Genomic DNA, 288,358 nt, shown 5'->3' with positions numbered 1-288,358 from the left:
AGCCATCATTCTGAAGCCAACTAAGTTTGCTTAGATAAGTAAGTTTGCTCAGACAGTTTCAGTTTCACAGAAGCACAGGTCCTTGAGGATTAAGAAACCAATGGTCTATACAACTCTGCATCAAAATGGTACAAAATAGTTGAAAATAAATACAGAAATAAATATTGTATAAACTCTAGTTACCCTTGGGAACTTCATTCATTTTACAGATCATAATATCAGCTCCCTTAGAAGTGAAATGCTTATTTTAAAATCAAGGCTCTATTTCTAAACTTGGCTTGCATCAAAAATTCCATGTGCATATTAAATTTTAATTGTGTGACAGAGGCCTTTGGGGTTTACTTCTGATTAACAAATTAAATCTGCTACTGCAGGTGGTCATGCAAGAGGATGTGAATGACTTTAAGCCCAGAGTGTACATTTCAGCATCAAACATGTGCATGAAAACATCTCTCTTTAATTTTCTTTTAATCTGAAAAAAGGCCTTACATTACATTAGTTAGCAATCTTCACAGGGCTTTAGTCTTATAAATGTTAGACAATTTCTCATAATAGAAATTATGTTCAGAAGGGCATGAAAAATCCAGTATTGTGCCTGCAAGGTCAAGTATCACGTCCTCTTGCCATGTCGTCTAGTGAGGGCTAACCAGGCCTAGTGTGTAATTATGGATGTGTCAAAATCTATGGTTGTAATAATGTTGAGAATAATGTCAGAAGCTTGTTAGTACTCACTAGATAGTATTAAATATTTACGCTCCAATATCATTTATAACAAGCCTGGTAAAGCAAATATTTTGAATACCACAGCACAGCTCAGATTCTGAAAGGAGCTGAGTATCTTCAGCTCCTATTGAAGTCAGTGGGAACTCAGAGTGCACAGGACTGGATCCGACGAGAGCAGGAACAATGTACTATATTTGAGAGATGAGAAAGAATAGATACATAGCTAGTGTTGAATATAAGAAAGATAATACTGTATTTAGAGTATACTTAATGTATAATGCAGACTAGAGTTATCAAACAGAATCTTCCGAAGAAGCAACAGCAACAAATTAATTTGAAATGCTTGTTCATCCTCTGCCCAAGAAAATTATATGCAAATTAGAGTGGGTGGATGAGAGTGACAGTGGGGACTCCCACACTACATGAAATAAAATATTAGGGATCCTTGGGATCAGCTCTAAGTTGGCCTTGGCCAAGTAAGTTGTGTGCATGAAGAAGAGTATCTGACAAAACAGATTTGCAAATATGCAAATAACGGATAAGATTTACAATAATGGTGCCTAAAGTTAGGTTCAAAGGTCCATATTTAGGTTCTTAAATAAGTTGCCTGATTTTCAAAAGTGCTGAGTAGCCAGCAGCTCTCATTGACTTCTACAGAGAAAAGCATGTCAAATGCTTATTATTATGTGGACAGCATCTCTGAATTAGAGCTAGTGAAGAATCGGAAAGATTTCTGCAAACAGTTTTTCAAAAAATTGTGCCTATTTTTCATCAAAAAATTACAAAATTCAAAAACTTTTGACCAGCTCTACTACTCTGAATACCAAATACTAAAACTGGTATAAACAGAGTTTCTATTATAATCATACTCTAGGTTCTTGTGGGCTGTGTAGCCTTTTATTTTAGTTAAAGTTAATTTAGTAATATTGTATTACCGCATTGTGCGTTCAGCTCTGCTAGCTACAGTTTCAAGCATAAGAGAGTGAAAGTCACCTCTGCTATCTGCTTTAGATTAAGAATATATAGGAACACATACAGACAAAGTATCATGACCACACGTACATTCACAAGTACAAGGTATAGTTTGTTTTACAAGTTTTATTAAAGTTATTACCCAAGCATATAGAAATTCTATAAAGACCTAAGCGCAAGCTACAAATATAGTTATACTCACAACTTTAATGATGTTCTTAAGGTCGGATGGCTGCCTTGCCAATTGATCATCAGGGATGGTTCTTGCTGGAGTTTTCCTGTAGGGAACTCAGTTTTCCCAGTTTGGGCACCCTCTTTTTATAATGTGATTCTGACTGTACCTTATTAGCATTTAAGCACATAAAGAACCCAGTGGTTAGGGCTTGGGTTAGAAAAATGTGACTACTGGGTATCTTGTAAGCAAAAAATTATTCTTACTGTTAATTTTTCACTATACCACCTATTGACACATCTTTTCCTGTAATCTTGTAGTATTGGGTCATTCTTTGTTCACTTACTTATGTCAAGCATTTCTTAAACCTATGGCCTAGTATGGCTAACCTGACATCTTACAGGCCTAGCCTGTATGCCTTGCATTTCAGACCTATTTACTTGGATTCCTAATACATCCTTATCCCTTCTAACTACTGATCAATCTTATACTTCTATAATCCTATAATTTAAATCTATTTAGCATACAATGATGATATATAACATGACATGTTAGTTAACCATAACATCACACAATAAATGAATGATTAAAATGAAATCATTGGCTACAACTGCAAAGAACGCAAAGTTGTCAACCAATTTTAGATTCCTGGCTAACATATTCTTAAGGAGACCTCCCATTCTGAAGTTTGTATTGTTCTTCTAACACAGACCTTACTTGGAGAAAATGATCAAACTGCTCTGGACTTGGGAGAACCTGGGCAAAACAATGGGGAATATGGGAAAAAAACAAATGGAAAGAAATGCTTACTTATTAATCCTTAGTTGACATACACAACATAGGCTTATATCATTTTGAATATATTTATAGGGCAACATCATAAACACAGCTGGTCTTTACAAAAAATAAGACACCATCTATCCTAAGTAGCTTACAATCTAATTCGCTTGTTGACAAAACAAATTAAACCAGACAGTACTTAGTGTACAGTGTGGGAAGCGGCATTAACTGCACTATTCCTTATGCAGCATTATCACCTGGTAAATCTGGATTTTCTGGCAGTCGATCCAATAGTGGTATTCAGGGTTAATGCTGTTGATGCAGTCTGTGGCTTCCACACCCATGCCCACAATGGGGATTGAGAGAGAGGGTGAACCACAGACAAGCCACCAATGGCAGCACAGCATGTGAATGAGTCATGGGATTGGGGAGTGGAATCCCTAACAGACACAATGGCATGCAGGCAGATGGCCTGAGATTTGTGGAAGTGGTTTTTGCTTTCAGGGCATCTGCCTGGATGGGAATTCTTTATGGATCACTGGCCTCAATGTGGTTAGGAGGTCACACCATCTGTCCTCTTCAAATGTCCACTAGCCCACCCTCCCTCCCCTCCGAGAGAATAATGCATCAGCAACTGAATGGATTTGCCTGAGTAATTTATTCACTTTCACAAAATGGATTTATATTGATCTTTTCCACTTCAATTTCCATCATCCATTTAGAAAAACATTCCTACAGACCAGCCTGTGCTTTAGTGCTATTTCTTTGCCTGGATGTTTCAAAACACTAGTGTTGTCACCACAATTGTTGAAACTGTTTGAGCAACAAAACTTCTTGATGCCACACCCTGTTGCTGGATCATGGCAGAACCAGAATAACAGTAAATGTTCTTCCTCAACTGCAAACACTGTGGAGACAGAAAATGAAGTGTAAGGAGATGAGGACAGAATAAAGTCCAAGCAATGGGAGAAAAAGGAAATGAGGGTGGGGCCACAGATTAAGACAAAACAAAAGGAAAAAGCAGGAAGTGACAAAGACAGAGACCCACCCATTATTATTATATTTGCATTGTCATAGAGTCCAATAGCCTAGTCAAGATCATGGCCCCAGTGTGCTAGGAAGCGTACAAACACATAGGTAGATATGGCCTCTTTCCCTAGGAGTTTACAGTGTAATTTGCAGCAGGACAAAATAAGTAACAGACAATAAGTGGGGTAGGAAAGGTGATGGTAAGGATAATAAAAATCACAGTGTTACAGAGGTTGCTATGTGGAGTTACAGCCATGTCACTGACAGCAGAATTTGACCCATTTTATAAAACTCAGCCCAATGACATGGAGGAACAGACCGTGCCCTGATTAGCTCTCCATGCAGCTATACTGATATCAGTGTCACACAGGGTTTATGGGCTGGATTCGTCCATGGTATTATCCAAGGAGATGAAAAGATTAAAAAACAAAGAACAAAACAAAATCCGTCCCACAACCACACATGCAAACCGAAATTAATAAAAGTGTTGCTAGCCATCAAAGCAATTCCAACATTTAACTACAGGATCCAGGATAGCGCATCAGCAATGTTAATTAAACATGAGTTCTTAAAATAGTCACCCCACTGCTTTCTCCTAAACTCAGATAAGTAGGACATCCACCAGGGAAATGCAAAATAATGATACAGTAAAAATCAACTGAGTAGGGATGGTGTGTGTTACTCTTGCTTTGCCCAACCCAGTACCCCTTCACTTCTTTATCCTTTTCCTTCCTTCTTGGATTTGTTCTATCTCTACACTCCTCTGTCTTTCCCCATAGCTCCTCCCCTCATATCTGCCTTCCCCCTCCTCTCCACTCAAATCCTTTTTCTCTCTTCTTTTGCCTCCAACTTCTTCTTTCTGCCGAGTCCCTGAAAGAGGTGGAAAGGAGCAGAAAGAAATCGTCCCCATTTCTCCCACACAGAAAAAGTTTATGATGCCTTAAATAGGAGCCCTCAACTCTGCTGTTACTGAGTTGAGGTAGCGGCTTGCAGCTGCCTCCTTGTCTACCTGCCTCCTTTGCGATGGCTCTCCTGTTTCTCCACCATGCTGCAAAGAGGATCTAGTAGGGAGAAGCACTGAGACTGGCTGCCCAGAGCAGGAGTCCACAATTACTTGGGGGTAGGGAAGAAATACATTAGTCCTGCAGCTATGCTTTGGGACAAAGCATACAGGGTGTAGAGTGGTGGGAAATTTGTGAGCAATGTAGGACTGGCCCACATGATGCAAGGCAGTTGGCATCCCTGACTAACTTAATAAAGCTGTTTTAATAAATTCATTAGTGAGGCTTGTTTGTGTGGGAAATTTTACAGAGGGCTCCTTGGCAATGGAACATTGCTGATGTGCAAAGAGGGGGGAGCTAGTTGGGTGTATGTGGGGGCAAGGCAAAGGGTGATGTTTGTCCCGCTCCATGGGACAGCTCCCTGCTCATTAGTGCAAGTGGAGAGGGGAGACAGGAGGCTGTATGCCTGGGCCAATGGAAGGGGGAGCTAGGACCAGATGATCCACTATTATGTGCGTCTTTTCCCCTGTGAGGAACTGTATAAGGGCCTGAGGAATATACTTCAGATACTGGGATGCAGAAGCCTTTCCAGAAAAACTCTGCATTTGTTCCATGTGATGGAGGGAGGAATACCTTCCTCTGCATGCTCATTTTTCTGCCCAATTCTCATCCTAGCTGCTTGGTTCTGGCTTGGCCCCATGCAACTTTAACAAATGTCAGAACAAAATGTTTAATCTGAACCACATACCACAGAGTGCCAGTCAAAACTCAAATGTGACAAATCTACAATTATGTCTTAGACACCTTTCTTAGGAATAGCATGTAAGCTAGTAAATGACACGCAATAACATCTGTGTAAGAAAGCAATACTGCTGCAGCAAACAAATAAAGTAATTGCAATGACAAATAACATGGTAATGTCAAAAGCTCAGCAGCAGTTGTGTACTTTACTTCTTAGATCTCACTTACAAGTAACCTAGGATTCAAAGGTATGATGCAAGAGAACTGGTTTATAAAGGGATTTTGGGAGGGACGTGGGTTTTTCATGGCATTGATTCAGCAAAGTACTTAAGCATGTTCCTAATTTTCAGCATGTGAGTAGTGTCACGGACTCTTAAGGCAACATTCATTAGCTTGAAATTAGACACGTGCTTAAGTAGTTTGCTGAATAAGGGTGTAGAGAAGTAACATATCTGCAATCAATATTTTGCAATGGGAAAGGTAGACTATGACTTTCAATCCAATATGGATTTTAATTAGTTTCATAAAGTTTGGGAAAATCTCTATTCAGTAGGTTTAAAAAAAAAAAAAAATTCAGTCCTTGACTAGGGAGAGGTTTAAGGTCTGATACCTTGAGACTCTAAAGGGCAAGAAATGGGAACTTTAAACACCAAAAAAGGGAAATCCCTAGTTTTCTGAAGTGACATACAGCATTTGCTTCTAGCCATAGAACGTCCCAAGATAAAGGACTTAAAATCTGTGACATCCTTATGTTTAGAAAAGCTATTTTAGTTTATTTTAATGCTTTTTATGGCTCCCCATGAGCAATTGCACTTCTTGTACCAAAGGCACCTATCTGGCTTTTCCAGTGGAGGGATAGGAACAATAGTGACAATAAAGAATTTTAGAACCCTCTAAAGCATTCTGATGACATTTTTCTGTAACATATGGGGAAACATGAGGTGGTTGTGTGGTTTAAAGGTCGTATCTGCCCTTGTTTGGGATAGCCTTCATAGCTCCATCATGATTTTACCTCCCATAGTAATGCAGCCATTCTAAACTCAAACCAATATCAACACCTTCATGCCATACCACATTATGATGGCGTTCCACAAATGTACATTTATTAGTCCATTGGTCAACACTGTAGTATATTCATTAGATCTTTTAAAAAATTAAAATAATTTCAGTTAGCATGGTATATGAGTTTGGAATGTCTTGTCCTTTTACAAAATGACTAGTGACAGTTCATGGGAGAGGATTAGAACTGCACAATTATTTGGGGAAATCTGAAATATGTATAAATGCTTGTGATTATATTTTTTTCCAATAACATCTTCACCCCATTAGAGTGAATAGTAAAACTTCCATAGCCTTTGTGGGAGCAGGATCTGGCCCTGCGTCCTGGTCTATACTACAATTCCACACCCCTGAGTGACACAGATATACCAATCTAACTCCGGGTTTAGACAACTCTGTGTCGATGGAAGGGCTTCTCCCATCAACAAAGCTATCACTTCTCAGGGAGGCATAGTACAGACACCAATGGAAGAAACGCATTTAGAGTGCTGTTTCTTCATTCCCTATGGGGATTTTTTACTCTACTCAAATATACTCAATATATATATAAGTATACTCAATATACTCAATATACTCAAAGAACATTCAGGATGTGACCAAAGCTAATTGACCTTCTGTACCTAGCCATAATGGGGTGAGTCATTGGCTATTTCCATAATGTACCCTGTTGTGCTTAGGTAATTAAACTCAGCCTCATTTAAAAAAAAAACTTCCTTCTTTTTAATACTTTCTGTCACACAATCTTTAACATTTTTCAGTGCATTCTGGTGAGTTAATTAAATAATACATGGCTTTGTTGCACTTATGTATTTAGTAATACTAGAACAGGGTTAGAAGGTGCACCTTCATCCTATCAGCACTGAACAAAATACTTGACCATATACAAAGTTATAAATCACCAGTTCAGTGAGTGCATTGGCAAATATGGCAGCCTGTGCTCAGAATAGGCTGGGAAATTAGAAACCATGAATCAAATTCTGTTTTCAGTTATAGTGAGGCAACTAACACCAATGACTTCAAACAAGTTGAATTAACCCAATGTACTGAAAGCCCCTCAGAACTTGATTATTGAGGATATTAGTCTGGTAAACCTAAGCCTAGATTTAGTAACTTTAACCTTGCACATTTATCTAGGCTTTTCCTCCATGTGTAGTGGAGTTGAATTTTTTTTTAGAAACTTCCATTTTTCTAATGTTTCATGCATATAATTCAATTATTCTGGGTTCTTACCTGCTGTAGTGCACCTAGAAATTCAGACAGATGCAAGGAAATAAACAAAGATGCCACAGACATTGGAATTTTATTAGTGTAAGTCCCACCTTGATAACTTCTAAGGAATAGAAGAAAGGACCTCAGTTTAATATCTCATTTGAAATATTTGTAATCACTGACATTTTCATGAAACAGAAATATTTAACTGCTCACTGCAAGAATCCAAAATACTTACTGCCAAATCACAAGTTCAGGGATTTCCATATAAAATATGAACATCTCTCTCTGTGAGACATGAAAATAAATACAGAAAACCATACCTACAATATATTCCTGTCTCATTTTAGACTCACAATATTGTGTCTGTTGTATGTTCCCTGATAGAGTCCTTTGTGCTTTTTATTTCTGTTTTATGCAGTTTTTTATCTTTGTTTGACCATGTAAAAATAAGTCGCACACCTAAAAAAGCTTTTAAGCAAACTAAGCAGCTAAATATAGATAGCTAAAGATAGTGTCCTTTTAAATATTCAATGAGAAATCAGCCTGTTCTCCCTCTGAACCGCACTCTTAAGTTATCCATTCTTTTTTTAGCTTCACGTCTTCTATATGCAAACCTACTTCATTATTTAACAAGATTTAACAACCTAGAAAACAACAAGGAAATTCTTTACTTAGGAAGTTAAAAATATAAAGACGAAAAATGGGATAATAATCTCAATGGATAACAATAAAAAAATTCCATAATCAAATCTTGAAAAGATGGCAAAATGCTGAGAAAATAGAGAGGTATTGCCTAACGAATATATGTACTTTTACGGCCTATTAGAATGACACCACTGTAGTACAGGTGCTTTATAACATTAAGTTTATTATTTAAATAGTGTACTGTGTTCAAGATATACTAATAGCCTTAGATCCTGGCCACAGTGACCAATCAACATGACCAGTTTTAAACTCATTCATTTGGTTTTCTTTGCTTAAATCTCTTTTCAGTAGGGACAATCACTTTTAAGTCTTTTAAAATGTCCATGTAAACTGGCTGAGCTCTTCTAAAGAGGGCTGAAGATTAAAACTAGGGAGTAACCTCTTGACGAATTCATCCTCTTTCCCCTTTTTGCATCCCTACTAAGGCATTCTAGCTTTCCTGGTCTACCGTTACAGAAACATCTCTTTATCCAGATGTTTAGTGAAGTGGGATCCCTTGCAAAAGGTGGGACGTGAAAGACAGTCTTGGCCTCTTGGAAATGCATTTATATGCAATAGAGGGTGTTTTCACAGGTGAACGCAACACCCTATCTTGTCCACAGCTAGGCATCAGAAGATTAATACCTTTGATAGTAACAGCAGAAAGAAATGAGAATATTTAGTTCTTTAAAGAAACAGAATCATTTACCTCCACCAGCACTCTCTGTGGAATTGCTCTGCCTATGATGCTACTCCTTCAGATCCTTCTTATTAAACTTGGGGGTGGCAATGACATTGAAAAAGAGAGTGCTATTTGCTACATCTCTATATACTCTTCTTCATAGGCCAGAGTTCATTACAGGTACTAATTCCAACCCCTACAGTGAATTATAGCAATATTCTCAGTGTTGCAGGTCTTGTTTTGTCCAGCAACATACAACTTAGGTCAAGCCATTTCTTTACTGATTTGCACTCGTTTTTCCACTTTTATCTTCTTAACTATAGTTACTCTATTTGTTATGCTAAAGCCCAAACCCTGCTCTCAGTTATACTTATCCCTGTGTATCAGTCAACGGTATTGCTGCCACTTTTGCTTATCAGCTTGCTCTTGCATTTATTTGTTGTACTATTATACTTGGAGCACAAGTGTACTGGTACTGTACGGATACACATTAAAAGACATTTTCAAAGGAGAACTGAGATGATCCAAGCACAATCACCTTCCATTGACAATTAAGCTGGCCATGATCAATCCTCTTTTGTGAAGGAGGCAAGATAAATTTGGCTCCATCTCCCCGTAAACAGTTATCTTTGGGTAGATGGGGATGCTTCTTTTCCCTTTCCCTTCACCAACCCACTTGCTATTTTTCATGGGTGTGGGGAGAGGTTGATCCTACCCCACGTTTCCGCAAAGAGCTTCTGGTTCTTCTTCTTAGTGACTTAGCTGCTTGCTGCTACTATGAGGAAGATCTAAGTTTCACATCAGATGCCATCTACAGGGGACAGGCATATTCCTGGTATGAGGCAGGGGTTTCTAGCAGGCCTAAATATTAACCAAAACTGATATGTTGTTAATTTAGGTCAGATTGGGGTCTAGCTTTTCCTGACCCTCACATTTCTGCAAAATGAGTGTCAGGGATACTCCAATGCTTTCAATTCCAATTTTCCATTTTCATATTCCTCCGCTTTGAATTTCCATGTTTTCACGTTTAAATTGGGCATTTTAACATGAATTACACATACTGTCATTTTCCCCCTGTGAATATGTACAGACACATTCAGAGATTTCCATACATATACATATTTCCCGTATGAGTGTGTATTCTAAATTCCATGTGAATGTAAATAAATGCTTCAGTTGCATTATAAATGGTATATTCACATTCATGCATACTGAAAAGAATATTTTATATATTTAAATACAGCCTTAAATGCCTAGAAATATTTATATTTAAATTCTAAACCAACATATGAATGAACCAACATATATTTTTTTGGATAGTAAATGAGTGAGGACATTGAATTAAATCACTGCCGTCTCCAATTCATAACTGAATAATTCAATTAATTCAATATTAAATGCAACGTACTATGCTAATACAACATTAATGTTCAGAATTTAAAATGCCTAGAAGTCAGAAAATTCAAATAAGTTCTCAAAGCAACATCAGCTCAACTGTATTTCACAATACAGAATATTTTGGATTATTATTTATAGTGTTACATTTAGGCTTCAAGTATGTGTTTGTGATATTATTGTAAGATATTGAGTTCAGTGGGGGGACCTGATGCCACTGAAACTCATTAACATTCTGAGCATATCTTTACTGACCAAAGAAGTCTTGCACCAACCTGTGGTCTCCTGTAGCCTCTTGGCTAGTTGGGTGAGGCACTCACAAGAAACTAACAACCACATTTTGAACTAAGGGCTGGGGGAAAGCCGACAGGTGTGAAGGAGCATGTAGTTTGGACAGAGGCATCCCTTAGGGGACGCTCTTTTAATGGAGATTCTCTATATCCTAGTAAGGTGGAGAGGGTGGAAGAGGATAAAATATTGGTAAGATCTGATGAGAAACTGTCACATGAAAGCGTGTCCTACTCAATTACATCATGTAATGGCAGATAGCTAAAAAGTGACCATTTTTAAGTGTTTATATACAAATGCTAGAAGTCTAGAGACTAAGAAGGGTGAATTTGAGTTCCTTGTATGAAATGAGGATATTGATATAATAGGAATCATAGAAACTTGGTGGAATGAAGATAATCAATGGGACACAGTACTACCAGGGTACAAAATATAGCGGAAGGACAGAATAGGTCATACTGGAGGGGGAGTGGCACTATATGTGAAAGAAAGCATAAAGTCAAATGAAATAAAAATCTTAAATGAACCAAACTGTGCCATAGACTCTCTATGGATAGTAATTCCATGCTTGAATAATAAGAATCTGACAGTAAGGATATGTTACCAACCACCTGACCAGGATGGTGATAGTGACTGAAATGCTCACAGAGATTAGAGAGGCTATAAAAATAATAATGGGAGGTTTTTACTATCCCTATATTAACTCTGGCTACCTGTCACCTCATGACGAGATGCAGAGATAAAGTTTCTTTACATCTTAAATGACTGCTTCTTGGAGCATCTAGTCCTGGAACATACAAGAGGAGGGCAACTCCTGAATTAGTACTAAGTGGAGCAGAGGATCTGGTCCAAGAGGGGAATATAGCTGAACCACTTCGTAATAGTGACCATAACATAATAAAATTTAACATCCCTTGGGGGGGGGGGGGGGGGGGGGGGGGGGGGGGGACACCAAAGCAGCCCACCACCGTAATATTTAATTTCAGAAAGGGACACTACACAAAAATGAGGAAGTTAGTTAAACAGAAATTAAAAGTTGCAGTGCCAAAAGTGAAATCCCTGCAAGCTGCATGGAAACACCATAATAGGGGCTCAGTTTAAATGTATAACTTAAATTAAAAACTTTAGTAAGAGGACCAAAAAAGTGCCACTGTGGCTAAACTACAAAGTAAAAGAAGCAGTTAGAGGCAAAAAGGCATCCTTTAAAAAATGGAAGTTAAATCTTATTGAGGAAAATAGAAAGGAGCATAAATTCTGGCAAATGAAATGTAAAAATATAATTAGGGAGACCAAAAAAGAATTTGAAGAACATCTAGCCAAAGACTCAAATAACAGCAAAAACATTCTTAAATCCATCAGAAGCAGGAAGTCTGCTAAACAACCAGTGGGGCCACTGAATGACCGAGATGCTAAAGGAGCACTCAAGGAAGATAACGTTATTGCAGAGACTCTAAATGAATTATTTGTAGTGGTCTTCATGGCTGAGGATGTGAGGGAGATTCCCAGCCATTTTTTTTAGGTGACAAATCTGAAGAACTGTCCCAGATTGTGATGTCATTGGAGGAGGTTTTGGAACAAATTGATACATTAAATTGTAATAAGTCACCAGGACTAGATGGTATCCACACAAGCGTTCTGAAGGAACTCAAATGTGAAACTGCAGAACTACTAACTGTGGTATGTAACCTATCATTTAAATCAGCTTCTGTACCAGATGTGTGGAGGATAGCTAATGTGATGCCAATTTTTTAAAAAGGCAGCAGAGGCAATCCCGGCAATTACACGCTGGTAAGTCTAACTTTAGTACCAGGAAAACTGGTTGAAATTATAGTAAAAAACACAATTATCAGACATATAGATGAACACGATTTGTTGGGAAAGAATCAACCTGGTTTTTGTAAAGGGAAATCATGCCTCACCAATATACTAGAATTCTTTGAGAGTGTCAACAAGAATGTGGACAAGGGTGATCCAGTGGATATAGTGTACTTTAGATTTTCAGAAAGCCATCAACAAGGTCCCTCACCAAAGATTCTTAAGCACAGTAAGTGGTCATGGGATAAAAGGGAAGTTCCTCTCCCAGATCAGTAAGTGGTTAAAAGATAGCAAACAAAGGGTAGGAATAAATGGTCAGTTTTCAGAATGGAGAGAGGTAAATAATCGTGTCTCCTAGGGGTCTGTACTTGAACTAGTACTGTTCAACATATTTATAAATGATCTGGAAAAAGGGATCAACAAAATTTGCAGATGATACAAAACTACTCACGATAGTTAAGTCCAAAGCAGACTGTACAGAATTACAAAGGGAACTCACAAAACTGGGTGACTGGGCAACAAAATGGGAGATGCAATTCAATGTTGATAAATGCAAAGTAATGCACATTGGCAAACATAATCCCAACTATACAGAGAAAATGGGGTCTAAATTAGCTGTTACCACTCAAGAAAGAGGTTTTGGAGTCATTGTTCTCTGAAAACACACAATGTGCAGCAGCTGTCAAAAAAAGATAACAGAATGTTGGGAATCATTAGGAAAGGGATAGATAATATGATAAAAATATTATATTGCCTCTTTATAAATTCATGGTACGCCCACATCTGGAATACTGTGTGCACATCTGGTTGCCCCCATCTCAAAAAAGATGTATTGGAATTGGAAAAGACAAGTGCAACTAAAATTATTAGGTGTATAGAAAAGCTTCCATATGCAGAGAGATTAATGAGACTTGAACTTTTCATCTTGGAAAAGAGAAAACTAAGGGGGGGGCATGATAGATGTCTATAAAATAATGACTGGTGTGCAGAAAGTAAAAAAGGAAGTGTTATTTACTGTTTCTCATAGCACAAAAACTAGGGGTCACCAAATAAAATTAATAGGCAGCAGGTTTTAAAATGAACGAAAGGAAGTATTTCTTCACACAATGCAGTCAGCCAGTGGAATGCCTTGCCAGAGGATGTTGTAAAGGCCAAGAATATAACGGGGTTCAAAAAAGAAGTAGATAAGTTCATGGAGGATAGGTCCATCAATAGCTATTAGCCAGGATAGGCAGGGATTGATGTTTGCCAGAGGCTGGGAATGGGTGAAGGGATGGATCACTTGATGAGCTATTTGTTCCACTGGCCACTGTTGGAAGACAGGATACTGGGCTAGATGGACCATTGATCTGACCCAGTATGGTCAGTCTTATGTTCTTACAAACCAATAAATAAAAAATACAAACTTTATCCTTTATGAATAATTCTCCTCAGTTTTCACATAGTACTTTTCTCCCACAGAAATCAAAATGCTTAACAAAGGAAGTTAAGTGGCATTAGCTCCATTTTACAGAAAGAAAATGAAGCACCGAGCACTTAAGTGACTTGCCTAAGGTCACACAAGAGTTCAGTGGAAGAGCCAGTGGCAGAATCTGGCTCCTGACTCTTAAGAGCTTGTATATATAGTCAGTTTGGCAAAACAGGGTTTAACTCTACAGGGCATTAGGTTGTTGCCCACTAACTGGCTATGTGGACCCTGCTACAATGCAGTAAAAGTTCCCTTTCAAATGGCAGTACAGTAAAAGAATGCAATTTTTAGTGTGACAGGTTAGTGTGCTGTAGTCAGACCCTGGCTTGACAAACCCTTAGTTTAGTGCCTTATCCACTGAAACGTGTTGCGTCTTCATAACTAAATCAATATAAAATCTTGATCCCAATGAAGCCATTGGCAACCATCCCTGCCCCCTGATTTCACTGGGTCTAGGATTTCACCTTAGGGTATGTCTACACTGCCATTAGACACTGGTGGCTGGGCCCTGCCAGCAGACTCCAGCTAGTGGGGCTTGGGCTAAAGGGCTGATTAATTGCAGTGTCGACATTCCAGCTGCAGCCTGAGCTCTGGGATGGTCCTGAGCCCAAACACCTACACTGCGATTATACAGCACCTTAACCCGAGCCCTGCAGTCAGCTGGCACAGGCCAGCCGCAGGTTTTTAACTGCAGGACAGATGTACCCTTAGATGCCTCATGCCGCTGGTAAAAAGTTTGTGCTTGTCCACTCTTCTCCCACACACCAAGCACTGTCAGAAGAACAGAACCTGTACATTTCCATTGGTTAGGTTTGTTTGCAGTTGCCCTTTCAATCTTGATTCTTCATCCCTGTTACCAGGAGGCAGTAGGACTGGAGTTCATTGCTTTTAGAATAATGCTCTATCGTTAGAATACTATGCCTGGGAGCAACCGAATTAAAATGTTAGATTTGCTCATCTATGTCATTCATCTTCTTGAGAGCTATTTGAAATGTCTTTGTGGACAGTAGCTCTGGGTTATTTTTTATGCAGTTCAGAAAATAAAGAGTGTTTATTTTTTGTTTATTTTTAATTTAATTGAAATGGAACACATATAATTGTCTCTTCTTTTTTAATGGTAAGATATTAATCTTTGCAAGTTCCAATGCTGTAATCAATATTGGACCAGTCCCTAAGATTTGTCGATCTGTGAAGTCTGACTGTCATTGTTGCATCCATATAAAAGTTAAATTATTCTGTGACCTGAGCTCACTTACCTGCACTGAACTTAGGTTAGGAATACATGTAACACAGGTGGGTCAATAAAATATCATTCTGAGTTCACCTTTGGAACAAATTCGAGGCAAAAGGCAGAAAGCACAGTGCTGGAAAATGGATTTTCAGAGTGCTGAAAAACATATATGGATGAGTCCCAAGTCCTCCAGTCTACAGGGTGGATGAAATAATGGGTTAGAGAAATCACTGATAACTAAACCCCTAAAGAACTAATTTGAAGTTCCTTTTAGAAATCCTTTAAAATGAATTACAGTACCTGAATGTTGCTGAATGTTCTTCGCTAATGGACTTCGTTGTAAATATTTACCATATCCTGAAGTAGGTGCTGGCTGTAGACCTTGCCCTGCTCATTCTCCAGGTGGAATGATTGGATTTTTCCTTGTTTTAAAACAGCAGGAACACTAGGCTGGGTTAAGAACTTGGTGTGAAGCAGTAGCACTGAGCTAAGACACCTGCCTGAAATGTAGTTTCTCATGAAATGTCAGAGGAGAAAGCAGTACTCCCTCTTCCCCATGAGTTGCTACCCCTGTCATTTGCTGGGATAGAGAAATGAGAAACTCCCCACCCCTAGTGGTATCAGAAAGTGCAAAGCTTTATACTGGACATCTCCACCATCCAGAGTCTGAAGATAGACGTAAGGTGGCAGAAGAAACTGGAGCTAACTCCTTTATTAATAATGTTCAGCTGAAGGGATTGCAGCCAGAATGGACATTATATGAGGCACACATGGAAAAGATTACTGTTCTTCTGGGCACTGTACAGGCAAGAATTGAGGCGGAAGCATGTTCCAGCTCCAGTGAATGCCTCATAGATCAAGATCTGACACTGATCAACATTTAGAGCTAGTTTTTTTCCTTCTTCAATTTTTATTATCACTGCATCTTTTCTCTTTGACGTTTCCTCCTTCTTCCTTCATGGAGAAGCGCTGGAAAGGGGGAAAAAAAAATCTGTCAGGCAGCATATGCTCCATGATTCTGAGCAAAGAAAGACAAAAAGACAGAAGGCACCTGGGAATATATACCTACCATTAGTGACAGCTTTTTTAATCTTCTTTTTTGGTAGATACTGACAAACTCCTCTGCTCTGATGGACTGTAGATAGTTAAAGAAGATCTTCTCTATAAAAAATATCATATTCACATTCTGCTAGGCAGACACAGCACATTATTGAATGTCTCACATTAATTCTTGTCCTGAAGCATTTATAGATCATGCAGGCAGTTAAGAAGGAATAGTATTTTTCCCAATGGCCTAATTCATGCTAAAGGGGATTTGATTGTATTCTTGACATCCTCATGTAAAGCTGCATTGGGAGTCTTATACAAACTGTAGTGTAAGTATCCTTTACTTGAGATGCTGATTTTTCTAAACACATGGCAATAATCAATCCAGACTGAGGCTTTATAACAGTTACTGATTGCAAACTATTCTCAGCTAGTGTAAATCTATGTAATTCCATTGACTTCAATGAAACTATGCAGGTTTTCAACAGCTGAGAATTTGGTTGTTTGTTTGGTCAAATTTTAGGCCACACAACCTTGACAATATTCCTGTAACGAAAGAGGAATACAGTTTCTACTGATGGCCTTCAGACCTGCCAAATAATAAAAAAAGCCCCAAGACTCTGCACTGTAATTTAATACCATTGAATTCTATGGCATTACACACCTTCATGCTTTCCCCCATACACCCTGCCCCCTCCCCTCCTCTCTGGTTGGGATGAACTCCCCATAAACATCGGCAAAACCACCACATCATCCTCCTTCAAACTCTCCTTTGCTATGATAACAACAAAAATATTGACAACGGCTAGGTCACTGGTGCTCTGAGACCACTGCCTACCGTGCTGACCAATATTATTTCATTATTTCCTTGTACTTCATATTTATATTACTTCTAAGGAGGAGGTCTGGGTTGGTCTGCCTGTATCCATCTGTTGTTTATACTTGGATTGTAAGCTTTTTGTTTTGTGTTTGTGCAGCATCTAGCACAAAGGGATCTTGATGCTTGACACTATTACCATAGGGCTCCTAGACACTAAGGTAATGCAAATAATAATTATAATTATAATTACTAAGGACAGCATAGTGAAGAACCAAACGTAAACTTTTAGCCTTAAATTATCAACACTATGCAAAGAAGGACAGACATACAGTTCTTATTAAAAATAACATCCAAACCCTGTCTGTTATTCTATTCTCAAGCAGCCTGTTAGGAATATTGTTAGCGCTGTGTAGATTCAATTCTTAAGAAACCAAGGGAATTTGAGCAACTCATTTGTTCTATGGCCTATTCCTCAATCACATTTCTCAGTGGACGTCATGGCAGTGAATATGAACGTTCTTTGAAACACCCTATCAAATCATGCTGTGAGATAGTCGAAGAGTCCTGCTCCTGGATGGATAAACATGATATGAGAAGCTTGCAGTTACAAAACAGAACTCAAATAAACAAGGACATAAGAACAGTTAAACAATCACTTCATGGTCTCCTTCCAGCATCACATACTGGATTTAGCACAGTAGATGCAATCTCAGGGATTCCAGACTTCTGCCATAGGAAGAAGCCCCTGTTCCACAGCCAGAACAGACACTGCTCAATTTCCTATTTAAAATAAAAGTTTAATTAGCTAATCTTTAGCACAGGCTGATGATTATAAATCGTAAAACAATTATTTATATTCCTAATTATCATTATTCTCTTGCTACAAATCAGCAAAAGAAGTGTTAGAAGAATTTTTTAACTCTAGTGATTACCTTTTTAACATATTATGCTATAAGAACCCCATTGGCCTTATTTTATATATGTTAGAAAAACTCTCTTTTGGCCCCCGTGTCAACCTACAATTTTGAGACTGATATTACTTGAAACAAATATTTTAGAGAGAGCTTATCATGGAAGCTCGGTCACAACTTGAACTACACAGCCATTGCTGCCACTCCACAATGATTATGCCTGGGGGAGTGGTGGGGTCAGGGAGAGGAACAGATGACTACTGTGCAGCACAGACATACACTGAAGGTGAGCAACAATCTTAGTTTTCCTCTGCTTCTTACTCGGCTGAATCTGAATGGCTCACTTTACAATATGGGAGAAGGAGGCATACAAAAAGGAGGAAATTGTGCAGTGTCCTAAAAGCCTTTCCATTTGTCCATAATATGGAAGCTCAATGTCTGAACTTAGAGCTGGATGGGAATTTTTTTTGATGAAATGAGTTATTATTGTCAGAATAAGCCACTTGGTCAAAACTAAAAGGTTTGGCAGAACCGTTTGTTTTGAGGAACTTTTGCCGAAAAACAGGCAGGGTCCTGACAGAACCCTGCCTGCTTTCCTGCCACCTCATCTAGTGGGCTGCTGGGGAGCCCAGAGTCCCAGTGTCTGTGGCTCCATGGCAACCCCACCATGCTGACCGCCTCAGATCTGGGGACCCCAGGGCTTCCTGGTCCATAGCAGGGAGGCTGGCAGCCCTGGAAATGGTGAGAGGACTTCTAGGCTCCTGCACTCCTTTTCCTCACTGGCTGCCCCCAATTCCAGGGAACTCCCTGTGCTGTCCTCTGCTCTCTGTGGGCAGTATGTAGAATCCCTGAGAGTCAGGGCAGCTGGTTCTTTCAGAAAAAACAAACAGAAATGGTTCAGTTTTTCCAAAATGAAAATTATTTGATATTTCCACAGAAAATGTCTAGGTTATTATTCCAATTTGAAACTAAATTTTTTAAATGTCAGAAGTTCCTTCAGAACAGAAAGTCCAAGTTTCTATCAGCTCTATCTGAACTATAAATGGGCCCAACCCACGAAATTGGACCTGGACTTCTAACTCCTGCCCACGAGTTTGGTGGGGGCTAGGTTCAGAACCATGTCTAATCTGCTATGCAGGAGACATGGCCCTGAAATGAATCACACTTTGGGAAGATTAACAGAATCTCAAAGATCCTCAGTTAAGTAAGGCTTATGGTGAGTGAAACTGCTCCAAAAAGTTATTTTTTGGAACTAGGAAGTTGCACATCTGACAGCAGAATTTTGCTCTGTGAGTTTTGGCGAGTATAGATTTACTTGGGAAAAGTATTGCACAGAGCCAACCATGGCCACCATTAGGAATACACTCAGTTAATTCAAAGATTTTATTAATTCAATGAATAATTTTCCCCTAAAGAAGACTCCTTCTGCTTCATAAAGTTTTAATTTACATTTTTAATATGTTTTAAAAATCCTAAACAGCTCTGAGCTGTGAGTTAAAAGACAGTGCAAGATCTTCTTCCAGGCACTTATTTGCTCATGCAATAAATTACGCACAATATTTACAGACCTGCCAAGCCCCACTCATTTGAAGTGAGACTAATAGCTGGCATGCACTCAAAATTCAACTGCTCAAAGAAAAAGTTAGGTATAAAGAAATAAGCTTTGTTTGAACAACATTTGAGTATCCAAATTGTAGTGTGGGTCTTTTCTAGGCAAATTTAGCCATCTTAAAGGTACACTCTATGAACCAAATCAGAAACCTGTTGTAAAAACTAGAACTAAGTGACATGAAAGTTGTGCCATCAGGTTGCTCTCACCTCTTACTGTTTGGGTATTGAGTTAGTCTATTCCCTCTGCATGGGATTACAGACAAGAGGTGGATAGGTTCAAAAGTAAATATAAGGTGGAAAATAAATCTAGACAGTAGTTGTAGCTCTTGACAAGGCAAGCGATATTTTGAATACTAGTTTTGGATACATTTTTTTTTAGTTTTTTGCTTATAAAGACAATTTTTAATATATCAAACGTTTTAATAATTTTTCTACAAAAATTACCATCAATGTAAAAATCTTCCATAATATTCCAGAATCCATGGTCAACTGGCATGTGATAACTAACCCACGGGATTCTTGCACTGTATCCTAATTGCTTTTAAAGCTAGGCCTAGGATGAATTCTGCCAGTAGTAAGGGACAGTCGTAGGAAATACACATTCTTCTTGGGGCTCTCCTTCTGTGCTGGAGAAGGAGAGTAAGTTGCAAAACTCCTATTCAGGAGGCAGCATATTCCTCCCCTGCAGCTTCAAGCTAGTACACAGGGAAGCAGCGTTATGGTTCTGCCTACCCTCACCCACTTGTTCCCACGTTGAGTGGTGGAGGGGACAATGTGGCATGCAGCCTTTATGCTCCCCTGAATCCTGGAGCAGCAGTTTGGGTAGCCCTAATGAAGGGCTGTGCAGGTGTGTTACGGCTAGGCACAATCTATCCTATAGTCTCATACACACAAAGCCACTGTTAACAGTAGTTTAAACAGAGTGCAATTATTAATCATTGATTTAAAAGAGAGAACTGGATAGCTAAATCAAATTTGTAATTGCTAGTCGATGAATCTGAAATGAGATAAATATCTGTATTATAAGGCATGCATGATAATACGTGATTTGATACTATTGTTTTTCAGTTGTCTGCTCTGTGATGCAAGTTAAAAATGGAACTGGCATCTCATTCCAACTTTTCTGTAGGAAAATAATTATAGTAATAGATTATACTGAATTCAATGGGATTTGGCACTGTTACTGGAGTTTTAAATAGTCATTTTAGACAAAAACTTGACTGAGAGTTTTATAATAAAATGAACTACCTACAACCAACAAACTGAAAACCAGTAAATATGTGGAAGTATATTATCTTTATAGAGATGTACATTTACACTACAAGAAATGGAGCTGCTTTAAAGAAATGAGATTCAGCTCCAATGGATGGGCCTCTCAGCATTTAATTACAGGCAGGTACTCCCAGTTACAATAATGTAATTAAAATGTAATCATCTAAACAATAAAAACAAATCAAGGTCTGCACAGTAGTAAGGGACTTAACTACAGTAATTTAAGGACTAGTATTTTCATAGTAGCTGGATGCATGATGAAAAATTATTGTAATTTGGGCACATGTGGTATGTAATGGCTTGAAATGATAATGAGAATTATGCTACCAACGATCCTCTACAGGTATAATGCAAGAAAAAAGCATACCCAGTGACAGGTACGTCTAATGAATTAAAAGTTTGGTAAACTGTATTTCCTAGGCAGTAAAAGTCATAGCCAAACCAGGTAATGGTCTGATTCTCCTCTCACCCCAGTGTAAATTAGGAGTAATTCAGCTAATCAATAGAGTTTGGCCAAATGTAAAATTAGTGTGAGAGGTGAATCAATCTCAGTGTTTTTAATGAATATTTAGCTCCGAATCATGGCCCAAGCTGCAGGGCTATGCAGCGGTGTGAGAGAGAATTAGATCCCTCACTATGCATCTATGCAGCATCCCTGGACCTTGAGTCTGGGAGCCTAGTCAAATGTAGCAGAAGTAGCTGAAGTATACCAGGGCATTCTTCACGCCTATGCAGCTAACGGATGTGGCATGAAGCTTATCAAGCAAGTCTATCTGAATTCCAGTATCAACTGATCAGTTCTCTCTTTGGTGGCAATGGTTGATGCAGCAATGAAATAAAAAAAGCAGTTAATGAGTTATATTTCTCCAGTGACAAGCAAAAGCTCTTCCCTGGTGAGTTATATTTGGGTATACACTGTAAGTGAAGCATTAGCCTATTTTCCAGTGACAAAGCACCAACTGGTGAGTGTCAGGAAGAAGGTTAACCTCCTTCAGAAAGGACCCTGGTACCCTGAATCACATTGAATTATACTTTCAAAGTCAACTGGGCTATTTGCATCCACATTTTCCATTAATTGTAATTGGCAACTGGCTATCCAATTCCTCTAGGCAGCTTTGAAGATCTCATCCACCAACTACTACTTTATTCCACGAGTAGCACTATTAATTTAAATCAGGCTATTTGCAGAGTATGGTATTACTGATCATGAATAATGGCACCAGAGCCAGGACCAAAATAAAGGGCTGGAGAGGGAGGGGAAGGACATTCTCGTCCTGTGACGAGAAGATGAAAATAGATTTCTGTAAACTTGTCACAGTGTATGTCTATTTGACAGTTCTCTGCTGTACAAGTTGTGGTGAGGGATCTCAGACAGGATGAGGTGATTTTTAGTGACAAATACAGTTCCTGGCAGCAGGATTCAACTTGACTTCTAAGCTTACAGAAAACTGTAAATATCTTCAGATAAATTATATGCAGAAACAAATACACTTTGTGTGTGAGGGTGAGAACACAGCAAATACAGTTAAAAAAAAAGAATTAAAAACATGACTACAATATTAAACATGATGCTCCTTTTGTAATAAAGGACTTTTTCTGAAATGGAGTTTAACAAAGAACATATATTCTTCAAAATACCTGTTTCATTTTGCCAGCCTCACCTCCTCTTGCTCACTCATCTCATTAGCTACGTTAGCAGCGTTCGTGTACCCAGTCCCTCTCTTTGTCATCTCTACCTTATACCATTTTTATCATTCCATTCAGTCGTCCTCCGCCCTCTTCAGTTTCCCTGTGGCCACTAACCCTGTGGCCTGTGTCTTCCCTTCTTCCTTCCCCCTCACTCACAGTTGAATCACTTTCTTCTCACCTTAGTACCATACTCAGTTTAAGGCAGAGTTAAATGTAGTTATCATTTTACAGATGTGTGTTGTGTCAGCTGCTCTTTTGCATTCTATGAATTTTGCACCACTTAAGTAACTCTAATGTTTCATGCCAGGAATGAACAAAGTAATTGTTTCAGAGCATTCTGAAGGGATTCAAAATTTCACAAGCAATTTTGCCATTTGAATCAGCAAAAAAGCAGTCACTCTAACTGCAGGCAGAATGAGCTAGTACTATTACCAGATTTAGATATATTATGGGCCCACTATTTAAAAATAAAGCAAAAGGCATTCCAGTGTAATCAGATTGCCCATCACCCAGAACAGTTTAATTGACAGGAATTTCATGGATGCTATGTTGGAGAAGAAACTTCTTAGGGCCCAATGCAGGTCTGGTACAAATAGGAGCAATTCCTTGACTTTTGCTGAGTTGTACCTGCTTACACCAGATTTTTACCCAGAGTCCCTACCATAGCCATAGTGTAGTTTCATAAAAACTATTCAAGACATAGCTGGTCAGGTTCAGAGCTTGACCTTCAGTCAATGGCACTCAGTTCTCTGTTCCCTCACTTAATCTTTGGAAGAACACCGGTAAGTACTAGTGCGAGGATAACATGGAGGACAGAGATAGTCAAGACGCTAGCACATTGATGTTCATGAACAATATAGTGCTGTAATGTCCCACCATGGCAGTGATATCCCTCAAAGTGTGAAACGTTATCCTCAGAGGGCAGATCATCAAAGCATGTCCTCCACACTGACAGGAGACTGGTAAGACCTATGGTACAGGTGTGTACACTGTATTCCAAACATCTCTCTCTTCACTTAAGACCACATACAAGATCCACAGTGTGTCCACTTTCATGTAAAGAGCCAACACTCATTTGGAATAAATCTGATTGTTGATATAAAGGCCAAATATCTCAGGCCCAAGGCTAAAGTTGTCTACATGTGTACACTGAAAATCCTCTCTCCATTCTCCTGCAGAGATCATTTTACTAGCACAAAGACTGCCTAGATCACTCTAGTACAAAGACTGCCTTTCAGCTGGCTGATGTAAGAAGCATTCCCACATTAGCTTTATCTTAGGACTCATCTATTACTCAAAGGATTTCATCTCTGGAATCAGATTTTTATACATAACACAGCAGACACTAACCATCCTGCCACCCCATCTTCCGCCTTCCCTCGATCTGTGCTACAGTACATGGATAGCCAAAAAGAATTGTACGATTACAAGGCATACTGAATCCTACCCATATGTCTCAGTGATATACAGCTTTAGTATTACATTAATGATCATGTCATGAAGAGTGCTGGTTTTACTGGTATAGTTATGTATCTTAGATATTTCTAGGACACCCATGGCCACAGAATCTAAATGCCACTGCATTAATGATGGCCAGCCTGCCATTCAAAATTTAGGGTGACCAGCCAAAGTTTGGGGTTATTGCCACTGTTGCTCTGTGCTTTAGAGATTTGCTCCCAAAAAGACACATCATAAATGGCTAATCCCTTGTCCATAGTTGAGGGCTAACCTTTTCATGTCTTCTTTCCCCATGCAACTTGTAAGAATAAGAGAAGCAACAAAAGAAAGGGAATAAAACAACAAAACCCAGATTCTGGAATTGGTTACATTAGCAACATCCCAGATTTCCAGAGAGAGTCTTTCCATCCTCTTAGCTATCTGGTTAGAACTGTGACAGTGGTGGTGACTCTGAATTAAAAAAAAAAAAATCACCTGGCAGTTTGCAAGAGGCTTTTTTTCACCCTCCCCTCTTTCTGATACTTTCTCCCTTAAAGCAGAATCAGTTGGGGGAAGGGGAACATCCCCCCCAACATCCCCTTCCATTTCAATTACTTCACTAGTGGCACTGCACCCTTGGTCAACACATCTCTCACATGTGCAATATCATTCAAATCAGGAAAAATGTTCTTGTGTCACATTCTTAACTGAAGGATCAAGAAATAGGATGAAAGGCTGCACTCTAAATGGTCTGAAAGATCATGAGGGGCCTTTTCCCACAGCTCACAAATATAGATATACTAGATATAGCATATGGATCACTCTCTCAGTTGAACCAAGTTGCCACTCTGTCTTGACCATCTAGCTGTATACTGTATACACAGAAAAGGTTACAGTAGGTCATGCATATAAAAGCGAGAGACCTACAGAACATAGCAAGTTAGAAAAGGGGTAGTATTTAAAAGTTCAAGACACAACTGGACCTATTACCCTCCTTTCTCCCCCACCACTCTCTGTCTTTCCCCCCCATGCACAAACTAAAGTTTCCAGACATGAGTGAAAAATAATTTGTAATAGATACACTTCTACAAACACTGACAAATACATTAAACTGTGCATAAAATCTGCACAGTTTAAACAAAGTACACCTCCTTATTCATTGCACACTGTACATGCATTTATAGTTGCATTAAAATTGGTGTGACTTTACTGAGGGCTTTTCTCCCCAATAGGATTTCGATGTCGATTTTGGAACTGCTTATGTGTTAATGAGCTACAAGCAACCTTGAGGACAAAGCGTTGATCCTTTTTTTTTTTTTGGGCGGACACCATAACAAAGGTCTTTACGGGCTGATGCTGAATCTCCCCAAGAGGGCCATGATTCAAAAGTAGGTGTATTTAATACCTCAAGGGCCAGATGCACAGTAGTGTCCTCACAGGCAACTGACAAGGGTGAAAGCTCATAAGTCTTGGAGAAAGTCTAGGGAGGTTGTTATTTGGGTTTGATCATTCACAACTATGAAATATGATATGATCATGTCCTGAGGTGTTAAAGTTGCAGCCTATAAGGTGTGGGAGCATAAAACTCCTAGAAGATTATCAGAAATATGTAAATATACTTTTTGAGGTTTCCCACCGGTCATTTATGTTACAGTCTTTGTGAAACAAATGAAAGAACCGCACACAGAGAATGGGGACTAGGTTTTACACAGAATTAACTTTTCTATCACTCTTTTATTAATTTTTGAATAATCATCTTAATTATCGACCTACCATGGAGTGAGAGAATACCCTTTGAGCCACTGATGCATAAATAAGGATTAGGACTACACAACTCTTGAGAGGTGAAGCTGGAGTGGAACACTGAAGGGCTTTTTCTTGTCCTTTCTTTTCAGATTTTGCATTCCATTTATGTGGCTGCATATTGGACCCCTAGGAGCAACCTTCATAATCTTTACTTCGGAAAGTAAAGACAGTGGGAACTGAGGGCACTCAAACACCACACAGGATCAGCCCTTTGAAATCAGGCATTTGCTGGAATTTGCTGGACTGTATTTTCAGAAGAATTTCAGTGTCATGAGCATAATTTTAAGTGGCAGATATTTGTGAAATTTATAGAATAAGTACCTGCTTGATCATGTACGTTTTCTTTTAAATTTGTAATATAAGAAGTTATACTGAACATTATGTAATTCGTGCTTTTGAAAGTTTGCTGGGAGATTAACTATGTCCTAGTGGGTCAATTTTATTGGATTTGGAAAATAGTTTAGCTGCTGTGAAAATGACTGTTCAAGCAGTGATTTAGACAAAAATATTTTGCACTAAAACTATTCCTAAAAACTGCATAGCTATCTACACATACACACATTGTGACACAGAAAGGTTTAGATTTAATGGATAATATTTAAGGATAAGTTTAATTTCACTTATGCCTCCATACAGCTTAGAATTTCAGCTTCCCTAAATAAAATCTAGACAACAGTTTGTTTTCTTTGTCCTCCATGTGTATGTCAGGGAACTTGACAAATACATTAAAAAAAAAAGATGAATGTCCAAGAAAGTCAAGGAGACAGTAAAGGAAAATGAGGACTTAACCTATACAAGTAAAATATATTCGTGTCTATTAGTCTCTGTTTTAATTTTCAAAAAAAATGGTTGCATAAACTGAAACTGTCCTGAAAAGTCAGCTTTTACAGGTATGGGTAACACTTACTCAGCAGGTCAACATGAGATTTCAGGACCTTGCCAATCCTGCAGGGATATGTAATTTCACAGATGAGTAATTCTTAAACCATTAAATTTATTAGATGCAAACAGGATTTCCCAAACCATCATGAATGCAAATCATCCTTCCACCTGTTTTTTTGGAAAAAAAATTGACATTGGTATTGTTAGGTACCTGCCGTTTTCCATAAATGTTTCAGTTTCCCCATCTCTCTTTTATAGTATCTTGGGTTACCGAGGGAATGCCAAGCCTTGATATGGAACCATTTCTTCTTCTTAAAGGAGTCACCTGAACTTAAGGTATAATCAGACAAATAATGTCAACCCACTGACTGGTATGATCTTTTTTTAAAAATACAAAGGTTCTCTCCCATCCCAAATGGTTATAAAAGCACATCTTTTAGAAATAAGTGTCAATGTTTAACTGAAAATTTATAAAGGATTTGAAATAGAAATTACATGATATAAAATGTCATTGCCACAGCAAAAAAACCACTGGATATGTTGTGCTAATATGGAGAAACTAAATCAATACTGTAATTTTCATTTATGTTGTACTAGTTTTCAGCTTCATTGTTACTGATTTTCTCAATGAGACTTTCTCTCATTGAGGATTAATTGCAATATTATGAAAAAACAAGTTTGATACTGAGTACAGTGGAGTTCAATTTTGTGGAATGCAGGTTAGTTAATCCTTCTTAAATTCCACTTAATCTTTGTTAATAGATTACCAAAATGTATTTTCCTTTTTCTTGCAGATTACATAGAAATGCTTGCTGTTAACATAGATTGGAGCTCAGTATCAAAATCTTCTATAGCTATGGTTAGAACAGAAACCATTAACTGTCATCGGCAAACTCTTTACGAAATATGAAGACACAACCAAATCAGAAAAATAAGATTTATATAAAACAGCTTCTTGATACATCTCAAAATTCTTCTCTTAATGTCTCCTCCTGTTCCCACTTAAGTCAATGGGGCCCTTGGTGTGCTTTTAAAAATTTTTATATAGAGAGTCAAATTCATGGCTGGCGTAATTACAGTAACATAGAGTAGCCCAAAGGACAAATTTGGCATACAGAATGCAGGTAGACACATGGGTGGTGGTAATATAACTATATACTGCAGGAGGTACTGAACGCTCAGTTGAACTTTAGGAAAGTTCAGATCTATATCCAAATTCATGGTTTAAACCAACCTCTGTTATGAACCCAGATCAGCCTGGTATTTTTTTAAAGATGTATTTCTCTGATCAAATCTGGTAGCTTGATTCAGAAATTGTAAAATCAATAGTGTTAGAAAACAGTGTGAAACATCAGCATGCAACTCAACTGTTTAATATTATTCATAAATCTCAGCAACAAGACTCAAGCATTAGGGATATGTTTTCCCTTTGTTGAGCATACACCAGTCTCATTAATATTACCTGGACTAATTTATGCATATTGAGAGGTGAAGAGGATATTTAGCCACTGCACCACCAACTGCATGGGTATGTATTCAAACAAGCCTATCCCTTATTTTTATGTGCTTGTGGAAGTCCAAAGCAGACTGCGAAGAGTTACAAAAGGATCTTACAAAACTGGGTGACTGGGCAGCAAAATGGCAGATGAAATTCAATGTTGATAAATGCAAAGTAATGCACATTGGAAAACATAATCCCAACTATACAGATAAAATGATGGGGTCTAAATTAGCTGTTACCAGTCAAGAAAGTTCGTGGAGTCACTGTGGCTAGTTCTCTAAAAACATCCACTCAATGTGCAGCGGCAGTCAAAAAGGCTAACAGAATGTTGGGAATCATTAGGAAAGGGATAGATAAGAAGACAGAAAATATCATATTGCCTCTTTATAAATCCATAGTATGCCCACAATTTGACAAAACAATCCCCTTCTCATGGAAGCCAATCAACTTGTAGAACTCTTTTAATTAATATTTGGCTACCGTTGCCTATCAGGACATAGGCGTTTATCCTTGATACTCTCAGCTCAGAGCACGAGGGACTTCAGGGTACATTATGTGGTTGTTTCTATGGTACTGCTCAAAAAACTCTCCTGCGCAGGTGCACGAGACACTAACATTCCTACAGTATAATTGATATATGCAACACATCTCAAAGAACATTAGTTACAAGAAGATGAGTAACCATTTCTTGGGAAGAGATGGATATAAAATAAAGGGCTGACACTGAAGAAGTATGCACTTTCATCCTGAATGGTTTCCAGCTCTCAACCCAGCAATGAGAGGCGACATGGTTAAGTCTGTGTTGGTGAAAGCTAGCAACAGTAAGAATATTCACGAATAGGTCCTATATAGATTAACTACAATAAAAAATACCTCAACCGTCTTTTCACAGCAAATAGCAATTAAGACAATACTGTAACAAAATGCAGACTCTTATTTTTACATTTTATATTATTATGGAATAATTAATAGCTAATAATGCCATTTCCAACTGCATTTTCAAAAAATATACTTTTTCTTCTGTAAAACCGTTTGCTCCATTGAAAACTGAACAGCATAAAGCAATATAAAAATAAAGGCAAGCAGGAGAAATTGAAATTGCTGAAGAAAATTATAGGCTATAAGTTATACTGGGACAGCCATGAAGAGTAATTTAGCAACATGTTCAACATATTTTTCATCAGGCCTGTGAACAGTGACTTCATTTAAATGTTCTTAAATTATCTATAGAAGAACTCTGTTCCCTGCATATTTTCTTGGATTTTATGACTACATAAGAATCAATATACATGGATAGCTGGTGGTTCTCTTGATTTTGGTAAAAAATAAAAGTGGAAACACCCCATGCATAAAAACAATCCTTTTCAAGTATTCAAAAATAAACACTAAACATGAATTCATATAATCATAAAGGACAATTTTACTTATATATTTTCTTTTTTTTTTACATAACATGACCATCAGTCTTTCCAATGGACTTGCATCCTTCTCTGTAGAGAAGTTCTAAAGCTGTCAGTCATGAGCTGGTGAATAAAAAAAAGCAATTGATGTTTCATTCCAGGGAAAAGAGTTCTATTGCCACAAGAAAAATTTTCTGGAGGGGAAAGTTAAGGCCTCAAACTCATTATTCATTGTGTAATTTTGGTTTCTGAAGTTTCTTCCTTTGCTTGATTATTTCATTTATTTTCACACCAGTTTTTAAACCTCCTCAAATTTTTCAGGGTGCTCAGAAAATAGATTCTCTTGCAGATGGCAAAAAAAACAGACTGTATGGTGTTCATATCTTTTTATTCTAGATTGCTTTCTTAATAACCCAATTTTGTAGAACAAAATGACACCCTCCGCACATCTGACTTCACATACACAAGGAGGACATCATTTTATAGGTATTCGTTGCATGCAAAGAAGTTGTTTCGTGCCTTACTGAAAGTGTCACGGCATGCCACTGCTCAGACTTCTCTTCAAGAGACGTAGACACTGTATATCAACAGGAAAGCAAAGCTTTCCAGATCTGACCACTAGACACTGTTTGCCTATACAGTACATGTGCACTATACTATGCCCACTCCTCCTTTCAAATTGTAATCACTTCAGGTTAGAGATTGTGTTCTTTTTTCAGCACACTCTCCCTATTGTAATGCACTGATGGCATTGTGTAAATAAGAGCACCAAGAGCAACAGAAAAGATATTGGCTGATCAGTTATTAAAAAATTCAAGCATCATGGACACTGTTATTAAAATAACATAGCTGTTTTCTTTCTATCTTTTTTGATGGACTGTGATAATAATGCTATGAGGGAAGGGGCTGCTGTTAGGATCTCCTCTCCTTTCTCACTTGTGAAGAACAGAAGTAAAGTAACTTTCTTGAAAGATAAAGTTAATCATTGGAGAACCATACTGAAGACAGGAGGTTATCTACTACGTTATCACCAACTGTAAACACCATTCTTTGTTCCACATTTGGATTACTTTCTTTGCCTTTGAAAATATTCCGATAGCATAACTGGATAAACCAGGAGACTCTCGTCCTGAGGGTCACTATTTGTAATCAGTAAGTGTCTATCTGGGCAGGGAGACTCATTCCTAGCTGAACTGTAGCCATACCTGCAGTGACTACAGGTGTATATAGCTTAGGTATACTAACATTCTGCCATTTGGTGATTAGAAAAGAGTCGGTGACCTCAGTTCATTTCCTAGCAAAGGGACGTATGGAGATCAAAAAAACCACCATCACAATGATGACCCTGATTGGCAATCTCAGCAGAGTGGCCAAGTGGTGAATGGATCTGAATTGCACTCTCACCTATAGAGGCCATCCAACCAAAGAAGGCAACTTCAATTTCTAAACTGATTTTAGAAGAAAACAGCCAGATGGAGAAAGTTTCTTCTGACAATACAAGTCAAAATCCTTGTTACTTAAACAAGAAGTGAAGTACTAACACTTTTCTTATTGAAAAAAACTCAGCTCCTCATGGAGGATCTTTTCTGGATTCTGAATAAAACTTTAGGTTCTTCTGGGAACATACTTTCTTCTCAATACAAAACAAAAGGAAGAATCAGTGTCTCCTTAAGCAGTAGGCTTTTTAGCCCTGTCTTCTTTCCCTTACTTGCTATTACTATGCCAGGTAATGGAGCTGAAAGACTTTGTGCTGTTTCATTAAAAATGACAAAAGATTACAAAAATTGTTGCCTGCATATATATAAAAAAGAAAGAAGTAGAAATTTGTGTAATTCATTGTTAAATTGAAACAAATCTCTCTGAGAAAGCGAGTGCCAAAATATCAAGACTGACACACATTGAGGGCACAGTATTCTGATAGGAACAAGTCGGCTGCTCCTCATTTTAACTGACTAATGATTGATAGCTTTAAAACTGCCTTTAGTTCTCTGCAAGAAAGGACATAAGTAAGTAGTAAGGATTAGTAGACATTATTTTCAGGGGGGGGGGACGTGCAGCCAAGTGTGTCTAGTCACGGGTGTCTATTGGGCTGTGAAGGGGGAAAAGGAAAACTTTAAAGCTGGTACCCTTGTGGCCTAATCCTACCATGTGCTGAAGTCCCTCAACAGTTGAAGAGAGCTAGAGTTGAGGGACCTCAACAATGTGCAGGACACATTCTGATTCTGTACCTTAAAGGATCAGACCTGGAAAATTCAGACACTATTGTAGAATGTGAGACTGATCCAGCAGTGATTAGTCGGGTAAAATTCCCACTGAATTCAGTGGGGGATTTACCAAAATAAGGACTGTAACATGAGGGTCTATCTAGGCTGATATCAAACGACTGCTCAGTAAAGAAATATGATTATGGTGCCAGTGTTGTTTGAAATTCAAACATAGTGCTGATTCAAGAAGCTAGTACAATATTACTGCTGTACAGTCAATCAATAGCTACTAGTGCTAGAATATGAGTGACAAGTCCTATTTAACAGGACTTGTGAAAATTCTATTCTATTTATGAAAATTGTTGGGTAAGGTGGAAAGTACTACATTTTGGACTGTATCTCTAGGCTCCAAAAATGTGTAATATTTTCCCCTCTACTGTCTGACAGGTGAAACTACAGCTGTTTGAATGGATTTTGAGCAATTTCAGCATTTTAACGTATTTCTAAAGATTCCACAACTTTGCTATAGGTCAAAGGCGGATTTAAATATAATTTGAATTTATTAGGTTAAACTGTGACTTTATTTTCTAATTAACTGTAGATATTGGACCCAATCCTTCTCCAACTGAAGTTAAGGAGAGATTTGCCATTAACTTCGATGGACACTACTGTGATGCTGTATGATTAAAGATGACCATTTATATCATTGATATTACCACTGTTATATAATTGCAACAAATCTTGTCCAAAGTATGTCATGTAAGGTATCAATGGAAAAGTTATGATTTGCTACACATGATTAACTTGTTTATATGCATGTGTTATCTTTGTATCTGAAATTATGAAATTGGCCATGTACTTGTAATTTATACGTTATATTCCTGGGTGACCCTTCCTTTCCCCCGATAGATTTACATTAGGGCTAGACAGTTATGTGTTGATGCACCATCAAGGACACACCACTTTCACAATGGGTCATTGAAGAAACTCATCCTCTCCAGATAGCTCTTCCTGCAAATGCTTCAGACAGCAGAGCACGAGTGACCACCCTTATGATTCAGCAAACCATCTCAGGTCATGTGATAAGGGCATATGCCCCGGGCTCCATCTTGGGCCAGTAACTTTCCAGGCACCTAGGCTGTGGGCTTTGTTTGGGACAGTAAAATTCCATGCACATGGCAGAGGATATAAATTGGAGTTGGAACATCTCCATTTTGCTTCTTTCCTACTCTAATTCTCTGGACTGTGGATTTACAGCTAAAAGGAGCATCCTGAATTATGGACTGAGGACCTTCCAATATTTGGAAGCTACCAACAAGACTCTTGCAAGCCAGAAGTCTTTCCATCACTGCTACAAACATGATATAAGGACTTTTATATGTATATGATCTACTAACCATTTATAACTCTATTCTTTTATTAATAAATCTTTAGTTAGTTTACTGAGGATTGGCTGACAGCATGATATTGGGGTAAGATCTGAAATACATATTGACCTACAATAAGTGTCTGATCCTTTGGAATTAGAAAGAACCTCACATATAGTAAATTACATATAGTAATCCGACGAAGTGGGTTTCTGCCCACATATAGTAATCCGTCAGATGAAGTGGGTTTCTGCCCACAAACGCTTATGCCCAAATAAATGTGTTAGTCTTTAAGGTGCCACAGGACTCTTGCTGTTTTACATATAGTAAGTTTTCAATAACATCTCTCTATATTAGATTGGATTGCTTAGATGGGAGCCTAAAGAGGACTCTGACTTCTTGCTAAGCAGTGTGGTGATACAGAAGTCCTTCAGTTGCTGGCTTGGTGAATCTAATTATAGAATAAACTGCCAGTTTTGGGGGAATTGTCTGCTATTTCTTGCAGGCTGCCTTGAATGTGGCAATCGGAGTGTGGTTCATCCGCACTCACAACTACTTTCCTCAGTATAATATAAATGTGGGGGGAAGGGCGACTACAAAAATTAGCTGTGTAAATTAATTTGTATCACACCCCTGAGTCATAAGAAAATAAAATTTTAGCAAATGACAGTGAACATGGCAAGAAACTCCTGTTGCACAGAGACTAGAAAATGTGGATATTTTAATAGGGGAAGATGTGGAACACTGCACTGTCACATACACCAGTATAATCTGTAATAAAAGGCCATAGCTTCTAGATATGGCTAACATACTTTTCCAAGCCCCTGGCAATCTGAGATTAAGCCTGCCACTGAGCCCCACCATTTATAAATGAGCCTTACATGCTTAAAATATTCCATTAACTGTTAAATTTTACCACAAGACTGTGCATACTTTTGCCTACAAATTAATGCCACTCAGGGCAGCTCCATTTTCTGTAACTTACGTTCCAAAGTAGCACTGGCAGAACTTTGCTACATAACTCAGACATTTTTTCACACCAAACTCCTATTTTTTTCAATGAAGCATCTGCCCATTTCCAGAAGCAGCATACTCCCAACCTCACATCCAGCCCGATCCACTGGATGACACGTGGAAGGAAGGGGGAGACAAGAACAGAGCTATGGCTCCTCCTACTCCTTACCATTCCATATGCTCTTGCTCTTGAAGCTCTGTGGATAGGGCACAGACCTTTCCTGCTCTTCCTCCATCCAGACTCATGATCTGAATAAGACTTGAAGAATTACACAGAGTGGAAGAGGGATTTCTTGCAGCTGTGTAGGACTGAGTCACAATCAAGTCTTGAGGTTTTAGTCAGGCCCAGTGTTGCTACTCTCACAATAATATTGCAAGACTCTCAATAAAATCAAGACATTGCATGGAAATCTCAGCTTTTATTGTATATATATATATATATTTAAAAGTCTCTAACCCTCACTGTTGCAGAGAAAAAAGCTTGAAAGTGGACCCTAAAGGCTCAGAAAACAGGAAGCAAATAAAAAGAACCTTACATTTATTTATTTATTTATGTTTAAATATTTTATGATTTTTAAGCCAATATCATGATTCTGGGATGCATGAGAGTGGCAATACTGCAGTCCTTACCCAGGCAAGACTCCCTGATTTGAACCACTTTGCTAATAATGAAAAGCTTACTCTTCCTTTACCCAATTCCCACCGACCTTGCAATTTAGGTTATTTAATAATAAAAATAATATAATTGATATTACACTCATTGACCGACTCTCATGGGGTTTTATCTGAGGAAGGAGTAAATATGAATAGTGTCAGGATATCAGGATTTGCTCAGTAGTAGATTATTAATAATGTAGGAATCTTTTAGCTTTCAATCACTCACCAATATCATTGCTGAAATTTAAGACTAAATAACCTAAAAATAACCCCCTACACAGAACCTTGCTTTAGGAACTTGCAAAGGTTCATGGTGTTGAAATTACAGAATCAACAAAAATGTATATAAAATACTACTGTACAATTTGTAAAATCATAAATACAGTTACATAAGTTCAGCTTAAAATACAAACAGTGAATTCCAATAAGAAAATGGAAATGTTTACCAATAATGGGCTTAAAAAATTGAACCTCAAAAATCAAGTGGCATCCTGAAACTTAATGCAGCATTGTAACTGACAAGAATTGTGCCCATTTCAGTCATTCACTTCCAGGGTCTCAGGGAGGATGTGTTGGTGTTTCTGAAATGAAAATTTTTCATAATTTTCCAAGCCATATTTTCTGTGAACTAAATTCTGTGTTTCGGCCAGGTTAAATCTCATGAGAACAGCTCACAAGATGTCTGTGCCGTTGATTCTGAACCCATTCCCTAGCCCTGATTTGACTTCAAACCTATTCTCTGACTCTGATCCAGTCTCAAACCTGAACCCTACTCTGAATCTCATCTAGTTCTGGAATCAAATACCATGCTTTCAGCCATCTCTACTATTTACTTTGATCAACTTTTCATATCTCTTCTCCAAAATCATGACCACCATTTCATCTTTTTTATTGGATCTGTGGTATTACAAATACAATTTTTCTGTCCCCTAGATAAGAAAAGATGCACTGAACTAAAAAAGACAAGCCCCTAGATGAAGTAGAAATCATATTAAGGTTCCCCTTTATTCTCAACCAAGTAACCATTCATGCACGCTAGTCAAAAAGAGCGAGTAAGATGATGTACTTCATTTCACTGAACCAAAATAAGCAGAAAGAAACCTTTGCTCTTTAGTAGCGCACATGGTCACAATGCAATCTGTTTAGGTGTATATCTACATCTATATCCTGAAGATATCTACCTCCCCAGGGAAAACAAAACAAAACAAAACATACAAACCAAAGAAACAAATGTTTTTTTTTTTTGTTGGGACTGAAAACAAGAAGAAAAAGAATTAGTAACTCAGTCTTTCCATCAAAATATTTACTTTACCGTGACCATGAACACTGTCCTCAGACAAAGGCTTAAATAATTTTTTCTGAAAATGCAAAACAAACTGAAAAAATTGTTAGAATATTTATACCTGCACTCTAAAACTGGTGCTGGTTAATTATAATTTGTATTAGCATTCACAGCTGATGGGACAATTGTTTTCAGTAGATACAGTATTAATTGCTTTGTATGATGAAGAGTGTGCCTAGTTGTATGTGTGTGTGGTTTCACTAATAAATATCTCTGGAGAAAACATCTTAAAACTAATAGATCACTGTTTCTACTGCAGTTAAGCATTGCTCTCCCATCTGCCCCAAACAAACACAAACAGCAAAATAAGTACATATGGAATATTTATTGGAAACCAGAGTAATGAATGTTACCTTTATCTTACATTCCTAATAAATATTTTCAAACTATTGTACATTACTTCAAAAACAAAAAGTTTCAACCTGGGATCACAAAACCAGTAAAATGTATCATATGAAGCAAATGTAAGGGAGCAAAGGATTTAGGAAAAGTGCCATAAAATCAAAATTAAAAACCTAGTTTTTTATTTCATCACCTATTTCATAATGAAAAGAATTGCATAAACTCTATAGGACTTCAAGAAATAGCAGCAGCAGTGGGAGATATCATTTTCAACATGAATTAATAAAAGGATGCTACAACCCTGCGAACTAGATTATCAAGAACCTTATCCTCGCCTCTCCCTGTTACCTTCATGGTTTTAAGTATACAAAAAAGGAAGACTAATTTTGAAGTAGGTTTTAATGCTGAGTTTAATGTATTATTTGAAAGGGTACAGTATTGTACTTTATTCAAAAATATGGAGTAAAGAATGGAAAACACTTGATTTTAAGGGTTAAGTTTTGAAAAGGGCCTCAACCTAAATTTGCACTCCGAATTTTGTAGATGAAAACTACCTGAGGTTGCTAAAGATAGAATTCATATATCTCACTTTCTGACTGCTTCAACAAAAGCTTCTTCTAGAGTAAATCTTCCACTATGTACTTCCTCCCACCATACAGTTGTTCTTTCTTCATTCAGCTCCACTGGACAAGCATTCCAACTCTTCTCTGATGCAGTCTCAGTCCTTTGATTCTGCTTCTCTTATCCATGGTCAAGCATTCAGCACCTTTAACTGTCTGATAAATCCTGTTCCCTTTCCATTTCTCCTCCTTCTCTCTCTGCCCAGGTTCCCTATCTTCCCTTACACGCTCACTTATTCATTCAATGTCTTCTAACTTCTCTCTCTTTTCTTGCTTCCTCCCCTATGCACTTGCACATGTTGTTATTCTCCTATCTTAATAAAACTCTTTTTCAACCCAACTTCTACTTCCTTTACCTCCAAGATCTATGCATAAAATGTCTACTTCCAGAATCTCAACTTAATCTCCTCTAGCGCTCTCCTTGACTCTCTCCATGCCACCTAAACTGCCCTTGAAATTACTCACAACTCTCCCTTTCCCAGTCTAAAAGGTCTCCTCTCCGTCTTCATTCTTCACAATCACTCTCCTGTATTTGATGTTGTAGACAACCCTCTTTTCCTTAGACATCTGTGACAGTCCTTTGCTTGTTCTCCACCTGCCTTAGTGACTGCTTCATCATTACCTTTACATTCCTCATCCCTCTTACTCTCCACTTGAATTTCCCAGCCAGTCTGTCCTTAATTCCTCTTTTTGCCCCCCTTCTACACTAGCTCTCTGGTTGCCTAATTCACTCCCATGGACTCTCATCAGCTCTGTGCTAATTACTCTCAAATCTTTCTCTCCTCCTTGCCTCTTTGCCTTCTGTCCAGACTCCCGTCTCTATTTGTTGCTCTTATATCACCTCATGGATCTCTTACAGCTCCATAAAATCAATCTTGGGAAAAAACAAGGTTTTCATCTTTCCTTCTAAACTCTCTCCTCTGCCTCCTCCTCCATCACCATTGACAATCCTTCCATTATACTTCCAGTCACCCAAGCACGTACCCTTGTTTTGAGAATTTGCCATTATCTCAGGGATAAGAAAAAAGAAAACTTAACAGGAATATTTACCAGCTAGAAGGAACAGAAAGGCAGCAGACAACTGCCAAATGGACACTATCTTTTCCAAATGGAAACAGCCAGCTATCAGAAAAGTATGTTGAGGAAGATATTCAACATATTCAGCTAGTTATTATGATTAGTATTTATTATTTGTATTACAGTAACACCTACTTGAAATATTCATAATTCTAATAAGGGAATGGATATGATCATCTTAGCAGTCTGATAGTTAGTTGTCTCCTTAAGAGACACTCAACAATTCCAATATAGACATTCTTGCAGTAGTATGTAAAGTTTAGCAAAAAAAAAAAAAAAATAGAAATTATGTACCTTGTAGAAGCAAGTTTCAATGCCATGTAACAATCCAACTTAAATATACTCTACGTGCATCAATAACTTCTGTCACTAGATGTTGAAACTAAAAGAAGCTGCTTCATATTATTTCTAATGTACTTTAATGAAGACAACTGCCCTATGGGGGAAAAGTTACAAGGAGTGTTCCTTGCAATATTATAAAAGTGAACAGATTTTTAACATGGTAACTACTGCCACCGCCACCACCACCAGATTATTTTCAGAATTTCAAGCAGTAAAAACAGAATCTTATAAAGCTCTGGTGAGCTGTAAAAATCTGATGTTTGTTGAACCTTTGGCTAAGTGGTGCCAAAGGAAGTATAAATCAACTACTTTGCCTAAAATGGCTTTTTAAGAAAATCCCTCAGAGTTTGCTGTGGAAGAATTAACAAGCAATCGGTTGTAGAGGGACTTCTCTGTACATGGCAAGCTAATGAAATCTGACAGGTTGAATGGAGCAAAGATAATGGGCTGAGCTGTCCACTGACTGTAAAGCAGAAGCTGATTAAGGTTAAGACTTTGGGAAAAAAACAAAAACCTCTGTATCTGGGTTGAAAGGAACTGTGTGTTCAGTTTAAGGGTTCCATTACCAAGGTTCAATTTGCTTACTAAAGTAGTAATAAAATTCAAGAAGAATAGCACTATCTACTTTATATTTATATCATTGTGAAATTCACCACTGCCTCCATTCTAATGATATCATTCACCTCTCCACTCCAGATCTGAGTGCACACATACAAAATTATATCCTAATATAATACCAGAAATTCTCTCTAATTCAGTTTAGCATAAGGATTCTATCATTACTGTACCAGAACAGGCATTCCTTAGAATAAATTTTCAAAAAGACAGATATGTCTTGAATCAGACTGCAAAAGTTACAGTAATAATGAGATCATCCCACCAGTTTAAAGAACTGTTGGGCAATTTAACTTAAAGCAAAAAAAAAAAAAAAAAAAAAAAAAAAAAGCACAATTTAAAATAATGGGTTGCTGTCAGCAAGATCATATGTAAGAAAAAAAATACAAAAGAGATATGTGGGAAGGCTGGTTGACTTTCGGCTGACCCAGAAGTGGACAAACATAGTGAGCTGTCTAATCAACAAAGGCTATCTCCCCATAACCACAACTTAGGTGCCAACCAGTGCCAGGAGTTCTCTTTATTCACCACAGAAAAGATCCAAAAAAGTTCCATATGGTCATACCAGAGCCAAAGAAGGAATCTGAATGGAATAAGGTGACCATATTATTGTGCCAAGCTGTCCCAATCTCAGGAGACTTAGAAAACTATGATAAAAGTGCTTCTTATACAAGAGGTATTCAGAACTAACATCAGTAAATGCAAAGTTGCTGCTCCCTGATTATGACCACTGTAAGCACTGCACTAGAAACAGGAACTGAGAGTGGCCAAATAACAGTCAAGTTTCTGGTGAGAGTGAGAAAATGGATACCACATTCAGAGACGTAAAGCTGATCTCTGCTTCTCATAAACTCCACAATCTACACAGAAATAATGTAACCAGTAGTGGGAGACAGTGATGGACCTGCACTAGGAGATATATCCAGCCTGAAGATGTAAGAGAGCCCATTTTATTGTGAAAGATTAAGAAGATGTAGGACAGGAGGATGTAGCAGATCAGAATTTCTTGCCAAAAGCAGATGCCATAAATAATGTGCCATAGTGCCTGACAAGTGCCTTAGTGCCTTTAATTATGCAATTCATGCATGCTTCAGTATTATTTATTATTTGTATTACGGTCGTGCCCACAGGCCTCACTGAGCACTGTGTGCAAACAGAAAAGCCCATTGCACCCATTACAATCTATCAGCTAGAAACCAGAGAACTCATATGTACATTTACTTTCCAGCCTTTTCAAATACACTGATGTGAAACATGTTCCTAGTTAGATAACTAGAATGTATAAGTATAATGATAGATGGAATCTAAGAAGGCTTCCAATTCAGTATAGGTGCCATTCACAGTAATAGACAGTTTAAATGTCTGGAAGAGGCATTCCTTTGTTGAAAGTTTAGCTCAGAAGTCCAAAATTGAATGAGCACCATACCCTTTTGCAAAGACAGATAATACTTTACCAAGACAGCCAGCCTGTAAGAAACAATTAGAAAAAAGTAGCTGTTTGAACTGGCACAGGAGACACAATCAAAGTAATCAAAGGCTTCCGATTCAGTGTAGGTGCCATTCACAGTAATAGATAGTTTAGACATTTCTTTGTAGAAAGTTTAAATCAGAAGTCCAAAATTGAATGAGCACCATACCCTTTTGCAAAGACAAATAATAGTTTACCAAGACAGCCAGCTTGTTAGAAACAATTATAAAAAGGAGCTGTTTGAACAAGCACAGGAGACACAGTCAAAGCATGAAGTCATCAGATGCAGCAGTGAAGCAGTTTATCAGGTGGAAGTAATAAAAAAATTGAGTTACTTGTTACATGAATCTTAGCAATAATTTCTGAATATGGAAAAAGATGCCTATTAACAGTGTCAAACGGAGTTCTTAGATGACAAATATTCCAAGATAGAATGAAACACATTCTGAGAGAGATGGCCTGCTATCATCTGGAAACTGACTTTACAAACTAGGCAATCAAACCTTTCCAGAGACCTTCCTGAGCTTCAGATTGAATGATACGGAAAAAGTCCATTTTGACCAGCCAGCATTCAAACAAAGATATTGCAAATTTTATATTGATTAAATGCAGTTGCCACTATTAATACAACTTCTGTGAAAAATCAAGCAGCTCTAGGAGCCCTACTCCCACCTGTAGCAAATCCCACACTGGTACCTTTAGACATTCTATTCCCTATGGACTATTAATGGCTAGATTTTGTTTTAGTTACCTCTTATTTTAATATTCACTCCAAAGTCTATGAATGATAAGAGAGACAAGGAGTAGTGAAAGAAAGGTGCCATTTGAGAGGGGAGAGCTAAAGGCAACGCTTAGGAGGAGATGGCTGGAGCAGGGGCAGATAGCAAAATGATATAAAATAGGAAGCAACTGCAGAAAGGAAAAATATCATGGCACTAACAAGACATGCCTCAACCTTGGCCTCAGTCATTTTGCTAGTATGTTCTATCTAGGGCCATTGTTTCCTTTATTCTATCCCAGGGGTGGCCAAAATGTGGCTCGTGAGCCGCATGCAGCTCTTTTACAGTCCAAGTGCGGCTTGCAGAGCCCCCCCATTCTCTGCCTACCACACTGGGATAGGGAACTTAGAGCTTCTGCGCTGAGGCAGTGTGGTGGGACTAGAGGATTACGCCCAGCAGGGAGGGAAGTCCCGGGGGGTCAGTAAGTTTGGTCACCCCATTCCATCCCTTTCCATTGTTCAATCCTTTTCAATTTTCTATTTAGATCCTAAACTCTTTGAGGCAGGGATTTGTCTAATTCTATATCTGTGAGGCACCTACCACATATTGGCACTCAATAAAAGAATAAATTCTAACAACATCAAACTTATTCCTGGACTTCTTTTTTAAATCTTATGGGAAAGATTTATTCTTTTAAGCTAAATTAATTGATCTCTGATAGGGGAAAAAAAAAAGCAAAACAAAAAAGCAAACCCACATTCAAAGCTAGTCCTTGGGCCAGAGAACAAGACTCAAAGATTTTGTGTAATATTCTCCCCCCTAAAGCATGTGTTAAAGTACAGTGGTCATCTCAGGTTCATTCCTACTCCATGGAAGTCAGAGTTTTACCACTAACTTTAAGGGGAGCAGGAACCTATCAACGCCTATTATTTCTTAAAACTGGATTAGAATATGCAAAAAAATTACCAGGGAACATATCTTCAGCTGGTGTAATTTGTCATAGGTAAAGGAGCTATAACAACGTACTGAGAATCTGTCTCCCCCCTCACCCCAGATACTAAACTAGCTAAAGGAAAGAACTGCCTAACTCTGCCATGGCACATGAAACTCTGTTATCATATAACAAACTCTGGGCAATGCAGGCACTACTGACACAGCTAAGTGCAAAAATTCAGCAGGCTTGAATAGTTTGGCAGACTGCTCTGAACTGCCATCATACAGCTGAAATAATACAATGAAGTGAAAGAACAGATTGAGAGATTCAGCAGGAATCTCTTTTAAATCCTGTTTGAATTATAAATATACCAGGAGAGTTGCACATATTGTGGGGACAGCAATTCCAAAAACCTGCAATTAAAGGTGTGCACATGTTAATTAACGATCAAATGATTATTGTGATGTTTAATAATATGTAGATGTTTTAATGAGCCTTCTCACTTGCAGTCTGCCATCTAGTCTAGCATATGGAAAATACAATTTAAGGCTACAATACACAGACTTAGAATGCAGGAGAGACACAAAATACTGGCATATTGCTAAAGTTACCTCTAAATAAAATTATATTTAGCTCATTTCTAACTAATTGATTGTAAGTCCTCTGGGACAGGGACCATCTTTTTGTTCTGTGTCTGTACAGTGCTGCCACAGTGGGCCCCTGGTCCATGACTGGGACTCCTACAAATAAGTGCAATACAAATAATAAATAATAATTATTGCCGTTCTATCTTGGTAAGCATAGTCCTCTTTCTTTTACCTTTTTTTCCCATCATCATTACTGAGCACTATAGTACCTTACAGTCTCAAAAAAGACTATGTAGAAAAACAAGAAATTCTTCCTTCTAAACACTCCCATAAGTGGGATTGGGGAGGAGGGAAGAAGTTTTTCGAAAAGTGGAGAGGTCTTGATCTAGTGAGTTTTTGATACTAGTGAGTTTTGGATGTGTTTATAATGGTGGTACAGCAAATAGAGCCCTAGATAGGAACCCTTTATAAATGTATGTAAAGGAATATATGACATTCTAGAGCCTCAACTCTACAGTGCTGTGAATGGGAAGCAACACCAAACTGCACCAGATGCCATAGCAATCTGAATAGACGCCAGAATTTCCACACACAAAACCCACTGGGACTTAATAAGAAAAGTCTGTCATCTGTACATGGAAACATTACATTTTAAATCTTGAAAAGTTTCACATATAAGAGGACATCAGTTTGCTAATCAGGATCTTACAGACTAACCAGTAGCGCATCATTATACTGTTTCACTTTAAAAGAAAAATAAGTAAGATTTTAAAATTAACATCACTGACAAGGCAACAACCCTGGGGCCCCCTTCTGATTTATGTCTTGTGTTATTAAAGCTCATGCTTCAGGGAGGGGTTCGTCAGCCAGCCACCTGCAGGGGTCAGGAAAGCATTATCGCTCTCCACCCTCCCTAAATATATTCTGTTTTGTTTTGTTTTAGTCTCCTTCCCCGGAAGCATCAAAGATGGCCACGGCTGGAGATGGGACATTGGACAGGGAAGGCCAGGGTTTTGAGGTGACACCAAGCATTCTCCCTCAGGCGCTTGGCTGGATAGTTCTTGCTCACAGGCTCAGGGTCTAACTTGCTATATGTGGGGTCGGGAAGAAATTTTCCCGTGCTCAGATTGGCAGTGACCAATCTTCACTTTCCTGTGCAATGTGAAGCTGTGGGTTACTTGCCAGGATTACCTGGGTGTATCTCACTTAGTCAGTTCCCTGCCATTTCAGAGGCCTTGGCCATTGGCATACCTCAGTCCCTCTTATTCTCTGCCTGTAGCACATAACAGTTTAGCTTCCTGAGAGCTGCAATACTTTATTCTAATTGTAATTGTTGGATTTAGTTTGTGGTTGCTGGATGGTGTTATGTTATACAGGTGGTCAGACTAGATGACATGGTGGCCGCTTACTGCCTTAGAAAGTCTGACTCTCCTTCCACCTAGAGATTTTTATTTTTAATCATTAAATACATTTTATAGATAACTAACACTGCCCTAGACTGAATATAAGTTCCATAATTCAGTCTTTTTATTCCACTGCCATTCCTAAAGTACTCAAGCTGTGTTTCTAAGATTTAGCACATAAGACTTATTTGACTCAAATACAGGCTGGAATTTAATCAGAACCATGATATATCCTAAATGACTTTCTGTCCCTTGGACAGCTATTACTATAAGATCAATTGAAAGTATACTTTTTGGCATAAATATTAACTAAATTTGCTGTAAATCATTAATGGACTAAACAATGTTTGTGCATTATTTGCATCCTTTCATTTACTTCAGCCTTTCTGCTTTACTCTCACTTATGAATTATTTGTGTAATACAAGCATATGAAATAATTGACCGAATTCCTCATAAGATGTAAGCTTATCATATATGTTCCACTTCAGAACCGGTGTTTCATCAGCTCATTCTCCTGCATTTAAAATTTCACACCTCGTGCTTAATTTTTCAGTGTAATGCTTAGGGTTTTTAAAAATTTGTCAATTTTTTGCAAACATCACTTTGGGAGGTCAGTGGGGCTTCCATAAAAGATGCTTTGAACCTTAACTCTTTTTAAATGAAGTTTGCAAATTGATAATTAGATTGCAAGATTCTACTCGTACTACGCTTTGCAGGGCAGGAATTGAGTCTCCATCCATGTCATGTACAGGATCAACCTTGCTTTTGTTTCAGCATAAAAATAAATAAAGTACAGATAAATTAACTCTACTATATACTTTTGAGGGGGGATTAAGTAATTACTGATATTAGCAATTCTCCCTAAAACACATAACTATCTGTACTGTTTTGATGAAGCAACTGATCGCAGGGTAATTGTGTATCTTATGGTTCGTAGAAGCATTATTATCTGCAAAACTGAATTACTAGTATCCATATTTGAAAGGGTTAGTTCAGTGAGTGTGTCAAAAATTTAATCTGGAATGGTTCCAGCTGGTACAGAATACAGACAGCTGATCGCCCGAGGGCAATAAGTGAGTTTACAACTACAACTTTTATTGCCTTACACCTCCAGCTTGCCACAGTCCTTGGAAAAGCAGGGAAAAGCAGACCTGACTGGAGGCCAATCAAAGGCAAAAGGCAGGTTGAGGGTGTTCTGCAGTGTAATCAATGATCTGTGTTAGAATGGATACTAAAGCTTCTGCGCTTCTAAATGTCACATGAAGCAGCTGGACCATATCTGAATTGCCTCCCATAAACCGAAATAAAAACAGAAATAAACAAGGCTAAAACCTTGGAGCACATCGTTTACTTTTGCATAAGCACCGAGTCAACAGCTGATGAGGTGGTAAGACATCCCTACTTTGTGTTGCTACGGAGGATTCTGATTAGTGGTGACGTCTATACTTTAGCTTCCAAACAGACAAAGCGCTGAAAGTTGGGGAGGAAAGGACTGGACTCAACAAGCAATACCAGTTACACCATTCTTAACTCTGATTTCCAGCCAGATGCTGACCCCTACCTCTACCAAAGAAGGGAACACTGTTCATTTGGCAAGCTGTGGTATTTTGAGACAGCACAGCTACATGTAAGGCAGTGGAGCCAGAGAACATGCTCCTCTTTGAGTCCCACAGAAATCACCTCTGAAGCTCATGTTGCTCAGGGCATCAACAACATCCAATGTGCACTTTGTATCCCTGTAGGATCCCTTACAGCTAAGGAGGAGGCATTAGTAGGATAGAGACTGAGCAAGCTGTGCTGCAAGAAGTAGGAAGGAGATTCTCGACAGCATGAGAAAGGGAAAGCAACCCTAGGATCTTCAGTGCTAGTACAAGAATTCCTTGTAGATACCTGAGCTCTACCAAAATGACAAGGATCATTCTTTGCTCCAACTTTGTGCCTATGACTCTTTGTTGCCCCAACCCAACACTACCTGATGTAAAAAAGAGTCAGATTGCTGTTTGGAAAAGGATTATTTGGTTTCTAGTACTTCATATGCAGGAAGGAAGACATTCTGACTGCTCCTATTGCCTTCCAATAGGAACTGCACACACCTTGTTTGTCACTGCAAGGTTTTTACTTGTGCACAAAGAACATATGGATTAATGAACTGTGTTAAATACTATTGGCAAGTACCTGGAAAGTCTTTGGCATTCAGTAATGAAGAGACAGCTCATTTTGTCCTCCCAGAGAGAGCTGAAGAAGGTTGAAAAGCAGAGTGAAGGGCAAGTGAAGAACTTAAACCACAGAATTCTTAAAAACCACAGACTTCTTAAAGTCATTGTTTTTAGGTGCAGACTTTATGTAGCAGAAAAACAAAAGGTAAAATATGGACAGTAACAAATATATCTGCTATTTAATATCGGTTTAAGTTTCTAAGAAGGAAATTAAGGAGCATCTTGAAACAACTGCCGTTATGACAAAATTAACTTTTATTGATTAGGTACAATCTAGAATGAAATGAACTTTTCATGATAATCCACCATTACGAATTTCTAAGATTCTATTGCGGTTTACACTGATGAGGAAGAATTAGTTGAAAACAAGACACTCAAGAAGGAAACATTAATCTCAAACTGTAGGCAATTGAGAACCATGTTTTGTGGACTTGGGGCCTCATCCAAACTTAACTCAATGGAGTCTTTACAGCTATCATGAAACACATTTTACATTATTTAGGTGTGGAAGAAAAACAGTCTGTTTATCATGGACCCAGTACCATGTCCCATCTTGGCCACCAAGGGAATCCAACAGCAGTCTGGTGAGATCCATAGATGTTTTAAACCTCCAGAGTTTGAACCTTGTCTTAGGGACTCTAGGTACACTCTCAGGGTGCAGATCCTCTGCCTAGCATCCCCTTCTGAAAGCTGAAACCTCAGTCCAAATGCCTTGCCCATGTTACCAGTGTTGACCCACTCAGACTTCTTTGCTCAAACAGACCTTCTCCAAGAATTGGAGCCATGTAGGTGTTCTGGGTCTGCAGGTTAACTCTTCAAATGGCATGTGGTAAGAATAAGACATAAAAACATACGATAGACTTTGAACCAGATTCTAAAACACCATTGCTCTTTATTTAAGCACAAGAAATATGCAGAGAGTACGTAGACAACAGACATCCTGAATGCAGTGCCCCTCACTCTAGCTCACTCTTCCTTTGAGGGGCCATCTGAACTCAAGGCAGGGTACCCTCTCGCCACATCAGACTCCTGCAGCAGCTTCCATCTGCCATGAGCTGGTGAAAGTGGCCAAAGACCATGAACAGATCAGCTCCTGCCCTTTTGTAACCTTCCAGTTCTTCTGTCTACAGGATAAGCCTGTGCTGGTGATCCCAGACCCTTATCATGTGACTTCTTTGCCAGATAACCTCTTTCCTGATGAACTGGTGCTCTTGGGTGGAAGCCAATCTGTTGTTTAGCATGTTTGTATTTGAACGAAGGGCCATTTAGATTTAATAATCCTCTTTTGTCAGCTCTACATCACAACCCTTTGGATGTCCAATGTGGAGGTAAAAGAGCAAGAGAGAAGACAAAAGGCTGCACCTTTAAAATGGAGTTTGCAGCTTAAGAGACATACAAGTCAAGACACACAAAGTGAGTTCACAACCTCTCACAAAATTCATAAATTGTACAAACAGATTCCCCCAAATCATCACAGTGTTTATTTTTTTATTTACTAGGGGACTACTTGCATGCTTAAAGTCAAATACATGCATGTAGTTGAGCAAGGGGAATCTTCTATGATTCTATGCGCTTTTTCAGAATTGGAGTCATCACATTTACAGTGACAGCAATGAGCAAAAGAATGGAATGCATGGAATATGTCTGAAGACCACTAAGGGTATGTCTACACTGCAATGTGAGTCCAGAGCTAGTAGAACTTGAGTTAGCAGACCTGAGTTTGCTAACCTGGGGTTTGAGTGTCTGCACTCATGTGTAACTCCAGGTTAGGAATAGTTAAACCCTGGGACCCACAGTGTCTGTACTGAGAGGAGCCAGGGTCTATAATGCATTATGCAGGCCTGAGTCCAGCCACCCATATCCTAGATTTCCTAGTGCCTTCCCAAAATGTGGCCACTCTAGCCCTTCGTTCATGGTACAGTGGGGGGAAAACCTGACTGTCCAGAGGATAAAGAAAATCAGCCCATGGGATACTTTTGGCGGATGCTCACAGCACGAGTCAGGTGGGGATGCATCTATCCTGCAAAGCAAAAGGGCTTGAACCCTAGATCATACACAGACCCACCACCCCCCGTGGAGTCCTGAGACCCTGGGTCTGAGCTCTGGGTTAGCGCAATTTGTATGTAGATGGAAGGGGGAGGTAGGCTTGAGCCTGAGCCCTAGGCTTACACTGCTTACCCAGAGAGAAGAGGAGGAAGACAGGAAGAGTTGTTATTTTCTTAACTACACCCAATAGACCCCAAAAAAAGAAAAATGTGTATGGGCACCCCCAAAATAGCTATTTCAAATATATGAATGACAGAAAGGAAAGAAAGCAGCCTGGAAAATAAAGCTCATAAACTAAGAGGCATGTTTTACATGTTCCACTTATGGAAATCTCATTAGCATCAATCTGAGTTCTACGTGTGATGAAGTGTAAAGTATGTCAGATTAAAAGCAGCTTCGTATTTGCAGATTTAGGGTCAAACTCTGCACTTCTTCACACACTGTGAAACCCCATTTAAACCAATAGGATTGCACAGGCCCACCAACAGCAATTCGAGGCCCTACGGCAGAATAGTCCTGTCCCGCCTCTTCTGCCTGCAGCCCCAGTTTACCCCCACTCCACTGCCAGGCCCCACCCCCTCCCCCACTTGGCCAGCTCGCCACCATGTGCTTCCTCCCTGCTCAGTCCCCCTCCTCTTTTCCACACTCTCCCTTCCCCCAGGCTGCAAGCCACAGTCAAGGGGGACTGAGCAGGGGGAGGGACATGACAAGAAGTGGCGGGGGGGGGGGGGGAGACAAGCAGGAGGGGGAGGAGGGCAGTTAGTGGCGGAGCGGGCGGGGCTTGGGATGGAGCTGAGGTGGAGTGTGGGCAGGGCCATGAGCAGAAGAGGCCCAGGCCCATTTAAATTGCTGGGCCCCTGGGTAATTGCCTCCCTTGCCCCCTTTCCTGCTTCCCTTCTCAGAAAGCCTGGGATTGCATGATATAAAATCCATACAAGAAGAGTTTTGAATTTAGCTCAGGCATTAAAAATTAGAATATGACTTGATCAAAAACAGCCAAGTAGAAAAACAAAAAGCAAACATGACAAACCCTGAAACAAAAACTCTTCTACTTTGAGGGTTATGGATTTTTTTTTTTAAATAATAATCTTCTCTTCCAGATTTGGGACCAGACACTTAGCAGTGTAACTCAGAATAGTATCATTGATTAAGTCAGTATACAGCAGTCGAGGAAGGAATCCTTTATTCTTAAATAGTATCCACTAGTAAATGTCGGCTGAAAGTAATTTGCAGACACTGGTAAATAAAGTTGTAAATCAAGAATAACATTTTCTGTGGTTCTCCAACTCCTCCACATGCAGCCTCAATTTTGCTTTCAATAATTTAATTAGGCAGAGGAATCAGATATTGTTTTTAATGCAAGAGAGGCTGTTTAATCTAGGAGGGCATTCTATCACTAATTTTGTATCCATACTGTAACCTCAAAAACAGTGCAAATTCTTCAGTGATTTCCTTTAAATCAGAATATTCATTGTCTGTTAATTTTAACATCGAATTAGCAAAGTAACATTAATGGCATAATACTGTATGTATAATGAACTGCTCTTAACTGCTTTTGATGTTTGCAATGAGTAGAAGTAGGACTAGAAATATAGTAACATGCATTACTAGCATTATCTGCTACAATTTTAGTGCCAGGCTATGCCCTTTATCCATGACAGAACTCCCTTGTTGTCAATGGGATTTTCACATAAAAACTGAGGGCAGTAACTGACCCTCAGCTGGAATTTTATCCTGCTCACAAGACTAAACAAATTTAATCAAATGCTTAAAAGGATTCACAAACTAAGGAATGCCTAGATTTCTCACTATAAATAGGTCCCATGGAAATCCTTCAATGAGAACACTGGAAGGACAAACCAAGGGAAATATTCACTCTTGAAGCTGTTCAAAGGAAGATGATGTTTAAAGACTGCTGGAAACTTTTTATGATGTTATATTAGCAGCATGATCTGTTTAAGATGAAGTGACTGGTAAGCAAGCCCCTCTGCTCACTAATGTCAAGGTTCACTTTTGGCTTCATTCAGTCTCTGAAGGCTAAAATAGAATGAAAAGTTAAAAAGTTAGAAGAAGAAACACCTTAAGTGGTTTCGACAGAGAAGCTGATATGCAGTTCCAAACTGTTCCGCTCCCTGTGCAGCTACTGATTAGAGCATTTTTTTTTAAAGTTTCTAACATGATCACACAAGAGTTTCTGTTTTATGTACACTGTAGTCATAAAAAACAAGTAATGATATGATAGGACAGATTATCCGATTACTGAACCACTTTGCTGTCCCCTTTGCTCTTCTATGCAGATGCTTTGCATTATTTGTACGTGCCCCTTATTCAAATATTTTTTTCTTTTGCCCACTGGAAGAAAAATACTTTTAAATGCTGTCTGTTAATCTGAAAGTTTTCCAGAGAAGGTTAATATGTTATCTAAACAAAGAAGTGTTGACTAACATGACAAATCAGCCCTAGCTAATGCAACAGTAATGGGACTGAGCACATTTACTCTAATGTCCCTCCTTCCCCCCATCCCACACACACTTTAATGGAAAGAGAAGCACGGCTACTGTGTTTCACTTGCCAATTGTTTGATGATAGAAAAAAGTGGTTGAACTAAGCATTACTTTATTTAAGAATATATATTGCTGAACTTCAGTACCTGAGTGGGAACTTCAGCACACACTCTAGCCAGCCACAGAGCCTTAAAGTGCAGTGGAAGCTTTCATAACTGACCTTGCCAGTTTCTGAGGTACTTACATGGCTTAGCTTTGGCGTCTATTGGATTCCCTAAAGCTCATACAGACAGTCATGCCATGCTGTTTCTGGTGATCCTTGAGGAAATATACGCACACTGCAAACTCATTTTACTTGTAATCCAATTCAGCTCTGAGGTTTCCAGACAAACAAGATAAAAACATTATTCTGCTGTACCACCGGCATCCAGAAGACAAAGTTTCTTCATATTATGTCTCTGGAAACGTACTACATAGTTCACTCATTACTTTAATTTAGGAAGCAGCCCAACAGATATAGTTGTTCCTCGGATATCACTTACTATCTCCTAAGAAGACAGACACAGGAACATGTCTCCTAGCCATAATTATGTTGCTAAATGCCTACATTCAATCCTTCTGAATAAAATCTCTTTTTAAGGGAATATTCTATGCAGTTCTATAAATCATGATGTTTCTCATCATTTACTAAAAGAAAAAAATCTCACTTTGTTAGAAATTATGCATAGTGATTTCTGGAAGGCAGAAGATTAAAAACATAACTGGATTAAACATTTTTATATAACATGCCGGACAACAATGTACTAACATCAGCTGTAAAACTTCAGAATTGTCTTTTGAGTTAATACTCTCATTAGTAGGTTAGCCACACGAGCTACAGTAGGTGTACTTATTACAGCTGTCTAACAGAACCCTTTGCTCAATGATACCCTTTTTCTTCTTGACGTCTATTTCAGACTCCAAAACAGTGTTCAATTCCAACTGCTTTGCTGACCTTCTTATTATGTCATTACAAATAAAGGACTAGGACTTCAGGTGAAGACTAAGCAGCAGCAACAGGAAAACAAGATAGTTGTTGATTACGAGTTCATGCAAATTTCCTCAGAAATAAGAAGGAAGGAATTAAAAATAAAACAGAAAAAAGGAGAGACACTAACAGAAATGTCTCTAAACAGAGTATTTTTCAAAGTTTTCCATGAGGTGTCATTAGCTTTTTAGTGATTTAAATTGTTCTATTAACTAAGCAAAACAATGATTTATTGTTGGTGGTGCTGGTAATGTCATCTATTATGAAGTTTGCATGACGCTTCCCATTAAAAGACCCTATTCTCAGTTGCTTGTAACGTTAACAATTCAGGCTGAAATTTTCCATGACAAGTGTCTGCCATAGGCTGTTTTCTTGTTTGTTTGCTTTTGAAAATTACAGCTAAAATGGTTTTGTCATTTCTCAGAATAAGGCTAGGAAAAAAAAGATTGTTTTGCCCATGTTAAATTTTGGCAACAGTTCTTGCCCTCCGTGCTTTGGCGAGGAGGGGGAAGGAAAGGAAGAGAGTGGTCTTTGTGTCATGGATGTGCCTTTTGCCGTGAATATGAAAAATCACGGCCTGCCAGTTATAAGCATTTGAAAAACCACCATTCATACATGCTTAATAAAGAATTCTTCAACTTTAGGAACTAAAAATCTCAGAAGATTCTACCCACACTGAGCAAACTCCATCCCCTCACAAGTCCTACAGCTGACTAGACTGAGCATGTGACATCTCCACAGAGCAATAAACATGCTCCTACCCACAGTTATGGGAGTTCAGAAGATCTTTCCCTGTGATAGCTGCTCTGGGCCAGGGTGGAGCCGGGCATCAGAACTGAGAACAAGGAACCTGTCTCTCTTGTGTGGCCAGTGATGTGGAAGAGAAAGTTGCCTGACTCGAATGCAGAGGGGGCAAAAGCCAGACCAGTGGGGAGGGAAAAGGGTAGACTGAGACAAGGGGTCTATTGAGACTGAGATAGGTAGGAGAGAAACTGGTGGGGCAAAGTGCCTGGGATTGAGAGACGAATGCAGCAGGGTGCAGGGAGGCTGGGACTGGTTGGGCAAGGAAACTAGGACTGGTCGTCCGAGAGGGAAATGGGGGATGGGGGAGACTAGGAGCCAGTTGGCTGGTATGGGGAAGACAGTGAAATTGAAAAAGAAATTGGATGGGAAAGAGAAACTGGGATTGGCTGGACAAGGAGATTGAGTGGGTCAAATGGAGTCAAGGGGAAGGGATGTAGCCTATAGATATAGGTATTTACTAGGTAAAGCACAGGTATAAGTTAAGGCAGTAATGTAATGAGCCTACAAGACACTAACTTAGCTAAGCAAGGCATAAGGCCCAAATAAAGCCTTGGCATAAACAGTTAACAGGGAGTAACCCTAGATCATAAATTATCACATGATAGAATGTTGTAATGACTAAACGGCTGACAGGTAACCACAAGATGCTAGTTTATAGTAGTTTGGGATATTTTAAGTTAGGAACATCAGGGGGTGTCTGACCACAAGACCACCATGGTAACTAATTTACATATATGCTAATAAGCTTGAGGTAAAAAGGCCACTAATCTATGGGAGACGGGTACCCCACAACTCGTCATATCCTCGCCTGTGTGCCTTGGGAGATGTAACTCTTGGGAGGTGCCAGAATGACAACCACTGGTGATGTTGATTAGGAAGAGGAGGAGAAGAAAGATAATGACCAACACTTTAGGTTGTTCTGCAATGGATGGTGTGAGTATATGGATGCTCAGATGCTCATTCTGTGTTATCTCTATGTACTTTGCCTGGTTGGAGTGTTTGTAGCTTTGCTAACTGTGTTAATAAAACTATTACAAATACAGACAGTGAGTGTTGCATCCATGCATGTCAGAGTTCCCAACTGAACAGTCATTCTAATAATACAGGGCCTGATAGGATAAGAGCACACCAAACCTCACAGTGTTAATTATATTGATTACTTAAGAATTCCCATTAATACACAAACAGATCAGGCAACAGGGGAAACACATCTGACAAGGAGTGGGTATAAGGGGACAGAACCAGGACTGGCAGGCAATGAGACTGGGACAAGAAGCCAGGGAGGGAGGAGAGTTAGGGAAGGGGAAGGGCTTGCGAGGAAGAATGTAATTTGGATGAGGAGACTCGGGAGGGAGATTGGGTCTGAGAGCCAGTGGGAGGGGAAGAGATCAGATAAGGAGCTGGGACTGGCTGGGCATGGAGATTGGGACAAGAAGCCTGGGGAAAGGAGACTGGGACTGAGAAGTCAAGGAGAATGGACTAGTACAAGAAGCCAGGAGTGGAGAAGGGAAAAAGTTGGGACAGGGTACAGGGAACAGAGCAAAGAGGGTTAATCTTTGGGGGAAGGCAGGGAATAGGCAGAAGAATCTGTGGCATAGTGCCCTCCAGAGCCTGGAATCAAATCCAAAATTTCTGAGTTTCATCATTCCTCTGCTGTCAGCAAATGTGTGAAAGTGTGCATTTCATCCTCCTATAGTCCTGGTCCACACAGAGGATGACAACCTACTAGTGCTATCAGTTACTCCATTAGCTCAAGTAACAGAGGCTGTGTCGTGGATCTAAAGATTCCAGCCCTGCTGATGGACCATGGGAGGGAGGGGTTAACATGATGCCACATGATGGAATTTGTTTTTTTCCCCACTTTGCAGAGATAGATGTCAAGGGAGCCAGCATCAACATGCTATTTATTCAGCACTAAGGACTGTGGAGACTCAAGGATCAACCTCCATGATACTCCAACACTGAGAAGATCAGGGAACTAATTCCAGCACTACCTTCTTTAGTACTAGTAAGAACAGCTGTTTTCTTCTCCTTAGTTGATCCTAGCAGAGATCCTTCTCCTGTTAACCTGCTCCAAGCTTTGGCATCAGTGCCTCTCTTGGGAGTTATCAGTTCTTTGGACTGCCATGCCAGGGTTCATGAGTGCCCTGATTAAATTAGGTTTTCTTATACTTTTACTTCCTTTTCCTAGTCCAGCAGTTACTTTATCCAAGCCCTAAATCCTCAAGTAATACAGATTCACGGAGGCCTTCTGGACCTCTTCATCATTATGGAGCCACAAGTTCCTTTGGCTTTTGTGGTACTTTGGAATTTAGAGTCAGAACCTAGAGGAAGATCTCCAAATAGGCCTAGACTGATGTCTCCTTCCTGCAAATCTCCACCTACGGAATGAGATCTAGCAGTCCTCCTGCTGCTGCCAACTCAGCCACCCCACAACTGTTGATCTAAACTGAAAGGTCAGTATTAAAGAATGAATTTAGAGGGGTCTGATAAGTCAGTCAGAAAGGCCTCCATCATCCTCATATTTCCCAGTTTGTAGACTCCCCAACCTCTCCCAGCTTTAAGCAGTCTTACAATTTATATCAAATCGCTAAAAAGAACCTCAGTATCTTTAACCCACATCTCACTCCAGGTTTCCTATAAGTAGCGGTGGGCTATGAAAAAATCTCCAAGGCTGGATCGTTTAGATCCATGTCCAAAGATAAAAATGTCTTCTAGTCCTACTGCCCTTTATATTCATTATTGCTTATACCTGTTTTTGAGTATAGAAAGTATACTTGGCAGTTAAATTGCCTCTAGCCAAAAGAGCTTACTGTCTAAAAAAAAAAAAAAGAGAGAGCAAAAAAACCAACAAAGACCCAGATAGTGTGCAATATGTAAGTATGTAAATCAGAGGTTGCATAGGAATTTTGTAATGACCATTTTTTAAAGGATTCATAAAAGTAGTAAATGGGAATTTTAGGTGCACAGGGACTACAAGTTCATATCTGTAATAACTGTAATTTGAATCACTTAAACTCATTTTCAAGATTCATATTTTCCCTTTCCACGTTGCCATTGTCCTGGGAACTCTTTAAGGCAAAATTAAGTAATTAAAGTAAGTAATCTGTTTGGACAATTAACAAAGCATTAGTTACTGCATTAAACAGCTTAGCTCCAGCAGATTTTTTTTCCAAAGGCCTGAAAAATCCTTATTTCAAAGAATTTAAAACAGCAAGAAGCAAAGAACATTAAGCATGTTCATTAAATCTCTTCAAGAGCCTTGCACAGTAATATCATATTTAAGGTAGATTGGTAGTAAATTGAGAGAGAAACACAACGTGTTTTTCTTCTGACATTCTTTTGTCAAATAAAAACTGCTTTATTTCGGTTTCCTTCATTATTCTCATTAAGAACTGAAATAATAGAAATATTATCTACATAGAAAAGACTCATCTGAATGGCTGAACATCCTTGGGTGCTTTTTGATATGGAAGTTACTGAAGGAAACTAATTGAACATCAAAGCTGTAATTTTTAAAGTCACTTTTTTCTAACTGTAGTCACACTTTAAAACTGTGTAGTGCTGTGTATTGCATATAGAAGTAATTGACTGAGGAATGCAGAAAATAAAAAGAAGCCAATGATTTTTAGCTATTTTCTATACTGACAGCTACTTATGACGTACAGCAACAGAAACCTATATTTATAAGAAATGCACTTTTTCCAGTGCACAAAATTCCGTCAAAGTAACTTTATTCAATTGAAAATTACAATACAATGTATTTTAATATAGCATTTTTCATGTGGAGTATCACAAAATACTGTTCAAAGAGTGAAAATTATAACATAAAAGGGGAAATGGTTTAAGGTGAGATTTAAAAAAAGGAATGATTCAAGAGAGCACTGGTTGAGAAGGAAAATGTAAAGGCAATCAAGATAGATGGAACAGCAAAAATGAAAGAACTGCTACAAAAATACAGAGTCACAGTAGGAGAGAGAGGAATAGAATTTACAGGTTTGTGGTAGGTCAAAATTGTAAGATGCAAGAGGTACACAGAGAAGGCTGGAAGGCAAGATAACAGTTTTGAACTCAGTTTGGAAATGGATAATCAGTGAAGATTATAAAGAATGGATGATATGGTCCCATTTCCTGAAGTGTGCAGGAAATCTTCACTGTAAAATTCTGGACCCTATGAAACACAAGGAAGGCTGTAGGAAGACCATAGAAGAGTTAACTGAAGAAGTCATAACAGAAAATCATTAAGGCACGAATGAGAATTTTACAAAAAGCACAACTAAAGTAAAAAGAAATTATAGTACTTAACCAGAGGTGATGACAAAGAAATGTGGCAGAGGACAGGGAGTAGATAATTTTCAAGGTAAAAAAATCCGTTCTATTTCTAGCCTTGAGAGCTATGTTTTCTCAGTTCAGGAAACTAACGAAGGCAGAAACCTGCAACGAGAAGTTTTTTACCTAAAGAGAGAACATCAGTGTTTAAACAATATATGTAAATACTGTGGATGGGAGACAAAAGGATATGAGAATGAGTTGAGGGAGATAGAGCTGAATGTCAAGTGGGAAACCACTAAAAAAAATTAAACATCCCAGAGAGTCTGAGGCATTCCATAGGAGAACAGATAAGGAACAATTTAAAACAATTTAAATTTAAAATTTAAATTAGGGATTATATAGAAAGGATAAAAGCCAGGATAGGAAAATGCTGGAGAAACTGGCTTCTTGACTGAGGTGCTCAAAACAGGATAGTGTGAGCAATACACTATAAAGGGTGGCACTGAGAACAAGTAGGAAATGAAGGGATTCATGCTTAAAGGCAAAAGTAAATCATTAACCACTAGAAGAAGCAGATTCAAAATCAAGACAAAGCAGTCAAAGAGGTTGCTAGGTGAGATGACAGAAAGTCTTATGAGTAAAGAGAGGATGGAGGTTAAACAGCTGTAAGAAAGTGAGTAATGTCGAGAGGGCTTTTCCATAACAGGCATGAAAATTACAGTTTTGAGTAAGACACGGAAAGATCCATTAAATATGGAATGGTTGACAATGGCAATGACATAATAGGCAAACGCAAGGAGAAAATAGGAACTACTATCTAGGTCTGTTGAGAGCTGTAATCCAATGACAAGAAAAAGTACAAACAAACATGCATATAGATGATCATAACCATGTTAAGCTAAACGCTCAGCTGATGTAAATTGACACTGATTTCAGTGGACCTGTGCAAACTTATACTAGCTGAGGATCTGGCCCAATGTGTCCTGCAGGAAGAAAGTGTCTTTTTGCAGGAACCCGCTGAAATTCAGTTAATCCCACCTTCCCAGCAGGGTGAATTTTTAAAGCTTCCAGACTGTAACAGTTGAAAGAATTACATAACCTTGTCTATCCTTCTAAAGTGGCATTTTAGGTTTCAATAAGTGTTTCCTTTAGTCCCAAGAAAATGTATACCTACAATCTTGATTGAGTAAGTAGAAAATGAGTGGTTTATATTATAAATCAAAACTACCTTTAGTTAAAGTTGCATCACAACCTACCTTAATCACCCACCTACCCAAAACCTTACAAGTCTGAAAACGAGAATCAAAGAGAAGAGTGACCAATATTCCTTCCCTTCTCCCCATTGACTGAAATCCTGTTGTGCCTCACACACACCTCAGAGCCACAATTCTTCTCCTGCTTCTCCTTGTTCCATGGGGGCAGTAATTTACTATTGGCCATTCCAGCAGTAAATGATTAGTTCCTCCACACCTCCACTCATGCTCGGTCAAGTTCTCTAGCCAGTGAGTTCTGAGATACAGCCAAGGCTTACCCATTCCCTGCCCACCTGTTCCAGGAAGGGATTGTACAGGTGTGCACTTACTTATAGGCATCAAGTCTCAAAGTCCAGGTAATCACAAAAGGATGTAAAGAGAATTCTCAGTTTTTAGGCCCAGATCCTCCAAGGCATTTAGGCACCTAACTCCCATTGAAGTCAATGGATCTGAACCTTTGAGGATCTAGGCCCTCAATCCTTTGTGTGGCTATACAGGCTAAGCCACAATTTAGCCCTTTCTAATCAACTAAATTGGAAGTCTGCTGTCAATCATGAAGCGTTCTTCTCTGTAAATTCAAACTTTCTGCCATTCAACAAGTATGAAATGCCTGCAGTGTTTATATATTTAAGATAATTAGTGTTTGAGAGTCCTTTATTTTTAGTAACATGCTACTGTGCTAAAGCGTGCATATTTTTGAGAGTTCATAGAAAAAAGGATCAATCACATCTTCATACTTCAAAAAGCACAGGAAATAACACAAAAAGAAATAAAAATTTTTAAAAGTCATGTTAACAAACAGGTCTTCAGACTCGGATTAAACTTAACCGCATGAGGTAACTCCTGCCATATCCATTAAGAATGTAGGCGGAAAGAATGGCTGTGAAGAAGTTAATGATTTGAAGATCAATGTGTGAAGGAAGCAAATGTGATGTTTTAAATAAGGGAAGCAAAAGATGTAGACAAATATTGTTGTCCTATCCCAAGAAATTGTCAGCAATTCAATACGCAGACAGGTGAACCTCATGAAGCGATGATTTAGAAGGTTTTATGAGGAAATATGGTGGGAAGAGATAATGTAGAGTTCTGAATATAAGCAAAAGATCTTAAAAATCAATTCACTGTTCTGCTGGTAATCTATGAAATTCTCTCAGCACAAGAATAACATGCGCACATACATGTCAGTCAGCATGCTGTCAGCCAAGTTCTGTAGCTTCAAATGCTTGACAGAAGTAAAAAGGAGACCCACAAACAAAAATGTACAATAAAATCATGTATAAGGGTTGTGACTAATGGGTGATATCCCAAATAGAAAACAAATGCATGTGAGCAATTGGATTGCAAATTCACCCTTTCCTGAGATCCTTGAATACAGTTTACTTACCATTACCTTAACTTCAACCAGTGTATTCTCACATACATTAACAGGGTCCAAACTCTTTTTTTTAAGACCTCACATTTACTTGTGGAGACTAAGATTACTCAAGGTTCAGGCTTTATATTGGAGAAGCACACACAGAACTCTGACAATCCTCTCTAGATTGTCTTTATTATGTTACTGCACGTCTTACTAGGAAAAATTACAGGGGAAGCATAGCAGTCCCTTTTAAAATGGCAGTATGCTACTCCCTGAGAACATTTCAATATCCTAACATCCCAGAGACTGTAATAAAACCATTTCACAGAACTTTTAACATGAGCCTTAAAGGAAAACCCACTGTCAAAACCAGCTTGTAATTCTACAAGATTTCACACCAAAACTGAAAGATCTATTGTCAATGGAAACAATGAGACAGAAAAATATTACTCAATTAAAAACAGCAGGCAACTTAAGAAAGATAGTGAAAATTTAAACCTTGCTATCAGAAAAGTAACCCTGCAATATGAGACTGGTCAAAAAGAAGCTACAGGAATCAACAGATACATCAAGGAGCCATCTTCATACTGCATATTAGACCTATGAAGTATCCATGGAAAGAATGCAAATATACAACAAATAGAACCAAGATAGATTCCTAGGAGCTTCCAGAAACAACTGGGAAAAACTGGATACATGTGACAAACAGGTAATGCTGCACGGACTGAGAAAAGGTAAACTTTAAATAGTGCAAGTGCTGTGCCAGAAAAACAATGAAAGTCAAAGTAGGTGTTCCAACAGCTACCAAAGCACTTGTAGTCAACATTATGTTCAGACTGCAGAGAGTCCCAGTAGTAGGCTACACTGAATGTGGAAGAGACAAAGCAGTCAAGAAGTGAGCTGAAAAGGTAGCCTGAAAAGGAAGGCAGACTTATAATGTAACCAACCAAAGAAATGTTTTTAGCAAATGTGAGAACTATGTTTAAAATAATGCATTTCTTTTGTAGGAAACAGCAAGAAAGTGTGAGAACTTTGTGAGCCTTACATCAGTTAATACCACATACTAGGACACATCCTTGGCCCTGCTCCACTCCCACTGTGCCTATCCATGCTGTGCATAGAGGATGGAACTGACATTATTCTGTCACCACAGGACAGAAGACAAAGCTGAAAACATAATCATTGAAACTTATAGTATTCTCATGGAAACAAGAACAAAACAGCTACGTGTGTCAGAACCTTAGAGAAATAAATGCTTTCTCTGTACACAGATTGCAAAAGAGATATGCAAAGGAGTGGTGTAAATTTGTTGCCAAACCAGAGAATTTCAGCTAGGTTATCTCCCCAAAGCAGAACGGCATAGGCACTACGGCAGATGGACCAGCCAGCTAAGCCGTAGAATGAGGCTATGCCAATAAGGGCCCAGCACTGAAGTTCTTGTTCAGGCATATCTTCTCATTATATTCAATGAGGGTCCTATTAGAATGGCTCAAAAGATGCAACACATCATCATGCATCTCTCTGAAATGAACACATATGACAACTTTTCTGGACTTACAAAATATTGCAGTGTCTCTCTAATTTTGCAAAATATTTAGGGCTACATTGTCAGAGTCCTTATTCAATCACACAAGGGAGTAAAGGACGATAAACCCCACTCGCCCTTACACCCTTACCCTTGTGACATCAGCTGCAATAGGAAGAACAGCGTCCACTCCCCCCAGTCTCATCACGACCACGTGGGAAGGGAATCAAAGAGGGTTAGGAAGTGGGGTGCAGCCCTGACTCCTGCCCCTTGCTTGCCAACTGAATTAGTTAGTCAGGTGAACAGTAGAGAGTTAGAGGCTCTACACAAACTTCCTAGCTCCACCCCAGATCAAGGGGGAAGCAGACAAGGAAATGTAAGTCTTGAATGTAGTTCCTTCTCACGTCTGCTGCTGGGAGGTACAACTGCACATCATTCTTTATACGAGGGAGACGGGAAATTTTTTTGTGGAGGGATAACAAGCCACCAAGCAGCTAAGGGAACCCTGCCCAACACAGAGATTACAAACAGAGGCATGTGTATATATAGCACTGGTACTGTGGACTGTAGCTGCACTGGAGAAGGGGGCCTTGGCAATGACAGTTAAGAAAACAGTTTTAACCAACCAAACTGTAACAAAGCAAAAGATGAGCACACGTCGGAGCCCTTGTCACAAAGCAATTCTCCACAAAGGATGCCAGTACAAATCCCACAGAGACATCCCCATCATTCCCCTCCACACATTTGTCCATTACCCCAGCTAGACCAGACAGTACGGACATGCCCTAGTCAAAGCGTATGCACACAAACAGCAGAGACTAGGACTTCACATGCTAACATTACCACCCTCAGGCCACTCTAAATGATATCAGAGTCTCAAGCACTGTCCTAATATAGCACTTCCCAAGAGGAAAGTATTTTTTCCACTTTCATTGTACCCCAAAGCGCAGCTGAGCTGTTGCTAAAAGTCTCAGCAAAAACAAGTCACCTTACGGCAGAGACCAAGTCTAGAAAATGTCATTCCAAAATGTGGAGCTTTCTGAGAGTTAAAAACAACTGAAAACAGAGAAAACTCTGTGTGCATATGCACATGCATGTAAATACAAATACACATATGCATATCATGTACAGATACACTCACACAAGCAAACAGCTCATACATTTGCAAAGAGACGATAGTCTTTACGGGAGCATTTGCTTTTGACTAGAAGGCAGAGGGGAGCAAAGAATGTCAAGAATAAATTGATGTAATCCATCCATCAACTTGGGTCCAGGCAAATGGTCCTTGATCCACTGAACACAAAATCCATGCATATTGAAATAGCTAGACAAGACAAGTATTGCAATAGTCTGTGGTCTCCCTGCCCCCCCCCCCCCCCCCCTCAGATGATCTTGAATATCAACCTCTGAGTCATAAATTGTTTGTCTATCATACGTGACATTTCAGCTGACATTCCAATATATACTCTCCTAAGGATATGGGCATTGGAGAAGGGTTAGCAGACACATACAGTATATATGGCTAGATATGTAGTCACATACTTTCAGGAAGTCTGATGATCCACTAAATGTACTGGTCCCAACTCTATTGCTTTCTGGGCGCTGCATGGAGCGTCAACCCAACTGTGAGCCGTGTATGGTCCCCCGCTTCTTCTGAGAACACAGCTGGCTTGTTGGTCATAATCTGGCCAGGACAGTTCTAGGTTTATAAAGATGGCCCCAGGGCAAACACAGAGGGATGGGGGGAAAGAGGTGTTATGTCTTGGTCCCTTAATGTGGTTACTATTCATGCATAAGAAGGGCAACTATGGGAGAATCTCCAGTGCCTGGTAAGAATTTGGATCCTGACTACTGCAGATCGGGATTCTTGCCTGGCCAATTATTACACCATATAAATGTTAAGAGGGAAATCTTGAACTCAGAGTTTTTCCATTGACTTCAGCATGGCCAGGATTTCACCTGGAGCTTGCAGGGATTGGGGAGGAGGGATTCATTTGTAGGATGGGGAATTCATAAAGCAATTATTTTCCAGGAAATACTCATTTCACAGAATACTCAAGGGGACAGTAAGCTGGGCAGATGGGTTCACCAAAGGATGGGTACATACTGGGAAGGGGGGTTAGGAGAAGACAGGAAACAAACATGGAAGGGGGAACCCCAATCCTTTCCAATCTTTAGTAAAAGACCACCAGAGTCAGATGCACACAGCCCTCCAGCAGAGAAAAAGAATGCAGAAGATGCCTCTAATTAGATACCAAAGTGAGAAACTGGTTGCTGTTGCTCCCTGATGATGCCAGGTGAGGAGGGAATTGAAGGTCATTGGCCTCCCCACATGAATAGAATTACTTTTAGGTGAGGGAGCACTAGCTAAGGGGAGGGGGAGGCCTGGGGTGAAGCGAGGGCAGAGAAGGGGTGGACTGTGGGCAGGACCACAGATGAAAGAAGGGATGGGACTGTTCTGCCCTGGGGCCTGGAATTGCTGTCGATGAGCCTGCCTTCAGTCACTGTGGGGCACCATTCCCATAAATCTGATTGTCATATAGGCCAGATAAGTGGAGGGAAGTCTAAATCCAGCCTTTAAAGGGGAAGATGACAGTCAGCCACAGACATCTGCATTTTCAAAGCAACGTAAGGGGATTTAGTTAACTGAACTCATTAATATCAATGGCAGTCTTAGGAGTAAGTTTAGCGGCATGAGTCAAAAGGAAATAGTTTGTATCATGGTTTCTCTTTGAATGAAATGTCATTTTTAATGATTGAAAAATGGATGTTATACATTTAATGCATAGTACATACATAAAAACATGTTACATTGATTTTTTAGAGAGATTATGGTCAAAATAAACTTTAATTCTGAGTTGCTCCAAATGCTCTTAACTATTTAAAACTCACTGGGCTTCATCATTTCCATAAAGTAGGTTATATAAATTAATTAAAAGAACTTTGAGAAGCAGATAAATGATACAAGAACTTTAAAAAGTACATTTGAGATATAAATTAATTTTTTGGGTCTCCCTTTTGTCATTACAGGAAAAATAATGGTGCACCTTCTTCAAATTTTGTACCCAAAGGTTGGTTCAGAAGTTGACAGGTAGATCTAATTCTCCCCTGTCACATAACTTGCACAGTCACTTAGTTACACAGATGCAAAGTGTGGGAAAACACCCCTATTCTAAACCGGTAGCATTTTACTCTCACTTGATTTGAATTGGTGAAAACTACCAAACCAGAGGTCAATTTCCTGATCCAGCTAGGACACATCCTACAGGGCTCGTGAGCAGATGTTGCTATCTCCTGTTTTCACTGGAACAGTAGGGGAGAGAGGGAGAGGTGATCTAAAAACCATAGGGATGTAGCTAAGTCCTATAGGTCTATCCTAGGACTCTAAACTAGGAGTCCTCCAGGCATCCAATAGGAGTCTAGAGAATGGCTCCATATCCAGTCACATGGCTGTAGCTACTGCATACTGTGAGGTAATCACTAAAGCCACATCTCTATAATCATGTGTAGATTAGGCACCATGCCTTAGGAAAAGTCTGTATATACTCAGTATGTTATGGAGAGAAATGGGGGAATCTAAATGGGAGGGGGGAAAAAAGCCAAGAGCATTGAGAAGGAAGAAACTTGAAGGGGAGAAGTGGAGGGAAACAGAAAAGGAGGAGGACGGGAAATCTTTGGGGCTGGAGGGAGAAAGAAAGTAGTAGTATGCAAACAAAGTAATGCAGGTCTCCATATTTCTGCACCTCTGGCTTTATTAGGTATGCCACACAAGGTGGTAGGTAGAGAAGAATCAAGAACAGAATTCCTGAGCAGGTGCTGATCCTGCCCAACAGGAGTGTGGAACCCAGAGCAGTGATATTCAGCTATGATTTTTTTATTTTGTTTTGTTCCTTTAGCTATTGGGGTGAATTGGTTGAAGACATTTCTGGTGCAACACTGCCTTTAAATAGACACTGACATGGCTTTGCACTTTTCTTTTTAAAAAAAAAAAAAAAAAAAAAAAAAAAAAAGAAAAAAAAAAACCTGATCTTGGAGCTTTTTTATTATTTATTACTGCACATTTTTAAAAGACAATAAAAGATGCCCATCCAGTGATCTAAGTGACCCATCCCATAATTTACAAATCACAGCATAAACCATTGCCCCTAAATATATTTTTTTCCAACCCATACCCTCCTCAAAAGCCTAACAAAGGAGAGGAAGATGGGCCTGCAGCGTTGACAAATCTGCCCTCTGGCATACCATAGGATTCTTATTTAGTTTGGTTCATTGTATTTTCCATTCTTAAAATGACACAGGGCAAAAGAATGGTAAGACTCATTTCAGGATGAAAGATACACACCTTTAGAATCATATTCAGACCAATAATTGCCCCTAGTGCTGGTGGGCTGTGGACGGGCTATACTGCTGAAGGGAACTTCTCTCTTGGTAGTATTTATATAAATAAGGCTCCAGCATTATTTACATACATATTAAAATACGTTTATTTGTTTACAAGAGACCCATAAAATAACAAAAAGCTATTAACAAAACACATTTTTGTCTCTTTCCAAAAAGAGCTTTTTAATAATTATGTCCTCCTGGAGAAGATGTTGGCACGCATTACTCAGACGTGGAAGGTTAACCTGATGGGAAGTTTTGAAGCAAGAGCGTAAGAAAAAAAAAATTGCCAACAGAAAGGGTGCTAGGTTCTTTTCAGACTGCAAAATTGCACCTGGATGCGCAATCCTGATCTGACATTGCAGGATTTTTATTCCCCTAAGAAAGCAAGCCCTACTGTCCAACAGGGGTTTGATAGTAGTGCTATTGGCATCTGATGTCTGTCTATTGCTGGTAGCATTTCTATCATTAGAAACTAGAATTGTCGCTAGCGTCTAATGTTAGAAACATTTATAATGGTGGGAGAGAAGAAAAAAATAGCAAAGAGATAAGAGTAAGAGAAACAGAGTAGCAAAGAGTTTGGGGAGGAGGGGAAGTGAGAAGAAACTAGGGACAGCAGAGGAAGAAGAGAAAAAAATGAAGAAAAAACAGAAAAAGGGGTGAACCAGAATGAAGAAGAGACAAAGAAAAGTATCTAACCAGAAACAGTGTTTCATGACAGCGAAAGACAAAAAGCATTGCTTTCCAAAAGGTTAGCCAGTTCAGAAAATTAATAACTGGCAGGAAGAATAAGGAAAGACTATCATGTGACAAAAACTAAAAAAAAAAGTTGGAATATTATTATTTTTTAAATGCTTACCGCTATTTTTGGTCACTGAAAGAACAAGGTCCCACTTCAACAAGTTTCTGAAATGAACCCTAAGCTTGAGTGAATTATTAACCAAAACCACCATTTACTACTCTAAAGGAACTGCTTGGTCAAAACTGAATATTTTGCTTTATGATTTTGTCCAACAGGTGGACAAGTTCATGAACTCAGCTAGACATATCCCCACCGCCCCCAATTGGCTTACCATTTTTGCTACCTGAAGTTACTCAAGTCTGAAATACCAATGTTCATTGTCATCAATATGTCAGTCAGTTTTCTTCAGACCCTTATTTTGCATGTTATTATTTGATCTTCTACAGCTGTAATCTCCTTCTGATGATCCAAACGATTCTTGGGCTACCCATTTTCTCTCTGGGTATGCAAAAGTTGTCCAGGGAAATCTGTAATAAAGACAATACTTTCCTTAGTCTTTGTTTCACAACAGCAGAAGTTTTGTTTCTTTTTGTAAACAGAAGACAAATATTCTGTTGAAGAATGTCAACATTAAAAAAACAGATCAAATCAAGAACAATTAACATACTGAAAAAGCTGAATTAAAGGTGCAATCTGATCATCTGAAAACCTTCATATATAATATTTACCTTCCAATAAATGTAAATATTGGAACTAGAAAGGCTCTTCACCAAATAGGTTGCTGCTATGCAACATATATAATTTTTAAAAAGCCAGGGCCAATTCAGTAAACCTTCCACATGAAGAATTCCCACTGACTCTGCCCCTGATTTTAAAATACAATAGTATTAATAAATACTTCTGTTTATTTTTTATTTAAAAGGGATTTTTTTTTTTTTAAAGTTTCACATAAGTAGCTGTCTTCCTTCATTGTTTCCTAGATGTCCCCGCTGAACATACACATTTAGTGTGAGGCTGCTCTCAGGCTCACTCATGCTCTCCTAACATTCTTGGTTCTGTCTTTACAAACTATGCTACCTGAACCCAGTTGAGCTAAGAAATGCATTTAGAATATAAAAATTGTCTTCTCCCTTCTTTGCTGCTCTCGTGGGTCCTGATTCAGGAAGGTAGTTTTGCACATGCTTAAGTTTAAGCATGTGAATAGTCCGGTTACCTTGTTGCCTCAGGGCTTTGGAGCTGCATCACCATCAGAACCTCTTTTCTGCACCCTTAGCTAGTGACAACAGTGTTTGAGTCATGCTGGTAATGAGAATAACTGATTCAGGAAACTGGACAACAAAAGTATTAAAAAAAAAAAGACCAAATTCCTCCCTGCACAGAAGCTGAGCACGCAACCACCAATGATGATGAGTCATTCCAACAGCCAGGAATAGCCAAGGAGTAGGAAAGCCCTGGTCACACTTCTGGACTGTGGAAGAGGGTGGGGGTAGAGGCTCCCCAGGAATTCAGTGGGTGGCTCTTAAGGCCACTTAAGTGAATGAATTTGGCCAAAAGAATACAGTTTGGGAGGGGAAGTGGAAGAAGAGCAAGAGGGATAATAAGGCTGAAAGCAGCAATCCTCATTTAACTAATAAGGTCCCCAACCTGCAGACCTTGTGTATCTAAAACTCCCAATGATTACACTGCTAGTTTTGTGTGCATGCAAAGTGTGCAGAATGAGGCCCTAATAGGGAAAAAATCATTTTTAACTTACCATGTGATAAGCTAATCTTTACAACTACTTCATAGTCTTGTTCTTGATGCATTGTTTTCTTGGCAAGGATAACAATGAAGGTATAAGGATAGTCAGTCATATGAATTGTTACTTTAAAAAAAGCAAAATATCGGAGCACCTCAGTCAATGTAACAATGTTATGGGATATTGTGAAAACTATCAATGTTCCTCCACCTACTTCACTGAGGCCAGTCTCTTTGGCCCAGATTTCTGAACTATTTAAGCATTGCTCTGCTCAGTGCTGAAAGGCCTAAGTGACTCAGGAGCCTAAGTCTCATTTTCACAAGTGATTTAGGCCCAGATCCACAAAGCTATTTAGGCACCTAACTCCCACTGATTTCAGAATTTAAATACCTTTGAGAATCTGGGCCTTAGGCACCTAAGTCACCTAGGCTTTGCACCATTGAGCAGAGAACTCAACAAAAAATCCATGTTTTTATTTTTTTCAATTCAGGTGTTTTGTGAAAAGAATTATAATTATATTTATTTATTATTATTATATGTATACATAATAATTATTATATTATAATTATAATTAAAAGAGCTATAAGCATTACCAAAGAACCATGAAACACAGTCCCTGATTTATACTGAATCTTTTTTTTTTTTTTTTTTTTTTTTTAAATAATTAAAAGAGAAGAAAGCAAGCACACAAATGACTTACTAAAGTGTCATCTACATGGACATCAGGTCAAGACTCCCACCAAACTCCTTATGCCTTGAATGTTTCCCCATTACATCTGTGTCAAGGTTAAAAGACATGAGGAGCCAAATTCAGCCCTGGTGTAAGCCAATGTGACCTAGGTCACAACTGCTTCCACCAAGACTGAACTTGGCCTAGTAGTATATTGGATCATAAAAGTCACCATAAAAATAGGTCAGAACTATGAAACTCATTACAGTCAAGTACATGAAATAAAAGAGGATCCTACCAGTTGCATCATCGGCTTCTGTGTCTAGAAGAGCATCTACTGAAGCCACGCCTGTGACTATGAAGGAGTCTGTTGTATCACACACTCCTCGCTTGCTGAGACAAAGCTTCTTTGGATTACTGACTCCTCTGCTTTGATCACAGTACCTCTTACTAACCTTCTGACTGGCAGGCAGGCGATGCCACTTCTTGTGACGGTTTTTCTAGGCTTTCCTACTATTCCCCGGGGCATATTTTAGCAATAAAAGAAGTCCACAGATTCACTTTGTAGTTATCTTCCCAAAAAAACCAACATATATATATATCTAGAGAGAGAGAGAGATGGAGACGCAAGATACTTTTCCCCACCACATCCACCTGTTTGGTACAATATCAAGTATTCCATAGTTCGGTTTGTCCTCTTTTTCAGAGAAGGAAGATAAATCTTCATTGAAATACATATTCTTCAGGAGACATCTTCCACTCCTCACTGACCTGCTCCAGGTGCAATTTTCAGCCTGTGTCCTTTTTTCCTTAATGAATGTGTCAGCAAATGATTTATTAATATGTGCTGCTGCAAAATCAGAAGTTTCTTTCTCATTACAGCTCCGCAAATAGTTGCAACTTTCCTTATAATTAGCAAATTACAAATAAGCTGTATGAATAACCTGACATTTTAAATTTTGCCTGTTCCTAAAGATCCTGATTTAACAAAAACAAAAAAAATTCTTCCTTCCCCCCACTCAAAATAATATTAAGACCTTATCCTGCAAATACGTATGCACACTCATAACCTTTACTCATGAGTGGTCCCACTGAATTCAATGTAAAGTTCAATGGGACTATTCATGTCGTAGTTATGCACCAGCTTAAGTGTTTGCTGGATCGGAGTCTAAAAAGTTACGAATTAGTTGTATGGGGATTATAAAATTTGTTTGTTTAATCATTTTCTGTATTTCCCAAGATCCTGACGTTCATAAATTTCCTTTCATCAAAGTATTCAAAGTTTTTTTTAAAAGGACGGAAGTTTTAATTTATCTCCTTTACTTTACTTTGTTTTACTAATAAATTCTATCCTAAAACATAATATGAATTATTTCCTTCTATAAAGCCAGTTTCTTTGTTAAATTACAGCAGTATCTGTCCCACAATCTAGCCTAATACAATTCCGTATCCCAAAATATTCTGTGATCCTAGCTCTATATTATCACAGTTTGCTGCAGTTCTCAATAGTCACAGAGAGGGAAAAAGGCAGAGAGTAAGAAATGTGACAATGAGCACTTGTGAGAATGTAAGTGGGATATGGGGAGAGCTAGAACAAAGCAAATACAGATATAAGAGTCTCAGGAGTCAATTCTACTCTCAGGAACACATCACTATAGTTTGTGGAGTTCTGTTTTTATGGATCTCTGGACTTCAGATTCCCAACAGAAGAACTGAAAAATGTGAATTAATGTGAGGAGTATACCTAAATCCCTTCACTCTCACCCAAAGAACCATCACAAACACACACCTACTTAAAAAAAATCCCTAAGAGAAAAAAAATGGCAAAACAAAGTTCAACTTGACTTGGAATTCTAGAATCTGATTCTGATCTCACACGAATTTAGCATTTACAGGAGACTCTAGCATCTACATTTTACATCAGTGGTAACTAAGAAAACCAGTTTCTCTTCATCTTAATCATGCTCATTGGCATTCCCTGAAATGCCAACTGTAAGCCATTTTAATTACCTTACGTAGAATGTGACCATGAAACCATTTATGCCACGTCATTTATATTTATAATGAACACAGAGAGCAGTGAAATATCAGTTGTCTAGAGTCAGATACTGTGTGACATGCTGTAACAAAACCAAGCTCCCCTCTCACATCAGTCTCACCTGTCTAACTCAGCTGACTGCAGTGGAGTTAAAACTGAAATTCTGCAAGGTATTCAACAGCAATAGCAGCCAGTCCTTTACAATGGCTTAGGAGCAAAAACAAAAAACAAACAAACAGCAACAGAGTCCTGCTTTGTTGAGCACAGCAACTCCCCGCACATGTTCCCTCATTTTTTCAATGAAAGTTTCAAAAGGGTTTTGAGTGCACAGATTTAGTAGTACACGTGCACAGCAGCTGGTCTGACAGGCTAAAGCAGAACAGCTCTGAAGGAGGAGTTTCTGCCTGTTGGACCAATAATCAGGAAACTAAGAGGGATTTTCTCAATAGCCTGTCACAGATCCTAGCCTGTCAAAATGCCACTGTTCGGAAGCGTGCCCAAGTCTGTTTTTTCTTTCAGATGATTTCAGTCTTTAAAAGAAGTAAATAGCAAGTAGCTGGTGAACAAAGAGAGAAGCGCATCAACATTGTGACTTCATTTATTCTTAACTGTGCATCCACCAGCCATAACTAAACCTTTTGACTTTGTCTGAGGTCACAACCATGTTATTTTATGAAGAGAGATGTATTAAAATAATACAGAACAGTAGAGGAACATCTGGACTGTTCATTTACTACCACATGCTGCGGCATCCCCCCTCCCTCCAGGTTACAAAATCAGGCGTGTACGCCGGATCATACTTCTACTGAGCAAGAGCTTAAAATAGCACCAGGGGTTGGTCGGAGTTACTAAAAATACACAGCCGTGCCCCAGCGCTGATTTGATGTGAAACACGCCGCTTTCCGCATCTGTCACAAACGGTATCCGCCGCCTGGTGGTGAACCTTAACCCCCACCCGCTTCGAGTCTGAACGCCCGGCTCAGGTTTGATCTCCAAGCGAGCAGGACACGGCAGCTAGAAAGCCTCCAACTTACACCAGACCAGCTACACGGCAGGGCTTTGGTCCCGGGCCGGGGAGGCTCAGCTTCCAAAGCAGCACGTTCTGCACAGCGGATGAGCAGGAAACGTTTGCTGCAAACCTCACCGCGGGTCTCAGCGCCAAGGCATCACGGACCAGCCCTCCTGGGCGCTGAACTTTCTTTGCCGATCAGGCCGGCGGTGCCAAGAGCCACCAAGCCCCGCGCTGGATGGAGACAGCTGTTGGCTGGGGCCCGGCTGAAGCATTTAAGAGGAGGCTGGGCTGGGGCAGGGGAAGACGGCGCTGGGGCCGGCTGGGCGGTGCCTCTTTCTCTGCCCTCTCTCCTGCCCCTTGCCAAGCGAAGACCCCTCCCCAGGGCGGCCCTTCTCCCCTCCCGTTGCATTGCCACCACCCCCACCCCCGCCCCCGCCCCTGCCCCCAGCCCTTACCAGCGTTCCGCAGCTTCTTGTTCCTGTACACGGACAGGATGACCAGCAGGTTGCCCAGGACGTCCACCACGATGGTGAAGATGAGGATCGCGGCCAAGGTGGAAGCCACCCAGGCGGGCCGGTCCAGGCTGAGCTCCGTGGGCGGCTCCGAGGCGTTCAGCCCGCTCCCATTGCCGCTCATGCTGCTCGCGGCTCGCCTCCGGCCCGGCCTCACTTTCCCCGCATCCCCAGGCCAAGGTGGGGCAGGGAAGAGGAGGGGGAGCAAGGAGCGGGCTCGCCTACAGCCCCCGGGGGATCCGCTCCGCGCGCGCGCGCTGCAGCCCGCCCGGCGCAGGGCTGGGGGAGGGGCGGGGCGGTGCCCGGCGCGGTACAGGCACCGCCAGCGCCGGTCGCGGCGGCCGGGCTCTGAAGTTTCCCCGAAGTGTGCACGTGCCGCGGAGAGTTACTTTTATAGCATCCCGCTCTCCCCCTCCCAACCCGCCGCCGCCACCGCTGCCTCCAGGTGACATCTAGCGTTGGCGGCGGCGCTCGGCCTCCTCCTCAGCCCCGGACACGTGCGCGGCCGGGGGATTCCAGCCGCTGCCTCGGCCCGCCGCGGCGCGGCAACAGCGCCCCGGTGCGGCGCTGGAGCAGCGCGGCGGGCGGGCGGTTCATTCATTACGGGCGGGCGGCGCGTCTGCGCGCCGCGGGGCCCCATTCATCCTTTCCAGGCTCTCCCCATTCACGCGTTTGTTCATTCAGCCTGCTTCATTCATGCCTCCGGGCACCACTTTAAGTGGCGCGAGCGCAGGCACCCTGCCGCTGTGAGCAAAGATGGACGCCCCTCGCGCTCTGTCTCCCGTGCCAGTCTGGGGGGGCTGCTTTTTTATTTCCTTGCTTTTTACCGGTGGGGTTAATAGCTCTTTTTGATTGCACTCGGGCTAACTTTGCCCTTCACTGAAAGACGGGCGGACTCGGCCACTAAAGGGAAGCCGCTGAGAAGAGTGAGAAAGCCCCAAGCTTGGATCTGCTCTGTGCGCTATAAAAAGCTCTTTGCAAGGCTGCTCGACGGGGGGCGGGGGGAGGAGAGGGAGAGAACCTCAGGACTCAACTCCCCAGAGCAGCACGTGCCATTGCTTCATTGAGAGAGAGAGAGAGAGAGAGAGATGGCACCGACTGGCTGATCTTTGCATGAAATACACAGCGGAGACAGTTCTTCTGATGCAATGCAGCCTCATCTCCTTTCCGGAACGTGATTCGGGGGATGCACGTGCCAATGTAGGAATCTGACACAGTCTGTCTTCGCCGCCCGCTCCCCAAAAGCACGACAGACAAAATGAGCTGCCATTGCTTAAAGACAGCAAGGATCTGATGTTAGCGAATGTGTTATTTCTCGTGCGTAGTGACACTGGATTCTTATCATAGGGATTTCTCACCCCCAGAGAGTGTTTTCTGCTGAATGTCAATCGCTGCATTCAATTACCTCGGCTATGTGATGGTATGTCGCATAAGACTAAAATATGTAAGTCGAGAAAACTGATCTGCACAAAATGTAGAAATCATACTTCTTTCTATTCGGGACCGGTCAGCTGCGATTTCAAATGGGAATTCACATTATGTTTTGCTAAATACCGGCGTAGTTGATCAAACCCAGAGAAAGTAGTTCAAAGAGCCACGAACAAGAGCCAGTCACTGAAATTTATGCTTGAAACCTTCAGCCGGGTTCTGTCTCTTTCGTGGACTTGAAATCCAGTGAGGGAGACAATGATGGGAGCTTAATGTGGTATGCACAAAGAAAAAATAAGTTATAACGGGAAGAATGAAAACTGTTATTAGTTCAATTTGTGTAATTTGGGAAAGTGCTGTTTTCAAATTGAATAAAAGGCACTGCATGTAATAATCTGCTGGTTATTATTTTATGGTTATAATGGAATTTGCACATTTTGAAGTCCTTGATCATGAATAATTAAAACCACAATGATGAGCAGTGACAACATAATTATGAATAATGAATCCATAAGCCGGTTAAGTCACAATAAAGTCATACATTTGATTAGGAAACCGAGTAACACAAAAATAAGCAAAGCTTAAGAACTGCAGCTAGTTTTTGTTTGCCATGTTGTGACTTGTCATTTAAGAAGAAATTAAAATAAGCAGAGAATCCCATGGTACAAAATTCACTCCCTGCCAGAGTGCATGCAAGTTGTCTTTCAAAATGTATTGATGAAAATGTTGACTGATATCACAATAAAAACCTCCCCAGTAAAGCTTAGTTGCACTTCTTCACTGTAGCTACTTTGGGGTCTGCCCGATAGCATAGGGAACAGTGGCTACATCAACATGTAGCACTGATGGAGGCATGTGGGTGTATGAACACAGAACATATGAAGGAGAAAAACTGGCAGTTGAGCCTGAGTTAAGTCTGCACTGAAGACTAGACCTGAGAATGTTAGACTGGAAATTAGGAGCGGCCTGGGATTTAACTAAAGAATAAAAGTGGATCCCAGACACTGAGCAACATAGGAATTAGCAGATTTTCATTTTTCTACGTGCAACACATGAGATGATAGTTTAGGCCTTTCCAAACGTTCGCATGTACTTTGCACTGAGAAAGTGAAGGGAACATCAACTCCTGATAACCAAATGCAAGTGCAGTATTAAATCAAATAGTTGATGAGAGAATTGCTGAGAAGATGACATCCAAAAAGAAAACTAAAGATGTCTGTGTCTTTCTATCCTTCAGCACTTAAGGATCAGAGGTTCCTGGCCAGCAGCAACCACTGAAAAGATGAAATGGACAGATGGAAGAGCTATTGAAATGGCCTGTGCCTGCACACTCTGCTGCAGTAGGTATCTTCAAAGGGGCAGATTTATATGCCAGAAGCTGCAGGTCCTTACAGGAGGCTGCTGGGTGCTGACTTCCTTGCTTTCCAAAAAGAGCAGGACAGCATTTAGTGCTAGATTCTACTTCTCTTCAGAGAACATACATATCCGAGCATTTGCAGTGGGATTATCTCTGGGTTCAAATTCCAATCTTCGGCAGCTACCGCCTGCCCACCCCATCCCCATCTGATCTCAACAGGGAGCCATTTCTGAGGTATCTCTGGCTCATCTCAGAAATTGCTGTTCACACTTCTTCTCATCCCTGTTGCTGTGAAGTGGCAATTTTTGAGAAGGACATCTCACCCTTCAGAAGTTGTTACTGCAACTCTTGGACAGTTGTAGACGGAAAAATCATTTAGATGCCACCTGACAAGCAGTCTATGAAAACATCAAGGAGAGAGTGGAACAGACAGTAAAAACTCCTAATTCACAACAACTGGAAAATGCAAATCAGGCAGTATCATTGACTGCATGTGTTATCATGATTGCTGCTTGCCAAAAAAATCACATCATATGCACCGCTCTTGTCCTTTTAGAACCTCTCTAGTTCGTGCCTTGGAAAACTGAACCTCTCTTCTTTACCACCCCCCCAAAACAGTTGTGCATTTTGGATATGTGATTTATCAAAATGTGACCAACTGAAGTACAGACATGCTTGAAATGAGTAACAAGGTAGTGACACAGTAATGGGTGGTGAAAGCAAGTAACTGAGCAAATCCAGTCTGATTCTTTTACTTATAGCGTGATTCACTCCCACTTACATTTGTGTAAATCAGGACTAACTCCACTGCGATCAATGCATTCAATAGGCTTGAGGTCAGAACCCGGCCTTTGGCAATTTTGTTTTAATGCATTAAATAACACAATGTCATAAACAGCACTGATTTGACTTGTTTGTGTACAAAAAGTAGGTCAATGAAGCTGCATCACCCCCTGAGTAACCCTGGCAGTCGATGTACCTCAGGGATACCTGCCAGTCGCAATCCTTTCCCTTACTTTGAGTATCTGGGGTTATGGTCCCTTCTGCTTATTCCTACATGCTGGTGCATGTCACAATTTAGTCCTCTGAACACTCGACCGTTCCTTCTGACTCCAGCAGTTTTTAATCCTGGACAGCTATTGTGTGTAGGAGCGGAACTGGAGGAATGGTTTTGGATCTAATGGGCAAAGCACCAGCTATGGAAGAGATAAAATGTCTTATTTCAATTAACACTGGTTTTCTTTTTATTATTTTTTATTTGTTTGATTGGGGTTTGTTTTGTTTATTTGGGTGTGATTTAGTCTGACCAAAACAGTATTTATCATTAGGAAATACCAAACAAAAGCACTTCATACTGTACATTTGAGGCAATGGATGGCAAAGAGATACTCACATAGAGCATCTGTTTCTATTCATTGAGCTTCTCTAGAAGTCTGAGAATGTGTACCGTGTTTCATCAAAAATCAAAACGGGCTGTTGAATAAGTGTTCTTGAGATGAGGACTGATGTGTCTGAATTTGAGTAACTAAATGGCCCAATCCTGCACAGGCATGTTGATGACTACTCATATTGTAAGAGTTGAAAAGGAATGAGCCCAGGTTCTCATTGCAGGTTTACAGATAGGGCCTGCTTCTGATGCACTGCAGGTACTGCTATAGGGCCTGATTTTGCCAGCCTTACTCATTAGTCCTGTTGACGTGAATCAAGCTATTTGATTAAGGATCACTCATGTGACTAATTCCACTAATTACAGCAGGACTACACACATGAATGAGGGTTACTCGTGAGTAGATTTATAGAGTCCAAGGCCAGAAGGGACCATTGTGATCATCTAGTCTGACCTCCTGCATAACACAGCCCAAAGAACTTTCTGCAGAATATTTCCTAGAACATATCTTTTAGGGGAAAAAACATCCATTTTGATTTAAAAATTGCCAGTGATGAAGAATGCACCCGAGGTAAATTGTTCCAATAGTTAATTACTCTGATAAAAATTTATTCATTTCCAGACTGAATTTGTCAAGCTTCAGCTTCCAGCCATTCTGCTAGACTGAAGAGCCCATTATTAAATATTCATTCACTCTGTAGATACACATTGGCTGTAATTGAGTCACCCCCTTAACTTTCTTTTTGTTAAGCTAAATAGAGTGAACTCTTTGAGTCTATCATTTAATGAATATTTTCTAGTCCTTTAATCATTCTTGTGGCTCTTCTCTGAACCCTCTCCAGTTTATCAACAGCCTTCTTGAATTCTGGGCACCAGAATTGGACATGCTATTTCACCAGTATCAAATACAAAGGCAAAATAATCACTTTATTCATATTCAAGATTCCCTTATTTAGGTATCCCAGGATGACATTATCTCTTTTGGCCACAGCTTCATGCTCAAGCCCCAAATCATTTTCAGAATCACTACTTTCTGGATAGTATCCCCCATTCTGTAAGTTGGATCTAACATGCTTTGTTTCTAGATGTATACATTTAGCCATGTTAAAACAACTATTCTTTGCTTTCACCCAGTTTTATTAAGCAATCCAGTTCACCTTGAATCCGTGACTTTCTCTTCATCATTTATCACTCCCTCAATTTTTGAGTCTTCCACAAACTTTATCAGTGATGATTTTATGTCTCCTTCCTGAAAATAAGATAAAAAATGTTAAATAGCACAGGGCCAAGAATCGATCCCTGTAAAATCATAGTGGAAACACCCTCTCAATGACGATTCCCTGTTTACAGTTACCTATTGAGAACTAGCCAGTTTTTAACCCATTAAATGTGTGCCCTGTTAATGTTATATTGTTCTAGTTTTTTAATCTCCATGTCATGCAGTACCAAGCCAAATGCAAGGCTTGTAGGACAGGGCCCATAAAGAGGACAAGGAATTATGCTTCAATCTATAATACTATATAGTTGTAGTTAAGGGCTGTTCTGCCTTTTGTTTAGCAAATAAGTGATTCTGTGCCTCCTTTTCTGAAAAAAATGTAACACCCATTGATAAACACTCCCTTCTGCAAAGCACTGAACACATCCTGTGAAACTGAGTGCCTTCAGCAACTCCCGCAGGTGTTAGCACTTTGCAAGATTGAGCCCTTATGGACCTACTTTCAGAGATGCTTCTAGGGCTAACTGGAAATTCCAAGTTCCATTTTTACAGAAAATTTGTTTTCATTCCAAGTCAGAACAAAACCAAATATTTTTCCAGTTTCCCTATAATGGCAGAATGAAAGTGAACAGTAAATAACAAATGATCCCAGTCTACTAAGGAATTGAAAACAGCTGCTCCTCTAATTAGAGCACATTTCCTCAGAGCTTATTTCCTAGATCAAAGGATCAAACTTTTTCATAATGACACAAACAGGAGATACTTTGATTTAGGAAATAAGTTAGTGTTTCAATCTGTATGAAGTACCAGCTGCCTTTAATGACTGAAAATAAAATGTTTTGATTACATTGTCATACCATGTCACATCAGTAGTAGTATATAATACTAACCACTAATATGACGTGTCATGAAATAATGTTCAGAATAAAAGTGAGTGAATAAATCTAAAACATTTTGAAGTGAAAATTGTGTTTGAAAACAAAACTTAACTTTTATGAAAAACAAGGTTACTGATGTTCTTTGAGATGTGTTGCTCATGTCCGTTCCACTATAGATGTGTGCACGCCTCTGTGCACAGCTACCAGAACTTTTTTCCCCCTCGCAGATCCAGTAGGGCCGGCTCCAGTGCCCCCTGGAGTCCCGCGCACATGCTGCGGTATATGAGGCGCTGCCAGCCCTACGCCTCCTCAGTTCCTTCTTTCCGCCAACTCCGGCGGCGGGGACGGGGAGTGGGTTGTTGAATGGACATGAGCAACACATCTCGAAGAACATCAGTTACTGGTAAGCAACCTTGTTTTCTTCTTCGAGTGCTTGCTCATGTCCATTCCACTATAGGTGACTAACAAGCAGTACCCTGGAGGTGAGCTGGAGTTAGCGGTGAGCTGCCAGCAGCCCAGCCCTGCTGAAGCCCACTACTTCCTGCGCCTTGGACAGAGGCGTGGTGGGACATGAAAGTATGTACCACCAGCCTGGCAGTTGTTTTGCAGATGCCCTGCCCTAGCATTTCTGCTAGGAAGGCTGTAGGTGGAGCTTGAGCTCTGTTGGGTGAGCTGTGGCGTGCGGAAGCGGCACCTTCACCTGCTCATGGACGAACACGATGCAGGAAATTATTCCCAAGGAATTTGCAGCAGCCGGAGACCGGTGAAACTTTCATCTGGCCAGACGCTGCGAGGAAGAGCTGCGTTGGTCTACGGAACGGCCTCGTACATCTGATGTAGAAGCCAGGACCCCACTCGCGTTTTAGCGAGTGCTGCCTTCTCCTCTCCTCTGAACCATATGTTTGGGGAGACCTGGGGAAAATATATGATTGGTCCAATGAGACCGGGCAACAACCTTGGGCCGGGGGGCCCGGTGCGGTCTCACTGAATCTTGTCCTATAGACTACAATATGAGGGAGGAGCTCTGGAGTCAGAGCCCTGATCCTGGAGACCTTTCTTGCCGAGGTAAATACCCCCAGGGAGGCCACCTTTCCAGAAGGCTGGAGTAGAGGGCCTGACGCCCTGGGTTCTGGGGGGAGGGGAGGGCGCGTGGGCCAGGAAGGACCAGGTAGAGATCCCAGGGAAGCACTGGGTCGCGGGCCTATGATAGAGCCTCCCACCCCCCTCAGAGGCCGAACTGCCATCTGACGGGAGAACCACAATCCCCCTTCCAGTGGCCGATGGGGGCTGATATGGCTGCTAGGTGGGGCTTCAGGGAGGCCACAGTCGGTCCCTGGAGCTTTAGCTGTGGCAAGTATTTCGTGGATCGCCTCCCCTGGTGAGAGGCTGGGCAGAGTATCTCGGGACTACTCCCAGCAGGCAACAGCCACTTCCACTTAACCTGGTACACGGCCTGCGTGGAGGGTTTCCTGCTACCCATTGGTACACACTGGGCTTGTTCTGAGCGGCTTGCTCATCGCCTCTCGGCCACCGATCTATCACTCCCCAAGGTGTCAGGGATCCAGGTCTGGGCACCACAGGTGACCATGATCCTGGTAGCTGGAGTCGCGCTGGCTTGGAGGCTCCAGAGGCAGACGATCAAGAAATCCCTCAGCATGCTGCACCCATGCCGGTGTGGCCAGCTGGAACAATCGGGATGGCATCTGATTAGCCCCTCCTAGTTGAGCAGGACTGTATGCAGGAGGGGAGGGCTTGAGAACGAATATAAAGGCCTCTGATCGCTATAGACGAATGGTGTTGGCGAGCGCCCTTGCCCCTTGACCATGGAGGGAGCAGCACTGTGGACACCTCGTGCTGCTGTCCGATACAGACTGATTCCCTCTGGGGAAACCCCCCTCCAGACGGTCATAGATGCCCTTAGTAGGCGCTGCGACCCCTTGTGGTGAGGAAGAGCGATCCCTTGCCGCGGTCCGCCTCATCGTTCATCACCCCCGGGAGGTGATCACCGCCAGGTCCCAAGGGCCGATAGGTTCCCTTCATAAGGCTGATAAATGGGCTCCGTCTGCCTGTCGGTGTAGTACATGGTTGCTGCACTGACTGACAGTACCTGCACCTCCCTGCTTTTGAGAAGCGGGGGAACCTTCCTCAATCCCTACAAGCGTTTCATGGGTCTTCACATCGGTGTGCCAACGCCTGTCCTTCCTTGGCCAGACGCCTTGTAAGCCAAGGTGAGCGCTGATACGGCACTGTACCCTTTTCTCGAGGTGGCCGCTATCAGGGTAACTGAAGGAGCCTGTTCCTTGAACGGAACGCCTCCTTACACAGCCTGAGGAGTTGTTCACCAGACTCGGTAGGCTAGGGCTTGCTGCTGCCAGGTTATTTTTTTTTTTGGGGGTGCGGGGGTAGGGGAGGAGAAGGGAATGTAGCCTCTCGGTGTATGAGCTGCCTGCTCAGACCGTATCCCAGGGCCGTGACTGAAGCAGCCTAAGCATCCAGCTAGCTATCCTCACCCTGTGCCCTATCTGCTGTCAGCAACCTTTGGCTATTGTCGTAGGGCATTTGTGTATGTGGCCTGTCCCACAGCAGGGCTGGAGCAAGAAGGTCTGGTCTGGGAAGCAACCAGTCACACCGATGCATTCCGTAGGCTGCACCTGAGTTAACGTGAGCTTTGTGCATTTACCAGCAGGACCCCGTCAGTCGCAAGAGACGCCTGACTGGCTCACCCTGCTCCAGGCTTTGGATCTGGGCCTGTCTGGGCAGACCAAGCACCATCAAGCGCGCAGCTACTCTTGCCATGCCTTCAATAAACACCATCGGCCAAGTAACAGACCGTGGGGTAAGCCGAAAAGCGTTATAGGGAGTCAGCCCCTACGAAGTGGAGGGACCATTGAGGATGTGCACCCCTAACATCCAGGGTGGCATACCGGGCTCCTGTTTCCACTACTGGAGCTGGGGGAACCATGCGAGACTTGAGCCCCTTGTTCGGTATTTGTGAGATGACATAGGTCTGCCACCATCCTCAAATCCCCCTTTTTTGGGAGGGGAGGGGACGAGGAAGTACCTCGAGTAGGACCTCTCCCACCATTGCCTGCAGGACCTGTCCCGCTGCTCCTGGCTGAGGCAGCCTCAACCTCTTGGATGTGGAATTGCCACTGAAAGGGAGGAAGGGGGCGTCGAGGGGCTGGGGGAGGAGATGACCTGGGAGCCCTACCTCGCCGAGCTATCTTAGGGGCCCAGAGGTCCAAAGGCCTTCTGGCTCACCCAAGCCTGAAGGAGGGTATAGGCTAGGGCGCTGCCCTTGCGTACACCAGCAGAAGGGGCCTTTTCCGATTGCCCCATAGCCATGAGGACCTTTACTGAGGGCCTAAGGAGCCAGACAGGGTGGATGGTATCTCGTAGACACCGTGACTCTGTCCTATTGCCCGTAGGTCGCAAGACGGCCGTGGCTGGCACCTCCGCTGCTGCTGTCCCTGGAAACCTGCCTGACACCTGAAGGTCTGTGGTGCGTAGCGGCCCAGGGAACAGAGCATGGTCTAGGAGTCCCTGAGACCATGTAGCTCCACCTTTAAGCGAACGAAGAGAAGGCTGACCTGTTCATGGAAGAGCCCTTCATGGGTTGCTGGACCTTTTCGGGATAGCCTGGGATGGCAGCGACGCCGATGGCGGAGGGAATGGCTCTGCCCACTGAACAGGCAGCAACTGAGGGTGGCAGGAGCGCTGTTCTAGCTCCTGTGGTATCCTGCCCTGCAATGGCCTACAGGCTTGGTGTCTGCTGCCGGGCAGAGCCTCAACAAAGTGGCTCACCGAGTCCCCCAAGGGGCTCACCTTCCACTTGCTGGCAGTGCTATTGAATAAAGTTTTTCCAAATGAGTCTGGCTTGCAGTCACCCTTGTTGTCTGGAGTAGAGCCCGTCTGTCCCACCTATCCCTGTGGCTGGCGGCAACCACCACCAGGGACCCGGGACGGGGTGGTAAACAGTATTTAAACCCTTGGCTGGGCATAATACTTTTCTTGGCTCATTTAGGCATCGGGATATGGAGGAGGGGGTTTTGCCATGAGACCCTCACTATGTTGGGTGCCCCTCTGTAGACCAGGGCAGATACCACGCTGTGGAGCCCCTTGGTAGCATATTAAAGATTGTCTGACGCCCCTCTTGCTCCTTCTCCTCCAGCCCCCTGCTGGAGGCCACCTCCTGAGCAGTCCCCGGTGTGCCCTAGAAACAACTAGGGCTCGGGAGCGTGCTTCATCTGGCGGGGAGGAGGGGGGCGGGAGAGGGCTGCAGGCCTCAGCAGAAGTCACTGCCCATGGGGTCGAGTCATTGTCCGAGGGCGCATGGTGGCCTTTTTCTTGTACTTGAGGCACTGGCAGCATCTCTGAGGGGTTGACAGACCGTGGTCCCGTCCCCCTTGGGAAACACCTTAGGCTCCCATACAGCCATTGGGGTGACCCTTGCCTTTGAGGCCATCTGCCTGGGGATCTGGCACCTTCGTTGATGGTTGCTCCCCCGGGTACTGCATCCCCAAAGGGACACTGAGGTACCATTGACAGACCACTGCTGGGGCTGCCCAAAGCCTCTTACTATGCGGTTCCTTCGCTCCAGAGTGTGACCCCCTCGGCAACAACCACCTTGACTACCAGGTTCGTTGTGGGTGCCGTGGCTAGAGCAGGCGTATGGACCACGCTCCGACAAGCTGGGGTGACCCGAGCATCATCCCTGCACCGAGGACTTTTTGCACTTTGCATGCGTCTCAGCGCTGAGTCAAGCTCTGCCCAGCCTTGGTGCATGGCGAACGCCTCGGTGCCGAATCTGTTTCCAGCCACTGAGCCAGTATGGGCTGACTCTGGCATCCGGGCTTGCCTCGGTGTGGGGTCGAACTCCTCGGTGCCGAGCCTGTCTCTGGCTACCGGGTTCTGCACCGCCTGGGTCTTCGGTACCAAGACTGTCTCCGGTGACCGGGATCAGTGCCACGTCCTTGCTGGCAAACTCTTCGGTGCCGGAGCAGTGGGATGGACCTCACCCGGTGCCGGGGGGTCGAGACCAGTGTCGGGTGGGTGACTTTGCTCTCCGCCTCGATGCAGGTCGGTCCAGCCACCGCGACCTGGATAACTTCTACCCTGCTCTACACTAGGAAATTGGTCTGCAGGAGATCTTCCGCCCCATACCAGGGAATCTCCTGAGCCATTCAGGGGGTCCCAACACAGGCTTCCCCTTAATGCCAGCCCCTTCTCTCTTGTGGAGGTATGGGCGGCAACGGCCAACAAGGCTTTTGCCACCCTTCAGCCACTGAAGCCGATAGGTGCCGAGGGGCTCCCCCACTCCTCGAGTCAGGGGAGGCTCCCTGGCTGGAGATGCTGGCTCCGGCAGCAGGTCTCCACGATCCAACCTCGGTGCGGATCAGTGCTCCACCCTGCCTGCTTCAACGGTGCAGGGGAGTGTGAGTGCATCCATCTCCGCAATGCCAAGTCGGGTCTGTGCTGATGGTGCTCTATGCACCAATGGCATGCTGGATACCGCAGTGAAGCAGTTGGCTTGGAGCTGGCTTGGGGCTCCCTGAGCCGGGCTTTCATGCGGATTTTCCGGAGGTCTGAAAGCCTTACTATCCGTTCTCTTACGAAGAGCTTCACCCCCATGCTTCTGGCAGTGGGAGTCAGTTAGCGGCTTTCCCGCCGGAGCGCACGGCATGAAACCATGACACCGCCGCATACCTGCTCCCAGTAAAAGCTAGTAGACTATTTTCAAGTGTCTAACCACCACTACAGCAGTTACTAATCTAACTAACACAAATAATCCTAGTTTTAAGGTTTAAACACGGGAAATAAAGCGCTTGCAATGGAAGCACAGGCAGTTCCAGTAACTGCCATGGGCAGAAAGAAGGAACTGAGGAGGCACAGGGCCAGCAGTGCCTCATATACCGCGGCATGTGCCCGGGACTCTAGGGGGCGCTGGAGCTGGCCCTACGGGATCTGCTAAGGGGAAAAAAGTTCCGGTAGCCATGCATGGAGGCGTGCACACACCTATAGTGGAATGGCCATGAGCAATCACTCGAAGAAGAACACATTTTCTGAAGTGAAGAGTACATTATTGAACCACAGGCTCCTGAGCAATGGACCATACATAATTTCACTTAAGGTGAGAGAGGAAATATCTTCTGTAACCCCCATCTTCTTACAACAAAATGTGAGTATACTGGAACACAATCAACACAGAGGTGGTATGGCATCTGAAATATGTTTAAGGTTAAAATTGTCCCTGTAGAACACAGAATTATTGATTCATCCTGACACTGACTGGGGTAGAGGGCATGATAACTGGGTGAAGCTATTATGTAAATCTGTGTGTGTGTCGCAGGGCATCGGTTCACAGCAGGGAGGAACAAGGTGAGCGCCTTCCTCTTGTCATCGGTGACTCCCAACTGTATATGCCCACAAAGTTGTCCTACCTCCTGGGGGAGGGGAGCCAGGCCCACCAACCAGCATCCATGGAGCCACCCCTTTCTCCAGGGCAGCGATGACCAATGGCCAGAGTCTATGGAGCTGCTCTTTTATTCAAGGCAGCAAAGCCTAGCAGCCCATGTCCACTGGACAGCCCTTTCCTTCAGGGTGGCATGGCCTAATGGCGAATATTTTAGACCCAGGCAGTAGGGCCTGACACCCATGGTCCTAGGCAACAGTGCCCCATGCCCACCATCCCAGGCAACAGTGCCTAATATTGCAGGTGGTTTTGCAAATGGGTGTAAAGCTTCACATGGGAAGTTTTGCCTTTCACCCTGTGCCTGTGAAAATAACCATGAGTATTGCACATGATTTCTTAGGAGAACAGAAGCACATGATCTGTAGCTCACAATTTCCTAGGAGAACAGAAAATCTGTAAGAACAGATGGAAGATTCAAAACCCATGTAGGTCAGGCTTTTCTTTTTTTAGAGATAGCAGTTGTGTCCCTCAAAGTTTTTTCTTCCAAGTACTTGATCATCTCCTGTCAACTTTCTTGCTGCCTTTGGTAATTTATTCCACATACTTTACCTAATTTCTCTTTTAATACATTTCGTTTTCATGATAGTTACTGCTATTTCCAGATCACTAATACAGATGTTAAATAAAACCAGGCTTAATGACAATTCTTTCAGTAACCTATTGATCATCTCCTTTGCAATGCAAAGCATTGTTTTTTTTCATTATTCTTGTGTGATACTCCTTCTGCTAGTTAGCAATCTGTGGAACAGTGTAAGTCACCACCACTAAATAGGTTATGCTCATCAGCTGAGCAAAAAATTGGAATGCTTCTTAATGGCTCAATGTCAAAAATCTTCATCTGTGTCTCACCAAGTGGCCATACAAATAATACACCTGAGAGACTTCAGAAAGGAAGCACCTCATCTTGCAATGCTCAGTAATCAAAGGATACTTTTTAAAGTGAATTCAGTGCTCTTTAAAGGTACCTCACTGACAGCTCTGAAGACTGACGTCTTCTATAGATAGAAAAGATACAGCATACACAGTGGGTAGCAGTACAGACTCCATCATCAATGCACATGAACTTCTACTAAAGGGACAAATTATAGGGATGAGAGTGTAGTTTTGTCTCCATGCTGATTCAGCCCTCGGCATCTCTTCTGAAACTTCCAATTGTAATAGTGGCTATATTGAAATGAACAGCAGTATGCTAGGATCTGCCATAAGTCTATTTTGTTCTATTCAGGTTCTTAGACCATGCTGATCACTTGAGATCAGAATATCTAGTTCCCTCAGTTCACACTAGCCATCAATCAACTATCAGATTTTGGACAGTACTGACCTATGCTAAATTGGAAAAGGTGAACTAGAGGTGAAAGACTTCATGTGCAACTGGGAATTAGGACTCCTGAGTTTTAATTCCAGCTATGCCAATGATTTGCAAGGTGGCTTCAGCCAAGTAACAATCTCAGTTTCATGTTCTCTATGTGCAAAATGGCAATAAAATACTTTCTTACCTACTGCCCAGGATTGTGAGGATATGGTGATGGGTGTGGTACCAAAACTTAGATTAGTGTTTTGGCAATACCTTGAAACTGTAAAGTGCAATATAAATGCCAAGTATTATCGATGATTATCTTGTGCTTTCTACTCCTCCATAAAGCTACCTTTTCATTTTAGTTCCCACAGATTTTACCCGAGGTTCTGCAAACCCAAAGTTCGTGGTGACTTTGCTTTGTGCAACGTGGTGTCAGAAAAGAAGCCAAATGGAAATACCGCCATCCAGCAGATAGATGGACTGGTAGAAATGGTATAACATAAGAGTGCTCTTACTTTAAAGCTATACTTTACTTAGGCTCAAGCACTCACACGTCTGCCACAGGTTAGCAAAACACCCCAACCCTCAATAATTACCGAAGTTTGAAGTGGCTTTCGAGGGGAAACAGCGACAGGTTGGAGGATCCCGAAGCTGTGTCCGAGAAGAGATCCCAAAGAGTCCAAGACCCCGCCCCCCATTTATCCTTTTTAGTGGACAATGACATATAAAAAAAGAAAGAAAAAACTCATTGGGCCGACAATTTCAAGCTAGACCTCAGGTCGACGTACTAATTAACTAGATGTGTTCTTACAGAATCTGCATATCTTGATGCCACACATCTCCCAGAGTCCATGCATAAATAAGCTTATTGGTCTTTTCCTGAAACACATCTGTTACTAGATTTGCCCATTACCTTGGGGTATGCTCATTTATTAGGGTTACTTTTCTTGGGGTGGGGGGTAATTTTATTAATGTAATGCTTGTGTCACTTGTTTTTTCATATGGAGCTTTACTTTCCCTTCTGCAAGTCCCCTCCCAATGGAGCTATCCTGCAGGACCTAAGTTTCCCAGGTCTGGGTTTCTCAAATAAACACCCACATTTACATGCACACATTCACAGATTAACAGAGTGTGTTTGAGCAGACTGGGTCAAAACAGCACTTTCAAGCTGCCACCCTTATATGCCACAGGTTCAGCATGTCGTTATCCCCACTTTTACTTTACAATTATTCTGATAGTAACCCCCTTATTGAGCAAACTCCACAGGATTTTTGGGCGTTACAGGGATCTTTGGTGTAGGTAAAAGAAGCGACGCTGCAGAGCAAGATAGGGAGCCGAGAACACGAAGGAGTAAATGAAGTTTGGAAAGAGAGTCTGGCAACCAGCTTGCTTATAAAAGTTATTTTATTGCCAGGTACACAGAGTAATAGCCATACAGGGAGAGACCAATAAACAGTTACAATATTACACAGTTTCAATTGGGATATTGAGGAAATCTAGACCACGTTTAATTACAAGTCAGGTTTAGAAAGTTATACCTGGAGTAAGAAGAGAGAAAGAGAGAGAGATCAAATTAGGTCTGAGGGGAAGAAAGTGGGCTTAACCAGAGGAGAGAGAGAGAGAGAGAGAGAGAGAGAGATGGGGTCTCACTACTCAGTGCAGCTTGAACCGGTCAAAGGTTCCCAGGAGACAGGCTGTTCAGCTTAGAGTCTGGAGTGCTTGAGACAGGCAGAGCCCCCAACACGATCAGTCAGGAAAAGATGAAGTCCCAGTGGAACTGATGCAGCTTTTGGATCCAGGTATCAGAACAGAATTTTGAACTTGGGTAGAGGTTTTTGTAGGGAAGAAACAATGGTTCAAGAGAGAACACTAGGTTTGTTTATGGGTAAACGATGACTCAAAGGAGTACTCCAGAGTCGTTTTGTTTAGGCTGGACAATAGGAACTGATCATTCCTGGGTATGTGCAGTTTTCCTTCGAGGGAGCTCACAATGCTGAGCTGGGTGTGTGCACGCATGGGTTCATTAACATCTGGAGCAGAGATCTCTCCCACCATGCCATGCTTCCCTGCTTTGCTGATACCAGAGTTCAGTGTGGTTCTTGCCTTGGAGCTTGGTTTTCCATTCAGTATGCTAAATAGAAATGTTTCCTTCTCACATTTTGGATGTAGATGAGGCTAGGGGAGTTACCTTAATCCTGTCACCCTTGTCCAAAGGGGTTTAGGTGTGTCTCCCACTGCCTTTTCATTGCTTTTTGTAAGTCTTTCTTTTGATCAGTTCTGGTTCAAGCAGAGGCAGGAGGGGGGGAGAGGTTCTTTGTGAGTCAGACAGGCTGGGTACTGTGCCCCGGTTCCCCCAAAACACAGAGCTGACAGGTGATACATCTACCAGAGCATCAGGGAGGGGTACAGGGCCAGGAAAAGATTGAGCAAGAGGCTCCTGACTTAGTCATACCAAGGATGCACAGGCTGTTATTAGCAACAAATACAATAATTAATATTACACTATCAAGTGTTCTTTGGCCCTTTTACTGGTGTATCAAAATATCCCCATACACAGACTGTCAGCAAACAGTCCACTAGAATCTGTACAGAAGTGATGATTGTGAGAGCAAAATATAATACATTAAAACCAACACAGTATGTAAAGACAACTAATCAGTCACTACCACTGACAATGAATACAATAATCATTTAGCAGAGGCCAATTAAGTTTAATAGATGAGAGGGTTTTATAAGGAATATATTTGAAGTAATCCATGTGCTTAAAGTCCACATTTCTGTATTCTTTATAACTACTTACCTTTTTAAAACAAGCAAATGAATTAATAATGAAATGCAAACAGAAAAAAGCAATAGTGAAACTAAATAATAGAACAAAAACCCCACCGATTCCAAATTAATTTTGAATGACTTGACCTAATTAGCACCAGGTACTGTTCACATGAAGGTTAATTCCCAGCTGTTTACAGAAGAATACTGTACTCATAGGTCCTGATCCTGAAAACATTTGGGACTACTCACATGAGTAAAATTTCTCACAATTAAGCATTTGCGGGATTGAGTTCTTGAGTTGTGTAAATAAATCCATTTACAGTACATAAAACTCTGTTAGCCTAGTATGGCAAAATGCTTCTAGTTACAACTCTCAGAAAACTTTAGAGCTCTTGAAACTGTATGTCAACACCAATTCTTTTGTAGTGCATGAAAGTTGTCAAGTTGAAATTACAGAGAGCAACAAGGATTCACTCCCTTAAAAAAATGTACCCAAAACTAATATTTAATCCAATATTATTTCTGGCTTTTTAAAATTTCAAACTTTTTTCAGTTTCAATAAAAATTTTCAAACAAACCAAAAACCCATTCACCCACCCATTTAACTATGCTGTAATATAGCAAGATGAGATGTTTAAATACAAATCCCACATAATGCACAATTAGCTTCTTTTGCAATATGTTTCCTTTTTTATTTCTTGTTTTCCCCTCCAGCATGCAGGTTATGCAAGTGGTACATTTGAGTTTAAAGAAGTAATGAAAGTCGGAGTTTGCACTCTTATCTGTTTCTTTATGCTTCTCTTACTCTAAATTTATACTTTAAAAACAGAATGTTAGGATCCTAGAGATTTAAGATGGCTGCCACCACTTGAACTGTACTGTTATTCCACAATCTGCTGCTACACATTTCTCAGCCCCAGTGCTTTCTTGCCTTTGGAGAGAGGCTTTTTTCAGCCTCCCATGGTTTTCTTTCCCCATCTACACCTGATAATGATTTATTAACCCACTTGGGTTGTCTTTGTAAGGAATTGTGACCTCTTAACAAAAAAAGGGAGAGAGAGAGAGAGAGAGTTACATCCAAGAGGGCAAAAACTCTTCAAGTTAACTGATATCTAAGTTAATGTGTCTCAGTGCTGGGGAAGGAGTGTCTACCAGACAGAACTCCTTTAGAGCTCCTCACTTCAGTTAAATGAGATATGTGACCCTGAGAGAACACATAATTTAGGGCCTGAGATCATCCTGTAATTTCTCCCCCTTCCCCCATATGTAGAGCCCAAGGGGCCAAATTCTTTACTGGTTTGCACTGTTCATTCCTATTGACTTTGAGGTTGTGTGGTGCATAGACATCAGAGAATTTGTCTGTCTCTAACCTCTAAATTTTGGAGGCTGGACACTGGACCTCCTTCAGTTCCCAATGAAGCGATTACTTAGTCTTGATCTCATTGGAGTCAAAGGCACCGTCAATATATCAGAATCTCACAGTCACTATAGTGAGTATCAGACAAGAGACTTTATCTAAAATTCATTGGAGTCACAGAACTTTATCACTAGCATTAGTGAAAGAAAATGATACCTTAAGTAAGAGAGTGGAGGCCTTGGAAAATAATTGAGAGTGGTAACTCATACATTTTTAGCTATAATTGAACCCAGCTTGAGCTACTGAAATCTAAAACTTGATATTCTATTTTGGAAAAAAAGTGTATGCCTCCCCTAGAAGTTCATTGTTTAGCAGGGTCTGAACTTATATGTTATTATGCCCCTTTAATCTCCCATGCAGCAGCATTTGGACCAGTTACAGTTAGTCCCTTAATCATAGGTATGTACATATTCTGGTTAGATCCTCACAGACATAAATTGATTTTAGTGGCTGTTTCTATTTATGTGAGCTGAGGATCTGCTTATCTATAATTGTTATAAATCCTTACCAGAAAATAAATTTTTAAAGTAAAAAAAATAAAATATTTTTAACTCTGAAATAACTGACTGGATGTTATTTTAAAGAAGGAATTACAATTGTCAAAATGTAAAATGATTACACCACAAATAAGGATTTCAAAATGTGCAGGATCACAAAAAGTGCTAGCAATATACATAACAGATAAGAAGACTTAAGTCATGAAGATGTGAAGAAATTTTCAAGGTGAAAGATGACTTTAAAATATATAGCCTAGGGAGAAAAGTTAGTGTTTGAATTAAGGTGAATGATGGCAGACAAAACAATGCAAGATAGAAGAGTACTGTTTGACCAGAAGGACAATTCCAATACCTAAAAAATTTACTAAATGAGAGTAGGAGCTCTCAACTAGGAGCTCACTGGACAGATAGGCAGATAAATGGAAAATAGATCACCATTGGTTGTGGATTCAAAGAAAGCATCAGTTTAGGAGAAGCAGCTTCTTCTATCTTTGGATAGCCAAAAGCCATCAAACATTCTTCTTGAATGAGGACCTAGGCAGAGTGGTCTTGTCTATGCTACAAAATATTATATATGAACAAAGTTGTGAAAAACTGAGGGTAAGTCTTCACTGACAGTGGCAAATACACCACTGTAAGATCGATTTATCCGGGTTGATTGAGCGGAAGTGAAGACCTGCTCAGTCGATCCGGAAGTCAATTTAATAAAACCACCTGCCCAAAAAGTGTAGTACTGTGTTGACAGGTACACATTTCCCATCGGCACAGCGTAGTGGAGAGCTAAAATGGGCTCATTCTCCTTAAAGCTCTTCTTGAGTTGTCTGGGCCCATCGCATAACACCTACAATATAAATACTCCAGGCAAACATTTCATTGAGACTGGTAGCAAGCTCAAGAAACCTTTAAATTTCTCTCTGCTTGTAATCTCATCACAAAATTGTGGAGAGGCTACCTCATCTCTCTCAAAATCAATAGAACATAACAGTCAGGAAATGTTTATTCTGCAAGCACATTCAACTGTGTAATAAGGTTGAAAAATAACAGCAGTTATAAAATAATGTATACCAAGGTGTATTTGACTGGCTGCTAAAACTCTAACAACTGTAGCCTGATTTGGGGTGTTTTAGTAATTTGAATGGTGTTAAGTTCGCCAATTGATCTGATGAGAAGATAATGAGGTTCTTGCCCCGGAATTAGGCTCCAGAAGAGTTTTATAGGGATCCCGGGGTGCATGACAGGAATGCTCACACTGATAGCCAAATTTGGATAATTTTATAAGCTTTTATTAAAATAACATAAAATGATAGAGAAATGACTGATTAAAAGAAAATGAATAATCAAATGGATAATGGATAGGATTACAGCCTTATTTTAGAGATGTATGTGATATATATATATATATATTTTTATGGTATGCTTTAGATTAATATACTCCCACCCTTCCCTGATGACCTGGTTGAGGGAGATGTCTGGTTCCTCAACTCTTGAGTAGAGGGGTGGAGAGCTAGGCAATGCTCGAGAGCTAAGAGCTATAAGGCTAAGACTAACACTACAAATAATACTAAGTATAAACGAAGAACAAAAATCTTAACACTAACTAAAAGAAGCTTCAAAAAGGAGTAGCTGACAACCATGCCAAGTAACATGATTTGCCCCTTCTTATACCCTGAGCAATATGGGTCCTTCTTCTAAGTCCAAACTTGGATTCTTCACCCCCAAATTATTAGGGTACAGTTATTCTATAGGCTGGCAGGTTCATGCGTATTATGGAAATATCCATGTCTTTTCTAGATGGTTCCAGATGGTTCATTTATCTCACCTTTAAAAACAACAAGAGATCTGTGACACTTTAAAGACTAACAAATTTAATATTTGCAGACATAAGCTTTCAAGAGACTTCAGCTCTCTTCTTCAGATGCAGTATTAAATTTGTTAGTCTTTAAAGTGTCACAGATCTCTTGTTGTTTTTGCTGTATACAGACTAACACGGCTACCCCTCTGAAACTATCTCACCTTTGTTATTTCTGGCCTTTTTTTTGTAGGCTCTGTGGAGTATCTGTGAAGTTTACTTGGGGCATAACCTGAGACAGCCCCCCTCCCCCCGATGCTTCCTGATTTATCTAGGGTAAAGGTTATAACCATATATGTCTTATCCTTTAACTCATCATTACTTATCTGGGCCAAAAGTCCCAAACATATGTACGCTAACGGCCTTAGCTTTCATACAGGATATGGCCTGTAAGGTACCTTGCATTACAGCTTTATAATACTTTAATATGACTCTGACTTTATTATAATAAAACAACCATACTTAAATCTATAAGGAAAGATATATATATATGCAAGCAAGCAGGCTACTCCTATAGTCTACACAACAAATAATTAGTTTTGCACATTTGACTCTGTTTGTAAGTAGCAGTTTTACGAGAATGAAGCCATATCTACATATAATTTTTTAAAATAATTCCTTTGAACATACAACATAATTAGGAAGACAACAATAGACAACTCCACAAGCTAGTCATACCACATCCTTATATATAGAGGGTTGTGTCCTTTCATGCTTGCTGACATCACAGGATTTGGATTACCTTGTGCTAAGCATTCTGTATTATATGCCTTATTACTGAATTGTTGTTCTTTTTGGAAAATTGTCAAACTACAGCAGTGCCAGGGCAGGCTGTTAATAGTTATCCATCTATTCAAAACTTCTATTATGAGCTCTGGATTTTTTAAACAATTTATGTTGCTGTGATTTTAACTAGCATTAGACTTAAACTGGCATGGAAGTTTTAAAGGTCATAAAGATATTTCCCACCCATTAATTTGAATTTTAATCTGCTGGAATATTCTGTAGCTAGAGAGAGACAAAAAAAAATATTACTTTCCTTTTTTTTAAAAAAAGCCTTTTTTTACTTATCTGGACCAAAGGTCCCAAACATATGTGTGCACAGACAAGTTGGTGATGATTTGCAAATATCTACAGCTGAGGAATGAGTTGTAATAGTTTCTCCTAATACACTTATAACAAGTCTATTCAATGAGAAGGATGGTCTTGTGGTAAGGGGCACTGGACTGGGACTTTGGGAATCAATTCACAACTATGTCACAAACTTCCAGTGTGAACTTGGGCAAGTCACTTACAGTCTCCCCATCAATTCACCCTCTCTAAAATGGGAAGATTACTTTCCTATGTCACAGAGGTAAGAATAAAATTTATCGGAGGTGCTCAGATACTGTTGTTATGAGGAACATATAAGTACCTAAATTGATACCTGGATTTTCTCCTGATTAGTTGCCATTTGTGTCTGGTGGGCTCCTGAGCCCTGTGCCACTGCATGCGCATAATCGTTTATGAATGAGGCAGCAAAATCTACCTGCATGTATCTATCTATCATTAGCATTTCTAAGTTTCCTATCACCATGATGCCTAACTACTAACTAAAGGATGATATTCCTCCCCCCTTCCCCCTTGAATGTTTTGGAACATGACTTTCTGTATTTAAAATCTGATCAAAAGCAAAGACGGGAAAACAGGAGCTCTTTTATCAATCTGACTAGAACAAATACATCTGAGAAATAAAAAAGGTTGACTGCAAAATGTTTCCTAGTCACGAAGACAGACAGATTCACACAAACAACTTGGTCTGATCAAAGTGCTTTTATCAATGTACATAAAGAAATCTTAATGTAGAAAAATAGCAAGAAACTGATGAGCTTCAAAAGGTGAAAGTTAGGTCAACATATATCCGTTCAAGGCTCTTTATTTAGCTAAGATGAATAATTAAAACTGACAACTGAACACACACAATAATATTAAAGGACACCTTGAAGTACCAATTGTAAAACCTACCTCCAGATAGCTTTTGGCTATAAACTGCAAGCCCCTGTATGACACACACAGAGCCCTGGGTGAGCACTCACAAGGCTGTTGTGTTTGTAACCCATCTCCTTGGGCCGCGTGTGCTTTTAACCTCCTGAATCTGAACAGAATCTAGGCTCTGTCCCTGGCTGGGATCTCTAGGCACACTCTCGGTGTGAAGATCCTCTGTCAAGCACCCACTTCTGAGATCTGGGACCCTGCAGCCTAACCCAGGGCTCAGAGTTCCTTCATGTTATATACACCCTCTCCCATAACTCCACCTCATGGGTATTCTAGGTTTATAGTTTAACTCTTCGGGGCATATGACAGTGAAAGCAAACAGAGACAAACTTTGCACAGAATTCTAAACACCGTTACTCTTTACTTGGATAGCACAAGAAATACACAGATCTTGCCAAAACAATAAACAAACCTATTTTGGTTTCTCTGTCTCAGTTTCCACAACACTCCAGAGAGTTCTTCTGTCATAGGACAGAGTCCTCTGAGTAGTCCAGGTTGCTTCTTCTCCACACAGCTTCTCGTCAGAATCATGGAGTCTCTTTCACTCCACTCAGTACCCTTCCACTCTCCTAACCAAGCTTATTCTGCTTCTGGTCTCTTCTCAAATTGGCTGTTAAGAGACCCTCTCTTTTATAACCTCCCATCTCTTTTGTCAGGTGACCCTCTGTTCAGCCTCATCAAGTTATCTGTTTTCCATCTGGATAGACTAATTCTTCTGAGTGGCAGCCAACTCTCTCTCCAAGGATGCTTCTATTCAAATAGAGGACAATCAAGGTTTAATGTCCCTCTATTGTTAGTCCTGTGCCATCATCTCTTGAAATTTCCATCCAACATGTAGAGAAAAGGACTACAGCTTAGGCAGCAAGCCCCACAGTCAAAGTGGAGTTTGCAATCTGACAGATACCCATAAAGATCCCCCAATAGCAATGAGAAGTCATAAGCTGTACATAGATTCACCAAATCATCACACCAGGCCTGCTACCCTAACTTACACTGAATAGTACCTTATTCTGAGGGTAGCCCCATTTAAAGTACTACTCACATGAGTAAGTGCTACTCAGTGAACTGGACTTTTGCTTTTAGCTACTCAAACTATAAATTTGTGATCATATGGAAAGACAGGGCCAGCACTACTGACTAAAGGTGTGAGTGACAAATATTTTACATAGGGTAAGGAAACCTGTGAACAAAAACTGTGCTATATAAAATTTACTTCCCCGTTTGTGCCAATTTTTCAGACAAACGTTTTTGATCTCCTGGAGGAGTTTGCTGGCTTTGTCTTTGAATATTCTCATGGCTGATCTTGTTCTGCCACTTAATATGGAGCAGCTTACGAAGATGACGAGAATAAAAAATATCAGTCCACCACTCTTCAGCCTGCTCAGTGCCCACCTTTCACTGTCATGCAATAGAGTGGATATAATGTGGTTCTATAGCTCCACAGCTTCATAACAAGCCTGATGTCATGATATCCCCACACAGACCGCTGAAGAGCCCAAAACATGGCAGCAGCTGCTCCTATATGAGTGTCAACATCTTTTGAGCATCCTCCAGCATTGTCTAAAGACTTCTCCAATATATGATAATCTCTCTTTCTTCAGCACCCCACAATAGCTCAACATTTATCTTGTGAAGCTAAGAACTCCATATGTAAGCACTAATGAAGTCCTTGGATCTTTGCAGTACTGCTGTATACCTATTGAGAAAAGTGACTTTAATAGTTGCTGGCTTCTGTTGAATTATACATAATGTGCTACTGAAATAATTTGTATGCATATTGAAAAATCTGTCATTAGTACTAGAAAATCAACATACAGTAGGATTTGAAAAGCAGGTTTCACAAACCTTTTTGTAATCACATGTAAAAATTGTTTCTCATTGTAGGATTTAGAAAATCAGGGTTCCAAACAATAAAATAGATTTGCACGCTGCTAAACTGAGCCTTTGTGTTCTTTGTTCTAGTCATTACTCATAGTTTCTGCAGTGATCAAATAAAATGTTAAGTCTTTTCAGTGTACTAGAAGTAATTCACATTAAATTGATGGTTACCTGCTCTTATCACAGTATACACACAAAGAAATTATATTGTTAAAACTTACCTCCATCTAGGGTTTTTCCTTTATTATTAACTAAAGAACAAGCATGAACTTCAGGCTGAGCTACCTCCTGAACCTCACTGTTTCAAGAGCCCCTTTCAGAAATTGTCCCTTCTTCTAGTCCCCCCTGCTTTAGAAGAGTCACAACCAGCCCTTTAGGTGATGTCAATACGACCCCCTTAGTCTGACGCAGTGCATCAGAATCAGCAAAATGAATGGTTCTGCACATGTATGCACGGCCCTATAACATCACCAAATGAAAAAACTCCTGGAGGTATCCCAGCTGCCAGTATATCAGTCATGATGTGTGTTAACAGATACATTAGGTCACTGTAGGACAAGCTCCTGCCCGGTCCAGTCCTGGCAGCCCTTCCGTGGGCCCCGGCTCAGAGGAAGGCCACTGCACCTTCCTACTCAACAGGGGAATGTTAGTCTTTCAGTCTTTCGCCCCGGCCCCCAGGCAGGGCGGGCGGGCGAGGAGTCTTTCGCCCCGGCCCCCAGGCAGGGCGGGCGGGCGGGCGAGGAGTCTTTCGCCCCGGCCCCCAGGCAGGGCGGGCGGGCGGGCGAGGAGTCTTTCGCCCCGGCCCCCAGGCAGGGCGGGCGGGCGAGGAGTCTTTCGCCCCGGCCCCCAGGCAGGGCGGGCGGGCGAGGAGTCTTTCGCCCCGGCCCCCAGGCAGGGCGGGCGGGCGAGGAGTCTTTCGCCCCGGCCCCCAGGCAGGGCGGGCGGGCGAGGAGTCTTTCGCCCCGGCCCCCAGGCAGGGCGGGCGGGCGAGGAGCAGTGGGCTCGAGTCCAGCGGGTGGTAGAGACTATTTCCCTTTTTGGGGATTGGCAAGGATCCGGGGGGGGAGGGGAGGGAGACGCAGGCCCACCCAACTCCACTGCGTCCCAGCCCAGGGCCCTGGCAGTGGCACGGGGGTTGCCACTCAGTCGGCGGGGCTCCTGCCGCAACATGCCAGCAGGCGTTACCCCTAGTACAGCCATGCCTCTGGCTGTCCCTGGGCTCCTTCCTCCCCGGGTTCCCCGGTACCTATGTCCGTCGGTTCCTCTGGGTCATCGGGGTACACCGCACGGGGTAGGCCAGTCAGTCCTTCGGCGTCCACGGGGGATAGGTTGGGAAGCTCCTCAGCGAGGGGCAGCCCCTCCAGATCGCAGGGCTGGGGGTACGGTTCAGTCTCCGGCAACTCCTCCAGGTCGGATCCTGCCTCCAGGGGTTGGGCATCTGGCAGCTCCTCCAGGTCCGGACTGGCTTCTGGGCGGAACTCCCAGCTCTCCGGTTCAGGGGGCTCGTCCCAGCCGCTGCGGGCCTGAGGCTGGGCCCAGCGCTTCGGGCCTGTAGGCCTCGGCCAGTCCAGGGGGCCCGGAGGCCCAACCCAGGCCTTAGAGGCGGGTTGCCGGGGTTGCCCCGGCAGCTGCAAGAGGGTTACCTGAGGCGGAGGTTTGGCGTGGTTCGGCCCCTCGCTGCAGCCGGTGAGGCAGTGCGTCTGTCTCCGCCGGCAGCCTTCCTCCTTCTGAGCTGCAGGGCCTGCTCTTTATGGCTGCCGCCCTCCCTAAGGTGCCGCCCCCCTGCTGTCGGGTTGGCCGCCCGGCAGGACCTATTGGGGCCCAGCGGCCTGGTTGCCGGGCAGACTGGGCTGCCGGCAAGTCTAGAGTCTGATTGGGTGCCTGTGGCCCTTCCGTGGGCCCAGGCTCAGAGGAAGGCCACTGCGCTTTCCTACAGTCACACTGTATTGTAATACAACCATCTCAAAGGGGGCCAGCCTAAAACCAAAATGTTTATCAATGGCAACAGGCTAACATTTGCCATTTTTTAAAGAAAGCTGACTGTCCTAACAAAAATACTTTTAGGCAAAATTCTTTAATCTTCTCCTGACCTAACTGGGTGCCTTTACACATAGTGAACTCTGCTGGTATAACAGCATTGGTGTATAAGCACATTTATTTGTATGAGAAAACAGACTGGATGAGTTGCTCCATCCACTGCTTGACATCGGTTTCAATTCTTGCCATCCCAAGACCTTTGTGATTTCGTGCGGAAAATTGGCACAGGTTTCATTCACAAATCAGCTGTGCTAATGAAAAGTTACACATCAGCCAGCAATTTCTAGCACTATCAGTTTGAGTTACGCTGATCAGACCTACAGCCACTTTGTTGACATGGTTGATGTAGTCCATTGGTTAATCAGTTGAAAACCAATTGAAGGTATGCTGTGCTCCCTTAAAATCCAAATTCCCTACTGTGGATTCCTTTTAAATATCAGTGAGTATATTGTCCAACATCTCTATCAACAGATGCATCTCAGTTTAATGTAATTTACATGGCTGAATATAATAAGCCAGGACATAATACTTGTCTTGTAAGATTTTATATGGTCTATGACATAGCCTAATCATTGTTGCATTAACATTACACACACAAAACACCTTTAATTTATTGTCACTCTTTGCTGTGTTATATCTGCATTACTATGGAAGCTCCTTTTTATTTGATCCTGAAAACTCATAGCAGGCCATGGTACTCTTTAAATAATTAATAATAATATCTATGTGTTTGCAATTTTTAAATTTGAAATATCACTTGGATTCATTCTTTGTAACAAATTTTGCAATTTCACTATAGAATATGTAAGGCCAGCCCCTCGATTAATATAAATCAGCGTAGCTCAATTGACTTCAGTGGAGCTATGTCTATTTATCCCACCTGTTGTTTGTCCCTCTGTGTGTCTTCTGGAGATAGAGCACTTGACATTTGTAATTGGTGGACATCCTGGTGAGGAGGTCCTGTTTGTGTCTTGTGAGTCCTTCAATGTTTGCAGAAATGACCATCAGTACAGGCCCTGAAAAGGGCTCATGGTGGTGACACTGTTTTGAGTTGGAGGTTTGCATGATATTTGTTTGAAGTGTTAGTGACAAGGTGTGCAGCACAATTCACAGATTCATAAGAATCTGATAGGGGCTGAAATGTGACCACTTCTGCTATGGCTTGTGCATGGTTCTGGAAAAACAGCTGGTTTGTGACAAGGACACGAGAAGAACCACCCCATCTGTGGAGCTGGCCTATAGCATTCCTTTATGAAAGCCAAATACTAAAACTAGAATTTAAATCTGTCAATTCTATAGGAGACACAGTAGCCTTAGACCTTTTAACAAAGAAGGAGATGCACAAAATAGCACTGGGAATGCTTTGCAAATGTTGCCTTGAAGAAGAGGGGAAAATACATAAATAATATAAATACTCATCTATCAGACTGGTGATATTAAGCACTGAGGAAAGTTCTAGCAGTAATAACTTATAATCTGAGCACTTCATCACCTATAAAGAAACCACCATTTTTCAGTGTTTTATGTGAAATGGGTTGGTGGATTCTACCTTGTTCATAGCAGCCTAGTGTTTATATAACCAATAAAACAGCAAATTAGCACTAATAGTTATTCTTGTTGGTAAATTCAGAAAACAGAATAAGGAATGAGTCAGGATGGAGAATGAATTATCCTTCCAGTACTAAAAGTTCTGACTTAAAGACTAGAGCATACTGTCAGAGTGTTTTGTGAATGCTTGCACTGCTACTGCTCACTCTTTACTTGGTCTGTAGAAAAAAAGACTTCCTTCTTCATCGTTATCCATCCAGAAATTTTCCCAAGAACAACACTCACTTAAAATCATCTTCTGTGAACCTCCACACCAGTAACAAAGGAGTTAGTTAAAATATATCTTTCAAAAACATATTAATTGAGATTAGTCTGTTTTTGAATTGGCAGATATTCCACTTACCTACAGAATGGTTGTGAATTTTGAATCTGTAAAAATTGTCCACTAAGCTTTTCACTATTATGACGACTTGAAATTTTGCTGCAAATCTTTGTGTTACAGTTTTGATGTTTGAGCTGGATTGTTTGTTTAGTATTGATCACCTCAGTCACATGGTTTTGGTTTGGCTGAGCCTACCTCATATGCTGAGGAGGGTTATCAGAAAACATGTATGTCTGAGGAATAGGGTGTAGTCAAGCTTCTTTTCATGAGACAGAAAAAAAAAGACATAAAAGTCATCTATGCTTGGTGTCTGGGGATTTTTTGTCACCGGGGCTAGTTTGTTTTTTCTTTTTAAGTGTAAAAAGGTGGGGAATGTTAATTGATTTGTATGATAATATTTAAAAAACTGAAAGCAGGTTTGACAGAACTATAAAGATGATAAAATGCATGAAATAAATTTCCAAAGAATTTGTTTGAAAAGAGATTTCACCAATTTTAGCCATCTGTAATTGTCAGTATTGACAAAGGTCTGGAAAGAGTCCCAGCTAGAACACTCTCTCTCTTTTATTGAGTCTACAAAAGACTCATGCTATGAGACAACTTAGTACTGACTGGTTATTATGATACTGTGTCCATTTCTTGAGCAGAAACTATAGTGTTTCCTAAATTATTTTCCTCTCTAAATGTAGTTGGTGTACGATTTTGCTGTTAGGGTTTTATAAACTGTATATTTTAACATACCATAATATTTCAATCTATGCACTCTATCCCAGACTGCAGTGCACTAGGCAATTTATTCTTGTGAACCACAGTATAAAATTAACCTGTGAAACAAATGTCAGGTTTGGTTCACTTTAATTCTTTGTTCTCATGTTACTGATATATATGTCAGAACTACTGATGGCTCAGGAATTAGTAAGTGAGAAACATACAAGTGATGGGATGATAACTATCCTTAACAGGTCATTGTCTCCAGATAATTGGACTATAGCTGTTTTTGAATATATTACCATATATTACACTCCAGCAGAATAAGGAATACCCTTATTTAGCTAACACTTCCCTCTAAGTATTAACAGGTATTTCTGGATTTGCAGAAAACAAAATACAACATTCATGTCCCAATTTTGATGCCTGTTTCAAAGATTTTGACCTTGTAAAGTGATCTCTTCATTTCAAAAGTTTCTATTCAAATTTTCCACCAGTCTTTTAGTGATTATTGGATTCATTTTCAAATGTGACTCTCCTATTTGTCATACCTTTACTTTCAGAAGGATGAAATTGATTGATGGGAAATAACATTTTTCTAAATCTATTTAAATGTTCTAGCATCTGGATGCCTGGTTTAAATTTAATTTCTTAGTCTATTTCCAAACTAGTGAAGGTTGTACAGACAGTGCCAATAAACACAATTAAATCAATCACTATACCATAGATTCAAGGCCAAAATGTGACTGGTTCTTGTGTAGGAGAGCAGTGGAGAAGGGTGCATGGAGAATAGGGGAAAGGTGCAAAGGGCCAATCACAATCGTGAATTCATGAGGACCTCCCATCATGTAGTCCAGGGAGCACACAGACCCACAAGGAGGCAGGTGAGAGGTGGTGATGGAGCAAGATGGGAACAGCTCCTGGTACAGGCTACATATGCGCACACCTGCCCACAAACCTACAAAGGGATTGCATTCTTTACTTAGGGTTATCCCTAATAGACACGCTTTAGCCCTATATGAACATACTTAAAATTACTACAGGTATACATGTAAGATTAACGTTCCCAGTGTTGCTAGGCAACATACAATGTTGTCAATGCCTTTTTTAAGAGCATAATTATAGTTTCACTAATTTGATCATCAGTTATTTAATACTTTTTTCTACATATGATCATTAAATGAATTCAAATTTGCATGACAATATTGGTTGTGCATATGCATGTGTTATTGCCTCCAGTGAGCATGCAATGTGTGTTTTAGTTGCACAATTTAGTTATTCCAGAAACAATTTGGAAGCAGCGGCCCAGAAAAGATGTCATCATTGAAGCGCAAGGCTAATTTGAATATGGCAGGATCAAAACTTATAATGAAGATGATAATAAAATGTGAGTATTTCTAGCCGTTGAAAAATCAAGGAAATATATAACTTACTGTCTGTGGGAGATGATAGAACAGATTGGTTTTGGTTTTTTTCCCCTAATGAATGCTAAATTCCACAGTGAAGTGGAAGACTTGAAGAAAAAGTAATCTGAATTAAGGCAAAAAGCAGAACAGAAAGAGAGACCAAGTTTCAGGCATAGGATGCAGAACTTCCATTGTTGTATGCAAGGTAGTTGTAGCTGTGTGGTCCCAGGATATTAGAGAGACAAGGTAGGGGTAATAACTTTAATTGGGCCAACTTGTCTCTCTCACCAACAGAAGCTTGTCCAATAAAAGTTATTATTTTACCCACCTTGTCTCCCTAAGTATTAAATAAGGCTTTCATTTTAACAACATCCCTTGTTTCTTTTCCCTTTAACTGGAGAGAGTCTTTAGAAGGAAACCCCCCTTGTTTCTTAGTCTCTTAGATGGTATCAAAGAAACTGTCCTTTTGGGGGAAAGAGAAGTTAGCTGAGATGAGCTGGGCTGGTGGTGTTGTTGTCATTGTTAAAGTTTGATCCCATTTCATCCCAGGTGGTGGTTAGGATTCAGCTGAATTTGACAAAGGTGGCGATGTCATCTGGATCTCTATTTGGCCGGCCTGGTCAGAACATCTCACATGATTAGGGTGATGAAGGCCCAGGGTCCCAAGACATGGTGGAGGTAGCAGCCAGGATGGTGAGGCTTTCTTCAGTAGATTCCATCCGTTCTTTTTATTTCCCCCCCAAAATCTCTTTCTTTAAAGACCCCAAAAGGGAGTGGAACTTGCACTTACTTTTTACAATTGAACTCACATTAGGATAGATTTGTAGGCCCAATTATCACAACAGTTTGTTCTGAACATGCTCCACTCCTCATTCCACAGAGTAGGTGATGGCTATGGACTAGGGTGACCAATTTTTCAAAATAAAAAATGTTCCTCTGTTCCTTTCTCCTTCTGTCTCCATATTCCTCATTTGCTGCTTTTGTGTTTTTGTTTTCATTTGTGTCTTTTGCTGACTTTATCCTCTGCTGTTCACCCTTCTTGTTCTCTTTGCAACCTAGCATGACCTGAAAATGTTCAGATACATTTCCCTCCCTCTTTTCCCTTCCCCCAAACCTATTACCTTTTTTTTTTGCTTCTTCTGCTTCTCCTTATCTTTACTCCAGTGTTCTTTTCCTATGTTCCCTGTATTTCTTCTCCCCAGTTCTGTTTACCCCAAGCTCTCTTTTCAGCATCCTTCTTCCTGAGTTCTTTTCATACCCCTTGTTCTACTTTCCTTCTGCAGTTCTCCTTGCCCCCTGTCCTCTCCTAAACATATTTTCCCACTTCAGAACCTCAGTTCTCTTTCTAAGGCTCAGAAAGATGCTCCAAAGATGCTCCCCTAGCACTGGGCACAAAGTGGCATAAAGATCTTCTAGAAGCATGGGTGTAGCTTCCTGCTGCTTTGCATCTAGTTGCCAGAGCCAGTCTTAGGAGTTTGAGGTCCCTCCCCCACTCCACAAGCACACCAAGAAGAGTGAATTGAATTTCCTCTGCCCCCCACCATCAACAAGTGGTGCAGTTTATAAGACTTGAGTAGTATCCCTTTACTTGTGAGTCCTCCAGTAGCATTCACTATGGTGTGTGTATAGTGTATTCCTGTAGCTTATCCTTGTATGTTGTATATAGTTAGTAAATATGGTTATTTGGACCCCACTGTGCCTGTGTGCATCCCTCATATTGTATTTATCGTGTAAAGATCAAAAGACACACCAACTGGTAACAAGGATGGGACTGTAATCCAGGAATACAGTGACACTGAGAGTGCCACTAGAGGGCTCACACTTTTTTTAAGGGGATACTATCATGTTGCTAGATGAGTGGAAAAGAGAAAAATCCCAAACTGAAAATCACCACCAAACCCAATCAAACAATTTCCCCTCCCAAAATCAATCAGTTACAGCTGCTTGCCCCCTTCTTTGCAGGACCTCTGCTGCCCTGCTCCCACTCTGAGTATGCCCCAGCTCCTCCTCTTGAATTTTGGCCTGCTGCGCCTGATTCCCCTTTTCTTAGAAGTGCAGCAGCCCCAGCTACTCTGGTCCTATTACCCCATACCTCTCTGGAAAGAAAGTGCTGAACAGCTTGACACTCTGCCTCCCTCCTCCCATCCATTGAGCTGGCTGAAAAGAGGTGAGCAAATGTCTCCAAGATCTATTGAAATCAGAAAATCTCTGTTTCAGTAAAACTGATCAAGCAACACAGAACTGCTTACATTATCAGTCCTGTATTTTATTAGGTAGTTTCCAAACAGCATCTAAAATTAGTGTTATTTCAAAAATACTTCAAAACACACACACACACACACACAAAATCACATACCAGTGTTGTAAAGGAATAGCTCATGTCAACCAAAGCCAAGGAAGTGAGAGGTATGATTAAATTCCAGGCCAAATTCTGTCTAACCCTACTGACATCATGGGGTCAACGGGGTTTCTTAAGATGCAAATCAGTGAAGAATTTGTCTTTGTTGAACTCAGCCTTTTTAAACAGCATGTTATCACTGACATGGCCCTCTAGTTGTATGTCTGGGAGGCCACAGGGCAGTGGGATCTCTTTCATAATATTCCATATACACTTCATAACATAGGCTAATAAGCACAATAGAATGAGTAAAATTAAAGGCTTTCAGATTTAATTTCTTTAAAGTAGACCTTAACATTATCTTAATATATATTTTTGTCTGAACATTATGGGGAAAGCGGTGGATGTGATATACCTTGACTTTAGCAAAGCTTTTGATACAGTCTCCCACAGTATTCTTATCAGCAAGTTAAAGAAATATGGGTTGGATGAGTGGACAATAAAATGGATAGAGAGCTGGCTAGATCATTAAGCTCAATGGGTAGTGATTAATGGCTCGATGTCTAGCTGGCAGCTGGTAACAAGCAGAATGCCCCAGGGGTTGGTCCTGGGGCCGGTTTTATTCAACATCTTCATTAAAGATCTGGAGGATTTGGTAGATTGCACCCTCAGCAAGTTTGCAGATGACACTAAGCTAGGGGGAGTGGTAGGTACCCTGGAAGGTAGCGAGAGGATACAGAGTGACCTAGACAAATTGGAGGATTGGGCCAAAAGAAATCTGATGAGGTTCAACAAGGACAAGTGCAGAGTCCTGCACTTAGGATGGAAGAATCCCATGTACAGCTACAGACTGGGGACCGACGAACTAGGCAGCAGTTCTGCAGAAAAGGACCTGGGGGTAGGAGTGGATAAGAAGCTGGATATGAGTCAGCAATGTGCCCTGGTTGCCAAGAAGGCTAATAGCATATTGGGCTGCATTAGTAGGAGCATTGCCAGCAGATCACGGGAAGTGATCATTCCCCTCTGTTCGGCATTGGTGAGGCCGCATTTGGAGTATTGTGTCCAGTTTTGGGCCCCCCACTACAAAAGGGATGTGGACAAGTTGGAGAGAGTACAGCGGAGGTCAACAAAAATGACTAGAGGACTGGAGCACAAGGCTTATGAGGAGAGGCTGAGGGAATTAGGCTTGTTTAGTCTGCAAAAGGAAGAATGAGGGGGGATTTGATAGCAGCCTTCAACTACCTGAAAGGGGGTTCCATGGAGGATGGAGCTAGGTAGTTCTCAATGGTAGCAGATGACAGAACAAGGAGCAGTGGTCTCAAGTTGCAGTGGGGGATGTCTAGGTTGGATATTAGGAAAAAAAATTTCACTAGGAGAGTGGTGAAGCTTTGGAATGGGTTACCTAGGGAGGTGGTGGAATCTCCATCTTTAGAGGGTTTTAATCTGTGGCTTGACAAAACCCTGGCTGGGATTATTTAGCTGAGGTTAGTCCTGCCTTGAGCAGGGGGTTGGACTAGATGACCTCCTGATGTCCCTTCCAATGCTAAACTTCTATGATTTTATGATTATGCGATGAAAGTATTTGTGATAAACTATTATTTTTTTAATACAGTCTACCCATTATCTTAAAACTATTTGTGTCAATGACATAGCTATAGCTAGTAACTGGACTGTACCACATTCTGTTGCATTCATTTCTGCATTCAAAACAGTTAAAATACTGGCATTAACTAACTGTCGCTTCCAGCTACAATTTTCTATTAAGATAAATAATCCTTACTGCTCTCATACTTTCTTCAGCTCTTTTATCAAAGAAATGAAAACATATTCTCAGATGAATACACTGCCAGAATAAAAACGGTCTGTGAGAAGGAATTCTTATATAACAGCTTATAAAACAGTGCACCATTTTCAATTTCCTTAATCCTCAAAACATTAAAAACCTCAGAGGTCCTGATTCTCCACTGCCTTACAACTTAAGGTTATGTCTATGGAAGGGTGATTCCCAGCTTGAATAGACAAAGTCTCATGGGGTGTAGTAGTAGTGTAGCCAGGATTCATGTGGATTCGTACTTAACATGTCTAGCCAATCCTGCTGCTCGCCACTGCCTGGGCTAGCCCCGGCTACACTATTACTTTTAGTGCGCTAACTCAGTGACAGCTAACATGAGTATGTCTATGCAAGCTGGGAATGACAACTCAGCTCCAAGTGCAAACATAAACTAAGAGTCATTAGCCCTGTGCAAAGTGAGGGTAAACCACTGTCAATTCATAACAGAAGCAGCTTTCCATTGCCTACTTTCCACTGCATATAAATGATCACACAAGTGGCGAGGCAGTGAAGAACTGACTTAGCATCAGTTAGCTAGCTTTTTCAAAGGTACTGAAATAAGTAATAACTCTCTTTCATTATGATGGAGCCCATCATCATAGAATCATAGGGCTGGAAGGGACCTCGAGAGGTCATCTAGTCCAGTCCTCTGCACTCATGGCAGGACTAAGTAATATCTAGACCATCCCTGACAGGTGTTTGTCTAACCTGCTCTTAAAAATCTCCAATGATGGAGATTCCACACCCTTCTTAGGCAATTTATTCCAGTGATTAACCACCCTGACAGTGAGGAAGTTTTTCCTAATGTCCAGCCTAAACCTCCCTTGCTGCAGTTTAAGCCCATTGCTTCTTGTGCTGTCCTCAGAGGTTAAGAAGAATAATTTTTCTCCCTCCTTCTTGTAACAAACTTTTATGTACTTGAAAGCTGTTAGCATGTCCTCTCTCAGTCTTCTCTTCTCCAGGCTAAAGAAACCCAGTTCTTTCAGTCTTGCCTCCTAGGTCATGTTGTCTAGATCTTTAATCATTTTTGTTGCTCTTCTCTGGACTTTCTCCAATTTCTCCAAAAACTTTCCTGAAACGTGGTGCCCAGAACTGGACACAATACTACAGTTGAGGCCTAATCAGCATGGAGTAGAGCGGAAGAATTACTACTCGTGTCTTACTTACAACACTCCTGCTAATACATCCCAGAATCATGTTTGCTTTTTTTGTGAGCCACTAAGACCCCCAGATCCTTTACTACAGTATTTCCTTCTAGACAGTCATTTCCCATTTTGTACATGTGCAACTGAGTGTTCCTTCGTAAGTGGAGTACTTTGCATTTGTCCTTATTGAATTTCATCCTATTTAACTCAGGCCAATTCTCCAGTTTGTCCAGATCATTCTGAATTCTAATTCTATCCTCCAAAGCACTTGCAACCCCCCATCCGCAATCATCCGCAAACTTAATAAGTGTACTCTCTATGCCATTATCCAAATCATTGATGAAAATATTGAACAGAACCGGACCCAGAACTGATCCATGCAGACCCCCACTCATTATGCCTTTCCAGCATGACTGTGAACCATTGATATCTACTCTCTGGGAATGGTTTTCCAACCAGTTTTGCACTCCATCTATGTTGTATTTCCCTAGTTTGTTTAAGAGAAGGTCATGCGGGACAGTATCAAAAGCCTTACTAAAGCCGAGATATACCACATCTAATGCCTTCCCCCCATCCACAAGGCTTGTTACCCTGACAAAAAATGTGACATTATATGTGGTGTGGAACAATTAATGCATGGATAAGGGGAAAGTGAAATCAAATATGATTTGGGTGGAGAGACTGAAGTCATTAACTGGGGGGAAAAAGAGGAGGAGGTTAAGACAGCAGGTTAGGAAAGAAACACCACTATGCCTGGTTTTAAAATTTTCTAAAAGTCACCATCTCTCAGTAAGGTGAACAGTCATCAGTCAGACTATTCCTCCCCATTCTTAGTGCACAAACCTTTTTCCAAACCCCAACCATCTCTTTCGTATATTACTTCAAACTTTTTCTCTCTCATTTTCCTCATTCCTTGTTCCATTCCACTCCCACCAAAATGCTATTGCAAAACAATCCATCTTGCTCACCACTCTCACCTTGGTTAGTCTCTCTTCAAAAGACTATGTCTAACCAACTTCTTAGTGTTTTTCTCCTATTCATGTTTTTTTTCCAAGCAGCACCATATACCTGAAATTCCTTCCTTCACCCAGTCTGTCACACCCTCTCCTTCAGATCCCTGCTCAACGTCCACATATTCCATAAATGGCTTATGAATTCTAACCTAGTTTTCCAAGACAGGTACCAAAGGAGACATACACAAAACAAAATCACAGAACTACCAAAGATGCAGGCTTAACACAAGTCCTCTCCTTCCTTCTGCTTGTGCCCTCTGGGTGCCATATATGTGATAAAACAATCAAGTGAAATGAAAATAATTAATTAATGTGGTGATTTAAGTGATGTATCCTGTGGTTTGACTGTTGACGATTTTTTAAATGCCTGATTCTAATCCATCCCTCATGGAGACAAGATTGCATGTAATGATCCCATGACTATGCCATTCTGCTTCTGCTGTAGTTTCTCACCACTATGAAGATTCTTCCAACCACATTGGCTACATAGGCCATGGACCTCTTGCTTTAATGGAAATAACCAAACCTGTAATGCCACATTTAACACATCTTATCCCTGAATAAAATTCCATCTTCTTTCTTCGCATTTCTTTCCTGGAGGCCCATTTCATTTATATGGGCAGTGTAGTACTCAAAGAAAACACTGTGGAGTAATCCTAGTCTTTATCAGGGTTGTACTCTTTAAAATACCTAGATACCATTTAATTCATTTTGCAGACAGTACTAGGCACCATCAGACAAGTAGAAGGAAAAAAAACCAGATGTAGTTCCTTCCGTTCTAGTTTAGCCTCTGTTCTGGCCCTCTGACATCACAGCTGCATCCATTCCCAAATTAACTCATAGAGACAACAACATTGTTAATTGTCTTTGAGTTAACACTTCAAGCTTAGCTTCGGGCCAGAAACACAGAAAAGTTTCACAATACCCTATGTCTTCTGTGAATACCTTTTCTGCCCTAGATTCTGCATTTCTGTAACAGCTGCATTTCTCCCTCATTAAAATAATACTTGCATCCTCTTGAGTGTTCATTTATTTCTCTCTTCCTCATGGGGCAAAGATTTCCTCACTACTTGGTGCACCAGGCTTCCAGCACTACCTTACTGTGATACTTGTAGTTTCACTAATTCAGACTGGAATGCCATCTACACCATCTATTTAAGGGTCAGCTCAGACGTGATTCCGTAACTTCCAGGAGTGCTGCTCGTCCTTACTATGAACCAATCCGTGTGCTCTGTTGAAGCAGCTATAATGTTGTAAGGTCCATTTAAAAGCATCTAGGCCTCTGCAGTTTGAGGTGATAGCACATGTATCAATGAATCTGATGGGTGTACCTCAAAAATTTGGGTACTTATCCAAAGCTCACCTCATCTTCTTTGGTCCTGACATTGAACTGAAAGTCTCATGCAGTGGTTCCCAACCTGTGTTCCGTGGGCTGCGGGGTCTTTCAGAGTGGCCCGCGGCTCCCCGCCCATTGGCCCAGAAGGGAGCCACTGCCTAAGTACCAAGCGGAGTGTGTTGCCGGTGCAGTCTCCTTGCTGCAGCCAAGTGGATGGGAGATCAGTGCTCCCCTCCCCTTGGCTGTAGCAGGGAGCACAGCAAAGCGCTCTGCCTAGGTCCCTAGGTCCCTGCTGGAGCCAGTGGGAGGGAGCATTGATTTCCCATCTCTCTGGCTGCAGAAGGGAGCCATTGCCTAGGGACCCAGGTAGAGTGCACGGTTTCCCTGCTGCAGCCAGGGGGACGGCAGATCCTCCTCGCTGAGCTCCTTGCCTCTGGCTGCGGGAGGAGGGGACAGACGGGGGCTGCTGGCGGAGACTGATGTTCCTTCAGGGTTGTAAAAATTATATTTGTGGCCCTCGAGCCAAAAAGCTTGGGAACCACTGGTCTCAAGAATGGAAACTGTCACAGCATTTCTGATATATTCTGGTATGTTCTGGTCATGGAATTCCATAAGGATGCCCTTTCAGTGCATTGCAATACTTCTGCTTCCAGGTCCGGCCCAAGCCAGAGAGGGTAACGATACGTGAATATAAGAAAACTAATGTTAGCTGGACTTATTTAAACTGCAGAAAAGGTCTGAGCTGAATTCTGAGGAAAGAGGTGGTTCAGTTCTTATTACATCCGAACTGGTTTGCCTATCCCTCACTTTTATGTAGCAAAATTCTTATCAAACTGTTTAAGCTCAGAATTTATCCTCTTTTGCAGCACAGTTAAATAGTGTTGAACTGTTTTCAGCTTCATTGCCTCCTGCATAGTTACAGATGTCATCTGTTACCGCCCAGCTAGGTGGGTTCTTTTATTATCATTCCAAAGGTCAGCTCCTCAGCTGCTGCAAGTCAATGTTGCACTATTGACTTGAATGGCAGGACATCAATTTACACCAGGTGAGGATCTGGCCTTAAGTGTGGTTAAACACTGTTTCTATACATTCTAGCTCATTGGCTCGTTAAATCTGAGGATTTAAATGGCATTTTCATTATCTAAAGATTGTTATTTTCTCTTCTTTGCAAGATGACTCAAAACCTGTCATTGCAGAACATGTCAAAGACTCAGAATGAATACTATGCTATAGATGCTCTCCTACAAATGAGTATTAACAGTATCATGGAAAAAGATGAATCACTGGGTTACAGAACATCTTTCTCTTCCTCTCTAAGATTTGCTCAATCTTTCTCTCACTCTTTCTGCTTCATTTGCTGACTAGGGCTATGGGAAAATTTTCAATGCATGGAAACCAATGGAGTAAAATGATAATGTTTTATTTTATTCTTCCTAGAACATGTATATATGTTTCTTTATCAATATTCAGAACAGATGTTCTGTATGTTCCAAACTCAAACTTAAGTAAAAAATGCAGCCCTTCATTCAGTGCAGTAAAGTAGCTGATTCAGCATGTATTACACAAGCGCTAGGACATCACATGAGACTTCAGTGTTGAAAACTCTTGTAATTTTTGCCTGAGTCTGTGAAATTTGGTGGGTTTTTTAAAGTCCTGGCCTCTGCAGTCAGGTGAATACATGAGAATCCAAGTTTCCATTTTTTTTAAAGTACATTGCTAGCCCTCATGGCAACAGAGAAAAGTTTGAAAAAGTAAAAGGCTAAAAAGCCAGAAGGCAAATATAAAGAACCTGAAAATTATTATTTTCTAAAAAATCTCATGATTTTTAACCCAGAGTTTGGGGGCCGTTACAAATGCTGTGATCCTTGAACAGTTTCTACAGATCCTCCCCAAGAACACCCAAATATAGATCAGGACACATCATCCTGCCATGCTGGATGTGATGTTAAACTGACAGAAGAATTCAGAGGCAGCCCTTCCCAGGGAACAGGGCTGACCATTTCGGGAGTCAGACCAGGGGAGTAAGGCAAAGGAATGTGCTCTCAGAAAAGGCCTGGAGGAAAAAAGGAAGAGCCCAAGACAACCCCAGCAGGAGCTTGGGCCATTTTCTGCTACTAGTGTGGGCATCAGGGACACATAAGAGGCGACCGTTCATACATGGAATATTGCTGGGCTGAGTTATGTGGTTGCGCTGGGACTCTCAGGCAGGGGAAGAAAAAAACTGCCAACTATGCCCATAATGGTGGGGAAGAGGAGGCTTAGAGGCCTAGTGGGCACAGCCTTGGCTTTTTTACTAGCCCAACAGGAGCTGGCGATTAAAGGAGGGAGGTTAGCACTGGAACGTATCCATGAGGCTAAGTACTACCCTATGGCCCAGCTAACCTTGGAGGTCCCAGGAAGGTTTGGGTGGAAACAACTTGGGGTAGTAGACAGGTTACCCCTCCCTCCATTGTATTGGGCACAGATTGGAGCCCATTCCCATTTGGGAAGTAGTATGGAACCAGGGGGCCCAAGCAGTGGAAAATGAAACCCAAGTGGGAGGAAATAAAACTCAGGGGGAAGAAATACCGAAACTGAAAGGGGATGGATTGGTAAACAACGGATTTAGGACAACAAGTCATCAGGAAGAGAATGGAAGCAAAGTCCCCTGAGAAACAGAAGAGGAGGAGAAAAAAATATGGAATTATAGGCAGGTATAATAAATAGCCCAAGACTGATAGCTGGGGTCGAGTGGGCATCAGAACCTTTCTCCCCCACCCCACATGCCAGAACACCAAGGGGACAGAGCCCAGACAATTTGAAGCGTTGGGAGAAACAGGGACCCTGTGCAACCAGGTGGAGGAGGGGAGGCCACAGGCCTCACAACAAAGTAAAGGGATCATGAGTAGGAAGGCTGGTGCCCACGTTGTCCCCTGGTGTGAGGACTTGTGGGCAGAAACAGAATTGTGGGGGCAAACTTCACTGACCAAATGTGATTTCTGTGCGTGGAAATTGGTTGGACCCCAACGAGGGGACCCTATTGACCTTCTTGGGGGTGAGAAGAGACTCAGGTGGAGTAACACCTGGCAAGGGAGGAAGAGCCCAAGAAAAAAAAGTAGGATCAACAGGCAAGATGTGTTACAGAGTGATGGGAACTAACAGCTGAGCCAGCGTTCTGGTCACTTTAACATCAATTAATTCCCCTCATGATGGACTTGATGGAGCCTAATTAGTGGATTAGAATGGGTTAGGGAAGGACTAATGAACAAATTACATGAGGTATAAGAAGGCACAGGAAGGCGATAGAGAGAGAGGGAGAGGGAGGTAGGCTACTAGAACTATGAAGGATCTCTGAGAAGATTGCTTCCCTCTCCTTGGCAGAGAGCTGAGGACAAAGTGAAAGAGCAAATAGTTATGGTGTAAGTGCAAATGTAAGCCAACTGCACTGGGGTTTTTAACAACTGAAGGTCTCTGAGTCTGTGAAGACAGAAGTGTGATGTCACCTTGTTGGAAGCCCCATGATTGTGCAGCCATAATATTGGCTTCTTGAACTTCACAGGAAGTTCCTGGAAGCTCAGGATTTGTGAATCAGCTGTAAGAGATGCTGCAATTCTGGCCGCAGCTAGTAGAGGCTGCTGTTGGGAGCAAGAGCGCAGGCATTGGGCTGTAGTTCTGGCTACCACCTGCGGTGGAGTAGCCGCCTGTGAAGACAGAGACAGCTGTGGGGTGACAGTTAGTGGGAGCAGGCAGAAATGAGCAAAGGTGTGGAGGGGGAATCCCGGAGTGTCTGCCCCCTTCCTCTCTAGCCGGCAAGGACTCAGCTCCAGCCCAGCTGCACTCTCCCCTGTGTACTCCACTGCTACTGAACTGCTACATGGAGGGGACATATTCAGAAGATGGGGACTAGTGGGACTCTTGGTCAGGGAAGTATCCAAAGGGAGAATGGTAGTGTCTGGGCCAATGGTAGTGTCTGGGCAGGGATTAGTAGTCTTTGTGCCAAGGGTTGGTGTGGAGGGAACAGAGGGAGATGCTGGGCAGACCCAGTGTCCAGGTTTGGCGGGGTGAAGGGAAGGATGTCAGCTGGGGAGTGTATCCATGGGTGGGAGCTAGAGGCATGTAAGAAGAGAGTGCGGCCTGGGAGGGTGGGGGGAATGTGGCAGGGGAGTCATTCCTAGAGTTGAAGTTTGGAATTTTTCAACAAAAAGGGGATGGGTGTTTTTGGTGAATAGTTTAATAAAAATGATCCCATTTTTAAAAATCAGCCCTAGTAGTGTCCATTGGAAGAAAGGTGCTGCAGGGCAAGGACATAGGTCAGAGAGGAGGGGGCATCAAGGAAAGACATTGGGGAAGTAATAGAGAATCTTCTCCCTTCCTTCAAAGGTGTGTTATATGTGCATTTTAGATTGAGTTTTCTGAATTACAAACAGGGAAATCAGAAAACAGACCCAAAAATGTTTTACATTGGGAGTTTACAATTAAAAAAAAATAAAAAAACTCATGATTTGTAAGTCAATCTCATGATTGTCCCATGATTTTTGAGCTTGCGGGGGGTTGGCAACATCTGCTGCTCTGGCTGCTGTCTTGAAATTGTTAATCCTTCATTTTCCTGTGCCCTAAAATGCAGACAATAGAAATACAAATGTAAGAAGACGTGTGAATGAATGACAGTGTACCAAATTCTGCCCAGGTGTAATTCCACTGGCAGTCATAGGAGTTGCACCAGAAATGGATTTGGCCCTGTGTACTTAGCTCGAGAGAGAAATTTCACTGAGTGCTAAATGAGTTTCTCTAAATATTATGACAATTAATGGTGTTTGCAAATTTGAAGTGTTTAGAAATAAGCAACTTCAGAGCTTAATTCTCCTATAATATGTCCTGCCTTGGTAGTGTAAATAACTGTAAAATTAGTGTTGTCAAGCATATTCGTACTCTGCAGACTCAGGACCTGTGGCTTTGGATAATAAGCTTCAGCCTGCAGAGTCTGACACTATCTTTAGTTATGCTGTCAGTCTGTGCAATAAAGGTGTAGCCTTAGAGATGAGTGGAGTGGGAAACAGAATTGAGGTTTACTGGAGCTGGTATTCCAGGCAGAGCAAAAGGTCTTGAAATTACAAATAGAGCTTTGCTACAAATAACTAAACTTTTTAAAAATGTGGAACTATAAAGGCAAGTGACAAACATAAAGCAAACCACGCAAGTTGTTCTGTGGTATCCTCCCCTCTATTGTATGCATTATTTCTAATTTAGATGCTAAGCTTCTTGGGGGAAGGGGTCTGTTATTGCGGTGTCTTGTTGGTTTTGATAACCAGGGAAGTGAGGGCAGCCTTATGTTAACAAGGCTTGTTAGCCCTTGGATAGTGTGGCTAGAAGATATTGGATAGTATGGCTATGAGACAGTCTGGTTGGAGAACTGTGTCAGGAAGGTTATCACTGGGTGAGCAACAGCAAGGGAATTTGGTCAAATGCAAGAGTACTCTTCCCTGGGGGTCTTGCAGCTGGTATGTGGACAGCATGTGGTGGATGGTCGTAAGTGACTAGTGAGTTTTGTCAGCTGGGAGGAAGTTCAGTTAAGAGGAGCTTAGCACTGGATGTTGTTATAGAGTCCTACTGTTTAAGGCCAGAGGGGACCACCAGGTCATCTAGTCTGACCTCCTGCATATCACAGACCACCAACACTATCCACAACCCACACAGGTTATAAGATGGGTTTTGGCAGTAAGGGTGTGGGGTAATTTGGCAGCTAGAATGGAGGTCAGATCAGGTCATGGGATAGCTTTGGGAGCTAGAAGAGCGATTGGGTCTGAGTGGTTGGCATCTCAAGTAGCAGAGGAATTCTGGCATTTGGTTAGGGGTATTTGTCACAGGGTAGAGGTCTGAGGATTTGGACGCTAAGAGAGATTATGTGGCTCTTCCTTAATGAGGGAAGATTTACTTGTGTGATGGATTGGCTGAGCAGTGTTACGTCAAGCAAGGACAGTATGATGAATCTGCTAATGGTGATACTGTGGCTGCTCTTTTCCACCTCTGGAGGGTGGGGCAGATAGGTCTATGGCAGTTAGGAGCAGTGGGTCACAGAGCAGCGTGTTTGGGGCCTTGGGAGGAGGATGGTGCTGAAAAACTTGAGCAGCTAAAGCACCTACAATGCTTAACTCAGCTGTGATGCATCTGACAATGGGGACTGTCTAATCAAGGTTTGGAAGCATGTCAGCTGGGACCCCACAAGAAACCTACAGTTACACTAGATGCTGGGATAGCTGATCTGGATTTGCTGCCTGATAACGGGAGAAACAATTGATGTGCAAGTTGATGGTCAGGCTCTTTGTCACTGTGCCCATTGGCAGTGGTGGTACAAGAACCTGCAAACTCCAATGTTGGCACTTTATGAAAAATCCCACTGACCCTGATCCCAAATTACTGAACCCGTTTCCTGCTTTGGTTATCCTGATGTATTTGTTCCCATTGTACCTTCATGTATACTTTGAACATAATTACTCCTTGAAAAATTTCAAACACACCACAAGTGACACACATGAAAATTCAAGCATCTGCAAACAGCTGAGTAGCTCTTCACAGAGGTGAAGTATTTATCTACCTGCCCGAGTATCATCTGCAAAGCTGTTAACATGCCTCTTGGCTTTTCCTTCTCTTGTTGCAGTGTTTCTAGGAATGATCACAGGGCCAGTTGGCAAGTATTGTAAGCAGAGGACACATTGTTTCATGTAATTTCACTAGATGGAGAAATAAGAGTAGTCAGACAAATTACTGTTAACCTATATTCATCCTGGACTGACAGTGAAGCTTGTACAATACACCCACGCAGTGTGAGCTGAAGGGGGAAAAGATGTGAACACAGCAATACCTGCTTGCAGTACCAACACAAACAGGGACCAGGGAGGGGATGCTGTGGGAATTCCTTGTAGTTAGACACTGCACACCAGAGTTAGCAGCTCAAGAATAATGAATTTTTTTGTGGAGGGGAAAAAATACAGAAAGTAACAATTTACTTAAGAACATAAAACAGCAATACTGGGTCAAACCAAGAGTTCAGCTAGCTCAGTAGCTTGTCTTCTGACAAGGGCCAGGGCCATGCCAGATGCTTCAGAGGGAATGACCAGAACAGGGCAATTTTGAGTGATCCGTCATTCAGTCCCAGCTCCTGGCAGTCGGAGGAGGTTTAGGGACACCCTAAGCCTCTTGGCTAATAGCCATCGTTGGATCTATCCTCCATGAACTAATCTAATTCTTTTTTGAACCCCGTTATATTTTTGGCTTCACATCATCCCCTGGCAACGAGTTCCACAGGTTGACTGTGCACTGAGTGAAAGTAGTACTTCCTTTAGTTTGTTTTAAACCTTCTGCCGGTTAATTTTGTCAGATGACCTCTAATTTTTGTATCAAGTGAAGGAATAAATAACACTTCCCTATTCACTTTCTCCATGCCATTCATGATTTTATAGATCTCTATCCTTTCCTCTCTTGGTCATCTCTTTTCTAATCTCAACAGTCCTAGTCTTTTTAATCTCTCCTCATATGGAAGCCGTTTTATTCCCTTAATCACTTTTGTTGCTCATCTCTGTGCCTTTCCAGTTCTAATATCTTTTTTGAGATGGGGTGACCAAAACTGCATGCAATATTCCAGGTATAGTAGCATTATGATATATTCTATTTTATCTATCCATTTGCTATGGGTTCCTAACATTTTGTTAGCCTTTTTGACTGCTGCTGCACATTGGGCAGATTTTTTCAGAAAACTATCCATGATAACTCCAAAATCTTTCTTGAGTGTAGCAACTAATTTAGCCTCCATCATTTTGTATGTATGGTTTGGTTATTTTTCCCCTATGTGCATTACTTTGCACTTATCAACATTGAATTTTGTCTTGTTGCCTAGTCACCCAGTTTAGTGAGATCCTTTTGTAACTCTTCAAAGCGATGTTCAGTAATTTGTATCATCTGCAGACTTTGCCACCTCACTGTTCTTTCTCCTTTTCCAGATCATTTATGAACATGCTGAACAGCACTGGTCCCAGTACAGATCCTTGGGAGACCCTGCCTTTTACCTCTATCCATTGTGAAAACTGACCATTTATTCCTACCCTTTGTTTCCTATATTTTAACCAGTTACTGATCCATGAGAGGACCTTCTGTCTTTCCCCATGACTGCTTATTTTGTTTAAGAGCTTTCGATAAGGGACCTTGTCAAAGGCTTTCTGAAGTCCAAGTACGTTATATTGACTGGATCACCCTTGTCCACATGCTTGTTGACATCTTCAAAGCATTCTAATAGATTGGTAAGGCAAGATTTACCTTTATAAAAGCAGTGTTGACTCTTCCCCAATATATCACGTTCATCTATGTGTCTCATAATTCTATTCTTTTCTGTGGTTTCAATCAATTTGCCTGGTACTGACCACACCTAAGACTTTTGGTTTTTTTTGTTACACTATGGGGAGGAGACATGGCTTGGGAGTTGCCATCACCCTGGTTAGCAGCTGCAGCTGCCCTGCCCTGGGGGCTGACTCAACCCCTGCCCGAGCAGGGAGGTGTGGTCAAAACATCTGATTAGATCAAGCTTATCCACAAGCAGCAGGCTGGGCGAGCCTGAAAACAGCTCATCTACAGCTGTGTTGGGGAAATAGCTGATCATCCCAGTGGGTGCTATGTTTTTTCTGTGGGTGCCTCAGCTCCTCAGCACCCCTGGAATTGGCATCTATGCTTGCTGGTAGGTGTTGTGTCTTTAGCTAGTTGCTCTTCAAATTCTTTCTTGGTCTGCCTTATTATATTTTTACATTTGATTTGCCAGAGTTTATACTCCTTTCTAGTTTCCTCACTAGGATTGGACTTATTTTTAAAGAATTTTTGTTTTAACTATAACCACCTCTTTTATTCTGCTATTTAGCCATGACCAAAGAAGAGCTCTGTGTAGCTCAAAAGCTTTTGTCTATCACCAACAGAAGTTGGTCCAATAAAAGATATTACCTCACCCACCTTGTTTAGCTGTGGTGCCATTTTTTGGTCCTCTTACCCATTTTTATTTGGAGCATACATTTAGTTTGAGCCTTTATTATGGTATTTTTAAATATTTTCCATGCAGTTTGCAGGCATTTCACCCTTGTGACTATTCCTTTTAATTTCCATTTAACTAGCTTCCCCGTTTTTCTGTAATCCTCCTTTTTGAAGTTAGACGCTACTGTGGTATGTTTCTTTGTCATTTCCCCACCCCCTCAGGATGTTAAATGTAAATACATTATGGTTGCTATTACCGAGCAGTTCAGCTATATTCACTTCTTGGACCAGATTCGGTATTACACTGAGAACAAAATCAAGAATTGCCTCTACCCTTGTGGGTTCCATGATAAGCTGCTCCAAGAAGGAGTCGTTTACAGTGTCTAGAAATTTTCTTTGTCTCTTCCTGAGGTGTCATACAGCCAGTCAATATAGGGATAGTTGAAATCTCCCATTATTATTGCATCTTCTACCTTTGTAACTTCTTTAATCTCTTTGAGCATATCACAATCACCATTGCCATCCTGGTCAGGTTGTCAGTAGTATATTCCTAATAATATACTCTTATTGTTCAAGCATGGAATTTCTATCCATAGAGATCTTGTGGTACAGTTGGATTAATTTAAGACTTTTACTTTATTTGACTCTATTCTTTCTTTCATATATACTGCCACTTCCCCATCAGTGTGACCCACTCTGTTATTCCTGTATATTTTGTACTGTGGTAGTACCATCGTACCTATTATTATCCTCATTCCACCAAGTTTCCACAATGGCTATTATCCAGTATTCTGTGATTAGATCTGGGGTCCCTTGCCTGATAGTTAGTCTCTGACAGCTTCCCTGCCTAGCAGTTACAATTGGAGGGGTAGGGAAACCTGGGTCTTCTGTTCCACCAGGTTCTGATCCAGACTCCTGTGAGACCTGCCCAGTGGCCTTCCCCTTTATTGAATCGAGTCAACTTCCTGGGGCCACTTCCTACCTTTCTCTTGTCTTCAGCAGTCTACAGTCTATCCCAGTGAACACTGTCCTGTGGGTTGCCTACATACCTCTGTCCCTCGAGGGATGCCGCTTCCTGACATGCCTTCACCCAAACTGGATCTGGCTGTTTTCTGCTCCGGCACTTCCACAGCCTGTCCTCCTCTCTGCTCTGTCCACCTTAACTGAACGGGCCAGCTCCCTTTTAAACCAGAGCTCACGGTGTGGGGGCATGTCCGCCTTTGCCCCGAGCCGCTCTTTAACTCCTTGCTCTTCAGTGAGGGGTTTATACACCTGTGACACAATGAACCCCATATGACACCCCATACTGAATGTTCAACACTTTTCTATGGTTATGATGTATTTTGAACAAAGTTTGCCTTGTGATGTACCATTTGAAACTCAATTTGCTGAATATTATTATCCTGTTGAAATGTGTGTAACCACACTGCATGTGAAATTATGAGATTTTGCTGTGTGATTGTTTTTGAAATGTGTAATTCTGGGTAACACCCATAAGCCAGTTCCTCAGAGACAAAGCCACACTGGCATAGCCTGGCAGCAAAGTGCTAAAGAGTCATTACCTGCTTAATTCACCAGCAATAAGTTGTAAACAAGAAATTTACAATTCACCTGAAGGACAGCTGGCAGCTCACCTATGCTATGGAACAGTCTGATGCCATGATCCAGGAAAGACTTTTCCTGTACAAAAGGTCAGAGTACAAGGGGGGGGAGGGGATGCCTCTACACACCTCTCCTCCCCATCTCTACTTAGGCCAGCAAGATCATTTGATAGGTGCAACGTTGACCTAGGGAGAACCTGGAGGTTTTTCCAGCCAGTACAGACTGCTGAAAGCTTTTGGGTGAGAGAAACCTTTTTGCTTTTAAGCTTACTAGCCTTGGTACAGTTTAGGATGTTTATCTTTTTGCATGTTTATCTTTTTGTTTCTAATTTTAACCAACTCTGATTTTTATGCCTTATGACTTGTAAACCACTTAAATCTATCTTTCTCTAGTTAATAAACTTGTTTTACTCTTTTATCTAAATCACTGCCTTTGATTGAAGTGTTTGGCAAATCTCTACTCAGGTCAGCAGGGCTGGTACACATTCATTACCTTTTGTTGGAATGTCGGACTAATTTATGAGCTTGTACGGTCCAGTGGGCTACTGACTGGTACAAGATGCACATTTCTGGGGGGCAAAGCTGTGACAGGGATGTGCGGGTGTTGCCCTGTATCTATTCATGGTTGGCTGGGCATAGCATTCATGTACTCAGCTGGGAGTGACTGCATGCTGGTGGCTTTGAGTGATCAGAGCCTGAAGAGGTTTGCTGTTCACTAGCAAAGCAGTGTAAAAGGCATCCCAGGCTGGAGAGATAAGGGGACACAGCAGTTCAAAAGTTCAGGTTGCACCCTAGGGAACATCACAATACCCTTTCACATGTCCTTATTTAATGCCAGGCACTCTAATTCACACATCTTAGTATGTAGACGTCTAGCATTTGTCGGTAAGCATTTATACATTTTGTCAATATTCAGCTGCTTGCCTTCGTGTGTTATATTTAAATGGGACTCTTTAATTTTGTCTGTTCTTCACCAGCTTCTACCTGTACTTTACCAGCTTCTTTCCTATCTGCTATACTAGAATATACAATTCCTCTTTTAATAAACTCATCCCTAAAGGATGTCTTTATCTGAACCATGTGATCTTCTGCACCTGTCAGCTTTCCGCCAGCCCTTATAACTTAAAAAAATCCTCTACAGCCTTTTTAATTTTACATTCCAGCTGTCTGATTCCATTTTGGTTTAAGTGGAGCCCATCCTTTCAATATAGGTTCCTCCTTCCCCAAAAGGTTCCCCAGTTTCTAATGAAACTAAACCCCTCCTCCCCACACCTTTGTCTCATCCATGAATTGAGACTCTACAGTCTGCTTGTCTTTCTGGTCCTATGCATGGAACAAGAAGCATTTCAGAGAATGCCATCATGGAGGTCCTAGACTTTAATCTCTTACCTGGTAGCCTAAATTTGGTTTTCAAGACCTCTATCCTACATTTTCCTGTCATTGGTATGTACATATACAGCGACACCTCCTCACCACTACACAAGTCTATCTAGATGTCTCATGAGATCTGCAACCTTCACACCTGGCAGGCAATTTACCATGTTGTTCTCCCAGTCATCACAAACCCAACTATCTATCTTTCTAATAATCAAATCTCACATTACTGTTACCTGTCTCTTCCTAGTAACTGGGGTTTCCTCCCCAGGAATACTATCCTCAGTTCAAGAGGATACCATGATATCAGCTGGAAGGAGGGTCGCATCTATGGGATCATTTCCCTCCACTCCAGCTTGATGTTCTCCTTCCCCAAGACTTTCATCTTCCTCAACAGCACAGAGGCTGTCAGAATGGGCATGGGACTGCTCTGTTGTGTCCCATAAAGTCTCCTCTATGAACTTTTCTGTCACTTTTAGTTCCTCCAGTTCAGCCAACTCTGGCCTCAAGAGTCCACACTGTGTCTTCAGAGCTTCCAATTAATCACATTAGACTCTCCAGTTTCATAGACTTAACCTCTACCAAGGTGACCTCAAGTTTACTTTTCCACAGGCACCTTCATTGTTACAGATCTTACCATTATTTGACCTTGTAACTGAGGGTTCTGTTGTGGCATGCTTAAGAGGCGTGAATATTTTCCAGTTAAAACTTTCCAGTATATGGATACTACCACTAACTATACAGAGAGAAATAGAGAGAAAAATATCATGCTGCAATCTTTCCCTATTTCACTGGGTCTATGTAACTAGGCCAAATTTTAGGGATCAATCACTCAGATGCTGCAGGCTGCCTCTGCTCAAACTGAGGCCTGATCTACACTGACCAGCAAATTCGGCAGCAGTCGACCGGAGTTATGCAAGCTACATAGAGTAGCTTGCATAACTCCAGTCAACTTCGTAACTTCCGTTTTGTGCACCGTTTCCACTACACTGCGCCGACGGGAAATGCATACCTGTTGACAAAGCACTGTGCTTTTCTTGGAGGTGGTTTTATTAGATTGACTTCTGTATTGATTGAGCATGTCTTCACTGACGCTCAATCAAACTAGAAAAATTGATCAGACAGCGGTGAATTTGCCGCCATCAGTGTAGACAGAGCCTGAAATTCTTTATAACTAAACATAGGTTCATACTAAACAGATCAAATCTCAACCAAATATACACAAGGGGAATGCTTCTTGCATTTTTTAAAGGAATTTGGAACTTTACAAACTAATCTACCTTTGACCATAAGAAGGTCTAATAGAAAGATTGCTGACCAATTAGAAAATGGGAAAGAGAAAAATAAATACACAGGACACCCCATAAAGCTGTATACTATTTACATGAAATCACCTTTGGTATTTAAAGTACAATACCACTCACTCTCTTTCTGTGACATGATCCACTATAATTCTGGACTTGGCTCCAGTGTGAGTTAAATGTCAGCACTTATTGTGAAAACTCTTTTCACTTTTTTTTTTTATAACATCTTGGCTTCTCTCAGTATAACCTGGACCCTTAATATTATTTTAAGAGAAAGAGAGATGGGCAGTATACCAAGGGTTCTGCTGATGAGGTGTTCCATAGATTCTTCAGCAAAGATCTTAATTTAAGGACAAAATCCTATTCCTAGATGTGATCATTAAGGAGGAGTAACTAGGAAAGGAAATAACTGAATTCCCAGTAAGTGTCTAAAGGCAAGAGCAAAGAATTATGGTATCAATGTCATCTCCCCCAGTTCCATATCATGAAAAATCTGGTAAGTTTTTAGTATGGATGAATAGAAGCTCCTTTGTCTGAGTGTCTAGGGAGCCTTATGTTGATGTTAGAGTGATATGTGAAGAAATACTTGCAGTCCTTTGCTAGGAAAGATAACAGGAGCTCTAGCCCCAAAGACAAGGGGCTTTGCTGTGGTGAGAATAAAGCCAAAATTTTCAAAAAAATGGGTGACTAAATTTAAGTCCCTAGACACCAGAATATTTTTCTGGTTTGAAAAATGTTGAACAGTGAGCAGCTCCCACCGAAATCAATGGGAGTGGCTGAGCTTGAGTCTTTTGAAAATCAGGTCACTTATTTAGATGCATAAATAAGGATTTAGGAGCCTCACTTTAGGCTTCTAATTTTGAAAAATTTGGCATTAAGTGCTTAACCACCTTAGAAATCCCCAGAACTGTCACCTCCATCATGATAGTTCATGTTTTTTTAAAAGCTCCAGTGCCTGGAGTTATGTGAATTCTTGAGCATTTCAGCTTTCATTTTTTAAAAGTCTCTAGCTGTCATGATTGCAGAGAAAAACCTGAAGAAAAGAAAAGAAAAGAAAAGAAAAGGCTTGAAAGCTTGCAGAGAAAACATGAGCCCTAAAGGTTCAGAAACCTAGGAGAATAAAGAGAACCACAAATTTATTTTTAAAATCTCATTTTTTAAGCCAGTCTCATGATTTTTAGAGCCTGACCTGATTTTTTTGAGCACTTGGGGTTCAGTTGGTCTTCAGTTGTCAGGCCCTTCCACCAGGTTTCGTTTAAGAGCTAGCCTACCTCCAAAGCCTCTGTTTATGTGTAACCAAGTTGGACTGAGCCACTTCATTGAGGGGAGAAGGAGGAGAATTCTGATACAGAAGCACAATAGAAAACTAGGGTTTTTCATACCATCTTTAATTTCCACCCTCAGTCATGAAAATCTGGAAGGACAGATTAAAATGGGGACCATTTAAAGGAGACATCTTGTTTAAAAAGAGATTTGTGTATTTCATTGTTGCTATCATCTGCTTTCCTTGCTGCAAAGCAATGTGGATACCTGGGGTTATAAAATCTTGCCTCAGAGTGAGCTGAGGCAAACTGAGATTTCTCTGGACAAAAGAGGCTAAATTGATGAGTGTTTGAAACATCATTTTTCTTTAAGAATTGGAATCTATATTTCCAGCAGTCAGCTTTCTAAAAAACAAACAAACAAACAAAAACAGCTCTTCACCAAACTGGCCTTGGCAAATATGTGGCATTTTTATCGTTAAGGGAAGCAAGCCTCTTTATTAGATTGCCTAGCTTATCTTCTAAGGAAGCCACTTAGTGAAGGCACATCATCAGGAAAAGTGCTATTGAAATGTTGCCCAACTAATGTGCTTTTGAACTGCATTTTTTTCCTAATCCCATGATAACACTAATTATTGAGCAAGCACCTACATCTGCTTACATCAACGGGAGAAAATAAATGCCCAATATTCACCCCAAAGGGCTTTCATATGTCATTGCTGGGGCATGTCTGTGTTTGCCTTCATGTGAATATATACTTGATGAAAAGAGCTATCCAAATCATCAAAGAAAAGAGACCTCTTAGTTAATCCCACTTTATATTACAACAGGCTTTGCTTAATAAAAACTCAGTTTTTGTGTGGCTTTAAGCAGGCAAATTCAGCAGGGACCCAAGCATGGAATGAAATGGATAATGGCAATACAAAGCTCCCGGGACCATTTTAATATAATACCCCTGTGCTTGTTAATTTTTCCAGGTGAATTTATCCCTCCCCACAAGTGGTAAATCTATATGATCATTCTGTAATTGAACAGAGTTTCTGCTCAACCCTTCTCACATTTTTAACACTGATTGAGATGATTTATCTTTGTTCTATATCTGTCATCTCCCTCTGCATTTTGTGGAACAAAGTAGACAGGCAAAGTGGAGCTGGACCAGTCTTTGTAATTGCTATTCCAGCTGCAAAGAATTTGCAAATAATCTAATTGCCCTCTGTACAGACTCATCACTGACAAAGAGCTCTGTGCCCTCTTAATAGAAACAAACTACTCCTGGGACACAGAATCCCAATAGCTTTAGAGTTATCAGGCAGAAAAACATAAGCAATTAGTAAGGTCTCACAGTGATGGTTTATCATGTTTGTCTGGCACTGCCACTTCTATTCCAGAGGTTTCAAGTTCAGGTCCCAACATCGTGCTCCAACTGCTATCAACCTAGTCTCTCTCATACCATATGGCACTCATTCAAAAGTTCTTTCAGCTGAAATTCATCTATATATTCAGGCAATTTAAAAACCAAGTCATTGCTCGGTCTTTTTCTTAGCTCTTCCCCATATTCAATAATATATTTTCAATGTGTCCTTTTGCCATGAGAATAGTATAATAACACTACAGACTAAGCACCTGTTAATGTCCGCTGGGGTGGCCTAGTAGGTAGGGTGCTGGACTAGCTTGTACGCGACCTGGCTTGTATTCCCAATCTGTCTCTGGCCTTCTGGATGACCATGCGCAAGTCACTTCTCTGTGCCTCAATTTCCCCACCTGTAAAAAAGAGAGGGCTGGGCGGATGCCAAGATACTACAGTGACTGACATTCTATAAATACCTTAATAAGTAGATCAGTGAGCATCATCGCCCAAACATCAGTGGAGAAAAGCCAGCAGAGAGTTAACACAGACAGAAGTTACATTGACTGATCAGCAGCCTCCTTTGCATTACGAAAACAACTTGGGGGAATCCTGACAGGAGAGGGGAGCACATAATTCTTTGTGTCGGCCCCATTTATTTGAATTTATAAAATAGCTATGATTGTTTTTTGGAAGATATGTTTGCAAGTTTATACTTCGGTAGTATTGATCTGTCTTTCTGATGTTGTGGAAACAAGTTGAAAAGAGATTGTTAGAAACTTTTCTATATCCCAGTTGCAGGGTCCAGGTAAAGTTTTACTTCAGAATGATCAAAGTAAAATGATATATTTCAATGGTACTTAAATTTATCTATTAATGATTTTATTTTACAATACCAGTGGGTGACTGACGTTCAAAGAGCATATGAAATTGTACAACATAAAATATAAACTAATGTATATACTTTTCTAACCTAATTAGTTCTTGTACTTTGGTTATTAACCTTATAATTAGGGATGGGTGATCATGTTCAGAAAAAATAAAACCAAATCTGAACTTCCATCCTTTTGAACTCTTGTGAGGTTTCAAACTTTTTGATAAACTTCTTTTAATTATACTTGTTTTAGGGGTCCATTAGGTGTCTGTAAGGGTAGATTATTGGAAACATAATTGAGCTTGAGTAATAATCATTTCAAAGATTTGCATTCCAACCCACAGTCTATTAACCCATTTCACAATATTTGACATTGTATAAATATTATCTTTCATAATATTTAAGGCATTTTAAAATAGAAACCTTAGATACCCATTTAAACTTCCATTGAGAAATTTTTGTACAAATGTATAACTGGGACAACAGGCTCACCTCACTTTTCCTCCTTGTTAATTTTAGGAATAGTAAAGTACAGAAATTGCTATCTTTGAGTTTGGTTGAGTTCTCTTGGTCTGTCAGGAGAAATGAGACATCATTTGCATTTGAAAAGATTTTACTTCCTTATCTCAACTTTAGCATCTCTCTCAATAGTTCTTTTTTCCAACTGTTGCAATAAGTAGTTTTAACGGGAAAATAAGTAGAGATGATCTTCTCTGAATTTTGGGTATTTAGTTTTAGTTTGAAAATTCCTATCTTTAGCTCTATGCACTTGTACATATATTAAGCTGTTCAAGCCATTCTAATATATCCTAATAAAATTTAAGCACTAAACCATCAGCCATTAAGCATAACAGATGCCAGAAGATTAGCATATAATAATTTGACTCCGTCCTAAAAATCTTACCCACTCATTGCACCATTCAAAAGGATGAAACTAAGAGCCCCTACCTTGTGTTGTAGAAGACCTGGGTTCAATTCCTGCTGCACCACAAATGTTCTGTGTCACTCTGGGCAGGGCATGTGGGATAAGATAAGGAGAAACAATCTGTAAAATGGGGATCACAGCACTGCCCTACCTCACGGGGATATTATGAGGATAAATACATTAGAGATTGTGAGGTGCTCAGATGCTAGTGACGAGAGCCATGTAAGTACCTATGATAAATAGACAGGACGGTACCATGCAGACTATTCCCTCTGTCAGGGAATCAGCAGTGCACACTGCACTACATCCGTACCGCCCTGCTGCCCCCCCGTTCCTCCGACCTCTGCTTCTCTTGCTGACCTCTCCTTGTGGATTTCCAGACATCAACTTAAACTAAACATAACCTAAACTGAACTGCTGAGCTTTCCCCTCAAGCCCTCCTTACTCAGTAACTGTGGTCAGCAGCACAGGTCTCTCAGGCAGTGTCTTTGACTCAGAACACGCTCTATGCCCACCCTTGAAGCCCATGTTTAAATGCTGCGGCTCCATCCTTTTCAAAGATCTGTCCTTTCCTCTTTGCCCAAGCCACTAAAACTCTCATTCAGGCCCTTTATCATTTTGCATCTTAACTCCTGAAAGTCGAGCTGAGCAGAGAAAGGTAATTCCATTTCACTGAGGATTTCGATATTTCAGAATTTGGTTTAGTTCTATTGGAAACTGAAATTCTCAAAAATTCTCCATGAAAGAGAATCCAGCCCTGGCGCTGGGGCAGTCTGTCTGACAGGCTGTCCTGCAACTGCAAACTGTGGGAGCTCTTGTGGTCCCTGACTTGGAAACAATTCCCAAGTGGGCTACTGAGGAGCTTGGAGCTGTAGGTTCCCCTGCAACTCACCAGGAGGGCTACCAATGAATAGGCAGGAAGCCAGCTAGGTTTTGAAACCTACTTAAGCAGGCAGGGAGTTTGGAACCCTGCCTAGCCTCCATGGGGATTTCATCGCAATGAAACCATTTCTGGGAAACGTTTTAATTTCAACAAGTCAGCAAATTCTGATGAAAAAAAAGTTTTGTCAGAATTTTTGCAACCACTTTTAACTACAACCTCCTCTTGTGTAGTACCTCTTACCACGACTTTGTTGTCCTCCAGTCCATTCAAAACACTTCTCCAAGTTCATCACCCTGGCCTGTCATTCTGATGACCATATCATCCCTGTCTTTGGATCCCTTCACAGATTCATTCTCTACACCATATTATATGCAAATTCTTGTTCTTACTTTGAAAGCTCTTCACAAGTTAGCTCAGCCCTCCAGCCCTGCCTATCTGCTCTACTATCACATCACTAAAACTGGTTGGAACATTTTTGGTGAAATGAAATTTTGCCAAAATAGCCTAAAATGTTTTGTGGAGACTGGTTTGATGACATTTTCATCAGTAGGGGAAGGTGGACGGGAAAGATTCTACAGCCTGGTGCTTAGGGGACTGGCTTAGGAATGTGGGACAGCCACGCTCAAGTCCCTGCTCAGCAATTTTCAAAGTGATCTGGGATGAAAAGCTCTTCTCTGAATCAGACAGAGCAGGGACTTGAGCCTGGGTCTCCATACTAGGACACTGTCTGAACCACCAGGCTCTAAACATACCCCTGAAGCTCCATTTTTGGTCTGCAAACAGACGTTTTGATGCAATTTTGTTTTTGTGAAAAAATCTAAGGAGTACAGACCTAGTTGAGTCCACAGGCATGACCATAACTTTGAATAATAATAATCTTAGCATGGTCAATGGATTGATTACATTGTCGGTTTCATTGGTAGAAATGGAGGCTAACTCTGGTATCAGCCAAGTTACTGTTTATGGATGTAATTCAGAACAGAATCTGGTGCTGTATTTTGCCCCTTCTTGTCTTATTACCTTGTGCAGCCTTCAACAGAAATCAGTTGCATTCTTAACAGCCTCTTTATTCAGATTTTCCCAGATAGCCTCTAAAAGGTATGTTATTTCGATGTGGGACACCTGAAGTCTTGGATCACACATGGAAGAATTATTTACAGTGTGAGTTAAATATTTAAAAAAAGGAATAAAATATGGCAAAGTTTGAAATGTTTGATACAACATAACTTTGAAGTGGTATATACTGGAAGAAATTATGTCAGCTCTGAAAACTGTTCACACACTACTTATTTTCAAATTGATGCACTGGGGCTTATATGACTGAGTCATGCTATCACTAATGGGAGATCTGAGTGCAATTTCTCATACAGACCATAACATTTTCCCCCTCAATTGTATACTCAACTATTGATAAAGAAATTCAAAGTTGATAAACAACAGCAGGGGGTTACATGAGACTTTCATGAAACAAAGCTATCATCTCTGAGAACTCTATTTAAAAAAACAAAATGGCAAACTACTTGCTTCTTGCTCTTATTACACTCACTATATTTTTATATTCATGGTTGGTACCTAATCCTACAGCAATTTTATTAATACATTTTGTTAAGTTATAGAAGGTTGCCATCCAGTAGGCCATTGTAACAAAATCTTATGAAACGGAAAGCATCACAAGTGAAGAATATTTGTGGAGGATTAGACAGCAAATAGACATTGATCTTTGATATTCTAGGCCTGCTTTGCTAACTAAGTTACTTGTGACAAAGGCATTTGGGAACTTACAACTATTGCTTGATATAAACTATCCTAATTAGTCAATTTCTCTCAAACCAGCTCTGCCTTTTTAAGTTTCAGACAAGACCAAAGCAAGTAAGTTACACATTCCGACTTCATTATGCTACATCACATACAAAACCCTTGCTGCCTATTCAACTTTACTTTCAGTAGCTGAATAATTAGACCTTTAAAAAATTTGTTAGCTTCATGATGGGCTCCATGAGCTCCTTTTTCCTCTATCTTTCAGTTTTGTTGTTTTATAAACATTTGTGTGGATTTGAAAGCCAAATTTTAGGGGGAGCCCCTCCCTTCCCAACTTCAAAATTAAACTAAGAAAGAATCATAAAGTTTTGCTTCGCATCAGGTGGAAATCATGCAGAACCATTGAGTTTCATAGGCTTTCCAAATGAAGCCTGGGTTCACAAAAAAGCCTGCCCAAGTGTGCTCAAAACCAAGCTCAGGTTAACAAACATATGCAAATTTGGCCCAGTGTTTGCTTTTTATCAAAACCCAGAATGAAACTTTCACACTGATGTCAGTAGAATGGTGTTCCAAGACCCCTCTCACATGAATACATTGATCATCAAGGCATTTTCAGACAGATTTTTAATGGTATTTAGGTGCTTAAAGTTGCAGATAGGTGCCTAGTGAGATTTTCGAAAGCACCTAGGTGCTTAACTCTCATTGATTAAGCATATTCTGTCCCTGTGAAATTAAGTTAAGATTTTCCCCACAAAAATATTTATAAAGACTTCTGCAATAGCTCACTCCACGATTTGGCTCTATGTTCAAAGGGAACATGCGAGCCATCACGTTGCCCCACTCTGAGCACATTTAGTGCGCCTTACTCCCCCTCGAAACTATAACAAGCACAACACAAAAAGAGAAAAGAGTACATAAAGTAAGCAATTTTTCTTACCAGGTGTTTATTTTAATGTATTATACACAATGACGGGAGAAGGTTCATAGGCATTCCCTGTGTGCCATCCAACCAGTACATTGACTGAAGCAGGCTTCTGCTAAAATAATGATTGTCTAATTAATTAGTTTTTCTTTTGATTTAATTGAAAGCCCATCCCTGACTCTGAGCACTTTTATAGCAATTAAAATGCACAGCTACAAAAACAGAACTCACATCATGAAACTACATTGTGGACTGTCCATACAGAAATGTAATAGTCACCTGCAATGCCAACATGTCTGACCCATTTATTCATGAACCCAGCTCCCAACCCAAATGCCCAAGAAACTATGATGATCACTGCAGCATGTCCTGAAAGTGCCATGTCTCTACCCCTCACTCTCTTAAATCCTAGTGCTATTAGCTTGAATGCTTCATCTGCTGTATCATAAAGGCTGTATGAAAATGCATGAACGCAAGGGAGCAAAACGTTAACATGGTTTTCCTGACTTTTAAGTAGTTAACTTTGTAACCTCAATGTTATTCAGGCCTACTGTTTTCCTTATCGCAATCTATGACCTATTATAATCACTGTTCTGAACATTTGGGATTGGCAGTACTGAAATTCTTTCCCTGGACTGCTATGGGGCAGTACCACTATTCACCTTCCCTTAACCAGGGCTAGCTGGAAAGGCACAATCTAGCTCACAATTAATATTTTTAGTTATTGTAGCTCACACTAAAAGCGATATAAACCCTACCACCCCATCCCTCATGTCATAAGCAGCTCACAAAACAAACTCTTAACATTCCTTAGAGGGAATCTGAGACCAGTCAGGAAGAGAAAAGCAGGTGCATCATTTTAAAATTGTTGCAGCAACTACAGTGCCTTGTTGTATTACCTTAAAAGTATTTTCAGTTGCAAAAGTAAAGAGTACAAAAAAAATTGAAAAGCCCTGAAATCGAATTGCGTCGTTTCCTAACTGCATTCAGACTACCCACCATTCTTGACTGAGTATTGATGGACCAACATCAAGAAAGATAGCAACGTTAGTGTCAAGACAGTATTTTAAAAGGGTTATAAATTTCACCTGGGTATGTATTTATTTATTTTGCATGCCTCATCATATTCACTATGCTTCTAATGAAGATAAATTTGATCATAATCATCACACTCAAAGCAGGCAATAGATTCTGGCATTCATGACAAATAAGCATGTTCTGCTTCTCTGCTGTTGGAGGGCAGGCTAGCTCTTCACCCACTCAAATAATTTTACAGCACATGATCTTCTCTGCCCTTGATCTCTCCATTCCTTTAAATTAATGACCAGTTTAATGCCCTTTTGTCTGTTAAAGACAATTGGTGAGTGGAATGTTTTGCGTAATTATGTAGTCGTAAACTCATTAGAGATATTCAGTCTGAGATTAGATACGTAAATTGAAAGTATAATATGCAGTTGGACCTGATGGATGCAAGGAATTGAACCAGAACTGAATGCCTTGCATCGCTTGAGAGTACCTCTATGCTATCCTTTACTTTCGATACACTTACCTTTTCAAATATCATCTGCAGTGTGATTCCATTCATTTTCTACTGCTGTTCATTTTCCACAAACCATTAAACCTTTTTTTAGTCTCATAAAATTTACAGCAGTTTTCTTCAAAGACTAAAAAGCTTGATTGACAGGCAGGTTTGCCCAATTTGGTTAATTTAGATGTAAACTAATTTCTGTTAAAGGCACAAAACCTATGAATAAAAATATACTCCAATGTTTATATCAACCCTTTGATCTTGCTCAACGATTCCTAATTGCTTAAGAAAATATCAGTCTTGTACATCAGACACAGATGGTCATTTCTCCCTTCTATTGGGGTCATGCCAATTAGGAAGCAGCTGTAGTTTGTGCAGAAGTCATTTTCCCCCATACTGACTGGGTCCCATGCTGGTTGACTTTCAAAGCTGAATCCTACAGAGAACCAAGCACTAAGTAAACCTGAGCAAAAACTGCCACTGGCTTTACCATTAATAGGACAGTCAGGGACTAACCCAAAATACTGGGCCAGTGTATTAAGGATTGCACCAGTAAACTTTCCAATCAGCTTCTCAACACAAGATTTATTAACCATTCTAAGCCATTTAATAAGCAGATGCTTTTATTAACGAAGTTCTTTGAAGTAATTGTTATGTTTCAGTTCTTTTCTCATGGTAAGAGATGTGAAGGAAAAGGCCATCTGATCCAACATCCCTGTGCTTTATTTGATTTATCTTAATCTGTCTCCTGCTTTTTCACTGTCATAAAAAAAAGCTATTATAATTCTCATTTATTTACACTTTCAACTGCAATTGCATTGTATTACAGTGTAAGTTATTCCATGATTAGCAACCTTTGTGTACAATATTTCTGTATCCCATATTTATTAATAAAACAGCGAGAGTCTTGTGACACCTTAAAGACTTAACAAATTTATTTGGGCATAAGCTTTCGTGGGCAGAAACCCGCTTCGTCAGATGCAGTTCCTAAATTTATTACATATATTAATATAAATATTAATATTAAAATATTAATGAGTTCCTAAATTTTCAGTTGGTGTTCATTAGATTTTGAAAGTCTCACCCATGGATGCAACTTATTTCCATAATATTTGTGTATAATTTCTAGAACCTCCATAAGGTCACCTTCAAGTCCCTTCTTTTCCAACATTATCTTTATTACCCTAAATTGCATCCTATGTACGGACCCAATCCAACACACACTGCAATCAGTGGAAAGACTCCCATTTACTTCAATAAGAATTTAGTCAAACCCCATGGCAATAGCATCCTGTGTAGTGCAATACATTGCAGTGACCTATGCACCACTTAACATTCCAGATGAGATGTAACAAGTGCTTTGTATAATAACAGTATCACCCTCTTTTGTTTTGCATTTCATCCTCTTTGCTTTTCTCTCTCCAGCAGGACACTGGGCTGATTGTCTTATGTATTTGTTTTTACATTTCCCTTTCATTTGTCCATCTTATAAATTTGTCAGTGACTGGTATTATCTTCATTCTGATGGCATGGTTACTTAGGGCCAGATTGCAACATTTAGCCACTAGCTCATGTTGATAAAGGTGTGGAGCTGCACTGTCCCAGGGGAATTGCTCGATGACACACAGGGTGTGCAGGCATATTGTCTGTGGGCATGGTGCAGCCAACTTTCCTCTCTGCACCCGGCCAGGAGCAGAGTTGGCAGCTTTGGCCCAGCCCCGTCTCCGCTTTTTAGAAGTGGATTGAGCCTTTTGGGGTACTTGGAAGGAGGGCCCCTTGTGCAAAGGGCAAGGGGAGAAAAGCATTTTGCTTCCTCTCTCCATCCACGCACCTACTCTGTACTCAGAAACAATTGGACCTTCTGTTTTTCTAACTCCTTTCTAGTCCTATAAACAAACACAGAGCAATAAATAAAGAAATACAAACAAGTGAGCTGGTTCTACCAGAGCACATTTCTTTCCTTGCAGACATTTGATAAATGCACAAGTCAAGTATTCTGAGCCAACAATGATGCAATAATGAGTACTTCAGTAGCAGATATTTTCTTCAGTGACATAGTGCTTAAAACCACAGGGTCTGCAGGAAATATCACTGGAACCTCGAACAGTGGAAGTGAATTAGCAGGCAAGAAAACAAAATAACCAAAAAGTTGATGCCCTCTTTGGGCAACATTTGTAAGAAGTTGTATATATTATACAGGAAGAAATTGCTTGCAAAAAATATGTATTTTTTCTGTAGTTTTAAATGCTTCACAATTTAGACATTAGTAATTCAATTAGGTGGATGGCATACATTTGTTTTCAAAAGAAAAGGAGAACTAGTAAGAGGGCTAACTAAGTTTTGTACCCATCAAATTTTATTCATACTAAACAGATTTCTTTTTAAAAAACAAAACAAAAACGTTAAGTAGTCACACGCTGCCATCTAGTGGGCATCTAACAGTCACAGTTTGACTTTTGAAGAGGGAAAATGTGTTGCTTGAAGTACTATGCAGTACAAAAGAAACAGTTTTTTTAAAAGAGCTGCACTGAATGCCTTGTCTTTTTTGTATAATATATAACAGATACACAGAGGAAAGCTAAAGTATTTTATTAATAATTTATTGTCAGTAAGAAAGACTGGCTAATGGTAGTTTTCAGTAAAAACCTTTACAAGACCATTGCATCACAAATATACAGACACTATAAAAACTGTGTCATGGTGGTTTTAGTTCTAAACAGGTATGCAGAGGGTCCCCAACACACTTTCCAAGAAGGGAAAAAATGTTTACAATTCTAAAATACAGCAACCCATTTAAAACATTTCCATTGTATCTGACCCAGAAAATATCAGATCTCGTCTAACCTATGTACAGCTGAAATTGCATGAATATGCTAAAATCCTCATAAAGAAATGCCAAACCTCAGTGGAAAAAAAATACATACAGTGAAGCCCTGGTTATAATAAAAGTCAGAGTGCTAGTTTAATGGCACACTAACACCACTTGATTTGGTGGAAAACAAATTCACAAAATATCTACAAAAATCTAGTTAAACTATTAAAATCAAAACTGTACATAAAATTTACAAAAAAGATTGGAGAAAATTAATTTGCATTAGAATTATATAAATACATGTATCATGCTAACATGGTGAAGTGGTATGTGTGTTTTTTTTTTTTAAATTTCTTTAACAGACAAAGTAAGTACACAAAACTCTTTCAGAAATGGCACAGCCAATTAAAACCTTTGATCTGTCCAACTACAGTAGGTCAGGAAATGGAAATAGGCTAATATGTTGAAATGAGCTGCATGATCCAGTGCAGCCATGCCAGTCTGAGCTCACTGAAACAAAAGCGTTCAAGCACTGCTGCCAAGAAAAAAAAAAGCTCTTTGAGAATTCTTAAAGTTCGTTAAAGTCTAGGCACTTTTGTTGAGTGTGAGTGTCAGACTTCTGTATGTTGTTGGGAATCAAGTGGAGGAATTGTCACATCTTCAAAATGGCTGTCATCTCCACTCTCATAGTCACTCATCATTACCTCAGACCCCATTTCACAGCATGCTGACACATCGGAGCATGAAGCCGTGGAAGCATACACAGACAGGGACATGTTGTCTACAGTGGGTGCTTCAAAGTCTCTATTGTACCCTAAAGTGTAAGCAGCATAAGGTTCTCTATAATTACTGTTGACTCCATTGGTTTTGTTCTGAGGTTCTGACATATCTGCCGGGTAGTGATGGGGAAGGTATTGATTAAGGTTGAACCTCTGCCTGCTTTTTGTAGAAGAACCCAAGCTGCCCACGGCCGGCATGTCTCTGGGTGGCTGTATTGATTCAAACTGGTCACTGTATTCTGGTGGTAAGGGAGGAAGCTCATCGGGTGCAGGAAAATCATCTGGTGGAGGTGGGAAATCGCTTTCTATGTCATAGCCTCCAGGATAGTAATCGGTATCAATGGCATTTGGATCTGTGTAAAGGGGAGCTGGCTCTTCAACCACCTCATAATTCGGGTACTCCTGGATACCGGGCAGTTGAACACTTGGCATCCAGTCTGATGTATCCCAGTGATAACCTGCAGCGTGAAGTTTTTTTTTTTTTTTTTTTTAAAAAGTAGTATTAGTATTTTGCCTTCAAAGTATACTTCTACTGGAAAATCAACACATTGTACTGAAGACAACATCACCACTAGTGATTAGGACAAAATTTATGTTAATTACTTCTGGAGCAATCTGCCCCTGGTTTCACAAAGACATTTAACACAAAACAACTTTATAGTACACCATGCATTAGGTATCTTATTATTTTGTCCAAATTTAGACTTTTAATATTTTGGACATATCTCACCTAAAGTGGGAGGAGTTGCAGTTCACCTATGGGATGTGCTGACACACACAATGGTATACAATCATTTTTTTGGTAAAAAAATGACCAAACAGCCTCTTGGTGAACCTAACTTCCTATGGATCAGCAGTTGTGTAGTTATGAGTTACACTAATATCAGTCGTTTTTTCCCTATGAATATATATATAGAATATATAAACCTTGCTTTTCCTACTAGAAGCAGTAATCTATGTTTGGTAAAGTATCTAGAATGTTTAAAGTAACTTTACCATTTTAATAAAAATGAATATACTGATTTCACAAATTACTGTCCATCAACTCCATGACTACTTGAATAATGGAATCCTGCAGTATATTATTATTAAACATATTGGTAAAAACCTTTTTATCTCTGACTATTAGTAACAACATTTGCATTCAAACATAAAAACAAAATTACAAGATTAAATTTATCATGCATAAATAACAGAACTTTTCACTGTTTGTAAGCTATTTTTCTGAATAAGTGTAAAATGCCCAATTGGAGACTGGAAGTCAAACTAGTACCACTGAGTTAATAGCTTTTTACTTTTCAGATAGGCACTAAAAAGGAAAATGTTACAGGATCTAAAGAAGATGCAAAGTCTAGCAAATAAATAGTAATTACTGCAAACAAACACACAGCAAACAACTGAATGTAAGTCAGTATTAAAACCAAATATTAACAAAGAGTTAAGTGAATATCAATGAACAACTGCATGCAGAAGTCACCTCTTGAATTGCTGAGGTCAGGAACAGCAAAAGACTCTTTAGATGGCAAAGTGAGAAGAAAAAGGAGAAAACATTTGAATTAGGAATCAAATAGGAGAATGAATGTGAAGGCATACAAATAACAGCTGGACAGTGCGTGCTGCTATGCTCTCTTACTTTTCTCTTTTATAATATTGGGGAAGGGCAATTCTGCCATTAAGGATATGTCTACACTGCAAAGACACCTGTGGCTGGCCCGTGCCAGCTGGTGCCAGATGACTTGGGCTTGTGGGGCTCGGGCTTTGGGGCTGTTTAACTGCAGTGTAGGCATTGGGCTGCAGACCAAGCTCTGGGACCTTCCCACATCACAGGGTCCTAGAGCCTGGGCTCTAGCCTGAACCAAACGTCTATACTGCAATTAAACAGCCCCTTGGTCTAAGCCCTGCAAGCCCAAGTCAGTTGGCACTGGCCAGCCGCAGTTTGTAACTGCAGTGTAGACATACCCTGAGGTACATCTATGCAACCAATGTAATGGTTTATACTGGGATAACAGAAGCCAAATTTGCTTCCTGGTCTGTTGAATCTAGAGGGGCTGGAGCCTACCTTAGAGAAATAGATTATGATAACATGGGCAAACAGATAGTGAATATAGATTTAGAGACTTCTCAAGGTACGGCTGAGCAGAAGAAAAATCGGTCTTTGCTTAGGCAAATTTCCCATTAAAATAAGTTTTGGGAGTTTTGACTGAATAAAGGCAGAAGGATTTGGCCTGAGAATTGTTTTTTTGTTCTGCACGTTTATATATAGTTCTCACAATAAACAGAGCTCTGGGTTTTCTTTTTAAGCATAAGTCTATCACTAAAGGAACAGAGATGTAAATTTGCAGGGTATTTGGTGAAGCTTCAGGGTAGTTAAAAAACCAACCCAGGTAAAATATCAAATGATTTAAAATAAAAACCCTAGTCTCTGAAGAATTGTTTTAAAGGATACTAAATGTCTGCATCACTCCATCGAATTTTGATACATGGCTACTGTTCAGATCTTGTAACTCCCAATAAAAAACCCCCACAAAGATAATTTTTTCTCATTTCTAACTATTAAAACTACAGAAAACTGCTTTAAATTATCTAATTTTTTAAAAGGTTTCTCCCCACCCATTCTCACAACCCTGCCCATTACATGTGGAATGCACTGTAATCTTGTAAACTTTTGACCAAGCACTAGAAAAATTTACTAGTGAAATGTTTTCCTGGAACTTGTAACTAGAAAGGGAAGTCTTTGTTTTATTTAATCTCCTAGCCCTTCTGTTTATATATTTACTCTGATCACTACACAGTACTTAGTTTTTATAGGGCAATCATTCAAATGGCATCCATGGCTACAACAAACAATTTTACATTATTGAGGTAGCTTCACTCTGAACAGGGTTTTAATTGATAAAACATCCTTTCTAATTAAGGCATATGGACTATTCAAAGGGGCAGAAATATACTTTTTCTCAGTAGCTTATCCCTGGAGGTGAATTCAGCCAAATGGCTGAATGAGCCTCTGCAGATCCATAAAGGGGATGGATAGATTATTTGCACAACACTGGATTCTCCGGCCTTACCCCTAGTCTGGCCAACTGAAGGGAATTGGTGTGGAATAGGATCATATGCACTGCAGATGGCATGCACTCCTGCATGGACTATCCAGCCCACAAACCAGAAATATCTTGGTTTTGCAGGGAGGGGGGGCCTCTGCAGCCGCAAAAGCATGGGCCTGGGATTTGATCCACAGTCAATATTTTGAGCACATCTTTTTGTAAGGAAAGCAGTCTTTGTGTTACCGAGTCTCAATATACCAAAGAGTGTGACAGACTCATTGGCAATGATTTTTTATCTTCTGGAGATTACTGAGTGTAAATAATTAAATTATTGAAGGTGGTGTTGGTACAGTCTGTGGAGCTGGCTTCTTTTTTATATTAGATTTTTCTTTTGGAGCTAAGGTGTAAATAGCCACTCAAATATCCCCTAAGTGTAGCTGTTCACAACAGCTTAAGGCAGTTTAAGACTCAAAAGATGTATTGCTCCACAATACGTATGGCTCTGACATGGGGTATGCACTATATACAAACAGAGCAGAACAACTGGCCTTTGTTCCAATTCACAGTGATTCAGTGTCAAGTTTACTACAATCACACTTGTTACAGGTAATGCTGTCATCTCCAAAGCAATTTAATTTTATAAAATAGATTCAGTGTGAAAGGATAAGAGCAGAGGCTGTGCACTGGCCCTGATGCAAAGACCACTGATGTTAGTAGGTTGATTCTGATGGACTTCAAAGGGCTTTGAATTTAGCCTATTGTGCCTAAGGCAGGCAAAATGCCTATGGGAATGCACAAGCCCCCCTTCCGCTCCCCTTTACTTGGTACAATGAGTGCCAACTTCTCTCACAGCTGGCCCAGCTCTGCTGGGTGGTGTGGAAGGACAACTAATCCATGGTTGTACTCTCTCTCTCTCCCTATCCTGTTGATATGCTAGATTCTCATGGTCCTTGTGCACCAAGACTAGAAGGACAAGGATTGTGCCTGACACCCTGCACAGATATTTGTAAAGAGGAGGCACCTCTGAAAAACAGGCCAATTTTTGTTAGTTGCCTAAATTTAGGCACTCACATTTGTAAAACTGTCCACACATTTTATAAATATGAACAGAGAGTACACACAACACACAGGAAAATAGACGCTACTAAAAATACAGACATTTTCTGACCAGTAAACAATATTTCATAATTGCCCATCTACTTTACTACTACATTACTACAAGACGAAAACATGCAATATTCTGCCAAAGCAATAAATAAAAAAGTGAAAACACATATATACCTTCTTTTTCCACCGTGTCAACAACAGCATTGACAAGGTGTATTACAGTCACTATGGAAGCTTGTAAATGGTATGGAAGGAGCAAATTAAAACAAACCTATCGTTAGTATCAATTTAAACAGCATATAAGTACATAAAGACATTACAATAAAAATAAGTTTTCAATCCTTTACTACTTTATCTAATAACAATGTAATTTTATATCATAGTCTTTAATTTATTCTTCTTTATAAAGACAACTTGATACCATAATTAGTCCTGAAACCTAATAATTTATGCACAAGCACAGGGCTCCTTTGATTAGATTTAGTTAGACCGGAATTTCTGAAATGTTTTGTCACCAAATGACTTTAGCTGTGGTACTTATTCTAATAAGATGATAAAATGAGCTTTTTAAAGAACACCAGTGGATGAGGTTAAAAGTATTAAACCAAGGCTCCCATAATATATTCTACTTTAAAACAAAAAATTGTTGGAGACTGTTCCAATGAAATGGAACTGAAAATGCTAATGAGGATATAAAAGAGAACGAATACAGAAAATGCCAAGTATCTACATAGAGAAATGTGTTTTTATAATAGCAATCTGCATTAGGAAGTTAAGTGGTCGAGTGGATAGCTGAATTTCAAAGGCCCTAGCACTTGCAATGCCAAATTAGTGTGTCAATACTATTGTACTTAAAAATAAGAAAAAATGAATATAAATGAAAACCAATAACTTACTAAGACTGCTTATTTGTGAGCTCTCTCTGTGTAGAAAGGGAAAAAGGAGCAAGAGAAAAAGGAATTCCTCCTTTAAAGTCAGATTCTACCATCATATGTGCATTATGCTACTCTTACTGAAGTGACTGGCAGCTGTGTGTACATATCTAAGAGCAGATTTGGTGGAACCCGTTCTGATCCAAAATCCAACAGAGGAGTTGAGTGATATTCTGTAGCTGCCAATGTGGCATCAAAGAAGAACTGCTGTGATGCTAAAGCTGCCCCTTTTGGGTTATTAAAAGATATTTCCTGCATTGGTGTAAGTTAAAATGATATCCAGCCCTTGTAAAGAGGGAGGAGAAAAGAAAATTGGCTCACTACTGTTCTGGCTAAAACCCTTCTAAATGAGGGTCCGAACTTGCCATTGCTTCATATTTAGAGCTCCCACTGAAGCCAATGGAAGTTGTATGCACCTCAATGGAGGGATCAAAGGTTAGTATAACAACATTTTCATTCTCTCTTCATTGCTCCAAGTAGGATATTACTTGGCATATGGTAACTTTCACATATACCTTTATCCATTCACTTTCTCATCAATACGTGATTGAAATACCAGGCAAAGATATTTTGAGCATATGACTATGAGGTGAAAAAGTGCTATTAATGCAGCAGCCAGCTTGCTTTTAATGAAAACAGAAGTTAAAAAATGATACCAAGTCTATTGATAAAAAGCTTAGACATCTATAAGCAGGTCATTTACTTTTCATTTTATTTTAACCAGCTCTTGAATATACCACCAATATACATGTAACTTCACACTAATAAAACAACATCATTCTACTTTGGTGAGAAGTAGAACTTCCTAAGTAATTAAGGAAGCTCAAGTTGATACATTAACAGGCATTTTAATTTAATCATTTTGGATTTATCAACGCAGGTAAAGTTACTATCCATTTAGAAAATGTGTTCAATAATTTTCCTGAACTCTGAAAGCTTTGTAAATAAAAATGATGTGTTCATATTTAAAAGGTAAAAAGGGTCTGTAATTGGAGAGAAAATAAAATTGAGTGAAAGCTTCCGAATTAGTAAAAAAGCAAAGACTGAAAATTAAGTTTACTGAGTATTTTTTGGTTGCCCAGAGTCACCATCAAAATACAATTTACATCGATTATAGAACATTCTTGTTTTATATATTGGCATTTTTTTGATACACAGAGGTTTTGTGTATGTTCATATTCATCATGACAAAAGCCAGATAATTACCACTATGCTACTACAGCAAAATCCCTTTTGCATAACTTCCTTCATTACTAATATAATCAAACTTACAAGCAGTCCCTTAAACTCTGCTCTCACTCAGTACTGATTTGATCCATATGGGAGCTGAGGCCGCAGCAAGAAAAAAAAAAGGAAACAAATGAAACTGTAACACCAAAAAGCTTTACTGAAAGCTGAATGTCAAAGCTAAAACTACACTTGTGCAGAGGCTAATTTTTTATAGACTGAATTTGGGTAAACTTGTAACCAATGATTACATATATTGAGAAGCTTTATTACCTCCTACCAACTCCAAACACCTAATACTGAATTTTTAATAGTTAGTATTTAACAGTGGAACAAATATTTTGTCAGGATACAGTATTTAACACTGAAACACATTTAATTTTACAGGTTTAAGTAGCCTTTGAGAACTAACCTAGAAAGTATGTAAATAAATATATAATATACTAAATTATATATATAATTTATGTACGGATATAAAGAACTATGTACGTCTATATGTGGTGATAGGCAGGGAGGGAACAAGTGAGCATGAGCAATAGAGAAGAATGATTATGCACTACATACCATTGTCATCACATGACTCTGACTGGAAGGAGCTAAGGGACTGGACCTCAGACATACTTTCCCTAGTGCTGTAAGGATGAGAGGCCTTTTCCTCCAGAGGTTTCTTTGAAAGGCAAGGATCAAGATCTACTACTTTAGCTGAAAGCAAAAAGAAATGTAATGTCAAAAAATTAATGTCAAAAAATTAATGTACTCTGGATTGAACATTCTTCATAAAAATTAATGCCCTCAGGAGTCTGAAAATATTCATGACAAAACATCAGGGCAAGAGGCAACTCCCGCAGCCAGTAAAATGTATCAGTGTAGACTGTTCCTTGTACATGATCCGTCTTGTGTCTTGTTGTTTACAATAAAATCTAAATGACTCAATATTTTCTTAGTGTAAAACACATCCATAAGCCCATAACCCTATGTAAGTACTACAGTCCCAAACTCTGAACTCTAAATGTAGTGTACCACAAATACATTTAACAAAAGAAGATGGCTTACTGTCATAGTCAAAATCCCAGCTAGGTTTCTGTATTGAGTCACTGTCTGAAGGAGAGTTAGACGGAGGCGGCGGAGGCAAGTTAGGTGCTACACTGCAGACAGCCACTGCCTTTCGGTGGCCATGTACAGAATCTGGGTTAAAGGTACTAAATTCCGGATGCTCTGGGATGGCAGACCCCTCAAAAGAATTCCTGTCAAGATTGTTCCTGGAGTCACTTGGAATGCTGGGAGTATAAGAAATGGGACGAACAGGCACCTGGGGGGGGATGTCTGAGTAAATGTTCTTATTCAATTTTGAATCAAAATATGGTCTTTGCAAGAAAGCTGTTGTTGTTCCCAGGTGTTTATCTTCAGACTCTGGCTGACGTTTCTTCTTTCGATTGATCAGTTTGCGACAGAAAACAAATATCCCAACTAATAAGAAGATTCCTGCTATGAAAACAATAATTCCGATTACTTCTGCTAAGCTAATGTTCCAAGATGTTGAGACGTATTTATTGAGAACAATGTCTGCACAATATTTTCCTCCAAATCCATGGCTACAATTGCAGTGATAGGAGCCATATGTGTTCTCACAAAGGGCACCATTAAGACATGGATTTTCTGTGCATTCATCAACATCAGTCAGGCACCTGCCAGAGCAGAGAAATAATAGTGAATATTGATGCAACTTAACTGATACTACAGGAGACACCTAGTACTCAGCGACTGCAGGCTGGTTTTATTTTTTAATATACAGAATTTACATTTTGCTGTATAATTTTTTATTTTATCCTAGCAGTCTTGTGTGAATCTGCATCTTGGGGAGTAGAGATACCATTTTTACCTGCATTTTTTCTCTACTATTTTCCGCAAAATTTAAAAAAAAAAAAAGGGGGGGGGGGGAAGAGGGGGTTCCTTAACTCTTCAAGTGCTGGTTTCCCACACTGTCAGATATATTATGGAGGGCACATTATTGCCACAGCATCCAGGGGTTCAAATATTAATTTCTCACTGCTAAGTGCCAACTGTCTAACAAACAAGCATTTGGAAAGTGACAAGGCCAAGACACTCAGCTTTCTTTACTATCTCCACTTTGTGTCATCAGCAATAAACTGCTTTGTCTATGTCCAAACTAGATTCTGAGTCCCTAAGCCCATATCCCATAATAGGATCTACTAACAGGAACCCCTGCAGCATTCCATTTGGGTGCAGATTTTTGTACAAGTGAATCCCATTGGAAGAGCTGGATATTGAACTGTAAGCTTCATGCCTCCTTATATGTGCTAACCATGTCACTTTAATAATTTTCCATCTTGACACAAACAATAATTTTATTAGAGTCAGATTTAGCCACCTTATTTATTCCGAGCAGCACCTTACTCTGCAAATAGAAGGAATGCCGATGATTGTGGTGGGTAGGGAAGTTTTAATACTTTTTGCTGCCGTGTCACTGCAGAATAATGTTTTGAGCAAACTGAGAAACAGTGTAAATAAGCAAAACAAACAAACAAACAAAAAAAAATAACAAACAAACAAAAAAAGACAGGCGTTTACAGAATCTATCATAATGAACTGCAAATGACAGTTTCAATTTTCCATTAAGGCACTAATTGATTAAAAACAGATCAGGACAAGACTGCCTCTTTAGATCCTGATACAAAAATGTTAGTGCTTCCTTATTTACAAATTTACAAATTGAAAATATTAATATGCCAATTACTCTTTCCTCCTCCCAATAGAAAGGAAAATTAGGTTTATAAATTCTGCATCTGTTGACATGGAAAAGACAGTCCTAAAAGAAACTCTTTTATCCCAAGATAATACAGTGAGGTTCCAATGATCAAATGTGCAAGGAACACAGCTTCCAAACTTACGTGGTTTGCATTGTGAGGTACTTCTAGTACAATATTTGTCATGAAGGAATCCAGAAATATCTCTAATGTGTATATGAATAAGATATAAACATTGTGCATACAAGGAAAACATCTATTTTAGAACTATTACGGATTGGACATACTCAGCATAATTAATCTGAGTGACAGAATCCTCCTACAAAATTTGAGTTTCATTGTTACAAAATTCTAAGGGTTCTGGCCCAGGCTAAATGTTCTTATATTTGTATGAATTCAGCTATGTGATAATAAATGTAATGTTGCTAAAGCTGTAAACATAACCAGATTTACAAAGCTACCAACCTTTCTCCATGAAAACCAGCCTCACACTCACAAACAGGTCCATCCAAACTATCAATACATTTGCCACTGTTTTTGCAAGGGTTGTCTTTGCAATATGGACCCAGCTGACATCTGAAAAGGGAAAAAAATGTATAAATTATCTTTTTCCCATAAGAGGTACAAACTACGGGCCTGATCCTGTAAAGTGTTGAGTGCTATCAACTTCAATATACTTTAATGGACACAAGGGCACAAGATATCACAGGGTTGGGCCCAAAATGAAGTAAATGGAAGAGGATATAGAGAATCCATTTATTTAGCAGGATTCCTGAGGCATTCTTGTCAAAGATATTATATAAGGAGTAGAGGCATTGAATGTAAGGATTGCATTTCTATAACAAACAACGAAGACATACCTTTGACCAGTGTACTCTCCTCTGCACTTACAGACAAAACCATCGCTGACTGAAATACAAGTGCCACCATAAAGGCAAGGATTGGAGGCACATGGATTGACACTCACTTCACAATGGGTTCCCATAAACAAAGCAGCACACTTGCAATAATAACCTAAAATCAACCAAACATAGTATGAAAGGCATGCCTTTCAGTGCATTCAAAGAATCTACCTTTTCAAACTTTTCAATATTTCCTCTGAAGGCAAAGGAAGTCTAACTTCTCAAGTTTTAATCAAACAGAAATAGAAAAAATAACATATAATGACATTTGGATGGAGGCAATCTTTGTTAATAGCAATATAAACAATTCCATGCGGTCCCATATTAATAGAAAGTACAAAACTAACACTAAACCCACATCCACTCAACATGCCTCTTAGGAAAAATGTAAAAAAATAAATAAATAAAACATTTCCTCCCTTGGCATTTTTGTCCTCCAGCTGGCCCAGGATCTGTGGTTTGGAAAAGTGGCTTGAAACAATCTTCTTCACCCAACAAAAGAACAAATAAAGCTTACCTCCATTGGACAGGGGATTACATATGCCTCCATTCTGGCAAGGACTGCTTGAACAGCCTTCTGTAGCAATCAGTAAACATCCAGGAGATACATCTACAGATTCTTCCATATGTGCATAGTTCCGTGGTTTGCTGTTTAGTGGTAGCTCTTGTCCATTAAGTACAATGGAATCCATACATCCTCTGAAACCACTGCTGACCTGTGGACTCCTGCCATGCCTTGTACCTTGTTGCCTAACATGTCCACCAAAAAACACATGGTTATCTAGGTTTAGTGTTCTAAGAGTGCCAGGAGCAGTACCAGATGCAGTGTGCACCCTGTCCAGAACCAGCCGGGCATAGTTTCCATCCACTTCAAGAGACACTGAATGCCAATGACCATCATTAATCTGAATGCTCTGAACTGAGACAATGCCAGGACCACTGCCACAGTCAAATTTATACTGTAGCCTCCCATGGTGAATCTATGTAGAGGAAAAACAAAAACAGAACAAACACCCATGCATTATTAGCTTTTATGTTACTTGTGACAATCAACCAACATTATTACCTTACGAAAATATGCTAAATAATTGGAAATCTCTACTGGCACAAATATGTTAAAGAAATGACAAAGCATTATTAGATGTTGTTCATACGGGTGATTGACTGATGTTATATTTCAAACACATTGAATTAATCATTGTGCATATGGCTCTTTGTTTGGCTTAATTAAAATATTTGTGTTTTACTCTGTCTTTATTTTTTCCTATGGTAAAGGAAATGACAGAGTATTAAACAGATTAAGTAGAGTGTTTGGAGAACCCAGGCCTCCAGTGTTCCCATTTGGGACATGTTTTAAGAATATATTTTCAATATCATTTTTAAATATACTAATATATCATACAGAAAAGACTAATCCTTATTTTAAAGTTGATAGTTTAAGACCAATAATTTAAAACCCATTGGCTGTAACAAGAATGAAGGATCTGTTTTATTAAAGAAAAGGAATTAGTACACATTAAAACAAACTTTTGATAAATGTTTGCTGTCATCTGGGTACATAACAATAAGTTTTTTACTTTGAAGGCAATTCAAAGAATTATGAGAATTGTGCAATGGTGGAATTATTAAATATTTAAATTTTGGCAATAAAAATACCCTTTAATTAGGCTGATGTAAAAGCGAAGTATGCAATCCATCTATGCAATGGTAGAATATAATATACCTCTAAAATACTATAGTCTGTTCCTCGGGCATACATGACAACTGCATGGGTAGAATATGTTCTAAGCCTCATTGTTAGCTTCATTTCCTCTTTGTTTTCATTTTCCAAGAGACGATATTTTACATAGCTGCTCCCAGTAAATGTCACCGATGAACCAACTGATGCTTAAAAAAGATAGACAAGCATGAAATGATTTAACACAAGATTAAAACCAAAGTTCCCTTTCCAAGTACTGCAGTGTTATCCCAAGTATTTCAGAATTAAAATCTCACCAGGACACTGGCCAGGCTTGTCACCATGGCAAACACAGGTGTACTTTCTGTCCTTAAGATCTGCTATACATTCAGTACCTTCGGGGCATGGGTTTCCTTCACATACATTATTCACAAGGGGGCATTTCCCTTCTGTAAAACAGAATACGTGGTTTATTTTCCAGGCATGGTAATTTAAAGCAAAACCATCTTGAATTTAAAATACTCAAACAAAGTTCCTATCTTTAGACAATGGGAGAAGAAAGTAGTAGTTATGTCAGGTGATTGACAAGAAAAAAGGGGAGGCAGCAAGTACATATAACAGCTATGGAATTCCTAAACATTCCTAAACATGATTTCAACTCCTCCTCCACAATCTTTGAAATAAAAATATGCTGTTGTTTTCCTTTAGCATTACCATTACTTTCACTTTGCAGATTAAGTCCAGGTAGATATTATTTCAGTTTGGGGGTCTTTTTATCCCTAAAGTGTGGAGGTTACTGTTTTTGAAGGCCATCAAAAGATGTAATCCCTCACCCACTACAAAACCTTAGTTATTTTAGAAAATATATTGTACCTATTTTTTTTTTCAAAGATTCATGGGCCAGATCCTCACCTGGTGTAAATCAGCATAGCTTCATTCACTTCAATAAAGGGTCTGGCCTGATATCGCCTGTTCTGCAGCCATATTTTACTACCCCAGTTGTAGGTAAGGTTCCTGCCACTGTCCTGCTGTTGTGTGCGGCAATACTCTAAGCAGCACCCAGGAGATAGTCAGGTGCTTTGTGTGGACTTGCATGTCAAAAGACAGGCAACTATCCCAGCCTTCAGTCAGGAAGCAAGGTAGGACTGCAAAATGGGACGTTCACTCTTATAAAACAAACAAGCAGAATGTTTTATAAACCAAAAACCCTCTTATGGGTTTACAGTGGATAAGCTATCAAAATACGGACAGTTATATGTGGGGCAAGAACTATCCCTGAAGTAATTTTCTTATTCTTCTCTTATTTAGCACGAAATGCTGCAATCGTGCCAATGGGAGTTATAGCGTATTTTTAATGTTTGGACTATACAATGAATTTACCATTAATGTCTCTGGTTGTTTGAAATCATAACATTTATTTTCAGAGTACACCTTTTTCTCACCTTTGCAAAGGCAAACTGCTGTTCTGTGGTGACGTGGAGTGACAAAACTCAGCCTGGCTGTGCTGTGGGTTGACATGGAATTCTCATCCACTGTCACTTTTTCTTCACAAAATTTCCAAGGACAATCCAGGCCTGCACAAAGTTTGTGGAAAACTTCAAGTATCCGGACACCTAAGATCTCCTCAAGGTCAGCTGCAGAGGAGTTTATCTTCTGGAGTAGAATTCTGGTTGGATGTTGAGAACTACCAAATTTCTCAACAAGCAGTAGTACATCGAGGTTTGAAGGAGGATCTGAGGGTTGCAAACTAATGATCTGTATATCACTTCTTCTCACACCCAAAATATTTCTTAAAGCTCTCTGGAAATTGCGCCAGTAGTCACCAATGAATTCTTCAGGAGCAAGGTTTGCAAAGCGTATAGCAATGCTGTGGTTTAGCAATTCTTGTGTGATTTGTCTGGTATGCACTGTAATGTCTGCTGCAGTAGTAAATTTTCCATCTGTAACAGTGACATTCAGGAGGTACTGTCCTATATCTAGCCTTTTGTGTGCTATCAGTTTACCACCTGTGCTAGAGACAGAGAATAAGGATTCCATCTTGGGATCCAGACTGTATGTTAGAGTGTCATAAACATCCTGATCGGTTGCATGGATTTTCCCAATGACACCACCTGAATATTCTTCTCCAAAGGTTGTAATAAAGATTTCTAATGGCAGAATTGCTGGAGGATAGATGCTTTCCTCAATAATTCTAATGTCAATGTAAGTCAAAGATGACAACTGTGGTTTTCCATTATCTGCCACCTATTGGAAAAGAGAGAGATAAAAAACTAATTTCTGCTTTGTCTCATCAGCATTTAACAAAAACATTAGTACTGTATACAGTAAAACACCCTTGCAAGATGCTGCTTTCAGGAAAATTTATTATTTTTCTTGTAAGAAGATGCCTTATTAAATTTCAAACATAACACTGGATTTGACAGAAAACCTAGCAGCGACAACATAAATAACTTATATCAAAATTATAGATGTATTTCTGTTACCTGTGCAATAAAATTTAAACTGATAAAGTAGCAAGGACACCTTTTAATACTGTCACTGTTATTTATTGAAACAGAGAAAAAAGTTGACAATGTGAAGTTCTACACAATATCGGCCACTCATTAATAGTTTTCAAGCAATAATATCATGGGAAATATGAAAAGCTAAGGATTTTAAATAAACTTTCATAGAATCATAGAGTTGGAAGGGACCTCAGGAGGTCATCTAGTCCAACCCCTATTCAGAGCAGGACTAACCACAGCTAAATAAGTCCTACTGATTCACTAAGTATCTAAATATTTTTTAGATCTTCAAAAATTAAACAGATATGCTGTTTATAATAGATTTCTTTGCATTTCTAGATATGTTAATAGACAAGAAACACACAATACCTGGCTTCAGACAGCAGATGGCGCCTGAAGTTTTTTTATTTTAAACATGGAAATATTTTACAAAGTCACAATGACTCATGCAATAAACATCCAACACATACGCTACTCCATATAGTCTAATGGGAGAATCTCGGTTAAAACAAATCTAAAGTGAGAAATGCCAAACATTACATTAAAATGAAAATAATACTTGCAGAATGTTATGTTTAATGATGTTGTGTTTTACGATTTGTCTTTGTGATGAAGGAAAACATCCTGGGATGGTATTTGCTTCAAGTAATTATACTAATTATCTTCAACGGTGTCACACTGTCTAGCTCCAATAAAATTCATAGCTTTTTAAAACATGACGACTCCCAACGCACAACCCATTCTCGCACAAGGACACATATTGCGATACAAAGAGAGGAAAAAATAGAGTAGGAGAGTGAAATAATGTCTTCCCATCCTTTCCCTTCCATTTTTCTCTTCCTTCCCTTTTCACTTTTTTATGTATTACCTTTCTGGAGTAGTTCTGCCACAGAGAGCAAAAGTGAGCACTATAACTTTAATAGGACCCAGGGTGCAGAGCAGCATAGGAAAATCCTATGTTGTGTTTTAAAGAAAACTAGTTATTTCATTACCACTAAAGATGATTTGTGCTTTTGCAGATATATGCAGGAAAATCATTTTACATTTTTATCTACAAATCTAAACTTATGAAAATCTGAACATTGGACCATAAGATTTTAAAAAGGTACTACATGTGTGCAGTATTTACTATATATTATAATCATTTTAGAAAGATAGGCTTATGTCTGGAAAGCTGACTTTTAGTAACCCAAATGTTTAAATAAGTAGACAATGCTCAAGTGAATGTTATGTTTGGTTTTGCCTAGATTTTTGACTGGTTGTTCTAAAACAAAGGGCAGAGTTTTGATCTGGGAGAGAGGCAAAAAGAGAGAGAATAAAAAGAACAAATAGGCATGTTGTAAAGAGAAGTAGAAGAATTAACTGTTTAATGTGTATATATTTAAAGCTACATTTGATAAAGATATTGATTGTATCTTAAATAGAACTAGTGAAGAATTTTTTGAAATAACATTATTGCCAGAAAATGCTGATTTGTCAAAACCAAAACTTTTTGTGGAAATGCAACAGTTCCGACAGAACTTTCATCAGAAAAGTTTCTCAGGTCCAGGATGGAAATTTTCATCAAAACCAGAGAGACACTCCTCAAAGGGCATTCACTGGGAAATGGAAGGTACTGTTTCAAATCCCTGCTCTGTCTAATTTGATGCTGTAGCCACCAGGCTATAGTCTCTCCCTGGCTAGGTTAGAGTGCATACTTGGGATGTGGGACTTTCCGGATCAAGCCCCTGGTCTCACTCAGGTAAAGCAGAGACTTGTACCTCAGTATCCCACATCCCAGGTGAGTACCCTATCTACTAGGTTATTGGTGAGGTGTCTCTCCTCGCTTTTTGTGAAAAAAACTGAAAGCTCTTGGTTTCATCATCAAAATGTCAAAACCTCAAAATTTATACTGAAACACAATTCTTTCTTCCCAGCTAGCCCTAATTTTAAACTACAAACCCAGGAGAGTTGCATGAAGACTGTCTGACTCATTGCTGAAGATTTCACACAGTAATACTGGAACTCCCTAAAACTCTACCCATTAATAGATATCTCAAACCATTATTTTCATTGTAAAGAAATAAAAAAAATAATAATAGGGTGGAATTCGTTTCTAGACAACCGTTAGAAAGAATTTATCATTGTTTCAATTAAAAAGGGAGAATTATTCAAGGAAAGGCTGACAGACCAGAAGCTGCCAGTGAAACTTTATAAAACAGGTCTGATACATGGCGAGGAAGATTCTCAAAAATCCATGTACGTCAATGTACAGCTACATGCAAATAAAAAAAAAACAAAAAAACCCACCACAAAAAACCAAAATGCTAAAATGCACACACAATTTTTCTCCTGGGGAGAGGCTGAAAGAAAGAATGACCAATAAAAAACGTAAATGTGTGTGAGGGGGTAATTACAGGACAATGGAATACTTCCAGGCTCCAGGCTGAAGTGACACAGCAGCTTTGCTAGGCTGGGAACCAATACATCAAAGGGTTATAAATAGTTAAAAAGCTTTCTCGGGTGGGAATGTAAATTGTTAGAGGCTGTCGGGGAACAGAGTGACACAGAGAGAAGCTCTAACAGAGGTGTCTAAAGGAGTTGTGTCTTTCCATAGATCCAGGGAATTGTAAGCCTTGGGTAATGCAGGAATTTATATAAACTGGCTGGTTGTTTTTAAGATCTGTTTTCTCTCAAATGCATTTCTTACTCTGACCACCCACTCCATGCACCCCAAGTCCTGGGCTGTACTTAAATGAAGAGTCTGTCTATCTTGGTTCTTATACTGGTGCCCATCATGATAGCATCTGTGTGTGACACTCAAGAGTAAACCACGGCAACAATATGCTTTCTCTTTTCTCTTCCTTGTGGCAAGAGATATGCTTAGGATAAGTATAGTGTATGATAGTTATCTCAATATGGACTGAATTAGCATACACAGAAGAGTGGACGACAAGACTTCTTCAGGACCCTGTTTAAAAGGTAGAGGTAGAGTTTATCTGAATTTTTTTAATGAAACTTTTTTTTTGTCTGAAAATGCCAATTCATCAAAACAAACTTTTTTTGTGGTAAAAACTGCTTTCAACAAAGTTTCTGAGGTCCAGGATGGAATTCCTATTCAAAACAATGGGGTAGAGACTCACCCCAGAGTAGCCTGGCAGTTAAGGCAGTCTCCTGGTATGTTGGAGACCCAGGTCCAAGTCCCTATTCTGCCTGATTCAGAGGTCTCCCACAACCTGGGTCTTCCACATCTGAGGAGACTGCCATAACCACTTGGCTAATGCCTATTCTTGGATGTCTCTCTTCGTTCATGGAAAAAATTGGAGAGGTTGTGGTTTCAGCCCATAGTGGAAAAGGAAAATGATGGAAATCTTAAAATTTTTTGCAGGATGGGAAAACAGTTTCCTCACCCAGCTTTAGTGGAAAGTAAAGCTTTGTTTCTCAGGAATGATAAAAATATTAAGTAAGGAAATAATTTGGAGCTTTGGGGAGAGAAATTGTTATTGACCTTTAAAGAATGTGTAGGAACAGAGCAGAAGATTTCTCTCAAAATAGGAAGTCTAGAAATGACATGCAAGAACTGAACATGTGCAACATCTTGGGAATTTTTTTACCCTTAGAATCTTGATTCCTCTGTTCATAGTTTCTTATTTATCAGTCTATAGCTGAATTAAATAATATCTGATAAGACAGTGAAGAGTGATCTGATCTAAGGACACAGTCATCTAACAGACACAAAAAACATATTTGGGAAAACTAAGCTGTCAAAGAAAGTGAGGTTTATTAAGTTAGGCCATCTTGCCTTTATTATAGATTGCCTTGATAGCAGCTTGTTGGGTTAGTGATTAAGCCAAAGTATAAAAACCATCTGACACTTGAAAGGTTACAATCAGAGCCAGATTTTCAACTGGAGTAAAATCAGTGCAATTCCATTGACTTTAATAGAATCAATTAAATATGCTGATTTACACCAGATGAGAATCTAATCCATAGTGTGAAAACACTGTTACAATACGACATGTAAATTAGTATCCAATGTGTATCACATGAACCAAAACTGTATTGCTATTGTTCTTTTATAGAACCATGTGAAAAGAAGATTGTGCTATATAAAGGTATTTTTAATCAATAGATAATATTTCAGTGCTGCAATGCTGGGAAGCCTTTATTAAACCCTGTTATGGACATGTGAGCAATCTCTAGCTTATTCCTCCAAGGTTCAGTAGGAAGCCACACTGGGAAGAAAATGGGAAGGATGCAACAAGGCACGGCCCTCTACTACTACCAGTAGATGGTCTCAGGAACAGCACTGCAGATCTAGAGTCTGACTGCTTTCCCAGGTGGATGATTTGGGTGCAGTAACATGCCTGATAAGAAATGAAGGAGACGCAGATAGTCTTCTTGAAAACACACTCAAAATGGAGGGGTGGACAAAAGCCTTAGGACAAACGTTTGCTGTTTTTACTCTTCACTTATGCCTTAATCTTGCAAGGAAATCCACAAGGAAAGACTCCACGCCTGCTTGGAGTCCTACTGAGGTCAGTGGGATCTGATTGCAAGAGCTGGGACCTTAAATCACTACGTGGGATATATGAGTCTAGTCACACAAATGCAAATGGCCATCCTCCAACCACAGGGAAAAAGTGATCTGCGTAAGTAAACTGGTTAAAAACACAAACTGGCTAGAGATAAGTCTTTCCTACCTTAACATGGAGAAAATAATGGTCTTTCACTTTGCGTTTCAGTGCAACAGATGTGGTAAGCACTCCTTGCTGGTTAATCTCAAAAGCATTCTCTTCATTTCCAGTCAGGATTGCAAAGATGAAAGGTGGACCATTGTGAGAAGAATCCTTGTCTGTCACCGAGAGCTGCAGCACACTAAATCCAACAGGCTTGTTTTCCTATAAATGTATAGGAATGTTGCATTAGATAGTTTCATTATAACAATGTAATTAGTGAGAACTTTTTTCTCTTATGGAAAGGAATCCAAATCAGTGTAACTGGTGTCATAGTATTGTCAAATAACGGTTTGTTTTTTTACTTCCTGGAAAGTTTTCCAGTTCCTTTGGTGTTTAAAGGATGGCTTGGCCTTGAAATGCCAATCTTTTCTACCTTTGGACTCAATGAGGGCTGGTGCCTTTGGGTTAATTATTAACTCAGCAAAGATTTCAAATCTAACTAATGGCACCTATAAAAGATATTCACAGTCCCTACACACAGATGAGCACATGGACTCCTTTTCTCTGTTCTCCCTCCTGCACAAATAACCCCAAAGTGGGAGAAAAGGAGATGGGTCCCTGGGTCACAACCTTGCCCAGAGCTCCTAGTGGGGCAGAGGGTAAATGCCACACTTTAGCCCATGTCAAATGGCTCTCATGTGGAGATTTTTAAACTTTATTTCAAATAACCTCTAGTATGTGCATCACAGGGATGCAACACGGTTTATATATACCTGTAAACCAATTGGTCAGATTTGTCAACTATAGTTTAGTACATTCACTAAAATCTCCATTCCATTCTGGAAGATTATATACCATTTCTCCCAGAATATTTAAGTGTGGCAGCTGCGCACACTTTAATATACTGGTCAAATGATTGCAGCATAGGACCTCAGCAAAATGCCATCCATTAAAAAAAATACCACACTCACAAAAAACAAAAAAATACTCACACCATGCACCCTCTCTGTTTATCCACTTTTGAGCCCTTCCTCTACGGTTCTTAAAAAGAGCCATATTTTTAAACATGGATACCTAAAGTTGGGCACCTAAGTGGCCTGATTTTCAGAACCGCTAAGCACCTATGACTCCCACCTCATTTGAATCCAGAATTTTCCTTTTCATGGTACATTGTGGGTGGACTGGAGGGGGTTCATCATTCTCCATGAGGTACTCTGCCTTATTAGAGGGGAACGACATGGACACTCAGGTAATTCAGAATTCTTTCCCCCTCTCATCAGGCTATGGTGGGATGTTGGGGAAGAGAAAACTCTGTAGATGTACCTCAGCTGGCACAGGTAAGAGAGATGATGGGAACCAGTGATAGTCAGGAAACCAGGTTTCCCTTCTTGACTCTATGAATATTTACTGTGTGATCTTGGGTATGTATGTAGGTTAGGGCAAAAGTGTGGCTATAAAAAACTACCCACATTTTGGGGGTGAGGATGGCCTGTGCATTACTCCAAGAAACATAGTTTCAGGTTATTTTAAAAAAATATATTTAGGTGTCTAACTCCCACTGGTTTCAATTTACATACTTTCATAAAGCATTTTAAGAGCTTCGAACAAAAGTGCTATGTAAGGATGACTCACTGAATGAGTTTTGATGCCCTCATTCTGAGTGCTGATCAGTGTTGACCTGTACACTGTTGTCAGCAAGAGATTAGGTACCTGAGGGGCTGCTCTAATATATATCATTGGCATGAGGTCTTTAATGCATCTATCCTAAGTCCCTCTTACTTCCTGCAACATGGTCCGTATGTTGGGGAGAGGGGAATAGCTGGTGCAGGAGCTGCCTCCACCAGCAGGAAGTTCCCTGTCCTGAGTGAATTACCTGCTGGTCATTTGAGAATATGGCCCATTATTACCACCTTATAATGGAAAACTAAAGCTTATGTGTTGTTATAGATGAATTATACTTGTGGGGTAGCGCTCAGTTATTGGTTGACTAGTTCAAGTGAACGTATAACAATTACCTTGAATTATTTTTCATCTTTTTACCTGTTATCACTTAACATCCCCCACATCAAGGCCTAAGAATAAAAGCACTATGCTTAACTTAAGTGCTTCTCTTTCTCTCCCCTTTTTCCTGCAATTAAGCATTACCCTTATACCCTTCAATTGAGGGTTCTCTGTCAGACACTTTTTGTGAATATGGAGAACTTTGAGCACCTAACTATTTTTATTTTCATATGCAAGGACAAAGGCATAAACCACAGGAGCCAAACAGACAAGTTATCTATGATCAGCCATCAACAAGAGTGAAATATGGCTCAGGATTTCCCTAAATCATGAATACTTGCTTATTTAATCTCTTTTCCAGTGCCATTATGTCATGCGCCTGACATACACTTCAAGGGTATAACCATTTAAAAAAAAGTTTCTTATGATAGTAAATAACTCTCCAAAACAGTACTTTGTTATATTTTATTCTGAGTATTCCTGCTATCTCTGTTTCTTTGCTTCAAGACTTAAATTCCCAAAATATCAGTTCACATCTACCATCCATACCACATGAGATGTGAACAACATTTCCTTTACAGCTGCTAAGCATCATCTCTTAATCAGCCAAAGAGTCTGCTATGGAGCAACATGAAAGACTTCCTCATTTTTCACTTCTGCTGGGAGATGGGTGAACATGAATTAAATAATGGTCTGTGTGCAGGAGTACAGAGCATCTGCTTTACAATAACAGAGCAGCTAAAATATAGTTTTCTAAGCATAATCTCTATCTATGATTAGTAAAATATGTCAATTTGTAATGTATGTATTTTTAAGCTGTACTATATACATATGTTGACTGTTGTACAGTGTAACACAACATAAAAATATAATAATAATGCACATGTCAAGAAGCAACATACATCCTACAAATGAAGTATCGCTCTGCAACTTTTCTAACCAGGCTGCACAATACAGTGCTGATTTTGCAACCCTTATTTACACAGATAAATAATCCCATTTGTATTATTTCAGTTTTAAACAATAAAAACAACATAACATTTTCTTTCTGATTTTTGCAAAAATTTTCAAGTCACAGATTAACATTCAAAAACCGTATTTAGTTTGATCGTCATAAAATCTATAGTGCTATGTTTAGATTACCTGGATGATAACACTATAGTTCCCCTTTGAGAATACTGGAGGATTGTCATTTACATCAGATACATCAATGTTTACAGTAGTTGTATTGACTCTGGATGGGTTTCCATTATCTGAAGCTTGAACTGTCAAGGTGTACCCTGAAATCTTAAAAAAATAAAAATAAAAAAATAAAAATCCACACATCCATTAAAGAAAGAAAAAAGGTGATAAATTGAAGTATTTCTATTAATTCAGAAAGAAATATTTGAACCCACATAATACACTGGTATTTCAGATCAACAACAAAGCCCTAATATATATCATATACTATAATTAATAATAGACCCTTTAAAATCTGAATAAAACAAACGCAAACTAATGCCATAAACCGAGGGTGTCACTTTCTTTAAAGTGTCATAATTGAAAAAATTACATGTATCAATTTTAAAACACCTGAAGTCATCTGAATTTACATAAATATCCCCCCCCCCCCCAAAATGGCAGTCAGTTACCTGTATTTTAATCTAACCAACTGAATACAGAAGGGTATAAAACTTACCTCCTCTCTGTCTAGAAGTTTAGTCACTTTTACTTCACCCTTGGTAGGGTCAATTGTAAAAGGACTCCCCTGGTTGCCATCTATAATTGAGTAGTGAATGTGGTTGTTTGAAGGTCCATCAGCATCATCTGCCATAACCTAGAGGACATTATATTTTCATTTTAAACTGATCTAGGTAGATACTGGGGTTCTTTCAATAAACTCATTCTAATGAAAGGCACAGCTGTTTCAGGTCTAGCATATTACACAGTTCTCAAGGCAAAAATGTCAATATGACCAAAATGACCAAAGTCAGGTAAACTCATTTCCCTGGAATCTCTCTGCAAATGAAATCATAATTCATATAAATGGACTACAACAAGTACAAAATAATCTATACTTTCCCTATATGTTTTATACTCTCAGTTCTGAAAGTTTTCTTAAAAAGTTAACCATTTACTACATAGCAGTACCCATTCATTTGTGACCACCTTCAAATTACGTTTATTTCTCCAAGACAGAAACTATGAGTGTCATAACTGAATAAAACAGAGAAAAAAACAACCAACAAAAACACATGATAATATGTACCGTAATGACTGATTGTTCAACCATAGCATCCTCACTGATTACTGCTGTGTAGGTGTCTTGGCTGAACACTGGAGTGTTATCATTGATATCTGTTACATTAATATTCACTGTTACAACATCACTTAATGAAGGTGTGCCTCCATCTGTAGCTTCCACGGTCAAGTAATATTCATGGGAACTTTCATAATCTAGGCTTTCAATAATAAAAATGGCTCCTACAAAGAAAAAATCACATATTTTAATACTCTGATATTACTGTAGTACTACATATTATTACTTTTCAGTTTGTTTTAATTAATTTCCAAGTAGCTCAAGGACTTGATTAATCCCTGTGTTATACCAGTGTAAAATGAGAGCAATGAAATCAGACCTTAAAATATTTAGAAGCTGCTGCTGCTGTCTTGAAAAACTCTCAAATCCAACTCACATTTTCTGACTCTTACTTTCCTATGTATTTTTATTGCTAAGGATGTGTAGGAAAACATGTCCTATTTTCATTTTCCATCAAATTAAGTAAAATAAGTGAATCAACCTTTGATTTCACTTGCACAGAAACCAGCTTTGATTTCACAAATAGAAGAGTATTATGTCAAGTGTGTAGTAAGCAATGGGAGAAGGAGAACTGCCTGGTCTATATGTAGATTTTGTACCAGTAGAAATATTTTGATTGGGGGGTTATTGTTTTTTTTTTTAAACCAAAACTGTTGATTTAACACCTAGTACAGACACAGTTACACCTATATGAAGGTGCCTTATGCCAGCCTAGCTTATTTCCCTTCCCTTCCCTTCCCTAAGCACTTTTATACCCCTATAACTGCACATGGAGAGTGGGGAAGGAGTTGTATCATTTTAAAAATAGCCAAAGCAGTACAACTTTTGTGTGCAGATGAGGCCTTTGGAAAGAGAAACTCTTTTCCTTGAAAACACCCTTTGCAAAAACCTAGTGAATATATAAGAATTATGACGTAAGAAGAATTGAGGTATAAATTCCTCTTTATAAGTAAGTTTACTCTTTAAAGTAATAGTACTAAAGGGCAAAATTTTCAAAAGCACCTAAGTGACTTAGGCTCTGCAGTCCAACTGGCATTCAGTCCTAAAATCCTTCATCTTTAGGCTGGACAATTGATGGGTAACGTAGTTCTATCTTTCCCTAATGCCATACCAACTCTTCTATAATTACCATATCTGTGGACCAATGATTAATTTTTCTTGTCAGTTTAATCTCAGATCTTTCTTTTACAAAACCTGACCAATCATTTAGATTATACATAATGGCTTTTGTGAATAGATTATTATTTGTAATTATAGTTGTTTTTTGTTTGTGTGTTTGTTTTTTATTTTTGGAAAGGTGGAGAACAAACTGATTAAGAAAATTCTACTCTACTTTGTATAAGGGTATCCTAAATAGAAACTATAAAAAACATCACATACAGTTCATTTTTCATATTTAATTAACCTCCTTTCCAAGACTATTTTTAAACTAGTGCACCTCTTCAGCAGATGCTAACAAAACAGATCTGTCTAAGGTATCACTGACTTCACAGGACATATGTTTTGAATCTGTATGCTTGGCTAATCAGTTGCATGATGTGTTATAAAACCACATTGCTTGGTGAAAATGATACAGCTAAATATACGTGAACACGTGTTTCTGTTAATTCATCATTTACCTGTTGCTGAATTGATACTGAATTTTCCATGTTCGTTTCCACTGACTATTGAATAGGTGATCTCAGCATTGGCTTCAATGTCCCTGCTGGCAGCATAAATCTGAAGAACTTCTGTTCCAATTAAAGTATCTTCTGATACAGTGGCACTGTACTCTCTATACTCAAACACAGGTGGATTATCATTTATATCCAAAACAGAAATCACAAGACTACCCATAGAGGATAGCCTTCCAGGTAAACCCTGATCTAAAGCTTTTAAAGTCAAAGTGTACACTGCCTGCAACTCCCGATCCAAAGGCTTCTCCAACCAAACAATTCCAGAGAATTCATCAATAGAGAACTGTCCATCAGCAGAGTTCACTAGTGAGTAGCGAATCTTACGGTTCATCCCTGCATTTAAAAACAGAAGAGCTTTTATGGAACATGAAATGACAGCTAAAATGCATTGCTATAATAATTAATCTAGATAGCAATACAAATGAAAAAAAGTGTAAATGAAACACTGACATCCACATTTAAAGCAAATTTAACTGTCAAGAATAGAAGTTACTGATATTGTATAATCTGATTTAAACATTTTAAATTATAGATTCATGACTTCTACTACAGAAAGCGTGAAGTAGGTTTCTGTTTTATTCAGTCTGTAATATGAAACTACTGTGATTAGTAGTACAAATCTAATTATAACTTGAAAATGATAATTTCTACTTTTGAGGATTATATCCTTTAAAAATATTTTTATATATATAAGGGGCCAGGCTGCATCAAATAAATAGGCTCTGACCGAGTAAGATTATTTATGAGTCAAGCACACAAGATGAACAGAAATACGTTCTCTGGCAAGAGTTCTGTACTAAAACAACAACATAGCATTTTGTGCCATTCAGTTTGCTTATGAGCCCCATAGACTGATTAAGTGTGAAACTGGCTCTCTGCTGATACCTTCTATTATGCAATTTAGTTTTATTATAATGTATGATGTTTTCCTAGCACTGAGGCAGTACCAAACATTATAACTTGACCATCAAGAGTTGACAAGTATGTGATGATGTTATACCCTTAAACACAGAAATCATATGCTTCTGTAAATCTTCTTTTGAGTTTATAAGCACAAATGCACATGATTGCATGTTCTTTTTAATATCACATTCAGGTCATATTCGCATAACACTTTATAGCAAAACAATGAACAACAAATAACTTATCTCAATACCACTGCATATCTTATAACAGTAAAATTAACAGACCTGTATTGTATGATACTGTTATGGTCTATTAGACTGAGGGTCACGTTTTCAAAATGCGAATTCTGTTAGCAGATACTCGCTCAAGTACACAGCGTCTGATTACCATTTTGCTGAAATCAGGACTAAGCTAACAGACTTACAACATTGTAAAATTAGTATATGTGACAGGACGCAGTTTGTCAGAAAATATAGATTCATTGAAATCTGAAGTTTCTCAGGTCTAGGATAGAAATTCTCATCAAAACCAGAGAGAGGGAAGAACCCACCCTAGAACAGCCAATAGCCTGGTGCTTAGGGTACTCACCTAGATGTTGGAGACCCAGATTCCAGGCCCTTCTGAATCAGGCATAGCAAGGACTTAAACAAGGGTCTTCCACTTGCCAGATGAGTAACCTAACTATTTGAGGGGGTGAGGGGCTTTCTTCATCTCTCTCTTTCCGCTTTTTCACAAAAAAAATTCAAAAGATTTTGATTTCATCCCAATGTGTAATGGGAAAAATGTTTGAAGTTTGAAAATTTTTTGCTGAGTGGGAAAACTGTATCCTGCCCCACTCTGGATACAGGCACAAGTGCATACTTTCAAAGCTACTAAGATGAAAATTGTATTGAATTTACTAGAACTACACATATCATTTAGAGACCTGATCCTGAGAGTTACTAGACACGTGGAAGTCCCACTGAAAGACACATCTAAGTCTCTGTGAGCTAACGATTACCATACTTTTTGAGGCCATGGAAGAAGAAGTATAGTTAAGTAACGTGTACCTGCATCCGCATCTGTAGCCTGCACTCTTGTCAATGGTGTTTTAGGCTCAGTGTTTTCAAACACTGTAATGGAGTAAGGATCAGCTGTAAACTGTGGGGCATTATCATTCACATCTTCTAGAGTAAGAATAATATTAGCCTCGCAGAATCTTCCTCCTCCATCTGTGGCCTTGACTAACAGATTATAAACTGCTTGCTGCTCATGATCAAGTGGTGCTAATGTTTTCAGTTCACCTATAAACAGAACGACAAATGTAAAATAAATGGATTTACTTGAGTCACCAGAATTGAGTATCCCATAACGATTTGTAATATTATGATGTTTTTATAAAAAACTTTTTTACTCACAAAAAGCTAAATAACAATTTTCCATGTGAGGATAATTTTGTCAGTGGTTGAAACAACAGCTGTACCAAACGAGCCCCGTATTGGGCAAAACATGTCGGCAGCCGTCTTTTCAGTTTTTAAAGGTTAAACATGGAAATCTTTTGCTTTTTAAAAAATCCTTCTGAAATTACAGTTGACCAAATGTACATTACCCAATAACACAAAATATATACATCTATGTCCACACTTGCATACATGATAGTGCATAATGTATTATTTGGAAAAAAAGACATTTTAAATAAAATAAATGTTTGGATCCTTGCTTTAATGAAATGCAAAGTTAGAAAAAATGTATGACATATTATCCTGGGGGCAAGGAAAAAAGATGGTCACGTGAAAGTTACAAATGTTGTGAGGTGGGAGATGGCGGCAGCTTCATTTTGTACTAAAGCCTAAAGTGAAAGATTTTTGCTAGTTATTTGGTAGGGGAGACCTATCCTTTGCTCAAACACCTATGAAATCCACAAGCTCCTCTCTCAGACCATTTAGTTGTAATCCTTGCATGACTGCCAACCTCACGCTCCAGCACTCAGTGATGTCTCAGAGCAATGTCTCCACACACCTAAAGAGATATTGGTCACCTCACAAACCCACCCCAGAAATCTAAAACTAACTGTTCAGTTTGCAAGGATTCCTTTCTACACCAGCTCTGAACTTATATAACTAGAACACAAGCAAAGCAAACTGTAGAGACAAAACTTGAAAAGCACAATCTGTCTTACCATCTGGAAATCAGATGTTTCTTTGACCACTGGACTCCCATTACTCTTGGCTCCCTCCCTGTGACTCCACCATTTTCTTTGCTTTATTTTTGTCACCCCGTGCTTCTGCACCACGCATTGCATTGGATTGGAGAGTGAGAATCTTAGGCCACCAAAGTGGTCCAGCTTGGCCTAACTCTCGCTTAAGTAGTTCTGAGTGGCATGAAAACCAACCAGTAAGAGTGTGATGGAATGCAGACTACTCAGTTAATGCTTCCAAGCAAGTCTGAGGTGGTCCATCCTATTTAATTCCCTGCCACTAGCTGCAAAAGCTTTGTGTGTACAGCAAGATTTAGATCCAGCCAGATGGTAAGCCACCAGAATCTGACTGAAATGAAACTTACTATTTTTCAGGTCAAAAGCACAGCATTATGGCTAGTAACCAATACATTAAATATGAAAAAGAACAATATTTCATGCATCCTTTTACTCTGAACTTCTTTGGCATAGAAGTTTGATAGCAATTGAAGAAACCTGACCTTTGGCTTTAAGAAGTTTATGTTCTTATTAAAAAAATCAAAAATGGTCATACTTTGTGAGACTAATAGTCCATCTAGTCCAGTATCCTGTCTTCTGACAGTGGCCAGTGCTAGATTCTTCAGAGCGAATGAACAGAACAGGGAAATTATCAAGTGATCCATACCCTGTCGTCCAGTCCCATCTTCTGGCAGGCACAGGTTTAGGACACAGAGAGAGACGGGTTGTGTCTTTGACCATATTGGCTAATAGCCATGGATGGACCTATCTTCCATGAACTTATCTAATTTTTCTGAACTCATTTATAACCTTGGCCTTCACAAAATCCCCTGGCTATGAGTTCCACAGATAAATTGTGTGTTCATTTCTTTATTTCTTCTCTGCATATTGAATGTTTACCATTTTCCTCTAAAACAATTTAGCATAATTAACATTCTAAAAATGAATAACATTCATTTTTGTGCATGAAGGTTGATTTATTTAAGTATAAATAGTTACATATGTTTTAGTTAGTTATAAAATAATTTTATGAAAAGGCAGTGTCTGCAGTTCTATATGTAATATTATATATTATGAATGTTACCTGTGTCGGGACTGAGCTTGAATTTTTCTGCTCCAGTGCCATGTAGCATATAAGTAATTTCTGAGTTGGAACGAATATCTGCGTCTGTAGCAGAGACCTGCATGATCAGTTTGCCAGGAGGGGCGTCCTCTGGAACAGTATCAGTGTATAAAGCCTAAAAGGTTTTAAAGTAACATTGAAAGAGTAAAAGTGTATTAAAGAAGTGCTACTTAATAGGGATGGGGAAAAGAGGACAGGGACAGATGAAATTATGTTTGATGTTAGGGGATTCTGGAATATGAGCATTGAACCACAGGTCGAAGCACCTGAAAATGATTAAGATGGGATTTTCTAATTATTCAGTGAGGTAATTAATTATTACCGACATTCACAATCTCAAGGATTCTGTGTGCCAAGGCACAGCCAAGAGCTCCAAACACCTGAACATATGATTAATTATTTCCTGACATCCACACCCCTTGTGTTGTGAATTTCATTCAACTTCCTATCTCAAGCTATTGATAGGTCATATTGCCCAAAAACACAAAACAAACAGGCTTTAAAGACATAGATGAGATCTCATAGATGAGATGGCAGAAGTAAATTTTTAGGAGAGAATCAAAAGTGGCAAGGGAGATGACTTTGTCAGCAAGCTTGGGGATACATATGGATTACAGAGTTCTAGGACTTTGACAGTGCAATTTCCCTGGCTGTACAACCCTTCCACTCCTATCAAGGAAAGCTCCTGCATCACTGAGCACAGCACTCTTTTAACACCACCTCCATTAGGATGTGTACAGCAGTATCATCCTGCCAAGTCCAGGGGACTTCTTTGGAGACACACTTCCTCTGGAAATAAGTTGTCACTGCCATGGTAGCAGCATAAAACATGGTCTCTCCTTGCTCTATCTTTGTAATGCCTTCATTAACATCGGAAATGAAGAACTGAAATTCAATTCATAGTATTCTGATCCTCCACACAGCAGATGTGCAGGTCACTGAGTCAGCCCTAGGAGTTTTTAAATTATGGTTTACCCAAGAGACCACCCTTATTCAGCAACTTCTTGTCTTAGTGGCCCAACATACATTTCAGCTCCACATTTATTAGAAAGTCACCTCCATAAAGCAACCAATTTTTGTCAGTCTCTTGAGTGGTTGCCTAAGATAAAGAGGATCTTTACAATGAAAGTGTACATACACTGAAAATGGCTGCTCATGTAAAATTCAAGCCTACCTTTTCACAAACAGGACTGTTGTCATTAGCATCTAGGACTTTAACCTCAACCACAGCTTTTGTTGCAAAGGTCCCATCAGTAGCTGTAATATTTAGAAGGTAGTTGTCCTTTTCTTCCCTGTCCAGAGGTTTTCTGACATAGACTTTCCATTCATTCTGTATATTTTCAATTGCAAATTGTCCAAAAGGATCACCTCCTAAACAGTCAAAAAATATGTCATTCAAGAAAAAGAAAAAGAAAAAGAAAGAGTGATAATTCTACTATTTAGGAGAAAAGAAAAATCTTTAAAAAACCCAACCATCACCCATAACGGCTTTTATTAAAAAGAAAATTTTGATTTTTTTGGCAAAAATAGTATTTTAAATCAGGTTTTAAATAAACATACATACAAAGAATTTAAGTGCACTCAGTATTAGCTATTAATGTTGCCATGGTGATTAATGTAGTATTACAACATATCTAAACAGTTACACTAAACAGGAAAAAAAATTAAAAATCTATTGAAGATTAATTTAAGCTATATTCTATCTATCATATTATGGAATTTTTGTTTGATTTTTATTGCACTATTTCCATGTAAGTATCTCCTCCTATAGATATAAATATCACAAAAACAAAATGCATTCTAATGAAACCATTTTTAAGCAAACTACATAAAAGAAAAATGGTGCATCTTGATGGCTTTTGAAATATTTTAAAAACTTAGTTTTGTCTGAATTATTTATAATGCATTTAAAAAAAATTCTTGCCTCATAGATGTCCCATTTCAAATATGTTTTAATCTTTTTAAAGCCTAAGTGATACTTCACTTCATTGTAGCTTTTTAACTCAAGTTAATACATGTTTTAAATTTTTACCTGTAACATAATAGGTGACTTGTCTGTTAGATTCTTCTGTATCAGCATCAGTAGTACTTAAGATAGCAACCACACCACCAGGGGGATCATCTTCACTAACTGTCCCTTTGTATATCTCCGCAGTAAAGCGTGGAGGATTATCATTCACGTCCGTAACAGTAACTTCAACAACTGTCACAGAAGACAACTGAATTTTTTCACCACGATCAGATGCAACCACTGTAATTTTGTACTTATGCCGCTTCTCGTGGTCAAGCTCTTTGAGGGTGGTAATCCAACCTGTTTCCATGTTTATGGCAAAAAACTCTGTGATTTCCAGTTCTTGTGATGGATCTAAACTATACGTAACCTGTCCATTGAGTCCTGAATCCAAGTCAGTTGCTTTCACTTGGATGACTCTTGTTCCACTTGGCATGTTTTCCACAATGAATGCTTCATATGGACTGGACTCCAAAACTGGTTTATTGTCATTTGCATCTTTTATCTGAATGCTTACATCTACTGAGGAAACAACATTATAACCTTCATTCATACACTGTGCTAGCACTGTGAACTGATACCACTTAGTTGTCTCATGATCAAGACTCTTCTCAAGTTTCAATCTTCCATTTTGTCGGTCAATCACAAAGCATTCATCCCTATTGCTTTCAGGAGTGTTCCCTTTAATCAGAGTGTAAACTAATGTCTGATTATGCTCTGCATGTATAATATCAATCACAGCTCCAATAGGAATGTCCTCTGAAACAGTATAAGAATAAAATGGCTCTGCAAATCTTGGAAGAGTCACTTCTGGTGGGAGTATTCTAATATAGATAGGAACAACTGATTGTTTTTGGGGGGAACCACAATCCATTGCTTTAACAAAGAAAGTTAGAAACTCATTTTCTAAACCAATTAAGCTTTCTTTTGTAGTAATTACACCAGACAAACGATCAATTTCCAAATTCTCGTTAACACTTTCAGACTCTGCTTCAATTGAATATGTAATGTCTGCATTTGTACCCTCATCAGCATCAGATGCCAAAACTTTAGTGATAGATGTTCCTCTTGGAACATCAGATCCAATATTCACTTCATACTCTGTTGCTCGGAATTGAGGTGCATTGTCATTATCATCTGTGAGTATCACATTAACACTGCAAAAAGCAACTTTTCCTCCAGCATCTTTGGCCATTAGACGAATAGAAATTACTTTTTCTGTTTGTGTTTCACGGTCAAGCTTTTCAGAGGTAAATATTTGCCCTCTCTCATTAGTATAAAATCTATCTTTGGCAAAGTCATTTACAATATGATAAGTGATTTGGCCATAAGTCCCTGAATCTTCATCTGTCACTTTCACTTCAGTAACCAAGGTATGCAATGGAGCATTTTCAGCTAATTCCACTTCATACTCATTCTGACTGAAAACAGGGCTATGTAAATTGGCTCCAGTAACAGTTATCTGTACTTGAGTTGAACTTCTAAAGACCCCGTCAGACACAGACACATTAAGATTGTAAAGAGGCTTCAGGGTGTGTTTGCGTAGGTTTGAGATGGAGATGATGCCAGTTTTGCTATTAATTACAAAATTCATGTGATCATTGCCTGTCAGAATGGAATATTCCAGTTTGTCTACATCTGAACTGTCTGCATCTGAGGCTTGTACACAGGTTACAAAGTGTCCATGGGTAGCCAGTTCATTAATTTTAGTTTCATAAAGCAGTTGGTTAAATAATGGTGGGTTATCATTGAGGTCAGTTATACTGACAGTTACAATGATGTCACTGCTCAGTGGGGGCATTCCACCATCTACTGTCCTTACTAGTAATTTGTGTTGCTGAGTCTGTTCATAATCCAAAGTTCTTGCTGTCAGAATGAGCCCACTGCTGCTATCTATGTGGAAATACTCGTGACTCTTGCTATTATTCTCAACCAAGTGATAGAAAATCCTTCTGTTTGTTCCAGAATCAGCATCTGTAGCACTAACTTGTACAACAGATGTTCCAATTACAGATGCCTCAGAAAGGATTGCAGCATAAAATTGCTTTGTAAACAGAGGAGGATTATCATTTATATCTTCCACTATTATATCTACAAACACCTCAGCATGAGCCCCAGTTAGTGAGTCAGTTGCTCGTATGCTCAGTTTATAGGCGGGATGGGACTCAAAATCTAGAGTGGCAACAACAATTATAACTCCAGTGTTGAAGTTGATAGTAAACTGATTGAAAGGATCTCCATCTGTGATACTATAAAACACTTTAAGTCCTTCTGGGCTGTTTGCTTGTACATGGATAACAGGGCTATGCAACTGGATGTTTTCAGGTATCTCCGCACTATAGAAAGGCTTTTCAAAAACTGGCATGGCTTTATTCATAACGGTAACTGGGACTATAACTTCAGCAGAAAAACTTGGTTCTCCTCCATCTTTTGCCACCACTGTGACAAGATATTCCTTATTTAGCGTGTCCAGTTCAAACTGTCTCTTGAGTGAGATTTCACCAGTGGGCCCAATTTGGAAGTGTTCATGATGTTCTTTAAGGTAATAATGTACCTCTCCATTACTCCCTATATCTTTATCTATTGCTGTAACACATCGAATAACATGGCCTACTTCAGAGTCTACTTTAACAGCAGCATAATATGGAAGATTGACAAAAACTGGAACATTATCGTTTATGTCTTCTATTGTGACCTTCACCACAACATGTGCAACTACTGATGGTTTATGCTCTTCTGTCACCTCTACCACTATATCAAAAGATTCTTGTTGTTCACGATCAAATGGTATTCCTGTGGTTGAAAGAACTCCTGAAGTGTAGCTGATTTTAAATCTACTGTCTGGATTTAGAATATGATAAAACAAAGGCTCATTTATTTGATTCCCTACAGCAGTAATAACAGCTATTGTTTTCGCCTCAGTGGAGTTCTCTTGTACTGTTGCAAAGTAGGAACTCTGTGTGAACTTGAGTTGACTGGCTTTGCTTTCCTTCACATTAATTTTTACAGATGCAGTGCTTGCAAATCTCCCATCAGATGCTCTGACTGTTAATTCATATCTGCTTCTTAATTGAGTTGTATTTTGTACTGTTATAGTTCCAGTCTTAGGGTCTATTGAAAATTTGTCTCCAATGTTACCTTCAGTGACAGAATAAATTAGTTGTGAAAAAGGTCCTGAATCAGCATCTGTGGCATTTACGGTGATGACTTTCACTCTTTTATATGTAGGCACCAAAAGGGATGTCTCATACAAATCTTTTGAAAACATGGGAGGGCAATCATTGATATCAATTACATAAATAGTAACATTAGCTGTGTATTCTGCAAATAAACGTGGTGTCCCCATATCATGTACTTGTACGGAAAAGTGGAAAATGTTTGTCTCTTCATAGTCCAAACTCATTATGGTACGAATGGCACCAGTGCTAGAATCAATGGCAAAATACTTGTGGACAGATGGTTCAACAATTTGATAAACGAGCAAAGCATTTGATTCTTTATCGGCATCTGTAGCTCGAATTACTAATGGGATATTCTTGTCAGTTAGAACTACACTGTTAATTGAAGCTGATTCACTTATGAGTCCTGTATATTCTGACTTCATAAAAACTGGTGAGTTGTCATTTTCATCCCGAAGATGCACCAAAACAGTTGTATTAGTAGATAACCCAGCCATGTTGGTTCCCTGAACAGTTAGCATGTAAAAAGACAAAGTTTCAAAATCAAGTATCTTCTTAGAGGTGATGACACCAGAGTTTGGATTGATATCAAAGGTATCACCTACATTACCATCTTTTATCTGATACACTACAGAAGACTGACTATACGCAGTAACCATTCCAACAAAACTTCCAATATTGGCACCTTCAGTGACTTCTGTAGAATATTCCTTCAGTGTGAATTTTGGTGAAGCATTATCAGAAATTGTGACAAAGATATGCACAGAAGTTATTTCACTCATTGGAGGATTTCCTTTATCTGTTGCTTTCACCATCAAATTATACTCTCCTTGGTTATTACAATCTAGTTCTTTTGCAATTCTAATAATGCCCAAGATGGGATCGACAGTAAAAGAATTTCCAATATTCCCTGCAGAGGAAAGAACAAAACAAAAGAAAAAGTTAACAATGAACGACAAAGATAAATGTACAAAAAATTAATAGTCTGTGCCCAGCTGGCCATATACTAAAAAAATGGGTACACGCTGAAAAGCAAGGGAGGTATTAATGTTTTTTAATTTTAATCTAAAAGAATTTCTAGTCATCTGGGATTTTCCTATAAAGATTTGTTAGCACTAACTTTTGTTTTATTCTAAAATACTTTGCTTTCACATAACCGGGAAAGTTGTCCAGGCCTAAAATAAAATGCAGAAATGTAGATTGTATTAAAACATGCCAAGTTTTCTATAACCTTCAAAATTACAGGTGATGTTGCTTCTTTAAATCAACCTTTCTAATGAGTTCAAGCAGCCATTAAATCAGCAGCAAATCAAGTAGCCATTAAATATAAAAATATATATATTTAGGAACTGATATTAGTAGCACTATAGTTATATTTTAGGAACTAAAAATAATTGCCGTGTCTGTGGGAAAGAATAGTGCTTTTAATGCACCTCAATTAATTGTTAATGCAAATGTCCTTTAAATCATTACTTCTAAATTAAAGATTCCTTGGTGAATTAGACACTGTGGAATCCCTCAGTAATTTGTGAACATCATTCAGAGCATTTATGAAAAAAATGACATGCCAAATAATACGTAACAGTGAACTGACTAAGTTATTTGAGGTTACTACGAGTATCAGACAAGGATGTCTTATGTAACCCACACTCTTTTTATTAGTAGTGGACTGGGTAATAAGAAAGGCAATTGAACAATCTGAGTATACAATGGAATTTCACAAAGAAGTTAGAGAACCTTGATCTTGCAGATGACATCAACTTGCCCACAGAAACAAGCAAGCCAAAACAAATGATTTCCAGAGTTGAAAATCAACACAAAGAAAATTAAAATCATGAGACTCAAAACACAACAAGAAACACCAACAACACTTTCTGGGCCTAACAAAGAAGAGGTCTGATATTTCACATATTTTGGAATCATTACAACAGGTGAAACTGATGAAGACATTAAAGCAAAATAGTGAGAGCTAATCAAGTCTTTGTAACTCTAAAGCTGAGCTAAGAGAAACAGAAACCTTGCCTTCCAAACTAAACTTTGAATATTTAACACCATTGTAAAGTCAGTTTTATGATAAGGCACTGAAACTTGGAATTTTATTAAGACCTTACTATCTAAATTTGAAGTTTTCATAAACAGATGCCTTAGACAAATCCTCAGTATCAGATGGACAGAAAAAAAAATCACAAATGAAGAATTCTGAAGGAGAATGAAACAGAAATTGATAGGACAGGAAATTATGGAACAAAATGGGAATGTCTAGGACTTACATGGATGAAAGACCCAAATAACATAACAAGACAGGCATTGGACTGGAACACCAGGACAAGAGGTGATGAGGGAGACCAATGGATAATATGGAAACACATAATAGAAGCAGAATTGAAAGTTATCCAAATGACATCAGAATAAGCTAAAACTGCAGCAGGAGACTGGCAAAGATACAAAGCAGTGATGAAGGCATGGAATAGAGAGCAAAAGAACTAGAGCAAACATTTTATCCCCTAAATTGCTACTAATTAATAGGTTAATGCTCTGTGCTAAAAATGACAAATTTCTGTATATTACCAATTGCAATTTGATATATAACAGCTGAAAACAAGTGGTTATGAATAAGCCCTTTAAGAAAAGAAATTGTAATGGATTTTATAGCCTATAAGATTTCAACACATGCACTGAATTAGACTAGAATTTGTGGTTCCTTAAAAGTTTAATTATGGAGGACAGCAAATATAGCGAATATTACTAAACCCATGTTCTCAACAGGGAAATATTTTATTTAAAATGTTTGAATTATGCATGTGAGTAGGCAGTTGATATTATCTTTTCTGTTAGTTAAGGCTCTAAGCACAGTGACATTCTTAGAATATCCCATTACAAATCCCATCAGCCATTACAAGCATTTAAGGAATGCTCATTTCATATGCTTAGGACATCAACCCTAATGCTTCCTGGTGGTGGACAATTCTATAAAAATCTTAACTAAGATACAGTTTAACATTTAGTCCAACAAAAATCTGGAGAGATGGGGTGAGGGGAGACGAGAGAGAATGTTCAAACTCTCTTCTTGAAATGCTTTGGCACTCAGAATGGAATGCACTGTTGATCTAGGTAAGCCAAGAGTAGAGTTTCATGAACACTTAGATATTGCCTTAGGAAACACGTAATATTTATACAAATAATAGAAGACAATTGATACATTTAAAGGAATTTATCATAAGTTTAAGGTTTTCCTCCTTAGAGCATCATAATCAGAAATTTGCTTTAAAAATTATGAAAATAAAGCATGTATTATATTATAGTTACAATGGCTTTTCATATTTGAATGAAATTGCAGCAACAGGAATATCTTTTCAAATTATAATAATGAATCTATATGGTTTAAAAATCCTTTTATGTCTGGAACAAAATACTTTGTCACATACAAAATCATATCTTAATCACAGAGTTTGGGTATTTTTTGCACTTTTAAATAAAGTTTCAGATGCTTGATACTGATTTTTGTTTTATAACACTTTGTAAAGCTAGAAAATAATTTAGCTCCATTTTTTTTTAATTGCTAACGTAAACTCCGAGCATATTCATTTTGCAGCATGTAGTGACTGGATAGTTCAGGAGCTTGGCAATGGGATATGGAGCCATTCATGTCTAATTCATTAGGGTTACCAAAAGACATTACCAACTGGTGGATGCTGGATAGACCAAATGAAATGAATTAGTGACATCAGTCTAGTTCCTATGGCATTCAGTTCTTAAAATTACTATCATTACCACTGTGGGCACCTCAGGAGAGAAGCCAGCAAGACAGGCCTTGGACTGAAGAAGCATGTAAAGTGAACTACCACCACCAATGATCTCCCCATGTAAGGGTGAGAAACACTGGCAAGTCAGGGTGGGGAAGCCTGCTGTCCATGCTCTCACTGCTTTGTGGATAAATGGAAGACATGTAATTAATTAAATAAAGGAATGGACAAAGTAATGTCTTAAAAGAGATACTGTGAGGTTAAAAATAAGTGGTCGAACCCTAGATTCTGTTTGCATGAAACAGTTGCAAATCCAAGTTAACTGGCTACCCAAGGATTTGTGATTTTTTTTCTGTCCATCTGATATTGAGGATTTGTCTAAGGCAGCTGTTTATGAAAACTTTGAATTTAGATAGCAAAGTCTGAATTTAGATAGCAAAGTCATAATAAGATTCCAGGATAAGATAGTAAAGTCTTAATAAGATTCCAAGTTCCAGATCGTAAGACTGACTTTACAATAGTATTAAATATTCCAAGTTGAGTTTGTTTCTCTTAGCTCAGCTTTAGAGTTACAAAGGCTTGACTAGCTCTCACTATTTTGTATAACAAACTCCCACCCCTTTTAAAACCACCTCGTAGTGGGGGATAGCTTGAGAGCCGCTACATCTCCTAGGCTGAAACCAATCAGTGCTCCATGGATTGCAGGAACATGAAGGTGATTTAAAGTGACCTTTGTGCACTCCACCTGTATGTTGTAACACACATCAAAGAGCCAGTTCCAGGAGTCTGGCCCAATATTTTTTAGTTAAACCGTTTACTTATTTATTTTACAAAATACACCTTAGGTAATTAAATTAAAATGCATTTAAAATCTAATTTACTTTTCACTAATTATAATATTTATGCTCCCTTAAGAGTAATGTTTTTTCAATTTTCTCCTCTTGGACAGCAAAAAACAGATGAGTTAGTTTCATACTTATTTCTATTTGGTTCCTTGTCATTTTCACTTTAAGGTGCTCAATAATAATGTGAAATAATGTTTAGGATGTAATAATATGTCTATTTGAATTTGTGGGTTTTTTATAGAAACATTATAGAAACATTTATATTAGCCTTTGATTTTTAATTGCCTTTTTTAACATACTTACATTTTAGGCCAAATATGACCAGACAAAGTCAATTTTAAACTACATAAGGATTTACGAGACTGATGATATACCTGATTCAATAGAGTACACAATTTCTGCATTTTTCCCTTTGTCCTTGTCTAATGCGATTACTTGGAGTACCGCTGATCCAACAGCTGCTGACTCATATACCCGTCCCTCGTAGGAAGAGCTGGTGAACCATGGTGCATGATCGTTTGTGTCACTAACATTAATGACAATTCTAGCAAAGTTGCGCTTGACAGGAACATCTTGATCTCGCACCTAAAACAATAAAACACATTATTAATAATTAGCACCAGGCTTTATTAACACTATTACTAATCCAATTTGTGAGAGGGTGCATTACAAACAGCAGAATTATTAATAGGCCTCGATCCTTACCATTTAAATAAATCAGACTACTCAACGAGTGTAAGGATAAGCACATATGTAAATTTTTACAGGATCAGGATCTAAATGTATATCAAAAGCATTCTAACTGTAGTGGAAAAGGTAAGCATGTTGTCTGTTGCAGAATAACAGGTATGTTTGTTTACCATCACTGTAAGAATATGTTTGTGGATGGCCTCATGATCCAATTTTTCAGAAGTATAAAGAGAGCCGGTTCCAGGATCCAGACGGAATTTCTTGAGACTGATGGGATCAATGCTACTCTGTATTGTATAAATTAGTTTATTCTTCTCGTCTCTGTCGGTGGCACTGACTTGCAAAATTTCTGTCTGTGGTACTGTGTCCTCAGGAATAATGACTTCATATTTTGAGGTGGAAAACTGAGGCCTGTGGTCATTTGTGTCTATCACTTTAATGTATACCTGAAATGATACAATTGAAAAAAGATCATGCTGATAAATATCGGTGAAAATACAGAAGAAAACAAGACACTCAGGAATGAGGAGGGAAAAAAGATGCACAGAATAAAACCAGAAGTCCAGACAGTTAAAAATCTTTAAGGAGAGGTTTCTTAAATGAAAACCATTTGTGTATACTATACAATGAAAATAAAGTTTACTTATTCTACAGTAACTGTGGTTCTTTGATATATTATAGTCCGTGTGGATCGTGCTGTAGGTTTTCACATGCCTAATTGGCAGAATCTCAGTGGGGAAACTATGGCCAGATTTCACCCTCTGTGCACTGCCCAAGCAATGCAATGCAAAGGGGACAGAGCAGGGCACAGTATCTGGCTCAATGTATCTCAAAACACTGTGCAAAAGTACTGAGTTAAATATCAGTAATGCTGCTATTGTGCAAGCAAATATTCACTCAGCATTCACTCCCACAGCCATTAACATTAGAACCAGTTTAACTGAGAAGGGGATAGTTGAGCACAATATCAGGATTATCATTTTTAACTTCCTCAGGTACTACCAAATAACACAAGCAGAAGGGACCTCAGGGTTAACATTTCACTAAAAGACAGTCGTCTTTATCAAGGATGATCCCCATAATAATTACTACATTATTAATGCTGAATATGAGCTCAAATCTTGCTATGGAACTGAACATATCAACTTTAATTCCAGCCATGAAAAGGGTTACCAACTAAACAAATTAGGGCTGGTTCCTCAAAGAGAACTTAGACACAGAGTTGCAACATCTAACATTTAGGCACCCTGACTCCTAATGGAATCAACAGCTCCAGGCTAGGTACCCAGGTTAGTGTTTATATATATGTATGCATATATATAATGCATGGGAAGAGTTAGGGAACAAAAGCCAGCAAACTGAGTGGGGAGCTGCTTAAAACCAGACAATAGGAAAGAATAAGGAGAGCAGTATGGACTACAAACCACACAGAAAGACTTAGGTGCCTAAGGCCAGATCTACACTTAAAATGCTGCATCAGCCCAGCTGCATCAATGTAGCTGTGCTGCTGTAGCGCTTTAATGAAAACGCTTTACGCCACTGGCATAGTTAATCCACCTCCCCAAGAAGCAGCAGCTATATTGACGGGAGAAACTGTTCCTCCGACAACGTGCTGTCTACACCGGAGGTTAAGTTGGTCTAACTATGTCACTCAAGACTGTGGATTTTTCACACCCCTGAGCAATGTAGTTATACCGACCGAAGTCTATAGTGTAGACCAGACCTAAATGTGGGCCAAAGGAAGGCACCTCCCTCTGCTCAGGATTTACAGTTGCAAACACTCTCCTGGAGTTATGTGCCTAAGCCCCCCTTCTCCATTTTAATTTTAAAGAAACACAAGGAGATGAACATGTCCGCTGTTACCCAATACCCTAGTGGTCAGAGCATTCACCCTGCCCATGGAAGACAAAGGTTTATATCCACCTTCTGCCTAATGTAGAACAAAGATATAAATCTACATCTCCCACTTTCCGGGTGAATAACTTATTCACTGAGCTATATAAGGTATCCCGCTATGGGTCTCTCTCAACCTCTCCTGCTGAAGATGTTCCACTGTGTATAAATAATAAGCATTAGAGCAGGGACTTGAACTTGGGTCTCCCAAGCGTATGCTTTAACCGCAGGGCTACTGAGACATCCTCACTTGCTCTTTTTTCTGGCCCAAAACATCAGTCAAGTCACAATCAAGCCCAAAAAGTTAAGACTCAAATTTTATGTATGGCCTAGTTGTAGAGTTGTAAAAACTAAATTATAAGTTTTTAGGAAGAACTTCTCAATCATTAAGGTTATTATTTTGTGTCTACCTACTTCCATGATGGCAGCATTCAGTGTCTCTGGCAGTGTAAAAATAAAAATAAAAAATGTACATGGATCAAATTTTCAAAGCTATTTCAACTCAGTCTCTACCTGGGACTGACAAGTTTTTACAAACAACTTTTTCACGTAAAATTTTCAGGTCCTCATTTTTACACAAACAAAATTTGAATGCAAAAAAATTATAGGTGTAGTTTTAGAGGCCACTCCAGAAAACGCAGGCTCATGGTAAGCACAACATAAAACACAAACAATTTTGTATGATACCATCTTAAAATGAAATCAATAATATAATAAAAATAACTATGTAAAGCAGAGACTAGGCTATAGGTTACATTTAAAAGAAAATATTATAAAATTGCTTTAAATATAATAAAGTTTGAGGCAGAAACTGCAGATTGCAGGAGCATACCATAGAAATGCTTGATGCTAATAAATCAGATTGGGATCTTGAAATAAAGCAGTCTCAAACCACAGAACATCAAATGATTTTACAGAGGCATTTAAATGACCTTATGAAACTACTGAGCTGTACACATATTCCCTGCTGACATCAATGAGATCTGTGCATGCAGATCTAGGGAACCAGAGAGCTGAAAGTAAGTTGGAATATAAGGATGAAAACCTATTAATGGTATCATAGGCGACAGCTAAATTAAGACAGGAATATACTGACTATGTTGGAAACGATAGAGAAAATGTCATTGCCAGAACAAGGAAAACTGCAAAATGAGAATATTCATCCACAAAAAATATTTGAATTTTTCATCTTTTAACACATTCACCCTTATAACATATAGTTTTAAAACAATTATTTTTCCTTTTGTATTTTTACTGGTTTACCCTCTTGTTTCCTTATGTAGCTTAACAAACATTTTCTCTCCTTCATACTCATAATCATATCTACAGTTATATTTTGCTCATGAATAGTCTTTATTTGCATTTAAAGATTGTGAGATAAAGTAACCTTATTCTACTACCAAGGAGCATCTCTCTGGAGCATCTGTAGTGACTGTAAGCAAAATGCAAATTTAATCAATGAGCAGCATTCTATCCCGATTCCTAAATTGACTCCAAAAAATAATATACATATACATTTTACATAAAGCAAAATTCAATATTCTGTTTTTAGAAAAACAACAAGTAAATTGCTGCAATTAGCCTTAAACTACCTTATCTATTACTTCTACTTTATTGAAAAATGGATAGCAATACCAAAGACTACAAGTGGCTGTAGCTTTAAACAGTATTTTTCATAAACATCAGCTGAGTAGTTCATGCATTTATTCTTATTTTCCATGAATAATCTTTCCCATTTAAGGCCAAAACAGTATAATCCTGAAGGATTAGTACTCTGAATGCATTTGATTTTTTTTAATGCTATTCCTCCCAGTCATCTCCACCACTGTCAAACATTGTTACAGGAGGCCTGGAATTTGTTTATTCTCTTTGTGCATCATGCATTCAGCATTTAGCTGCATAAGAAACTCTAACAGCTTCACGCTTACTGCCTGGATATTTTTCAAACAAGCAATTTAAATAAAGTCATGAAAAAGTCAAATGCGCCACAGATGTTCATGGCTTTCAGCCAGCCAAAACCTTCTAGTTTAGAAGTCAGACACAATTGGTTATTTTTACATAATGGGGCTATATATTTGATTTCTTATTTGTTCTATAGACTTTAATTTGATAAAGTCATGTGCTTTTGCAAGCTAAATTTAAGATTAAATTTGAAACAACTACTATTAATCAAGGCTTGATAAACTACTTTTTGTATTCAAGTGCTTAGTCAAAGTATATTGTGTGTCAAAAGGTGTCCATGGAGGCTTTTTACCCTTAACATTTCTTAACACACACACAGTATTCAAATTTATGAGTTAACTTATTTGTGCTTATCAAAGTTCACTTACTATTCATCAGTTCTTACAAAGATCCAGCACAATTTTAGCATTTAAACTATAATCACGGTTACTAAATATGTCGTGATTTAAACAGAGTGCAACTCAATTTTCACATTGGTTGTTATAAATAACTTTCATTTTCAGGGGAATTAAATCAAATGAGAGACAAGGTGGATGAAGTGGTATCTTTTATTGGACCAACTTCTATTGGTGAAACAGACAAGCTTTACAACTACACAGAGATCTTCAGTGAAATCAAATGTGAGGATGCATTCCTGAAACATACCCTGTTAATGCTAGTCCTGTGGACTTTCTTAAATAGATTGGTACATTTGGGTTGGGCAGGGATTAGGAGAGAGAGTAGAAGGATGAGTGAGCTCTGAAAAGGTGATGTAACCAAAGTAAAGCCAATGAACATTTTGTTCACGCACCACCTGTTTAATAGTTTCTACTAATGGACACTCTTCAATTTCGAGCTCTGGCAAGTGAAGTGTAAAAATATAATTAGGAGGCCAAAAAAAAATTTGAAGAAACAGCCAGCCAAAAACTCAAAGTAACAGCAAAAAAATGTTTAACTACATCAGAAGCAGGAAGCCTTCTAAACAACCAGTGAGGCCACAAGACGACCAAGATGCAAAAGGAGCACTCAAGGAAGATTAGGCCATTGCAGAGAAACTAAATAAATTCTTTGCATCGTTCTTCACAGCTGAGGATGTGAGGGAGATTCCCAAACCTGAGCCATTCTTTTTAGGTGACAAATCTGAGGAACTGTCCCAGATTGAGGTGTTAGTAGGGGAGGTTTTGGAACAATTAGATAAATTAAGCAGTCATAAGTCACAAGGACCAGATGGTATCCTCCCAAGAGTTCTGAAGGAACTCAAATGTGAAACTGTAGAACTACTAACTGTTGCATGTAACCTATCATTTAAATCAGCTTCTGTCCCAGATGACTGGAGGATGGCTAATGTGATGCCAATTTTTTAAAAAAGGCTGCAGAAGCAATCCCAGCAATTACAGGACGGTAAGCCTAACTTCAGTATCAGGCAAATTGTCAGGTTTCTAACAGAATCGTGGAGTTTGCAGGTTTGTATGGTCCCTCTGGTATACATCCAGTACCTGGATGGGTCTCAGTCTTCTGTCTTCAGTCATCTTCAGTCTCCAGCCTACCTCTGGATCAACTCATCTACAACTGAACTGAACTCAAGCTGTGAAACAAAGGACTGAGACCCATCCAGGTGCTGGATGTATACCAGAGGGACTATACAAGCCTGCAAACTCCATAATTCTACTAGATACCTGAGATATATGGACTTTCAAATCAGTTGTATGTGTCTGATTGATTTAATCCTTTAGCATTTTTCTTATAGTTTGTTTCTTTTTTTTTTTTTTTTTTTTTTTACAATAAACCTTTAGTTTTATTTACTGGCACTGTGGTATTTTGGGTAAGATCTAAACTTATATTGATCTGGTGCTGTGGCTGACCCTTTGGGGTCAGGAGAAACCTTTTTTGTAAAGAGCATAGAGTTTTAAATAACTGGTCTCTTTACTGGACCTAGTGGCTGATTGGGGGCCGGAGACTAAAATGCAGTAAAATGTGTATATTTTTATTTTGGCTTCTTGATAACCAGTGTGGGTAATCAAAAGCACTGTTTGTGGCTGACTGGGAAATCTGACTTCAGTGTCACCCACCAGTGCTGGGAGAATCTGCTTTCTTTTTACAGCTGACCTTGACATTTTCAGATGGCTACCCTGGGCAGTGCTGAGGGAATCTGCTCTCCTTTTACAGCCTGCCCTGACCTTGGCATTTTCAGGTGGCTACCCTAGGCACGGACAGATCACACCATACTTATTCCACCAACAGAGGAAACAGAAAAATAATGAAATGGAAGACTTTGTGCTCTCCTGCAACAGAAACCACAACCTCTGCTTCTGCCAACTCTAGATAAGATGGGAAAGGCCAGAGCGAGAGACAAAAGAAAACCACATGAAAAGCAATCCATGAATTTAGAGAAAAAAATAAGACAAATTAATGACTTCCATTCCAATTTTCCTTTGGGCGATTGTAAAGGAAGTATTTACAAAGTTCACTTTGTTTTACAAAGCTCATTTAAACACAATGGTGAACGACTACTTGCATCTAAGCAGCACAGAACAGAATCATACAACCCAAGTTGCTGAAATGGTTTTTGGGGCCATTAGCAGCCATCATAACTTAGTCTTCAGGGTACTGCGATTTCTGTCTGAATGTTCTTTCCCTAGGTTCAGGAAGACGAAGATGCCTTTCAGTTACCTTTACATCTGTCCCTTCTTGAACTGGTCCAAGAACTGGTCCAAGATGCAACCCAGGATCTGGACCAAAAAGTTTGATTGCACTTTTCCTGGTGGCAGTAGCAACTCTTACATTCTCCCTCTAGAGTTTAGGGACCCTTAAGTATTGTGGAAGTCATGTAAAGCAGTTATGCTCCTGATTTAAATTCCAACATTAAGGAGAAATATTTTTTTTTCTCTTTTTAAAAAATGAGGGAAATGCAAAAGACATTTTTAATATATAAAGATTGCAATAACAAGTAAAAATAATGCTAAATTTGTGGTTTCAACAGCAACTTTAGGTCTCTACACTGTACATATGTAGTAAGTTCAGCTCTCACTTTTTGATCAAGTATTATGTAGCTTAATATAATGCTGTTTGTGTTATAACATGTGAGCCATAAATGCATGCAGGAGTGTGCAATGCTGCAGGGATGAAATGGTATTCAATCCTTCACTTTAGCTTTTCTTGACATTTCTGTTTTAACTGTGCAACCTATACTTTACATTAAGGAGTTTTTCCACATTTAATTGAAAATAAAAGATAACTATAAGTGATGCATACTTCATGATCTAACCGAGGAGCAACTACAGATGACAGAGAGTCATATTATACTCTTCCAGTCCAATCCATGGGTCTTCCACGAGCGCATCTAATCCCTTCAATGTAGAATGGGGGCTCAGTCATTTCCATGGAATTGTCCACTGCAACCTGGACCTAGCGGAGGGCGCTCTGTGCAGCCCGGTCCACACTGGGGAAGGAGACTAGGCAGGGCTCTGGAGATGCACATCATACCCTCTCTGGCCACAGGCAGAATTTTCTTCTCCACATAACCTCCCCAAAGACTGCCAAGCCAAGAACTCCCTGCAAGCAAGCTAGAGCTGGTACAGAGACACATGGCCTCTCATGGATCCTCAAGCTCTACACCTTTTTCCACAGGTGGCAAACCTCATCTCCCCTGAAAGGATGATTTGAGTCAATCTCCACAAAGGGATATGTTCACTGAAATGTCATCAGACAGAACTTGCTTCCATGGCTTTTTAATGCAGGAGGGGAAGATCTGGCTCAGAACATGTTGCAGCTAGTTTTGTGTTGCAGAATAACACTGATATCGATTCTATACTGAGAGTTTTCCATCCACAGATCTTAAAGTGATTTAGAATTATTTATTTAATGTCTCACGGAAACACTCCTGGAAGTTGCTGATTTTTTAAAAATTATTTATTTATTATTATTAATCTTTTTCTTGTAAGTGAATCATTGTAAGGCTGAGTCCCTGTTTTTCATTTACGCTGATAATGCTTGAATAATTTGAAAGTTGTTAATTCAAATTGTACTTATCTATTTACACACAACCTTTCCACTTCAGCTGCCAAACACTGAGGCAGTATCAATATCATAATCCACTCCTTTTTCAGATGCAGTCCCTAATTTATACTTACCATATGTATGTCCAGAAAAAGAATGGCTACAAGTTCTTTATTCACAAGTTATTCTAATAAACACTATTAGAAATCCTTTACCTGGGTGCTGATAGATCTGGTTCCATCTGTCGCCTCTACTGTCAGGTTATAATTTGATTTCTGTTCTGCATCAAGAGGTCTAGCTACAATGATGGTTCCAGTGCCCTTGTCCACATCAAACTGGCTGTCATAGTTGCCACCTGGTTCAAGAAATTGAAAGAGACAGAAGTTCATAAAATGCTGCAGTTCTGTACTTTTTCCATGTATGTGAACTTTATTGTCTGGTGATGCTTAATGGAGGTGGGAAAATAATTCTGAAAGTATTTTAAAACCTTTGTTGGACTGGAAATTTAATGGTAGCACAATGCGCTGCCACAGGAACATTAAAATTTGGGTCTGAGTTCACCCCTCATATGGCTTTGGATTGCTGACTCATGATATGGGCACTGACTGCATCGGGAAGATTCTCTACTCTCCATCATTGGAAACCTTGATTTAAAGATTGGATGTCTTTCTAAAGACATGCTCCTGCTCCAGCACAGGTTACTGGGTTTCTTGCCAGAATTACTGGTTGAAATTCTATGGCCTGTGTTGTGCAGGAGGTTCTATCTGGCCTAAAAATCTATGATGAGTAGCAAGCCCTATTAACCAAGAGGGATGTCACTATTAGGGTCTTCGAGCTCAAGGGAGAGGAAATAATATCAAAAGATAAAAAAATTGGGGGGCGTGGAAATTACAAAAATGTAGCTCCTTGAAAGGCACTATGCTCCTTTTCTGAAACAAATTTGTTTACTTATGAAACTTCAAATTCCCTCAGAAATATAGTTCTGTAACCACATTGAAATGTAGCTCAATAACCACAGCCAATCATTTAAATGTTTAGTTGATCGTAATAATATTTGTGTTACTCTAAGCAGACCGCCCTGACAACATGCTAGCCATTAAGACCAGATGTTAAGAGTGATAAATACTGGCCATTAACGTCAATTGTTTAGACTTCTAGATAAAGTATTTAAAATTAAGAAATTATTTTCTATTGTCGTCAACCTAATGCTAATTGTGGCTAAACCATTTGTCCTAATTATGCTGTGCATATGTTTTTCTAATTATATTTTTAGAAGCACACTATTCAGATGTAAGTAGAGTGATTTTTTTGAAATCATGGAATTTCAACCATGAAGAGACATGCATAGGAGTGAGGGAGTGAAATATCAAGTGATGATAAAATCCTACTAAATTTAAGTAAGAACAATACATACTGAAATTAGTTCCATTTCCTGAAAACGTTTTGCCTTTAGAGGTTGTTTCTGCAGGACAGACATATCAGACTAGGATAGATGGTCTGGAGTCTGCCTCACTGATTGACAGATATTTGTAACAATGAATGATAAGGGATTTGGTGACTTGGGAGTCTCACAACAGTCCAACTCCTGTCCCAGAGGAAGTTTCCACAGCATGAACACAGACAAAAATTGAGCAATGTGAAACTTAGCAGTTTTGGTTTAAATGGGTTTTATGTGTCAAATTTTGGTTTGGTTTTGGGCCAGAAGCCAACCTTCAGAAAGTGTGCCCATAAAACTATCCTTTCCTGCTGGTAGACAATATAATTTTCCCAGATGACAGAAAGGGAGAATTTCATGTCTCGATTTAAGTCACATTCACCACTCCAGGAAAACAGCAGGATGAATGGGTGAGAGCCTATCCAGCTGCACGTCTTCTGAAATAAGGACAACCTCAGCAGGTGACTTTTCGTTTCTGGCCTGGGAAGCTTACAAGTCTTGCAGTGTTTTTACAAGGAAATCACAGATGTTTTGCCTACTATTACTGTTCTATTAGTGCTGACATCTGTCAATCGCCTGAAGCAGCACCCAGACCATCACTCCCCATCCGGTGCACGGCAGGTGCACAAGCAACAATTTAGCCCCAAATCCAAAACTAGAATGCTGAAGTACCCTGCGTACTTACAGATAACACAACAAAACAAAACAAAACGGTCACAAAGGCATCTAAGAAAATGTTCATTCTTGAAGAGTTAATAAAATAATCTAAAATTGTATGTTTTATTTCAGATCTCATAATCTGTCAATAAATTATGTGATCTCAGCAGATACCTTCTGCTGTACAGTTCAGGTCACAAGCCATCTGAAAGATGTAAAAAACTTCACTAGCAAGCTTGTCTCCTGGCACAGCCAAAAAAAGAAAGCATGGAAAGCAAGCACAGAACATAAAAAAAGCTGTCAATCAAATTATTTCATGCTACTAGAAACAGTAAAGAGGTGCAGTAAGAATTTGTCAGAGCAGCTGATAATTTGATAATGTGATGTATTCACATAACTATCAAACTATGCAAAATATTTTTTTATTTAAAAAAAAAAATCTTAAAATTCAAGTAACAAGTTACAGTCTATGGGCCAAGTTCTACTATTGATCCATACACAAAATTCCAGTGAGAGCTGTGCTTATGGAACCATAGCAGGACAAGATCACATGTCTTCAGTAAAAGGGTTAAGCACATAATATGAACATTAAATGTCTAAACTGTGCAGCATGCTTAGAAGAAGAAAAATTAAAAGAAAAATATTAGAATATTAACACGCTATACACAGTAAACAGTAGTTGAAACAAAGGAAACAAATAAGGGTGTCTAATAGTATAGTATGTTCCAAAACCAGGGGTCACGAGAGCCTGCTTTATGAGACATCCCAGCAAATACATTGCTTTACTCCACTGAAATTTCCTTATAAAAGTCACCCATAACTTCTTTCTTTCCAGGTCTAAGGTCTCTTCTCTGTACTTATTTTTCTTGTTCTCTATCAACCTTCTATCCCTTAAGACTCTACGACTCTTTCCTTTCATGGTTCCCTTCTGTCTGCCTGTAGCCAGCAGGAGATTTTTTTTCCCGTCCACATTGCCTCAACTGACCCAGCTGGCACATTGAGGGGAGCAGCCTCAAACCTCTGCTTACATCTTACTACCACCCACCTTGCCTGTTCCCCTTCCTTGTCCACCCACGTTTGCATGGTGATAGGAATAGCAGTCCCTTGCTTGTTTTCTTCCCTATGTGGTTACCAACAATGCAAAAAGACCTTAGAGGGATGCAAGGGATCATCTACGCTCCCTCTCCCTCCTATATGGGTATGTAGGCCCTTCCCTTTGTTTATTTTCACACATTTGTTAAAATTTGATTGTAATCTTTGGAAAACGACCTGCAATTCTTTATAAAGTCCCAATGATTCTGTAAAAATGTTTAATAGTAACAACTATGTCACAACCACCACAAACCCTACTGAAATCTACACCTTTATGGTGTATGCGTGTGAGAGTTTTCAGTGGAGGTGGTCAGGTAAGTGCCATTTGCATACTCCTGGAAAATGCTTTAGTTTTGTAGAGTTTATTTTTCATTGTGAAAAATTAAACAACTTTACAAAATCTTGAAATCCAGTAAAAATTCAAATTAAATCCTCCCCTCACAACTCAAAAATAGTCCAGCTCCATGCTCAAGGTTAAAATTTTCGAAGGCAAGTGAAGGAGTAAGGCACCCAACTTTACTGGTTCCCATAGGCTCCCACTGACTTTACACTGAGTTAGGTGCCTCATCCCCGCAGATGTCTTTGAAAATCCCAGTGCTAGAATATGTAGGGATCAGGTTGGTTGTGACATGACCAGCAACAGTGCATTTTGGGATATTTCCAGAAGCAGGTGCTGGCAATCCCTGATTTTGAAAGACTTAAGTGGCAAAAGAAGTTATTTTTAATATCAGTTTCATGTTGAATTCTCTCTTTTTTTTTTTTTTTTTTTTTTTTACTATTTTATCCAATACCTTTGCAGTTGGTGGGCCCAATTAATTTTACCAGCACAGTGTCTGGTATAGACAGATGTTGGCAGAAATTCAACCCAAAATGGGAGATGAAGAGGTGCTGACATGATGCAAAATGCCTGTTAGAAGCCATGAGTTTGGTTCCAAGAGTTGGCAGCATTTTAAAGCTTCCCTGTCCTGGATAAACCCAGGGTTGGGTGTAAGAAAGCAACATGAACACTGCCTGCTCTCTCCCACAGGTGAATCTCTCGTTGGGTGCAGCAACCCTCACTAGCACAGAGAAGAGCCATTTTTTATTGCTTCCCCTCCCACACAAACTTCAGGAGTAACTAAATCCCACTTAATTTATATACAAAATATTTGCAAGGCATTTTCAAAGCTGTAGTAACATAACATTTTTGCAGTATTATATTTTTAAAAGTGATTATTTTTTAATGTAATCATGTCTTCAGTTTTGAAATGATTTTAACATAATAATGAAATAAAGATTTTAAGGCCAATATGTTTACAGGTAGAGAATTTCAACCCCATTAAAGGTTAAGACAAAAGGACTGCAAGGAATACGCCAAAATCTCAGCTAGCACACACACACCCGCGCGCAGACAGTGAATACCCTTAAGGCCTCCTTACCAGTAATGTCAAACCAGAGTGGTGTGCCAAGAGGTTCAACAGCTATTACACCAATCATGTGAGCTACTGGATCACTTTCCATGACTGTAAAGGAAAAAAATGTTTCCTCAAAAGAAATGGGGTCTGTGGGTGGGGTGGGCTTTAAAATCCATTCTATATGAAGCCGAGTAGTTGATGACCTTTGCGGGCGACCATTATCCACAGCCTTAATCTATGAAATATAAAAAAAAAATACAACTTTTATGCTAAAGCAATCATGTAATCTTTATATCACATAAATGAAAATATGACAAAAAGCCCAAACATGCTCATCACTAGGGAACAGATCTGAAAAGGTCCAAGTGCCTCTTGAAAGGTGCTATGTGCCGTCAAACACCTGTGAAGCCAGTAGGAGTTAAGGGCACTCAGCGCCTCATAGCATTGTACCCTTGGTTATCATAAATTTCACACTTATTTCACTAGCTTCCTTGTAGAAAGTTAAAGCTCAGTTGTTATTGTTTTCATTTCTGCAGTATGTCTGCCATCAACCTAGCTCTTGAAAAGAACAAAGCTTCTTGGATTCACGATCTCAGTGTAAGGGACACAGATGAATTCACAGTTTAAAAAAATACTTCTGGTCCCGTATCAAGCATTGTCTGATGCTTGTTAAATTGCAAACATTGGAGCCGTTCTTGCACCAGCTACTGAATAACAAGTGATGAAAGCACAGATAAAAAAGCACTTTAACAGATTCATGTCATATGAGATTTTGACTCACTGAAAGAATATCATATTCTCCTGCTCCAGAAAACTTCTTTGATGAAACCACTCCAGTTTTAGGTTCGATAAAAAATTTGCCATGTTCATCACCATCTTCAATGCTGTAAGAGATCTCTGCATTGGGGCCTTCATCTTTATCTGCAGCTATAACCCGATAAATAGGTTCTCTCTTGGCAGTTCTCTCACGTTCTGGTTTCTCACGCTCTGGAATCCTGATTTTGTAGAACTTTTGCAAGAACTGAGGCTTATTGTCATTCTCATCTAAGACTTTCACAACCACTCGGGCAATAGTTGATTTTGCAGGAATACCATTGTCCGTAATGGTTACCTATTTTTATAAGAAAAGATAATAAGGTTAGTCTTCAACTCAAGCATGGTCTTTTCAGGATTATGCTAATGCATTTATTTTTATCCAATACTCTTCAAACACATAGATTTCTATTTTAACCATAGAATAATTCCTTAACTATATTTACTCAAAGAATGCTGGCTAATGATATTCAATGAATATTTTAAAAAGTACTAAAGAGATTTATTCAGCTTTTGTCTTAACATTTTGACTCTTGAATTGTGTCATGTCGGAGTTAATAGGTACACATTAAAGCAACTGCATTATTTTCCAGCATTCTAGTTGAAATATTAACTTCATGAATGTCAGCAACAGTGAGCAAGTTTAACACGCTTTTTCAAATAATGAAATGGCTTTATTCTTGTAACATCTTTATATATATACATATTTTAGCATAGCATTTTCTTAAAGGTTTTACTTTAGGATTAATGGTTTGATCTCTGTGTTCAAAAGATGCAATTTAGAAGGAACAAGCAAGTGCATAACTTTAAAATTTTGACAGGATTATGCATTAAGAGGTAGCAATACACTTTAAGACATAAAAGCACTATCCTGTTTAAATCAAGGTTAAAAAGATAACATTTTAAAAAAAATACTAAGCAAAAAATTCATTTTCCGAACTTAAAGGAAATGGGAAATGAAACTACCCTACTCTCCAACAACAGTCACAAAAAATAAGTGATCCTCTCAACATTAATTTCAGGGCTGACCTGACATTTTTGATTATAGTGATGCACAAATAAATAATAAAAATGCCATGTTAATTTGAATTTATTTAGAAAGCAAAGAGGAAATCAATAGCTACAAAGTGGAAAAGGACCAAATTGATAGATGAACTTAACACATACATGGGAGCATTACAAACAATAAGGTGTTAAACAAATTACTTTTGTATCTGTTGTAAAGAGGTAAAAGACTTGAGTTTAATGCTACTGACACTGCAGCTCTCATGTGAACAGTTCCATTAATGTAACAGCTGCAGAGTAAGGCTCAATGTTTGCATGTTGTACCTACAGCTTTCTGCACAACAAATACATTTAGAAATTGGGTGGTATGGGGGAGAATTTAGCTGTTGACATGATAAACATTCTTTAAAAAAACACTGGTACAAAATCAACAGCAACGATTTAAGTCTCATAAGTATTCTTTGATTGCCCATCTGCCCCATGCCTTCCAGTTGACATTTTGGATGTTTTCCAGACAAATAGAATGAAGATGTACAGAACAATGTTAATTAAAACAGGTCTAATTCTTGCTCCATTCATTTGTTCATTCTCCTCTCATTCTCTTTTCTTCCCTTAGTTTCTGTTTTCAGTTTCTCAGTTTTCCTTTTTTGGTTTTTAGCCTTGTATTTCTCTTATAAAACACATACAATAATATAGAGTGTTTTTTGACCCAGAGAAGCAGTTTCTTCCTCCATGTTATCTATTGTTTCCTCTGCTAATTTTCTTTCCTTTGCCTCTCCTTTTTCCCTTCTTGATTCTCTTTCCTTGCCTTTGTGTTCTATATCTTTGCTTTACTTTCTCTTTGTTATAACACAGAGACACACAGGAATGCCTGAGGGTCATCAGTGTGTAATCCCAGGAAACTGATGGGGGGGATATGCTCACCTTATCCTAATGGATACTTGCTTGATGCAAAGTCAATAAACCAAAGGTCTCTGTCAATAAGTTTTGAGGGAAATTTTTTTCCTACATCAGTTTAATTCTATATGAGATTTTATGGGGGAGAAGTCGTCTTTCTCTGAGAGAAAGTTTTTCTGGTAGAGAGTTGCTGCAGTACTGTTGAGGAGTTGCTCTAGGGAAGATTGCTGCTGAGCTGCTTGCTGTAAGGTTATGGAGGATACTGGTGTGGGGTTCAGTAATGGGGAGAACAAAGGGTTTCTTCTTATTCTTTCACAGAATAGTTGAATGACCTGGGAAGTCTGAATATGAACGTGATATACAGGACAAGGATATCATGAATATATAATAGGATTGTGGGAGAGGGGACTATCAAACTGGAATCTCAATATGAAATGAGAGCTGGGCCATTGACGTCATTGGAGAAATTTCACCCTTATTGCCTACACATGAAGAGGAAAGGGGTTGTTTGACTTATGGGGTAAGAATGGGATTGGAAATGCAGTATATTTGTAAACATAAATAATAAATTAAGTATTTATGATTCTTCATTTTATCAGTGACAAATATATTAAACAATATAAATTAAATTTACTCATCCTCATCTTTCCTGCACTATCAAATATTATTCTCCTTTAGAAGGTGAATGGAGAAAACTGCACAGAGGCTTCTAGAGCAAAGTTAAAAGCATGATGAAATCATGCTGGAAACTAGAGAATAGAAAATGCCAGGTTGTACAGAATAACTGATCTGTTTGCAAAATAATTAACATTACCTTTGCCCAACAAAATAAGTTTAAAAACTGAAGAAAGTCAAATATGATTTGAAAACTATGTCAGTTGTAGGTTTCTTAAGTGTTACTAGTACCTAAGTAAAATAATTTTTTTAAATGTGAATTTTGATATGACTGTATCACGTTTAGTGATAAGAAAAGTAAAACAAAAATCAAATACTAAAAGACAACATGAAGACTATTATTAAATTTAGCTATATTTAAAAAAGAAAAGCACCATTTAATGCACACCTATAAAAATAGGGAAATGTTAGAAACAAACAGAATGGAGCATATTATTTATTACTATGCAAACAAGAGTGCAATCAAGGATCAATTTTAATAGCACAAAAGGAATAAACCCACTAACCCATCTGTTCAACTTTTCAACGCTCAATTAATTAGCCAGATGCACAGCACTTGGCTCAAGCTATAATATTGCCACCACTCTGTGAATTTCTGGGTTTCTTCCCAACCTATTTTCAAAGCTATCAGCATAAAATTAACAAATGGGAAAATGTCTATTTCAGACCATTTTGCTTTCATTATAGTGTAATGGTTAATATTTTTTCCTTTGATACTTTGCAGATTCTAATTTAAATCTTTATTGATTAGGTCACAATGGTCTAGAAAGGAAAAAGGAGAACTAAAGGAGAATATATACCAATATTAAGGGATAACCAATAACCAAAATCAAAGAGGAATTGGTACTTTTATTGCTATTCTTTGCATAGAGCACATTACAATAAGAAATATTTATGCAATGCTATGTGAAGTCCTAATCTAAAAATAGTGCCCTGTTGCCTTGAAATTACTTCAGATCAAATTTGCTCAGTTTACAAGTTGTTTGTTATTATCTTTTATTTGTATGGTGATAGCGATTAGAGACCAGTCAAGCAACAGGGCCCCATTATACTAGACACTGTTTACGCATATAAAGGAAAGATGATCTCTGTTCCAAAGAGCTTACAATCTGTGTTGCGGAATGTATCGCCATCATAGATAACTTCAGGGAACTCAGAAGCATGCAAAGAAGAAGAGTGTACAAGCAATTTTCTGAGACCCTTCCTCACTCACGAGCAAAGGAAGACAGAATGCAGAAGTGAGCTACTGGCATGGTAAGTGACATAGGATGGAGGCTTTTGATTTTGTGAAAGACTGGTCCACCTTCTATGGGAGAGGCAGCTACATAGTTTCAATGGCCTCCACCTCATTAGAAGTGACAAAATATCCTTGGGGACAGACCGGCTAAAGTAATCAGGAGGGTGTTAAACATTAAAAACAAAAGGGGTGAGTCAAAAGATAGAGGATATAAGGAGTCAGTTAGGGCAAAATTGAGATGTTGAGAACAAAACTAATCAAAGAATCAAAGGACATGATGAGAAGAAATTCTTTAGCTTCCCTTAGCCCAATGCTAGGAACCCAGGTAATAAACACAAAATATTAGAATTGCTCATTTATGAACATACATTTTGATCTAGTGGGTATTAATGAAATCTGGTGGGATGATTTGCATGAATGGAATGTTAAAATCAATGGCTATAACCTACTTAGAAAGGACTGAATAGGCAAAAGGGGAGGGTAGGTGGTACTCTATGTCAAAAATGGTATTACATGTTTCCTAGTCACTGTTAACTCAGAAGAAAATGATTCTGAAAACTCATGGATCAATGTCCTCACAGATGAAGCACAAGATGGAGTATAAGTTGGCATCTGCTACAGGACATCATTTCACACTAGGGAACAGGATGACCTCCTCAGACATCTACCTATAACGTGTAGGGGGAAAAAGCTGCATGATCACAGGCAGATTCAGTTTGTGTGACATATGTTGGAGATCTCATGCTGCCAGTACTAAAATCATCTTGAATTTCCTATTATAGATGACAATTTCCTAACTTAAAAATTGTTGCATCAACATGGGGATTTCTATGTTAGACCTGTCTTGATCAGAGAATTAAAAATTAACTGTATTTTAGGTAGAAGTGATCATGACTTGAACACATTTATAATATGTAATCCTAACACAATCCAAACCAGTAATACTTGGTACAATAGTACTTGGTGCTTTATAAGGTCCAATTTCACAAAGCTGAAAACAATTATGAAACCAAATCAGCTGGGAGGAAGAGTTTAATCAGAAAAGTGTGACTGATAACTGGGAATTGCTAAAGAAACTTTACCAGATGCTCAACAAGCCATAATCTCACAATTGAGGAAGAAGGCCGTACTGGTTAAAATGCTACCTGGTTTCGAGAGGAAGTGAAGGCAGCTATGAAAAATTTAAAAAGTTATAATATATAACAATTGGAAGAAAGGGGAAGTTATATGGACTGTGTTATACAGGAGGTCAGACTAGATTACCACAGTGGTCCATTCTGGCCTTGAAATCTATGAAAGTATAAGTCAAGAGATAACAGGTGGATACAACAAATGATGAGAAGTAGGAAACATGAAATGATTATAACCAGTGTAATAAAAAGTAGGCACAAACAGCAGCTTCCTAATCAATTCCAACTGTTTTGTAGGGATCATAGCATATGTGCGTTCTAGGAAGTGATTTAAAAGAGGATAATGCAATGGCTTTGCAGATTTACATGCACAAAGATGACTTTTCTAACTAATACATCAGGCTTGCAAATTCACTCTGAGCTCTAAGTCAAGCTGTGTAACATCCTGTTTATTGTTACTAGTAAAACATTCTGCAGCCCAAATTTTGCCCTATTGTTAGAGCTGTGCAATTCCATTGTCTCCAAAGGTGATGAGGAAACCAAGTTGATGGCAAAAATTGGCCCTGCAATTGGAATAGAATGGCTAAATTCAACCCCCAGCTTCACAGATGGAGACGGGGCAAGAAGGTGGTGTGCATAATGAGCACATTGTGAAGTCTGGTTCAGTGAGGTCTCTTGTGCAGTAGGTAGTATATTGGGGATCACACATGATATCAGGGAATAAGTTCACCAGTGTATATAGTTTAGTTTATTTCTTGCATTTATTTCACAGAATCCTTGTAGAGGCTCAACGTCTTTGTAAGTTTTGATTAAACCCAAGATTGCTGATGCAGACCTATTGTTAGTTTTCCTAGCTGACACTGAAGCCTCTTTTTGTCTCCTTAAAGCTCAGTAAATGTTCAGGGAAGTATTAGATATGCTGTAAATATCACTGTGAATATCAAAGTCTTCACTGTGGATCTTGGAGCCAGCACTGTGTCACCAGAGAACTGAGAAATTAAGACTGGTATGGGAACACTAGAAAATCCAAGAATTTAAACAATAAGATAACATTTCAAACATTTTTATAAGTACAAGAGAACTAGAGAAATGGAAATATACTGGATGGGATAGTAACAACAAAAATGGGTCAAGACCTAACCCAGACATAAATTCAGGGACAACTAGGCAACATACTTTCCAGGCTGATGAAATTCTAAGATATCAATAAAGGTGATGAGATAAGATAGTCAGAAGAAGACCTCATCTAATATAAACTATTCTGCAAGATTAACAAATTAGCACACAGGACTGTACCACAAGGATGTCTATCGAATAGAACCAAGGATCTTAAAGGGCAAATGGAAAAAAAAGTGATCTATAACATGAAGGCCAATGGAACAGATATTATGATGTTACACGTGAATGAGTCTCAACCCTAGTTGAGACAAGATTGTGGTTCAACACATGTGCTGATGCAGAGGTTTTAGGGGTGGAATGTGTCTTCTCACTCCCCTGCACAGGTTACCTATATTGGGGGATTCACTGCAGGGGGAGGAGGGAGCAGACTCCCCTTCCTGAGCAGGTAGGTGGAGCTTGACTCAGTCACTCTACCTGCAAACTCACTGGTCATCACAGCAAGATTTTCTTTTTTTTAATTATTTTTCAACAAAGGGTCAATCAGCTCTGTACTTCTACCTGATGCCAATTACCCCGTCCCGGTATTTAAAACAAAAAGCCATCTCCTGGGTGAGTGTGTGATGGGGTGTACACAGGCCGCACTGGACTAGCAGCAGTTAATCCCACTCTGTGGGTTGAGGTGGCCACACCCCCTCAGCTCTACTGGGCATGCTTCACCTGTAGCCTCAGTATGAAAGAGAGCAGCCCAGCTCAAGTGGGGTGGACTACGGAGGAGAGAGGATGCACCTTGCAGGCTCCTGCCCAGGAGCAGCCAGAGCCCAAGACTGCAGAGGCCAAGGACACTGCAACCCAAGCAGGCACCCCACTGTCCGAAGGAGCCCCAGAGGAAACGGAGTTGCTGGGAGCTGCACCAGCTGATGACCCCCCGAGACCCGGGAGAGCTATGGACCTTGACACCGGAGAACGGGGTAGGAAATTACCATGGGGACTTTAACATTGCTACAGTAGGAGAATCAGGGAATTGGTCAGCGTGTTTCGGGTGGATCCCTGCTGACTCAGTGGTGAGTATCCCTGCCACTGACAGGGTCTTGGGCTGGGGCTTGGAGGAGCAGGGAAGGCCTTAGCCACACAGCCCTAGGTGGCATCACTTCCCCAACATGCAAGAGGCCACATTATCCCACAGAGGTAGGTGACTTTATTGACTGTGGCCATTAGGCCCTGCTGCCCTGACTGAAAGGGCCGCTCTATTGACTCTGGCCATTAGGCCACACAGCCCTGAAGGCAAGGGCTGCCTTATTGGGTCCGGCCACTAGGCTACGCTGCCCTGACTGAAAGGGCTGCCTTATTGACCCTGGCCATTAGGCCATACAGCCCAGACGAGAGGGGCAACCATGTTGACTAGAGCCATTAGGCCATGCTGCTTTGAAGCACAGGATGGAGAATTAGACCCAACCATGGTGCCATAACACTCCTTCCCCCATCCTAAAAGGGTGACGGGGTATAAAATCCCCACAACAGAGCTGCAAAGTAATTCTTACCTAGCTCTCAAGGGGGTTGCATGAGGTTTAATTAATGTTTATAAACTGTGTTGAGAAGTTCAAGTAACAGCAGCTGTGTAAATGCCCAGCACAATTATTGATTGTTAACAAAGGATTACACTATAAAAAATAAAAAACAAGCATGCTTTCACTGTATTTCTTGATCAAAAGTATTACATCTGCCCAGAAACTGTAGATCCATTCAAAGAGGGAACAGATCCATTACTTGGCAAATCATATTAAATAAAGTTGAATAAAGGACAGGGTCTGCAGGGAGTTTTACAGGTTTCTGTACTAATGGAAACTTGCTAGTCTGATGTCAGAGAAACTTCAACACATCACAAAATATTGATCTGGCTGTATATTCAGGTTTTTGTACATATATAGTACTGTCCTTCGAGTTTCTTTTTTAAATAATGTTTTCCAGGATGAATAGGTGCCATTAGCTGAACACTAACTCCAGCTCATCCATTAAAAACAAATATATAAGTAAATAAAAGGAAACTGCCAAGGGTTTCATACCTAGCTTATTGGACTCTGAATCATCAAGACACATGTTTAATATTTTAGCTATTAACTTACCAGACATATATACAAGTCAAAATGCAGGTTCCCAAGCAGAATTATCCTTAAGTTTTGAATGTGACATATAATTGTGTTACAATAGGTGGAAAAATTAAGGCTCCTTCTAAACATGTCATCCATATACTCTAACATTAAAAAGTCTGCATCTGTCTTTTCGAGATATACAGTCTACACATTCAGCAAAAGGCAGCTATGAAACAACTATTCTCACTGATCAACACATCAGTTTAGGGTTAAAAAAATTAGCATGCATGTTAGTTCTGTCTTACATCTGTTCTAAAAAATAAATAATACTACTAATATTGACACACTATGTTACTATTATGTGGTTAGTTCCGGGAATTGTTATCTATTAAAAACAAGGATTAATTTCTCTCTCTAATTCTGTTTCCTGAATTGATTATGTAGAGTAGCATGTATGGTAAATATTATTTCTTGTAACTTAATGAATTCAATGTTCTATGCAATTGTTAAATTTCAGAGATCAAAAGGAATCATTTACCTCTAGTATGTGTTCACTTTGCTGTTCTCGGTCTAGCTTTCTTGATGTGGTTGTAATTAGCCCTGTAAACATAAAAGAGTAATTCATCAGTCCGTGCAGAAAAGTAATTGTGATGGAGACTGAGCCAGTAATCAGTGATATGCCCAACCTGGACTTCTTCTTTGGTGGTCTCATGCATTTCTGCCGAATTTAAGCTTTCATTAGAAAGAGTTTCTAGTGTTTATAATTGTGAAGATACCATTTGGAATGTGAACCAAAGGCGAGCTGTTTTAGAGTCTATAGACAGCAGATTCAGCTTTGCTCTCAGATACATCTGTAAAGCTGCTATTATCCAATGCGAATTGCGTGTCTATGTCTCACACACTAAGTGATATGTGAGCTGACCCAACTCATTTCAGGGGGTATTCACTCATAAAAATCCATTTTAATGTCTGCCAATCATTTTAGCAGAAGCATACAGCTACCCTGGGACTGCAGGCTAGGCACTGATCCTCTCCTGCGTTAAATTAAAGATACTCCACCAGTGCAAAACATCTTTAGTTGACCACCCTAGGGAAATCTTTGTTTGGTGCAGAGCAAACAAGAAGGAGGATACACTAATCAAGAAAGGAAATGACATGGGGCTGAATATTTTTAGCTGTAGACATAAAAAGAAAAGGGTGGATATCAGAGATGTTATGGGGGAAGATGTAATGGGAATTGCACATGACTTGGTATTGCAATAGGGAGAGAGGCGCCAAAGACACACACACCAGGTTATGGGAGTGAGCGATGGTGAGAATGGGGAGCGTTTCCAGTTACGATGATGAGAAGAATGGTTTGACCAATAGTATCCAAAGCAGTGGAAAGGTCAAGGAGGAGGAGGATGGAAGAGAGATACCAATATCTGATTAGGAAGAGGTCCTACCCATATTAATCCTTCCTATCTTCAGATTAATCACATTAGTCATTGAGACACATGCTCCTGAAAATGAAATAAAATACCACCACCCCCACCACACTGCACTTCCACAGCACCCCTTATCTGAGGATCTTTAAGCACTTTGCAATAATGTTAAAATTGAAGTATGGAGAAATTAGTGATTTGCCCAAGGTCTTGCAGTAAATCCTTGACAGACTCAAGAACAGAACTCATATCTCCTACCTACCAGTTCAGGGGGTGAAGCAACCGCAGTGCAGTAGACCATGCTATCCCTTTTTTATTATAAACACCTTTCATATCAAACCCATCACATACTTATCTATCAGCTAATGAAAACTGAATTGCTACACTGAAAAAAAAAATCAATTCTGTATTACAGCCCCGATAAAAGTAGAGCTTGAATTAAGAAAGCAACATCAATAAGATTCCAGTTTTACTTACAAAGAAATGCCAATAGAAGTAGAACTCTATATCTTTGGCGTATAGCTAGCAAATGCTTCTGCCACAAAAGCGTTCTAGCCTACCTACCCTAACAAAATGAACAGTCACTTCTAAATAATATGAATAACTCCTATATGTGACAATATAACAGCCGTCAACTGTTCAGACAACTGTTCTTCAAGAAATGGGTAGCATAAATCACAATCCTCTGAATTATGGTCAAAACTGTCCTCAGTTTTTCAGCAATTTGGTTTTCCATTGTACTGAGTAAATTTTTGTAATGTAAGCCTTTCTATCTAACATTTTCTAACCACTACTCCCATTTTGTTGTATGCTTCCCTCCCATAATAATTATAATAATTTTTAATATATACACTATGGCTACTTATAGTTAAATATTATGCAAGGGCTGCCATACAGTCCAAAGAGAATGGGAATTAACTAAATGAATGAATGAATGAAAACAAAGAAAAAAAATCCTCCATTTAGCACTATAGAAGTGCTCTCTGGTAAGCTCCTCTCTGCTCCATCCCCAATCCCTCAATAGCAAGACACTTCAGCAGCTGAGCTGGCTTTCTCTATTCTGTTCTCCCCTGCCTTTTTTTGTAAGGGTGGTGATAATTGAGAAAGGAATTTGGAACTTTAATCCCATCTCAGATTTTCGGTCAGAAATCTGCTGGGTCTCAAGGCGCCCATGCTTCATAGAGTGGTTGCTTCTCCCTATGTAAGTAGAGTTTCCTCAGAAGCACTTCCTGGACTCCCCAGAACAGGATATAACAGCAGAGCTGCTGCTTCCTAAAGTCCTTCCTACATAAAGTGAACCTCTGAGTTTCTTCTGTAGGTTTCACATTCTTAAATGTTTTCTTCTTATGGAAAGGGCGTGTAGATGCCTGGGAGTGACACTAGTGAATGCCAAATACTGCCTGGAAAAGCTTACATCATAATGTAAATATATATTAACATATCATCCTTACTGCAAATAAATGCCCCGAACTAGGAGTCCAAAGTATCACCTAGCTCTGCAGATTACTATTTGTTAAAGACATTTAACAGGTTAAACTTTTCTGTAACTGAAGCTGATTGACACATTTTGGAAACAGATAAGTAATCAATATACTTAAAATTAATATACATTGATGTATTAACAACCATTTTCTAACAATCTTTTGGTTAAGTTTTATGATGCCACATAGTTCTGTTAAAACACTTCAGACTGTTAATAGAAGGGTTTAGCCTTCACCATATATATCTCGTAAATTCAGCAGAAACTAGTGCCAACAAAGGAAATATAACACCTCTGGATTTAGAATCTCACACACACTGCATTCTTTGCATTTAACTCTTTACTGTATCCATTTTCCTAAAAAAGAAAAAGAAAAAAAAGCTGCATTTAAATATTTCTCTGACTGTGATAGTTACTGTGCTGTAATTTAAATCAAACCTTTCATAGACTATTACAAACACTAAAAGATTCTGAATATTTTGAATGTTAAGAGGTGTCCAGAACAGATATGGGTGAATAATTGATGTTTTAGTTCACTGGCAATTCCAAAAAAAAAAAAAAAAGGGGGGGGGGGGGCGGGGAGGAGGAGGGGGAGAATCAGTTCAGGTCAAGCTGAATATAAAAATAACAAAAAAAGGCAAATTGAAAAAAATCTATTTTGGGACAAACAAATCAACTGAAAAAATTTTTTTTCCAGGTGGAGGAGAAAGAAGAGGCAGCATCTCACTTACAACTGTGAGCATTGTGATTAGGGGACATATCTGGGATGTGGAAGACCTGGCTCAACTCTCCACTCTACCTGATGTGGAGGAGGAATTTGACCTTGGGTCTCCCACATCACAGAATAGTACCCTGGCCATTGTGCTACAGGGTATACTGCTGTAGGTCCATCTCTATCTGTCCTGTTGATGCTATTCCACTGTGTATAAATATGTAAAGTCACTGCAACACAGATTTGAACTATGAATGACAATGTATTGCTTCTTTGAATCAGAAATAATAGCCATTGCGCCTGGGAATTAGAGTAAGAATGGCCTGGTAATTAAGGCACTCACCTACACTGTGGGAGAGTCAAGTACAAACTCCTGCTTCAATAATTATTTGTACAAAGTGAAACAGCTTCAACAGGACAGACAGGGACCCACACTACAATATTCCATAGCTTGGTAGATAGAGGGCTCTACTCAAATGGGGGAGATCCAAGTTCAAATCCCTTTTCCACATCAGAGAGAGGGGGAAACTGAACACAGGTCTCCCACACCCCAGGTGAACGCCCTAACCACTGGCTAAATGTTTTAAAAGGGAGGGAGCCTTCCTCTTTCTCCATCTCTTTTTTTTACTCAGCTCTAGTACTGACTTAAGGATGTGTCTAAGAGCTTTACTGGGTTGGGGGGGGCATAGTAATAAGGCCCAATGCTGCCATGGATATGCAGGCAGTAAACACCCGTTAATGTTAATAGAGATTATGGGTGAAATCCTGGCTCCACTGAAGTCAATGACAAAATACTCAGTAACTTTTCAGTGTCTACAGATGAAGGGCCAAACATGTTGGGACAACATGACTTTTGCTTATCATGGGTTTTGTGTGGTATTTTTAAATAAAGTTACTTTTCTGTTCTTAGATAAGGATAAGTGTGCTCAATGGTCTACCAAAATACATTGGTAACTGGAATACATTTTCAATATTGTCTGGAATCTAGTACACTTTAAAAGGTTTACTTTGTTTCTCTCTTGCCACTCCTCAAACCCCTGTCCATATTTATTTTTTATGGATGTTGATAGCAGGAAACAATTTAGACTGAAAGGAGGGGAAGTGAATTCAAAAATTCTAATTAAATATTTTTACATACTTATCTTAAAGTCAGAAAGAAAGGAAATACAGAATTAATGCTGAAGTGTTTAGCTTTAAGTCACTACATCATGTTGACAGATTGCAGATGATTTACTCTTCTGTCAGATTTCTTAGAACATTCGGTGACCTGACCATGTGTTGTAATTGCTGAACACAATGGTAGAAAGGCAAGGATGAAGTTTAATTTCGCACTGAAGTAGTTTAGGCCTGTAATTAGGTCTGTTCCGAAATCTGGTGGGGAATATCTTCTAAATAAGGAAAATGGGTATTGAGCTGTGACAAAACTGTCAATTTTTGTTCAGAAAAGGACAGTGTCATTTTACAATCAGATTTTCCTATTTTTAATTCTTTCTGCTCTTGCTGAGTAAAGACACACAGAAATAAGTTCTATAATTAAAAATATTAACTGTGATTCTGCATGTGAATCAATACACACACTCTGTAGAGTGGGCGAGACAGATCGGTCATCCTTGGCAAAACAACCTACATGAAACATTATTGGGCAAATGATGAAACAAGTGATATTTCTAGAAAATTGGTGTGATCTTTCTAGTCAGTAATGTTTCAAAACTTGCTACATCAGTAATGCATTTTCATAAGAACCACTTAATTACTTAGAGAGCCTTTGAACAGATCACAGCTACCGTGCCACAGTAAACAAAAAATGCTATGCCTAGGTGAGGCGAAATTTAAAAGACCCAGTCATTCTATGAATCACAGAACGAAAGATAATGAACACTTTCCATTGCTCTCCTTCCTTCCTCTTTTGAGTTCACACGCTTACGATACTATTTGTTTGCATTTCTAAACAGCTCTATTCTAGTTTCTAATCCCCAGATTAAAATCACTTCCGTTTCATCTGGCCTATTTTAAGTACCATCGAAATATTTGGGAAAAAATGTAAAAGACCAAAATGTAATAATTTAGAACTTTATAAAAGTAATATAAAGGAGACTGTTCCTTATGCAAACAGCATTACCCACTGGTTAAATCATCATTGGCAGACCTTTGTGCAAATCTCAGCTACCAGCTCACTGTGTGAGCAAGTCATATGTTAACCTGCCTATCTCAGTTTCTCCATCTGTAAAACAGCATAACAGTGCACACCATCCTTCCATTGGCCGTTAAGTGACAATTAGTTAAATCCTGTAAAGTGCTATGGAATTCTTAATTTATTATTATATGAAAACTAAGACTACAATAAAGAGATATTCAAGTTGTTGAACCCCAAGTATGATTTCATTTAACACTCAACAGCAAAAGCTTTAATTTAAAAAAAAAAAAAAAAAAAAAAAAACACTTCCTTTTCATTTTATAATGTCATCTCAGTTTCTGCAAAGGAACTGGGAACTCCTGAAGCTTGCCAGGTAAGCTAAGGTGAAATTAAATTTCAAATATGCTGTTTTAAGATTTACTCAAAGGTTTGGAAGATCTACTTAATTTAAGATAACACATATCTTTTTTGTGATTTATTCTATCATAAAAAGATGGCCCATTCATTTAGACAGTATGGCTGAAGTCAGGGATGACAATAATGGCATAAAAAGGCTGTTCATGATTTCCTGTTTCGTTGAATTTTATGTATCAAACATGCTCAGTTTACAGGTAAAAAAACCTCCTCACTGAAAATCTGCCTGAGAAGCCACCAACAGAGGTCAGCACAAACAGATTGCAGACACACCCGACCATAAGGGGCGCTCCTGAGAGGTGAGTGTATGAGTAGTTCCGTTCATATGGGACTTCTGTACTTATGTGCTCTCATTTTGTATATACATGGCTCCAACACTAAGGACCAGATTCTGCTATTCTCACTCTAGTAGTGCCTTACTCTGAACAGTCTCATGGAACTATGCAACAAGTAAGGTAAAAATAACAAGTGAAATTCTGGTCCTATTGAAGTCAATGGGAGTTTGTCATTGACTTCATTAAGAACAGGATTTCACTAATGAGAGTAAAAAGGTGGCAGCCCATCCCTTATTGACCAGCTCATGTCATAAAATTAGAAATTCAATAAAGTACAATGACGTCAATGTTTATGAGTATTATGTGTGTTGCCATGACACATTGCAGGACTTTATACTTGGCACAAAGATCATTATTTTATCCATATCTGATATTTCACCGAGCCACTCACGTTATCAGTAGCCAAAGAATTTACTCAATCTAGTACATAATTCCAAGTCTCTCTCAGTAAGACCTACCTCCCCACACTATTTCAACAGTCATCAGCTACAAAGATCTGGAATTTGCTGATCATTGAAGCCATTAATCATTTTAGTGATTTCACACAGGGAGTACAGACAAGACCTGCAGCCTCCCAGAAATAAATAATGTATGGACTGGAGAGGGGAAAAAAGCATTACACAAACAACTGAAAGTCAGTCAAGCGAATAAACATTTTGAATCTTTAACTTTTTGTATTAGAAGTCTGAAAACTTTAGTGACTATATTATGGGTAATTGCTCATATGCATCTTCAAATGGTAACTGTATAGATTTGAGCACAGCTATTTTCAGGCTGTATAGACTCCTTTTATGAAAGCACAACTCCTCAGAGAAAGTAATATCTAGACTCCAAAAATCTGTTTTCAGACTGGATTATTTTAGGGACACTATTTTAGGTGCCTAAATCCAAAATTCAGGTCCTCAAAACCCTTGCTCAGCTGTTGTCTAATTCTCTAGGCACCTGAAGTCCATAGGGCCCTAAATTTCCACTAGTAAATTTCCCTAGGCACCTACAAGTCTGCGAGTGAACATTCGCACATACCTCTATCTACACCTGAATACCTAGCTCATGCCTAAGCCCCAATAGGATCCTCAAACTATGTGTTCTCCAACCTATCTTGCCTGTAGGGCCCAAGCCAAGTAGGCATGCTCAGAAGCCATCTACTGGATCAGGCCCCACAAAACACAATGCTGGAAGAGGAGTTGTCCCTCATAATCTTTAGTTTAGTGGTTAATGCACTCATCCATGATGTGGGAGAGACAGATTCAGTTCTCTCCTCTGCCTGATGGGGAGAAGAGACTTGGTCTCCCCACCCCCACAATGAAATGGTTTACCCTCTAGGAGAGGGTTCATGGCTGTGAATCCCAAGCGGTGAGGGGGCACTAAGTCCTTTTCGTGGATCTAGCCCATAGCATGAACTGTAGAAATTTTAAACTAGAGAAATCAAACTTTTCTTACAAAAATTAATTTTAGAATCAGTAATAGACAAAATGCTCAGTTTGTTTAACCACATGTGGCTGCTTTTCTTGCAGTCACAGACTCCTGGGTGGTGATCGGGGTGGGGGAACATGCAAAGCAATGGCTCCGCTCCTGGGCCCACCAGCAGGGGTTGGGCCCTGTCCACTCTGGAGCCATAAACACCAGAGGACAAGACAGCTGGTCTGAGTGGGGTTAATCTGTCCCCCAGCTTGCCAGGGCTGAGTAAGTCTTCTGTAAAAAATGATATTAACAAACATACAAATATCACTTTTCATAGAAGCAGACTTACTAATGTCTTAAAAAAAAAAAAAGCAACCAAAAAAGGAAAAGAAACAACAACAGAAAGACATCATGCAAAGCACTTTATTTGCATTTCTATTCTGTTTAGCTCCAGTAAACAACAGAGATAACTGTACATTATTTTTGAGTCTGAAAAAAACCCTACATAAATAAATTACAATGATTTGGACATGTAAATGTGCATATTTATTTGTTTTTCCTAATTAAGTATTTTAGGAAAAATTGTCAAAGCAGCTACCAGCAACAGTTGGTGGCCGCACTCTGAGGCCACCAAAAAAGGTAGTGTGAGAACCCTTGGATCAGATGTCTTCAAGCCCTTCCAGTCCTACATTTCCATGATTCTATATCATCAACTTAAAAATCATACTTCCCTCTGTACTTAACCGACTATTGTTACAAGTCACAACTGAGGCCCTGTCTTCACTAGAAACTAGTACCACCTTAAGCAAATCATCAGTACAGTTAAAGCAGGACACCTCTGTTGTCCCTCCCCACACTGTGGATGCAGTTATATATTAGTATAAATGTGTTTTATACTGATATAACTATTTCCATATGTGAAGGGGTATAACTATACTGGTGTAAGTCACCTTTATAAGTGGTGTAACTTCATCCACACTATGGTCATGTCTCCATTAGAAAGTTTTACCAGTAGCATTAGTTCTGGCATACAGCTGCCGACAATGCAATTTTGCTAGAGTGTGCATACTTGGTCATTTTTGCTGGTGCAGTGCATCCTCACAGCATCAGTTCACATCAGGGGAGGGAGTGTGTGGTGTGTGTGGGGAGTGTGTGGTGTTTTTGTCCTTTTTTAAAAAAACCAACATAATAGTTAGATCAGTAAAAAGTGATAAGATATAATGGAGGAACTGCAGAGAATATTTTTCCTTTTTTAAAAAAGCACAACAAAGATTATGGGATGGAACAGAGGGAATTGTGGGTATTTCATCTCAAACTCCCACAATTCCCTGAGAGGCACACTGATGTCCCACAATGCATTAAACTTTTTTCATGAGGCAGTGCACTAGACAATGGCATGGAAGATACTGGGATGCCTCTCAGGTAATTGTGGGAGTTTGGGATGAAATACCCACAATTCCCTCTGTTCCATCCCATAATCTTTGTCGTGCTTTTTTAAAAAAAGAAAAATATTCTCTGCAGTTTTAAAAAAAGGACAAAAACACCACACACACTCCCTCACTCCCCATCACAAACCAGTTATACTAGTAAAACTTTCAGGTGTAGACCAAGTTTAAGGTTTCTGTAACAGAAACTGATGAGCAAGAAAAAATATTTGTCTCTATGTTTTACTCTGTGCACTTGTGCATAGTCTGTTTCCTTTTAAGTACTCATGTTTGCTTTTATTGTTATTTTGCAAACAATAAGTAATTTCCTGTAGAATGAACCTTGGTTTTATTGGTACAAGCCATGCTTTAATTACCCTGGGTAGCAAGCAGCATTGTAAACACCTGTTATGTCTCTTCTCCTTGCAACAGTATACTGCCTTCAGTAACATCAGAACACCAAAGCCACAACCAACCAAAATTCCAAAAGTCCAATTCCCTGCAGAAATTAATATGAAGTTACTTCCTTTTCATTGTTCTCTAGTTTTTTTTCCTTTTCTCATGTCACAAGCTCTTTAACAGTAAGCTCACACAGCCTCATGACACTTTGCAAGACAGTTTAAAATTGTCATAATCGTACTATTCAAACAGCTACTAAAAACTATCTCCTCTGTAACAAAAACCATAAGGTTTATTTCTGCTAATGCAAATATATACTACTCTACTCAAACAGCAAAATCTCAGTGAAGCCAACAATTTAGCTGTTAATGTTTAATAAAATCATGATCAGCTGAAAGCAGAAACATAAAAGAGTAATGATTAAAGGATTAAGGTTAGCTTTAAAGTTCACTTCATCTGCTCCAAATGTTTTTATACTTCATGATTAATCTGCCATAAAATGTCTGCACCAGAAGTATGGATCGCAGAAGCTTGTGATGAATTCCTCAGGATAGAAAAAAGACTATACACAACTCTTTGGGCTTTTCTGTTCATTGTAAACCTCTAGTTGGTGGATCCTGGCTCTGACATTTAGTGAAGATAAACAAACTTGAATACCCAACTTTTTTCCTTGCATTCATTAAAGATAACCATTCAACCCAATACATTTGTACGGTGGAGTGAGTTCTCAACAACCATAAATTTGGACTCAGTATTTATGGTGACTTCACCCTGCTGTGCTAACAGTTTATGAACTTTAATCCTGCCATTTTAACGTTATTTGGTAATTAGCAATGTCTGGTTTCAGAAACAAATATCCCAGACATTTTAAAATATAATGAGCAGTTTTTCCAAGCTGGTTGTTACCAGTGTCATACAATTAAACTACTTTTTACTTAGATAGGAAAGTACTCCCACAACATTCATTTGTGCTTTATTTTTAATTATAGCACAAGAAAAATGGCAACACTATACCACCCCATCAGGTTCTAACCTCGCTATGGAGAAGGTGAAAAAACCCACCCCACCTTGGCCAATCTGGCAGCAAGAGAAAAGTTCTTTCCCAGCCCCCAAGGAAAAAGGGTAATTAGTGTGATGCCCACAACAGGTCATGAGGAAACCCAGTCCTTTTGCAAATTTCATGGATAGATGCTACCAGCCCAATCATTGTAACTTCTCTGTGGCTGAAGGGTAAAATACCTCCCCCACACCCACCACACACATACACTCTTCTAGTCAGCAAGGGCAATGCCCTCCCCCAAGCAGGCCCAGCTGCTTCCTGATCTTCTCTGCAAACTTACCCTCCATCCCGCTCTACTACCTATTGTGAGGGGAGGCAGGGAATAGAAAGACAACTTAAATGGAGCAAGAACCCTTTTCCTCCAGCAACCTGGACACAGATGCCCTAACTGAGCACATTTTGAAAGTAGTGCAAGCCCTGAACTTGATTGTGTTTGCTTTACTAAAGACAATCCAAAAAAAGAGAGCTGTATTCTTATATCTCTGCAAACTTAGAATAAATAACTGCAGCCTAACAGAAATCTGTACTATTTATTTTTCCTTTTTTAAAATGCTTTTCATGTTTTCTGTCTACATAATAGTGACAGAATTAAAAAAGTATATTTTACCTTTTTACCTGTATATAAGAGATGTTACTTACAATACTTTCCTATACTTCCAATGTGGAATATTTCTAGAAACTGCAACATCTCAAAGGTAAAAGACTTAACTGTGCCATCAGTATAGTTCAATATACAATACTTGGGAGTAAGAAAGAAAACTGAAAAGGTAGAATACCATCAAAAGGTCTGACTAGAGCCCTAGGAATAAGAAAAGGAATTACTAAACTGGCTGTGGGACAGAGATCCTGTGGGACCACTATCAAGTCCTAAACATTCTTTCTTGCTAGGTTTGTCTTTCAATTTCCATCAAATAAAAACAAAACAGATAACCAAGTTGGAGCTGACTGGTTATCTAACCATTTCTGAATAGGAACACATTTTGTAATAATAAATATAAACAGACACATTCTCAGAGCTTATTCAAAATGATTTTCTGACAAAAAATGCCCTTTTCACACAACCAAAAATTTTCTTGAGAACATTTCAGTTTTGCATAAAAATTTCAACTTTCTGTCAGAAAAATCAAAATGATGGCTCCCTGCTAGAGGGCTCTTGTCAATTTCACTTTCTGCTAGTGAAACTGACAAAAAGCTTTTCTGGCGGATGCCAAGGCTCAGTATCCAGCCTCAAACTGCGGGGCTGGAGATGCACAGAGCCTACGCACTCTGTCTGTCCTCAAGCTCCAGGAGGAGCAGCCTGGATGCTCTTCCTTTCCAGCCCTGGAACTGTGGGGGAAGCTGGGGAGGCTGAATGCAAGGGACTCTCTAACTCTCTAGCAGTCAGGCTGGAAGGCTCTTGTCAACTTTACTTGTGAAGATCCAAAACAGAATGAAATTGAATTTTCCTTGAAAATCCTTCCCAGAAAAAATTGTGTTTTTTGATCTTTTTGTCCCATTTTGGGGCAAAAAGCTTTTCAAAAACACAAAAATTTCCATGGGAAGGGATTTCTATTTTCCATCCAAGTCTATATATTGCGGTTACAAAAATCAGCCCTGTGCAAGGAGCAGCAATTAGCTGTGCTACCCCAAAACATCCCAGGGAAGAAACCTCAGTAAAGCACAATACTCTCCTTGACTGTAGAGGTTACCTTTCCAGTGGGCTACGGTTACTATTTCCACACTCCATGGTCCAGCTCAACTCATCAGTGATGGCACCCAATCCTCCTTCACACAAGGAGAGTGCCAGGCATACAGTCCTATGCCTGCAGCAGGGATGCGAGGTGGTTGCACAATAACAGTGATCTTATTTTTTCTTATGCCTCTGCAGTGCTATGTAAGCCCTGCCACAAGATGGTCTATACTCTCTATATCATTACAACTATCCCACTGAGTAGGAAAGATAGGAAGTATGGCAAGAGACCATGCTGGCTTACCTAAGAGATTTTCAATGATCTGAAACTCAAAAAAGAGTCTTACAAAAAGTGGAAACTAGGCCAAAATTACAAAAAATAACAAGTATGTAAGGATAAAATTAGAAAGGCCCAGGCACAAAATGAGATTAAACTAGCTAAAGACATAAAGGGAAACATTCTACAAATACATTAGAAGCAAGAGGAAGACCAAGTATAGGGTAGGCTTGTTACTCAATGAGAGGGAAAAAATAAAAGTAGAAAATGTGGAAATGGCAGTAGTGCTAAATGACATTTTTGTTTCAGTTTTCACCAAAAAGGTTAGTAGCGATTTCTAACATAGTGAATGCCAGTGAAAACGAGGCAGAATATGAGGCTAAAATAGGGAAAGAACAAGTTAAAAATTACTCAGACATACCTCTGTTAAATACAACTATGACAAAACGTGGTGAATATCTTTCTGAGAATGTTAAGGATCAAGTGTCTTCTCATGCCTCAAAGTGCAAGTTCTTTTCACTGGCTATGGATGAATCTAATGATAACTCTGACACAGCACAAGTCACAATTATTATTCGAGCTGTCAGTGAAAATTTTGAGGTCATTGAAGAGCTGTTTGGGCTTCAGTCAATACACGGCACCATAAAAGGGATAGATTTCTTTGTTACCCTGAAGATATGTGTGAAAAGAAATAATCTGGACTGGGAAAAGCTGGATAGTATTTGCACAGACAGTTCACCTGCGTTGACAGGCAGACATGGTGGGTGTCTTTCTCTGTTGGAGCAGTTTCTTGAATGACCACTGTTAAAAGTACCATTGCATCATTCATGAGAGGCATGGTGTGGGAAAAGTTTGAATCTCAAGCCTGTGATGGATGTAGTGCTGAAATATGTGAACAAAATTCACGCCAGGGCTTTAAATAGGCGAGAATTCAGACAGTTTCTTCTTGACATGGAAGAAGAGTATGGTGAACTGCGAGGTCCGATAGCTGTCAAAAGGCAAAGTTCTTTTTTGTTTCTGGGAAGTTAAGAATCGTGTGCTTCAGTTTCTGATAGAAATCAATGAGTTGCCTATGAAACGGGCATGTCTTGCAGACAGTGACTGGCTGAATGACTTGGTGTTCTTAGTCGATATTACTGCTCACCTAAATACTTTGAATCTGAAGCTTCAGGGAAGCAACAAACTCTTCACAAATATGTGTAATGATGTTGCTTCTTTTAAAATGGGGCTGCAACTTTTTATTGGTCAGCTAGCTTACAGAAAGCATGACAATTCTGAGTATCTGAGAGAGAGATCAGTGGACAATGGAATTGACACAGACAAGTATACGAGTAAATTTGAAGCACTGTTGGAAATTTTTCAGTCCCGATTTAGTTAGTTTGAATCAGAGGAGAGCAACGTGGCTCTCTTTACAAATCCATTTACGCTTCCCAACAGGAGAAACTGCAACTGGCAATTATAAATCTGAAGTGCAACACTGCTCTGAAGGGATACTTTACTGAACTTCCAGCCCTTCCCACTGTGGCAAATATGATTTCATTTTGGCGAATGCTTCCAGTGACTGAATTTGGACATCTGCGTTCTTTTGCTTAGCATTATGTTTGCCACTTTGGGAGTGCCTATCGGCGCAAGCAAACATTTTCTGCAATGAAACTGATCAAAAACAGAAATCGTGCCTGCCTTGCAGACACAAATTTGAGTGATCTGATGTTACTGGCGACCACTAACCTGAAGCCAGACATCAAAAAGTTGATTGCAGTGCCAGTTTTGCAGTCACCTAAGGGTCAACGCCTAGTCCTATTAATTTCAATAAGACCAAAATTTGGCCTGCAGATAGTAGTAAGACTGCACATCTTCATTTATTCCTTTCCCCAAGATATGTCAAATAAGTAACAGCTAATCATATAATTACTATATTTATTCCAAGGTTTGTGGCAGAAATGGATCGGGAATAAATCTGGCACAGTTTGAATAGTTAAAAATAGCAGCTAAATGCAATTTCAGTTTTTCACCAGATTTAGCATATGGTTTAACAAAAGATGTTTGATTCTAGTTTTGAAAATGTTAGCTCAACCAGGATAAAGAACTGCAAGTTGTTAAACAATGGAGATTTCCTTTGTTAAAATGAAGTATATACCACAAGGCAACCACCGGTCCTTCATTTCCTCACTAAGTAGTTCTCCAATGTTATCGGAAACCCTTGGAAGTTGTTTGCAGCTGTAGCCATTTCCTATTACACTTTACTCAGTCTCCAGATCAGCCACAGTAAACTGACACTGCTTTGAAGGTTAGGAACAGTTGTAAACTGATATGAGCATGTGATGTGGATGATCTGCCATTATACCATTATACCTCCTGACTATTAGCCTTTTATGACTTCACAATGCTCCAAGGATTAGCAAAGACTAGTAAATTGGCAGCAGGAGCCTTACGCTAAGCATGACCAAAATTTTAATCTCATTGTCTGAGGTTAAACTTTTTAAATTAAATGTGCATTAAAGGGTGGGACTTTACATATAAAAATAAAGAAGGCATCTTCTAAAAATGCCTTTAATTCAAACACTTCTACGCTCAAATGTTTAGTTATGCACATTTTAAGATAGTTCAAATGCTATGATTTGAACTACAAAAGCTGCCACAGAATAGTAAAATTCCTATCAGCCTTAAAAACAAAACAAACAAACATTCAAGAATTAAAAAAAAGTTCAGCAAAACTGTCAAGTCTTGCATAGAAAAGTTATTTTAAAAGAATAGTGAGATTGCAAACTCAAAGCCCTCACAAATTAGGAAATACCAGGATTAATGTTGCCCATGCAACCTTAATTCACTCTCTCTGTGTGTATGCATTATGATACAGTATTTCAGGTAGGATAAAAAAAATATATGATTTTAAAAAATAAACACATTTTTAAAGTTGCATATTTTAATAGAAATTAAATACAGGTTAATTTAAAAAAACATATTTAAAAGTAAATTTGAAATGATTACAACCTGCGTTAAGACCTAAAATTACTATAATCTATTACAATCATTTTTTTAAAACACACATAAAAATAATAAGTGGTATATGTTTGCTGCCAAAGTCTCAAAGAGTCAAAAAACTGAACTGGTTGAAATCATTGGATGAGCATCTGGAACCAGAGTTTGAAGTGCTAAACCAGCTTTTGACAGCAGTAGCTTCTTCTGCAGGTACAGAGAAAATGTTTTCTTCATTTAAGTATATTCAAATAGTTCAGTTCAATGAATAGCTCACTCAAAGTTAAGAAACCAATTGGAAGTTGAAAAACCAGAAAAAGTTTGTTTTTCTCTTCCAATCTGTGAATAAAAAGTAAGTGTGAGAGGATGAAACCTACTAGGTCAAAAATTTTGTGGTACAGGGTGACCAGAAACAATCAGTTCAATTAACTAATTACAGATAATACTTCCTTTGTTTAATAAATCCACTCAGTTTAAAATGCACAACATTTCGATAAACTTTCTGATAAGAAAAAAAGTTTGTTTCCAGCAAGTCTAAGGTAGTTTAATTAATTAAAAAATGTTTGTGCATTTTTAACTGAAATAGATTTTCCATTCAAATGGAGCTGAACACAAATTCCAAATAAAAAAATAATTAAGCTAGGAAGTGAGAAATGCAGCGTTTGCCATTTTCTAACAATAAAAATGTAAAACATTATAATCTGAATGAATGTATGTTAAGCTATATAATTGCTTAAATAAATGTGTATAGACATAATTTATCCTCATGGTTATCAAAAATAATCACCGAATGTAGTGTAAAGCCTTACATGATTGCAAATCAACATGTTTTAATGGTTCCCAACTAATCAGAATCAACTTTTCTTTAGAAAAATAGCTAACAGTACCAATGTGAAACATGATTAAAATCAATTGTTTAAATCAAGTTTTCCTAGTTGGTGATTTAAATCAGTCCACCCTGTGGTCTTTAATTACATGATCACATAGTAGTTTTTCTACAGCCCCCTGCCTCATTCAGTGTACAGAATGAATTATGCTCACTGAATAGATATCTATTCAATATTTCTTTTTATCCTCCACATTCAGTGAGTGGCTCCCAATCATATTTGCCACCCACCATCCAAACCCTGCACTGAATACAAAATTATTAGTTTCTTTGTGGGTACATTAATGGTGTTCTCACCATGATAGCTGAGTATTTCAAAGATACAAATGAATTTATCTTCATGATATCCCTATGAGTTTAGGTGGTTTTATTCCCATTTTATAGCTGGAGAACTGATACACAGAGATTAAGGCAAAAATTGTCAAAACTGTCTACCAATTTTGTTTGCCCAGATTAAGATACCTACTGCCTGATTTTTCAGCGTTTTTAGAATTTTTATAACATTTTATATCTTCACAAAGCACAGATCCAATTGACTTAAATTGCCGTTATGACCACTCAGCGCTTCTGCAAATTTGACCCCAGGTGTCTTTCATTGGCCAATTAGTGACTACCTGTGATAATTTTGGTTTAATTGAATTGCCTAGGATCACATAGTAACTCTGTGGCAGAGGCAGAATTCAATTCTCCAGGGTGGCATTCAACTACTTTAAACAGGAGACCATCCTTTTTCTTCCTGTAATCCTGTCTCATTCTCTATACGTCACCCAACTTCTGCAACAACATGTGGCAGTGATCCCCACAGATAGTAGTGTCATCATTGCACATGCCTGATTCATTCAGAGTGCAGTCTGTCCTATGCACTGAATGAGGCAAGAGTCCTCTGGAAAAACCCACACATACCAATCTAGCAAAAATTAATTTTATTCTACAATCTAATGAACAAATTGCAACCTGAATGGACACGCTATTGGGGAAGAGACAGTAGGGAGTCTTTTCACCTCTCTGGCAACTGAACAAGATTCTAACCTCATACTCAATGTTATACTTGGTGGAAATCAGCTACGAAGCTAACTGATGCCCCATTTGCCCTGTGGCCCTCTGTCCCTAACACTGACTAGCAGTGCTGTTCCCATCCTCCCAATGCACATCCTGCAACTAACAGCAGTACAAGCTTCTTTTCCAGACACCTCAACCCAACATTCTTTCAGGTCTTACTCTTAGAGCTGGTCTACACCTAAAACGTAGGTCAACCTAGCCACCTCACTTTGGGGTGCAAAATGTTCACACCCTGAGAGACATAATTAAGACAATCTATGCCCCCCCGCATAGACACTACTAAGCAAACACTTGCTACGGTGACTGAAAAGCACCTCCCATCTCTCTAGCAAGTGTCTACACTACAAGCACTACAGTGGTATAACTGCAGCACTTGTAGCGTAGACATACCATGAGTTATAATACAGCTTGAAATTTTTAGCAAAGACACTGGTTTATACCAAAGTAGAGCAGAACTAACATATATATCCATGTAAAACATATATTCAGAGGCTTCCCTGCTGCGAATCAATCAACCCCCTTTGTTTGTGGACTACAATTTAATGGCTCTAGTTCAGAGTTAATTAACAACACTCCTTTTTACCACTTGAATTCAAGTGTTTTACCTGCTGAGCTATTATTACTTGGTCAGTTAAAGCTCAACCTTTTTATTTCAAAGGAGTTTTCAGACTACAGAAAAAGTACAAAATTACAGGAAGCAATAATAGAAAAATAGTTCCAGAGGGATAGCCGTGTTAGTCTGTATACAGCAAAAACAGAAAAAAATAGAAAAATAGTATCCTGTCACAAAAGGATTTCATCTTAAGGAAATATGTATTTTAAAGTAATTGCATTATGTTAATAAATCATCAACAAAAAGTGCATTACAAAGAATTCATGAATACAACTCATCAAACCTCTGCAGAATATATATAATTTCATTTTACAGAAGAGTTAAGTGACTTGGCAAAGGTCAAGTCAAACAAGGAGTCAGATCTCCTGACTCACCAGTCCTGTACTTTATTTAACTATATAAAGGCAAAGGTTTGCAAGTGGATAATCTATAATAGCACCCTGCACTAAAACAAGTACTACTATAGTGTCTCAAATAATACATTTATTTGTGATTCAGAGAAATGTATGTGTTCCAGAGAAGTTCCAATATGTTGATGAAGGAATGGACATGAGCAAATTTCAAGATTCATCTTGTTTTAGACCTCAAATTGAAATGCACCAGTGGAAAAAATCCATCTTTTCTCTACTCAACTGTAGCACTATGCCTGTGTCTAATAGCCTCTCTGTAAACTGGCAGCATTTGTCGAAGATTAGTTCTATATATAATTTGGGGAGGGGGGGAGGAGATTTATACATTTGTCTCCTATATTGCAATTTGTACCTGTAAAAGGGGCCTCGTTGCTTCCCACACACCCCCTTGTGACTGGGTGTGACTCTGCTGTGGCCAGCCTCTGTTTCTCCCCTAATGTAACACTGAGATCACGTAAAACAGCTTGGTCAAGGAGAAACTGAACACTACTTTATAGCAGTAAATAAAGCCTGCTGAAAGGAGCAATTGTACATGGGTTTAAAGGCTCTTACCTCAGAGCAGAGCCTGCATAAAACTTTAAAGTTCCAAAACAAAATATCTCTAGGTTCTCACAGCAGCTCCTTCTGCTGTAAGGCCTTAGTCTTCTCCATTGCCTGGGAGTTTTATAAGTCTCTCTCTTCTAGTTGCTCAGGATGTCTCCCAGGCATCGCTGCCTGGACAGTTTTTGCCTAGTTCAGACTCCCTAGGAGCTCCACTCCTCTGGAGCTTGCTTTCTTCTCAGGAACTTTTTTCACCAGGAGCTCTCCTATGCCTTCTATCAGGTTCATGTGCTCTTTACTTAATTAACTGCCTTCTAGCTACTTAGGCCACCAACTATGCCCCTACCACAACATCCAACAGCTAAGCTAGCACAGAAGGGGAAGTAAACTGTGCCAGGTAAGGGGCTGATGCAGATGACTTTCTTCTTGTAATGAGATAACCATTCTAAGTCCCTATATAGACCCAGTTTGATTGTGTCAAGTTTGCAGATGAGTTCCAGCTCTGCAGTTTCTCTTTGAAGTCTGTTTTTGAAGTTTTTTTGTAGACATATGGCAACTTTCAAGTCAGCTACAGAGTGTCCTGGGAGACTGAAGTGCTCTCTGACTGGTTTATGGATGTTACCATACCAAACTAGTATCTTTTAAAGAGATTTTAAAACTTCTTCACATTCTAACCCATTTGAAAAATCTCAGCCCTAAACAGTCTAAGTGTATTTGATTTCCAAGACCCTGTCTACACCTACCTCCGGGATTCGGCAGCAGTCGATGGGAGTTACGCAAGCTACGCAAAAAACTTGTGTAACTCCTGTCAACTTCTGGGCTCCTCTTCTGCACGCTGTCTTCGCTGCACTACGCCACTTGTGAAGGTGGTCTTAGTAAGTCAATTTCTAGATCGACTGAGCGGGTTTTAATTGCTTCCATTGTTCCCTAGACTTTGTGTGGTTGGAGAGTGAAACCACTGTTCATACTAGCATGAAAGCAATACTAACCAGCCCAGAGAGGGTGGCAGGGTGTGGGTGAAATCAAAGCAAAGCTGTATTATATACCTCCCTGGATCCCCAGGAGGCATTTGTGGTTGACTCAGTCAGAAGTGCTTCCTGGGACTTCCACTGTAACACAGCACTGGCGCATACCTCCCACATACAATGCAGAGTTGTCCCCTAAGCACTGATACATGATTAAATTGAGAATCACTGACAAGTCTCGGCATTTGCACCACCTGCACCTTTAGTGAAGATTAATGAAAAAAATAGCATACATATCTTGCATATTTTCTACAGTCATCCATAGGCAGAGATTACTGGGTAACCTTTACATGGTTTTAAGTAACCTTTATAAGTTCATTGTTCTGTTTCAGTTAAAACTAAAAAAGTATCTAGCTTCCCATCTCTCCATTCTTACATACATTTCAGTACTTCTAATTTCAGTATCACTCCTTTCTTCTATTTGTGCTTCTTTGTTAGAAATTGAAATATTTCTGTTTTCCCAAATGTTAGAAACAACACTGCAACAGAATTGTATCTAGTATATTTTGAGAATAAAAGCATTCTCCAGTTTACCATTTTCAAATGATGTGCCAGATTATGAACTCTTTACACTGGTGAACAGTTGCTCACACAAATACTCTAGTCCATATTGATTTCAGTGGGACTATTGTATGAGAAAATGGTTGATAATCGGCCCAACGCTCTTTGCCTATCAACATAAATCTCAAGTGGAAAAAATAAACAACTTGAAGGAAAATTACTTAAAGGTCATATTATGCCCAACAAGTTTAAAAATCACTGAAATATCTGATTTTCTCTTCAACTGTGTGATGTTAAAGTATGACTATAATGTTATAATCAAAAGCTGCTCAATGGGTAAAAAATACTTTCTTAATTACGTCCATTCCACTGCATTGACCCGAGACAATACATTAATTAATACACACATCACATAAAGTTATAATATATACATACCAGTTCTGGGGTTTATTGAAAAGAATCCCTGTGGGTTTCCACTTGTAATTTTGTAGGTCAACTTTTCACTAGAGCTGGAATCAGGATCAAATGCCTCAATGTGAATGACAGATACATCCTTAGGTGAGTTCTCCATGACTTCTGGGTAATAAACAGGTTCTGTTGTCTGTGGAGCATTATCATTAACATCCCCAACTTCTATGTAGATTTCAGTGAAGGAAGAGAGAGGCACAACACCCTGGTCTGTTGCATAAACAGTTAACCAATAATGTGACGTAGTCTCATGGTCCAGCCGATCAGCTGTCTCTATTATACCTGTTCGACAAGAGGGGAAAAAGCAACAATATTAAATGCCTCATGAGCATACGGAGTAAGTCAGAAAAAAACAAAACAAAACCACACCAAACCGAACACAAAACTCACAAATGAATGACACAGTTTCTACAGCCTTTGTGTGTGTGTACAGGTCAACCTGAATGTTTAAAAATGAACATCCTACATTAGTATTAAAAGGGTCTGAATCTTCAATATTTGTAAATCAGTTTTCTTTTTTAGCTCTCCTTGAGAATTATCTGATCATTTAACATCATTCCTGAAAGTATTTCTGCCCAGAAGATATTAAATTATGAGTTATTTGCAGTCCTTGGGACTTGATTTACCCTCTTAATTCATCACTCATTACAGTGAGAGTTTAGCACTGTATTAAATTATCTAAGTGATTTAGTGCCAGGCTTTCAAACTATTGACCATCATTTAAACTAGTGATAACCTATTTAAATTTGGTGACATATACACTCATATGTATCTATGTGTCTGTGCGAACTGTGTAAATGAATATTTCTTAATGTGTATAAATACTTGAATCCACATACACAACCGTTTTGAGAAATCTGAAAACAAAATAGAGAGGTTTATGTTGCCTTCTCAGGCTTAGCTTCAGTGTTTGCTGTTACTTTGGCAAATGAAGGTGCTCCTCTCATCCTCACTACGCAGCCCTAAAGTGAACTAAAATTCACTATTTCTGCAGAAACAGAGGAGCAGCTACAGAATACACACACTTAATACAATTTATCTCCCAAATCTACAGGAAATTGTCTAAATAAGGATCTCAAGATCTGATTCAATGTGGGGAAAATAAATACAGTGCTATTTTACAAGCATCTTACTGCACAAGGTAAAATAATAATGTATATGTATTCCATGCTAATCAAGTTATGTTGAATATGATGTAATTTATTTGACAAGTGGGATAGTAACAAAAGGTTTCAAAAAGCAGGACATAATAAAATAATTTCACCCTCTTTTCCTTGAGCCAATCTTTCTTACATCAGCAAGATTGCCTTCTCCCAGGCATTATTTTATAGCTAGACCCAAAGAGGACCTGACATAAAAATACCTTAATATCTACAAAGAGAGGGACAATAAAACCAACAATGGTATCATAAAGGGATGATAATCATAAAGGGACATTGTGAAGGCTGGTCATTATTAATCATCATCATTACTGTTTATGTTACAGTAATGCATAAAGACCAAATTGTGATTAGAGCCCAAATGAGCCAAAACAGTGATATGCCAGCTAGGTTTGAGATTGTGGACACATTTACATGACGTGCATGTAGTATTTTCTCCTATCCCATTCCTATCTGTTCTTCTCATGCATGCTGACAATAAAATGGGATCTATGTAAATAAACATTTCTCAGTGTACCTTCTGAAGCATGATGTTTGTAAAAATAGTACTGCTGTTATTTTCCTTGCTTTAGATACACTGTAATCCCCCCTTCTTTAAATGTAATCATTATTTGCTTTTCAGAAATGGAGGAAGGCATATTACTCCTGACCAAAGCAAAGAATGCTACTCTGAGGTTTAAACATTGTTACATTTATATCTTCACATTGGACCATAATTTGTCCTCAGATACACAAACATAACTGCCATTGAGGTCCCATTAGGAGTAGTATGAACATATCAGACAGTAGAATTTGGCCCATTAACATCTTCTCAAACGCTTAATCATGTCTTTGTCCTTATGGGAAACTGCATGAGAGTCTGATGATGAAAACCCTGAATGCAAAATGACAGTAGGGCTGTTTTCTGGAAAAGCCAGCTTCTAAAATTCAAGTAACCTTTTACTGTTAAAGCAGCAATGCTTAATATCATTTCAAACACAATATTCAACATTTCAAAATCACCACCAGATGTCACTATGGAAACTGGTTGTGTAAAATGTAGAAAGCGGCAGAGCTGGGATAAAGAGAACGGCAAATAAGAGTTCTGTATTCTAAAAATGAAATTAATATTTTGTGTGGGATGGTCATGAAAGCAAAATAGATAATGGTGGCTATCTAGTTACATTTTGGGGCAGAGGAATCCACTAATACCAGCAAAGTACTGCAAAGCCAAGGTATTACTTTAAAATAAGCTGGTATTTTATATTTTCTAGCCTCTTCAACTTTGTATTTGTACTTTGTTTAGGTAGAATTTTCTATTAAAAAAAAGAATCACAAATAACAATCATATGCAATTACTATATCTCTTTTAAGCAGTTACCAGTTAGCTGTGGTCTTCATCCTGCAAGCATAATTTCTAAATATCACTGAGAACATAAACAGGCTTTTTTTAAGTGTATCTGCCTGTGATCTGTATTCCCTCCAAATTTCCAGGATCTATTTCTATTATTTAATCGTGTTGTACTTTTTATGTCTTTTTACTTATTAAGAAGACTTACTTGAGAATTAATGAGCCAGGTTAAGAGTCCTGACTTCACTTTTGACCAAAGCATTTCCATAGAAACCCCATGAGTTGAACGCGGCATGCAAGCGTTTCAGTTATACAATCTGTGCAGGCTGTGCCCTTATTTATCCTGTGGCAACTCTGCAAAAGCTACATGCCCTACTGACCATAAGGCTAGATTACATTAATTCCCTCCTAGCAGGACTTCTCTGTTGCTTGCAGCTTGTGCAGAATGTATTGGCATGCTTATTTATTGGGCTGAGCAACTATCACCATAATATACTTCCCCTGCATTCTCAACACCGGCTATCTCAAAATAAAACGGCAAATTAATTTTAAACTGGCCCTGTTTGTTTTTAAATCTCCCAGAAGGGTAGACTCTAAATTTAATCCATGCTCCTCCTGGCACTTAAGCCACCCCCTATTACAAAATGCACCACCTCCCCCTTAGTTATGGTGACTCCTAGCTAGAGAGAGTGTGTCGAAGTCTTGCTCTCTCGACATCTCATCTCTCCAATACCTGACAACTTTAAACTGACTACTTAACCAAGAAAAATGTTCATGCAGAAAAACAAAAGAAACCCAGGTTCAGAAGGGAACCATATTAAAATATTATCAGGGTAATTTTCAGGAAACATGACACTCCTGAGAATATTAGTAAATTTAGTTATAGGGTACATCTACAAAGTTGCCGCTGTCAGGTCGACTTATCTGGATTGATTGAGCGGTCAGTGAAGAACCGCTCGATCGATCCAGAAGTCGATGCTATTAATCCACCCCCTCAAGTGGCCTAGCGTGGCCTCAAAGAGAATGCGGTTCCCGTCGGTGCAGTACAGTGAAGACGGTGCGCAAAAGAGAAGCACAGCAGTCAACAGGAGTTACGCAAGCTACTCTGCGTAGCTTGTGTAACTCCTGTCAACTGCCACCGAATTGCCGGGTAAGTGTAGTCCAAGCCTTAGTTTTCATTTCAAATTAGGTCTGGGTCCGTAACAGTATTTCTACAAACTCTTCACTACAACAAATCTATGATTTTTGTGAAAATTTACAATGACAAATCTACAGTGCTACTGATTAATTAAACACTGAACAACTCATCTAGCACAGATGTCTACCCAACAGGATAGCCTTGGCTTTCAGAATTCTTCCAATTTTAACTTGCTCTAGGGTCACCTGCACTGTAAGTTTGCATTAGTGATTAGCATCCGGAAGCCCGAGCTACCTAAGCCGACAGGGAGAATGAAATGAGTCATTCTTCCATTTTCTCATGTTGGAACAAATCCCAAACTGTTGAACAAATATTTCTTCAATGGGTACTGCTGTTAAAAGTTTGAATCAGAATAAATAACTGTGAAAGAAGTTCATTCTATGGAATGGTTGAGGAAACAAAACTGATATCTGTATTGGGACTGGAACTTAATGTTACAAATAAAACATTACTTGAGTGTGAAGATTCCTCAAATTTTCAAACAAAATGTGGCAGAAGTACAATCGTTTCCACCTCCCTACACTTTAGAATAGTTATCAGTAACAGGGACGTTAGAGGAAATATATCTTATTGAAAATGGACACAGACACCTTATAAGAATTAAGTTAGTCTGACAATATTCAAAATGAAGGTACAAAAAACCATTGTTTCAGTATGCTGTACATACAAATGGGAGCTGAAGGCAAGCAGCTTTCCCTCACCCTTGGCATACACATCAGCCACAATTTATTTTGGAGCCAGACCTATTACTCCCTGGTTAGTGCAGCTAAACTGTCAAAAGGGATATAGGAGGGGTGAGAGTGTGGGCGTGACTCAGCTTTCCCCCTCCATGCCAGGCCAGCTCTGAGGAATGCATCTTTCAAAATGGAGCAGAGCTGCTAATCCAACGTGAACTCCTCTGAAGGAAGTCTGGCTGGGATCACACTACAGAAATATACACCCCAAAACACATTAAATAGTTTAAAAATCACAGTCTGGTCCGTAACAGAAACGACGCACAAAGCCATGCCATGAAATCTCTGACCAGCCCTCTCCTTCAGATCAGACCTTAAAACTTTTAAGTCACTAATGAACAACAACACTAATAGTATCACCTTAAATCTCTGGGCCACACAAAAACACAGAAAATTCAGTCCAATTTGCAATCTCTGCTCCTAAAACACAGGCCTGAATGAAGATGCTTTTCACAGGGATAACAACATTTTCTTCCCAATAATTGGTCCAGGACCAGTGCTCCCAAAAGTGTACTGGTCCTTAAAGCTTTTGTGCTGGTCTGCCAACTAATCATCTTTGCAATCTTTACTATGAGATTCTAGCAGCCCATCTCACACAAGAGTTAGAACAGATGAATGCTTTATGCTAGACTAATGCTTTATGCCACTTGAAAGCCAGCATTCTAAGCTTTCAGACAGAGTAAATCATTGGATTATAGCTCTAGTGGTTTTCAAGAGAGCAGTCACAAAAATGAAGTTTGACTTCAAATACTAAGAAGAAGAAAGAAAGAATCAGAATGGTGCGATTTTTGGTACTGTGTGACCAGCCAAGGCCAGTAAATAAATGATCTCTCCCAGTGGAAAGCTGTGGGTAGAGTTTTCAGCATTTCATCATTATGAAAAAAATATTTGTTTCTAGCTCTGGTAATTTACAAGGTCTCAGGTCTTAAGCTACATCAGATCTACATTTATCCCTCCATCTTCCATAGCAAGTGCTCAACTTTAGACAAATGTAAATTTCAATCCATGATTGTGCTACACGTGGCTCTAGTCCATGCTCCAACTCCATCACTTTAACAAGAGCTTAAATCACATAAATATAAGATATTCAGCACCACAGAGTTTGGGATATACATTTCTGATTTTTTCCTTAACACACCTTCAGCTGGCCTGCTTTCATGACAAAGGATGAAGATGCTGAAGGATAACTTTTCATATCACACAGACAGTAAAGCCAGTATTTCGGAAGGTATGATTTTAGAATGAAGAGGAAAGGTAGAACAGCAAAACGTACATCCTGTGCCAGATTCTCATTTATATTAAGGGCCCTTTTACAGCACTCTGGTAGTGTAAAGAGGTCTTAAAAGGGGGACTAAATTACATTTACACTTACTGAAAAGTCTTTTTACACTTCCAGGATGGTGTAAAACAATTTTAAGGTAAGCCAGAATCTGGCCCTTTCTACGAATTTTTTTCAGTGTTGTTAGACAATTTTTATCAAACGTGGATGAGTGGCCTCCCCTGCATTTTAAACACTTAACAAATAGACACTACTACTTCTTGTCACTTTCCTTTCATAGGAATGAAATTTTATCAGTAAATTCTTCACCCATTTTTGCCCAGGCAACATGGTAATCTTGAATTTTTCTAATGATATGCTCCCTTCCCAATCTTAACCCTACACCTAGTAGCATTCTCCAAAGAAGGAAAATCATCATTAAAAGTGTCTTTGGGATTCCTGTATAGGCTAAAGAATTGTTGTCCATCAAATATAGCTCTGCTGGAGGATGGTGAAACCTGCAACTCCAAAATCTTTTTCACGGAGCTGGATGTAGAAGCTCTTTGGCCTTTCAAGAGATCATGAGTTTTACTCCTAGACATGTGAGGAAAAAAGCAGATTATGTGATTAATCTTATCCTAGACAGTAATCTGGAAAGGGACATCAGCCCTGATATTTCCTTCTGGGAAAAAAAATACTAACTTGGAGTTAAGAAAATGTACTAGTGTTCTCCAGTTAGAGTTGAGCATGAGTCCAAGTTCTTCCCTGATTTACACATAGCTGCAAATTTAGGGTCAGATCTTGCTCCCATTGGAACCAATGACTTCAATAAGAGCCACTGATCTCAGTAAGAGCAGAACCCCCTAAATGAATTCAGTGGGATAGCATCAATCTGGAAAAATAAATTGGCTCATGAGTACAATACTTGAGGAATTATGATTGTAGGTTGAAGGGTGCAACCATCTCTTTCCTTCACCACCACCACATACCACTTTTAGCCACTGCAACATTTGGAAAATATCATGATGAAAGATAAAAATGCCAAAATGGATTTATTTAAAATGTAGTACATTTCTCATTCTAAACAAAAAAGAACTGTTCACAAAAATGTGAAATTTCAGGGTCTTCATAGTATGTCTAATTTAAATTAAATAACCCAAACCACTATGACCAAAGTCACTATTAAGACAAAAATAAATGTAACCAAAGGCTGACAGTCTTATATATGCCAATTCCAACCAATTAACGAATGCTCAGACTATAATACACCCAATTCCCAGGGATGATCCTCTTTAAGCATGCTTATCCATGAGAACTCTCATTAACAATATTAATGATTCTGCAATGGAAATCAAAACCTGCAATCATTTCTCAGCAAAGCATGAAAATGCAGTTTAGCAGAGCTTGCCCTGGGAATGACATTTAAAACAAACCAAGAGAAATCCCTGGCCTGGAACATGGTGCTTGAAATCTGATTACAAACTTAATTAATCTAAGTTCTAATAAGCTTGGTAAATCAAAACCTTCCTTAGCCACTTTTAAAGCTGCCACTGCTATGTGAAGTAACAACAGTACTATTTTAAAAAACTGTGCAAACATACACTTTGATCAAATATGACCTTCAATAGACAGTCATTCCAAATGAAGGATTAAAAATTAAATAGATTAAATGTATTACAAACCAAAAGGCATGCTTTCCTTACTGCCACTAGTCTGTATTTACAGCAAAACAGTACATTATCTTCTCCAACCTTTTAACTCATTACTGTGCCATAGAAGTACAAAACATTATTTAAGGCCTGTAGTATGCATTTTCAAGTATCAAAAGAAAAAAAAATATCCAGAGAAGGCTTTAATTTAATGTTTATTGCAATTCACTCTCTCATCCAATCCCTCCCTGTTTCTGTATGTTCGCAAGAGTGTATTTTTCCTACACAGTTGCCAATATTTGAAAAAACAGGTTCACATCAGCTTCAAGGCCTACAGCCACCAGAAGACTATGTGAGTATTCTGGTCAAATTTCTGATTCATTCTTTTTGGTATTTGTTTTATTGTTTTTAAGAGTATGAATCACGTAGGGACAGATTCTGATACTTATATTATGCTGATTAGTACCATGCTCCTTGAGTGGAACTTCTGTGGAATAAAGAACTATTCAGTATGAATAAGGCTATCAGAATTTCTCTGTTCATTATAAGGGTTTCAAAACAGATACGATTTTCAAGCTGTTCTTAAAGCTCTACTCTTCTACAATGACAACAGTCAAGGGGAAAAAAAATAAAGAGAAAGAGAGATCCTCCAACACTTGCATCCTTGCCCCTTTATATTATTACATAATGACATCACCTCAATACAGAATGTAAGGATGTTATAATAATGATGTTTCATGGCAACTTCACAGTGCAAATATACATATGGAAACAATGATGGGATAATCCCATTTCATATGGTTTCGATAAACATCCTATTACAGTTTGGATTTTCTTATGAATTCATCCCATACACCTTGACATAAGTACATATACCCACACATTCTCACCTCTCTGATCCAAAATCATCTGGAATTCTAGCTCCTGTTTTTGTCTTTGTGGTGCATTTTGGGAGATGTGTGGCCCCCTGCCACTATCAGATTAAATGGGAATGATTGCTGGCCTGCTCCTCCTTTGTCTTGGCAAGAAATATTTCTGCCTCTCTCTAACTCTTCACAAAGTTCCCACTTTTGTCTCTTCCTGTGACATTCCCCCTTTCATAAACTCCCTCTGCATCTTCCTGTACAGCTTATGAGTCTCCCCTAAAGCATGATATCTCTCTGGCCATAACCTTATGGCTGCTGCTACCACTGACAAAGACTGGCTAGACAAGCAACTGATCCCGAGTTACAACCTCCTCACCCTAAGTGCCATAGCGAGCTGTAAAGTTACAGAGAAGACAGCAGCACCAGCAGGGTGAAGAAGGGAAGACCATATGGAAAAGGAGGAGAGGCAGTGTCTGTCTGTTCCTCAGCAATCCCAAGAGGCCTGATGGAGGAACATCACAACTCCGATTCCCCCTCAAGTAGGGACACAGATAAATCAGGAGAGTTGGCAAGTGTGATTCTGTGTGTTATATGTCTTTTAGAGCCTTACATTCACTGTCAGATATGGTCAAGGAAAGCAAGGTAGATGGACAGAAGGCACATTTAATTTAATTTATTTATCTATATGTCTAACACACAGAGAGATAACACATTTTAGTCCAGTATATTCTGTTCTTCACATTGTGTGTAAAAACTGTAAAATGAGTATTATGGTAAAATCATAGCCAATCCCAGGCCTCTGATTCTTTAAAAATTTAAAAATCATCTAGAAGATTTGTTAGACTAGGTTATGCTTGACTGCACCAGGGGTAGGTAAGAGAAAGAGAACACCCCCTGAGCCTAGATAAGCACAGCCACAGTCCTGTCTGCCAGGAGTTCTGCCTTTGGAAGGGAGTCTGAAACAATTTAACCTACAGAAGTCCCAAAGGTAAAATTCTTCCCTGCCCTCAACCTGGCATAATGTAACTCCCCCATACCTCCCAATGTGAGGTATTACTTATAAGGTACAATTGAGCCCTCTATCTGCCCTCTATCTGCTAAAACAGCATCCAATAGTAATGTCAACAAAACTGTATATTATTTGCTCAACCACATAAAAAACACCACAACATTGTCTAACTGGATCTTTCAACTAGGCAAAACAATTGCTCCTAAACACTTACTCTGTAAAGTATGTGGATACAATGAAATATTCAGCACTTAAAATGTCAGTTGAAAAGACCAAAACCTCCATCCTGTGAACTCCTTGAAGCAATCCCCTGCTAAAGAAGGAATGGAATGAGATTCCTTTTGCTAAAGTAAAATGTCAGCTTGTCTACTGTATAAACAGGGCAGCATGCCAAAAGAGGCACTGCAGTCTAACTTCTAAAATGCTGAAGATCTGTGGTGGGCAATGTGAGCTTTAAAAAATTACATACAAACTGACTTAAATAATGTTTTGATAGCATTACAGAGCCAAAAAATGTTGGCCTTTTTCTTCCTTTACTTATATCACATACATACTTTGAACAGGAAGTGAAGCATTATTCGGTAATTCTTCTGAAGTACAAGGAGTGATAGCCATGCAGAAAATATTTACTCTTGAATGGTAGGCAGTTTAAGGTTTATCATCAATAAAACTGGATTACTCAGATAAATGACCTATTGGATTTCTCAAATCTGATTTATAACAGAGTAAAAATTGCCCTTGTTTCAACATATAACCTTTGTTTGCAATTTTTGAATTACATGCATACATGCTGCGTTCATTACAGTTTCCTCTGCTCTAGAAACTTCTAACTGGGCATAAATAGGGAGACTGGTAACTTAGCAACAGCCTGTCAATGTACTGTCTTCTGCATAACTCATGCAAATTCAAATTAGTTGTTTGCAAACTTATACGAAAAGTATGAACGTGCATAATTAAGAAATCAATTTAGTTTGAAGTATTTTCACTGACTTGTATAGTTTATTGACACTTCAATGGCTCATTTATTTTATGTCTGAGCAAAGATGAACCTTATCACATAAAACATTTCTAATTTCTGTTAAAGAATCCAGTTGCTTTATCATTTTAAATGTATTCAAGTTATTTGTAATTTAATGCTTTTAAAATCAATTAACAAGCCTGAATAAAAAGGATGTAACCTAACAATGCAGTGAGCTGTATATTTAAGGATTCTCTTATTTACCATAGCAGTCCTTAGATAATATTATCTTACCATCTTTCAGGATTACTTTTTTTGTTTAATTTTAATAGTTTTTGGTCATATTTATGTTTGAATTTTATAATTACATAAAATATACCCTACTTAATGTAGCAAGTTTTCTGTGAACTGGTCTTATGCAGATTGAACATTCAATATTCTCCCCTCAATTAGTCAGGAGAAGAAGTGTATTAAAGTGTTTAAAGATTTCCTTCCTAGACTTTCCAATTTCTGCTTCAAAGAGCTCTCAGAAGAATGTTTTGCTGGAGCAGCTAGGAATAAATAAAACAAGGATAGGTTTATATAATTAATTCACTCTGAAATAAGAGTATATTGAAATTACAATGTCCTTTTCAGCATTAAAAAAAGACATCATAAACATACAAAGAAAATCAAATGATGTCAACAAAGATTCTTTAGTTACAGTTCTCTAGAATATATAGCTGTATATATTCATGCTAAGATCTACCTAAGCCAGTTCCTAAAATATCCTGCTTAGAAAAGGTTAATAAATGAAAGAGAATGCTGGTAACTGTTCTGATTGTCCATGAAAACATCAAACAGCTCATTCTCTAGTATACATCACTTTCTCTTTCAAAGAATTTCTAGTAACAAATCACTAGCAATATGAGGAATCTGATGGAGTTGTAATGTGACTGCACTAACAAATTCATTAACAGGTAGATGACAGTTCCATTGTGTAACTGAAGAGACTTCACAGCATGATTAGTCCTCAATGGACCTTCTTCTCTTCTAAATAGGAATAGGTATGTGGGTATATGGTATGTGTGTGTGGCAGAACATTACCCCAGAAAGAACGAGGCTCTTGGAATATACATTATACCTTAGCCATTGGTGCAGTCGGATACATATAATTTTTGCATCAGAAAAATATACTCACACGTGCATTTCATAAGACAATTTTGCTTTAATATATTACTGGTCAACTACTCCATATTTCCTCTAAAATATACAGTGACCTACACAGAAAAATATAAGCAATATTTTGATCGTATCAAATGCTAGATTTTAAAACTAATTGAACAATATAGAATCTCAATATTAATAAAATAAAATGGTTCAAATTCAGTTCTGATTTATACCTCAAAGAACTCCATTGAAACTGTTGGAAAACAGAGTAGAATTTAGTCTAGTGTCAACATATTAAGTACTGTAACTGTGATGTGAGTACATATTTTTCAAAGCTGTTAAATGTTGTAAACTGCTATGCTTCATGAAAAAGAGACTATTTCTGCATATTAATTTACTATAATAGAAGAAAGACCACTTAATAGAAGAGTTATGTATATAAATATCTGTTCTGAAACATTTTATCAAAGCAAAGACACCATGAAATATTATATTGCATTTTACATTACTTATCACTCATCAGGATCAGGTTAATATCCAAAGAACCTGGCTGAAGATAAAGGCTTCAAAGCTCAACAGCCTCAGAGTAAAGTAAAGAACAAAGTAAATAAAACTGCATACACAGTAAAACGTTGCTTCCAAACAAAACTGGACAACCCAGAATGCCCCAGTGTGTAGATGATCCCAAACCCTGACAAAAACTTAAGAAGCAGAATTGCTTGTGACTACCTCACCTCTCTACTATGAACACACGGAAGCAAGATAAATTGTGTTCTAAGATGGAGGAGAGAAAGGAACCATCAACATGTACCTGCACTACGTATAGCTCATAAACAGTCCAGGAAAAGTTGGATACAGTGGGATGGAAGAGAAATTCTGAAGTCAGCAAATGGCTAATTAAAACTATACTTTAGTTGAGCTCATAAAGATGATATAAAGTTTTACAGGCTAAAGTTGGTCAAAGTGGACCACTAAGCTAAGAATACACTTGTAAATATTGAGAAGAGACTTTACAAACCTTAGGGCTGGGTCTACACTACACAGTTAGCTCGACATAATTAAGTCAACATAAGCTGCCTTATGTAAACTTAATTACGTCAATGTCTACACTACAGCCTTCCTCCTGTCCATGTAAGTGCCCTACTACCCCGGCATAACCCCACCTCCATGGGAGACATGAGGCTTTTGTGGCTGTAGTTAGGGCCAGGCAGTGTTTGTATAGACACTGTGCTGTCTTGTCAATTTAATTGCTCCTGCAAGAAAGCTCGACAACTAGAGCCCAGCTGCCCCCCACTTCCCTGGAGAGATGGCCGGCTGGACCCTGCTTCTAGCGGGAAGTGGGGTGAAAAAGCTCAGATGGATTTAGACCCTGTCCCTCCCCCCAGCCCAGCTGGGAGCCAACCCCTTACCGGCTCCTCTCCAGGAGTGGGACAGCCTTGTCAATTTCACAGAGCTCTAAAATTGACAAGGCTGTCTATCTCAGGGGAGTGGATGGCAGGCTGAGAAGCTGGGGCAGCTGGACCTTGCTCCCTGGGCAGCTTTCCCTGGCTCCCAGTGGGGAACCGGGTGGGGAGAAGCCCTGGCGGGGCTCCCCGTAGGTAGCTGCCAGCGGAACTGGGAGACCAGGCTCTCTGCTCCCCACACTGGCACATGTAGGTCAGTGGAAGCACTTCTTTTGAGGACTGGCACCACCGACCCAAGGAGGGTAGTGTGGACATGAACCACCGCAGTAATTACTAATATAGGTCGACTTACCTTAGGCCTGGTCTACACTAGAGAGTTTTGAGTGACCAAAATCAGCTTTGGCTGACAAAACTGAAGTGGTGTAAACACTGCAATCAACCCCCTGCTGACAAAACTGCCTTATTTTTTCCAAAAAAATGGAACCACCTGGACGAAAGGTGTAGGGCTTTTGTTGGCATAGTTAGGGTGACACAGCATAGACAGGGGCACATCCCCTGAAGTGGTGAAATTGACAAGAAAGCAGAAGCCCAGGCGGCTGATTTCCAGTCCCAGCTGGGAGCCAGGCGAGAAGCCCAGGTTGCTGAAAGCCCAGGCAGCTGGTTTCCAGTCCTGGCAGGAACCAGCAACCATGTCAATTTCAGGGCTCAGCCCTGTAATTGACAAGGCTGCCCCAGCAGGAAGCAGGTGGAGAAAATCTCTGACTTTTTGCCCTGGCTCCCAGTTGAAAGCAGCCACCAGCAGCCTGCCCCACTGCCTGCTGGGACCAGGAACTAGCCATACTGCCTTGCAACAGCCCATGCTTCTCGCCCTGCTCCCACCTGGGAGCCGGGGGAGAAGCCCAGGCTGCTGGTCTCCCCTTGGGCCAGAAGTCTGGGAGCTTCTCCACATGCTCAGGCTGGGGCAGCCTTGTCAATTACATGGCTATTACATGAAACTGACATGGCTTCCCATTCCCATGGAAAGCAGGGAACAGAGAAGCGCCCCCCCCGGCAGCCTCCCCCAGCTCCCCGCAGAAAAAGGGGAGGTGAGAAGTCCTTATGCAGCTTTCTCCATCTCCCAGCAGGGAAAGGGAGAAGAGAAATCCCCAGCGGCTTCCCCTGGCTCCTGGCAGGGACTGGGAGTGGGGGGCAGGTAGCCCACAGGGAGCCGGGGAGTAGGCGGCTCTCAGCTCCCCACATTGCCCCTTAGATCAGTGGAAGTGTTCCTGTTAAGGACACACTCCACCTACCTAAGGAGGGCAGTGTGGACATCAGCCATATGTTGACCTGTATTAGGTCGACTTATTTTTAAGTGTAGACAAGGCCTTAGTTAAGACCAAAAAAGTAAAACTACATTTCAAACAAAAAAGAGTCATCATATTGCTTTCATACTTATACAAAAAGTCAAATGAATTTAAAATCTTGTACATAGCCCAAGGAGAAAAACAAATACAAGAAAGAATCTTATAAAATTATGTTTTTAAAACAGGCTTTAAAAAAGTTGCTCACAAAAATTATGGGTCATCAGTACCATATCTAGGTTAAAAGAAAAAAAGACTGTTAGGGTACAAAGTAATAGTGAGCATCAATTCAGAGGAATGGGGGGAAAGATGATGCAATCAGAAGATCCCTGATGCGGCTGCCTTAGAATTCAGCCTATTACTTCCAGTTCAGGAAATCTTTTGGGACAAAGGCAGACAGCTTCTATTGTCTTTCTAGTTTACGGTTATTTTAATAGCTCCAGCTTATTTCTGTCAACTGTGCTACTTGTGTGTCAGATTTTTGGACAACCAGTATAATGATTATACCCAGAAACAGATTCTACTTCTGAAACTTTGATGTAGAGAGGCATAAAAAACTTATTAGTGTATATTAGGTAAATGAAATGTTAACTATTAATTGCTAGGAAAATGTAGAGAAACACAGACAAGACAACCTGATTTCTTGGCAGAAAGGGGAAGGAAAAAAAGCTTTTGTTATGGTGTGGTCAATCAACCATGATTTTTAAAAAGAGGCAGAGAAAGTACTGAAAGCTATGGTTATGCTACTGTAACAGTGAATCACTATAGTAGTAATATAATTGAAAAAACAAAAATTGCCACAAGACTTTGGACCAAATATTGCTCACCTGACTTACAAAAGCAGTCCAGCTAACTTTATTGGGGCTATTTGTGAGAGAATGTTCTCACGATTTGGCACAATCTTTGCTCCAGTTATCCTCACTGACATTTAGAACACATTCTTGTCTTCAGGGACTGATAAAACTGGTGTCTACATCTAGATATACAAACTTCCCAGAGGTGCTGCTATTGTCACCATTTTTATAAATGTCCTGGGAAGAGGTAAACTAAAGGAAAAGGGCCAGCACTGGAAACAATATCGCCCTGTTGCAAAACTGAGGAATCCCTGATTGTGAAACTCTGCATCCTTCAGATCAACTGAGGTCAGAAAGCTTCCCTTGTAAATCACAGCTACAGTGGCTTGGAGGGATTCCATTTTGAGCTTCTGATATTTTGTCACACTGGTTCAGCTATTTTAAATCCAGAATTGGCCTTAAGTCCTACAATTTTTTGAACACTACTAAAGTCCCTTGATTACAATCCCTGTCCTATCTGACTGTGGGGATAAGAGGTGATGGTACCGATGCTGACTGGGTGCTGAAGGTAGAAATTACTGCAACTCTCTTATGAGGCTCTAGTCATAGAGGGGTAAAAGGAGGAAAGAAAAATGCTATAGAAAGACCCTCCATTGCCACAATGGACACTACAGAGTTACAATTGGGAAACCTACACCTTTTCTTTCCTGTGATCTTCTCAGGTTGTGAGATGTATACCAAAATGCAGGGGGGGAGGGGGAATTGGAAGGAGCATCTCAGCCATAGACATCTACTGCTAGATCAGCCAGAGGCAGGAAACAATTGAGAAGTCAACAAGAGGAGGGATGTGCACCAAAATCTCATCTTCTATGTGAACTCTTCCTGTCTGAGCAACAACTAAGGAAGAACACACATGGGTGTGCACTGCTTGCAGCCATGTCCCAAAACCCATAGAGCTAAGGCTGGTAGAGAACCAACTTCGAGTGTGTGTGGTGGGACGGTTGCTGAGGAAGTGTGTTCACTAGTGTGACACTTAGCCAGCGAGGGTTAAGCAACTAGCAGGCTGAGTTACCCAAATTCAACCTTTAAAGACATATTAGAAAAGTATATAAATGATACTTAGGGTCATTCCTTATAAACAGCTAACAAAGCCATGTTAACTAGACTTGACCTTTGAAATGTAAACCTGCAAGTGTTAGAGAATTAGAAGTAGATACTGATTGTATTTGTCTGTTTACCTATATGTTGTTCGATGTTAACAATGTAACCAGATAAGCCTGTAGATGCTAAACTTCCCTTCCTGACTGTTACTATATTCTATTGATTCAGCGATTGAAAGGGAATATTAACATTTAGATTAAACTTGTGCGTAATAATATCATTGTATTTATGTCTCTTGGAAGTTTGTAGTAAACTACCTATGCATGCTTAAATGTATAATTACTGTATGCTAGGGTGACCAGATGTCCTGATTTTATGGGGACTATCCCTATATGTACGGCTTTGTCTTATATAGGCACCTATTACCCCCCACCTCCTGTCCCAATTTTTCACACTTGCTATCTGGTCACCGTACTGTATGCTAATCAATGCAACTAATTACCTGCGTATACACAGGAAATAGAATTGACTTCAAAGCCATAATGTATATTACCTATTCTTCATCCAATGAATGCTTGCTGTGTTAACTGCTGTCAAAGAGGCTAAGGCAGTCTGCCAGAGATCTCTATAAAGAACTCTAGGGCCCCAATCCTGTATCTCAAGTCTGCTTGAACTTTACCAGGGGAAGTTATGAGTTGCAAGATTGAGGTCTCCAGCTCCAGTCTGGATTACCCTGATATTTAACATGGACTGCCTGTTTGGACTATAACCTGATCAACTGATTCTGGAAAGGACTTTTTACAATTCAGCAGCTCACCATCTCTACTATGAAACTGACCTAAGAATTGTATTCATATCTGTATATATAATGATCTTTAATCACAATACTCTAGATCCCTTTTCTTTTTTAATAAATCTTAGATTAGTTCATAAGAATTAGCTGTAAGCGAGTATTTGGGTAAGATCTGAAATATTCATTGACCTGGTGGGAAATATGTTCCATCTCTTGGGTTTGGTAGAACTTTATATATGATAAACAAGATTTTATATAATCGTTATCCTATTTGGCTAGTCTGTCTGGGTGGAAGCCCGGGGCTGTATTGCTTTAAGAGAGCTGTATTTTTAGCTTCTGGGTAACCAGTGAAGTATTGTAGAAGCTGTTTTGCTTCTGGACTGGTGAACTACTTATTAGAAATAACCACAAGTTTTGGGGATCATCTGCCTCATTCTTTGCAGTTTGCCCTGATTAAACAATCTCAGAATGGCCCCACCAGCGACCATGGTCACAACCAGGGATCCTAGTTTTCTGTGATAATAAAACCAAAATTCTCCAATAAAAAACATAAAAATCTGCATTTTTCTATGATTAAAATGAAACGCTGAACTTTAGTTTCCCGAGCCACAATATATATAGCTATCAGTTGAACACAATGTTTTATTGATATAATTTACCTTTTAAAGCAAATTTGAAGCCTACCACTGCCATCAATTATTATAATAAAATAAAATTAATAGAATTGCAATTTGTATTTCTTACATATACCAAATACTTCTATGGCTGTCAGCCCTGGGCAGTGGGGCTCAGGCGAGGGCTATCGGGGTAATGGAGGTTCAGATAAACGGGATTCTGATGTATATGTTTTTCTTTTCTCAGAAAATGTAAAAACTAAAGATTCTCTGTAAAAATGCATATTCCGTGTTTTTCTGTGGCAAACAGATTTCTAGGATTCCTGGTGTTCACCCTTGTCAAGAAGGCTTTAGAATTTAGTGGTACTTTTGGATAAGGAAGTCCCAAGTGTTTTTAGTGACGAAAGTGACTTTTTCCTATGAACTTAGCACGATGGTCATAACCATTGATCTCAGGTTCAGTGAGATCCACTCTGTGTGTCCACATCAGCTATGTTGATTTGTGCTTTGAACTGTTACTGTTTTGCTCCATACTCCCACTAGACTATTTAAACATTTTCAGTTGCAGGATCCTCTGGATAACTTTCCACAGTTCCCAGAACAGCTCTCAGAAACAGGGGATATCATGGGGAGATGATAAAAAGCTGCTGGTGCACTGTGGAACAATAGTAGAACTACTTGAACCATTCATGCTATTATACCTGTCATCTACATACACAATGGCACTAAACCAGAGCAAACTAACACAGTGTTTCTGGCATTTGGAGCATCTGTGTGTGTGGATGTGAAGGTGTTTTTTTTACACAAGAGCTAGGAGGATCAAGTAGTGCTTATCACAATAAATTTCTTTTGTGTATTCAAGGGCTAAAAGTCCCCACCTTGGAACATCTGGGATCCAGTGAGTCTGGAAGCCACCTCCACCAAGATTTTGACAGAGTCCAAATATATTAACCTTCGAAAGCATCCATTTACTTTCTCAGGGTTTTACCTACAGGATCTGGACAGGTATATTTTTACTCATATAATTAGTGTGGATTTTACTCTTTAATTAATATTTGTTACACTAATTTTGTATCCTCTACTTGTATACATGAGCCTTTTAAAACGAAGCCATGTGTAGAAATAGTCTGCAGCTTGCTTTTGAATTAGGAGACAGTATTTAAAGAGATGTAGGAAAATAGCTTTGTGATGACAGGGTGTTTTTAGGTCTTGATTATTAATTAGCAAGTGAGAAATGCCCTACATGTCTAAACAAATTCTTAGGTATGCAGTGAAGAATCAACAGTTAACTCGCAGAACCTAAAAGAAGCCATTATACAAGATAAATATGACTTCTCAAACTGAGTCAAATGTATTTATTAATTCAATGGATATTAATTAAGAGTTGGCTACAAGTAGACAGTGGATAATAAGTTTGCAAGGCTTTGTTCAATACATGTAGGGCTTTTCTTTATTAATTTTGGTTTTTGGGGTTTATTTTTAGCAATTTTTGAGCTTTAGGTAGAGGTCCAAAAATCAGGGTTTTTCAGGCCTCTCTCTTTGAATATACCTTAATGAGAAATGTATGTACACTATTCATTATGGTAGTATATGCTGTAATGAGTAATCTCTTTGTGATGTTCCCTAGGGCACTTTAACATAGTATTATTTCAAACAGCATTACCTTAAAGTGCACTAGGTAATCTTTAGTGCACACCAGCAGCATCTACATACATAGAACAATCAAGGTGCAATATGTTAGTGAGCTTTGGAAATCACAGCCACCGGCCACATTACTGCACAGTGTAGACAGGTCCTTAGATATAAGTAACCATTTTCAGTGTTTTTCCAGTGATGGATAAACACCAGTTTCTTTTTTATTTTTCCTTCTTTTTTTAAATCAGGAGAGTTTTATCCATGTTTACTGGTTAAACCCAAAATTCAGAAGCCCTAAATATATGTTGGAGGGGGGAAAAAAAAACGAGTTGTCAAAAGGTAATGTGTATGCAAATATTTTTAAAATATTAAATTAATTTAAGAACTTTCTTTGCTCAATATTTATTGTTTCACCTACCCTGAAGTGGGATCTGCAGACATTTTGATAATTAGACTACTATATCCTCTTTTAAGTTTTTCCTGCTGAAATACTATTTTGTTGCTTCCTACAAGAGTACCTCTCATTGCAGATAAGCCTATACCTCCAACAACAATACCTCAGGGCGACTATTTAAGTTTCCCCCACAGTGAACGAGCCTAAATATCACCAAACTGTGCTAAATCTATGCACTGGTTCTTCCTACACTGATTTAGGTACTGGTAGTGAAGGATCTGAGTTTTCTACTGAACGATTTGGAAGGTGTGTTTGTTTGTTTGTTTGTTTTTGAGAGAGATTCATAGAATCAAAAAATTAGAAATAGAAGAGATTAGTAGGTGACCTTGTCTATCCTTCTGCCAGTGCAGGATTGTTCCCTACAGTACATACTCAAGTATTGTGTATTCTCATAATAGAGTAGCTAGAGCAACTGAATTTTCAAAGGACTTTGCACTCCTGGAATTACACACATAGCACAGCATACATTCCCAGCTCAATTCACCCTAAAGGTCACATGCTGGATCAATATTCATTTTAAACCCATCCCTTTATAATCTGCAGTAATCGTCTCTCTCACTGTGATCACCAAATACTCTTAACTGTAGCCAGCGCACATCTGCAAACTTACTCCTTTGTCACTTAACTTGACAGCTCATCTTTTTTCAATCACTCTTTATCCAGACTCTTCATACTCTCTTCCACCTACTTCATCTGAAGCAACTGTGTCTCTTTACAATCAACATGTTAGATCATTTAAGTATTTCTGTCATTATTACCTTCCTTTGGATGGATTTAACTGAATTTGAAATTCCACCACTAGCACACTCTACAGTTGGTTATTCCATTCAGTATTTAGCACTTACTTCTCAGAAAACATAGGGGTATATTTGAAAAATAAACATGCAGTTGAAAATATTTATGAGGTCCTTTGCCCATGTGACTCCTCATTATCAAACTGATTAGGAGTGGTATGATGCTGACAGCTGACAATGTGAAGACTATGAACTATATGGCAAATGTCTTTCACAACACCCATACCTCCTCGTCCTCCTACTAAAAATCAGCACTTCCTGACAGGTCTGCATTTTCTCCCAGCAAGTTTTTACCATTAAATGTTTTAAACATAACCAATAAGTTCAAACCATATCCCCTATTGGACGACGTGCAAATCATATGCATAGCTAATACTTTTCAAAAATATCATTCCATATCTAAACACAGTGAATAACTTAAATTATAACTGTGATATGCAACCTTGTTTCAGCAGAGTGAACTAACTATGGTACAAAAAACTTCTTTAGAAAAGTACACATAATTACCATACATTTTCCCAAAGCAATCAACATTCCTTACACAAGTAGCTGACCATGTGTTAATCATTAGCCGTTCAAGTAATAAAAAAAAGGAGAAAGAGAAACTCCATCTTCATAATGGATGTACAGAGAAATAACTTTAAAATAAAGAATGTAATGGTACAATAGGGCAACAAATTTTCACCAAAGAAGAAATCCAAGAGTGGTTGCATCTACCACTTGAAGTGCAGTTTTTTCTTACTGAAAATATCAGTCTCTGATACTTCAGCAACTCCTTTTATTTCTCAATCTGAGTTATGAATTCAGCAATAAAATCTCACACTTGTTTCAGTTAAAGTGGTAAAAAAAGGATGAACTATGACTGTTGCTAATCTCTTGGGCAAGTAAAGCATATGACTAGAGTTGTAACACCAAAAACTACAGCCATATAACCAACACACAAATTCAAGTCTTATCTAGCATCAATTTGATTCACCACCTCACCTTGCTTTCATTACAGGAAGGGCATTGCAAGGGCATTAATTTTGAATCAAACAGAAAATTCCACAGACAAATGTTTTCACATGCCTGCTACATACCAGACTAAACTCCTATCACTCAGGAAACTCTAACTTTCACAGAGACAGAATATACCCTCCTATGGTAAAATCTACAGGCACATTGTGACATATACTGCATCTCCATGCAATATTTTTGGGAACGGTTGTATTCAATTTATGAATGATTCATGTATGACTGTGTTCCACTCTATGGGTAGGGTTTCAACAACTCCTCCAGGAGCTTAACAGTGATGAGATTATAAACAACTCCAAAGCACAGGAAAATGAGGGTTTCATAGTCTTTTTGAGACAAGAAAAGCAAAAAAGAGACAGAAACAGGAATAAAGATCCAGTGAAGAAACAGCAGCTGTTGACCTTGTCTAAGCAGCAAGATTTGTTTGCTGCTGATGTGAAGAAATTGGAGGTGATAAACCAGGCTATGTTCCCATGATATGCGGCAGGATGGGGAACCCCCCCTCCAGACAGGGATCCAGGAGAGCTCCCTGCAAGGGACCAAGGAGACAGTGCCACATACAGAGGAATGGAAATGGTGAGCGAGAAGCTGAAAAAGCGGCTGGCCAGAAGAGATGAATGGAGCTGGAGGCAGAGCTGGAGTGACAGTAGCTTGCTAACGAGGACAAATGCCACTTGCCCAAACAGAAGAGGATCAAGTCACACCCTGGGGACTCAGATAAAGGACAGGAGGGTGCATCTAATCAGGAGCTGGCAGGCAGATTTGGATATGATGAACCCCTGCACTCTGCCTATGGCTTGAGTCAACATGGAAGACAACAAAGGTTCTGGGTCTCTGATTGTGGGAATATGTGAGGTTATGTCTTGTGACGTGTTGTTTTGGGAAATGAAAATGGGGCTTTTAAACCAAATCCTACTTTTTCACCAGCAAAGGCAGACAGGGTGAATCAAACTCCCTCAGCTGACTCCAAACATGGAGAGAGGTGTCAGCTAGAATGAAAATAGAGTGGCTGACAGGGAAAGGGGGGGAAGGAGCTGGATCCCCCCTGCATGTAGCTAAGAAGCTGGTACTTAAAACAACCAGGAAGGAGGGAGAACTTCTTCCCCCCAGTCTGACTTTCTGATGGTGTATGAAAATGTAAAGGACCCTGAGCCGAGTGGAGGAGGAAATGCTGCTCACCTTGAAACAATGTGTGTGGGAAACAAACTGCCAATCCAGGTTGTGCAGGTGGGTCAATACTCTTTCTCCGTGCCCTAGAGAACCTGAAGTTATGTCACAAGGGTCCCCAAGCCCTGATCTCCATGGAGGTGGGGCAGAGAAATTAATTTGGCTAAGAGGGAGAATGCTTATTGTGTGAATTGTTGAAATTTTAAGTTATAAAAAGGAATTGGCAATCATACCACCCAGGGAATAAACCTGTGGGTTCTCCTCATAAGGCAAGGAGCTGGCAGGGCCACTCAGGCCATGGCCCAACAACTTTTTGGCTGGACCAAGCCTGAGTGGCACTGTGCCCCCATGACAGTTGCAACACCACTCACTCAGATTTGGATGGGATGAGTGTTGGGGCTCATGGGTAAGGGGGTGGGGTTAGTCAGGAGGGGGAATATCTCTCCCCTGAGAATGCACACACACGTTAAACAGCACTCCACAGCTCCTGGTTCCCCTAGAATGCCAGCCAAACAACCACTGCTTTATGGAGAAAGATGTAATAGATATTGCAAACCCATGCAGTAGTATCTTCAGGGATTATGAATGGTTATGAATACATGAATGGGTTATCTGTGTTCTACTCCATACGGCAGAGTTACCACAGCTCTTCCAGGATTTACAAAGAGTGCTGGGTGATTACCTCAGGGATTATAAACAACTCCAGAAAAGCACCACCTGGGGTGTTCATAAATACTGGTTCAAACTCGGTTTTCCAGAGACTCAAACAAAAAAAAGGGGTTTTGGTATAAAAAGCTAAGATTTAACTGACACAGGGCTTTCATATTAAGTCAGCAAATGGACAGGCCCATGAGTTCTAGGGGGATACCTCTACACTGCAATTGAGAGGTATATTTCGAAGCACAGGTAGACAGACTCAAACTTGTGTGCTTAAAATAGCAGTGTGGACGTTGCAGCACTGGTTGTCCAAGCCAACCCAACCCCTGGGTCTGAGCTCAGAAGGATAGACGGAGCTGCTTCCAGTGCCACAATGTCCACACTTGCTATTTTTAGCATGAGAGCTTGAGCTGAGCTAGTGCAAGTCTGTCTGCCTGCACTGGGAATCATACCTCCCAGCTTAGTGTAAACGTACACTGGGGGACACCAACCCTTGCTGAAGGGTTGGAAAGACTGACACCAGAGCCTTATGCTGCAATTGGCATGACCTCCAGTAAGCACTTACCAAACACCTAAGAACTTTTCATGGTTTTTGTGTTTCCTCTGTGTGCTTTTTTGTTCTTAAAATAAATATACGCTATTAAGAAAGATCTGTGTGGTCACTGGTAACAACACAGTCATTGTCCTAGGAGAAAAAGCACAGCCCAGATGCTGGGCTTTAGGGAGGCTGACTTGCTGGGGATATAGGAGCATATAGCTCAGGGCAGTGCAGCCTTAAACCCCCCCCCGTCAGAAAGGAATAGGACAAGGGCCCCTACCCAGAGGCAGGAGATTGCTGGAGGCCTGTGACCACACTGGGCACTCCTGGAGTGGACCATGGGAGGGAGGGAGGGGGGGGAAGTAGAATGCAGTTACTGTGATACGCCAGATCTGAAGAAAGATCTCTGTGAGATAGTGATTCACCCCACCCACCCACAGAAAAGCCTGTGGAGTCCATCCCCACACCTCCCAAATCCAGATATTCTGTGAGGGAGGGGAGAGGGCACAGCCATCTGCATGAAAATCACATGTTTCCTTACTGATTCTAGTTCCTCTGGACACAGCCTAAGTTTCCTGGAGCACAGGTCCATTGAGCTGCAGTATCAGGGACTCAGTCTAAGCACAGCTACTACTGGGAGAATTAGGGGAAGCCTTAAAAGGGAAAGACAGTTGGTTAGAACAATGGATTTCCAGGTTAACTCATACTGAACCTAATTTACCTGCCTAATTTATTAATTTTATAATTCCAGTACCCAGTTGCCAATGAAACCTAAATCTGTACTCTAGTTTGTTACCTATAAAGACTGTTTTCTTTTTGTTGAAGGTAAAAACAATAATGGTCTCTCCACAGTAAAACAAGGGCCTGATCCTGCAAAGCAGTCTAAATAAGGCTTATCAGGATCTGGTCCTTTATTTACTTTTGAAAGTAATATCCTGGTTTTTTATATCAGCAAAATGGAAATGGTTTGTTGTACAAGTAACTAGACTTGTGATTTATGTATTATCTGCTACTGGCTGATGTAATTAAAAAGAATCCTTCAAACTATTCCTGTCTGTAAAGCTTACTCAGACAAACAGGAGATTGCAGGATTGGACCCTAAAGGAGTACAAACACTGAATTTTATATATAATCTTTCATTATATGTTGCTATACATGCTCAAGTTGTGGATTCATGATGGCCAAATGACAATTTCTTGCACTGTCTGAATAAAAAAAGAATTCAGATCATCTTCCACTAAGCAATGAAGGGAAATTTATGGATAATACCTACCAAAAACATACAAAAAGAAAATATAGAAATACAGCTTATTGTTTGAGCTTTGTCCAGACGTATAAGTTAAACTGAAAATGTGGGCAGCTATTAAGTGTGAATGTATCAAGTGGTGCGCAAGATGAAGTGCTAATAGAAATTACTGTTTCCTTTCTGAATGAATAAATATTTTTGTAACCATTTTTCTGAATTCTTTGACTACTTTAGTATTTCTCACAAGCCTCCTTAAAAAAAACCATTAGTATTTTAGCATATTGTTTGGCTGGTTAGTTACTTTGGAGCCACTGAGTTGAAAATTAATCTTCAGTCAGATTCAGACAAGTATGTTTAAATTATGGATGCAATGAGGATTATAAAAAATTAAGAAACTTGACATGCAAGCCAGAGATTCAGCAGGGCCAAGAATTCAGAATTAATTCAAAATTCTAAAGTTATGATTACTGCTTGTTAGAAAAATGTAGGAGTCTGCCAAATACTTGTGTAGGTTTGCCTTTTATTAAACTTGTCCAAATGGTGTATGATTAAAGTTTTAAATCTTCAAAGAAAAGAGTAGACATTACATAATATTTTTCAAATTCCCCTAATTTGACCTGAAGATGTACTTCAAAAGCTAAGCAGATGTTATAGTAGGAAATACATCCACAATTCAACAGATGTACCAACAGTGATATGACAAGATGCATCTTCCACAGCTTTTGGCAACCATTCCTTTTTATTATTCCTTTGCTCACAAGTGCCTTTCAAGTCAAAGAGAGGCCAGAACAAGTTAATGGGCCCATAATGTGTACTCTGCTGCCTGAATTGATTCCTGTTTATAAGGTAATCTTGAGACCACATGTGGCTGTTTCACACACAGTGTCAGTAAATTTCCTATCGTGAAACAGCCCATAGACAGCTCTGTTTTTATCAGACCAGATTGTGACCTAATCAATAGGGTTCACTGCAAAATAATCCCTACTTTCAGCAGCCATGCAGAAGTGGAGGTTGTGGCAAGCTCAAGCCTTTGAATGGAGTCTCTCTTTATTTATTGAATATTATTTATTTATTTATTTATTGAATGGAGTCTCTGTCACGGTGATGGTTTATCCAGCAGGATATTTAAGAAAATGCTCAAACTACCACACCATATTCCTTTGCCAGTAGCAAAAGAGTAAATAAACATCTTTGTTTAAGACTAATACAGCTTCTTCCAAGGGATAAAACCAAACTAACATTATAGCACTTTAATTTGCCTTCATATTATTCTTAAACTTCAAAGCTGTTTCTATTTTGTAATCTACATTTATTTAAAGCCCTATCCGCTCTACCACTTTTAAACTCTGCTTTAGGATATTTTGCATCAGTCTTACATTCTGAAATGGTATATCAGAGCTGAGTTTCTACTCCGCTACACTGGGGTTAGATCCTTGATCACACTGCTGATTTAACACAGTTCACTAGCTCTCCAGGAGGCTGAGGTGACAACACTCCTATACAATCATGCTAACCTGCTTCTGTTTCTGAAACAATTTTCAGAAGTAATTTAAGATTTCCACTAATGCTGAGAGGAACTTAGAAAGATGTCAAATAACCATTGTCAGCAAACTCCTACTAGAGATATTTTTTCTTTTCTAGTCAAAGAATGCCAATACACCAAATATCTCATTTAAACAAGCATAAGAGTTTGGTGAAAATATGAAGAAGCTATGAAATTCTAAGCTAAGCCATTTTAAACTTGACTTTTTAACCTAACCCAGGTATTCTAAATATATACAAAAGATTCTGAACGTCAGCTGACTTTACATACTATAGGTCAAATTCTGCTCTGAACTAACATCCTGTGCAATCCTCTATGACAGGCAATCTTGCCAAGACAACTAGAAGGAGCAAAGAATTGAAACCACACAGAGCTTCCTGGCCACAGACGTCTCCCCTACATTCCACATCATGCTCATTTCCCTATACATACCCCAAGGGGATCATTACATAGAGAGCATAAAAACAGTTTCCATCCTATTTTAATATTAGTTTAAAACCAAAAGACTTAAAATGTCTGTGTGGCAGTTGCCCCCTGCAATTTCATGGTCCTTTAGACAAGAGAGCCTGTCTTGCAGCTGACAGACTAAGCCAGGGTCTCTGCTCCACTCCCACTCATGCCTCTCAACCTTCAGCCCTACCAGAGTGGAACACAAGCCCATTCAAATTTGTGACAAATTAAATGCATAAAATGTGGTGCCGGTTTTTTGCTGAGTATTGCACTATAACTGACAGATCATTACAGTCTGTAACTATATAATCTGTTTTTAAGGATGTTTTATGTGCAAATCAAATCAATCAGTTTTGTAGTCTTCTTCAACCTTCTTCCTTCCTATAGAGGAAATTCCTGCACGGGCTTTTTCTGGCCACCAGAGGAGGCAGAATTGAAGAAACAGGGGTAGTCCTCGTCCTCCAAATCAAGTCAAGTTGCTTATCCCTCCTAAATGCAGTTTATGCTGTCTTGCTTCCCCAATTCAATTAAGAGGCCAGGGTAAACTCAACAAGCAAAATCAGGGCAAAATCAACAAACAAACCAAATAAGCTCATTATTATTACCAGAACACTAAAAATAGAAAATTACACATAATTATCAGCACTACAAGAGCTCTCCAGGTCAAACAACTGTCATGTAATCATAATACTTGCTTTTTGGGGATAAGTCCAATTGTAATAATTATTATAAATTCTCCACATATGTATGTGCAGGAGAAAAGATAGTTCTGCATATGTGGCCTAACTTTCCCCCTTACATAAAGAAATTATCCTTATCATGAAGTGAAATACACTTCCACTACAGGAATACATACAAAAATATCTTTTAACAAGAAAAATATTTTCTTCTCTTAAAAAAAATCATCAGTTAAATACAAACATTTCATACAATGTTTCCAGTTTTTCAGAGTCATACATGAAAATATTTTTCTTTTTGTTCCGGTACATGCAAGTAATTCCTATCACCAAAACTTAGAAAAATTATGGAACCTCAACCCCGTTTGAGAGCTTAATCAGATACTACTACATAATAGATGCCATTTGTTCACCCTTGCATTCTAAACCTGGAATCTTTAAAGGTTTTTCACCAGTTTTTGTTTTCAGATATCAATGTGCCAAGTGGCTTATCAAATCCATATTCCAAGGACTCCTTATAAATAGTTCTGTTAGCAAAAATGCCTCTCTGCTTACTAGTTTTATTTTGTTTTTTCCCTCAAAAGGTACATCTTCATCACAGGTTCTCCTTAGACAGATACATTCTGTTTCTCTTAATTGATACCCAAAGTGTCAAGGTTACCTGTCAATCATTCAAAGAATTAACTTTCCTCGACACATTAAATGCATTTACAGACTATGTTTGGTAACCTCAAATGTTCTTCCTTTTAATACAAAATCCTCTCATGAATCCAGATTCAGGATAAACCAGTTTTATCTTGGTGCAAATGGAGTTATAAAGAATTTACACCAGTATAACTGAAAAAAGAATTTGGGTCATTAAACATTGTCTCCAATTTCCTCAACAAGTCTCCCAAACTGGATCAGGAAATTTCATACCCTGTTTTGCCATTCTCAATCTGGCCATGCTGTCAGGAATTGCTGGTTGTATTAGGATTTTAATTAATGTAACCAGCTGGATTCAAGTGCTCCTTTGTCCAGCATCCTACTAAGCTCTGCTATCTATTGGTTTCTTGGTAGGCTGTTAGATGCAGCTGTCGAGTTTTCCAACTGGTTCTGATCTTTGAGATAGCTTTCCTCCTGTGGGGATCTGTTAGAGTGTCTGATCCTGGCATAGTATTCACAGAAGTAGTTGAAGGAGGGAGGGACAGAAACAGGGAAATTCCTCATAACTTTCTCATCAGCTACTGTTCTTTCCTTCACACTAATCCTACATTACTGTTCTTTGTGGTTTAATAGGGTTATTCATTTCTTTTCCCTCACCTATGGTTTCATCATTACCAGCTGCTGAACTCTACTCCCTCAACATGGCAGGGAATAGGTGAGGACTCAACTTTACACGACGAGCAGCATCCCTATTAATATCATCACTTGGAACCGGAAATCAGGGAAGAATCAGTCATCCACAGCAGCCATATGGATTAGCTATTTTGTATGCCTGCTGATCACATAAGCAAGTGAATCACTTGGTTCTTCTTTAGGCTGCTTCAGTAGGCTCTTCACTTCTCAAGCCATCCCTTGGAATGGCTCCACACATCTCCTTTCAAGCAACAAGGGCTGCCTTTGCAAACTCTTCCACATTTTTGACAAACTAGGGGAAAACCTGTGCTAAAGGTTTCCTTATCAGTCATTCTGCTGATTAGCTGTAGGTGATCAAATTGATCTCAAACTCATGCTCAGGAACAGATCTGAGCCTGGTGCCATGTACACAATGTAAGGGTACAGAGGGATGAGGTGAGTGAAGAAAAATGTTTCAATAAGCTTTTCAGCCTCTCACACATGCAAATATTATGATATATAAATACATTTTCCCAGTCAAACAATGTCTTAATCTCACACTTAAATGGTGGTCCGGTTACCAATTTTTCCACTAGAAGTTTCACTAAGTGTAAACCATTAAAATATGGAGACTCATTAAACGGAATTAAAATATTAAAACAGATGACAGATTTAGAGTGATTAGGAATACACACAAAACAGGGAACAGATGGCTTTGATAGGAAGATGATCTGAGCATGCTCCATTTAGCTCAAGGAACCGATAGTCCTTAATAACACTTAGGTGAAAACTGTGGAAATTGCTGTCTTCTTTCAACTTGAGTAAAGCATAAAGTTCTCATATTTCCTTATGATTGTGTTTTATTCTCTTTTTACAAAAAACAGCTTAAATTAGAATGTATTAAAAAAACGTCTCAAGGTATAGTTTTAGTGCAAGTAAATCAAATTGGTTTACTATATGTATTTAAGGAAAATCTGAAAAGATCTGCTATATGACTGCTGAGTTACAAAAATGATTTGCTTAAAGAAAATTACAAAAGGTCTTATGGATCTCAATGTTGTATCATCAATCTGGATTAAAAAACTTCTCCCAACAGTAACATGAATTTGGTGATGTGTTCATTTAATTATCACAATTTTTAATCTTCACAAATGTCCATGATCATTATTAAAACTCAACAGTAATGAAAGGTGTAATGACAAGGAAAGTTAAATAAAAGCCAAAGGGCAGCCATTGAAAATGTAGAATTTGATGTAATCCTTTTAAGTATTTAATCATAAATGTAAATCACGTTCCTTTAAAAAAAAAAAAAAAAAAAAGGATATAATTACATGTAAATTGTAAGTGCATTTTAATATGCCTAGCATATTATATGCCAGGTTAAGAATGAACTGAACCTATTAGCAACATAATTCAATATTTTATGCTAAATAGCTATATATCTTATTCACTATTCTAATGAATTATCTCTTTTCACTCTTGGAAATAGGCTTTCGTGGGCTGCAACCCACTTCCTCAGATGCATGAAATAGAAATCAGATAGGAGGTATATATATACATCCAAGGGTAAGAAACAACAATGGGGAGGGTAAGTGCTAACAAAGTCAGTTCAGTTAGAGTAGATGAGGCCTGTTCACAACCATTGATTAGAAGATGAGAATGAGTGAACAGTGAAAATTACTTCTTGTAATGAGATAACATTCCAAGTCCCTATTCAGACCCAGTTTGATTGTGTCAAGTTTGCAGATGAGTTCCAGCTCTGCAGTTTCTCGCTGAAGTCTGTTTTTGAAGTTTTTTTGTAGAAGTATGGCAACTTTCAAGTCAGCTACAGAGTGTCCTGGGAGACTGAAGTGCTCTCCGACTGGTTTATGGATGTTACCATTTTTTATGTCTGAGTTGTGTCCATTTATTCTTTTGCGTAGTGACAATCCGGTTTGGCCAATGTACATGGCAGAGGGGCATTGCTGGCACATGATGGCATATATTACATTAGTAGATGAGCAGATGAATGAGCTCCTTATGGTGTGGCTGATATGGTTAGGACCTGTGATGGTGTCAATAGAGTCGATGTGCGGGCAGAGTTGGCAATGGGGTTTGTTGCAGGGATAGGTTCCTGCGTTAGTGTTCTTGTTGTATGGTTGCTGGAGAGTATTTGCTTCAGGTTGCGGGGCTGTCTGTAAGCAAAGATAGGTCTGCCTCCCATGGCTTGAGCGAGTGAGGGATCATCTGCTAGGATGGGTTGTAGATCCTTAATGATGTGTTGGAGAGATGTTAGCCAGGGGCTGTAAGTAATGGCCGGTGGTGTTCTGTTGTTTTCTTTGTTGGGTCTGTCCTGTGGTAGGTGACTTCTCGGTACCAGTCTGGCTCTGTCAATTTGTTTCTTCACCTCTCCAGGTGGGTATTGTAGTTTTAACAATGTTTTGTGGAGATCCTGTAGGTGTTTGTCTCTTTCTGAGGGATCAGAGCAAATCCGGTTGTATCTTAGGGCTTGGCTGTAGATAATGGATCATGTAATGTGTCCAGGATGGAAGCTGAAGGCATGAAGATATGTATTGTGGTCAGTTCATTTTCGGTATAGGATGGTATTAATGTGACCATCCTTTATTTGTATTGTAGTGTCCAGGAAGTGGATTTCTTGTGTGGACTGGTCCAGGCTGAGGTTGATTGTGGGGTGGAAATTATTGAAATTCCGGTGGAATTCTTCGAGGGACTCTTTCCCATGGGTCCAGACGATGAAAATGTCATCAATGTAGCATAGGTAAAAGAGAGGTGCTTGGGAACGAGTTGAACTTTGTGACTTTGTCCTGACCCACAACTACTTCAGATTTGGAGGCAATCTATACCTTCAAATCAGTGGCACAGCTATGGGCACCCACATGGCCCCACACTATGCCAACATTTTTATGGCTGACCTAGAACACCGCTTCCTCAAAACTCGTCCCCAAGCACTTCTCCTTTACCTCATCTACTCTAAATGAATGGACTTTTTTTACACCTACCCTCCCCCATTATTATTTCTTACCCTTGGATGTATATATATACCTATCTGATTTCTATTTCATGCATCTGACGAAGTGGGTTGCAGCCCACGAAAGGTTATGCCTGCAGAAATTAAATGTGTTAGTCTTTAAAGTGCTACAGGACTCTTGTTGTTTTTGCTGTATACAGACTAACACGGCTTCTCCTCCGGAACTTTTCACCTAGTAGGTATGTGGATAGAATGTTGGTAGCAAGGTTATTGTGAGCAACTTAACCAGTGCCATCTAACCCATGACCCTGCCTGGCACTGGCTGATGCTCTGGAACACACCCAGGGCACCTGCTGGCTGGAGGATCAGAGAACCTTACAATCCAAAGGTTAACACAAAACATGGGTGGCCTTGTTGAGAAATGCAGTATCTCACCTGAGCTGGAATGTGTGCTGGGATAACTACCAGACATCATCCCTGCAAACTGTTTGGGGGCTCCATATTTCGTTTCAGCCTCTGGCTGGTGTAAGTGTCTGGCTGCTGGAAAAGGGGAAGGAGCAGTCTTCCTTGTTCTCCCTTCCCTCTGTAAAGCAGCTCCGTAGCACTGCTATGGGAATTGGGACAGGGATAGGGAGGGAAGGGGTTTCTATTTTGCTATGGCCCTGAATAGCTTCTGCTTTGGGTCCTCCTCACTTATGATTAGGTCCAGACCCTGCCTCTGCTGCCCCTCAGAGCTTTTCCAAACAGCAGCAGCTGCACAGAATTGTCATTATTTATCTCAGTTTCACTGCTCAGTGCTAATGGAGCATGTATTTTTAATGACACACTGGGACTATACCACTGTAATGCATTCTATCATTAATATATCCCACTGTTAAATTCCTCATCAAATTCTATAAGAATATATTTACCTCTTGTTTAGTAGACAATTTATATATCTATCTGATCATCTGAATTTGCAGACTGTTCTGCAACCTAAGAATACATGGGACTTTCTTTTCTTTTATTCCAAAGTCTATTCTGTGGTATCTATCCTTTCCAGATATGCCAGTGTGGCTTTGGGCTGGATAGGTTTGCTTTGTGAAACTATCTTAGTTTTTTTATTTTAACATTGACCACACACGAATCTTTGAGTACACCCAATTTTGCACTCAGCTGCCATATTTATTTTGAAATGCATATTTTTGTTTACTCTTTATAAGTGTCACAAACCAGTCTGTTGTAGTTCTTTCTGCATCTTCATCTAGGGTCTTTGTTCTCTAGTTGTATGTTCATTAGTATATTTTGCTTCAGTATTTATTTGTAAATTGTGCTGGGAGTGACACACTTGCAACATGGTTGCAAAAAGAATAGTAGTAAGAGCCTGATCATTATTTCCTGCCCTCAGACACCTGACCTGGCTCAGGGTTACAAAAATGTAATACCCATGTCACACATTAGAGGTCAGTTTATGGTGATTTTAGTGGTTTCTGTTCCAAATATCATCTTTAATCTCTTTCCACAGCTGGACTCAACTCCACAAGGATTAGAGTCAATTCATTTAACAGCCACAATTCATCTAACTGCTGAAGGGGAACAGAGCTGGGCAACTGACTCACTAGAGGCCCTCACTCCACATAACGAACTTGGGTTACTCTTTATTTCAATGGAAATCACAGAAAAGCTACTATGGGAGCAGTCAGATCTTGATCATGCCCTAAGCAACAACAAAAAAAAAGAGAGCAGAAGCAGTAGCCAATGCAATAGCCCTGTTTTGGAGCATTATCACCTAGAACAGAGTGAGGAGCAGGGGGGTAAGTTCATTCACCCACTGGTCCCCATGGCATATATCACCTGCATTTGCTCTGCCATGTTGTGATCCAGTAAAGTGTAAACATAAAAATCCATGATCAGTGAAGATTCATGGGTTACTGAAGCAATGAGTAGCAAGGTTACACTGTATTTGTTCTCCCCAAGAAAAATAATTACGCAGTAATATTATAAAAAAGGTTATCCATTTGATTCAGTTTATTCATTTTATTTTTAATTAATACAATAAATGACAAATGAACACATAAAAATTTTAAAAATATATACTTCATCAATCATTTGTTTCAGATACTTTGATTGGTTACAGCAGGTTTCTGGAAGAGAAAAAAAAACACTTCTCCTCATACTGCAAACAATGTTCAAATGAATTAAAAAACGATTGATGGTGCACTCAAAAAATGTGAAAACCTTTAAAGGAGGTTTACAACAAAACTACAAAAGCTGTTGTATTATTATTTGAAATCCCCTGTATCTGAAGTCTGTATTACTAAGCAGATCACAGCAGTTGAAGTTGTGGACACAGTTAGCTATACTGCTGGAATTCTTGAAATTTTTCTGACAAATTGTTTTATTTTATTAAGATACTAATTGCTATAACAACTCAAGAAGAATTTGGGAGAGTAAACATGGCAAAGCGTCTATAATATAAGTTGTGCCAGCACTAGCATAATGTTAAAATATTTTCCCCAAAAATACTATCAAGATTTAAAGTGAATACTGAAGTAAGCCATTTTCACAACTTCATCCGTCTAACTGAGGAAGCTCTCCTTAGGCTCAAGTGACAGATCATTTTGGATTCAGACCCTGAAGGATAAAGTATTCTAACTCCAGCTCCCCAGGTGCATGTGTATGATTTATACAATAATTTTGTCTGTAGTACATATATTTGTTGTGGTACATGCTGGAGATTTCATACTACACCTCTGGGAACTAGTTCAGAGGTGATTCGCAACACATAGCTGCAGTATCATTCCCTGAAGCAGTGTGAAATGTATATTTGGGTTCACACAGTTTTAGTGAACATAAACTGGTTGGTTCCAGTTGTTTCCCCTGAGGTTTGCTTGAAGTTTTGTTTTCCAAGCTAATCTTGAGCCAACCCCAGTAAAACACCTGTTTTATAAAGATATGGATATGTTTTATCTCGCCACCCCAATGGAGCCTCCCTACCTTAAGCTGTCTTCTGGAATGAAGACAGGGACTGCAAACTTGCCCCTGAACCTTCAAAGATGGCCAACTGTCCCACTCTCCCATTCTAGGTTTTGGGTAGCCATACAGTAAGCCTGTCCCATGTATAGATCCAAAAAAAATATCAATAGTGGAGTGGAAGGGGTGCCAAATTTCCTCATCTCTATTCAGTAGCAGTGAGGCTAGGAAATACTCCTTTATTTCTGGAGTTCTTTCCTACCACAAGACAATCTAGGGCACAGCAGCTCCAGAACAAAAAGGGCATTTAAAATGAAAGAAGCACATCTCGGGGATCACTTCCCTATCCTCTGGCTTCTGAGGTGGGGAGCTGGGATGCACAAGGACATGTGGCTCCTGAGGATATATCCTATGAGGGTATGTACATACTAGTTGGGCACCAAAAAACTGATGCTAGAGGAGGGCAACTGGCCTGAAGGCATTAGAAGAATATTAAGGTGGCAAAAATCAAGTGCTTAAAAATAATTGGAAATGGCTGCCTTATGGTTACACGGCCAACTTTAATTCTGCTACAGTAGAACCCTATTTTATTAACTAACTGGGGATTGAGTAATTCATAAAATTAAATAGTTCTTAAATCTGAACATCTCAAAATTGCAGTAAGTAAGGTGCATAAGAATTAGTATAGTACACTGCATTGCTTTCTTCTTATCCTTCCAACCACTACAAAGTGATTTCCAAACCACAGAAGGCACTGGACTGTGAAAGGATACTGACTTGTTCTTCACTGACATCGCTTTCATTATGTATTTTTTCCCTCCATCAAGAAAAAAGGTTCATATAAGCGTTTGTAAAATTGAGGTGCTACTGTATTTCCTAACTTTTGAGGTTAACTTTGCAGACCTAATGTATTCGTAATGTAATGTTTTATAAGTAATTTCCTAGCTTTCTGAAAAAGCAAACAATCTCCAGCCCCAAGAAATTCCATCATGGAGAACTGTTTTCACTCACACATACGCCTCCTCATAGGTTGTAAATTCCCACATGCACTTAATGTGATTCCCACCGTTGATTCTTTAGATAGAAGGTAAGTGGTTCCCTTTAGATACTTCATATCTTAGTTATGACTCAAAAGAGCTTACTAAAATATGCAATTTACCTATCTTTGGACTGGAAGTAAGTGAAGCATGAATGAGAGGAATATGATGCTGCCAGAGAAGAATACCTAGGAGAGACAATTGGCTCTGTTTCTCTGTTTCTCAGTGAATCTAGAAAGCCAGTCAACCAGCTGTTTGTCAGAAGTCCAATCTGGTCTCTCCCCCATATCCAATCTGTTGCTTCTCTACTCTGCCTCCCAGTCTCCTCTGTATCAGCCTATTCCCTATTACCAGCAGCAGAGGCAGAATACCATGGTGATGAATGTGGCATAAATACTTAGACACATAAGTGCAATAGGGTCCTCATATGGTCTCCAAATAAATATAATTAAAAGGTTTTATTTGTAAATGGTGGTTTAGTGTCAAGAACCACTATATTTTTAAAACATACTGGTAAGGGCTTGTTACCTTTTAAGTGACTTTCCGCAGCTTTCTTTTCAGCCTTTAGGTGGAGGAAAATTGCCCTTTTCCCCCCAAAAAGGCGGAAAAAGAGGCTGTACATAGAAGTAAGCAATCAGATTTCAACAATATGTATAATAGGGCCTCCATTATTAAAGTCAAAACATAAAAATAACACTATATATCAGCTATGAAAATAAGGTTAGCTAACAGCAACTTTTTAAATTGAGTCCGCAAACATCTACTACAACATTGTCCCTGCCAAAATTATTAAATAGAAACCTTGGGACCAAATCCTGCTTGCCTTACATGAGTAGACCTATTAAATTCAAAGAGTAAGGCAAACAAAATTCAGCCATCAGTTTAAAAAAAAAAAAAACACCTAAGTGTTTTGAAACATATTAAAAGAAACATATTAAACACGCGATTCTGCCACCTCCTTAATATGAGTAAGAGTGGCAGAATCAAGGTCAATGCATGCATATTCTGGTGCTGAAGTAAAGAAGAAAGAACGGTACCTAGATAGTAAAACTGCAAAGCTGGATTAATTCTACAGACCCACACATGGAACTAGTAAAAGACTCTTTTCTACATAACTTTGAAGCTCAGAATATAGCAAACTTGCACTAAGGATGAGGCAGAGTACTGCAAAGCACAAGTAATCTGTCAAGCACGCCAAAAACTAAACGTGAAATTACTAAGGCTTTGAAAGTCCTTCATTAAACATTTTTTAAATCTACTTTGTAATCTTAACTGTATACTTTGTAAAAACATAAAGTAAAAGGGGTGAGACTTAATTACAATGCTGGAGACTGGCTCTTTAACAATGGCCAGTATTATTTTGATTAATAGTTGACTTTCTAAATAATATTTCAAAATAACAATTTGTTCTTCTAACTCTTGAATAGTTAAACAATCTTATGGGCACTGCTCACCAGTACTCATAGGACACTACAAGAAGTGTGTGTAAATAGGGGTCTACATAAATCACGGAGAAATCACACTTTTTCAGAGGTTGGTCAGGGCATACATAGCAAATTTCACGGATGTATTCATACAGTTGTATACTCCATGCCACCTTTACTTCTTCGCTGCTGCTGGTAACAGTGCTGCTTTCAGGGTTGGGTGCCTGGCCAGCAGCTGCAGCTCTCCAGCCGCCCAGCTCTGAAGGCAGCACAGAAGTAAAGGTGGCAATACTGTGATGTCCCTACAATAGGCTTCCGACCACCTTTTGGGTGGGGACCCCCCAGTCTGAGAAACGCTGTGCACTTTTATATACTTTTACCTTATAGTACAGTATAGGGTAAAAGTACACAAAAGACTAAATTTCATGGGGGAGACCAGATTTCGTGGTCCGTGACACGTTTTTCACGGCTGTGAATTTGATAAAACCCTATGCATAAAACATGGAACCATTGTTAAATGAGTTATAACTTAACTCTAGTTACAAGTTATCTCCTGTCTGTGGGTATGCCTACACTGCATTTAAAAACCCACGGCTATCCCATGCTAGCTAACTCAGGCTTGCAGGGCTTGGGCTGCAGGGCTGTTTCATTGCTTGGTAGAGTTTCAGGCTCAAGCTGGGTTCTGGGCTCCAGGACCCTGTGAGGTGGAAAGGTCCCAGAGTTCAGACTGCAGACTGAACCCAGAAGTCTACACTGCATTTGAACAGCACTGCAGCCTGAGCCCCGCAAACCTGAATCAATTGGCACGTGCCAGCCACGGGTGTCTAATTGCAGTGTAGACATGCCCTGTGAGACCAATTAAGAAAGCATGACCAAAACCTTCACATACCGTGAACTAATATGAGTTATGCCAAATTAACATTGGCATAATACAGCACAGAATTTTGAACATGACTGCTGCTTAACTTCCTTATTTGTGCTTAGATATTGTAACACTGAAGGTATGTGAAAATCCATTCAATTATGGTACACCTAAAATATGAGTACAATGGCATGAAAGAATGACAGTTCAAGAAGACATTGCTCTGAATGTCTTTGTTTTTGTGAAATTCAACAATATTTCATTTTTAAAGAAAGAAAAATTGTATGGGGAGGTAGAATGAGTAGCAATTCTAGTTTTAACTGTTCCAGAGACACTTATTCCATAAACAATTAATAGAATTTCTGCCTTTTGCTGAGGTTACAACAGCACCTTTGAATGAATTACATTGGAATAAAATAAAGCTTACAGCAGTTCTTAACCTCTGAATCACTGACACAACAAGGCAACATCTCTGAATCTGTTATACCAATATATGTATGGATCCTTCATCACCATAAAATGTTATTTTTAACAAGCTGCAAATGTATTCATATTTTGCTTGGAAGAAGTTTATTTCTGGTCATTCATCAAAAAGGCACAGTTACTGTTGTTAAAGTGAACAACAGAGAAAGCGATCAATAAATTTATCAAAAGAAGCAAATATTATCATCACACATAGAGAAACTATATTCAAAGGATAGCAATTATCTAACTTAAGGTTAAAAAAAGTAAGAAAATTCCAGAGTTAAAGCTTTCACTCTTTCCCTACGGCCAGACTGTGGCATCCTTGTGAGTACTGACTTTTGGAACTACTCACATGAGTAAATTCTCACCAACGTGAGTAAAGAAGGGTTCCACAATCAGCCCTATATAATATTCCTTTTGATGCCCATGTAATAGAGGTTTTGAGGCCAATGTATTATATGTGCTGTAAAAAATTAATCCAAGTAGGAAAAATGCAACTTTATCAAATATTTTCACTTTCTTTTACTTCCTAACAGAGTACATACACTAAAACTGCGAAGAAAAATATACATATTTATTAGAAAAGTTTAAGACAATGATGTAAAAACATCTATTCTTATCACTGTTAATAATTTAGGGGTTTTTTAATACTGGAAACAGAATAAGTGAATTAAGATGCTGACAAAATTCTTACCTTTTTCTTCATTTATTCTGAAAATGCCAACACCGGATCCATCTCTGATTGAATACCTAATCTCACCATCTCTTCCTGCATCCTCATCATAGGCAGTTATTGTCATCACAGATGAACCAATAGGGACATCTTCTTTCACAAAGCCTTTATCCGCAAAGCTGGAAAACCGTGGAGGGTGCAAATTTTCATTTACGTCAACTACCTCAACCTCAACATAACAGGTAGAAGATAATGAAGTGGGCTTTCCTTTGTCCTTGGCCCGTACAGTCAGATTATAAACTTGTTTCCTTTCAAAATCCAGTCTTTGTACAATACGTATTGCTCCACTCAATTTATCTACATCAAAGGTTCCATCGCCACTATCTAAAAGGCTATATCGTACTTGACTTGATTGGCCTAAATCAGGATCATAGGCTTCTAGCCATGTGATAACAGTTCCTTCTGGAAGGTCCTCTCGAATTTTCACATGATAATTCAATGGAATAAATTTAGGAGGATTATCATTGACATCTTCTAAAGATACTTTCAAAAGTACAGTGGAAAACAATTGAGGTTCTTCATTTGGCTGGTCCCTGGCCTCTATTTTCAGGAAATGCACATGTTGAATTTCACGATCCAAAGCGCCTACAACTTTCACAATACCTGTTACACTGTCAATAGTGAACATGTCTGTGTCTGTAAGAAGAGAATATTTCACTTCCCCATTGGGCCCCAAATCTTTATCTGTGGCTTCAATCTGAATGATTTCACTGTTTAGCTCCTTGTTTTCACTCACTTCAACAAAATAACTGTCTTGTAAAAACTCTGGTCTGTTATCGTTGGCATCCAAAATTTTGATATCTAAAAGATGCCAGGCAGATTTTTGTGGTATTCCCAGGTCATACACGGTAATATTCAGAGTGTATTTATCTTTCACTTCTCGATCAAGGGGAGATAAAATCTTTAACATCCCTGTTTCCAAATCCACAGTAAAACTACTATCGTTATTACCTCCAGAGATAGCATAAACTAGTTTCCCATTGAAGCCAACGTCAAGATCAGTGGCATTCATAAGTATGATGCTGGAACCCACAGGCTGGTCTTCCTTTACTTCAGCACTATTAGAAAGAGTACTTCTAAACTGAGGTGCATGCAAATTCAGAGAGTGAGTATCAAAGAAAGCATCCTCAATCTCGCCATGACTGTGCAGCTTATTTGCCTGTAGTAGTTTCTCTGCCAGCATTTTGGCTACACCAGTCTCTTCACATTGCAAGCTTATTGGTTTGCGACTGGCAGCTACAGTTATGTTGATATATAATGGTACTGCAAAGTTCTCCCCATCAGTAGCCGTAATTCTCAGACTATGAAAAGACACTTTAGCACCTAAGCCATCTATTAGAGATTGCTTCAGTGAAAGCACCCCAGAGTTTGGGTTTAAAATAAATAAATCTAATTCATTTCCAGATTCAATCTGGTATTTCACCAATTGGAGCTCATCAGCATCAATAGCAGATACAGTAGTAATTTGTTCTCCAACACCAAGATCCCTAGGGATTGTTCCCTCACAATTTATTTTCTCAAACAGCGGTGTGTTATCATTCAAATTATTTAAAATAATAGTAACAGGAACTTCAACTTCTCGACGATACGGTATGCCCCAGTCAGATGCTCGAATCCTTAAATTGTAAACCCTTGGCATCAGTTCATAATCCATGTCTTCTGTGGTACTGATAATACCACTGAAATGGTTAATCACAAATGGTAAAGGATTTACGTTTGCAATGCTATATGTTACATAACCATTCTCACCCTCATCAAGATCTTTTGCACTCACACTCATGACACTGGTACCAACTGGCACATTCTCATCGAAGGAAGCTTTATATGATGTCTGAGTAAATTCAGGGGGATTACTATTCATGTCTTTTACTTTAATCAACACTTTTGCAGAGGCTTTTCTGTCAGTTGTCATGACTTCAAGTTCAAAATGAGATGCATATTGTGCTTTTATTGGTTCTAAAGTGGTAATAAGACCTGTGTGTGGGTTTAAGTTGAATCTGCCTTTGGCTGGTGTATTTTTTAAAATATATTTTAATTGAGAATAACTAGATAAAGCTTTTACCATTATCACAGGCGTGTTTGGAGGAGCAAATTCACTGATTTCTGCTCTATACACATCTTTTTCAAATCTGACCGGTCCAGACTTAAACTGTGGGGATGTCACATGAATAACTTTTACAGAAGAAAACTGTGAAGGATTTCCTTTATCTTTAGCCTGAAGAGTAAGATTATATCCAAAAGGTTGGCTCTCCCAATCAATGTGGCCAACAGCTTTTATTTTATATTCTTTACCTCCTGGAACAGACCTCACTGTTTTGAACTGTTGAAGTGGGTCACCAGCCACAATACTTAACGATGCTATTTCTCCATTTGAACCCTGATCACTGTCCTCAACTGTTACAATTGCATATGTTGGATCCTTGTCCAATTGTGAAGGAGCCAATACAGCGGCTGTAATAACAGGAGCATATTCATTTGCTTGCTCTACGTGAACAGTTAGCCTTGCCATGCTGCTAATACCGCTGCTACCATACAATTTCATTCCACGATCCACTGCGAGGATTTCTATCTCATAAAGTTTAGTTCCTGAATAGTCAAGTCTTCCAGTTAAAACCACTGCACCACTGGTTGGATGTATAGCAAACATATCTGTTCTTTCTTTAAAACTGTAGTAAAACTCTCCATTGGTTCCTATATCTGCATCTGTTGCACTGACTCTTGCAATGCTGGTCCTTATTGCTGTATTTTCAGGCAAAGAAACACTGTAAGATGTTGGAGAAAATAAGGGCCTTAAGTCATTTGTATCCAGTATCTGCACCCTGACCTTTGTGCGTGCTTCAGCATTAGTATTCTTTTCAACTGCTTTTACAGTCAATACGTAATGGTCTTTCACCTCTCTGTTAAGAATGCCTGTGTTTCCTCCTTTGGTCCGTATTCTCAAAAAGCAAAGGTTTCCAAGAATATACTCTTCAGCTTTGAACAAGTTTTCATTGTCACCAGAAATAATTTTGTATTTTATATCCCACAGTGGATTTGAAATGTAAATACCCATTTTTACTGGCTGCTCAACATAAGTCTTGGCTGCAGAATTTTCATACACAGTGGTATTGTACTGGACTTGTGTAAATTGCATTGGTGAAGTATGATGCGGTCTTTGATTTCCTTCACAGTTTCCAAAATGCTGCACCAGCAGCAACAGCAGCATGGTCAAGTATCTCCCCATGGCAGCAATTACCCCTGAAACAAATAAAGAATAAAGAATCATTAACTGACGCTTTACAAAAAATATTCATGTGCCATTATTTTAATTTTGATTAATTATATGATTGAACATACAAAAAGAAATTAAAGTTTTACATCTCTAATATGGCGAAAAGTAACATGCCTAGATTATAATCTCTCAAAATTTCCATTTATTTCAGATTATGGAAAGGTAGTCATATGATAAAAATAATAAAAATCACAAGAATGTAACACTTGAACTATGTAAATTCATAAACCAGAAAAAATAGGGACTGTTGCTGTATCATGGAAGGATTAATAAATTAAATTCCAAAATTAGTTACATTTTTTTACTCAATCTTGAAGGGAATATCTGAAAGCAACTACTAAAGAAATCTAATGCCTTCAGTTTGAAATTTCTTATAAATATGAAGTTTGACTATATAAAACTAAATTTAAGACTAGCCTAATTTTTTACTTAAAGGACTCCCTTTCATTTATTCTAATATGAAAATAAATTTGAACAGTAGTCATTGAATATAACTATACTCGTAGCTATTCAAAGCTAATATGCTTTGTCAATATATCTTATTAATACTGTATTTCTCACATCTTGATTTTAAAACTAGTGGGACTAGTAATGGCTTCAGTTGTACACTTTCCTTATACGAATGAATAAAATTCCTCCATGTGAAACAAATGTCTCATTCAAGCCCAAATAAAAAGTCGATAATGATTAGCTGCCACAATAGTTATTAAGATTATATCACACTAAAAATAGTCTCTGAAACATCACCATTACAGGCCATGTACTGACTTGTCTTATAACTAAAATATTAATGGAGTCTGGATGATCCCAGTGCTTCAGAATGGACGACTGAGCCTTTCACTTCAGGTTACTGGGTCACATGTGGCACCGGTACAAAAGTGGCAGAAAGTCATTCTCATGCCATCGAATTTAGGCTGTTCACTGGTTAACGTCAAATGATAATATATTCTAAAAATTGGACTGAAACAAAGAATATAATCATTCACTCCTTTGGACTTCCTTCTATGTTTGTTTTAGTTACTTTATAAGCTTCCTAGGATAGGAACTGTCTCTATATTGCCTCTTTAGCAGGTGGCAGTGCACATCACAATAAATGCTTTCCCAATTAACACTAAATTGGCATTCTCTCAGTGGAGAGGATGAGGATTCAGCATGTAGAGACAATGTAGAGCTATCCCCGTCCGAACAAAGTTGAGGCAAATAAATGTTATGAAACATAGAAAGGTATGGCCCAAAAAATTTGGAAGGACATTAAAATTATCTTTCTTAAAGGATCTCTCCAAACTTTTTTTTACATGCCCCATATTTAACGGACATGGGTAGAATCTTCAAGTCACCATTAGCTTCCTTTTCTGCAGCAGCAGGAGAGCCCAATGGCTTGTACTTATGTCAAGGTATAGTTGTCAACATTTCAATCCAGAACAAATTGTGGTGAGAGGGAAGCCCTTTGAGGATCTCACAACTACCATAGCATCACCTTTCATTATGAGTGTTTGCCTTCAGACCACTATTATAGTCATCCTGGAGGTCCTTCTGTACTCCTTAATGGTATTAGATACCCAAATATCAAGAGATGTAAAGAATCCACATTACTACCTGCAGCAGGACCAGACACTGCTCCCCATCCTAATAGGGTCAAAATTGATCACAGTGATCTGCACATTCATAGCCACCATGCTTCATTACTGTAGTGCACTAGAAATTAGATCACCAACCTTAAAAAAAAAAAATAAAAAAAATGTAGCAGCCCTGCTTACTCTGCAAAAAAGAATGAGGAGAGCACATCACTCCAGTCCTCTGCTCTCTATTCTGTCTCCCTACTGAATAAAGAGTCAAGTTCAAAGTTGTTGTCATTATCTGCAAAGCCCTCTAAAAGAATGGCCCAGACTAACCAAGGGTCTTCCTCATGTAACATGTTTATGACCTTCTAAGACAGCTAGTTTACACAGGAAGAACGGAACCACCAAACGTAAGAGCAAGACTCTTGTGCTCAGGAGGAAGAACTTTCTCTACAGCTGGCCCATAAGTATGAAACCTACTCCCAGCAGATGTCAGAATCGTCCCAAAACTAAAAGCTGCCAGATCAAAACCCTCTTCTTTCACATACCTATCCTACAGTAATAATAGCCGAGATGGACAGAGATCCTTGCATTGTTAATTTAGATTTTCCAAATGTGCTCAGATGCTACAATGCTGAGTATGGTAAAAGAACCTCGACAGATAGTTTGGAGATGTTTGCAGTGGACAATGCTCCAAACAACCTGAGGTTCTGGGGGCTGCTATGCTGACCTCCTAACCAAATTCTGGTAAATTTGTGGATAAAGGAGAGAAAAAAGGGCTTCTTGTTTTTGTCTGACAAATGCTCAGAATAGCCTTCCCATTTCCTTCCCCTAATATATATACTATTTCATAGGACATCTGCCAAGAAAACACCAAAAAATGGAAATATATATACATTAAACAAAATTCACTAACCCGAACACCCCTTGCTTCTAGCCTGGCTTCAGCCCCCTCCCATTGTTTCTTTCCAAAGTCCTTCCCATGGTGCCTTCTTTCTCCATCTCCCCTCATAAGGATTCACCCTCCTCCAGTTCTCACTTCCTCAAGCAGGCTTCCAAAATAGGACAAGTGAGCCATACACCCATTACCTCTTTCCCCTACAACTGATAACATTTGATCTAGCTCAAGAACTAAGCTGCTCCATCTTGCAGCTAAATGTCACACTGACAACTCAGAGAAAGAGCTCATCCAGGCAGCCAATAATGGCTCACCCACAACCACAAGTCAATCAGTCAAGGTCCCTAAAAACTGTGAGACTTGAGGCTTAGGACCATGAAGTCTATGGCCATATGAAGCCATAAAGGGAACGGTCAATAACCTGACCAATAATTTTCTGGAAAAATTACTGGCAATCTTTTGAACCAAGCAATTAGTTTCCATGAGCAAGGCTATTTTCACAACTAAAAAAAGGTTACAACCTTTTAAAAATTAAATCTAAGGTCAGAGCTGGTACTTAAATGATCTTAAAATTGGGGTGGGAAGTAGGATTTTGTGGGCCTCAAATGACAGCTTTGTTAGGAAGCTTGCACACTCTACCTGTGCTATCATCTGTTCTGTGAGTAAATAGAGACTTGGATCCCCAGAGCTTTATTAGCAATAAATTCACTTAAACAAGATAAATAAATTAACATTTTCACCCTACAATTAGTCCAATAAATATATGGATATGTCAACAGTTCTAAAACTCAGGGCAATTTAAGAGGCCATTAGATTCTGCTAAAGGGCATGTTATAAAATGACTAAGCCATTTTTAACGCAATGAACAAGAGATTAAACAGAAACATCTCACGAAAGTGCTTTGACTATACAAGGATCTCAACTGTCTCTCTGTTTTTGCAAGTGGAGGGAACTCCGCTGGAGCAGACATTGCTTTTGGTGGCACTGAAATATAGGGAGGGTTGTCACCGCCACAATGGCGGACCTCTCACTAAAGCTGTTCAGCATGCACTTTTCCTGGGTATAGATAGGAGTGGAAGAATTGTCCAGATTATATACATGCCTTATCCATCTCTCTACAGTATTTATGGAGCACTGATCACCTTAGTATTTAAGCACTGAAGCAGAGCCAAGGCTTCATGATAATTGTCTTCATCCCCTTAAAGGGGGCAAAATCTTCTGCAGAAGCCATGTTGGACAAGCACATAGCAGCAGTACAGATGGGCACCCCATGCACACATGGCACTGATAATTCCCTTCCTGTGTATCGGTGAACCTTCTTCCTCTGTGGCCTCCCCAAATTTTCCCCACAGCCAGGATGATTTGATGGAAACTCCACAAACTCACCCTCATGGAATTTCTTTGGTCCACCTGTTACCCTCCTGTGATTATTTTCACGTTAAGGCATGGTTTGGCCCTACAATTTGTTAAAATGAAAGGGTGAGGAAAGATCTGCATCTGAATTTGACTTTGCACTTAAGATTATATTTTAAATTCCTCCAATTTCACGGGTCTGGGGGGAGGAATTAATTCCATAGTAAATTTTCAGAAACCACTCTGACAAACATTTAAATCATGATTGCCTGGCTGCCAGTAAGGAATCCAGCCCTGAACAGCAGCTTGGACAAATTTGCTGATTCAAAACCTGGAGTAGGAGATGTCTATTAATTACACAGAATAATAATCCAGTTAGATAAAACTACTAATTGATATTTCTGTACCACAAAACATGAAGTTTTAAATGTGAGATTTTCAATTTGTGACTTAATTTAAACAGATATTGAAAATATTAGATCTGGGATTATCTGAAGACCACTGTGTAATATGTCACAATAAGGACCCAAAAGGTATGAAATAATGTTAATTCTATAGATAAAGGAATAAAGAAAAAATCTAACGATGTGAAGATGTCAGATGACGTAGTATGCAAGGCTTTATTAAAATATTGTATTATATTTTATTTTATTAACTATTGTTCATTCTTAGTGAACTAAAATGACTACATTCCTGACACATTTTAGCCAAGGCTACATTTTGAACTCTTAAAATTTTCTTATCTCTGAAATATCACAAGTCTATGATTTTCTATCCATTTTCAAAATATAGCAAAATGGTTTGCTTAAGTAAACATCATAGCCACATGCCCATAAAAGTGCACAGTATACTCCTCTGAAATACCATAACCAGACATTCTTTGATTTCCTATTTGGAACAAATTATTAATTAATATTCACATTTTTCTTCAACATTTCAGTTTGAAATATATGATGAAATTGTTTTCCTCTGGTGGGGCCAATTGAAATGACAAAGATACTGTATCATTCTGTATAAGAAAAAATACTAAGACACAAATTTAGAATCAGTAAATATTCATACAGCAGTAGGAAGAGTGATTTTCAAAAAATAGGCCAAAAGTAAGGGCTAGTATGCTCCACTACTACCACAACTGTAAATCACTGAATTAACTGGACATCGATCTTGCAAAAACATATGCATCTTATTATTTATATACTAGTGCCTCATAGGGATGTAAAATAGCAAATGGTTAACCGGTAAATATTAGTCTTACTGTTTACAACTTGCGTTAACCATTTAACCGCTCACTGCATTGGGGGGAAGGGGGAATTGTGCATGTGGAGGGTGAGTGGGGATGGGGCATTGCAGGGAGGGACTACGGGGGCTGGGACATGTACATGCGCAAGAGAGCCCTGGAGCTTAGGGGTCTGGCACCGGCAGTGGCGCCAGCTTAAGCAGCAGTGATCCAGATGGCAGCGGCTGAGATGCGCCTGGGTGAAGAGTCTGGGGGGGGGGTCGGGCAGGCATAAGGGATGTCCTCGGTCCTGAGGCAGGGCCAGGAGCACGGCAAGAGGTGAATGAGTTTGTGGGGGAGCAGGAGACAGGACACAGAGGTGCCTTATTGCCCCCTTCTGCAGGCTGGAGTGCGGCAGGCCCTAGGGGCGGTGGCACCCTGGTTCTGGAGGGCCCACTTCGTGGTGATTGGCAGGGCCAGGGACCCGCACAGTGGTGGGGCCAAGGCACAGCGGGATGCCCCCCATCCAGCCTCCAGGTAATATAATATACATTATATATTATAAAACAAATATAATATATACTGTGTATAATAATGTAATATTAAATATTATATTGGTTAAACCTTTAAATGATATAATTGTAATCATTTAAACAGTTGGTTTGTTAAACAATATTTTACATCCCTAGTGCCTAGAGACTGTAACCAAGTTTGGGGCCCCCCTGTGCTAGGCACTACACATACACGTGCGTGTGCACAATTTAATAAGAGGCAGTTCCAACACGGAAGAGCTTCATACTGTGTAAGACAGACAAAGGAAGTTTAATTGTCCCCATTTTATATATGAGAACTAAGACAGAGAAATATGCCCAAAGTCACACAGGAAGCCTGAAAGTATCAGGAATTAGACACAGATTTCCTGAGCCCTAGTCCAGTACCTTAACCACAATACTATCCTTCATCTACTTACAAGACTATCCAGTTGAGTTCAGTGGGACTATCCCCATAACTAAAGTTACCTACATACATAAGTGACTAGGATTAGGTCCTTCCTTATTCACGCAGTATGTTCTATGGACACATGGAAACTTCAATGGGATTTTTAGGTACTCAAGAAATGCCTCTAGTATATTTGCCTGCCAATGCAAGATTGGGCTCTACAGTAGTTTCTAGTGTTTTGTTCTACTGAGATTTTTTCAATGAATTTTGATAGAGTAAGAATGAATATTAGTGTGTGTGTATATGTATGAATTTATATAAATATAAATATATATACACAATACACATACACACTTATATAAAGTAAAGAGGTTGCTGATGTATTACCTTATCAAGTAAAAAATCTTAACACACCAATATTACCAATTAACATAAAAAATGCTCTGGTGAGTAGTATTGATAAAATGTTTGGATCTGAAACTCATTCAAAAAGTTGCTACTTGAGTAAGAGATTGCATGACCATGCCTTTGCTGCAGAGCCTGAAGAGGGAGACAAAGACAACGAGTTTGTAGGCCCTACCAATATGACTATTATATTTTAATTCCTCAGCAATTAAGCATTAACTGTTTAAAAGCATAGTTGCTTATAGTTCTGACGCTTCCATATGAGACTGCAACTGTTTAAAGGTGAATAAAGTTTTAAATCAAAATCCTCAGAATAGTGTGCTGGGAGGAGTCGGGGAAAGGGTTCTTATTCAAAAAATTAACACATGATGAAAGCTTACAGTGGCATTATTTTATTAAAACCAGAAAGTTATTTGGAAAATGCACATTGTTGTGAAGATTAACATAAGGGTTTCAATTTGTGGCTAAACAGAAGTCCTATACACTATAAAGGTTTTGGTTTATTAAATCCCTGAAATTGACCTATTTCCTAAGTACTCTATGTACTGCACAACCCACAAGAAGCAAAAAAAAAACATTTAGAATGAGAATTTAGAAATTTTACATAAGTAATGGATATTTGCTTGAGTAACTTTTGAAGGACTGGACCTTCAGTAAGAGAAAAGGAGACTTTAATCTTTATTGGGTCTCAAACTGCTTACTATGCCAAAACAGCTCAGTAACTTTCTTATATTCATATGTAACAGAGGAACACTGAGTTAATGATACTGTAATGACACTCTATCTTTAAAAGACTCAATCAGCAATTATTGTTGATGAGTTTCACAAGGGAAAATTGCAATGAGATACCATATCATCTCTTGTGTAATATACATAATGTTTTTATTACAATGTACAAAAAACTATCAAACCATACAGTGAAAAAGTCTTAAGTCTCAATGTAGCAAGTGATTATCCTGAAAGTTTTTGTGACCAAACAACTTCACCTAACCTGGTCTGGGGTAAAATTTTAACTGCAACTTCATTTTTAAGATCTTTCCTTGAGGTACTGCACTTTTTTCTTATACTGAAGTCAATGGGAGTTTTGCTATGGACCCTCAATGGAAGCAGGATAGGTCCCTAAAAGGCCTTTCTTCAAGTGAAGTTAGCAGGCCATTGGGACAACTGACATCCACTATTCCCGCTTTTAAAAATAAAATCTCAAAAAAGCTTAAAAGTGAAGACATTTCAGTAGTAGTAGATGAAGTTTCAAACAACAAATATTTAAATCTGCACATGAAAATATACTATGCATGAAGCTCTTAAGGAATACAGCAACTATGAAAAATGAATGTAGATATGTGCCACATACATTTATTAATATAGTAATTTAAAACTGTGCAAAACATATGAGTTTAAAATTCAAAGATATCAAGGACAGTATTTAATAGGCCTTTAAGAAATTCCCCTAAAATAAATGACATTATTAACGTTTCTGCTTATATATATATCAAAGTTGCAACTGTAATAAACTACATGGTAAGTGAAAACTTACAAAAAGCTTTATGGTTCTTCGTTTTTTTAAAAAGTATATTTTTGTAGTGAAACTTTACAATTTATTAGGACTGCTACAAAAATATAAACTCATAAAGAAGAATTTAAGCTAGTGCATTTTTGAAGTAGAAACATGGAAAGGGGTGGGGACGGAGGAAAGGAATCAGGAACCCCGAGTTCTTCTGTGCATGTTCCCTCTAAGTTTCAAAGGAATCCAAGGGACAAACAATGGTAGATACCGTGCTAAAGCGCAAACAAAGAGGAAAATCAGCCGGAGGTATTTATGCGTCCATTGCCAAGCTTCGTGATTTTATGGACATAAGGTTTACAATGGCCCATGAAATGCATGATGCATACAGACAGACACCTTCCCTCCAGGGTACAAAATTATCACCTCCTCTCTCCCTAGACAGAACTCAATAGAATCCTGCAGACGAAATTACAGCCAAGTCTCCGATTACTTCTCTGGTCATTTCAACTCGTAACGAGACGACCCTTTAGAAGCGTTACAATGAGAGAAGCGGTGGCTTCATAATGAACTGACCAGAAATAGCCACACCATGCCACACACTCCAAAAGTATCTACAAATGTAGCCGGCAGGGATGGGAGTGGGAGAAGATCCTCCACGTTTTTCAGCTCAGTTTCACCGATAACGTGGCCTGACGGAGCCATGCAAGGAGCAGAGCCCAGGTTTAAATCGTCCAGGTCTTCACTCCCCTCTCCCTGCCGCTCCGGCGTGGCTTTGATTTGACTGGGTAGCAAACGGAGCCAGGACAATGCACGCTGCCGCCAGCCTCTTGTTTGCCAGCTCACTCCTAGACTTACTATTCCCCGCACGTCTCCCCCCGCCCCCACTCCGGTCTCTCGCTGCTCATCGCCCCCCGGCTGGGGGCGACAAGAAGCGAAGCGAGCGAGCGGCGGCTGGAATCCACCTGGCAGAAAGGGGCTGGCCGGGGTCCTACAGGCACCTTCCCATTCAGCGCCGCCCGCCCCCGAACGCGCGCTCCTGCCCCGACTCGCGCCCCAACTTTGCAGGACAAAAGGTCCCCCCCGGAGCCAGAGGGCTGCAGCCTTTGCGGGCCAGCCGGGGACGGGGAGCGGCGGCCGGAGCAGCCCGGGCTGTGCAGCCCTGCCGGCGGCGCTCCTTCCTTTCTCTCTGGCCCGCAGCCACAAACTTCTGCCCCAAACTCGCCCGAAAGTTGCCCCAAAGAGGCCGCCGGAGCCGGGCGCGCCCGACCCTCACCTCTCACTGCCGGCCGGGAGGAGACTGATGAAGGGGCTTCGTGGGCTCCCAGGAGCGCTGCATGGTGACCGTCCCGACTCCTTCCCTTTCTTTCTCGTCGGCTCGCCACCTTGCCTCTTCTCCTCTCTCCCCTTCCCTCTCCCTCCCCGGCACCGCCGCACCCCGCATGGCTGTATTCCTCCGCAGGCCAGGCCGGCACCACGAGCCCTCTCCGGAACTCATTTCGCTGGCATGAAAACCTAAACCTCACACTTCCAGAGACTCCAGGGCTCCCAACCATCTGGCTCCTAAATTATGATACCCTTCACATCAAAAGATCCACTCTCCCTCCTCCAGGGCAGAACCACACTTCGCTGATTTTTGTTGTGTGTTGTTTTTAAACTTTTTTTTTTTTTTTTTTGGTAACAAAGCAGAGCAGTGAAAACTCAAGGTTCGCCCTGCTACTTTTTGTTCCTATTGGAAGAAATACTTAGGTTGGTACTTGCAAGTTTAAAAAAGGAGCAGAGCGGTTTATGTCGTCAGAAATCTAGACAGAGAAAACAGGGGATCTTTTTATTATTTTATTATTATTCAACGCTCAAAGGTTGTTGTTTCATCCCATCCGTAATGATTGCACTGGGCATTTAAACGTATCGCATTTACAGGACCAAAATTGCTTTATAGTTTCCTGCTTATTCCACAAGCCCTTAAAAGGAATCCGGCTAGAACCGAATCCTCCTCCTTCAGCAATAACACAGCACACAGTACAAAGTTCCCAGCGCAACGAGTGGGAGCGTTTCACCGCCGCTTGTGTGCACAGCTGGGTAAGAAAACCTAAACTCTGCAAACTCTAGCTCTTCAATGTGGCATGCATACTACGCCCTGTGGGCCAAATACCACTAACCTCCTCATTATGCGGCCAGAAATTAAAGACGGAAAAGACAAAAATACCAACTGGGAAGAGAAGGCCAGCGTTGCATTCAGTTATGTACAGTTCTTTTACTAGACGGCTTATTGAAAAGTTGAAAACGCAGAATTCTTCAGACAGCGGTCGGGACATTTGTAAATATCTAAAAGGAAGTCAAAGGATGCCACCAAAACAAACAGGCAAACAAAAACTTTCTCCATCAAGATAATCAAGTCCGAAATGTAAGGGACACTGGACCAAATCCTGCACGCTTTACGAGTAACAGTGAAGGGAGCAAGATTTGGCTCAGAGTAAGAATATCTCTGCCCCTCTCTTGTTCCACCCTCAGCTGTGGGGACAAGTGTTTAGAGGATGTTCAGAAGTGGAGACCTCAAACATGAGAGCCTGAATTCAAAGCGATTGTTTTCCATACGGAACTCTCCAGTAGGGACAAAGAGGGTTTTTTCAGAGGGGAGGACCAACTGAGATCAGATACTGTATTTCATGGCTCCCCGCTGAATTCAATTGTCAATATTCAGTAGCTGTGTACAGGATAGTCTCTAACAGGTTATATGGAAAGGGAAAAACTAACTACGGGCATCACGACAGAATGCTATTGCTCCATGTAAAGAATAGACTTTCACCCTGACATGAAATTATAACCCTACAATTTGCGGTTTAGAAAGTAAACAATATCATGCAACCTAAATATGCCTACACGCACGAACGTATCCCTGTTCTTCTGCGATAGAAAATCTTCACCGCAGCAATGGGTGGGATTGACCAGATGATTTATATAAAGGAGCAGATGTAAAATGCGGTTACCTGAGTCGATCCTGAGGTCTGATCTTTTACAATGCTTGCGAAATTGTACTGCACATTGGCTATAATGTGCATTGGTTTTAAAAAGAACCCCCCCCCTTTCCCACCCCCCTGATTTAGTTAGACAGTCCGTGGAGAAGTAAATGATATCAATAAAGAAATAGCCATTTGGGGTAAAGAAATAAAGAAATAGCTAAAATGATATCTCCTGGTGTGTAAATGTAAATAACATGAAAGATGAATACTCCCAAATATTCCTTGGAGTGATCTCCGTTCATTAATAAATGATAAACGCTTAATAACGATCAAACATTTGTCTGGGGAATTCTGACTTGCCAGCCTCACCGAGAAACCTAATTGCCTGGAAGGAGCCGGAGTTCATCGCCACGGGAAGCAAGCAAAGGGCGAGGGAAGATCACAGGAGCACATGTATTACGCACTCGCCGTGCACCGTTTTTCCTGGCCAAATCAATCAATCAATGCGGCAGCACTGGGAGCCCCCAACGAACCAGAAGAAATCGACTCACTTATACACATATCCAAGTTTGCCTTTTTTTTTGTCGGACACTCGGTGGCAGATGGAAATAAACGACTGTAAAGTGAGGGGCCAGGAGTCGCCCTGACGCAAAGACCCCTCACACCCTCACTTATGGTTCCAGACAGAACTGGAGTCTGGTGGAGCAAGGACCAGCGGGAGAAGAGGGCAGCGTTTTCTCCTCCCGGCCTCTCGTGTCTCCTGACGATGCTGAACTTGGCAGCTTCGGACCCGAGTGGGGGGAGCCGCTGTACCCAGTGCGCGGACTAGAGGGCGCTGCACCACAATACATCGTCCCGAACCCCTGGTTCTCCTTCCCAAAGGCACCATTTCTGAAACTAGTTTCACTCCAAAATAATGCAAAACCCAGCAGAACATCTCTGCAACAAGCCTTCGTCATTTGGGTCTGCGTTTTACAGGTTTTGACTGAGCTATCTACACATCTCTGTCTGTAACAAGGGAGGGATTACGTGTGTTTAGAGCGATCAAAACACAAGTATACATAGGTATGTGTGTATATACACCCACCCACCCTGGACATACAAACAAACACAGTAGGGTCTACTTCGTCAAACGAAGACAGCCTAAATATTTCCATGTATGCAGCCGAACACATTTAAAACCCCGGGAAAACAAACGTCAGACAAAGAACTCACCAGACCAGCTGGACTTCATGCTTCTCTGCCAAAGTCCGCTCCCGCGCAGCCGATTCCCCGCACACTTTGTTGAATACATTTAAAAAAACAAGCCACGCTTCTAAAGTGTTAACTTTGCCACCCTTCGGTTCTTCAGCCACACGCCCAGCGCCTAGCCAATCCAGTGCCCGAGCCCACAGCCCGATGGCCGCGTTTCGGCGTGTGCCCCCATTCGATTGCTAAACTTGGAGGGGTCGGCGAGAACCGAAGGGGACGGCAGAACGATCCAAGTTTTTCAAGACATGTCCAGGCAAAGAGTGGGTAGAGTTGAGCAGCAGCAGCAGCGGCGGCGGCGGCGAGAGAGCGAGCTGCAGTGGCTACACTCCCTCCCTCCCCTCCCTCGCTCACTCTTGGACTTCGCTCACTGGAGCGCCCTCTTCCAATCGCTGGATTGAAGGGAAGTCTCCCTCCGGCGGCGGCAGGCTGTCCTCCTACCCTGGCCCCAGCGGCTCCCCGGGGGAGGATCTCTGCCTCTAGCTCGGCACAGCAGTGGCTATTAGGCACCTGAGCCGGTGCCTCCCTCCCACGAGCGCTCGCAGCGTTTCCTGAGCCTGTGTGTGACGGCAGGTGAGGCGCCCCTGCTGCCGCTGCCCTTCCTGGAGCCGAAAGCTCAGTGGCGACGCGTCGCGGGTCTAGCGCCTGGCTTGGGAGTCCGGCTCCGCAGTCAGCGCTCCAGCCCCTCTTGGCCGCAGAAGTTTGGGGGTGTTGTTGCAGTTCCCTTTCCAAAGCGCTTCCACTCGTGTGTCGTCCCCTCCCTCTGCCTCCGCACTGAAGCAGCACAGCCTGTAACAAAGGCTGGGTAACTTTCCCCTTATTAACCTTTGAGCTACGACTCTGCTCTCCTAATTTACTCCCCAGACGCTTTACAAACACACATACACACCCATGCACCGGGTGCAATTCCCAGCAGGTCATAACTGGATCAACTCCAGACCATTTGTCAACAGGACAGTCACAAAGACCCTTCGCTATTGGGACTGTTATGCTAAATTCCAACTCCCGCTTACCGCCCTCCCCCGCAGCTGTTTTGGCACTAGATCTGTATAAATAAAAGGGGAGAAGAAAGGGTTGTTTTTGTTTATAATGGGGGGAAAGGTAAATTTTTCTCCCACTCTTTTCATAATCAAATAAATAAAATAAACTGTTTTGCTCACCCAGTCAAGCAAAAGAATTCACCCTCCAGCAGAAACCAGACTGGAAAATTTCAGCCCCAAAGGCTAAAGTTTCAGAAAGCTACAAGTAACTGCACACAGGGGATCAGAATGGTAGGGCATATGAAAAAGAATGGTACTGCCTCTGAAACTCTGATTAGAGCAGACACTACTGATCCAACTGTAATGCTTACTTATTATGCGCCTCTGAGGGGTGTTGTGAGACTAAATTTGTAAAGCACCCTGAGATTCTCAGGTGGATGATGGAGTAGAAGTGCAAAGTAGTATTGTATAGCACCTTTCATCCCCAAGGATCTTAAATCACTTTACAAACTATGGCCTTGATCCAAAGCCAGTTGAAGTCAATGGAAGGATTCCCATTGACTCCCCCAACCTAAGCCCAGGGTCCTAGACTGGAATAGCATCTACAGCCCCTCCTTGGCACACACTCAAGATACTAGGGTTACTGTATCTGTGTAAAAGCGGTGCTGTAGCCTCTCCTGTGGCTGTATTCCACCTAAGGTGTACCCAATTTAGCCTTCTATAATGGACTACATGGGGCTGGCAAGGAGACTTGTAGCATAGCAGATATGGGATGATATGCCAACAGCAGACCCCATTAGCACAGCTCCTATATGGAGCTTAAGGGGTGCAGAGGACCTTGCCCTCACTCTAGGCCAACTTCACTGGATGAGAATAAGAAATTAACCCATATCAGACTTTGCAACTGTGCCCAACTGTTCCTGAGATAGACCTCATTGATGGTGACCATTCATATCCTTCTTTCTTCATGTTGCCGTAGGAAGGTCTGAGCATTGAAGGAGGATGGAAATATTGGGAAAGGGCTATGAGCCTCCCTGGTGAAACAAAGGTAAAGCCTCCTCAATGGTTGATTAAGTGGGAATGGTTTCTCAAATCTGGATAATTCATTGGCACGCCCCTTATTATTTATTATTCCAAGACTAAGCACTTGGTTTCTTCTTCACATAAATTGCTTACTTCCTCTATTGGATTAAATTGTCAAATTTATATATTATATGAAATAAATATAACCACATTTTGAATTACAAGACTTTAATTCAATTTTGGGGCTCTGGTTTCTAAACAAGCCTTTCCAACATGAGTGGTTTGTGTAGTCACCAGAAATGCCAAAAAATGAATTATAACTAGACTTGGCAGAATTTGATTTTTACTTTTAAGTTCTTAAGCAGCATTTTTCTTACTTTGCCTATTTGCAAATTTCAGTTATTCTTGATGGAAATATTTTTCTGTCAGTTTGTGTGTACACGATGTGATTGAAGTTTACCAACAATTATCAATAAAAATCTAATCTTTCCAAGTCTAATTACAGCTCCGCAATTAAAATCTGATTATTATATCTTGTTGGCTGGTTTTCATGGGTCAGATAATGACTGGTCAAGGCAATAAGCTAGCCTTTCAGGCTTTGATGCCCAAAACATGGAGACATTCACTAGCTGGTTGATTAAACAAGGACCATCCAAAGGTGGGCAGTGAACTTCTCCTAAAGGAAGCTATAAAGGTGTACATATGTCTAGAAATTCAGAATTTAGAAGAATTCAGATTTAGGTGAGTACTACTAGCAGTAATAGAACAACCTATCCTACCCCATCTCCAATTCGACTGTATGCTGTGTGATTCATATGGAGTTAAAATACTGAACAAAGGAGACGAAGTCACTCTCGCACATTGGATGATGATATTTATCAATTCAAGAAAAAGAAAAAGGTCAAGCCCAGATCTCTAGTCAGTGGTGTTTGTAAGTTTTATTATGTGTATAATTTTTATGATCTTCTGTAATAGGTTTCTAAGATAATGAACCATACTGACTAGGTAGTTTTTGAAAGGTGGTTACTCAATATTCCATTTTCATTTTATGTTTTCTCTTCTCTTTGGTTTTACAAATAATGTCCATAAAAAGAATTATAATGATCTTTGGCTGCATCATATTTAAGGACATATCCTTTTACGGTGACTTCTTAACATGTTATCCAAGAGAAAAACTGTGTATTATGGTGGCATTTGATGAACCCACTAGCAAGAAAGAGAGGAAAATATTTGAAATACAGGCACCAGTGCATAGTAAAAGTATTGTTTAATTCCAAAACAAGACAGTCTATACCAGAGAAGAACACTTTGGGTGTCTCTGAAAAGATCAGACTGAATCATATGGACCTATGGTGACTGGACACAACATTGAGAAGTCTGGGAGAGGAGATCTGGACACTACTTTTAAAGAACTTTAGCACATTGAATTTTGGAGCAAAGAATATTCTGGATCATGTAATCCCAAACCTGATGAATGAATGTGACCAGACTTTGTAAAAGTGCCCAAAATGGATTAAGCTTTAGCCCTGAAACCTAGTTCCAGTGTCTATTATTAATAATACTTAGCTCTTTAGACAGATTTATTTGTTAAAAAGAAACGTACACCCATTGTCTAAAATTCTGGGCATATTTACAGCAACTAAGATACAGCTAAAAAATTTTCAACACCATACTGCCAGCAACTGACTACATAAAAGGACTCATAGAAAGAAGTAAAAACTCAGAAATAACATCTCCAAACACAATCCTCAAAAAACCTTCTTTAAGGTCATAACACTCTTCTCCAACAACCTACCTCAGGCAAAAGCCTTGGCATACAAGTGAGCTTTTTACTGCTTAGTTAACAAATTAGTGCTCTGATGGATCACCTACAAAAGTGAAAGTAATACTAAAGTCAAAGGTCTTCCACAGAAATTAGCTTGCCACCATCCCCCAGACATTTACATCCAGGGACTGCTCTCAAGCATGTCAACTGATCTCTCAACTGTTCCAATCATATCTGGGGAGAGTTGCAGTAAGGTTACAGGGGACCTAACTTACATGAAGTTTTAAAGGTCAAAATCAGCGCTTTGAATTGCACCCAATTTGAAGATGACAAAGACAAGGATAATTGTGGGAAGGTCTGTATCAGAGAGAAAAGGTGGCAATTGTCACACAAAGTGCAGATGATAAAAGGTACTTCTGAACATCAAAACTGCCTGGGCCTTCTGGAGCAATCAAGGGTCCATAACCATCTGTAAAACTGTAAGCCTCCGTGGCAAAGGGTGAATATATCTTTTCAGTAATGGGGTCAGGCACAATTTCCAGCAAGTTCTCAGTCAGTTATATATGAAGTGATATGATAAGGGTGAAATTCACTCCTGTGCAGAGCCTATATATCACTTAAATCCCACTTAAGTCCTCAAAAAGGAAGCAGAGAAAGAGGGGATGATGGTTGGTAATAGTTGTGCTCTGGACCTTCTCCCTTTCCCCATTTAACATCAGTGGCATAAACCATCACTTTATTCCCCCGGGAGAAAAAGATGCTCCACAGTGGTCCAGTTTGGACAGCAGGAAAGGTTCAGCAGTTCCTCATTGCAGCCTGGCTTTTGGTTTCACTTCCTTGCAGGTGCAGGATTAGGGGGGACAGAATGACCCAGCTGCTGTGTGATTCCTGGCTCCCACTCTTCACAAACCTAGGAGAGTGGAGCAATCCCTCACTTTCATATATCCACCACTCAATCATGGCAGGAGAAAGGTGTGCATGGGCAAACAGGCATTCCCCCTCCTTGAGCAAAGCTTTGCGTGGCCAATACAAATCTGTAGGATTGGTGCTGAACACACTCCATTAGCTGAGAGTATTCAGGTAGGAATATTTTATTTTTCATAATGTAACTTTTTGTTGAAATTATACCCAAGGAATTTACATAATGTAAAAATAACATGGTTATTTGATATAGTTACTGTTTTATTGTGCTTCTAAAGACTTTTTGAAGAGAGACAGTCAAAATAACAAATCATATATCACCATGAATACCAGGAAATGTAAAATCCCTCTCAGCTATCTGGTAGTGTGTCCTGTGTACTATGAACCTGAAGACAAGGGTTGGAAGCAACTCAAACATTAGACCCCATGGGCTCTAGCCCTTGGTGAATACACACTAAACACACCCACATTTAGTAATACAAATGTCTTTGGTAGGGGTACAAGAAAAGGTACCATGTCCCAGTTATTTCACTTTTTGTTTTTTGGTTGAACTCCATTACCCGGAGGTCTTGGGACAATCCAGATCTTTGGATAATCTCTGTTTGATTAATTGGGAGAACTAGCTGATCTGAAAACTCAGCTGTTCTTCTCTTAACAGCAAGTTTGGAAAGCCCAGAGTGCATCTCCCACTCAAATGCCAACTGGCCTTGAGCAAGCCAGGCAACCTTTTATTCACTGCATTTCAAGGGTACAGATTGCCCTTAAGTACCGGCCAACAACTTCACTGTGCTTTGGAAATGGGAACCAACTTAAGAACATAACACTCTTCCCCACCAACCTACTTCAGGCTACAGCCTGGGCCCAATGGGCTACTCATTATATAGTGAACAAACTGAAATTCTGATGGATAAACTGGATCTTTATGGTGCCATCCATCTTACTGTTCACTGAATTCTGGAGCTGGCAAACCCAAGTGTAGCTGTAATGACTGGGGCATGGCTGGTCAGGCCTAGTGGTCAGAGCAAAGGGTCAAAACCAAAGAGCGGCAGGTACCAAGGTGAAGGTCAGAGCCAGAGATGATGTCAGGGTAAGGGGGAGGAGCAGGGGCCTGGAGTAGGACAGAATAGCAGGAGCTGGGAGCAGACAGGAGTGTGGGATGGGAAGACAGGAACCAGGAGAAGATGGGAAAGCAGGAACCAAGAGCTGTCAGGAATGCAAGGCTCAGGAGTCAGGTAGGGTCCATAGTAGCAACCAGTCAAGGATTCCTCTAGTTGTTCAGACAACTTCCTGATGTTACTTCCTGGTTTATATAGCACTCCTTAGCCAATCAATAGGCTGGATGTTTCCCCCAATTGGGAACTTTGGGGGAGGGGCCCCTTCCCTAGTTACTCAGGTGAGCTGCTGGATGGCAGCCATGGCCTGAGCATTACTTGGGAGCTTGATTTTGAGGCCTGTGATTCCTAACAGTAGTCTGCTGCTCAGAGGTAGGCAGACTCGGCAGCATCATCCCCATCAGTTTTCAAACCCCCAACCTTAGGGAAACTAGCCAGTAGCTCTTCATTTAGCTTTATACCATATTTGAGGAGCTCAGAGATCAGTAAACAATACAGAACAATCCCTTGTGTGTCTCAGTGACATAATCAAGTTTTGGTTATCCACAGCTCAGTCAACATGTTGGACTGTAGTTAGTTTTGTATTGTGAACTCTTGACACCTAGGCACTGATTTTCAAAAGCATTCTCGAAGGACCCAAGTAGCTTTTAGCACGCCTACCAGGGAAAATGTAGGCTCCTAGTAGACTTCAAATGGCTACAGGATTATGTGGCAGCTGAGCAGTGGTTTTGAGAATGTCAGTGACTCCTACATGCTGGATATAGGTGCCTAAAGAGGCAGTTAGTTGCCTAAGTATCTTTGTAGATCTAGCCCTAAGTGCCTAAGTCACATTTGAAAATGAGACTTAGGCCTTGTAACACTGAGTGGGCCTGGCAACACGAAGCCCTTGGCCCATTTGAAATGAATAGAAGTTAGGTGCTTAAATACCTTTCGAGGATCTGGGCCGTAGAGAACTAAAGTGGAGAAGAACACGCCAGTAAGGAGACAAAGTCGGGCCTAGAGATACAAGAGTGGAAGAAAGGAGTCAGTGGGCTCAGTGCCTGTGAGTGAGGGGATTGGAAGAGGGAAGCAGAAGGTACTGTGTTGTTAGGAGTTGGACCAGCTTACTTTCACTCGGTGATTCAAGTGATTATTCCTATAATGGACCCAGAAGAACCTGATACAACCATTTATTTTCTGGCGCTCATGCACTAGTACTATGTTGCTGTGTCTCAGGTTTCAACACTGGAAAGGAATTTGTAAATTAACCCCTCCCCCTGTTTTCATAGAATAATCTTTTAAGATCATAGAGGGAAAACTATTTATTTTCTTCCAATGATAAATGTTGCATCTAAACTTCTTGACAGGGTCTATTTCAATATGGTTTTACATTCTCTAGTTAAGGTTATTTCAATTCATTGAATAGTTTACAATAGAGTAGACTTAAACAGTTATGTTTTAATTTAGGTTTATTTTACATGTCAGTGTCTCAAACATTATTTATAATTATTTAACAGTGTGTAGTAATAAAGATTTACATTTGCATCATTTCAGACAACTGTTTTACTACACACTACCAGACTTTTGGAGTATTAATTTAATAAATATAGTGCAAGACATAATTTAGACATGTGACAACCAACACCACTGACATTAATTAACTGATACAGTGACAATCTAACATTCTTTAATAAGGTATAGTTTTTACACACGGATTTTAAATAGTTATTTCCTCAAGCCAATGTACAACCTACAATTAGATGAATATCTATATATGCACCACATTAAAAATCAGCCTTGAAAAAAATGTGTTTAGGTGTAATTAAATTGTATTTAAATCCAGGGTGATTAGATTTTGTCGGCCAGTGAGTAAGGGTTACTTTATTTTATATCTTCCTTCTCTATTCCTGTAACCCCCTAGTCAATGGAACCACATGTGGAAGGCAGCTGCTTACCCAGCAAGCTGCTTTGCTTAGCTTAGCTTCCCTCCCTCATTCAGAAGAATACTTTAACAGCCTCTCTCATCACCTGTCTACTTACTGTTCCACAGCATGGTCCTAATCCAAGTCCCACTGAAGTAAATGAAAAGAGTCCCATTGATTTTTGTGGGCTTTGAATCAGGCCCAATGGCAGTAGTCTAAGGGTCTATCTACATAGAGAGATAGTACGTGGCAAGCCAGGGGGTGAATCTACAGGGTGCTAGCATGCCACTCATTAACTGGCTGTGTGGACCTTGCTAATGTAAGTGGGGGAATGGGCCCACTATTGTGGGAACTTTCCTCGCTTATACACTACCCTGGTGGAGTTGGCTACCAAAAGGATCTGAGTCCCTGCTCCCATTCTCTTTACCCAGAGGCCCACCTGACCTCGAGAGCTCCCCCCCCCCACTCTTCTGTGTGGTGGGGTCCCTGTAACCCCGACAAGGCTGGGCCTAGGATTCCTGGGGCTCAACCCCCAATCTTGCCGTGGTCCCTTAGGGCAGGGGCTAGGATGTCCCCACTTCAGGGTACTAACTCTGCATTGGGCGCTTCCCTGACCCACTAATCATTGTACACAATGCAAAGGAATGCAATTTATTAAACAAACAGCAATCAAAAATCAAATAAAAAATAAGAAAAGCAGAGAAAGCTTAAAGGAAAACACCCAACACTGCCCCTGGGCACAGGGGCACCACAAAGAGTGTTTCTGGGGTGTAAGGGAGGTTCACAGTCTGTGTCACACATCACAGGCCCACTGTCCAGGCCCTGGCTATGCTGCAGGGATGCAGTGAGTCAGACACTTGCTCTGGCAGTAGCCACATACTCCCAGGATCCCCCTCGCTCTCCCCAGCTGCTCACCACACCTGGCTCCAGAGGGCTCCAGCCCCAGCGCCTGCTCTGCTCAGTGCAGCTGTGCTCACCTCTGCTTAGCTCGGCTCTCTGGGATGTCCCTCTGGCTTTGCTGCTGTGGGCCAGCTCAGCTCAGCTCAGCTCCCTGGGCTCCTTCTCTGGCCTCCGCACCCAGTTCCAGATGGCCTCGGCCCCAGCCCCAGCTCCTGCTTCACTCTGCTCAGTGCAGCTGCACTCTGCTCTGCTCGGCTTCGCTCTGCTCTCTGGGATGCCCCTATGGTTCTGCTGCTGTGGGTCAGCTCAGCTTAGCTTTCTGTGTTCCTCTTCTGGCCTCCCAGCTGCTGGCTGCTTTGTCTTTAGCTCACCCCCCTCTGCCCAGGCATGCCCAGGCAGGCAGCTCCAGCTCACATGGAGGGTAGGTCTCCCCCCACCCTCCTGGATCCCTCATTGGCCTGCCTGCCCTGTTAATCAGGCTGACCTGAGTTGGCCTCTCTCCACTGGCCCTGGGGGCTTACTTCCTCCAGAGATGGCCAAACAAAAAGATCCACTAAGTTTCAGTTAGGGGCTAATAGACCCCTTACACTAGGCACAGAGTGCACTATAAAACTCAATGTGAAGTAGCGGGATCCACACAACGACTCAGTGTGTGACAGGCTGGTGTGCCATTGATTCACAGCCTGGCTTATCGTGCACTAACTCTCCATGTAGACAAGCCCTAACTGTGTAGCCAACAAGAGATGGTCAGAGCAGCAAGGAGCCCTCTTCACTTGGGACCTCTGTTACAATTAGCAGGGAATAAGGAAGATGGGAGGTCTCGGGAGGAGTGAGGAGGAGCCGTAAGAGGACAGGGAGAAATATGGTAAGGAAGAGCTAGTGGAATGACTGGTGAGAAAGAGAGAGAGAGAGAGGCGATTTAGCCTCCTTGGAAAGAATATATTTGTTATGCCATTAATCAGCATCCTCCAACTAAGAGTAGAAATGCCAGAGATGATGGTAGGTGAGAATCACTCTGTTGTTTTGGCTCAGTCAATAAATAATCAGTCCATAAATAAATTCCCATAAAAAAGGTAAAATATCTTTATCACTGTTAATGAAAAGTTAGGTGAAATTTTTGAAAGCTGGGGCCAAAAATTTCAAATGCAGTTACCTAAACTTAGACAGCCAAATCCACTTTAAGGCTCTTAAATAATAGTCCCCAGTAGTCTTCAAAACAGCTGAGCACCGCAGTTCCTATTATCTTCAGTGGGAATTGTGGCTGCTCAGCACTTCTGAAAATCAGGCCAGTTTTATATGGGTGCCTAAATGTAGATTTAGATGTTTAACTTTAGACATCCCACTTTGAAAATGTTTGCCTTCATATAGGATGGATACAGTACTTTTACATTACTTAACAGTGGCACTGTAAAAAGCACTTTTTGTAGGAAAATGTATGAAGTTGTACTGTTAATGGAACTGATTCCTCATTTTTAGTATGCTTAAGAGATTCTGTCAACAAAAGTTATATGTACATTAAAATGATGATTAAACTAAAAGAATTTAATGTACAACATGTAAATTTGATTTTTTCTGCCTTCATTCTGAACATCTAAATTAGAGTTTTATGTTACTGAAAATCAGCCTTCCTCCCATCTCCTTCAGCATTTGCAAAGCTCCCATTAATCTTTAATTATAATGTTAAAGACATTTTCTCCCTTCTTCCCTCTCCCCCCCGCCCACCTTTTTTCTTTTTTTTTTTTTTTTTTGCAGAGCTTTATATTATGAATCATTAAATCACTGAAGGCCACATAGAAGGTCTGAGGTCAATGTAATGCACCATCCCCCATAACAAAGCTATAATGTGTCTTGTTTGGTCTCTACACTATCTTTAGTATTGTTATGGCATCTCAGATAGGGTTATTACTATGTAAATTAGACAGATAATGAACACTGTAGAATTGTTCATGTAGACCAATATTGCATGATGTGAATGCACTGAAGAATTTCTTCACCTAAATGAGATCATATAAAGGTCAATGGTTGTAAAATAAAAGCCTATACCAAAGTAGAATCTAAGTAAGAATCAATAGCAATGTACTCTATTTTCACATCACAAAAATATATAAATGTGTCACTCATATGAAATAGGAAGAGTCCTTTTCTGTTTGTGATTGTAACATCATTTTATATTTACCTACTTTTATTTACACAACAGGCCTTCAGGCATAAGGTGCCCTATAAATAAAAAATTACTGTATTATTATTTTACATTGACAGTACTTATGAAGTCAGTGTCTCAAAAACAAATTCTGCAGTAAAATCTGAAGTGGAGCTGAATGCCACATAGTCCCTTTCCTACAGTCATGATTCACATTGAGTGACCTCATTGACTTCAATGAAATTACCCTTTGGTTTGATTCAGGCTGGGTGACGAGGCAAAGTTTGGTACAAGGATCTGGACAGGAAGGGGAAGATAGAGTAGGGAGGGGAATCCAGACTGGGCTGAGCCAGAATGACTAGAAGGTGAGGAATGTTGGAGGTGAGAAAGCTGGCTGGAATTGGGAGCTGAAGCAGGGTTGAGCAGAGGAGGGGCACTCAGACCTCAGGGAAGAAGACAACAGAGAGATGGTGGGACTTGACTGTGCTGAGGCAGAAGGAGTTTGGAGTGCAGAAGAAAGGAAGAAAGAATCCTCTCCTCAAATGAAGATGCCACATATGAACAGGCCTACCATTTACCCCAGTAAAGATGTGCAAATGTAAAATACTACATTTTCTTGTAATCCCATACCAGGCAAATTTATGCAGATTACATGCAGATTTTTCAACGATTCAATATAGTTAGGTCTTAAAACCACAATCTAGCCCTTTAATATTGATACCCAAAGACATTTATCTCTTATGTATGGAATGATTCAGCCCTATGGAATGAATTACATAGAGATTGCTTTGGGCTGTTGAGACAAAACACTTACAATGCTGTTGCTAATTCTCTGACGACTGAAATGCAATGTTTTATAAATCCAGTTTTTATAATTCACAGTTCATTTTAATTGACACACTTGGTTGTTTCATACCCAAAGGGGAAAGTAGTGCAGTTGATTTGTGAACAATCAGAGAATCTAGTAACAAGTAACAGTGTGGATAGTTAATTCATATTTTATGTTTGCCATTATTAAGAAATTATATCAGTATAAAATCACTTTGAAGCAAATTCATATTTAAACAAGATTTTCTTTGGTCGGTGTTTTCCTTGTGATATTTTATTTTAATTTTGCATAATATTAGTACTACAGATTTCTTTCTGACATCTTTACCAAGTAGTTACAGTCCTATGTTACAAGAGGAACCATGGTCTGAATAAGTCAGGAATGCCTGTCCTGAGTTCTAAATCCAATTCTGACATTGACTGCCTCTCTGGCCTCAGATAAATTATTTTCTTACCTCTCCTTTTCAGTTTTCTCTTCTGTAAAGCAGATGTAATGTTTACTTTGCAAGGTTGTGCTGAGGTGAAGATAATGCTTATAAAGTACTTTGAAGATTAAAAACACTTTTATAAATGCTAATTACTATCAGCCTGATCCAACTCCCATTTCAGGCAATGGAAGGACTCCTACTAATTTCAGTAGCAGTTGGAATTTAGTTATTAATTATTACTAATTATCCTAACTGCTGTGAGAGTCCAACAAGTAGAACTATAATGACCTCTGACTGGGGTATTTAAGGAGGTCTTCTTTTGTGTATCATCCGGCCTTTACTGAAAATTCACCCCTCACCCTATGACGTACTGCCACAGTTGAGATCAGCCAAAGCACTCAATCTGGAACTCCCTCAATATAAACACGAAGCAGACCTATTCGCCTGTTCTCCTGTTGACCCCAGTTTTGTTAACCTTCTAAGCATGCTGCAGAGACCATCTGTCTCTCTTCTGTAAGGCTATTGAAGAGGGGGTGGCCTGAGGTGGATTTAGTTATGTACAGTCCCTTCCTTAGGTTGTAATTTCTAATTTATGGGATAGGCACTAAGAGCACTGGATGGGTTAAACTTTGAAGAAATAAATCAATAAATAAAGTGCAGTTTTTCCCTTCCTGATTAAACTTTTTTGATGACTTTTGGGGAGATTCTGTGCAACTTCTCAGGTCAAGTCACAGTAAGTAAAACCCTACATATACAGTTATATACCATTTTCCTTATCTCTGCTCCTTCCCTGGATTTAGATGTCTCAAGATTCTGCTGAACTAGAAGCTCTGACACGATGATGGGGGGGGGGGGGGGGACCGGGCGGGAGGGGGGCCGCAGCCTAAGCACCTAGAAAGATAAATAGAACTAGCTGTTGAAATTATTTTGATCTAGCCCTATCGATTTTCTTTCTTCAAATAAATGGTCAATTTCAAATCAGAAAAACTCATCAGAAGTGGTCCTACTAGATGAAATGATAATGGATATTAAAGGCCATTATGAAATTACACAAATATTTACTGTAAAATATTTTAAAAAGATAATTGAGATTTTGTCATTTTTTGATGTCAAGCAACATTTATTCTTGTCTTCAATGCTGATTAAATATTTTTCCATGTCTTCTCTCACATTGAACTCCCTCTTCCTTTGTATTTCTTCAGCTGTGTTCTAATTACAAAGATTATTGTACTGAAGAATAAAAACTTGAGTCATAAAAGAACCTTCCCCATTTTGATGAAATATCAAATACAAAAGTTAAATAGCCTGTATTCTACCAAGCATTATAAAGGTACTTTATAGGTTAGCTGAAATAAATAATTACAGAATAAAAAGGCCATTTAAGATGATTGGATGGTCATGGGACTGACAATGGGCTTTTCATTGCTAAGACACTGGTTTGAATCTGACCCATTTTGGTAATTACCATCTGATAGCTAATGGTTGGCTATGTGAAATGAGTTGGTGGGTTAATCCAAGTTTCTTTGTATGCAGATGTCAGAGCTCAGTATTCAGGTTCTGTAGCCAAACTATGGCCTCTGTATTAAAGGAGGCAAGGCATTGTAAACTACCCTCTAGATGCCAGGCTGGGCACTCTTTCACCACATGAGTTATTGTCTGGTATGCTGCCCAACAGCAGTCAATGTGGGAAGGAAACCAGTTCAACCTGGTGCATGGTTGCAGCAACTCTGGTTGAGCCAATGAGTAGCCTGTTGAACATAGTCCAGGTCTATGATCAAGTGGACAAGGAAGCAGGTGCAGCTATGGACTCCTGAATGTACTTAGTGTGTTAGACTCCCTTTCCCTCCCATGCTTCCATTCTGTAAGGACAAAATTTTTGGCTTCGTGGTGATGCTGATTGTTCTTGCATGGTAAAGAGCCAGTACCACTCACGAGTATGTGAATTGCCTTAACAAAGGAGGTGTCAAGAGATCAGCTGTGGTGTCACACACCAGACTGCAGTAGTGGGACTCCTCACTGAATATGAGCAGACCTTTGAGTTGGTGCAGCAAGTTGTTCCAACTTGAGATGAAATAGGTTGGTTTCATCTTTTGCAGCTCTCCAAATAAACTTAACAGTAATGGCATCTTGAGGGTCTGCCAGAGCTATATGCAGTAGCACATACAGACTGGAGACTGGTGTGTAGTTCAAACTCTCACTAATAATATGTGTGGCCAAATTCAGCTCCATGTTGACAAGCTGAGTGAGGCAGCTGCACCCTAAGACCACAGAACAGGATTCAGCTGGAGCAAACACCATGGCCTATACAGATGCATGAAGGTTCTGCTGCCCAGGAGGCTCCCAATAGTTCTTCTATTAAGGCAGTATGGAAAGAAATCTTCCTTTTCAGATGTACCAGGTAAGCCTGGTATGTTAGGCTATGTTCAAGTTTTACTCCCACGTATGTGGCAACTGGATGGAATGGAAATAACTGTCCTTGGACATGGATCAAGATGAGTTGATTGGCAAGACCATTGTTTAGATGGAAAGTAGATGCCAATGTCCTGGTTTCATTGAGATTTAGTCTCCATTACTGGAAGTAAGTGGTCAAAAATATCCATGTTTTGACTGATATTCCCTTCAATCTGTGGCGACAGTATAATATCTAGTGACTGGCACTCGCCCCTGCTCGCCCCCTCCTGCTCAG

The 288,358-nt window shown here is 39.6% G+C and overlaps 2 protein-coding genes across 9 annotated transcripts in view; both read right to left on the bottom strand.

The window, feature by feature from the left end:
• The window catches only part of MTNR1A (melatonin receptor 1A), an 80,960-nt gene extending 8,158 nt beyond the window's left edge, over positions 1–72,802 (bottom strand). Inside the window, exons 1-3 of one of the 2 annotated variants that reach the window (XR_010916680.1) lie at positions 72,360–72,489; positions 66,778–66,973; positions 65,340–65,949 (exon numbers count right to left, since the gene is read on the bottom strand). Coding sequence is in view for 1 of the 2 variants with exons in the window: in XM_067530593.1 (XP_067386694.1) it covers positions 72,360–72,540 (181 nt within the window). In the remaining variant the exon portion in view is untranslated. Of the gene's footprint in view, positions 1–65,339; positions 65,950–66,777; positions 66,974–72,359 lie in introns of those variants that run through there. The other variant, XM_067530593.1, reaches the window with a different exon arrangement.
• A 63,185-nt stretch (positions 72,803–135,987) lies between these two features.
• On the bottom strand, positions 135,988–274,856 carry FAT1 (FAT atypical cadherin 1). 7 transcript variants are annotated; one of them, XM_067530619.1, is made up of 29 exons: positions 273,642–273,916; positions 258,286–261,561; positions 219,003–219,317; positions 198,367–198,428; positions 189,647–189,976; positions 188,890–189,100; positions 184,503–184,642; positions 176,628–176,903; positions 176,142–176,352; positions 168,022–172,089; positions 167,164–167,360; positions 165,951–166,104; positions 163,743–163,976; positions 161,731–162,120; positions 160,061–160,275; positions 159,491–159,628; positions 158,953–159,096; positions 155,833–156,030; positions 150,089–150,890; positions 148,964–149,095; positions 148,692–148,855; positions 147,486–147,948; positions 146,927–147,080; positions 146,532–146,642; positions 144,355–144,986; positions 143,866–144,003; positions 141,317–141,376; positions 138,472–138,507; positions 135,988–137,452 (listed from the first exon to the last, which is right to left on the bottom strand). In XM_067530619.1, the coding sequence occupies exons 1-29, from the start codon at positions 273,718–273,720 to the stop codon at positions 136,827–136,829; spliced, it is 13,956 nt and encodes a 4,651-aa protein (XP_067386720.1). In that variant the 5' UTR covers positions 273,721–273,916; the 3' UTR covers positions 135,988–136,826. The 7 variants fall into 7 exon arrangements, with proteins under 7 accessions (XP_067386720.1, XP_067386719.1, XP_067386714.1 ...); XM_067530618.1 differs by lacking the exons at positions 141,317–141,376; positions 273,642–273,916 and adding an exon at positions 274,835–274,856; XM_067530613.1 differs by lacking the exon at positions 141,317–141,376.
• Positions 274,857–288,358: the final 13,502 nt, after the last annotated feature.

This window comes from Emydura macquarii, unplaced genomic scaffold (assembly GCF_026122565.2).
Source record: "Emydura macquarii macquarii isolate MOO-44397 ecotype Brisbane River unplaced genomic scaffold, CSIRO-AGI_Emac_v2 contig_3108, whole genome shotgun sequence".
Taxonomy (NCBI): Eukaryota; Metazoa; Chordata; order Testudines; family Chelidae; genus Emydura; species Emydura macquarii.
The sequence above is the reverse complement of the archived record's forward strand: the minus strand, read 5'-3'. Positions and strand labels throughout refer to the sequence as shown.

Excerpts from the sequence above, each read along its gene's own strand:
- FAT1 (XM_067530619.1), bottom strand. The coding sequence starts at position 273,720 with ATGTATTCAACAAAGTGTGCGGGGAATCGGCTGCGCGGGAGCGGACTT. Across the intron at positions 261,562-273,641 it reads CATGAAGTCCAGCTGGTCTG|GGGTAATTGCTGCCATGGGG; the intron begins GTGAGTTCTTTG and ends TATTTGTTTCAG. Across the intron at positions 172,090-176,141 it reads TGTGTACTCTATTGAATCAG|GGAATATTGGAAATTCTTTT; the intron begins GTATATCATCAG and ends TTTCCTCTGCAG.